We start from the raw sequence: 283205 nt of genomic DNA, 5'->3' as shown, positions 1-283205 counted from the left end.
TTTCTTCCTTAATATCCTTTAGAGACTCTGTAATTCATTCAACATGTATTTACAAGGACCTACTTACTACATGCCTAAGGTTCAGGATTATGTGCTATAACATCACATGTGCTTATTAACTGCCCTTTGGGGGAAGCTACAGAAGGTCTGAGGTTAGTTTTTAAATACCCTATCTTGCTTCCAATTACAGATAAGATACAACACATTATAAGTCAAAATTTCAAGGTAGGAATATTACTTAATGTTGGAAACAGAAATATGGATAGTGACAGTATAAAAATGCACTTTATGGGAATGTGACTTAGTGGTAGAATGCTTGCCTAGCATACATGAATGAATTCCTGGTTCGATTCCTTAGTACCACATAAACAGAAAAGGCTGGAAGTGGTGCTGTGGCTCAAATAGTAGAGTGCTAGCCTTGAGTACATAGAAGCTCAGGGACAGTGTTCAGGCCCTGAGTTCAAGCCTCAAGACCAGCAATAAATAAATGCACTTTAAAATGTATGAGTCTTATAAATTCACAAAACTAAGAGTCTACAATTGGAATCTGACAATCATAAGATACTTAATTTTTTGTTTTTGTTTTTATTTGGGTCCAGTCGTGGGATCTGAACCCTGGGCTTGGGCGCTGTCCCTCAGTTCTTCAGCTCAAGGCTAGTACTTTACCACTTGAGCCACAGCGCCACTTCTGGCTTTTTTCTTTTTGCTTATGTGGTGCTGAGGAAATCGAACCCAGGGCCTCAAGCATATAAGCAAGTGCTCTACCACTGAGCTACCTTCCCAGCCCAAGATACTTAAATTTTTTTATGACAATTCGTGTATTCAATTTCTAGGGGGCTGGGAAGGTGGCTCAGTGGTACAGTGCTTGCCTTATATGCATGAGGCTATGGGTTCAATTCCTCAGCACCACATAAGCAGAAAAGGCCGGAAGTGGTGCTCTGGCTCAAGTAGTAGAGTGATAGCCTTGAGCTGAAGAGTTAAGGGACAATACCCAGGCCCACAGTTCAGGCCCATGACTGGAAAAAAAAAAAAAAAAAAATCTAGTAGCTTATATGAAAACACATAATCAAGTAAGTCACAAAACTGCTTCAAAAACCAAAAAAAAAAAAAAAAAAAAAATCATTTCATTTTTCATTAAACAGAATTATTTGTATTGCTACAAGAATGACTTTCTGTCTCCTTTGAAAGGACAGTATAAAGGTAGCTTATAGCATGGCTTAGTGGGCTTGTCTAGTGTTTGTGAGACCTGGGTTCAATCTCCCACATTGAAAATAAATAAAAATAAAAATTTGAGGTTTATTGTTTTTAGTTTTTGGCTAGTCATGGGCCTTGTATTCTGGGTCTGGGCGCTGTCCCTGAACAATTCCGCTCAAGGTTAATGCTCTACCACTTGAGCCACAGCACCACTTCTGGCTTTTTCTGCTGATGTGGTGCTGCTAAGGAATCTAACTCAGGGCTTCATGCATGCAAGGCAAGCACTCTACCACTGAGCCACCTTCTGAGGTCCTAGGTTTGATTCCTCAGCACCACATAAGCAGAAAAAGTCAGAAGTGGCACTGTGGCTGAAGTGGTAGAGCACTAGCCTTGAGTGGAATTGGTCAGGGACAGCACCCAGGCCCCAGAGTTCAGGCTCCACGACCAATCCCAAAAAAAAAAAAAAAGGAAGCTGAGATCTAAGGATCATGATTCAAAGCCAGTGTGGGCAGAAAAGTTCTTGAGACGCTTATCTCTAATTAAGGACCAGAATACCAGAAGCAGTGCTGTAGCTCCAAGTGGTACAGCACTAGCCCTGAGTGAAAAAACTCAAGGGACCTTGAATTCAAGCCTCACAAGAGACATAAAGTTTATAGACTGGGATCTGAAGATAGAAGTTCAAAGTCACGCCTGGCAAGAAAGTCCTTATGACTCTTATGCCAACAAACTACCAAAAATCCAGATGTGGTGTGGCTCAAGTAGCAGAGTGTTGGACTTGAACAAAAGCTCAAGCCTAAGTTCAAGCCCAGTCCATATGAGTTCAAGCCCCGGCACACTCTCGGGTGCACACCCATACACATTGTATACACACAGACACAGTACTCATGTGCTTCAGACAGAATTACTGGGAGCCAGGGGGATATTTCTCCCCCAACCCCCTCTCTCTTTCTTTGCCAGGACTGGCTCCCAGCAATTCTATCTATGCAGGAGGCTGAGATCTGAATCCTACAGTTTGAAGCCAGCCAGGGCAAAAAAGTCCCTGAGACTCTTATCCCCAATTAACCACCAAGAAGCTGAAAGTGGAACTGTGACTCAAGTGATAGAGCACTGTCATTGAGCTTTTAAAAAGCTCAGAGACATCGTCAAGCAGCAAAAGGGACTGCTTACTAAAATGCAATGATTTCTTTGGAAAATTACAGACAGTGATGATGGCTATAGAACTGCATACCGAAGGGGGGGGCTGGTAGCTCACGCCTATAATCCTAGCTACTCAGGAAGCTGAGATCTGAGGATTGTACTTCAAAGCCAACTGGGACAGAAAAGTCCTTGAGATTTTTTTTGGGGGGGGGAGGGGTCCGATCATGGGGCCTAAACTCTGGGCCTGGGCACTGTCCCTCAGCTTTTCAGCTCAAGGCTAGTGCTCTACCACTTGAGCCACAGCGCCACTTCCGGCTTTTTTCTTTTTGTTTATGTGGTGCTGAGGAATCAAACCCAGGGCCTCATGCATGCAAGGCAAGCGCTCTACCACTTAGCTACCTTCCCAGCCCCCCTTGAGATTTTTATCTCCAATTAACTACCAGAAAATCAGAGGTGGAGATGTGGGTAAAAGTTTAGACTGCTAAAAGCTTGAGCACAAAAGATCAGGGACAGTGCCCAAGCTCTGAGTTCAAGCCCTATAACTGACCAAAACAAGCAACACTGAATTATACACTTACAATGACTATGTTATACAGAATGCAAATTAAACATTAATAAGGCTATTTTTTATTTTAAAAATAAAACAAACTAGATAAAAACAGAGCCTAAAATCTTCCAAATTAAGGAGGAATACCAAAATAAAAAATTAAATGGGCAACCCAGGCACCAGTGGCTCACATCTGTAAGCCTAGCTAAGTATCACAGTTCAAAGCCTAGTCCAGGCAAGAAAGTCTGTGAGGCCCTTATCTCCACCAAACTACCAAAAAAGCCACAAGTGGAGCTGTGACTCAAGTTGTAGAACTTTAGCCTTAAGCAAAAGCAGCTCCACAACCATACACAAGGCCCTGAGTTCAAGCCCCAGGACCAGCACACACACATACAAAAATTAATAGGCAACCTAAATAATAAAACAAGGGGCTTTGAGTTGGGAAGGTGGCTCAGCAGTAGAGTGCTTGCCTTGCATGCATGAGGCCCTGGGTTTGATTCCTCAGCACCATATAAGCAAAAAGAAAAAAGCCGAAGTGGCGCTGTGGCTCAAGTGGTAGAGTGCTAGCCTTGAGCTGAAGAGCTGAGGGACAGGGCCCAGGCCAAGTTCAGGGCCCACAACTGGACCCAAAAAAAAAAAACAAAAACAAAAACAAGTGGCTGGGAAGGTGGCTCAGGTACCTCAGCCTATGCTTGAGGAACTGAGTTCAATTCCTCAAAACAGAACAAGCCGGAAGTGGCACTTGGCTCAAGTGGACAGTGCACAGGCCCAGAGTTCAAGCCCCATTACCCACAAAAAAAAAGAACTCAAGTATAGCTAAGTGCTGATGGTTGAGGCCTGTAATCCTACTCAGGAAGTTCAGATCTGAGTCATAGTTCAAAGCCAGCACAGGCAGGAAAATCTTTATCTCCCAAAAAAAAAAAAAAGCCAGAAATGGAGGTATGGCTCAAGTGGAAGAGGAAAAAAACCAAGGGACAGTTCCCAGACCCTAAGTTCAAGTATTTTATAATAACTATGGGTAAGATATTGTTATGTTTTGAATAACAAATGTCCACCAACAAACTCATGTGTTGAATAGTTAGTAGCACTATTCTGAGACTGTAGACACTAAACTGTAAGCAGTGGGACTTAGCTGCGGATAGTAAGTTACTAAAAGGTGTTTCTTTGAAGGTTAGTTCCTGAGAAGGTCACATTAGTTTCTACTTACCTCCCTGCTTCTTGTTTGCCATGGGCGAAGGAGCTCTTCCCCTTTACACTAAACATAATAGTCATTACTACTTTGTTTGCTCAAGGATTTAGGTCAGAGCAGTAAGAAAGTCATACATAGATGACATGAAGGACCATTCTAAGAGACAGACCTCAGCCCATTCAAAGAATCTGAGTTTAAAAACTGAAAAAAAAAAAAGGTATCATACCTGACACACACAAGTCCTACGAATGACATAAAAATAATTTAAAATAGACTACTTAAAGAAAAACAGAGCCAAGAATCCTTCAAGACCCAAGTCACCCACACAAAACAAATTACATTGATCTGAGCCATTTCCATTCACTGTCTTCTCACAAGGAATTCTGTATGAATCAGACTTTACTGCCCCAGCTGGCTTCAAACCTCAGTTCTCAGATTTCAGCCTCTTTTTTTTTTTTCTTTTCTTTTTTGGTCAGATGTGGAGCTTGAACTCTGGGCCTGGGAGCTCTCCCTGAGCTCTTTAATTCAAGGCTAGTGCTCTAACTACTCTAAGCTACAGTGCCACTTCTGGTTTTCTGGTGGTTAATTGGAGATAAAGAGTCTCACTAACTTTCCTGCCCAGGCTAGCTTTGAACCTTAATCCTCAAATCTCAGCCCCATGAGTAGCTAGGATTACAAGTATGGGACATCAGTGCCCAGCTAGATTTCAGCCACTTGAGGAGCTAGAATAAGATATGAGCAAGCAGTACCCAAATAACTTAAATATTCTTTTTTTTTGTCAGTTGTGGGACTAGAACTCAGGGCCTGGGCATTATTTGTGAGCTTTTTTCCTCAAGGCTAGTACTCTACCACTTTGAGTCATACTCCACTTCTATTTTTTTTGGTGGTTAATTGGAGATGGATTTTCCTGCCAGGTCCAGCTTCAAATTGTGATCCTTAGATCTTATCCTCCTAACCAGCTAGGATTACAGGCATGAGCCACTGGTGCTTGGCAACTTTACTATTCTTTTTTTTTTTTTTTTTTTTTCCGGTCAGTCAGGGAACTTGAACTCTGGGCCTGGGCGGTGTCCCTCAGCTCTTCAGCTCAAGGCTAGTGGTCTACCACTTGAGCTACAGCGACACTTCCAGTTTTCTGGTGGTTTATTGGAGATAAGAGTTTCTATCACTAAGCCCCACTCCCAGCCCCCAACTATAGTTTTTATATAGTTCATAAACATTAAACCAACTACTTTGAGAAAAAAAAAAGGCTCTTGTACAGACACTAAAGATAATCTAACAAATGGCACTTGAACAAAATTATACTTTAACCAAGTAAACAGAAACAAAAAAGTACATATAAAAAGGGGGGAAATGTATATAGCATTATTGTGCTCTAGTGTCTACCACAGAATTATCTATGAGTATACAAGTGTAAATCAAACAAATTGTTTATTAGTCTATGACATAGTAACCATGAAGTTTAAAAAATTAAACAGTTTGACAGATATTTCATATAATAAACCTAATGCTGTAAAGTCTGGACTCAAGATTATGTCCTTTTTGTATTTGTTTGTTTTATGCAGATCTCACTATGCAATGGGGGAGGGGGGATCCTTGAATTCCTAGGCTCAAGCATTCCCATGCATTAGCCTCTCAATTATAGGGGTGTACCACCAAACCCAGCATATTTAATTATTTCTAGTTGTAATCATTATGCCCACCTTTGGTCCACAGCTCCACCCAGACCTGAGCTCCTCCCTGCCCTAGAGTTCCCACCATACAGAAGGCCCCTCCCTCTCTCCTCCCAGACTAACCTGAACTCCCATCTACCTCACTTCCTACCCCCAAGACCCTGCCACTACCTAGATAGTGGAGGCCCCAATGTGCTCTCTCTCCAGGGCAAATATGGCTCCTCTAATGAATCCTGTAATAATCTTTCTCCTGTGCCTGCCTGCCTGCCTGCCTCTACGTGGTCCCCTGGGATGGAAGTGATGGATCCTTTTTAAATTTTGTCCTTGCAGTGTTATGAATTGAATCCAGTCTTATGCATACTAATCTATATCCCCATTCCTTAGTTTTTTGAGACAGAATCTCATTATGTAATCCAATACTGCCCTTGGACATATGAGCTTCCTGCTTCCTGAGGGTCAGGATTCCAGGTATGTACCACCATGCCTATAGAGTTTACAATTTTCTTTTTTGGTCAGTGGTGGGACTTGAACTCTGGGCATGGGCGCTGTCCCTCAGCTCTTCAGCTCAAGGTAAGCACTACCGCTTGAGCCACAGGGACACTTCTGGTTTTCTAGTGGTTTATTGGAGTAAGAGTCTCACGGACTTTCCTGCCCTGCCCTGGCTGGCTTTGAACGTGATCCTCAGATCTCAGCCTCCTGAGTAGCTAGGATTACAGGCGTGAGCCACCAGTGCCCGGCACAATTTTTTTTTTTTTTTAATTGGTATTATATCTTAGCTTTGGTCCAAAGCACTTAACTTATAATCACTTCTCGCCCCAGAAATGGAGGGGGGGCGGATTTGAACTTGAGTTTTTAACCACTTAATGCTGGTATTCCACGACTTGAGCAATACTTCTACTTCTGGCATTTTGATGGTTACTTGAAAGTAAGATTCTCTTGAGAGCTGGAATACAGTTCAGTAGCAAAGCACTTGCCTAGCAAGTGCAACATCCCGGGTTCTATCCCCAGTACCAAAAAAGAAAAGACAAATTTTAAAAAATGCAGTTAAAAAGAGTCTCTTGGAATTGTCTGCCTGGCTGGGTTCTATGCTCTCAAATCTCAGCCTCCAGAGAAACAAGGATTATAGGCAGAAGCCTGGATCAATTTTTTTTTTTTATTTTACAATGCTGGGGATCAAATCAATCCCCCAGCATTTCTAAGGCCTTTCAGAAACTCTAACCTTGGCAGTGGTTTAGTTACCATGTACTCTCCTCATGTTGAATTGTTTTCAGTATAAGCCTCTGTCTTGCATGCTCTTTTCATTTCTTTCCTTTTTGGGGGAGGGGAGTTACCAACCCTGTGATTTGAACTGGTGCTGACTTAATTTTACCTTTTTTTTTGTTTGTTTTTTTTTGGTCAGTCCTGGGGCTTGAGCTCTGAACCTGGGCACTGTCCCTCAGCTATTCAGCTCAAGGCTATTGCTCTACCACTTAAGCCACAGCACCACTTCCAGGTTTTTGGTAGTTAATTGGAGATTAAGAATCTCACAGACTTTCCTGCCCCAGCTGGCTCTGAGCTGAGATTCTCAGATCTCAGCCTCCTGAGTAGCTAGGATTACAGGCATGAGCCACCAGCCCCTTGCTTAATTTTCTATTTAAGACAAGGTCTCAGTATTTAGCACAGGCCTCATATTTGCTATGTATGTAGCCCAGGCCTGAAATGCTGGACTTCCTAATGTGTGCCAACATACTAGGCTTTGGAATAATCTAGGCTATAAACACAGGGGTTACTAATAAAAGTAGGAACTGGGTATTTGTGGAAAGAAAAAATGTGAAATTACTTACAGTACCCTGCTTTATAAACTGAATTTTTGGTTGGAGGAAGAGCTCAATTAGTATAGCTCTTGGCTACCAAAAAGCAAGGCCCAGAGTTCAAACCCTAGTACTGTCAAATGTCAAAACAGTGGAGGAGGGCTGGGAAGGTGGCTCAGTGGTAGAGCGCTTGCCTTGCATGCCTAAGGCCCTGGGTTTGATTCCTCAGCACCACATAAGCAAAAAGAAAAAAAGCCGGAAGTGGCCCTGTGGCTCAAGTGGTAGAACACTAGCCTTGAGCTGAAGAGCTGAAGGACAGCGCCCAGACCCAGAGTTCAGCCCCCACCACCGGACCCCCCCCCAAAAAAAAAAAACGGTGGAGGATTTTAGTATAGGGGAATGACTCAGTAGTACAGTACTTGCCTAGTATTCTACTGAGTGCCTGGGTTTGTTTTTCATTACTGACTCAAAATAAACCAAAAGAACAGTACCATTCTTGGGCCCCATCAAGACAAATGCTTTTTAGAGATGAAACCAGAAACCTATATTTTTAGACTCACACTCATCACAATAACCTGTTTACAGGAAGACAGAGATTTTGGAATTTTCCAGATTATTTTAAAAATGTACTGATGGGCACTGGTGGCTCACACCTGTAATCCTAGCTACTCAGGAGGCTGAGATCTGAGGATTGCGGTTCAAAGCCAACATGGGCAGGAAAGTCTGTGAAACTCTCGTCTCCAATAAACCACCAGAAAACCATAAGTGGTGCTGTGGATCAAGGGGTAGAGCGCTAGCCTTGAGCTGAATAGCTGAGGGACAGTGCCCAGACCCAAAGTTCAGGCCCCACCATTGACCAAAAAGAAGAAGAGGAAGAGGAGGAGGGGGAGGGAAGGAAGGGAGGATGGAAGGAAGGAAGGAAAAAGGATAAGAAGAAAATAACTATAGATGGGCTAGGAATGTTGGCTTAGTGGTAGAGTGCTTGCCTGGCATGCATGAAGCCCTGGGGAAAAGAAAAAGCCTGAAGTGGCACTGTGTGGCTCAAGTTGTACAGCGCTAGCACTGAGCTGAAGAACTGAAGAACTGGCCAAGTTCAAGCCCAGTGACAGACAAAAAAAAAAAGAAGAAGAAGCAGCCCAAGACTTGAGTTCAAGCCCCACAACTAGCAAAAAAAAAGAAAAAAGAAAAAGAAAGAAAGAAAAAAAGAAAGGAAGGAAGGAAGGAAGATAGGAAGGTAGGAAGGAAGGAAGGAAGGAAGGAAGGAAGGAAGGAAGGAAGGAAGGAAGGAAGGAAGGAAGGAAGGAAGGAAGGAAGGAAGGAAATAACTATAGATCAGGAGTAAAGACTATAATTTTTTCTAGTTTTTTTGGGGGGGGACTGAACTCAGGGAAATGATCTTGCTACACAAGTGTTCTTCCACTATGTCCTCAGCCCAATTTTCCATTTATGTTTGTTTATGCTAGTAATAATGTTTAAACTCAGGGCCTGCCAAATACTCTACCACTTGAGACATGCCTCCTGCCCAGCTCTATGCTGATTATTCTGAATGACTATAGTGTACTTTTCTGCCAGGCTGGCCTCGAACCTCAATCTTCCATATCTCAATCTACTGAACAGGTAGGATTACAGACATGATCCATTGCTACCCTACTGTTCTCTGTATTTTTACCAGTCTTACAACATCTTTAAAAAAATTTAATCTCGGGGCTGAGAAGGTGGCTCAGTGGTAGAGCACTTGCCTTGCATGCTCAAGGTCCTGGGTTCGATTCCTCAGCACCACGTAAGAAAAAAGAAAAAAGCCGGAAGTGGCACTGTGGCTCAAGTGGTAGAGTGCTAGCCTTGAGCTGAAGAGCTGAGGGACAGCGCCCAGGCCCAGAGTTCAGGCCCCACGACCGGACCCCCCCCAAAAAAAATTTAATCTCCTGTTCTAAGGAATTTTCTAGTATATAATAAAAAGCATTGCACAAAGTTGAATTGCCACTACTGAACTCACAAAAGAGGTACTCTAACCTAATAATATCACAAAGAAATAGACAAGCTATCTGATTCTATCAATCTGTTAGATGTTCACAAAAGCTATAAAGGTTTTCACTAAAACATTTTGACAAACATTTTTCTCACTAGGAGGATTCCCTCCCCTATCCCCTCAAGACATTTGGCAATAAAAACATTTTTGGTCTTCACAACTGAGGTTATACTACTACTGGCATCTAGTGAATAAAGGACAGAAATGCTACTATAAATTCTGTAATGTACAGTACAGGCCCACAATAATCAGATTATTGGGACCAGAGTAGAGTAATACTGCAACCCAAAGAACTATTTTGCTCAAAATTTCCCAACTTCTAAAGCTGACAAATTTCTTCACACACTTTCTAACAAAAACAAATCTGATACTCTCCCAGGTAGTGAATTAATGTCTTTACAAATGACTATAGTTTATTTCTGTTAAATTTTTGGAATTTTAGGAGTTAGAATGGCTTAAAAAGTCATGTTATCTACTCAATTCAGTATGTTTCCAGAGTGTTTTTGTTTTGGATTTTTTTGTTGTGATGCTTGAAGCTGTCCCTGAGCTCTTTAGCTCAAGGCAAGCAAGCACTCTACCACTTGAACCACAATGCCACTTTTGGTTTTCTGGTGGTTAACTGCAGATAAGAGTCTCACAGGGGCTGGGAAGGTGGCTCAGTGGTAGAGCGCTTGCCTTGCACGCATGAGGCCCTGGGTTCTATTCCTCAGCACCACATAAGCAAAAAGAAAAAAGCTGGAAGTGGCACTGTGGCTCAAGTGGTAGAGTGCTAGCCTTGAGCTGAAGAGCTGAGGGACAGCGCCCAGGCCCAGAGTTCAGGCCCCACGACTGGACCCCAAAAAAAAATAAAAAATAAAAGTCTCACAGACTTTCCTGCCTGGGCTGGCTTTGAACTGCAATCCTCAGATCTCAGCCTCCTGAGTAGCTAGGTTTACAGGCATGATCCACCAGTACCTGGCTTGTCCTTTTTTTTTGCTGCCAGTACTGAGGATTAAACTCAGGACCTAGGCACTGTCCCTGAACTGTTTTGGTCAAGACAAGTACTCTACAACTTGAGTCACAACTTCACTTCTGGCTTTTTGCTGGTTAATTGGAGGTGATGGTGTCACAGACTTTCCTGCCCAGGCTAGCTTTGAAGCAGGATCCTCAGATCTCAGCCTCCTGAGTAGCTAGGACCACAGGTGTGAGCCACTGGCACCTAGCCACTTCCAGAGTTCATTCATTATCAAACCTTCTAAAAGTTTGCTCAAGACACCTGTTTGGGGGCTGGGACTATATCTTAGGGTAAAGTGCTTGCCTAACATGCATGAAGCCCTTAGTATGATTCCTCAGTAACACATCACCAGAAAACACTGGACCTGGCACTGTGGCTCAAGTGGTAGAGTGCTAGCCTTGAGCAAAAGAAGCTCAGGGACAGTTCTAGACCCTGAGTTCAAGCCCCAGGACTGGCAAGAAAAAAAGAAAAAAGGTATTGAACTCAAAGCCTGCATGCTGTTCCTGAGCTTGTTTTGCACAAGACCTACTGATCTACAACTTGAGCCACAACTTCCAGCTTTTTGGTGGTTTATTGGAAGTCCCAAGGACTTTCCTGTCTAGGCTGGCAATTCAACTTTGTGCAATGCTCAGCTACCTGAGCAGCGAGGATTAGATGTGAGATACTGGTCTCCTGCTACAAGTCATAAAGAACCAACAAGCCCAAATAATATGCTACTAAAAATAAAACAAAGCTCTTATTTACCAGTCTTTCCAATAAACTTGATATAGTTACATTTCAATTAAACTGTTCTGAAGTTCTATCCCATACCCTATGAGCATGTTAATTAAAATCCTTCAAGTTTTAAGAAATTAAGAATAGTTTGGAGCTGGGAATGTGGCTTAGTGGTAGAGTGCTTCCCAAGCATTCATGAAGTCCTGAGTTCAATTACTCAGTATCACATAAACAGAAAAGGCCATCGGTGGTAGAGAGCTAGCCTTGAGCAAAAACAAAAAACAAAAAAACTCAGGGACAGTGTCTAGGCTCTGAGTTCAAGCCCCAGGATTGTCCTCCTCCCTCACCCCACTAAAAAAAGAATAGTTTGGCCTGGCACCAAGGGCTCACACCTGTAATCCTAGCTACTCAGGAGGCTGAGATCTGAGGATTACAGTTCAAAGGCAGCCTGTTAAGGAAAATCCGTGAGATTAACCACCAGAAACTGGAAGTGACACTGTGACTCAAAATCACAGAGCACTCATCTTTAGGTAAAGAGCTCAGGGATGGGACTAGACCCTGAGTTCAAACCCCACAACGGGCAAAGAAAAAAAAGTCCAATTGTCTCTGATCAAGAAAACAAAGTTCGCCAAGTGACAGGTGGCTCACACCTGTAATCCTAGCTACTCAGGAGGATGAGATCTGAGGATCAGGTTCAAAGCTAGCAGGAAACTCCGTAAGACTCTCATCTCCAATAAACCAGTCAGAAAACTGGAAGTGGAGTAGCCTTGAGCTGAAGAGCTGAGGGATGGTACTCAGGCCCAGACCAGAGTTCAAGCCCCACGGCCGACAAAAAAAAAAAAAAAAAGGAAAGCAAAGTTAGGGCTGGGAAGGTGGCTCAGTGGTAGAGTGCTTGCCTTGCAAGCATGAGGCCCTAGGTTTGATTCCTCAGCACCACATAAGCAGAAAAAGCTGGAAGTGGCGCTGTGAATCAAGTGGTAGAGTGCTAGCCTTGAGCTGAAGAGCTGAGGGACAGTGCTCAGGCCCAGAGTTTAGGCCTCAAGACTGGCAAAAAAAATAAAAATAAAAATAATTTAAAAAAAACACAAATCTGGGGCTGGGAAGGTAGCTCAGTGGTAGAGCGTTTGTCTTGCATGCATGAGGCCCTGGGTTCAATTCCTCAGCACCACATAAGCAGAAAAAAAAAAAGCTGGAAGTGGCGCTGTGGCTCAAGTGGTAGGGCACTAGTCTTGAGCTGAAGAGCTGAGGGACAGTGCCCAGGCCCAGAGTTCAGGCCCATGACCGGACCCAAAAAAAAGAAAGAAAAACAAAACAAAACAAATCTGAACCAGTTTGTCATTTAAATCTAGAACAGGCTTACAAATGGGTAAGCTTATTCTTAAATTTTAACTTTCCTAACTGCATAAACCCCTTTTGCACCTTTTTTAAAGTTACATCTTTTCTAGAATTTAAGTTGAATTCTCCTCTCCTTTATAGCTTCCCCACCCCTTCACCACTGTCTCACACGGGTGCAGAGAATCAAATCCAGTTGGGTAGCAATCTAGTGCTCTAATTCTATTTTAGGAGTTCATTCACTGCCCAGGCTGGCTACTCAGCAGGCTGAGATCTGAGAATCCCCGTTTGAAGCCAGCCCAGCAAGAAAGCCCAAGTAGAGTCATCACTAATTAAACTCCGAAAAAAGCAATAAGTAGAGCTGTGGCTCAAGTGGTAGAGCATTATAGCCTTGGGCAAAAAAGTCTCAGGGACAGCACCCAAGCCTGAGCTCGAGCCCCACGACCAGCATAAAAATAAAGTTCACCACATAAACTTATTCTGATTAAAGCATTTTAGAAGACAAAAGAAATTTTTGATTGCTTCCTCCAAACAAATTAAGAACACAAAAAGGAAGTTGTTTGTAAATACAAGATACAATAAAGTAATTCTTTCACTGTCCTACTATTTCTGATAGGCAGATTAGAACGTCTCCATTTACTTCCAAGTCACTCTCCCTGACCATCCAGAACTTTAATACTTGCCCAAACCTGCTTGCTCATAGTCTAATAATAAACCTAATTATACAATCTCTTAACAGCCCCTGACAACCTTTCCCTTAAGAAGCCTTTCCCTTAAGAAGATGATTTCACAGGCACCTCGAACACAGTATCTATTTGAAAGCCAGGTTTCTTCAGACTTTGGCTCGCCGGGGGCCAGGGATTTCTGGCTGTAGGCTGGGGAGGGGTGAAGACTGCCAGAACCGAGAATGACAGATGCTGGGCGTTGTGCTGCACGATTACCTAAGGTTCATTTCTCTTTAAATCTGGCAGCACGTGGGGCGGCATTGTGAAGCCACCAGCCCTCCACCCCCCTTCCACTCCGCACACGTACGCCTCCACTGCGCATGCTCCGCTCACCCCGTCCTAGCAGAGTCGGAGCCAACCCCCTAAAAAGTCAACCTGGAAGCCGCAAACGGCCGGAGGCCGGGACAATGGGGGAGGGGGCGAGGCTCAGGGGGAGGCAGACCCGGTCCCCGCCCCTGGCCCCAGCCCGCCCCGGCCGCCCCGGCCCCAGGGGCCGCGGGCCTTCGCGGGAGCCGGAGTGGCTGCGAGCACAAAGCCGCCGGTCGGCGAGCGGACTTCCTCGGGGCCAGTCGCCCTCCCCCAGCGGGCGGCGCGCGGAGCCCGTGCCAGGCGGAGGCTGGCGAGGCGGCGTCCCGCACCCCGCCGGGATGGGATCCCGCGCGCCCGCGCCCAGGCCGTCGCTTTTGTTGTTCGCCCCAACTCTGAGGACCGGCGCTGCCCAGGGAGAAGTTTTGCCGCCGCCCTTCCCGGCCCCGACCGGCGCTCCTCGCCCACTCCCGTCCTCTGCTGCCCGCCTCGACGCGGACATCCGGGCCGGGGACTCCCGGGGCGCCCGCCGCACCTGAGCCCGGACCCGCCCCTCCGCCGGGGCCGGCCCGGGGGGGACCCACGCCCGCCGCAACGCCCGCGGGCGGGGGGGAGGGAGTGCCCGCAACCCAACGCGGCGCGGCGGGGAAGCGGTCCGCCCCGGGGCCCTCCGCAACCCCGCCGGACCAGCCGGGCCCGGCCGGGACGCGTCCGGGACCCCAGTCCGAGGCCCGACGCCCTCGCCGCCCCGCCGCCCCACGGCTCACCTGCCAGCTGTCTTCGCAGGAGCAGCGCCGACTGCAGTTCCGTCATCCTCCCCGCCGCGGGCCCAGGCTGGCGCCGGGGCTGCCGAAGGGCCGGGACAGGCTCCGGGGGTGGAAGAGGCTGGAGCGCCGAGGAACCGGGCCCCGCGGCCGGAGCGCGACGCTGAAGGAGGCCGGGCGCGGGCGGCGGGAGCTGCCGGTCAAGTCTGCCGGTCTCGGCTGTTCTCCAGTACCTCACGCCCGGAAGGGGAGGACGCCGGGGCCGCCGCGGCGCGCACTGGGACTTCGCTCGCCCGCTTTCCTCCCACAGCCCGCCCGTCGGCCCCGCGGTGCCTTCCCCCGCCACGGCCTCGCTCGGCGCTGGGCCGCTCCGCGCAAGCGCGCTGGCTCACCTACTTGGGAAGCGGCCCGCCTACTCGCCGGGCCCTCGGCCGCCCGCCCCGCCTCCGGCGCCTGCCCCGCCCCCTGCGGGCCGCGGCGGCCTCCGCCATCTTGGGAAGGTCCACGCCCGGCCAGTGCGGAAGCCTCCCCGGCAGGCGCCGCGCAGACGCCATGACAAAGAGGTCGCGGAGGGTCAGCGCGCCGGGCTTGGCACGGGTAGGAGTCCGGAGGTTGGCAAGCTCCCCCATCAGCCGTCCATCGCCGCACACGCAGAGGGGTAGTTACTGTTGGTCGAGCGTAGTATTGCCGTGCCCCTCCCTTTTTTTTTTTTGGTGTCCTGGGGCTTGAACTCAGGACCTGACAGCGCTGTTTTTGAGCTTTGTTCAAGGCTAGAGTGCTACCATTTGATCCGCAGGTCCACTTCCGGTTTTTTTTTATTTTTGGTCGTTAGTGGGGAGGTAAGAGTCCCGAAGGCTGGAAATGTGGCTTACTGGCAGAGTGCTTGCCTAGCATGCATGAAGTCCTGGGTTTGATTGCTCAGCACCAGGGCTCAGAAGGTGCCTCAGTGGTAGAGCGCTTGCCTTGCATGCATGAGGCCCTGGGTTCGATTCCTCAGTACCACATGAGCAAAAACAAAAAAGGCGGAAGTGGTGCTGTGGCTCAAGTGGTAGAGTGCCCATGAGCTGAAGAGCTGAGGGACAGCGCCCAGGCCCAGAGTTCAGGCTTCACGATCGGACCCCCCAAAAAAAATAAATAAAATTTAAAATAAATAAATAAAAATGAAAATAAACCGGCGCCTCATAGTAAACGACAAACGTTTAAACAAGACATTAGTAAAATTATACATGCCTAAGGTGAGTTGAAATTAGCAAAATCTAAAATATAGCCGGGTTCGAGGTTACTAATAAACTCCTTTTGTCTACATGACTGTGTCCATGTGCTCTTCTGGGATGGTTGCTTTCACTAGGTTTTATTTCAGTATGTCTGATTCAATACTTATTGGGTAATGAAGTGTGTGTGTGTGTGTGTGTGTGTGTGTGTGTGCGCCTAGGCTGGTCCCAGGACCCTGAGCTGCTTTTGCTCAACTATTGCTCTGCTAGTTGAGCTCCACTTTTGGCTTTCTTTGGTGATTTAATTAGAGATAAGAGTCTCACAGACTTTCCTGCCCATGCTGGTCCTGGGGCTTGAACTCAGGGCTTGGACACTGTTCCTGAGCTTTTGTGCTCAAGACTAGTGTTCTACCACTTTGAGCCACAACTCCATTTCTGGTACTTTCCTGCCGGTGATGGCTTTGAACAGAATCCTCAGAGCTCAACCACCTGAGTACGTACATCACAGGCCATGAGCCACCAGTGCCTGCTCAAAAACGTTTTTACAGTAAAGTAACTTTTTGTTGTTGTTACTGCTGGTCCTGGGACTTAAGTTTATGGCTCTTGTGCTGTCACTGAATTTTTTTTGGGGGGGGGAATTGAACCCAGGGCCTCAGGCATGCAAGGCAAGCGCTCTACCACTGAGCCACCTTCCCAGCCTCTGTCACTAAATTTTTTTGCTCAACATTAGTGTTTTACCAGTTGGGCCATGGGTCCACTACCAACTTCTTTTTGGGGGGGGTCCGGTCATGGGGCCTGAACTCTGGGCCTGGGCGCTGTCCCTCAGCTCTTTAGCTCAAGGCTAGCGCTCTACCACTTGAGCCACAGCACCACTTCTGGCTTTTTTTTCCTTTTTGCTTACGTGGTGCTGAGGAATCGAACCCAGGGCCTCAGGCATGCAAGGCAAGCGCTCTACCACTGAGCCACCTTCCCAGCCCACTACCAGCTTTTTGTTGGTTAATTAGTGATGCATTTCTAGGACTTTTCTGCCCAAGCTGGTGTAGGACCTTGTTTCTCACATAATATCCTCCTGAGTAGTTAGAATTACAGATGTGAGCCAAGGGTGGCACAATAACTTTTACAATAAAATACATTATTTTCAGTTTACCTTACTTGGAGGTCAGAAACTGTAGGACCTTTGAAGGTAGAAATAGAACTTCTCTGTGTCTTCTATAATTCAGATACATGGTTAATATGGGTTTCATAAACATTTGTTGAAGGAATATATTTGACAGTCACTAGAGTTATTCTTTCTTCTTCTCCATCTCTATTGAGCCAGTTATTGATGCATAAAATGAATAGAAAGAAAAGTGATAAACAGTTGGTTTTATTTTTCCATAATAACTTTATATGGTAAGTGCATGAATTATATATCAGATTTTTTTTTCAGTTGAAAAACTTGAACTCAGGGCCTTGGTGCTGTCCCTGAGCTCTTTGCTCAAATCTAGTGATCTTTGGCTTTGAGTCACAGTTCCACTTCCTATATTTGAGAGGTTAATTGGAAATAAAAGCATCACAGGGGATTTTCTGTCCTGGCTGGCTTTGAACAGTGATTCTCACATGTCAGCCTCCTAAGTAGGATTCTGGTGTGACCCCACAGGGCATGGCCAGAATTTTGTTGTTGGTGGTGGTGGTCATGGATCTTGAAATCTGAGGGGTCAAAATTTCAGGGACTACACCCAGGTCCTGAGTTCAAGCCCTAGGACTGGCACAATAATGAATTCAAAAGTAGGGCTAGAGATGTGGTCCCAGTGGTTGAGCACTAGCTGAGCTGGCTAGCTTTGTTTGCCTAGTTTGGAGCCCTGAGTAAAGACCTCAGTATGAGGAAAAAAAAACAACAACAACAACACTTTCAAGGGCCTGGATTCAGGTGGGGGAGGGGAAATGTTGCAAATGTTAAAATTACTATGAATGAGAAAATGAATCACAGTAACTGTACACTTAGCAAATCAATGCCTAAGAGCTCTACAGACTAGTTATCAGAAGTGCTGCATGGTTACAATCAGGCTTCTCCCACTAGAAAAAAAAATCAGTGTATGGGAAAAAGACTAGAGCCCAGAAACTTCATTATTTTCATCGCAAATCTATTTCTGAAAACACTCTTTTCACCTCAGGCTAGTAGCTCATGCCTATAATCCTAGCATCTCAGGAGGCTGAGATCTGAGGATCAGTGTTGGAAGCCAGCTTGAGCAGGAAATCCTGTGAGGTTTTTGTTTGTTTTGTTTTGTTTTTGTCAATTGTAGGATTTGAAATCTGGGCCTGGGTGCTTTCCCTCAGTCCCACTTCTTGCCTTTTCTGTGTATGTGGTACTAAGGAATCAAACACAGGGCTTCATGCATGCTAGGCAAGCACTCTACCAGTAAGCCACATTCCCTGATGGAGGAATTTCTCTTATCTTCCTTCAGAGAATATCATCAAGAAGCTGAGGTCTGATTGAGCAAGTGGGATTTCCTAGAACGCAGTAGGTATTCTTCTGGGAGAGTCTTAGTTCATAAAGCTAACATTGAGCCTGGGCTGGGAGGTTAGGTCAGTGGTAGAGTGCTTGCCTTGCATGCATGAGGCCCTGGCTTCGATTCCTCAGCACCACGTAAACAGAAAAAGCCAGAAGTGGCGCTGTGGCTCAAGAGGTAGAGCACTAGCCTTGAGCTGAAGAGCTGAGGGACAGTGCCTAGGCCCAGAGTTAAGCCCCCAAAACCGACAAAAAAAAAAAAATTCAGCCTCTACCCAAAGTAAGAGAGACACCAATGAGAGGAGAGGAGAGTCAAGCAGAGAAGGACCAGAACTGTCAAGCCCTCAGGACATTACAAACCTGGATTAAACTAGGCAAAACAGCTATACTCTTCTGCTTAGGACACCTACTACAGCCTTGCTATAGACAGTTTGGTGAAGTGTTTGGGGAGTCTGGTTATTTACTACCAAAGAATCCTAATGGGTACATAATTCTACTTACAGTTGTTGTTGTTGTTGTTTTGGGGGGGAGGGGCATTTAGGAGTGAGGAAGCATGCCAACACTGGAGCTTGAACTCAGGGCCTCATGCTCTTGCTCAGCTTTCTTGTTCATAACTAGAGTTCTGCCACTTGAGCCATGCCTCTACAACAATTTTTTTTTTTTTTTAGTCCGGTCATGGGCCTGAACTCTGGGCCTGGGCACTGTCCCTCAGCTCAAGGCTAGCACTCTACACTTGAGCCACAGCGCCACTTCCGGCTTTTTTCTTTTTGCTTATGTGGTGGTGCTGAGGAATCAAACCCAGGGCCTCATGCATGCAAGACAAGCGCTCTACCACTGAGCCACCTTCCCAGCCCCTCTACAGCATTTTTTTAAAATCAGTCATGGGACTTGAACTCTGGGTCTGGGTACTGTCCCTGAGCTCTTCAGCTCAAACCTAGTGCTCTACCATTGAGCCACAGCTCAATGGGTGGTTTATTGGAGTTAAGAGTCTGATGGACTTTGCTTTGAACCAAGATTGTCAGATCTCAGCCTCCTGAGGAGCTAAGATTATAGGTGTGAGCCACCAGCACCTGGCTGTGAAATTCTTTTTTTTTTTTTTCCCAATTGTGAGGACCTGAACTCTGGGCCTGGGCACTGTCCTTCAGCTGAAGGCTAGCTCTTCAGCTGAAGGCTAGCACTCTACCACTTGAGCCACAGTTCCACTTCCAACTTTTTCTGTTGATGTGCTGAGGAATCGAACCCAGGGCCTCCTGCATGCAAGGCAAGCACTCTACCACTGAGCCACCTTCCCAGCCCCTGGTTGTGAGATTCTTATCTCCAATTAACTACCAAAATAGCTGAAGTGGAGCTGTGGCTTAGGTGGTAGAGTTCTATCCTTGAGCACAAAAGCTCAAGGACAACACCCAGACTCTAAGTTCAAGCCCCAGGACCAGCAATAAATAACACTGATTTAGCTGGGTATAAAATTGTTTCAAGCCAGGCACCAGTGGCTCATACCTGTAAACCTAACTATTTAGGAGACTGAGATCTGAGGATTGTGGTTCAAAGCCAGCCCAGGAGGAAAGTCCCTAAGACTCTTATCTCCAATAAAGTACCAGAAAACCAGAAGTGACGCTGTGGCTCAAGTGGTAGAGCGCTTGCCTTGAGCTGAAGAGCTGAGGGACAGCACGGAGCCTAGAGTTCAAGCCCCACAACTGACCAAAAAATGTTTCAAATAATTTGTGTTCCAAACTATGAAAGAATTGGCCCATTCTAGCATTCATTGTTTCTGTTGTTGTGTAGGTTTTTTTTTTTTTATTTTATAGAAATAAACTAAAAGCAGAGCTCTAGTGGCTCACACCTGTAATCCTAGCTACTCAGGAGGCTGAGATCTGAGGATCAAGTTTCAAAACCAGCCCAAGCAGGAAAGTTTTTGAGATTCTTATCTCCAATAAACCAACAGAAAACTGGAATTGGTGCTGTGGCTAAAGTGGTACAGAGCTGAGGGACAGCGCCCAGGCCTGAAGTTCAAGCCCCACAACTGAGAAAGAAAAAAAAAAACCTTAAAAAAACATTTCATAAATATTTCAGTAAGGACTGGGAATGTGGCCTTGTGGTAGAGTGCTTGCCTAGCATTCATGAAGCCCTGGGTTCAATTCTGTAGTACCACATAAACAGAAAAAGCTGGAAGTGGTGCTGGGGCTCAAGTGGTAGAGTGCTAGCCTTGAGCAAATGAAGCTCAGGGACAGTGCCCAGGCCCTGAGTTCCAGCCCTAGAACTGGCAAAAAAAAAGAAAAAACAAAAATAAATAAATAAATATTCAGTAAAACAAATTATCTTCTTGAACGTTAAAAAAAAAAACTAAAATTTTATTTTGACCATTTTTTCAACTTTCAAAAAAGATAATTTGTTTTACTGAATATGAATTTTTTTTTTTTTTGTTGGTCCTGGGGCTTGAACTCTGGGCTTGGGTGCTGTCCCTGTGCTCTTCAGGTCAAGGCAAGCGCTCTACCGCTTGAGCCACAGTGCCACTTCTGATTTTTCTAGTGGTTTATTGGAGATAAGAGTCTCACGGAGGGCTGGGAAGGTGGCTCAGTGGTAGAGTGCTTGCCTTGCATGCATGAGGCCCTAGGTTCGATTCCTCAGCACCACATAAGAAAAAAGAAAAAAGCCGGAAGTGGCTCTGTAGCTCAAGTGGTAGAGCGCTAGCCTTGAGCTGAAGAGCTGAGGGACAGCACCCAGGCCCAGAGTTCAGGCCCCACGACCAGACCCAAAAAAAAAAAAAAGAGTCTCACGGATGTTCCTGCCCAGGCTGGCTTTGAACCGCGATCCTCAGATCTCAGCCTCCTGAGTAGCTAGGATTACAGATGTGAGCCACCAGGCCTGGCTCTAATTTTTTTTTCCTTTGTCAGTCATGAGGTTTGAACTCTCAGCCAAGGTGCTGTCATTGAGTTTCTTTGTGTTTAAGGTTAGTACTTTACCACGTAAGCCACAGTACTACTTCTGGCTTTTTTGAGGTAAGAGTCTCATGGACTTTCCTGCCTGGGCTGTCTTTGAACTGCGATCCTCAGATCTCGTCCTCCTGAATAGCTAGGATTAAAAGTGTGAGTCACCAGCAACTGGCCTAAAGTCTTTAAAAAGAAAACAATAGTGTTATGTGTTTAAGAGTACTATGGCTTGAACTCAGGGCTTGGCCCTCTTTGCATATGGCTGGTGCCCTACCATTTCAGCCACGACCCCAGTGTGATATTTTGCTGGTTCATTGGAGATGCCTGTCCATGGACTTGTTGCCTGTGAGTGTGATCATCAGATCTCCTGAGTAGCTAGGATTATAGGCATGAACTACCAGCACCTGACTTAAGGATTTCAGATTGAAGCTAATCCATGAAGACAAATCCAACATACTCGTTTCCAATTAACAGGCAAAGAGCTAGCAATAGAGGTATGGCTGAAGTGGTAGAGTGGGAGTCTTGAGCTAAAAAGCTTCGAGACAGCACCTAATCCCTGAGTTCAAGCCCCAGGACCAGCACAAAAAAGAAAAAGTTGTAAATTGATTGTGAATCATGACCACCTCAGGTTGCTGAGAGTTTCTAAATAACATTTAAGAGATTCTTGTTGCAAAACTACAAGTATCTATTTTTAGTTATTTAGTTGAAATAGATGAATCAGAATCAGTTGTACAGGTTTCTTTTTGAGTAAGATGACATCCTTCATTGTCTCTTCTTTCCTTTCTTTGAAGCTAGTCAGGATGATAATATTCTGGCAGGAAGAGACACTGTGGCTTAAAGTGGTAGAGTTCTAGCCTTGAGCAAAAGAGCTAAGGGACAGTGCCCAGACCATGAGTTCACACCCCAGAACTGCCAAAAAAAAAAAAAAAAGTTCTGCAAGGTTACTTTCCATTTGATCAACAAAATTTTGAATGGAGGTATGGCTCAAGAGTACCAGTTATGAACAAAAAAAGCTAAGAGTGTGAGATCTTGAGCTCCAAGTCTTATAGCAATCACAATGCCCTGAGGTCAAACTTCCTGACTAAAAAGTAGATAAAGCCGGCACCAGTGACTCATGCCTGTTATCCTAGCTACTCAGGAGGCTGAGATCTGAGGATCTCGGTGCAAAGCCAGCTGGGGCAGGAAAGTCCAAGAGACTCATCTCCAATAATCCACCAGAAAACCAGAAGTGGCACTGTGGCGCAAGTGGTAGAGAGCTAGCCTAGAACTGAAGAACTGAGGGACAGCACCCTGGCTCAGAGTTCAAGCCCTAAGACCCACAGAAAAAAAAAGATAGACAGACAGATAGATAGATAAAAGTTTCTAGAGGGCTGGGAAGGTGACTCAGTGGTAAGAGTGCTTGCCTTGCATGCATGAGGCCCTGGGTTCGATTCCTTAGCTCCACATAAGCAGAAAAGTGGGAAGTGGTGCTGTGGCTCAAGTGGTAGAGTGCTAGACTTGAGTGCCCAAACCCACAGTTCAGGCCCCATGACTGACAAAAAAAAAGTTTCTAGGGCTGGGAAGGTGGCTCAGTGGTAGAGTGCTTGCCTCTCATGCATGAGGCCCTAGGTTCAATTCCTCAGTACCACATAAGCAGAAAAACTGGAAGTGGCACTGTGGCTCAAGTAGTAGAGCCCTAGCCTTGAGCTGAAGAGCTGGGGACAGTGCCCAGGCCCAGAGTTCAGGCCCCATAACTGACAAAAAAAAAAAAAAAAGAAAGAAAAAGAAAAAGAAAAAAGAAAATGTTTCTGACAAGTCTAATGGTAGTACATCTCTGTGGTTTTACTTTACATTTTCCTAAGGATTAATAATGTTGAGCTTTTTTTTTCTTTTGGTCGGTCATGGGCTTGAACTCGGGGCTTGGGCACTGTTCCTGTGCTCTTAAACTCAAGGCTGAGCGCTCTACTGCTCGAGCCACAGCACCACTTCCGGTTTTCTAGTGGTTTATTGGAGATAAGAGTCTCACGGACTTTCCTGCCCAGGCTGGCTTTGAACAATGATCCTCAGATCTCAGCCTCCTAAGTAGCTAGGATTACAGGCATGAGCCACCAGCGCCTGGCATGTTGAGCATTGTTTCAAATGTTTATTTGGTATTTACATATTTTCCTTGGTGAAGCAGCTGCTCAAATTTTTGGCCCATTTTACTTTTTTTTTGGGGGGGGGGGGTCTGGTCGTGGGGCCTGAACTCTGGGCCTGGGCGCTGTCCCTCAGCTCTTCAGCTCACGGCGAGTGCTCTACCACTTGAGCCACAGCGCCACTTCCGGCTTTTTGCTTATGTGGGGCTGGGAATTGAACCCAGGGCCTCATGCGTGCAAGGCAAGCGCTCTACCACTGAGCCACCTTCCCAGCCCCCCATTTTACTTATTTTTTGATGCCAGTCCAGGGGCTTGAACTGAGGGCCTGGACTCCACTTCTGAGCTCTTTTTGTTCAAGGCTAGCACTCTACCACTGGAGCCTCAGCTCTACTTCTGCTTTTTTGGTGATTAATTGGAGATGAGACCCAAGTACTTTCCTGCCCAGGCTGGCTTTAAATCATAATCCTCAGACCTCAGCTTCCTGAGTAGCTAAGATTACAGATATGAGCCATCAGTTCCCAGCTGGCCCATTTTGTTTGCTTATGATAGAGTCTCATTGTGTAGCCCCGCTGGCCTCAAATTTGCATCAACTTCCTGAGTGCTGGGATAGGGGTTTGAACCACCATACCTAGGCTAAATTGATTGTTCCATTTTTAAAAATTGCATCCTCTTATTTTATCGCAGAAGTTCTTTATGTATCTAGTTGTGAGTTCATTCTCAGACATATATTTTATCAATACTCCTTTCCAATGTTACTCTTTCACTTTTTCATTTAAATAACTTTTTTTTGGGGGGGGGGGTCCAGTCATGGGGCCTGAACTCTGGGCCTTGGCGCTGTCCCTCAGCTCTTCAGCTCAAGGCTAGCGCTCTACCACTTGAGCCACAACACCACTTCTGGCTTTTTTCTTTTTGCTTATGTGGTGCTGAGGAATCGAACCCAGGGCCTCATGCATGCAAGGCAAGCGCTCTAGCACTGAGCCACCTTCCCAGCCCTAAATAATGTTTTATTTTAATGAAGTGCAATGATCTACTTTTTCCCTTTTTTTTTTTTAATTGGTTGTGGGACTTGAATTCTAGATCTGGGTGCTGTCTCTGAGCTTTTCAGCTCAAGGCTAGACCTCTACCATTTGAGCCACAGTGCCACTTCTGGTTTTCTGGTAGTTTATTGGAGATGAAGACGGGTGCCGGTTGCTCACACCGGTAATCCTAGCTACTCAGGAGGCTGAGATCTGAGAATTGCTGTTCAAAGCCAGCCTGGGCAGGCAAGTCCACGAGACTCTTATCTCCAAAAAACCACTCAGAAAACCAGAAATAGTGCTGTGGCTCCAGAGCTCAGGGACAGCCCCCAGGCCTACAAAAACAAAGTAAAATTATGTATCCCTTGGGATTCTTTGGTAGTAAATAACCAGACTCCCCAAATACTTCACCAAACTGTCTATAGCAAGGCTGTAGTGGGTGTCCTAAGCAGAAGAGTATAGCTGTTTTGCCTAGTTTAATCTAGGTTTGTAATGTCCTGAGGGCTTGACAGTTCTGGTCCTTTGTTTGACTCTCCTCTCCTCTCCTCTCCTCTCTTTGGTGTCTCTCTTACTTTGGGTAAAGGCTGAATGTTTTTAGCTTTATGAACTAAGACTCACCCAGAAGAATACCTACTGCATTCTAAGAAACCCCAGCTTGCTCAATCAGACCTCAGCTTCTAGATGATATTCTCTGAAGGAAGATAAGATAAACTCCTCCAGCAGGGAATGTGGCTTACTGGTAGAGTGCTTGCCTAGCATGCATGAAGCCCAGTGTTTGATTCCTCAGTACCACATACACAGAAAAGGCCAGAAGTGGTGCTGTGGCTCAAGTGGTAGAGTACTAGCCTTGAGGAAAAGAAACTTAGGAGCCAGGCGCTGGTCACTCACACCTGTAATTCTAGCTACTCCGGAGGCTGAGATCTAAAGATCACAGTTCAAAGCCAGCAAGGGCAGGAAAGTCTGAAACTCTTATCTCCAGTTATACCAGGAAAACAGAAGTGACGCTGTGACTCAAGCGGTATAGTGCTCGCCTTGAGCTGAAGAGCTGAGGGACAGCACCCAGGCCCAGAGTTCAAGCCCATGATGGAGGAGGAGGAGGAAGAGGAGGAGGAGGAGGAGGAGGAGGAGGAGGAGGAAGAGGAGGAGGAGGAGGAGGAGGAGGAGGAGGCAGAAGAAGAAGCAGAAGCAGCTTAAGGACTGCTGACCCTGAGTTCAAGCCTCAGATCTGGCAAAAAATAAAAAAGACAGAGTTTTCTGCCTAGGCTGGTTTTGAACACAGTAATCAGATCTCAGCCTCCTGGGTAGCTAGGCGTGAGCATAGGCTGCTTCCTAAAGCCATGTCACAGACCATAGGCATTAGGGCTTCTCTTCCTCCCACCTATTCATGTGTAGCTTTCTGGGCCCCAGCCTCTATTCTCTAAGATCTGAAGTCGAAAGAAGGTTACTGAATTTGTCAAGTAGTCAGGGCTAATCTAGGACAAGAAACCCAACTCTGATTCTGAAACTCAGGGAGGAAAGGTAAGAACAAGAGGACCAGGAAATGTGGCCAGCTTTAACACCTGACTCTCGGGTATTTTTCCTCTGGATCCAAGTATGAAGAGAAAAGTCCAGCACTGGGCCTGAAGGTGTCTCAGTGGTAGAGTGCATGCCTTGCATGCATGAGGCCCTGGGTTCAATTCCTCAGCATAGAAGCAGAAAAAGCCAGACATGGCACTGTGGCTCAAGTGGTATAGCGCTAGCCTTGAGCTGAAGAGCTGAGAGACAGTGCCCAGGCCCGGAGTTCAGGCCCCATGATCAGCAAAAAAAGAAAAAAACAAAGTCTAGTATTGACTGGTGGAAACCTTTGTAATGAGATAGTTCCTCACTTAAGTGAGGCCTCTGAATGTAATCTGGAGGTTCAACCCTATTGCTGACTTTCATCTCCCAGTGAAGCTTGATGTAGCTGGCATCTCAGAATTCCCAGTTACTGGCAAAGAAATCCTGAGGCTTGAACTCAGGGCCTGGGGTACTGTCTCTGAGCTCCTTTTGCTCAAGGCTAGCACTTTACCATTTGAGCCACAGTACCACGTCCAGGTTTTTCTGTTTATGTAGTACTGAGGAATCAAATCCAGGATTATATGCATGCTAGGCAAGCACTCTACCTTTAAGCCACATTCCCAGCCAGACGTCCTTTGTTAAAGGAGACCTAGCTAGGGGAGTTGCTGAGTGGGACTCAAACACTAGCATGGTGTAGGAGCCCCTGCTTTTGAGTGGGCCCCACAGGTGAAGAAGACAAAGGCAGACAGGCAAGCCAGCAGTGCCTGCTTGAGTAGGAGGAAGCCAGAAGGAGGCCACGATTCTGCTTTCTACCTGGTACCCCCTTTCTCTGTCCCACAGAGCCCAGCACATACATGCCTCCACTCTTCCTCTAGGCCATCCAAGAGATTCAAGGGGAAGCTACCAAGGCCTGAGTTCTCATTGACAGGAGTTGGGAATATCTGTTAAGATCTTCTACCCTCGGGCTGGGAATGTGGCTCAGTGGTAGAGCACTTGCCTTGCATGCCTGAGGCCCTGGGTTCAATTCCTTAGCACCACATAAGCAAAAAGAAAAAAGCCAGAAGCGGGGCTGTGGCTCAAGTGGTAGAGCGCTAGCCTTGAGCTGAAGAGCAGAGGGACAGCACTTAGGCCCAGAGTTCAAGCCCCATGACTGACAAAATAAAAAAGTAAGTCTCACCTGGAACTAGTGGCTCTTTCCTGCAATCCTAGCTGCTCTGGAAGGTCAGATATGAAGACTGAAGTTCAAAGATAGAAGAAAAGGTTTTGAGATTCTTTCTTTCAGTTAACCACCAAAAAAAACTGCCCAGATTGGCTTCAAATCAAGATCCTCAGATTTCAACCTCCTAAGTACCTAGATTACAGGCATGAGGCACCAGGACCTGACTTGTAAGAATCTTATCTCCAATAAACTACTAAAAAGCTTGAAAAACAGCTGTGTTCAAGAGATAGAGCACTAGCCTTGAGCAAAAGCTCAAGGACAGCACCCATGCCCTGAGTTCAAGGCCCACAACTAATAAAAAGAAAAAGGAGAAAATCATTTCAGTGCCTAGTTGATTTTTTTTTTTTGCCAGTCCTGGTGCTTAAACTCAGGGCCCCTGAGCTTCTTTTTGCTCAAGACTAGCATTCTACCATTTGAGCCACAGCGCCATTTCTGGCTTTTTCTGTTTATGTGTTACTGAAGAATCAAACCCAGGGTATCATGCATGCTAGGCAAGTTCTCTACCACAAAGCCACATTCCCAGCCTCTTCCCCGAGATTTTTTTAATTTTTTTTTTTTTTTGGTCAGTTCTGGGGCTTGAACTCTGGGCCTGGGCACTGTCCCTGAGCTCTTCAGCTCAAGGCTAGTACTCTACCACTTGAGCCACAGCCACTTCTGCCTTTTTCTGCTTATGTGGTGCTGAGGAATTGAACCCAGGGCCTCATGTATACAAGGCAAGCACTCTACCACTGAGCCACCTTCCCAGCACCTTCTCCTATACTGAACTACTACCTATGAGACAGGTAGTCTATCAGTGAGGCATGCTTCTATCCAGGTTTTGGGTTTTTTTTGCTGGTTATTTCATTTTGTGCTGTGCTGGGGCTTGAACTTGGTGCTTGATGCTCTCACATAACTTTTTTTTTTTTTTTTGCCAGGCATGGGGCCTGAACTCTGGGCCTGGGTGCTGTCCCTTAGCTCTTCAGCTCAAGGCTAGTGCTCTACCACTTGAGCCACAGCACCACTTCCAGCTTTTTCTGCTTATGTGGTGCTGAGGAATCGAACCCAGGGCCTCATGCATGCAAGGCAAGCACTCTACCACTAAGCCACCTTCCCAGCTCTCACATAACTCAATCATAACTAGTTCTGGATCACTTGAACCATGCTTCCATTTCTAGCTCTTTGCTGGTTAATTGGTGATAGAATCAGAAATTTATCTGCCCAGACTGGCTTCAAACTAGAAGTCTCAGATCTCAGCCTCCGGAGTAGCTAGACAGGAGCCACCAGTCAAGATAGGGATTTGAGCCATGATCCACCTACTGTAGGCCTCCCTTTTTGTTGACATCACAGGCTGAGGCTTTTTGGTAGAGTTGGAGTCTCACAGACTTTTCTGCCTCAGCTGACCTGGAACCAAGATCATCTAGTTCTCAGGCTCCCAATTAGTTATCATTAGCACATGAGCCACTGGTGCCTGCCTTCCTAATTTTGATATACAGTTCTTTTTTTATTTTCTGCTTATGTGATGCTGAGGAGTCGAACCCAAGGCCTCATGCATGCAAGGCAAGCACTCTACCACTGAACCACCTTCCCAGCCCCTGATATACAATTCTTATATTATGAATGCAGTCAAGCATCTTAGAGGCCAGAGGCCAGCCTGGATTCTCCAGGAAGATGATCTCATCCCCTCCTCTAGCATGAGTAAGTTTCTCTTGAGTGAAGGGAGAGTCTTGTTTTATTCAGTCACCCTTGTTTGTCCTGCTTTTCTGTTCCTGAGGGGTGGGACTTGGCCTCAGGCAAAAATGGGAGGATTTGAGGCTGGGGAGTGGCAAGATTTGCTTTTGAAAGTAGAGCTGGGTGAATGGGGGGCAGGAAATTAGGCTGCTATGGCTTGAAGGAGTCAACCCAAGTCTGAACCAAGCTATGAGAATAGACCCTAATACAATTCAGAAATGTTCCCCAGAAGTGGCTAGGTGTGGTGAAAGGAGAGAGGCTAAGAGTGACTGGAAGGAGAAAATCTAGGAGAAAAAATAGAGTGTGTGAACTTGCCTATGGAATGGATCAAGGAGAAATGTTAGTTGGATGACTATTCTCCCAGGGGCTATAGGAATGGAGGGGGTCACACGTCAACCAAGAGTTGCAAATGTAGCAATTCTAACCACAGCTGGTTAAACCACCTCTGGGATGTGTTCAGCCCCAAGCTTTCAGCAATGACACAACCTGGCTTCTTGAGTGATTATCAACACTAAGCAAGCTCTGCTCCTTGTCTATCACCTTGGTCTAGCTCTTTTCCACTGTCTCTCTGGCTAACAGACTAGTGAGTTAGAAGAGTGTTTGTTGGCCTAGTGCCAGACAGACCTGGGGATGCTGGAAGGAAAATCAGGGAATCAGAGGCCAAGGAATTAAGCACAGTCCTAACCCAGACTTCCGGAGTATGATTACTGCTGGCTTGGAAACAGCCATTGCCTCAAGGCAATGGTTCTAGATCCTTCTATTTTGGAACATATTTCTTCTTGAATCTCTTGAATTTCCAGTCTCTAAGGAAGACTTCTCTCAAATGACAATAAGAACTCTCATTCTAGAAGGTGTACTTCAGTGGTAAAGCATTTGCTAAGATGGATGAGGCTCTGGGCTTGCCCCTTGTCACCTTAAGAAACAAAAACAAGCTAGGCCAATATGGCTCTCACCTGTAATCCTAGCTACTCAGAAGGCTGAGATCTGAGGATCTCGGTTCAAAGCCAGCTTGGGGGGGAGGATGGGAAGGGCTGGGAATGAGAAACAAAGGAGGAGGCTACAATGATTGATAAGAAATGTACTCATGGGCTGGAAAGGTGGCTCAGTGGTAGAGCGCTTGCCTTGCATACCTGAGGCCCTGGGTTCGATTCCTCAGCACCATATAAGCAAAAAGGAAAAAGCTGGAAGTGGCGCTATGGCTCAAGTGATAGAGCACTAGCCTTGAGCTGAAGAGCTGAGGGACAGCACCCAAGCCCAGAGTTCGGGCTCCATGACCGACCAAAAAAAAAAAAAAAAGTATATATATATATATATACTTTTTATATATATATATATATAATAATTATTATTAGTAGTAGTAGTACAAATTTAGTTCATGCCCATGAAATATTTGGGACATACTCATGCTATTAAAAAAAAATGCTTAGATGGGAAGGGGAAACAAAGGAGGAGGCAACAATGCTTGATAAGAAATGTACTCATGGGCTGGGAAGGTGGCTCAGTGGTAGAGTGTTTGCCTTGCATGCCTGAGGCCCTGGGTTCAATTCCTCAGCACCACATAAGCAAAAAGAAAAAATCAGGAAGTGGCGCTGTGGCTCAAGTGGTAAAGTGCTAGCCTTGAGCTGAAGAGCTGAGGGACAGCGCCGAGTTCCAGAGTTCAGGCCCCACGACCGGACCCAAAAAAAAAAAAAGAAAAGAAAAGAAATGTACTCATTATCTTGCCCATGTAATTGTAACCCCTCTGTACAGTATTTTCACAATTAAAAAAAATGCTTGTTTGGGGTGTGACTAGGTAGTAGAGCATGTAGTTTAACAGAGTGCAACCTCCAGTACCACCCCCCCCCCCCCACACAAACCCAAAAATTGACTTGGGTTCAGCACCACATAAGCAAAAAGAAAAAAAACCAGAAGTGGCGCTGTGGTTCAAGTGGTAGAGCACTAGCCTTGAGCTGAAGAGCTGAGGGTCAGCGTTCAGGCCCCAGAGTTCAGGCCCCACGACCGGACCCCCCCCCCCCCAAAAAAAAATTGACTTGGGTGCTAGTGACTCACACCTGTAATCCTAACTGCTCAGGAGGCTAATAGCTGAGGATCTCAGTTCAAAGCCAGTCCAAGAAGAAAAGTCCTTGATACTCTTAAACCAGCAAAAAGCTGGGTGGCTAGTGTGGTTGATTATCAGCTGTGAGCAGATCAAGAGCACAAGGCCCAAAGATTTGCCTCAGTGAGTTATGTCAAATTCAAATTTACTCATCCATACTTTTTTTGAGATAGCTCCTACTATAAAAGGCAACTTAAAAGATGCTTTCATGGGGCTGGGAAGGTGGCTCAGTGGTAGAGCGCTTGCCTTGCATGCATGAGGCCCTGGGTTCAATTCCTCAGCACCACATAAGCAGAAAAAAAAAAAAAAGCCTGAAAGTGGCGCTGTGGCTCAAGAGCTAGAGTGCTAGCTTTGAGCTGAAGAGCTGAGGGACAGCACTCAGGCCCCACGACTTGACCCCCCTTCCCCCCCCAAAAAAATAGATGCTTTCATGACTGGGAAGGTAGCTCAGTGGTAGAGTGCTCACCTTGCATGCATGAAGCTCTGGGTTTGATTCCTCAGTACCACAGAATCAGAAAAAGCCAGAAGTGGTGCTGTGGTTCAGGGGTAGAGTGCTAGCCTTGAGCCAAAGAAGCTCAGGGATAGTGCCTAGGCCCTGAGTTCAAGCCCCACAAAACTGGCATTAAAAAAAAAATGCTTTCACTAGGCCCTGTGAATTAACTAAAAAGTGCCCCAACTTTCTGTCTGTTGATCTGAGCCATTCTGTTTCAAGTCTCTGCAGTCACCCTGTTTCCAGAAGTAAAAAGTGTAAGCATTAAGCCCCACCTTTGGTCCTCAGCTCCACCCAGACCTGAGCCCCTCCCTGCCCTGGAGTTCCCTCCATACAGCTGGCCCCTCCCTTTGCCTAGACCCACCTGAACAGCCATCTCACCTCCTACCTCCCAGACCCAGCTGCCTAGATAGTGGAGGCTGCCATTAGCTCTCTCTCTCCAGGGCAAATGCGGCCCCTCTAATAAACCTGTGCCTGCCTGCCTCTGCATGGTACCCTGGCATGGATGTGACAGATGCTTTCAAAGAGAAGATTCAGTGTAAGATTCATCTTGTGTGGAAGGAAAACTTCCCTTCAAACAATCAGTGCCTTTTTTTGTGTGTGTGTGCTTGACCTCAGGGCCTGGGCACTGTCCCTGAACTTCTTTTGCTCTTTCTACTCCTTGAGCCACAGTGCCACTTCCAGCTTTTTCTGCTTATGTGGTACTGGGGAATCAAACCCAGAGCTTCATGCATGCTAGGCAAGCAAGCACTCTAACACTAAGCCACATTCCCAGCCCCAAGCAATGTCTTTTTCCTATTATCTTTTTTTTCTCCTCAGTTATGTGACTTGAACTCAGGGTCTGGGCACTATCTCTGAGATGCTTCACTCAAGGCTAGTGCTCTACCACTTGAACCACAGTGCCACTTTGATTTTCTGGTAGTTAATTAGAGATAAGAATCTCATGGACTTTCCTGTCTGGGGTGGCTCTGAACTGTGATTCTCAGATCTCAGCTTCCTGAGTAGCTAGGACTAGAGGTGTGAGCCACTGGTACTTAGCTTCTTCCTATTATTTTAAAGCAAACAGCTTTTTAAAAAATCCAGACTACCTTATCCCTGTAAGCATTGTGCCCAACTTTGGTCCTCAGCTCCACCTACACCTGAGCTTCTCCCAGCCCTGGAGTTCCCAACCTATAGCTGACCACTCCCTCTCTCTGCCCAGACCCACCTGAGCTCCCACATACCTCACTTCCTACCCCCAGACACTTCTGCTACCTGGATAGTGAAGGGTACCATGTGTCCCTCTTGGAACTATGGCTCCTCTAATAAACCTTATAATATATAATAATCTTTGTACCTGACTGCCTCTGCATGGTCCCCTGGGATGGGTATGAAGGATCCTTTCAATCCCTGTTCCGTTCCATTAATAAAGTGGTAACAATTCTCTGGAACTCCTCCAGGGACTAAGTAAGACTGAACTAATGGTCAACCCGGCCTTACCTGTGACCTGGAACTGTTTTAACTTTCTCACCCACTGTCCCCAATTTTTCCTATGCCTTAAGATCCCTGAAGTGTTGTCTTCCCAAGGCTGCCATGTAATAAATCTCCTTTCATTGCCATTCACCAAGTCTTTTTATTTGACATAAAGCATATGAGGCCTAGATCTTTTTTCCCCCTAAGCCTGGGGCTTGAACTCTGGGCATGGAGGCTGTCCTTGAGCTGAAGAGCTAGCACTCTACCACTTGAGCCACAGTACCACTTCCAGCTTTTTCTTTTTATGTGATACTGAAGAATCAAACCCAGTGCTTGCTAGGCAAGCACTCTATCACTAAGCCACATACCCAGCCTGGGGCCTAGATCTAAAATCCTAGATACATTGCCATGTATGTAGCCCAGGCTGGCTTTGGTCCTTTACAGCACCAGAAGTTTCAACTCTATTGGGTCTGCACATGATTACCAGGACACTCTGTGGTCAGTGCTCCAAAAAGCCAAGTGGCTTTTTTTCCCCCTCACAGTGGGGCTTGGACTCTAGGCCTGGGTGATGTCCTTGAGCTCATTTTGCTCAAGGCTAGTGCTCTATGTCTTTCTATGATTTATTGCTCTGCCTGTGATTTATTGCAGGTAAGAATCTCCTAAGCAGGGGCTGGGAAGGTGGCTCAGTGGTAGAGCGCTTGCCTTGCATGCCTGAGGCCCTGGGTTTGATTCCTCAGCATCACATAAGCAAAAAGAAAAAAGCCGGAAGTGGCACTGTGGCTCAAGTGGTAGAGTGCTAGCCTTGAGCTGATGAAGAGCTAAGGGATAGCTCCCAGGCCCAGAGTTCAGGCCCCACGATGGGACCCCCAAAAAAAGAAAAAAAAAAAAAAAGAATCTCCTAGGCAGGCTGGCGTCAGTGACTTACACATATAATCCTAGCTACTCAGGAGACTGAGATCTGAGGATCATCCTGAGCTGAAAAGTCCTGGTAAGACTCCAATTAAACACTGCAATTAACTCATCTCCAATTAACCACTCAAAAACCAGAAGTGCCCGGTGGCTCAAGTGGTACAGCTCTAGCCTTGAGCACAAAAAGGATCAGGGACAGTGCCCAGGCCCTAAATTCAAGCCCCACAACCAACAAAATTTTTTTTAAAAAAGGCAGCCTGGCATGAATGTCTGTGAAGCTCTTTTTTTTTTTTTTTGCCGGTTGTGGGGACTGAACTCTGGGCCTGGGTGCTGTCCCTCAGCTCTTCAGCTCAAGGCTAGCACTCTACCACTTGAGCCACAGCGCCACTTGTGGCTTTTTCTGCATATGCGGTGCTGAGGAATGGAACCCAGGGCCTCATGCATACAAGGCAAGCGCTCTACCACTGAGCCACCTTCCCAGCCCAAGTCTGTGAAGCTCTTATCTCCAATTTGTAAGGTTCAGTGAAAGGAGACCTACACAATGGTTCAGGCAGAAAAGTTTATTGGGGGGGGGCGGGGGAGGGAGACCATATTGACAGCCTGCACAAGATGGAGCAGTACAGGGGGTGCAAGAGATGCCTGAAGAGGGGAAGGCAAATGTTGCAAGGGGAAAGGGGATAAAAAGGAGGGGAACTCATGATGGAGACTGATATTTAGGAAGAGGGCAGGGAGGAGGCATGGATGAAGGGAAGACCTCAGAGCCTGGGGGACCTTCCATTGCCCCCAGTCACCAGTTACCTGTGCAGATTCACCACGGGAGGAAAATGGGGAAGGGGCCATTTTTCCCAAGCTGAACTAACACATTTAACCACCAGAAAACTGGAAGTAGCACTGTGGCTCAAAGCAGTAGTGCACTAGTCTTGAGCAAAAGAGCTCAGGGATATTGCCTAGGTACTGAGTTCAAGCCCCATAATTGACAAAAAAAACCACCACCAACAACAAAACAAAACAAAAATCAAAAAAGTCTCAGACTTTCCTGCCCAGCCTGGCCTGGCCTGACTATCTTCACATTTCAGCCTCCTGAGTAGCTAGGATTACAGGCCACAAGTGCCTTCTAACAGCAGGGTAGCCAAGGATCTGGGTCTTTGCTTGTGTGAGTTTAAAGTCTTACATCCACAAGCTGCTTGGCAAGCCATCTTGTGTGAGCCGAAAGGCCTTAGCTGGTTTTCACCCAGCAATTCACACTGGAGGAAGAAGGGCAAATGGGGTGAAATATGTGTGTGTGTGCGTGCGTGTGTGTGCGTGTGTGTGTGTGTGGGGGGGCATTCTCTTGGATTTGAAGCTAGATTATTCACAGTGATTTTTAAACTCAAAGCCTCTTAATAACAGTAACCTTGGACATTTGCATAGCTTTCAAAGTTGACAAAGGACAACTCCAGCAATGAATTTTTTTTTTTTTTGTCAGGCGTAGGGACTGAACTCTGGGCCTGGGCGCTGTTCCTCAGCTCTAAAGCTCAAGGCTAGCGCTCTACCACTTTGAGCCACAGCACCACTAACGGCTTTTTGCTTATTTGGTGCTGAGGAATCGAACGCAGGGCCGCAGGCATGCAAGGCATGCACTCTACCACTGAGCCACCTTCCCAGCCCGATCTTGTGTCTTTATGGGGGGAAATCACTATGTTCTGTACATCCCTTCTGCAAGGAGGCATTATGGAGTGTGCAGGCAACTGAGGGCCTAGTTCAAATAACTAGGTAATCTTAGCTCCCAAAAAACTTCCTTATTCCAAGCATATAAATACCCTTGTGTGAAAAATAAAAATTGGCAGCTTGATCAGAAAAAAAAAAAAAAAAATTAAGTGCTCCTGGGGCTGGGAAGGAGGCTCAGTGGTAGAGCGCTTGCCTTGCATGCATGAGGCCCTGGGTTCGATTCCTCAGCACCACATAAGCAAAAAGAAAAAAGCCGGAAGTGGCACTGTGGCTCAAGTGGTAGAGTGCTAGCCTTGAGCTGAAGAGTTGAGGGACAGCGCCCAAGCCCAGAGTTCAGGCCCCATGACTGGACCCAAGAAAAAAAATTAAGTGCTCCTGGCTAAAATTGCTGAAAAAAGTCAGGCAGCCAGCTGTGCTAAGAGATTAGCTTCAGGAAGTAAGTCCTGCATGAGGACCTGGGTTTGACTCCTTAGCACCACATAAGCGGAAAAAGCCAGAAGTGTTGCTCTGGCTAAAGTGGTAGAATGCTAGCCTTGAGCTGAAGAGCTCAGGGACAGTGCCCAGACCCAGAGTTCAGGCCCCATGACCAATGAAAAAACAAAACACAAACCAAAAAGGAAAATTGATATTTAATATGCTCTAGATAATTGGGACAAAACTAGAGTCAAGTACTAGGTGGGTCAAATTTGGGCACCAGGGAACCCTCACCACAGCATTCTTCAATAGAAATATTTGATATGCTGATATGCTTTGGCAGAACAAACTAGCCCTGGAAAAAGTAGACCAGCAAAGTAATTTGTTAAAAATTCCACATGGTGGATGGTAGCGTCTGGCATCTTGTCTTCATGCTGGGGGAAGGAAATCCTCCCTGCCCATCACCTGCCTCCCAGGTGGTGGGCATGCTTTGTAGGGGCAGACACTTGGCTGATAGGTTACTGAATCTGTCTTCCAGTGCCTGGGACTGGGAATTTCCTGAGGATCTGCCCCCTGCGATGACGTATTTAGCCCAGACCAGCCTAAGCTGCCAGGACTCCATCCCACACGGCATTCCACCATCACGTCCTGTCTCCTGGCTTGTCTCCAGTCATCATGGAGTCCCCAATTCATTGGCTTGTTGGTATTGTTCTTGTTATTTCTTTTCGTCTTTAGCATGTTTCCTAGCTGTGTTATGTGTATTTGCGTGCTGCAGGGCTTTGTAACAACTGGTAGCCTGCAGCCTGTTAACTGTATAATAAAGGGGCTGGAAGGTAGCTCAGTGGTAGAGCGCTTGCTTTGCATTCATGAGGCCCTGGGTTCGATTCCTCAGCACCACATAAGCAAAAAGAAAAAAGCCAGAAGTGGCGCTGTGGCTCAAGTGGTAGAGCACTAGCCTTGAGCTGAAGAGCTGAGGGACAGTGCCCAGGCCCAGAGTTCAGGCCTCACGACTGCACCCCCCCCCAAAAAAAAAGATATTCACATGTTAATGTGCATGCATCTGCTTGCCCATTTTTGTTGTGTCCCTCTGGTCAACATGGTCCAGGGCTAGCTGTGTACTGGCCTAAGCGCTGTCACTCAGCTCTTCAGCTCAAGGCTAGTGCTCTACCACTTGAGCTACAGCACCACTAACTGTTTTTTGGTGGTTTATTGGAGATAAGAGTTTCACGGATTTTCGTGCCCAGGCTGACTTTGAACCGTGATCCTCAGATCTCAGCCTTTTGAGTTGCTAGGATTACAGGCGTGAGCCACCATCTCCTGGCTGGAAGTAGGTCTATAAGCATGGTCTAACCTGGAATCTTTTTGTTGGTAGTGGGGCTTAAACTCTGGGCCTGGGTGCTGTCCCTGAACTTGTTTTTGCTCAAGGCTAGCACTTTGCCATTTGAGCCACAAAGCCACTTCTGGCTTTTTCTGCTCATGTGGTGGTAAGGAATCGAACCCAGGGCCTCATGCATGCCACCTTCCCAGCCCCCTTTACCTGGAACTTATTAAGAGCCAACATCTGACAAACGTGGGCCTGCTGGAAACTGTTACAAAAAAAACTATAAGGGAAAACTGTAATAGCAATTAAGCAATCATTTTGGTAATCCTAATTTACCTTTTTGGATTTCCAAAGAAACTTTTAGGACAACTTTAATTTTAAACTTTGTCAGGGAGGCCAGCCACTCCCTTAGTACTTCCCAATTTTTACAACAGGGATGCCATTTTTTAAATCCCTTTACGTAAATTGACTTTAATTTGCATTTAAATGCCTCATTGGAACGCTGGGCACACCCATTACCTCTCAACCAAAAAAAAATTTTTTTAAAGTCTAAGCAAGAATTATAAGCGCTAACACGGTGCCAAGAATCTAGAGTTAGCATCTTTTTGTCCCTTTAAAAATACATCCAATTGCAAAAATAGCATAGAAATCAAATTACATCACATAAATAACATTTTTAAACTCTTCTTTAAAACTTTTTCAATTTAAATACATCCTAAGGGGGCAGTTTTAGAAATATTACAACACCAATTTTTACCATCAGATTTCCTGTGTCCATCTGCATGGAAAAGAGACAGGACGAAGATGGGACAGACAGTTGGCCCATCCTACAGAATGGGCACACACCCAATCTGACTCTGTAGGGTTAGATGAACTGCCTTTGTGCCAGCTTGCCTTCTTCCACCATGCGTGGACTGCCCCCAGGGCCTATCCCACCAAGCATAGAGCTGCTGAGCTGTACCTTTTCCAGAGTACCCCTAACCCCTGAAGATAAGCACACAAGCTTATCTTAAACTTTTCTGTCACTTTTAATCTATGGCTAAGAAACCATGCAGTTTAGACACACAGAAGAAGCAATGTCTTTAACAGTGGTAAATAAAACTTTATGTCCAAATTCTAACACTCACAAATGTTAGCAGGGGTGGGAAATAATCTCAAATTTCCAATGCGGTTTGCTAAACCAGGTAACTCAATTACAATGCAAACAGCCTTATGCATCAAAATATCAGATTTTTGGTTTCCAAATTATAGAATCCTTACAAAATCTTTTTTTTTCTTTTTTCTTATGTGGTGCTGAGGAATCGAACCCAGGGCCTCAGGCATGCAAGGCAAGCACTCTACCACTGAGCCTCCTTCCCAGCCCTCCTTACAAAATCTTTTAACTAAAGTTCTTTAAACAAATGCGATAACCCTTTCACACTTTTAGTAATGTCCAAACTTGCTGACGTTTTTTGCAGTTTAAACTTATACATTTTAACATCATGTTGACAATTTTTATCTTAACAAGTTCATACATACATTTTTGTGCACAAAGATCTTAAAGTGTGCAAAATGAATATCAGCCATACATTTTCCTGAATTTTAGTGGCAAAAGATCTTTTTTTCTTGCCAATCTTACTCTTGATGACCAAGATTAAGACAAAATCTTTATTTTATTTTAATTTATTTTATTTTTTATTGTGAAAATACTGTACAGAGGGGTTACAATTACATGGGCAAGATAATGAGTACATTTCTTATCAAGCACTGTAGCCTCCTCTTTTGTTTCCCCTTCCCATCTCTTCCAATCCTTCCCCCGCCCCCCCCATCCAATCCTCCTCCCAAGACAAAATTTTTAACAAATTACTTTGCTGGTCTACTTTTTTTTCAGGGCTAGCTTGTACTACCAAGGCATATTAGCATATCAAGTACTGAGTGGGGGTTCCCTGGTGCCCAAATTTGACCCACCCCGAACTTGACTCTAGTTTTGGCCCAATTGTCTGCCCAAATTTGACCCACCCCATACTTGACTGTAGTTTTGGCCCAATTGTCTAGAGCATTTTACACATCAACTGACCTTTTGAATACCATCAAAAGGAGAGGTTACAGGAAGCTAATCTCTCAGCACTGTAGGCTGACTTTTTTTTTTTCCTGCCAATTTTAGCCAGGAGCACTGAATTTTTAAACTAAGATTAGCTGGTTGTTTGAACCAGGCCCTCAGCTGCCTGCACATTCCATAATGCCTCCTTGCAGAAGGTGGGTACAGAACATAGCAGGCTTTGATTTCCTCCCATAAATACACAAGACCAAACACAAACCAACCAAAATAAAAAACAAAAAATAAGAACAGCTGGAATTTTTTTTTTTTTTTTGGTCAGTTGTGGAGCTTGAACTCTGGGCCTGGGCGCTGTCCCTCAGCTCTTCAGCTCAAAGCGAGTGCTCTACCACTTGAGCTACAGCGCCACTTCCAGTTTTGTGGTGGTTTATTGGAGATAGGAGTCTCACAGTCTCTCCTGCCCGGGCTGGCTTTGAACCGCGATCCTCAGATCTCAGCCTCCTGAGTAGCTAGGATTACAGGCGTGAGCCACCAGCACCAGCAACAGCTGGAATTTTTAAAAAATGATCAAACACAAGAAGAGACCCAAGACAAACACAGAAAAAGCCAGCTGAGCTGGGGCCTTTCCCACCATGAGTGGACCCCCCAACACAACCGTATCCAGAACTCCTTACTGTATGAGTCACAGAATCTGCAAAACTCTCCACAGTACCACAGTCTGCCAAGTGAGCTTCTCCCACTCTCAGTTTTGTTGATCAAGGGGAAGAAGGGTAGGTCACCAAGCATGTCTGCTCCCCTATCCTCTTCAATTTCTAGATGGACGGGCCCACAGGTTTCAGAAAAACTTAAAAACAATATAGGACAGAGAACAGGACAGAGAAACAGAGACTTACTTCTGGAAGACTTCTAAGTGACTCCAAAAAGATGTTTGGATGGCCAGACTGGTGTCAATGTGCTGGCTGCCAGTGGCGGAAAGACCACAGGGCCCAGGAACTTCCCAGGGAGTGTGCCTCCCCTGTAGCAGTTTCTGTCTCATGCCCACTGAGACCATCCGCCAGTGGCTTCAAGAAACCCCAGATGCCCTACTTGGCATTGGGGCCCCACGTTGGGCGCCATATGTTGTAAGGTGAATCATCCCAGAAGCCACATTTTTAAGTATAGAATATTGTTATAGTTAGCAGGCTGCAGGCTGTCAGTTGTTACAAAGGCCTGCAGCACGCAAATACACATAACCCAGCTAGGAAACATGTTAAAGAGGAAATAAATAACAAAAACAATACCAACAAGCCAACTCAGTTCCAATGGAGAGCTGAATTGGGACTCCATAAAGACTGGAGACGAGACAGGAGACAGGACACAATCACTAAGACACACAAGGCATGGAGTCTTGGTGGCTTAGGCTGGTCCGGGCATAAATAGGTTGGCGCAGGGGGCAGCAGGAAATTCCCAGTCCCAGGCACTGGACTGACAGATTAATAACCTATCAGCCAAGTGCCTGCCCCTGCCTTCAGAGGTCTGGGCAAGCCCATCACCTGGAAGGTAGGTGATGGAGGAAGGGAGGGTGTCTTCTCCCAGCATGAAGACAAGATGCCAGACCCTACCATCCACCATGTGGCCAATATGGCGCCAGCCAGACCTGATCTCATTACTTCAAAACCACACTTCCAGACTTCCAGTTGGGTTTGTGTGTGTGAGTGTGTGTGTGTGTGTCTGTCTGTCTGTCTAATTGGAAATAAGACTCTTACAGACTTTCCTATCTGGCCTGGCTTTGAACCTCAATCTTCAAATCTCAGGCTTCTGAGTGGCTGGTGTTAAGATCTGAAGTAAGGAGGTCAGGTCTGGCTGGCGCCATATTGACCACATGGTGAATTGTAGGGTCTGGCATCTTGTCTTCGTGCTGGGGGAAGAACCCTCCCCACCCCTCCATCACCTGCCTCCCAGGTAATGGGCATGCTTGGATCCCTGAAGACCAGGGCAGGCACTTGGCTGATAGGTTACTGAATCTGGAATTTTCTGAGGATCTGTCCCCCCTATGCCAACCCTATTTAGGCCTGGACCAGCCTAGCCACCAGGGGATGCTACATGTGTCTCTGTGATCCTGTCCTGTGTCCTGTGTCCTGGCTCGTCTCCAGTCATCATGGAGTCCCAATTCAGCTCCCCATTGGAGCTGAATTGGCTTATTGGTATTGTTTGTGTTATTTCTTTCCTCTTTAGCATGTTTCTTAGCTGGGTTATGTGTATTTGCATGCTGCAGGCCTTTGTAATAACTGGTGGCCTGCAGCCTGTTAACTGTATAATAAAGACAACATTCTCTCTCTCTCTCTCTCTCTCTCTCTCTCTCTCTCTCTCTATATATATATATATATATATATATATTTTTTTTTTTTTTTTGGTCCGGTTGTGGGACCTGAACTCTGGGCCTGGGCGCTGTCCCTCAGCTCTTCAGCTCAAGGCTAGTGCTCTACCACTTGAGCCACAGTGCCACTTCCGGCTTTTTTCTTTTTGCTTATGTGGTGCTGAGGAATCGAACCCAGGGCCTCACGCATGCAAGGCAAGCGCTCTACCACTGAGGCACCTTCCCAGCCCGACAACATTCTATATTTTAAAATGTGGCTTCTGGGATGATTTACCTTACAACAGATCCATCACAACCATCTGAGGGGACTACGTGGAGTCAGATACACACAGGAGAAAGATTATTATAAGGTTTATTAGTGAAGTAGGCCCTGAGACTTGAGCTGGTACAGTTTCTTTCCAGGGTTTGCCTTTGTTTTAGGGATTTTAGAAAAAAACCTTTAAACAAGGTTAACTAGACCTTGGCTCCAACCAGCCCAGTTCCTAACAGAAAGAATGCCTCTAGGTCCCCTTCCCCTTAACAACCTAACCCAATTTGATTGTTCAGTTTAGGACTGACCCATAAAACAGATTGGTTGCAATCTGGCTCCAACTGGTGCTTACGGTAAACCCTGCCTTTTCCATATGCTTATGGTAAACTCCACCTGTTGGCCTCCTGTGTGTGGTCTGGTATGACCCCTTTGGTCACCCCATTGGTCACCTGTGCTTGAACAGGCTTGACCTCATGGGTTTTGCTTTTAAAAACCAAAGAATGGGGGCCACTCAGGGTGGCAGTATCAGCTCCTGAGCCTGTTCTGCTGCCTAGGCCCCTCAGTGTAGGAACCTTCTCAATAAAGTTGCTTCTTTAGTAACAACTTTGTTGCGATGGGCTCTGTCACTCCGGACAACTAGGTGGGCTTGCCTGCCTGAGTCGGGGTCTTCCTACTACAATTAGAGGGGCCATATCTCCCCTAGGAAGAGGGAGTAATATGGCATATGCCCCTACCCAGGTGGGTAGCTCTCTTGCTAGTGGTGTGGGGAGGTAGGTGAAGGGTGGGAGAAGGAGTGGACAGCTATAAGGGGGGAACTCTAGGGTGGGGAGGAGCTCAGGTCTGGGTGGAGCTGAGGACTGGAGATGGGGATAATGCTAACAGCTAGGATTACAAGCATTAGCCACCAGCAGCTGGCAGAATTTAGAGGTTTGAGATCTGGGTCCATGGGGTTGGTATGGGAACTGAACCCTTAAGGGAGAGCTAGTTCCAATGTGGCTTAGCCTGTGTACAATTTAGTTGCTGATGCTTGCTGCAGTGAAAGATGAATGATGAATTTTGAAAGGAGGGAACTGGGAGCTGTGGCCTCCAAGATGGGGTAGGGACAGCTGGAGGGGTAGGGCTGAGGACCCCAGCCAGACAGAGGAAGTGGTTAGAGAAAATTCAATCAAAATGAGGTTTATGCAAATCCATTGGATAGAATTATGGCAAAACAGCCAATAAAGCTGAATATCCACATCTTCTACACAATAACTGGCTTCCCTGCACTATTCAAAGGTCATAAAAAGTCAGATGTCAAATGAAGGGTATTAAGTGTATGTTCAAAAAGTGTTAATAAAGTCTGTAACTGGTAAAAAAAAAAAATGAGGTATATTTACATATACCTTATTTGATTTCTGGTCCTTTGTTTCAAAGGACCTGAAACACCCTTGGCAGGGGTGTTTTTGGTTTTGAGTTTTTCTTCCCCTTTTTGTGAAGAGAAAAAAGGTGTAAGGTGTGGAGGGGTTGCAGTTTAAGCCACCAGAATTTCAGGAATACCAGGAAGCTGTTGAAGGAACTTTCGGGAATCTTTCAGAAAATGTTAAGACAAAATCTTCTAAGGTAAGTCACCCCAGAAGCCACATTATAAAATATAGAATATTGGAGTCTTTATTATACAGTTAACAGGCTGCAGGCCACCAGTTGTTACAAAGGCCTGCAGCACGCAAATACACATAACCCAGCTAGGAAACATGCTAAAGAGGAAAGAAATAACAAAAACAATACCAACAAGCCAATTCAGCTCTAGTGGAGAGCTGAATTGGGACTCCATGATGACTGGAGACGAGCCAGGAGACAGGACACAGGACGGATCACAGAGACACATGTGGCATGGAGTCTTGGTGGCTGGGCTGGTTCGGGCCTAAATAGGGTTGGCACAGGGGGGGCAGATCCTCAGGAAATTCCTAGTCCCAGACACTGGACTGAAAGATTCAGTAACCTATCAGCCAAGTGCCTGCTCTTGTCTCCAGGGATCCAAGCATGCCGATCACCTGGGAGGCAGGTGATGGGCAGGGGCTTTTCCTTTCCCCAGCATGAAGACAAGATGCCAGATCTTACAATCCACCTTGTGGCCAATATGGTGCAGGCCAGACCTGACCTCCTTACTTCAATAATGTTAGGGGTTTTTTTGTTTTTTTTTTTTGGGTCCGGTCATGGGGCCTGAACTCTGGGCCTAGGCGCTGTCCCTCAGCTCTTCAGCTCAAGGCTAGCGCTCTACCACTTGAGCCACAGCATCACTTCCGGCTTTTTTCTTTTTGCTTATGTGGTGCTGAGGAATCAAACCCAGGGCCTCAGGCATGCAAGGTAAGCGCTCTACCACTGAGCCATCTTCCCAGCCCAATAATGTTAGGTTTTTAAAGAGGTTGCTGAGTAAGAACAACACCATGCATGTAATATTCAGGTAAGGGGTAGGTTTATTCATCGTTCCAGCTGGAACCAGGCCAGGTTGGCACTCCATGGGCCTGAGAAAGAGGGCTTCTGGCTCCCGCCCATGCCTTATCTAGGGTAGGGATCTGGGATGGAGTGGCCACATAAAAGGAGGTGAGACCAGGTGGGAGAAGGGTGTGGCCACATGGAATCCAGATGTGACCACAGTGGATGTGACCTCTTCCAGGTGTGCCAGTTGCCTAGGTAACGAAGGTACTGGGTAGAGACTTGGCTGGGAGGAGGGCAGAGTCGGAGGGCAGAGTCTGCTCGCATCCATGAGCCGACTTTACAAGTAATAATAATAATAATAAAGATAAGGGGCTGTGAAGGTGGCTCAGTGGTAGAGTGCTTGCCTTGCATGCATGAGGCCCTGGGTTTGTTTCCTCAGCACCACATACGCAGAAAAAGCTGGAAGTGGCGCTGTGGCTCAAGTGGTAGAAGTGCTGGTCTTGAGCTGAAGAGCTGAGGGGCAGCGCCCAGGCCCAGAGTTCAGGCTCCATGGCCGACAAAAAAAAAAAAGGTAAAGTGGTTGTGGATACTCTTCCCTCCCCTTTTCCCCTCTGTCCCCTTTTCCTCCCCACTCTTCCTTCTCCCTCTCCCCTCTCCTATCTCTTATCAGAGACAAACAAGGTCAAGATCCTGCCTCAGACTGTTGAACTCTGAACTTGGGCGCTGTCTCTCAGCTCTTCAGCTCTTCAGCTCAAGTCTAATGTTCTACCACTTGAGCCATAGTACCACTTCCAGTTTTCGGGCGTGTTGGTGGTGGTGTTGGTGGTGTGTTATTGGAGATAAGTTTCACGGACTTTCCTACTTTCCTGCTCAGGCTGGCTTTGAACTGTGATCCTCAGATCACAGCCTCCTGAGTCATTAGGATTACAGGCCTGACCCACTAGCACCCTGCTCCCTGTGATTTCTGACTGCAGCTAGTGTCTGCTGCTGTCCTCACTGCCTTGTGGAGACAACATTGTTTTTTGTTTTTGTTTTTTGCATATTATGGTTTTGAACTGAAGTAAGGTCTGGCCGGTGCCATATTAGCCACATGGTTGGATGGTAGGGTCTGGCATCTTGTCTTCATGATGGAAGAAGGTAATGCCAGGCCCATCACCTGCCTCCCAGGTGATGGGTGTGCTGATAGGTTACTGAGTCTGTCAGTCCGGTGCCTGGGACTGGGAATTTCCTGAGGATCTACCCCCTGCGCAGACCTATTTAGGCCTGGACCAGCCAAGCCACCAGGGGATGCCACATGTGTCTCTGTGATCGGGTCCTGTGTCCTGTGTCCTGGCTCATCTCCAATCATCATGGAGTCCCAATTCAGCTCTCCGTTGGAGCTGAATTGGCTTGTTGGTATTGTTATTTCTTTCCTCTTTAGCCTGTTTCCTAACTGTGTTATGTGTATTTGGGTGCTGCAGGCCTTTGTAACAACTGGACACCTGCTAATTATATGATAAAGACTGCAATATTCTATATTTTAAAATATGGCTTCTGGAATGATTCACCTTACAACAGAACTTTGGGCCTAGCAATTTCTCGGCCTATTATTTCTTTTTTTTGGGGGGTCCTTTTTTTTTTTTTTTGTTTTTGGGTTCGGTAGTGGGCCTGAACTCTGGGCCTGGGCGCTGTCCCTCAGCTCTTCAGCTCAAGGCTAGCGATCTACCACTTGAGCCACAGTGCCACTTCCGGCTTTTTTCTTTTTGCTTATGTGGTGCTGAGGAATCAAACCCAGGGCCTCAGGCATGCAAGGCAAGTGCTCTACCACTGAGCCACCTTCCCAGCCCCTCGGCCTATTATTTCTAATAGGGTCTTAAATTTTATCCCTGACTGGCCTGGACCAAGATCTTCCTAGTTACACACAAGACAGGCACATGCCACTGTGTTCAGCCTTTTTTTTTTTTGGTCAGTCATGGGGCTTGAACTCTGGGCCTGAGCGCTGTCCCTGCTCTCTTCAGTTCAAGGCGAGTGCTCTACTGCTTGAGCCACAATGCTACTTCCGGTTTTCTAGTGGTTTATTGGAGATAAGAGTCTCACAGACTTTCCTGCCCAGGCTGGCTTTGAACCATGATCCTCAGATCTCAGCCTCCTAGGATTACAGGTGTGAGCCACTGGCACCCTGCTGTGTTCAGCTTTTTGTCTTGAAATATGGATAGTGGGTCTAACTAGTGCCATCTTAGTGGATGATGGGGATTTTCTGAAAACTTTTTAAGAGGTGAAACCCCACTCTCACCTCCAAGTGGGCATGACTGAATTCCTAGAGACAGGGGTGGGGACTTGGAATGGTTACTGGACCTGCCAGACTGATACCACAAACTCACTCTGTGACCCTGCCCCCTGTATTCTTTGCCATCGCCGCCCCCCCCCCCCCCCCCCCCCCCCGCATCCTGTGCTTTTTTTTTTTTTTTGTCAGTCATGGGTGCTGAACTCTGGGGCCAGGGCACTGGGGTTGTTTCTCAGTTTTTCAGCTCAAGGCTAGTGCTCTACCATTTGAGCCATAGCGCCACTTCTGGCCTTTTCTGCTTATGTGGTACTGAGGAATTGAACCCAGGGCCTCATGCATACAAGGCAAGCGCTCTACCACTGAGCCACCTTCTCAGCCCATGACCCTGAACTTCTTTTGCTATTACTTGAGCCACAGTGCCACTTCTAGCCTTTTCGGTTTATGTGGTAATGAGTAATTAAACCTAGGGCTTCATGCATGCTAGGCAAACACTTTTCCAGTACCCCAGGAATGGCTTTCTAGATTTGTTTCAGATCACTTGTGAGACCTAGGCTTAGCAAATGTCTTTTTTTTTTTTTTTTTTGGGTCCGGTCGTGGGGCCTGAACTCTGGGCCTGGGCGCTGTCCCTCAGCTCTTCAGCTCAAGGCTAGCGCTCTACCACTTGAGTCACAGAGCCACTTCCGGCTTTTTTCTTTTTTGCTTATATGGTGCTGAGGAATCGAACCCAGGGCCTCAGGCATGCAAGGCAAGCGCTCTACCACTGACCCACCTTCCCAGCCCTAACAGATGTTTCTGTGCCACTGAGAACATAGGTATAGGCAAGAAGTGCAGAAGAGCTGAGTCAGAAAGAAGCCTTTTTTTTTGGTCTGTCATGGGGCTTGAACTCTGGGCCTGTGGGCTGCTCCTCAGCTCTTCAGCTCAAGGCTAGTGCTCTACCACTTGAGCTACAGCACCACTTCCTGTTTTCTAGTGGTTTATTGGAGATAGGAGTCTCACGGTCTTTCCTGCCCAGGCTGGCTTTGAACCGTGATCCTCAGATCTCAGCCTCCTGAGTAGCTAGGATTACAGGCGTGAGCCACCGGTGTCCAGCTGAAAGAAGCCATTTGTAATGAATAGCTTAGGACACTAATATGGACATAAATAGCAGAATAGTACTTTTTTCTTTTTTTTGGTCCTTTTGTCGTGGGGCCTGAACTCTGGGCTTGGGCGCTGTCCCTCAGCTCTTCAGCTCAAGGCTAGCACTCTACCACTTAAGCCACAGCGCCACTTCTGGCTTTTTCTGTTTATGTGGTGCTGAGGAATTGAACCTAGGGCCTTATACATGCGAAGCAAGCACTCAAGCCCACCTTCCTAGCCCCAGTAGTACTTTATATTAAGGCATCATTTTTACAAAAGCACCATTAAAAGCTCTTTGTGGGCTGGCAAGGTGGCTCAGTGGTAGAGTGCTTGCCTTGCATGCATGAGGCCCTGAGTTCGATTCCTCAGCACCACATAAATAGAAAAAGCCAGAAGTGGCACTGTGGCTCAAGTGGTAGAGTGCTAGCCTTGAGCTGAAGAGCTGAGGCACAGTGTCCAGGCCCAGAGTTCACGCCCCATGACCATTAAAAAAAAAAAAGTTTATTGTTCTGCTTAAGTTTCAATAACACCCCTAAGCTGGAGGTATGGCTCAAGTAGTAAAGCTGGCCCTTGGCCAGGGTAAGGTCCTGAATTAAAACTCCAGTCTAGTCAAAACAAACAAAAAAGTGTATATGGTAGTTCATGCCTGTAATCCTAGATACTCTGGAGGCTGAGAGCTGAGAATTGAAACTCAAGACCTGGGCAGGAAAGTTCATGAGACTTTTTTTTCCTTTTTGTAGGTCATGGGGCTTGAACTCTGGGCCTGGGCACTGTCCTGAGCTCTTCAAGGCTAGTGCTCTACCACTTTGAGTCACAGCTTCATTTGCAGTTTTCTGGTGGTTAATTGGAGATAAGAATTTCATGGACTTTCCTGCCTGGTTTGGCTGTGAACCACGATCCTCAGATCTCAGCCTCCTGAGTAGCTAGGAATACTGGCTGCATCTGGCAAGTCCTCCAGACTCTTATCTCCAATAAACTACTAAGAAAAAGATAAGTGGTGCTGTGGCTCAGGTGGCAGAGCATAACTTTGAGCCTTCCCCCCCAAAAAAAGCTTAGGGACAGTGTGCAGGCTCTGAGTTCAAGCCCCAAGACTGGCACAAAACAAAACACAGAAAAAAGTTGGGTGCTGGTGGCTCATACCTTTAATCCTAGTTGCTCAGGAGGCTGAGATCTGAGGATTGCAGTTCAAAGCCATCTGGGACAGGAATGTCCATGAGACTCTTATTTCCAATTAACCACCAGAATACCTAAAGTAGTACTATGGCTCTAATGGTAGAGGGTTAGCCTTGAGCTAAAGGAGTACAGCAACAGTGCCATGGCCCAGAGTTCAAGCCCAGGACTAGCCCCTCCCCCCCCCCCCAAAAAAAAAGTACTGGACTTTTCTGTCCAGGCTGGCTTTGAACCATCATCTTCAGATTTCAGCCTTTTCAGTAGTTAGGATTACACGTATGAGCCACTGACACCCAGTGGTGTTTTGAGTGGGTGAGGGGAAGGAGGCGTGCTGGTCCTCTTGAATTCAGGATCTGGGTGCTGTCCCTGAGTTTTATGCTCAGGGCTATGCTCTACTATTTGAGCCACAGCTCCACTTTCAGCTTTTTGGTAGTGAAATAAGGATACTGGGTCTAACCATCACCATCTTGGCCTGGTGGTGGATAGTAGGGAATTGGGTTTAACTGGGGCCATCTTGTAGTCGTGGTAGAGACAGGGAAGTCCCTGCCTCATCACCCCTGGCTGATGGGTGTGCCTGGATTCCTAGAGGCAGGGGAACTTGGATAATAGGTTACTGGACCTGCCAGTCCTGTGCCATGCACTCAGGAGACTCTTTGAACTTTTGAAATGCCCTGTGACACTGTCTCCTTACCAGGACCCTATTTAGGCCAGGACCAGCTCTGGCACCAGTGTGTCATGTCTCCTATCTCCTGGCTCTCTGCTCACTAAGGCTCTCCATTGAAGTTGATCTAGTTTGTTGGTATTGTTTTTCTGCTTTCTCTCTCTTTCTCTTTCTCTTGTTTTCCAGTCTAGGCACTTGAGCTCAGGCCCTGGGCTTTGTCCCTGAGTCTCTCTGTGGTCAAGGCTAGCACTCTAACACTTGAGCCACAGTGCCCCTTCCAGCTTTTTCTGTTATTGTGGTACTGAGGAATTGAACCCAGGGCTTCATGCATGTTAGGCAAGCACTCTACCACTAAGCCACATTCCCAGCCCCTCTGTTCTCTTTTTGCTTCACTATGGCTCAGTTTTCTTTTTTATTCTTTTTGTCATTGTGGGGCTTGAACTCTGGGTCTGGGCACTGCCCCTCACTCTTCAGCTCAAGGCTAGGGCTCTATCACAGTGCCACTTCCAGTTTTCTGAGTGGTTTATTGGAGATAAAAGTCTCACAGACTTTCCTGGCTCTGAACCTGGATCCTCAGATCTCAGCCTCCTGAGTAGCTAGGATTAAAAGCATGAGCCACCCCCACCCAGTATGGCTCAGTTTTCTTTTTGTTGATCATGGGGTTTGAACTCTGGGCCTGGGCTCTGTCCTTCATTTCTTCAGCTCAAGGCTAATGCTCTACCACTTGAGCCACAGCGCCACTTCCAGTTTTCTGAATGGTTAATTGGAGATAAGAGTCTCAAGAACTTTCTTGCTGGGGTTGGCTTTGAAGTGTGATCCTCAGATCTCAGTCTCTTGAGTAGCTAGGATTACAGGCATAAGCCACCATGCCCGGCTAATAGCTGTTTTCTTTTTTCTTTTTTTTGTCGGTCATGGGGCTTGAACTCTGGGCCTGGGCGCTGTCCCTCAGCAATTCAGCTCAAGGTGAGCGCTCTACCACTTGAGCCACAGCACCACTTCCGGCTTTCTGAGTGTTTATTGGAGGAAGTGGCGCTGTAGCTCAAGTGGTAGAGCGCTCGCCTTGAGTTGAAGAGCTAAGGGACAATGCCCAGGCCCAGAGTTCAAGCACCACGACTGATAAAAAAAAAAACAAAACTATATAGAGCACTGAGTGTTTATTGGAGATAAGAGTTTCACGGACTTTCCTTCCCGGGCTGGCTTTGAACCCTGATCCTCAGATCTCAGCCTCCTGAGTAGCTAGGATTATAGGTGTGAGCCACTGGCGCTTGGCTTTTCTTTTTTCTTTTTTTGGTCAGTTGGGCTTGAACTCTAGGCCTGGGCACTGCCCCTCAGCTCTTCAGCTCAAGGTTAGTTCTCTAACACTTGAGCAACAGTACCACTTCCGGCCTTTTCTGTTTATGTGGTGCTAAGGAATCGAACCCAGGGCCTCATGCATGTGAGGCAAGCATTCTACTGCTGAGCCACCTTCCCAGCCCTATGGCTCAGTTTTCCAACAGTGTTAAGTATATTCAAGGCTGCAAGTTTTCTGGGGACATGTATCCATCTGCAGCTGCTGACTCTCTAATAAAGACTCCTAATTTGACTCCTCATAATGTGGCTTCTCTGTTTTTTTGTGTGACTGATTTCCCATACAACAGTAGTTGATTGGAGATAGGAATCTAATGGACTTTCCTGCCCAGGCTGGATTCAAACCTTGACCTGAGATATCAGCTTCCTGAGTAGCTAGGATTACAAGGCATGAGTTACTGGTACCTGGCTTGTCAGTGGGATTTTTTTTTAAAGTTGATAATGAGGCCTGAACTCTGGGCCTCATTATCTTGAGCTCTTCAGCTCAAGGCTAGTGCTTTACCACTTGAGCCAAAGTGCCACTTTTCTGCTTATGTGGTACTGAGGAATTGAACCCAAGGCCTCATGCATGCAAGGCAAGCACTCTACCACTGATCCACCTTCCCAGCTCTTGTCAGTGGGTTTTGTTTTTTTGGGGGGTTGGTCATGGGGCTTGAACTCTGGGCTTGGGCACTGTCCCTGTGCTCTTCAGCTCAAGGCGAGCACTCTACCGTTTGAGCCATAGCACCACTTCTGGTTTTCTGGTGGTTAATTGGAGATAAGAGTCTCACGGACTTTTCTGCCCGGGCTGGCTTTGAACTGTGATCCTCAGATCTCAGCCTCCTCAGTAGCTAGGATTACAGGTGTGAACCGCCAGCGCCCGGCGTCAGTGGGTTTTTAAGTGCTTGCCTGACACATCCCACCGCTGGAACACAATCATCACTTCCAGACTCCTATTGAAGTTCTCAATTTGACCTACTATACAAAGGCTCTAGGACCATGAGAGATTTATGTGGCAGGAGAAATGCAAGGCAGAGTGGATTGGGGTAGGACAGGGCAGGGAGGAAGGAAAAGTGAGTGTGAAGGTGAGAAACAAGCATTTCAGACATGTGGGTGGGCTAAGGCTATGTTCAGTGAGCAGAGACCATCCTTCTGGAGTAGATGCACCTGTGCACCCACGTGTTACTGCTTCCTCTTTCTGCTTCTTAGTCTTTCAAGACTCTGATGGAGTTCTGTTCTTTCTCAGACGGATTCTGAATGTTCTTTGGGCTATACAGATGCTGCCTGGAACCAACCAGGGCCCAAACTCTGCTATTGGTCTTGTAATTTTGGTCTATAAAATAGGGCAATGGCACTTGGTTTGACATAGAATGAGCACTGAACAAGGACATCTAAGGGACATGCACAGCACAGGGATGGGAAAATACTAAGTGAGTTGGCAAATGGCAGCCCCTTTTCCTTCCTGCTGTCTAGCCATAGCAGATTGCAGACGCCACTGGCTTTCCTGGATCCCTTGAAAGGCATTGTCTTGGCCAGATTGGCTGTCAGATCAGATTTTTCAGGAAAATCTAAAGAGGGAAAGGGAGGTGCTTAGGAGGGATGGGGGAGGGGAGAGAATGATGAAAGAAATTACATTGATCTAGATACACTGGACTTACAAACTGCCATGGTAAATGATTACTTTTTTTTTTTTTGCCAGTCCTGGGGCTTAAACTCAGGGCCTGGGCATCATCCATGAGCTTTTTTGTTAGCACTCTACCACTTGAGCCACAGTGCCACTTCCAGCATTTTCTGTGTATGTGGTACTGAGGAATTGAACCTAGGGCTTCATGCATGCTAGGCAAGCACTCTACACATTTCCAGTCCAGCTACTTTGTTTTGTACATCTACTTAAAGATAATAAAACATAACAGGGGAGAGGAAAAAAAGAGAAAAATCCAAACTCATGCTGTTTACAAACAAGGCTTTGAAGGTTCAATGTGGATGAGTAGATAATATTAATCTAAAGTGAGCTGATGTAACTATACAAATAGCAAAAGAATAATATTCAAGACAGTTGTGTTTGGGGAACAAGGGATGAAGTCCAGGGCAAAGCAAAACTCCATATCATGAGCAACAGACTCAGTACTGACAAAAGTATTCACAAGGCAAAAGGTTGGGCCCTGGGGGTTCACGCCTGTAATCCGAGTTACTCAGGAAGCTGAGGTCTAAGGATTGCAGTTTGAAGCCAGCCTGGGCAGAATAGTTTATGAGACTTTTATCTCTAATTAACCAGCAAAAATCTAGAAGTGGAGTTGTGGTTTAAGTGGTAGAGCAACAGCAGCCTTGGTGAAAACTATCAAAGCAAAAGCCAAGTACCAGTGGTTCATGCCTATAATCGTAGCTATTCAGGAGGCTGGACTAAGGGGATTCATGGTTCTAAGCCAGCCAGGGCAGGAAAGTCTAGTCTATGAGACTCTTATCTCCAAAAAAGCTGGAAGTGGGGCTGTGGTTCATGTGGTACAACACTAGTTCTGAGCAAAAAATCCTCAGGGACAATGCTCAAGTCTCCCCACTCCCAGTTATGGGGCCTGAACTCTGAGCCTGGGTGCTGTCCTTCAGCTCTTCAGCTCAAGGCTAGCGTTCTACCACTTGAGCCACACTGCCTCTTCCGTTTTTTTTTTTTTTTTTTCTGCTTATGTGGTGCTGAGGAATTGAACCCAGGGCCTCATGCATGTGAGGCAAGCACTCTACCACTGAGCCACCTTCCTAGCCCCAGTGCTCAGGTCTTGAGTTCAAGCCCCAGGACTGGCATACACACACACAAAAAAATGAAACAAGAGCACAGGCCTTGAGTTCAAGCCTTACTTTTGGCATAAACAAAAACGAAACAAAATGTAAGTGAGGGAATTGAAAAGTGTCAGAATCATCATCATGCAAATAGGCCATGTAAGTGGACCAGCTCTCCAGTGTGTTACTTAATAATACATTCTCAGCCAGGTACCAGTGGCTCGTGACTATAATTTTAGCTACTCAGGAGGCTGAGGATCACGATTTGAAGCCAGCTTAGTCAGGGAAGGTCTTGCCACTCATATCTTTAATAAATCAATCAGAAAAATCTGGAAGTAGGGGTGTGGCTTAAGTGGTAAAGGGCTAGCCTTGAGCACAAAGAGGCTCAGGGACAGTGCCCAGGTCCAGAGTTCAGTATGCAAAATAATAATAATAATAATACAAATATATTCTCAACACATAGAAAGCAATCAGTAAGTGAAAAGACAATGGGAAAAAAGCCTTGTAAATCATAATAGATTATAAAGGGGCTTGTACATATTTTTTTTGTGTGTGAAAGATTGGAACTTGAACGTAGTATTTGACAATTTTGCTCACTGGCTGGTACTCTACCACCTGAACCATGCCTCCAGCCCCAATTGTATCTAAAGCTTGTTTGTTAAGTATAATAAAGGGGTGAATTTGATCAACATATATTGTACACCTAGATATAAAAATAGAATAAATATAGAAATATCACAATAACACTCCTTTGTACAATTAATTGATGCTTAAAAAAAAAAATCCAACAAACTTCAGCTGGGTGCTGGTGGCTCACATCTGTAGTCCTAGTTACTCTGGAGACTGAAATCTGAGGATCACGATTCAAAGCCAGCCCAAGCAGGAAAGTTCTTTGTTTTTTTTTTTGGGTCCAGTCGTGGGGCCTGAACTCTGTGCCTTGGTGCTGTCCCTCAGCTCTTCAGCTCAAGGCTAGTGCTCTACCACTTGAGCCACAGCGCCACTTCCGGCTTTTTTTCTTTTTGCTGAGGAATCCAACCCAGGGCCTCAGGCATGCAAGGCAAGCGCTCTACCATTGAGCCACCTTCCCAGCCCAAGCAGGAAAGTTCTTGAAATTCTTTTTTTTTTTTTGCGGGTCCTGGGCCTTGAACTTAGCACCTGGGTACTGTCCCTGAGCTTTTCTGCTCAAGGCTAGCACTCTACCAGTTCAGCCACAGCACCACTTTTTTCTGTTCATGTGTTACTGAGGAATTGAACCCAGGGCTTCATACATGCCAGGCAAGCACTCTACATCCACATTTCCCAGCCCCAATCCTTGAAATTCTTATCTCCAATAAACTACCCCTACCCCAAACAAAACCAAGCAAAAGAAAATGGAAGTGGAGTTGCAGCTCAATTGTTAGAATGCTAGCTAGCCTTGAGTAATTGAAGCTCAGGGACAGGGCCTAAGATCTGAGTTTAAGCTTCAAGATCAGCACAAAAAAGACCCAAGAAACAAAAATAAACCTTTTATGACTTTACAATTAAAAGACCAATAACCCAGTTTTAAAAAGGTTTGGAGGAACGTGACTCAGAAGGAGAACTCAGGGCAGGTGTGGGCCCCTGGATTCAAACCCTAGTACTACAAACAAAACCCCAACTTATTACCTGAAAATGGGAAAAGGATTTGAATAGTTTTTCTGGAAATATAAAAATGACCCATAAACACATAGGAAAATTCATAACATCATTAATTACCAGGGAAATGCAAAACAATGGACAATGACTTGAAATCCAAGATTACCAAATTATAAAACCTTCATCTCACCTGATAGGTTAAATCTCAAAATGAAATCCTAATGAGAGGACTGGGAAGGTGGCTCAGTGGTAGAGCCTTGCATGCATGAGGCCCTGGGTTTGATTCCTCAGCACCACATAAGCAAAAAGAAAAAAAGCCGGAAGTGGCGTTGTGGCTCAAGTGGTAGAGCACTAGCCTTGAACTGAAGAGCTGAGGGACAGCGCCCAGGCCCAGAGTTCAGGCCCCATGACTGGACCCCCCCCCCAAAAAAAAAATCCTAATGAGAAAAAGAAATGGACAATAAAATACTGCCTCATATTTATGGGAGTGACTAGACATGGGACAGTGAAAAACCTTTCAAGGCTTACCTGCTGGAAGGAAGCCTCTTTACATAAGAGTAATAGTTCCTCAAGTGGTTAAATGTGAAGTTGTCTTTTTTTTTTCCCCTTTCTATTTTTATAGTCATGGGGCTTGAACTCACTGCCTGGGGACGTCCCTGAACACTTGCTCAAAGCTAGTGTTCTAGCTCTTTGAGCCACAACTCCACTTCTGCTGTTCTGGTGGTTAATTGGAGGTAAGAGTCGAACAGCCTTTCTTGTCCTGGGCTGGCTTTGAGCTGCTTTCCTTATAACTTCTCCAGCTTCAGGGTGTAAGGTAAATTAAAGTATGTAGGTTTAATTAGATAGGTGTTGAAGAGAATACCACATGGTATTCAGGCAGGAAGAGAAGTTTATTTTATTACTTGAACTGCTGCCTTGCCTTGCATGGTGGAGAGCACAGGACAAAACGGGCAAGTCAATCCCCTTCCTGGGTTTAAATAGGAAGGGGAAGGTACAGACAGGTGAGGGAAGTTGGGGGGGGAGGTGTGGCCAGATTGGGCGCAGATATGAGCTCAGGGCCTAGGACCCTCCCATGGTCCACTGGGAGGAGATGGGGGGGAGGGGGGAAAGTCCAGGATGTGACCTTGAAGGAGGGGAAGGTGACTGCTTCCAGGTGTGACAGTTACATAGGTAATGCATGTACTGGGCGAAGACTTAGCCAAATGGAGGGAGGAGTCTGCCTGCCTTCCCAGGGCAGACTTTACAGAGGGTATATATAGCCTGGTTGTTGTTGGTAATTATTCTCACTTGGTAGTGATCTGCCTGGCAAAGTTCTAGTGTTCCTTTATGGTAGTTTTAATCCTTTACATAAAGATGTCTTTATATCTCTTTCCTGAACTCAAGCTCATTACAAAGTGACCAAGTGACCAAGGAGCAGGCAGGCCCCAGTGGATCACGCCTGTAATCCTAGCTGAAATCTGAGGATCGTGGTTCACAGCCAGCCTGGGCAGGAAAGTCCGTGAGACTCTCTTATCTCCAATAAATCACCAGAAAACCGGAAGTGGTGCTGTGGCTCAAGTGATAGAGAGCTAGCCTTGAGCTGAAGAGCTGAGGGACAGCACCCAGGCCCAGAGTTCAAGCTCCATGACTGCCCCCCCCACCAAAAAAAAAGTGACGAAGGAGAGAATAGCTTAGATCAATGACAAAATGGAGGTATAGACACCTTTTCTCCAGCTTTTTGATCTAAGCTATTCTCTCCTTGGTCACTTTTTTGTTGTTGTTGTTGTTTTTCTTGTTGTTGGTCATGGGGCTTGAACTCTGGGCCTGAGTGCTATCCTTGAGTTCTTTAGCTCAAGACTAGCATTCTACCATTTGAGCCACAGTACCATTTCCATTTTTTGGTGGTTTATTGGAGACAAGAGGACTTTCCTGCCCGGGCTGGCTTTGAACCACAATCCTCAGATCTCAGCCTCCTGAGTAGCTAGGATTTCAGGTGTGGGCCACTGACCCTTGGCCCACTTCCCACTTTTCAAGGCACAGGAACTTAGACTCTGGGCTAGGAAGATTTAATGATAGATAACCCGGGCTCCAACCTATGCTCCTGTGCCTGGAAAGTCCAGCCACTGGGGATTCTCTATTTTGGGATTGCTCCCTAGAAGACGGTGTTAGAGCTGGGCACTGATGTCTCAAGCATATAATCCTAGCTACTCAGGAGCTGAGATCTGAGGATCATGGTTCAAAGCCAGCCAGGGCAGGAATATGCATGTGACTCTAACCTTCAATTAACCACCAGAAAGCCAGAAGTGGTGCCTTGGCTCAAATGGTAGAACGCTAGTCTTCAGCTGAAGAACTCAAGGACAACACTTAGGCCCAGAATTCAAGCCCCACAACTGACCAAAACAAAATAAAAACCCAGTAGACATTACTTTAAATTCCTGGATGCTTGAAGTTCTTTCGTTAGTATTTGATGACACCTGGTGGTCATTGCCTATCATAGCCTTAGCAACAAAGTTTACACACTTGCAATACCTTTTACTTGGGAGGTCTCCATCAGGAGGATCACCTTGTGAGGCCAGGCCAGGCCAGACAAAAAGTTAGCAAGACCCTTATCTCAACCAACAATCCAGGTGTGTTGGGGAAGGTCTCTAACCCTGCCTCAGGGAGGCATAGATAAAAGGATCAAAGTCTTGAGATTTGGACCAGAAGGGGGAAACCATCTTAAACATAATTAAAGGAAAAATTAAAAAGGTTGGGGTATTTGAGGCATGGATTATATGGGAAGGCAACAAGTGAGAATCCCTGCTTCAAACTCCAATACTTCCAAAAGAGAGGGAGAAAAAAGCTTATCCAATCATTTTGTTTCTTCTCTTTGCATAATGTAAGCTCGGTGATCAATGCTGACCTGTCCAAAATGTCACACGGAAATTTGTTCCTGTCTTCCTGTTTTCCTCCCTCCCCTTCCCTTCCTTTTTCCTTTTCCTTTCCTTTCCTTCCACCAGTACTGGGACTTGAGCTAAGGGCCTTGCACACACTCTCTCTCTCTCTCTCTCTTTTTTTTTTTGCTCAAGGCTGGCACTCTACCACTTGAGCCCAGCCCTACTTTTGGCTTTTTGCTGGATAACTGGAGATAGGAGTCTTATGAACTTCCCTGCTTGGGCTGGCTTCAAACTGGAATCATCAAATCTCAGCTTCCTGAGTAACTACGATTATAGGCGTGAGCCACCAGCATCCAGCTTCTTTCTTTGTTTCTTTCCAATGCTAGGGATAGAATCCAGGGCTTTGCATAGGTTAGACAAGCACTCTACCAGTGAGCCTACCCACAGTGAGCCTCTACCCACAGCCTTTACTGATTTATTTACTTTTTTTTTCTTTTCTTTTTTTGCCAGTCCTGGGGCTTGAACTCAGGACCCGGGCACTGTCCCTGAGCCTCTCTGTGCTCAAGGCTAGCACTCTACCACTTGAGCCACAGTGCCACTTCTGGCTTTTTCTCCATAGTTTATTGGAGATAAGAGTCTCATAGAGGGCTGGGAAGGTGGCTCAGTGGTAGAGTGCTTGCCTTGCATACCTGAGGCCTTGGGTTTGATTCCTCAGCACCCCATAAACAAAAAGAAAAAAGCCGGAAGTGGCGCTGTGGCTCAAGTGGTAGAGTGCTAGCCTTGAGCTGAAGAGCTGAGGGACAGCGCCCAGACACAGAGTTCAGGCCCCACGACCGGACCCCCCCCAAAAAAAAAAAGTTTAGAGACAGTGTTTAGGCCCTGAGTTCAAGCCCCAGGACTGCCAAAAAAAAAAAAAAATAGAGAGAGAAAAGTGCTGGGGGCTGGTGGCTCACTCCTGTAATCCTAGCTACTCAGGAGGCGACCGACAAAAAAAAAAAAAAGAATAAAGTAAGCCATCTCCTTCCTTCCTTCCTTCCTTCCTTCCTTCCTTCCTTCCTTCCTTCCTTCCTTCCTTCCTTCCTTCCTTCCTTTTTTGCTGTAGGGTCTCCCTATCCTCACACGTACTGGCCAGCCTGAGCTTTGCTGCTTCTGCTCACGCATCTCTGACACTCTGTGGATAACAGGCATGCGCCACTGCACCCAGCCTTCGCATATCCCTTGTGGCTGGAATAGTGGGTGCTCCAGCCATTGCTCAATCATTGAATGAGATGAAATTTCCTGTACTTCTGTATAGAGTCTAGCCTGGAACTGTGATACCCCAATATCCACTTCTCAAACCTAGGGTTTTAGGCCTGAGCCCCCATACCTGGCTCAGACTCTGCTCTGCTGAATTCATCCCCATCATTAATATGTCAGGCCTTACAGATACTAGGCTCAAACTACACATTGCCTTTTATAATTTGGTGGAGAGGACTGCAGTCAGCAATTTCAGCATGGGGTAGGCTTTGAGCAGCTGTTGGCCCACCCCTGTCTCTTCAGAGCCCTCCACAGGCCATAGGCAGCATTGCAGGGACAATCTTCCTTCAGGATCTTTATAGAATTGTAGCATCTGCAAATAGATAACATCTGAGTCTCTCTTCCTTCCTCCCTTCCTCCTTCCCTCTTTCGTTCCTTCCGTCCTTCCTTCCCTCCCTCCCTTCCTTCCTTCCTTCCTTCCTTCCTTCCTTCCTTCCTTCCTTCCTTCCTTCCTTCCTTCCTTCCTTCCTTCCTTCCTTCCTTCCTTCCTTCCTTCCTTCTAGTTGAACTCTGGGCCTGGGCGCTGTCCTTGAGCTTTTCAGCTCAAGACAAGTGCTCTACCACTTGAGCCGCAGTGCCACTTCTGGTTTTCTGGTGGTTAATTGGAAATAAGAGTTTCACAGACTTTCCTGCTCAGGCTGGCTTTGAACCTCGATCCTCAGATCTCAGCCTCCTGAGTAGCTAGAATTATATGTGTGAGCCAGTGGTGCCTGGCTGAGTTCTTCCTTTCTTGTTTATATTGCTTTTGTTTCTCTTTCTTTCCCTGTACTTCTGGCTAATAATTCTAGTCTTATATTGAATAAAGATAGACAGTAAACACAAAGAAACAAACAAAAATATGTTCATGGGGGCTGGGAAGGTAGCTCAGCGGTAGAGTGCATGCCTTGCAAGCATGAGGCCCTGGGTTCTATTCCTCAGCACCACATTAACAGAAAAAGCCGGAAGTGGCGCTGTGGCTCCAGTGGTAGAGTGCTAGCCTTGAGCTGAAGAGCTGAGGGACAGTGCCCAGACCCAGAGTTCAGGCCCCATGACCGGCAAAAAAAAAAAAATATGTTCACGGGCTGGGAATGTGGCTTAGTGGTAGAGTGCTTGCCTAGCATGCATGAAGCTCTGTGTTTGATTCCTCAGTACTACATAAAAAAAAAAAAAAGCTAGAAAAAGCTAGAAGTGGTGCTGTAGCTCAGTGGTAGATTAGCCTTGAGTACAGAGAGGCTCAGGGACAGTGCCCAGGCCCTGAGTTCAAGCCTCAAGACTGGCAAAAAAAAAAAAATCATGTTAGGGAAATGAACCCTAAGATATGGATTCAAATGTTTTTTTCTTTCATATGATTGTTTCTAACACATTTATAAGATTATTTCTTTGTTGCTTTGTATGTCTCTCCCCCAGGGTATAACCCCTGCTTTCACTGTATTTGATGTTGGTATAATTTGTGGAGGGGAAGGGGAAAAACAAATTGTTTAAATAGGGATACAGGTGGACCCATTGCAACAATGAGATGTACAAGTCGTTATGTCGAAAACGAACTTTACAACTTTGGTGGGGGGGGGAGGAGGGTTGGGTGGGGGAGTGGGGGGAGGATGGGATGGGAAGGGGAAACAAAGGAGGAGGCTACAATGCTTGATAAGAAATGTACTCATTATCTTGCCCATGTAATTGTAACCCCTCTGTACAGTATTTTCACAATAAAAAAAAAAATCAAGCTTATCAAAGTTTTTCTTCTGCATCTATGGAGATGATCATGTGATTTTTTTCCCCTTGATCCTACTTATGTGCCATGTTACATGTGTTTATTTACATATGGGGAACTACCTTTGTATTCCTGGAATGAATGAACTTGATCATAATGTATGATCATGTATGTATGTATGTATGTATGTATGTTGGTTGGTTGGTTGTGAGGCTTGAACTCTGGGCCTGGGTGCTGTCCCTCAAGTCTTCAGCTCCAGTCTAGCACTCTACCACTTGAGCCACAACACTACTTCTGGCTTTTTCTGTGGTGCTGGGGAACCAGCAGTCTACCACTGAGTCATCTTCTCAGACCCATATGATTTTTAAAATTATTATTTTATTTTTATTTTTTTGTCTTTCTTGGGGCTTGAACTCTGGGCTTGGGTGCTGTCCCTCAGCTCTTCATCTCAAGGCTAGTGTTCTACCGCTTGAGTCACAGTGCCACTTACTGTTTTCTGGTGGCTTATTGGCTATAAAGAGTCTCATAGACTTTCCTGCCCAGGATGGCTTTGAAATGAGATCCTCAGGTCTCAGCCTCCTGAGTAGCTAGGATTATAGGTGTGAGCCACTGGCAACTGGCTGATGTATGATCTCTTAAATGTGTTGTTTTAATTAATTAATTAATTAAGTCCATAGTGGGGCTTGAACTTTGGGCCTTGACACTGTTTCTCATCTGTGCAGGTGAAAGACAGTGTTCTACTACTTGAGCCACTTCCAGCCTTTTCTGTTTATATGGTGATGAGGAATCAAACCCCCAGGGCCTCATGCATGCAACGCAGGCACTCTAACACTGAGCCACCTTCCCAGACCCTGTGTTGTTGTTTTATTGAGGATCTTGCATCTCTGTCATTTAGGGATATTGGTAATCAGTTTTCAATCTTTGTTGTGTCTTTATCTGGTACCAGGGTAATATTGGCTTCTTAGCATGGTAGTGTTCCTTCTCTTTCTTTCTTTTTTTTTTCTTTTTTTTTGCTGGTCCTAGGGCTTGAACTCAGGGCCCAGGCACTGTCCCTGAGCTTTTTTTTTCAGCCGTGGGCCTGAATTCTGGGCCTGGGCGCTGTCCCTCAGCTCTTCAGCTCAAGCTAGTGCTCTACCACTTGAGCTACAGTGCCACTTCCAGCTTTTTCTGCTTATGTGGTGCTGAGGAATTGAACCCCTTGCCTCATGCACACAAAGCAAGCACTCTACCACTGAGGCACTTTCCCAGCCCTATTCCTGATCTTTTTCTATTGCTCATAGCTAGTACTCTACCACTTGAGCTACAGTGCCACTTCCGGTTTTCTGGTGGTTTATTGGAGATAAGAGTTTCACGGACTTTCCTGCCCGCACTGGCTTTGAACCGTGATCCTCAGATCTCAGCCTCCTGAGTAGCTAGGATTACAAGAGTGAGCCACCAGTGCCCGGCTTTATTATTATTTTATCAGTTGTGGGGCCTGAACTCTGGACCTGGGTGCCGTTCCTCAGCTCTTCAGTTCAAGGCTAGCATTCTACCACTTGAGGTACAGTCCACTTCTGGCTTTTTCAGCTTATGTGGTGCTGAGGAATGGAACCCAGGGCCTCATGCATGCAAGGCAAGCACTCTACCACTAAGCCACCTTCCCAGCCCTGAGATATTTATTTTTGTCAGTTGTGGGGCTTGAACTCTGGGCCTGGGCACTGTCCTTAGCTCTTCAGCTCAAGGCTAGTGCTCTACTACTTGAGTCACAGAGCCACTTCCAGTTTTCTGGTGGTTTATTGGAGATGAGTCTCATGGACTTCCCTTCCTGGGCTGGCTTTGAACTGTGATCCTCAGATCTAAGCCTCCTTAGTAGCTAGGATTATAGGTGAGAGCCATCTGCACTCCCCACAAGTTTATTCCTTTTTTTCAGTCATGGGGCTTGAACTCTGGGCCTGGGCACTGTCCCTGAGTTCTTCAGCTCAAAGTGAGCACTCTACCACTTGAGCCACAGTGTCACTTCCAAGATTTTTTAAATTACTGCTTTGACCTCATTGCTGGTTGTTTATATCCTCTAAGTTCCATTTTGATAGGTCAACTATAGAAATTTATCCATTTCTTCTAGATTTTCCAATTAATTGGAATACAAATCTTCAAAAGATTCCCTAATGATCCTCTGGATTTTAGTCATAACTGTTCTAATAGCCTATTTTCATCTCTAATTTTATTAATTTATGTCTCTCTTGTTATCTTGTTTACAAATCTTTTTTTCTTTCTTTTTTTTGGGGGGTCCAGTCATGGGGCCTGAACTCTGGGCCTGGGCGCTGTCCCTCAGCTCTTCAGCTCAAGGCTAGTGCTCTACCATTGAACCACAGTGCCACTTCCGGCTTTTTTCTTATGTGGTGCTGAGGAATCAAACCCAGGGCCTCGAGCATGCAAGGCAAGTGCTCTACCACTGAGCCACCTTCCCAGCCCCTTGTTTACAAATCTTTATTTTTTCCAAAGAACTAACTTTTAATTTCATTGATCATTTATATTGTTCTTTTTGCTATCTGTGCTGTTACCAAGTTTTTTTTTGCAGGCATCAGCTTATGTTTTATTTATTTTATTTGTTTTTGTCTTTATATTATTATCTTCAAGTAGTTGTACAAAAGAGTTGCCATTAACAGAGCAGTTACATATATCCCCCCAGCTAGTCCTGGGGCTTGAACTCAGGTCTTGAGCACTGTCCCTGAGCTTCTTTTGGTCAAGGCTAGCACTTTATCACTTGAGCTACAGTACCACTTCTGGCTTTTTCTGTGTATGAGGTACTGAGGAATTGAACCCAGGGCTTCATGCATGCCAAGCAAGCACTCTACCACAAAGCCACATTCCCAGACCCCCAATATATTTTGATCAATGTCACCCCTTTCAACATTCCCGTCTGTCTCTTCTAATCCACCCTTTTCCTCACTTTTTCATTTTGTAGGGCATACATTGGATTTGTTAGCAAGTTTTAAACTGGCTCTTAAGCTCTTGCTTCTTCTTCTTAAGCTCTTCTTCCTCTAATAATTCCTCTTCTTCTTCTTCTTCTTCTTCTTCTTCTTCTTCTTCTTCTTCTTCTTCTTCTTCTTCTTCTTCTTCTTCTTCTTCCTCCTCTTCTTCTTCCTCCTCCTCCTCCTCCTCCTCCTCCTCCTCCTCCTCCTCCTCCTCCTCCTCCTCCTCCTCCTCCTCCTCCTCCTCCTCTTCCTCCTGCTCCTCCTCCTTCTCTGGTTCTAGGGCTTAAACTCAGGGTTTGGGCACTGTCCCTGAGCCTCTATTGCTCAAAGCTAGTACTCAACATTTGAGCCACTTTTGGCTTTTAGGTAGTCAATTGGAGATAAGAGTCTCACAGTCTTTTCAAACTGCTATGCTCAGATTTCAGCCTCCTCAGTAGCTAGGATTATAGGTGTGAGCCATGGTGCCTGGCTGTTGACCTCTCTCTCTCTCTCTTTTTGCCAGTCCAGGGGCTTGAACTCAGTCAGGGTCTGTCCACTGTCCCTAAGCATCTTTTGGCTCAAGGCTAGCACTCTACCACTTGATAGCACTCTACCACTTGAGCCACAGTGTCACTTCTGGCTTTTTCTGTTTATGTGGTGCTGAGGAATTGGTCCCAGGGCTTCATGCATGCTAGCCAAGTACCCTACCACTAAGCCACATTCCCAGTCCTAGCTCTCTTAAGTTTCATTTGATATGTGGCATAGTTTAACACTGAAGTTTCTTTGTTGATCTGAATTTTTTGTTTGAATGATATACCGATTTTTGAGCATGAGGTATTAAAGTCATTCACTATTTATTTATGTATTATTTTATTTATTTATTTTGTGCCAGTATTGGGGGTTGAACTCTGGGTCTGCGTGCTGTCCCTTAGTTTTCTTTCCCAAGGCTAGTGCTCTATTACCTGAGTCACATCCCCACTTCTAATTTTTTTCTGATTAACTAGAGATAAGAGTCTTGTGGACTTTCCTGCTTAGGGCTAGTTTTGAACTGCAATCCTCAGATCTCAGCCTTTTGAGAGCTAGAATTACAGGTGTGAGCCACTACTGCCCAACTATCTACTATTTATTTTATCTGGATATATCTTTTTTTTTTTTTGGGTCCAGTCGTGGGGCCTGAACTCTGGGCCTGGGTGCTGTCCCTCAGCTCTTCAGCTCAAGGCTAGCACTCTACCACTTGAGCCACAGCGCCACTTCCGGCTTTTTTCTTTTTGCTTATGTGGTGCTGAGGAATCGAACCCAGGGACTCAGGCATGCAAGGCAAGCACTCTACCACTGAGCCACCTTCCCAGCCCTTATCTGGATATATCTGTTTCTTTATGCCCTGTAGTGATACTGGTATACACTTAGTGGAAATACATTTACAATGATTATATCTTCTTTACAGATTTTCACAGGTTTAGCTTTTCTTTCCTCCTCCTCCTCCTCCTCCTCCTCCTGCTCCTCTTCCTCCCTTTCCTCCTCCGCCTCTCCCTTCCTCTTCTTCTTTTGATTTTGGTACTGGGGTTTAAACTCAGAGCCTTGCTTCAATTATTTTTCCTCAACTCTGGTGCTTTTGAGCCACATCTCCATTTTCAGTATTTGTTAGTTAATTGGAGATAAGAGTCTCATGGTGGGGCTGGGAAGGTGGCTCAGTGGCAGCGTGCTTGCCTTGCATGCATGAAGCCCTGGGTTCGATTTCTTAGTACCACATAAGCAGAAAAAGCCGAAAATGGTGCTGTGGCTCAAGTGGTAAAGCTCTAGCTTTGAGCTGAAGAGCTGAGGAATAGTGCCCAGGCCTAGAGTTCAGGCCCCACGACCAACCAAAAAAAAAAAAAGTTTCCTCTTCTCCAATAATGAATAAAGGCTTTCTATATATGTATATATATATATGTATGTATGTATGTATGTATGTAGGCCGGTTAAAGGTCTGTTGTCAGCATCAGGTCTAGAAGCTTTTCCCCTACCCAGAGCCATGTCTGGCTCTGGTGAGCTTTGCTGCCTGTAGGCTGGGCAGGTGTGCAGTTATATCAGAGGCCCCCAGTTTGTGCATACACAGTGAGTGGCAAACACTCGAGTCTAGGGGTGTCCTATGAATGCACCGAGAGTACAGGAAGATAACGGGGCACTGAGATCTGCACTGGGAACCAGGAGAAGCTGATGTTCTGCCTGTCCATCTTGGGCCTTTTAGTTTTTTTTTTTGGGTCCGGTCATGGGGCCTGAACTCTGGGCCTGGGCGCTGTCCCTCAGCCCTTCAGCTCAAGGCTAGCGCTCTACCACTTGAGCCACACAGCGCCACTTCTGGCTTTTTTCTTATGTGGTGCTGAGGAATCGAACCCAGGGCCTCGAGCATGCAAGGCAAGTGCTCTACCACTGAGCTACCTTCCCAGCCCCCCCCCCCTTTTTTTTTTTTGTTGTTGGTTGTGGGGCTCGAACTCTGGATCTGGGCACTGTCCCTCAGCTCTTCAGCTTAAGGCTAGCACTCTACCACTTCAGACACAGCACCACCTCCAGTTTTCTGGTGGTTAACTGGAGATCAGAAGGTCACAGACTTTCCTGTCTGGGCTGGCTTTGAACGGCGATCCTCTGATCTCAGCCTCCTGAGTAACTAGGATTACAGGTGTGAGCTACTGGTGCCACTGGCTCTGGGATTTTAGTTTTCACTCAGCAATAAACCTTACTCAGCAGGATGCAGGACACTGAGGAGGTGGAGAGATCTACTTAGCCTGGGCTTGTAGCTCTCAGTCCTGCAGGGCAGGAAGGCAGCCCTGGAGGTCAGGCTGTTGGCCACAGTCTGTAAGCATTTCTTCCTTGCTATGCTATCTGAGCTCCTGACTGCCTGGACTTCTCAGATAGTCCATAGTGGACCCCATCTGACTCCTGCTCTGTTGCTGTCTCCCATCCAGTCTTTGTGGGAGGGTGTCACCAGATTCTCTGGCTTATGATGGTTCCTTGTTTTCAGGTGCCACAAGTAGCTAGGTCTCAAACAGCAGGGCCCTGCTCGAGATGGCACCTTGCTATAGCTGGTCAGTGATAGCAAAACTTTACACTGAGCCTGGCGCCAGTAGCTCATGCCTGCAATCCTAGCTACTCAAGAGGCTGAGATCTGAGGATCACCATTCAAAGCCAGCTTGGGCAGGAAAGTCTGTGAGTCTTGTATTTCCAATTAACTACCAGAAAGCTGAAAGTGGCACCGTGGTTCAAAGTGGTAGAGAGCAAAAGCAGCTCAGGGACAGTGCCCAGACACTCAGTTCAAGCCCTATGACTGATAAACAAAACTGAACCAAAAACACCCCCCAAAAAACCTTTACACTGGATTTAAGGCTAATCCTGTGGCCAGGGCTGCCAGTGTGTTTCAGTGAGGCTGCCTGGCTTATATGATTGTTGCAACTGCAGCTCCCTGTCCTCACAAGAAGCCGGGGTTGGAGCTGTGAATCACTTTTTACTTTTCTGTGCATAGCCTTTCTGTTTCTCTGTGTTTTTCAGCTGTCCTGGCCTCTTTTGAGATTCTCAATTGTTCTTCCAATCTTTTTTTTTTTTTTTTGGTGTCAGTCATGGGACTTGAACTCTGGGCCTGGGTGCTGTCCCTGAGCTCTTCAGCTCAAGATTACTGCTCTACCACTTAAGTCAGTGTCATTTCTGGTTTTCTGGTGATTAAGTCTCATGGACTTTCCTGCCTAGGCTGTCTTTGAACTGCTAATTCTCAGATCTTTGAACTAAATTCTGCTCTTTGTCCCTGACCCCTCTCATTTACTGAATGCATGCAGGAAGTCTCCAGTCTGCCATCTTGCTTAGATGTTGGTCATGGGGCTTGAACTCTGGGCCTGGGTGCTGTCCCTGAGCTCTTCAGCTCAGGGCGAGCGCTCTACCAGTTGAACTACAGCACCACTTCCGGTTTTCTAGTGGTTTATTGGAGATAGGAATCTCACGGTCTCTCCTGCCCGGGCTGGCTTTGAACCCCGATCCTCAGATCTCAGCCTCCTGAGTAGCTAGGATTACAGGCGTGAGCCACCAGCGCCCGGCTCTTTGGTTGTTCTTTTACTATGTGTATACACTATAGGAATATGGTTGGCTTCATTTGTTTATATATGATATGCTTACAATTATTGATTTTCAGAATGAATGACTCATCTATACATATGCCTTATTCACTTATTAGTTCCAATATCTAGTAACTAGGAGCTGAGACCATTCTGAATGAATCTAGAAACTTTGTAGGTTTTCACCGAATCTGGAAAAGCTCACGGTGCTGTAGCTTCTCATGACCACATGGTGTCACTGTGAAAACCTGATCCTAGGTATTCCACAGGACTTGCTGGGAGCCTTATACATGTGCACATGTGAGTGCATGTATGTGTGTAAATGTGTCCTAGTACTGGAGCTTGAACTCAGGTCTTGTCCTTTTGCTTGGCTTTTTTTTGGCCAGTCCTGGAGCTTGAACTCAGGGCCTGAGCACTGTCTCTGAGCTTCTTTTTGCTTAAGGATAGCACTTGGGCCACAGTGCCACTTCCAGATTTTTGTGTTTATATGGTGCTGGGGAATTGAACCCAGGGCTTTGTGCATGCTAGGCAAGCACTCTACCACTAAGCCACATTCCCAGCCCCCTTGCTTGGCTTTTTAGTCAAGGTTAGTTAATGCTCTACCACTTGGACCACACCTCCACCTCTGGCTTTTTGCTGGCTAACACTGGAGATAAGACTCTGATTTAGCTGCCTGGATTGGCTTTAACCTCAATCTTTAGATCAGCTTCTTGAGTACTTAGGATGATAGATGTGAGCTACCAGCATCTGGTTCAAGGGATCCTCTTATTTTATTTTATTTTATTTTTTTGTCTGTCATGGGGTATGAACTTAGGATCTGGGTGCTGTTGTTGAGCAAGTCTGTGAGACTCTTATCTCCAATAAACTACTCAGAAAAAGCTGATTCCTTTTCCCCCACATCCCTGCTAGATTTGTTGTTGTTTATATTCTTATTGTTGGCCATCTAACTGGTAAGATGGAATCTCAAAGTTGTTTTGATTTGCTTTTCCATTATGGCCAGGGATGATGACCATTTCCTCATGTATTATTTGCCATTCTTACTTCTTCTTCTGAGAAGCCTTTTCTTTGCTTTTGTCATTTATTGATTGGCTTATTAGTTTGGGGAGGTTAGTTTTTTGAGTTCCTTGTGTATTTCAGACATTTAGACTTTGCCAGAAATACTACTGGTAAAGATTTTCTTTCAGTCTGTTGACTGTCTTTCTAGTTTAGTAACTATAGCTTATGCTGTGCAGAAACTTTTTTTTGTTGGTTGTGGGGCCAGAACTCTGGGTCTGGGTGCTGTCCCTCAACTCTTCAGCTCAAGACTAGCGCTCTACCACTTGAGCCACAGTGCCACTTCCATTTTTTTTCCTGCTTATGTGGTGCTGAGGAATCGAACCCAGGGCCTCATGTATGCTAGGCAAGCACTCTACCACTGAGCCACCTTCCCGGCCCCAGAAACTTTATTTTTAGTTGGTCATGGGGCTTGAGCTCTGGGCCTGGGCCCTGTGCCTTAGCTCTTCAGCTCAAGGCTGGTACTCTACCATTTGAACCAGTTTTCTGGTGGTTTATTGGAGATAAGAGTCTCACAGACTTTCCTGTCCAGGCTGGCTTTGAACAGTGATCCTCAGCTCTCTGCCTCCTGAGTAGCTGGGATTATAGGTGAGAGCCAGTGGTGCCTGGCTTGTGCAGAAACTTTTTATTTTAATTTATTTTTAATTAATTAATTAGTTAATTTTTTGTTGGTCATGGGGCTTGGACGCTGTCCCTGTGCTCTTCAGCTCAAGGTGAGCACTCTACCACTTGAGCTACAGCGCCACTTCTGGTTTTCTAGTGGTTTATTGGAAATAAGAGTCTCACGGATGTTCCTGCCCAGGCTGGCTTTGAACTGTGATCCTTAGAGCTCAGCCTCCTGAGTAGCTAGGATTACAGGCGTGAGCCACTAGTGCCCAGTGAAACTTTTTATTTTGATATAATCCCATTTGTCAATGTTCTCCTATATGCTGTACCCTGAGACTACTCAAAAAGTTCCTGCCTATGACTATGACTGTAAATTTCTCCTACTCCATCTCATACTAATTTCAGTTTCAGGTCTGTTGTTGAGGTCTTTGATGCACCTTGAGTTGATATTGGTGCATGGTGACAAACAGGGATCCAATTTTAGTTTTCTACGTATGGATGTCTAGTTTTCCCAACACTGATCATTGGAGAGGCACTCTTTGCTCCACCATCTATTTTGGGCTAAGGGAGCTTCTTTTGAAAGCCTGCTAGATTCAGTTGGGGGAAATCTCAGGACTGAGCTCCCATTGGGTGTTCCTCAGTGGTCAGCTCCTGTTTCCTGGGCACTATCTGTTATCAAGGGTGTCCTCCAGGAGCCCCAGGACCCCTGAATTAGGACCACTTCTGTCATCTGGCTGCCTCCTTTTTCCTTTCCTCCCTTAGAATCCACATCAAGAAGCCATTTAAAGCATCAGGAGCACCTCCTTGTTGCTGACCTATGGGTGCTCTCTCCTTACTGTGGGGAAGGCCACTCTCTCAGGCTGGCATCTGGGTGGTCAGCCATTTAAAGGAAAGTTGTCTGCTCACCTTGTGGCCACTTTCTTTCCCCTTTGTGTTCACGGACAGAGGTGGTCTCCCGGGGTACTCCCTTCCCAGCAATTTCTGCAGCTGGGGCAGGGCATGTGACTCCTCCTGGCTCATGGATTCCAAAGCGGGGGGTGGGGAGGGGGAGGTGGGGAGCAGAAGGGGATTCCTAGGAACAAACTCCTGGAGTTTCCTCTGCTAAGTACACAAGGTCATTGTTTCCCCTCTTTATGCTGGTCCTGAGGCTTGAACTCAGGACCTGAGCACTGTTCCTGAGCTTCTTTTGCTCAACTAGTGTTCTACCACTTGCACCATAGCTCAAGCATTAGGGCTTTTTCAGTGATTAATTGGAGATAGGAGTCTCACAGACTTTCCTGCCCAGACTGGCTTTGAACCATAATCCTCACTTTTCAATCTCCTGAGTAGCTACGATTATAGGCGGCATCCTGGCCCACATGGATGTATTTCAAGAGTATCCTTCACAGCCTTGAGATGTAGTCTCCAAGACAGACTCCAACCTGCTTCCTGGCATCCATGCCCATGGCTACCACAGCAAGTCAGGACAGGCTTCTGCGACCAACAGGAGGCAGTAGGTCACTGACCCAAAAGGCTGGGTTATGGAGGAGGTCTTCAGCATCTGCCTCCTGTGTCCAGGCTCCATATGTGAGCATGAGCCACCTGTCTGCAGACAGGCTCCATGTTGTGAACATGCACAGGTGATCCTGTAGAGACTACACATGGACACAGCAGGAAGCCAGTACCCTTGTTTCAGCCATGAGACAGAGCCATCTTGGAAATGGAGCCATCACTGGCACTGAGCCTCAGATCTCCTGTAAGCTGCTCCCAGTGCCTGAATCACCACAAGAGATGAAACCTGGGGTTTCAAGCTCTAAGTCTTGGGGGAGAGTTGTGATTAGCAAGAGCTATGTAACCAAGGGCCAGCACTAAGGACTTCAAGGTAGAGAGGTAAGGTCACCGTGGCCCCTAATAACACCGTGCCACCGCCCTGAAGGCACCTCCCTCTCCACGCCCCAATCACACCTGTGTAAGCTGCTTCTCTGCCTGCTGTTCCATGCGGCCACAAGCATCTGTCTTCTTAAAGAGCACTCCCTGGGGACCACTGAAGTGTCATTCTTCCGTGACTTTTCTGTCACCTTTTATTCTGCAAGGCCTGAATGTTCTTTAGGTTTTATTATTTTTTGAACAATTAGCATACACTAACAAGAAATGAATGACAGTCATGTAAAACAGGTCATGTTGGGTTTTTAGTAAGAGTGGGGAGAGGGTGAATATGGTAAAAACACTTTATGTGCAAGTGCAGTAGTGAAGCCATGAAGAATGGTTTGGGAAGTGGGGGATGAAGGAGAGTGAGGAAGGGGTGAGTTTGATCAAGGCACATTGCAGGTATATATGGACATGCAAAATGAAACCCTTTTGTACAACTAAGTGATGCTAATAAGATACGAACAAAGGAACACAAATTTAACTGTGACAGAGTTAAGCCTTTCTGGAAGGGCATCTACCAAAAATAATCTCCAGTGGGCTAAGGTAGAGTTCTTTTTTTTTTTTTTGGGTCCGGTCGTGGGGCCTGAACTCTGGGCCTGGGCGCTGTCCCTCAGCTCTTCAGCTCAAGGCTAGCACTCTACCACTTGAGCCACAGCACCACTTCCGGCTTTTTTCCTTTTTTGCTTATGTGGTACTGAGGAATTGAACCCAGGGCCTCTGACATGCAAGGCAAGCGCTCTACCACTGAGCCACCTTCCCAGCCCCTAGGGTAGAGTTCTTGCTTTCCTTTCTTTGTGCGAGACTGACTTCCATCCTCAGGATGGCGCATGTGCACAGAATCTCAAGTGAACTTCTGTAGTAGTCACATTCATGGGGGCAGGCACATAGGAGAGTTATGACTGGCCAACTCACCGCTTTCTCTCTTTTTTAAAAAAGTTATTATTTTTTCTGAAATGGATCATGCTGGACAGCACACACTTTTATGTATCCTTCACTGTCAAGTCCTGACAGTATAAACTGGCATTGTGCAGAAGCTGTCTGACTTTCCATTGTATGGAGAGTCAAGTCAGGAATAGAACTTGTTATTGTATATATGTTAATGTCAATATATCTTTATATAGTAACCTCATGTTCATTCATTCATTTGTGTTGGTATGGAGGCTAGAACTCAAGACCTGGGCCTGGGCTTTTTTTCACTCAAGGCTAATGGTCTACCACTTGAGCCACAGCTCCACTATGGCTCTTTAGTGGTTAATTGGAGATAATAGTCTCATGGACCGGGTTGGCTTTGAACTGCTATCCTGAGTAGCTAGGATTACAGGTATGAGCCACCAGTGCCTAACTTGTATTTAGTTTTTACAAATCATAGTACAGCTGAGTGCTCTTGACTTAATCCTTGCTCTTCAAGAGGCTGAGATCTGAGGATTGTGGTTCAAAGCCAGCCTAGGAAGAAAAGTTCATGAGACGCTAATCTTCAATTAATCACAGTGGTAGAGTGCTATCCTTAAGCAAAAGAGCTCAGGGACAGTGCCTAGGCCCTGAATTCAAGCCTCAGGACCACCACCACCACCAACAAGGGCTGAGAATGTAGCTTAGTGGTAGAGTGCTTGCCTAGCATTCATGAAGCCCTGGGTTCTATTCCTCAGTACCACATAAACAGAAAAAGCCAAAAGTGGTGCTGTGGCTCAAGTAGTAGAGCAGAAGCCTTGAGCACAGAAAGGCTCAGGGACAGTGCCCAGGCCCTGAGGTCAAGCCCCAGGACTGGCACCCCCCCCCGCCAAACAACAGCAACAACAACAACAAAATGTAGTAAATATACCTAATATCAGTTTTAAATTATTTAACTTGATTTTCCTTCTTTGCAGTGCTAGGGTGGGGTCCAGGCTCTAAATAATTTATTAGGCAAATGCTCTACTACAGAGCCACACTGCCAGCCTCCAATTTAAGAAGGAAAGGAAAGAAAGAAAGAAGGAAGGAAGGAAGGAAGGAAGGAAGGAAGGAAGGAAAGAAAGAAAGAAAGAAAGAAAGAAAGAAAGAAAGAGGGTCTTACTATGCCATCAGGCTGGGGTGAAAGAGCCAGTCATAGGTAACAATTTGGCTGTCTTTCCTTCTGGAATGTCACCTTCTCAAGCAATGCCAAACCTGGTATGGACACCTGACCAGCTACACTCCCCCACTCCCGCACTTAAACACTCCTTCTGCCTTCTGAGTAGTTGGGACCACAGACCTGCATCATCATACCCAACCTTCTTTCATATCTTTAAGAAATCGAAGTAAGAGTCACATAACATACAATTGTAAACATCTTGGCCATGCCTATAGTCCCAGCTACTTGGGAGGCTGAGGCTACAGGAATTTTGAGGCCAGCCTTATCTTAAAAACCCTGTCTCTTAAATACAAATGGCACATGGTCTTCCTAATATGTGGATGCTAAAGCCAAAATTCAAGGAGATACGACAAAGTAAACAGGACTTGAGAAACAAAGGACCTCCACTCAACTTGTCATATCATTGCTAAATGACTCAATGTTCTTGACCACATATATGGCATATATATGTGCACATCTGAGGGAACACAGAACAGAGGGAAATAGGAATACATACAACAGAGGGGCCCATCAGCTGCACTGGACATAGATGAAATTAACTAAGCAACTCAAAGGCAGCGAGGAGAGGGAGGGAATGAGAGGGAAAGAGGGACTAAGCAAAAGGAAAGAAATGTAACTATCACCTGATGTGGAAGAAATAGTTGTATTATCAAAGCTCATAGAATTCACAAACTTTATAGATCACAATAATGATAATTTGCCTTGTGAAGGTTAAAATGTGTTTGTGACTTTAACTAAGTATCACTAGTCCACAATACTGTGACCTAATCGCAATAAAAAATTTAAAAAACCCTGTCTCTTTAAAAAATGTGGCTTTTAAAAAAGCAAACCCTATCTCTTTTTTTAAAGTAATTTTTTATTGTGATTAAGTGATTACATAAATTTCACACTATTGTGAGACAGTGACACTTAGTTAAAGTCACAAACACATTCTAACCTTCATGAGGCAAATTGTCATGATCATAGTCTATAAAGTTTGTGAATTCTATGAGCTCTGACAATACAGCTATTTCTTCCACATTGGGTGGTATGTACATTTCTTTCCTTTTGCTTAGTGTTGCCTCTTTCCTTCTCATTTCCTCCCTCCCATCACTGCCCATGAGTTGCTTAGTTCATTTTCATCAAAGTCCAGTGCAGCTGATGGGCCCCTCTGTTGTATGTTTTCCCGTTTCCCTCTGATTCTGTATCTTCCTCCTAGTTTCCCTCAGATGTGTGTGTATATATATATATATATTATATATATATATATATATTGTATACCATATATGTGGTCAACAGCATAGGGTCATTTAGTAATGATATGACAAGATGAGTGGAGGTCCTTTGTTTCTTGAGTCCTGTTTACTTTGTCATATCTTCTTACATTTTGTATTTAACATCTACATATCAGGGAGACCATCTGTCATTTGTCTCTTTGCTCTTGGCTTACCTCACTCAAAATCTTTTTTTCTAGTTCCATCCATTTCCCTGCGAATGCCATTATTTTGTCCTTTCTAATGGCTGCAGAATATTCCATTGTATATAGGTACTACAATTTTTGGATCCATTAATCTATAATGGAGCATCTGGGTTGTTTCCATATCTTGGCTATTGTGAACAGTGCTGCAATGAACATGGAGGTGCATGTGTCCTTGTATCCTGGTTCCTGTTGTTAAGGATAGATGCCTAGGAATGGTATGGCTGGGCCATAGGGGAGGTCTGTATTTAGTTTTCTGAGGTACTTCCAGACTGCTTTCCAAAGAGGTTGTATTAGTGTAAAACTCTGTCTCTAAAATTTTTTTTTTTCTGGTCTTGGGGCTTGAACTTAGGGCCTGGGCACTGTCCCTGAGCTTCTCTGTGCTCAAAGCTAGCGCTCTACCACTTGAGCCACAGCACCACTTCTGGTGTTTTCTGCTTATATGTTACTGAGGAATCAAACCCAGGGCTTCATGCATGCTAGGCAAGCACGCTACCACTGAGCCACATTCCCAGCCCTTAAAAAAATTATTTTTGTAGATTTTTGTTTTGTTGTTTTGTTGTTGGTGGTCATGGAGCTTGGACTCAGGGTCTGGGCACTGTCTCTGAGCTCTTTTTCTCAAGGCTAGTGCTCTATCACTTGAGATAAGGGTCTCATGAACTCTCTTGCCCAAGCTGGCTTCAAACTGTGATCCTCAGATCGCAGCCTCCTGAGTAGCTAGAATTACAGGTGTGAGCCATTGGTGTCCAGCTTGTGAACTTTTTTGTTTTGGTTGGTTGTAGGGCTTGAACTCTGGGCCTGGGTGCTGTCCTTGAGCTCTTCAGCTCAAGGCTAGTGCTCTGCCACTTGAATCTGATTTTCTTATGGTTTATTGGAGATAAGAATCTCATGGAAGCCGGGCGCTGGTGGCTCACGCCTGTAATCCTAGCTACTCAGGAGGCTGAGATCTGAGGATTTCGGTTCAAAGCCAGCCCGGGCAGGAAAGACCGTGAGACTCCTATCTCCAATAAAACTACCAGAAAACCGGAAGTGGCGCTGTAGTTCAAGTGGTAGAGCGCTCGCCTTGAGCTGAAGAGCTGAGGGACAGCGCCCAGGCCCAGAGTTCAAGCCCCACTACTGACCAAAAAAAAAAAAAAAAAAGAATCTCATGGAAGCTGGGCACCCATGGCTCACGCCTGTAATCCTAGCTACTCAAGTGGCTGAGATCTGAGGATTGTGGTTCAAAGCCAACTCAGGCAGGAAAGTTCGTGAAACTCTTTTATTTTTTATTTTTAGGTCCGGTTGTGGGGCCTGAACTCTGGGCCTGGGCGCTGTCCCTCAGCTCTTCAGCTCAAGGCTAGCGCTCTACCACTTGAGCCACAGTGCCACTTCCAGCTTTTTTCTTTTTGCTTATGTGGTGCTGAGGAATCGAACCTAGGGCCTCATGCATGCAAGATAAGCACTCTACCACTGAGCCACCTTCCCAGCCCTCGTGAAACTCTTATCTCCAACAAACCACCAGAAAAATGGTCTGGCTTGGAACTGTGATCCTCAGATCTCAGTCTCCTGAGTAGCTAGGATTACAGGTGTGAGCCACCAGTGCCTGGCTGGACTTTTCTTTTTTTAAGCATGCAATTCAATGGCATTTAGATTTCACAGTGCTGTTCCACTACAATCTCTATGGAGTTCCAAAACATTTCTTTTTTTTTTTTGGTCCAGTCATGGGGCCTGAACTCTGGGCCTAGGCGCTGTCCCTCAGCTCTTCAGCTCAAGGCTAGTGCTCTACCATTTGAGCCACAGCGCCACTTCCGGTTTTTTTTTTTCCTTTCTGCTTATGTGGTGCTGAGGAATCGAACCCAGGGCCTCGAGCATGCAAGGCAAGCGCTCTACCACTGAGCCACCTTCCCAGCCCCTTCCAAAACATTTCTATCACTTTCCAAGGAGACCCTGTACCCATGAAGCACTCCCTTCTCTATGGACTTACCTACTTTAGGATATTTTACATAAATGGGGAATCATACAGTATATGACCTGTTGTGAATGTTTTTTTAGGGATTTGACACTATGATTTTTTTTTTTGAGTTTGGTCCACAACACAGCGTTGTATCCATACTTCATTCCTTATTAATGACTGAATAATATTCCACCTTACAATTATACCACAGGTGTGTATTGATGGACATTCAAATTCTTCCTACCTTGTAGCTATTGTGAATAAAGTTCTATGAGTCTGGCTGTAGAGATATCTCTGATTCCTGCTTTTTTGGGGGGGAACATGTACCCAGAAGTGGCATTGCTGGGTACCATGATGGTAGTAGACCACCATCCTGCCTTACATGGTGGCTATAATTATTTTACATTTCTACTTGCAGTGCTCCTGGGCTGCAATTTCTCCACATCCTCACTGATAGTTCTTCTCCCCACTCATTTTATTAGAGCCAACTCAGTGGGTGTGAAGTGGTTTTGACTTGTATTTCCCTAATGACTAGTGGTGTCGAGCACCTTTATATGAGCTTGTTGGTCATTTGTTTATCTTGGGATAAATGGCTATTCCAATCCCTTGTTCTTTTGTTTTTAAAGTAGGATTATCAATTTTTGTTACAATGTTTTACTTAGAAACAATTTCAAACTTACAGAAAACTGTAAGATAATACAAAGAAAAAATATAATACAAAATAAACCATTTAACCTCTATTTCAATTCATGCATTATTAACATTCTCCCCACCAGATGTGGTGACACAGGCCTCTGAACTTAACATTTGGGAGAGGGAGGCAGGAGGATCCTAAACTTGCCACCAGTCTGTGTAGTGAGACTCTGTCTCAAAAAAAAAAATCCTATGAAGCCAAGCAGCAGTGATTCAGTACTGTAATCCTAGCTACTCAGGAGGCTGAGATCTGAGGATCAAGGGTTGAAAGCAGCCCAGGCAGGGAAGTCTAGGAGACTCTTATTTCCAATTAACAAGCAATAAACTGAAAGTGGAAGTATGGCTCATGAGGTAGAGTGCCAGCCTTAAGCAACAAAGCTAAGGCCCTTAGTTCAAGCTCCAGTACAGACAAACTCCAGTAGAGCACATACACCCCCACACTAAACAAAAGGAGGATTACAGGTATGAGCAACCAGCACTTGGCTTCCCTTTCCTTCCTTCCTTCCTTCCCTCCTTCCTTCCTTCTCTCTCTCTCTCTCTCTTTCTCTCTCTTTTTCTACTTGTGACATTTTTTCTATTACCTCTTGTGAGAGCCAGTCTCCTGCCTCATGGCCTCTGTCTGCTTTCCATTTTTTTTTTTGTCAGTTGTGGGGCTTGAACTCTTGGCCTGGGCACTGTCCTTGAGCTCTTCAGCTCAAGGCAAGTGCTCTACCTCTTGAGCCACAGTACCACTTCCAGTTTTCTAATGATTAATTGGAAATAAGAGTCTCACAGATGGGCTGGGAAGTTTGCTCAGTGGTAGAGTGCTTGCCTTGCATGCCTGAGGCCCTGGGTTCGATTCCTCAGCACCACATAAGCAAAAAGAAAAAAGCCGGAAGTGGTGCTGTGGCTCAAGTGGTAGAGCACTAGCCTTGAGCTGAAGAGCTGAGGGACAGTGCTCAGGCCCAGAGTTCAGGCCCCACGACCAGACCCAAAAAATAAAAGAGTCTCACAGACTTTCCTTGCCAGGGCTGGATTTGAACCTTGATCCTCAGATTTCAGCCTCCTGAGCAGCTAGGATTACAGGTGTGAACCACTGGTTCACTGGTGCCTGGCTCTGCTTTCCAATTTTGTTAATTAATCCAATAATACGCATTTCCCTCCAGTGTGGACCTAGGCTAGGATCCTGGGTTACATTGTCATGTCTCTTTAACCTCCTTCAAACTGAAATATTTCCTTAGTCCTTTATGAAATTGACTTTTTAAAAAAATTCTGGCAATTGAACCTAGAGACACATACCTGCTAAGCACCCACACTATTACTAGTTATACTTCTAATCCTTGACATTTTAAAATAATAGAATCCCTTAAAAAACATTGTTCCTAAGCTGAGCATGGTAGTACATACCTGTGACTGAGGCAGGAAGATCATGAGTTCAAAGCTAGCCTGTGGTATATAGAGACACCCTTTGTGTGTGTGCACATGTGCACATGCATGCACACATACACACACATGCCAGTATTGGGGGTTGAACTCAGGGCATGGGCACTGTCGCTTAGCTTCTTTATTCAAGGATGATACGCTATCATTTGAGCCACAGCTGCACTTTTGGCTTTTGGCTTGTTAATTGGTGATAAGAGCCTCCTGGATTTTTCCTGCCCAGGCTGGTTTTGAACTGTGATACTCAGATCTCAGCCTCCTGAGTAGCTAGAATGACAGGATTGATCAGTGGGAGTCCCAGTTTTAAAACAGCAATTAGTGTTCCATAATTTGGATTTGTCTGATGTTTTCATTCATTCATGCTTTCTTTCTTACTTTTTTTTTTTGGGACTATGCTAGAGTTTGAACTCAGTACCTCATGTTTGCTTAACTTGCTTGCTCACCTGGTGTTCTCTCCCATTTGAGTTCATGCTCCAACCTGCTTTTTTTTTTTTTGCCAGTTCTGGGGCTTGCACTCAGGGCCCAGGCACTGTCCCTGAGCTTCTTTTGCTCAAGGCTAGGTAGCACTCTACCATTTGAGCCACAGCTTCACTTTCAGCTTTTTCTGTTTATGAGGAATTGAACCCAGGGCACCATGCATGCTAGGCAAGCACTAAGCCACATTCTCAGCTTGTGATGTTTTCTTATGATTAGATTCAGTGATGCATTTCTAGCCAGAGCCCTCCAGTGTGATACGTGCAGATTCACATCTGGAACATTCTGCCCCATAAATGGTTGTCTCTGTCCCTCCATCAGGGCATCTGGCCCTGCTGTTGAGCTCTTTGTTGTATACTTACTCTATTTCCCCTTGTTAGTCATAAGCAAGCTGTAAAGAGACACATAGCTTATGCCATTATTCTGCCCCTCCTCAAACGATTCCCTAGACTCAGCGCCAGTGGTTGAAGCTCATACAAGGCTGTCTCCATGAAGCCAGCCCCTCCTGCTACCCATTTCTCCAGCAAGGCATTGGTTGCTGGGCAGACACCAGCCTTCCCTCATTACCTAGTCCAATACTGCTCCCCTGGCCAAACCCCTTAGACTTCTGGTCTAAGCCAGGTTCAAGGCCCTGGCTCACATATAGCCCCTGACCTCTGCTTGGGGAGCCAGGCCAGCTTGGTGTGAGCAGGGCTTGGGTTCCATTCATCATGTTTCCTGTAGGGGCTGCTTATAGATACAAACTAGATGGTGCTGGGCACTGGTGGCTCATGCTTGTAATCTTAGCTACTCAAGAGGCTGAGAGCTGAGGGTCGAGGTTCAAAACCAGCCCAGGCAGGAAAGTCCGTGAGACTCTTATCTCCAATTAACCACCAAAAATTCGGAAATGGCACAGTGGCTCAAGTGGTAGAGTGCTAGCCTTGAGCTGAAGAGCTGAGGGACAGCACCCAGGCCCAGAGGTCAAGCCCCATGACCCACAAAATAATCCCCACAAAAAAACAAACAACCAAACAAAAAACAAACTAGATTGTCCAGTCACCAGCACCAGGACCCTGGTTCCTCCAGCAGGCCTGGGCGGCTGAGGATGGTGCAACCTTCGTGAAGCTGTGGTGTGCTTAGTAGGAACCTGTGATAAGATGCTTAACAGGCTCTGAGGTCAGAGGGCCGGAAGCCCAGAGGAAGTGCCTTGGTGGGGTACTGGTGTGTGCTTTCCTCAAGCCCATTCGAGACTGTTGCTGTCGCTGCTATAGCTGGAGATGATGTCTGCAGTGTGCCCCAGACCTGGGCCACAAGGGCCCCAGGACCAGTCCATGGGTCCAGAGGGGCACTTCGGGGCTCTGGCCTCAGGTCAGTGTTCCTTGGTGTCCAGCCCTTCCCCCTGGAGTCTGCCCCGGTGGAGAGCATATGTGGCCGCCGTGGTTCTCTGTTACATCAACCTCCTGAACTACATGAACTGGTTCATCATCGCAGGTGAGGAGGGGCCTGTGGGTCACTGCCCCACTGCTGCAAGGTGCAGCTGTGCTGGACTCTTGCTGACCACTCTTTCTACTCATGGAGCACTTTCTCTGAGAGGTGGTTTTCAGCCACAATGAGCGGCCCTAAACTAAGAAGAGGCACAGGGAATAGTTGCCCCCAAACCAGGAAATAATTCCCCATGTAATCTCCATGGTCTCTTTTTCTTTCTTTCCTTCCTTCCTTTCTTCTTTCCTTCCTTCCCTCCTTATTATTATTATTATTATTATTTTTAGTTGGTCAGTCGGTCATAGGGCTTGAACTCTGGGACCAGTTGCTGTCCCTCAGCTCTTCAGTTCAAGGCAAGCACTCTACCACTTGAGCCACAGTGCCACGTCCAGTTTTTCTGGTGGTTAATTGGAGATAAGAGTCTCATGAACTGGGCTGGGAAGGTGCCTCAGTAGCAGAGTGCTTGCCTTGCATGCATAAGGCCCTGGGTTTCATTCCTCAGCACCACATAAGCTGAAAAAACTGGAAGTGACACTGTGGCTCAAGTGGTAGAGTGCTAGCCTTGAGCTGAAGAGCTGAGGGACAGCGCCCAGGCCCAGAGTTCAGGCCTCACGACCGACCAAAAAAAAAAAAAAAAAGAAAGAGTCTCAAAGACTTTCCTGCCTGGGTTGGCTTTGAACCATGATCCTTAGATCTTAGTCTCCTGAGTAGCTAGGATTAGAGGCATGAGTCACCAGTGCCCAGCTTCCCTCCTTAGTCTCTCTCTCTTTCTTCAATGCAGGGCCTCTATCTCTTGCTTGGATTTTTCCATTCAAGGTTGACACTTTACCACTTGAGTTATAAGCACTCTCTACTTCTGGCTTTTTGCTGGTTAGTTGCATTGGCTAGCTGGAACCTTTGACCCTCAACCTTCAAATAGTTAGGATTGCAGGCACAGACCATTGGCTCCTAGCTGGGAAATATTTCTTTCTTTCTTTTTTCTTTCTTTCTTTCTTTCTTTCTTTCTTCCTTTCTTTCTTCCTTTCTTTCCTCTCTCTCTCTCTCTCTCTCTCTCTCTCTCTCTCTCTCTCTCTCTTTCTTTTGTCAGTTGTCGGGCTTGAACTCAGTGCCTGTCCCTGAGCTCTTTTGCTCAAGGCTAGCACTCTACTTTGAGCTGTAACTCCACTTCTGGTTTTTTAGAGGTGGTTAGTTGAAGATAAGAGTCTCATGGACTTTTGTGCCTGCTTTTGCTTTGAACCACGATACTCAGATCTCAGTTTCCTAAGTAGCTAGGATTATAGGCATGAACTACCAGTGCCTGGCTCTGGGAAAAGGTGTTTTTTTTTTTTTTTTTTTTTTTTTGATGGTTGTGGAGCTTGAACTCTGGGCCTGGGTGCTGTCCCTCAGCTCTTCAGCTCAAGGCTAGTGCTCTACCACTTGAGCCACAGCACCACTTCTGGTTTTCTGAGTGGTTTATTGGAAATAAGAGTCTCACAGACTTTCTTGTTCTGGCTGGCTTTGAACAGCGATCCTCAGATCTCAGCCTCCTGAGTAGCTAGGATTACAAGTGTGAGCCACCGGCGCCCGGGTTTGGGAAAAGTTTTAAGTGGAAAATGTAATTGGATTTGAGGTAGGGAGGCGAGAGGATCAGGAGAAGCTGAAGGAGAGGTACAGGGGAGGGGGAAACATTAGGACTGTTTTCTGATCCCTGAGGCTGGGCTGTCTGCTCTCCCTCTTCCCCCGCATCCTTGGTTGGATCATCAGACCTTGAGTCCTGTCAGGAGCCCCTTCCTGCTGGGATTTCCTCTGCCTAGGGTCCTCGTGGTTAGGATAAAGCCTTGGAGAAGTAAGACTATGCATGTCCTGGGTTGCTGGGGACAGGCATTGGTGCAGCAGCGGGTTCTCTTGTGGGAAAGGGCTCTGGTGGTCAGGGGATCAATATAGGCAAAAGTGAAGCCAGCTCCACCTGGGCCACAGGCCACTCACACTAATGAAATCCTAAACATGAGTGCAACTAGAGAAGATCTTACTTAGTAGTTGAGTGTGCCTACTTGGTGTCATCTATATTCCCCCCCTCCAGCTATTATGCCTTCTTTGTGATATTAAAAAGGAGGAAAAGTCATTTCCTGTTTGGATGCAATGGTAGCTGAGCCCAAACTACAGGTCTAAACAAAACTCTCACTCAGCACTTCTGATTCCTGAGGGATTGCGTTTGCCACGTACCAGATCTTGGAGGGGCTGTGGGGCCTTCTTGGTGTGGTTGTGGTAGACTGCAGGTCCTGTTTGGAGGTTTTTGTTTCTGTCTTATGCTGCTGAGTGGGAAGGCAGGCTACCTCTGGCCAGGACTTGAGCCCCTGCTCCCCCAGTTACAGCTGTGCAAACATGGGCACCTGGAACTCCTGTCCTCATTTGCATAGTCAGTGCAATAGTCAATGCCTCTTAGGGGAAAGCTGGACATGCCCAGTGCAGGGCCTGGCTGTTGGCCTTCCCAGGATTTAAGGAAAGTGTGTATGCTGTGTCTTTCCCAAAGGCTCATGTGCTAAAGGAATGGTCCCCGCTGTGGAGATGGGGACGTGGTGGAACCTGGAGGAAGAAGGGCTTGTGGGAGGTAATTAGGTCATGGGGGCTCCACCCTAGTGAGGAGATGCATGCTGTCTCAGGAGGGTGTTTCTAGGGTCTCATACAACTGGGTTCTAAGAGATGAGCTGTTATAAATGACCTTGTATTGCTTGCCTATATTCTTTTTCCATCCAAAATGTGTCATCTGTCATGAGACCCTTGTCAGAGCTGGTAGGTAAATTTTCACTGATCATGTTAATTTTATTGTGACCCAAGGAAAAAGGTAAAATGTAATAAAATAAAAAGAATTTGCCTTCTTGATTTGAAATATCAACCTTACCAGTTTCTTCCCTTCCTGAGTTTGAGATAGATCTAAAAATGTTTATACTTCTTACAGAGAAAGATGTAAATATATGTATATATACACACATACTATATATACATAAATATATATGCATATATACATATATGTAAACGTATGTGTAAAATATTGAACTTTGACATATATAATTCATTTTCAGGTGGAATAAGCAGTAAAATTACACTTCATTCATTGGAAATATTAAATCAGTGATGTATATAAATCGATACAAATGCATCCAGTCACTTGAATACACCCAGACTCCTCCATAACACCTGTCAACTCATCAGACCTTTTGCATAATCATTGGGTCTCCTGAGGAAGCTCATCTGAGGAGGAGCCATGGTGGACCCATATCAGGCCCTTAAAAACAGGCACACAAAAGAGGAAACTCATAAACTGTGTGATCAATTCTCAAAGAAGGTCCAATGGTAAGATATTTAAATTAGTTGGTATTGAAAACCAAAGAACTTAAAATTCTTACAAAGAAGGGAATTAAAAGGAATTTTATTGATTGAAAAAAATAAAAGCACAATTATGTCACCGTGAATAGTTTCTCTGACACATTAGCACCCTGAGGAAGTGTTCCTGGTTTTCCAACTCAGCTTTTTCCTCCCTTACAACCTGAAAAATGTCTGAAACCTACCCAATGGAAAACTGTTGGTCAAAAAGAATTATTCAGCTTATTTTAGGAGGTTTCTGGACCTATGAGGCCAGGTACCTGTGGTTCATACCTGTTCTGCTATCTACTCAGGAGGCTGAGATCTGAGGATTATAGTTCACAGCCAGCCCAGATAGGGACGTCATTGAGATTAGTATCTTGAAATGGGGATGTGGCTCACATGCTATAGAGCTAGTCTTGGCCAAAAATTTCAGGGACAGCACCAAGGCCCTGAGTTCAAGCTCGAGGACCAGCATATAAACAAACATTGAAACCTTTACTAAGTAACAGAAATAACACAATATATGTAAATAAAAATATTTAAAACTGCTGGGCTCAGGTGGCTCGTGCCTGTAATCCTGAAACCTGAGGATCAATCTTTGAAGCTTGACTATGCAAGTAAGTACATGAGACTCTTTTTTTTTTTTTTGTCAGTCATAAGGCTTGAACTCTGGGCCTGGGCACTGTCCCTGAGCTCTTTAGCTCAAGGCTAATGCCCCGCCACTCAAGCCACAGCGCCACTTCAGGTTTTCTGGTGGTTAACTGGAGATAAGAGTCTCATGGGCTTTCCTGCCTGGGCTGGCTTTGAACTACGATGCTCAGATCTCACTCTCCTGAGTAGCTAGGATTACAGGCGTAAGCCACTGATGCATGACATCTATTTTCTTTATAAAGTACCCAGGCCCTTGCTGGGTGCTGGTGGCTCACGCCTGTAATCCTAGCTTCTCAGGAGGCTGAGATCTGAGGAACATGGTTCAAAGCCAGCCCATGCAGGAACATCCGTGAGACTCTTGTTTCCAATTAACTACCAGAAAACTGGAAGTGGCGTTGTGACTCAAGTGGTAGAGCACTTGCCTTGAGCTGAAGAGCTCAGGGACAGACAGCTCCCAGGCCCAGAGTTCAAGCCTCACAACTGACCAAAAAAAAAAAAAAAAGTACCCAGACCCAAGTATTCTGTGGTAGTAACACAATAACCACAGAGCCACATGGCTCCCAAGCACCATGATGATCCTGACCCTCTTGGAGATGATACCAAAAAGCTAAAATAGAGCCCAGATTCTGCTGAGCTTCCTCCATCTTCATTGGGCAGAGTGCCATGGCACCAGCCTGTGGCTACTAAAGTCTGGGAGAGGCTTCAGAGTCCTAGTGAGTGTGGAATGGGAGTCCTGGGGCTCGGCAATCCTCTCATGTACAGGGAGATCTAAGTGAAGAGCACTGTCCTGTGCAGTAAGAGGGAATTGCCAGTCACTCTGACTACAATGTGAATGGCAGCCATGAGGTGTCCACATGCCTGCCTGCTGGTATATTTATGTGCATGTCTTAGAGCATGTGTGCTGGTGTATTTGGATGTGTGAATCTGGTTTTATGTGTTTGTCACTGAGGATCTGTGTTTGTGCAAGTACTTTTTCTCTGTGAACAACTGTTCATCTGTTAATATTATGATTATTATCATTATTTTGCCAATCCTGGGGCATGAACTGAGTACTGTCCCTGAGCCTTTCTGTGCTTAAGGATAGTGCTCTACCACTTAAGCCACAACACCATTTCCACCTTTTCTGTTTATATGGTACTGAGAAATTGAACCTAGGGCTTCATGCATGTTAGGCAAGCACTCTACCACAAAACCACATTCCCAGCGCCAACCATTTATCTGAATGCATGTGTATCTACATGTGTATGTGTATGTGCTGTGTGCAACTGTGTGTGGAATGTGGGTTATAGGCGTGTGTGTGTGTGTGTGTGTGTGTGTGATATTGAACAGGGGAATGGGAGAACTGGAGGTGCCATGCCTGGTGAGTGCTGGTCAGCTATGTCCTGTCCCCAAGTCAGGATGTTGGCAAGCTAGTTCTTATTTCCTGACCATGGTCCCTGTGTCCCCAGGAATGCTGCCAGACATACAGAAGTCTTTTCACATCAGTGACAGTGATGCTGGTTTGCTTCAGACAGGTAAGTAGTCCTGGGCCCTGAAGGTGGGTGCCCTATGCAGAGGTGGGCTGGGACTGGGACTGGGCACAGTTGTGCTAGAAGGAGCAGAGGACAGGGGCTGCAGGACAAGATGAGGGAGAGAGACAAAAACATCTCTGACTGTCCTGTCACCATGGCAATGTTGTCACTTGTTTGCTTATGCTTGTGAACATATTTGAGTATTTCTCAGAGACCACGACATCCTCATGTATGATTTTCTTAGACAGTGGCAAAATCTGATCACCAGGATGCAGACAGACTGACAACCAGCCAGCCAGAGGCCCTTTCCTCCGTGTGGGCCACAAAGAACTCAGGGCCATAGAGAGCTTAAAGTGTAGGAGCAGCCAGGAGTGACATGAACCATTCCAGAGTGGCACATTTAATGCTTACTTTCCCTTGCGAGTGTCTGCATGGTGATAACCACCCACATTTTTTTTTTTTTTAAGATTAAGGCTAGGGGCTGGGAAGGTGGCTCAGTGGTAGAGTGTTTGCCTTGCATGTATGAAGCCCTGGGTTCGATTCTTCAGCACCACATGAGCAGAAAAAGCCAGAAATACTGTGGCTCAAGTGGTAGAGCTGAGGGACAGCACCCAGGCCCAGAGTTTAAGCCCCATGACCAACCAAAAAAAAAAAAAAGGCTATTACTTTCCACAACCCAAGCTGATAAGGAATTGTTACAGGTGGATGGTGTATATTGAAGAACTTGGGATGCAGAAATTTTTTTAAAGAAAAAAACTCTTGTTTCCATTTCCTGCAGTTCATTTTGATAAATATTATCTTATATGAGCAGACGCACATAGGCATTGCACCTTTGTGTTCCTCCCCTAAGAGTATCCTCCTTTGGTTTCACTGTATGGGAATGCTTAGAGTCCTGTATAATTTATCATGTGCTGGCATATTTTAGATCTAGCTTCTGCATATGTCTCTGAGCTTCGCTTACCTCACTTAACAGAATTTGTTCTAGGTCCATCCAAATGAAATATTATTCTTTCTAAAAGATGAGTAAAATTCCATTGTGTATAGGTGCCACATTGTTTTTGTATCTACTCATCTGTTGTGGGGCATCTGGGCTGTTTCCATAACTTGGCTAATGTGACTAGTGTGGCAATGAACACGGATGTGCAGTGTCTTTATGGTACCCTGGCTCACGATGTTCTGGGTAGATGGCCAGGAGCCACCCATGTTTTGCATACAGGTAGTCACATATGGTCATAGCACAAGGCATCCCTATGTGCATTCCAGCTTGCATCCAGCACCCACGGCGGCCCCTCTGTGGGCACCCTTCTTCCTGATGGTTGCTTATCACACAGCTGTAGAACCTGGCTCCCCACTAGGTATAGGTTCCCCAGGAATGCATAAAACCTGCCTGGGGGGACTGCCTGAATGCGGTGTTGAGAGAATCACTTTCAGATCCTTTGTATGTGTTGGTACTGGGCTTGAACTCTGGGCTTTGTGCTCTTGCTTAGCTTTTCCCACTCAGCTTCTACTCTGCTCAAGCTACTGCTCTGCCACTTGAGTCATACCTCCACATTTGGCTTTTTGCTAGTTAGTTGAAGATCAGAGTTGGATTTGTCTGTCAAGGTTGACTTCGAACCTTAGATCCCAGACTTCTGAGGACTGCAGGCATGAGCCGCCAGCACTAGCTCAGATCTTTTTTTATTTATTTTTGTGTGTGCCAGTTCTGGTGCTTGGATTCAGGGCCTGGGCGCTGTCTCTGAGCCTCTTTGTGCTCAAGGCTAGTGCTCTTGAGCACACAGCACTGCTTCTGTTTTTTTTTTTTTTTTTTTCTGAATAGTTTATTGAGATGAGTCTCACAGACTTTTCTGCCCAGGTTGGTTTTGAACTGCAATTCTCAGCTCTCAGCCTCCTGAGTAGCTAGGATTACAGGCATGAGCCACCAGCACCTGGTTCAGATCTTTTATTGTGATCAGCCAGAGAACAGGTCTGCACCCATTCAAAGGGGCTGCCTCGTCACCCTTCCATACAATCTCTTGTCCACCATCGAAAGCAGGAAGAGACACTAAAACTCTAGGGTGAAGAGCAGAGGGACCCAGCAGAGAGACTTGTGACTTCTGTGGAGAGGACTAAGCACAACCCCTGAAAGCACGAGGGCCTGGCCATATACCGCCTCCCCCCCCCCCCCCCCCCCCCACCTCCCAGAAGCCAAGCTTTATCTAGGGTTGTGCTTGTCTGCTCCTTATCAGTGAATTAGCATTCAGATAGGAGATAGTAGCTGAGGGGAGGCAGGGAGAATGGATTTCAACACATGACTTTATTCAGAAAATGAAGAAGTCAGTGTTTTTCTTGCTGTCAGTCTGATTTGCCAGGTTGGTTGGTTTGGCAAGGGAGGGTGGACTGGAGGGTGGACTATTACCATAAATCCAATGAACTTGAGCTACACCTCCAAGAATTTGGTTGCAAATATAGTTTATCTCCCCCCCCCCCAATCATAGGGCCCTGAGGGGTTCATGCCTGTAATCCTAGCTACTCTGGAGGCTGAGATCTGAGGATGGCGGTTCAAAGCCAGCCTGGGCGGGAAAGTTCGTGAGACTCTCATCTCCAATTAACCACCAGAAATGGGAAGTAGTGCAGTGGCTCAAAGTGGTAGAGCACTAACCTTGAGCTGAAGAGCTCAGAGACAGTGCCCAGGTCCAGAGCTCAAGTCCCATTACTGAAAAAAAAATCATCCCTCAGCATCCACAGGAGACCATTTCCAGGACCACAGGGCCTGCTTCCCTCCCAGGAAATGACCAGTGCTTGCAGAATTGGTTAATCCTCCTGTAGACTCTAAATGTGCTCTAGATTCCTTATCTGAAGCTATGCAACTGAGTCTTTGTATTGTATCATTTGGGGAATAATGAGGAAAAAAATGACTGTACGAATTCAGTGCTGACACCCTCCCTCCCTCCCTCCCTCCCTCCCTCCCTCCTTCCTTCCTTCCTTCCTTCCTTCCTTCCTTCCTTCCTTCCTTCCTTCCTTTTCTGGTACTAGGTCTTGAACTCTTTTTTTTTTTTTTTTGGTCAGTTGTAGGGCTTGAACTCTGGGCCTAGGTGCTGTCCCTGAGTTCTTCAGCTAAAGGTGAGTGCTCTACCACTTGAACCACAATGCCACTTGCAGTTTTTTGGTGGTTAATTGAAGATAAGAGTCTCATGGACTTTCCTGCCCCAGCTGGATTTGAACCATGGTCTTCAGATTTTAGCCTCCTGAGTAGCTAGGATTATAGGTGTGAGCCACTGGTGGCTGCTGCCTTCTTCTTCTTCTTCTTCTTCTTCTTCCTCTTCTTCTTCTTCTTCTTCTTCTTCTTCTTCTTCTTCTTCTTCTTCTTCTTCTTCTTCTTCTTCTTCTTCTTCTTCTTCTTCTTCTTCTTCTTCTTCCTCTTCCTCTTCCTCTTCCTCTCCTTCTCTTCTTTTAAATTTTTAATGTTTCTTTCTTTTTAATTTCATTTTTTAAGTTTTTGTTTATGTGTTATGGAGGAACCAAACTCAGGGCTTCATGCATGCTAGGCAAGCACTCTACCACTGAGCCAGATTCCCAGCCCTTAGGTCTTGAACTCTAGCTTTTTGTTTGTCCTCCCTCACTGAAGGCTGGCTTTCTACCATTTGGGCCATATTTCCACTCCCAGCTTTTTTTTTTAAAAGTCATTGCAAGCATATATTTGATAAGTAGTTCACATGAAGAATAAACTCCCAGCTTTTTGCTGGTTAATTAGAGATAAGAGTGTCTGGGATTTGTCTGCCCAGGATGACTGAATTAGTATCCTTAGTTGCAGTCTCCTTAGTCGCTGGGATTACAGGGGTGAGCCCCTAGCCCCAGCTACAGGTTTTCCTAGTATTTTCAATATATGAGGGGTGGAATCCAAGGCATGTGACCCAGGATCTGGAGGGCCCATTGCACACAATAATGCCAGAAATCACATCCTTTGTAACGTTCCCAACCTACATCAAACTGTTTTAAATGTCAGGGAAGAAAGTGGGTTGAAAGTGTGGCTAAAATGAGAGAGTGCTTCCCCAGCATGTGAAAGGCCCTGGTTTCCATGCCTAGCACTGCAGGGAAAACAATAATCCAAAAAGCAACCATAAAAACCCTCTTTCTAGCCAGGTGCTGGTGGTTCATGCCTGCAATCCTAGCTACTCAGGAGGCTTAGTTCTGAGGATCAAAGTTCAAAGCCAGCCCAGGCAGCAAAGTCTGTGAGACTCTTAACTCCAAATAATCACAGAAAAAGCTGGAAGTGGTGCTGTGGCTCAAGTGGTAGGGCACTAGCCTTGAGCAAAAGGAGCTTTGGGACAGTATCCAGGCCCAGAGTTCAAGACCTAGGACTGGCCAAAATAAATAAATAAATAAAAGTCCTTCTTTCCTGAAACATAGCTATACTTGGAGGCTGAGGCAAGAGGATTACAAGTTTGAGGTCAACCTGGCTTACATGTATAACAAGACCCTGTCAAAAAAAAAAAACAACAAAAAAAAACAGCCCAGTGCTGGTTAACTCATGACTGTAATCCCAGCTACTCAGAAGGCTGAGATCAAGGATCATGGTTTGGGACCAGCCCTGGTAGAAAAGTTTGTGAGACTCTTATCTCCAACTAACCACCCAAAAGCAGGAAGTAGAGCTGTCCTTGAGCATAAAAACTCAGGGACAGTACCCAAACTCTGAGTGCAAAGCTCAAGACTGGCACACACACACACACACACACACACACACACACACACACACAGTAGTGAGTGCAGGGTGTTGGTGGCTTATACCTGCAATCCTAGCTACTCAGGAGGTTAAGCTCTGAGGATCAATATTTGAAGCCAGCCTGGGCTGGAAAGTCTGTGCCAACAAAATACTGGAAATAGAGGTGTGGCTCAAGTGGTAGAACACCATTCTTGAAGGAAAAAGCTAAGTGAGAGTGAAAGGCTCTGAGTTCAACCTCTAGTATTAGCATGTCCATATGCATACACGTGCGCACGCATACACATTTTATGTAACTTTATTTTATTTATGGTACTGAGGCTCAAATTGAGGGCCTGCTACATGTTAGGTGTGTGCTGTACCACTGGGCCATACCCCAACTTTCTAAGTACTTTAATTAGAAATGCATTTAACCTTCACAGCAAACCCATGAGACAGGCATTAGCCTGATGTCCATTTTTTAGATACTGAACAGACTAAGAGAAGTTATGATTTTGCTGAAGGTAAGATTTGAATTCAGGAAGTTTGCCTCCATATTCCACCTCTCTCTCTTTCTCTCCCTCCCCCCACCTCGGTGCCCATTCTGGGGCTTAAATTCAGGGCATTATCCCTGAGCTTTTAAATTTTTTGCCAGTCTTGGGCTTGAATTCTGGGCCTGATTGCTGTCTTGAGCTCCTTTTTGTGCAAGGCTAGCACTCTACCACTTGAGCCACAGTACCACTTCTGGCTTTTTCTGTGATTAATTGGCTATGAGTCTTGTGGACTTTCTTGCCCTAGCTGGTTTTGAAATTTGAGTCTCAGATCTCAGCCTCCTGAGTTAGGATTACAGGTACGAGTTACTTGTTCTGGGTTGCCTTCCCTCCCTCCCTCCTTCCCTCCTTCCCTCCTTCCCTCCCTCCCTCCCTCCCTCCCTCCCTCCCTCCCTCCCTCCCTCCCTCCCTTCCTTCCTTCCTTCCTTCCTTCCTTCCTTCCTTCCTTCCTTCCTTCCTTCCTTCCTTCCTTCCTTCCTTCCTCCCTCCTTCCCTCCCTTCCCTCCCTCCTTCCTTCCTTCCTTCCCTCCTTCCTTCCCTCTCTCTTTTTCTTTAGTCAGTTCTGGGGCTTAAACTCAGGGCCTGGGCATGTCCTTGACCTTCTTTTGCTCAAGGCTAGCACACTACCACTTGAGCCACAGTGCCACTTCCAGCCTTTTCTGTTTATGTGGTACTAAGGAATCAAACCCAGGGCTTCATGCGTGCTAGGCAAGAACTCTACCACTAATCCATATTCCAAGCCCTCTTTCTTTTCTTTCTTTTTGGTAGTTAATTAGGGATAAGAGTCTCATGGACTTTCTTGTCCAGGCTGGCTTTGAACTGTGATTCTCAGATCTCAGTCTCCTGGGTAGTTTGGATTACAGGTGTGAGCCACTAGCACTCAGCCATATGCCATCCCTTACCCCACTAATTCCTGTCATGTCATCACAACAATGAGCAGAAAGAACATGGAGATGGTAGAAATGTAGAGTGCTTGCCTTCTGTAGTCAGGTCCTTGTGGAGGGCTAGAGTACTTGCAGATTTAAGGAATTTGTATATTGCAAATGATCCTTATCTCCCACCCCATGAAGGTGCTTAAACACCTGGAGAATTTTTTTTGGGTCCGGTTGTGGGGCCTGAACTCTGGGCCTGGGCGCTGTCCCTCAGCTCTTCAGCTCAAGGCTAGCGCTCTACCACTTGAGACACAGTACCACTTCTGGCTTTTTCTGTTTATGTGTTGTTGAAGAATCGAACCCAGGGCCTCATGCATGCAAGGCAAGCGCTCTACCACTGAGCCACCTTCCCAGCCCCCGGCTTTTTTCTTTTTGCTTATGTGGTGCTGAGGAATCGAACCCAGGGCCTCATGCATGCAAGGCAAGTGCTCTTCCACTGAGCCACCTTCCCAGCCCTGGTGGAGAAATATTTGTATAACTGTTTTTTTTTTTTTTGATGGTCCTTGGGCTTGAACTCAGGGTCTGGGCACTGTCCCTCAGTTTTTGTGCTCAAGGATAGAACTCTACCACTTGAGCCACAGCGCCACTTCTGGCTTTTGGGAAACAAGAGTCTTACATATGTTCCTTTCTAGACTGGCTTTAAACTGCGATCCTCAGATCTTAGCCTCCTGAGTAGCTAGGATTACAGATGTGAGCCCCCAATGCCCATGGGTGTATAACTTTTGACAAGGAAGATATGCACACTTGTGCAAAGAAGATATGGACACTTGTAGCTCAGACCTATAACCCAAACTACTCAGGAGGCTGAGAATTGGAGTACTGCAGTTCAAAGCCAGCTTCAATTAGCCAGCAAAATATTGGTCTGGGTATATGGCTCAAGTGATGGAGCACCAGCAGTGAGTGAAAACATCGTGAGCCCTGGAGATTCTTAGCACCAGGTAAAAATATGCACAAATGGGGCATGGAACAATGCTCCCCTACAAAAGGAAGACTGATAGCGTTGTCTCCATCACAGCTAAACACTTCTGCATCATGTTGACAGGAACTATACAGTTAGTAATAATAATAGACAATACTTAATGAACATTATTATAGAGCCATTCAGGTACCATTTATACATTTGAGTGACCTCAATAGATTTATAAAGCAGATACTATTACTGTTCTGTGGCTGATGTAAAAGGAACAGAGAGAGTGAAGGCCACAATTGCTAGAGAGTAAGATTTGAATTCAAATGGTTTGGCTCTAGATTATTATTTGTGTGTGGGGAGGTGGAATTCTTATTATGTTGCATAGACTGGTCTCAAACTCCTGGTCTTAAGAGAGTCTTATGTCTCATGTTTCAGCTATAGCTGAAATTATAAGCATGACTACCACTCCTGGCCAAGAACTTGTACTTTGAGTCCTTTAAGCCGAATATAAAAGACTCAGAAAGTTATTTTTTAAAAAAATTATAGGCAAATATCCTTTCCCTCAAAATGAGCAAAGCTGGGCCTTGGTGGTTCATATTTGTTATCCTAGATACTCAGGAAGTTGAGATCTGAGGATTATGGTTCAAAATCAGTGCAGGCAGCAAAGTCCGTGAGACTCTTTTCTCCAATTAATCACAGAAAAAACCAGAAAAGGTACTGTGGCTCAAGTGGTAGAGTGTTAGCCTTTAACAAAAGAGCTCAGAGATAGCCCCCAGGCCCAGAGTTCAAGCCCCAGGACAGGAAAAAAAAAAAAAGGTGAAAATGAAGAACTGTTGCTCAGTTTCCTGGGACTAGGACAAAGTGGATAAAACATCAGAGAGATGCCATTTGATTCTCATTACATACACAAATGTAATGCAATTGGTTGCAGCAGTGGCTTTGGCATGTGCTTCTATGTGAGTGTAAGCTGATAAAGTCTTTTTGAAGCCTATTTTGGCACTAGCTATTAAGAACTTTAATAGCCGTTGACCCCAAAGATCATTCTCTGTGGAGTATAAGGTCGACCCATTATTAAATTGCTGGTTTTGTAGGTCAAACTTGTCCTAATTTCCACACTTGCATACAATACTAGAGTAGGTCATGAGAGAGTGGGAGTGGCTGAAACACTATCTGTGAAGAAACTGGACATTCATTGGGTTCAGCAAATGCTAAGCATCTTTACTCAATGAATGGAATTCTAGGTCCTGGGCTTAAAATCCTAGAATGATGAGACGGGGCTGAGGAGAGTCCAGACCTCCCTTTGTCTACCTGCCAAAGCGATCCCAGTTTTGAGGCCGGGACTCACCAGCTTCCCTTATCCATGTAGCACAAGGACAAACAAACCTATGGCCATTTCCTAATTTTTACAGAACAGCAAACTCATTAATTAATCCAGTTGTTGCTATCAGTAAGGGTGGGTTTATTTATTTATTTATTTTTGCCAGTCTTGGGGTTTGAACTCAGGGTCTGGGCACTGTCCCTGAGCTTCTTTTACTCAAGGCTAGCACTGTATTACTTGAGCCACAGCACCACTTCTGTTTTTTTCTGCATATGTAGTACTGAGGAATCAAACCCAGGACTTCATGCATGCTAGGCAAGCACTCTACCAGTAAGCCACATTTATTTATTTATTTTTGTGTGTGTTCTAGTACTGAGGCTTGAACTAAGGGACAACTTCCCAGCCTCCCATTTCCAGCTTTTTGCTGGTTAATTGGAGATAAGAGTCTCCTGGGCTTTCCTCCCTGGGATGGCTATGAACCAAGAGCCTCAGGTCTCAGCCCCTGAGAGTAGCTAGGCTTATGAACATGAGCCGCCGGTGCCTGGCCAATATGGGTTTATTGTAAAGTAGCAGATTTACATAGTGTCTGGGAAATACTGGACCAACTTAGGCAAACCAGTCCTGTCCCACCTTCCAGAGTCACCCAAGTTTGTCAACAATGCACTTATTCTCTGTGCTCTTTGGTTGCTGGTTGAGGCAGGCCCCTGGGAGTGGGAAGGCTGTCTTCTCAAGGCTGGGGTGCTGCTCCATGAGGCAGAACTGAGATTGGCTCAGGCCTGGTGCTGCACTTGGGCTTAGGAGTTTTGGTTGGACCAGGGTTGTGAGAGCTGTCTTATCTTTTCCTCTGCATGTCCTGGGCTCACTGCCAAGATGCCAGCTGGTGGCATCCTAGCTAGTTCCTTTCTGTGGTGGAAGGGGGACTATCTCCTTCCTTTCCCCTGGCATGGGGGAGTCCAGGCTGCCCTTGTGTGTCCCTTTCAGTCTTTATCAGCTGCCTTCTGGGGTCAGCACCTGTGTTTGGCTACTTGGGTGACCGGCACAGTCGCAAGGCCATGCTGTGCTTCGGGATCCTGCTCTGGTCAGGGGCTGGCCTCTCCAGCTCCTTCATTCCTACGGAGGTAGGTGCCCACCACTCTGCTCCTGGGAGCAACCCTTTGCTTCCTCTCTGATCTGCCCCATCAGATCTGGGTAGAGATCGTTCTGACCCAAGCTGGTTCAGGATCCTCCTGTTAGCTTTGGAGGAGGAGGTAATTTCCAGGCCTTAGATTTGGTGTGGGGTGGTCAGTCATGGGACTTGAACTCTGGGTCTATGTGCTGTCTCTGAGCTCTTTCGCTCAAGGCTAGCGCTCTACCACTTGAGCCACAGCTCCACTTCTGTTTTTTTGGTGGTTAATTGGAGATAAGAGTCTCATAGACTTTCCTGCCTGGGCTGACTTTGAACTACAATCCTTAGATCTCAGCCTCCTGAGTAGCTAGGATTACAGGCGTGAGCCACTGGTACCTGGCTCTTAGATTTTCTTTTTTCTTTTTTGCCACTCATGGGGCTTGAACTCAGGGCCTGGGCACTGTTTCTGAGCTAGCTGTTTTTGCTCAAGGCTAGCACTTTATTACTTGAGCCACAGTGCCACTTCAGGCTTTTTTTTGTTTTTGTGGTACTGAGGAATTGAACCCAAGGATTCATGCATGCTAGGCAAGCACTCTACCTCTAAGCTGCATTCTCAGCCCCTCTTAGACTTTCTTAACATGAGACTTTCTCTCTTGAATCTCCCACTGCCCCCTCTCCCTGCAGGCTCTGCTGGCGATGGGGTGGGGGGCAGCTCCTGCCTTGGCAAACTGCTCTTTCTCTCTTTCTTCCTTCCTTCCCTCCCTTCCTCCCTCCCTCCCTCCCTCCCTCCTTTCCTTCCTTCCTTCTTTCTTTCTTTTCTTTCTTGCTGGTACTGAAGCTTAAACTCAGGGTGCTATTCCTTAGATTTTTAGCTCAAGGCTGGTGCTCTGCCACTTGAGTTATACCTTCACTCTTGGCTTTTTGCTGGTTAATGAGAGATAAGAGTCTCACAGACTTTCCTGCTTGGGCTGGCTTTGATCCATGGTCCTCAAATTTCAGCCTCCTGAGAAGCTAGGATTACAGGCGTGAGTTACCTTATCCTGGTTTGGAAATTAGCCTTAGTGAGGAAAGAGATTCAGGAGAAGGCTGGGGGTGGTGGTGGGGGCAGAGCAGGTAGCATCACCAGGTGCCAGTAGTGGACATCTGTGTGGTCTGTGGAACCTGGGGTGGGTGTTGGGTAGAGGGATTAGTGGCACCCCCTTCCCTAGGGACTGTCCTGAGGTTCCTTTGAACCCTCTGACAAACTCTTTACATATCCTTCGATCCCTCAACCCATGGTTGATATTTGGAACTCACCATGGACGGTGCCTGGCTCATCCAGTACTCCTGGCTCTTCTTCCTGTCCCGGGGAGCTGTGGGCGCTGGCCTAGCCAGCTACTCCACCATCACACCCACTGTCCTGGGGGACCTCTTCGTGCAGGACCATAGGACGCACATATTGACCATCTTCTACATCTCCATACCTGTTGGAAGGTTTGTATTACCCCTAGATCCATTTCCTTGGGTGGTACACTGAGGCCTGAAGGAGTCAGATCAGGGACAAGGTTGGGCATAGGAGATGTCAGATCAGAAGGATTGGGGTCTGAATCCCAGCACCCACCCCTTGTCACTTCATCTCTCAGAGGTAGTTTGCTCACTGCGTAGAGCAGTGATGCTAATTGATGAGGCGATGAGGAGGAGCACAAGGAACAGAGATGGCCCTCAGTGGGAGTGTGCATTCTTCCCACAGAGAAAAAGCAGCCTTACCCTCAGCAGGGACAACAGTGGAACAGGATCCTAAGCTCTGACTCTGGTGTCCTGAACTTCCCTATGCTTCTACAAGGGGAACGGGAGACAGAACTCTGCAGTTCAGCTGCCATGCTCACCTGGAGCGTAGCACTGGAGCTGGGTACCCAGTCACTGAGGGCTTGACCAAGGGTGGCTAACACCTGAATCTCACACAGCTGCTTTTCTCAGGGAAAGGGAGGTGCAGAGTGATCCCTGGGTTGAAGTCTCCCAGGTCAGGCAGGCCTTGGGCCCTACCTCTCACCACTCACTGCTCACCTTGCTTATCCCTCTGTCTTAGTGGTCTGGGCTACGTGCTGGGGTCAGCTGTGTCAGAGCTGACGGGGAGCTGGCGCTGGGCCCTCCGGGTGAGTCCAGTGTCCTTTCCTTTATCCTTCCCTCTGCCCCGCCTCTCATCCCCCCCCTTCCCCCTGGGCTGGTGGGGACTTTCCAGCCTTCAGTGGCCTTGACCTTTTGGCATGTTCCCCGGCGCCATGCGGGCGTCAGTCATCAGCAGTTTTGGACATGTGAGTCCTCATGTAGAGTAGGAGGAAGTCAAGACTTGGGGTTCAAATCCCAGCTGCTAGTGGGGTGACCCCAAGCCAGTTGCTTTCTTCGCCAGAGCCTCTGTTTGCCCATCTGTAAAGTGAATGCCACCACTGGCATTGTGAGGACTACTGGAAAATTCTTAGCTCAGGGGGAGGCCCTTAGCAGACCCCAAGGGCCAGAAGCTAAGGCTCTCAGGCAGTGGGATCAGGATATGTGGAACATCCCTGCAGACCCTGTTGCCAGAAGCCATGATCAGCTCAGTCTGGAACAGGGGTACAGAAGAGTCAGAAGAAGGAGGATCTGGGTGGTAGGGGGACTGGGGCTTAATCCTGCATGCATGCAGATTCCTCCTAAGCCAGCAAGTGACAGGCAGAGTTGGGACCCCAGGCTGGGTAGGTGGTTTGACCTGCTTTGAGTAGAAGCATGGGGAGAAGGTAGCAGGCCAACTTACCATGGCCAACAGAGAGATTGGGCCAGAAAAAGGACTGGTTATTGGGGCTGGGAGTTCTCAGAGGCAGAGTGCTCAGGCCCCTCAGGCCCCATGGAGGGGGCTGTGGGTTGGACAGCCATCAAGTCTCGGGGGACTGAGCCTCCCAGAGGCCCAGCCCCTCCACAGAGGTAGCAAACAGTTACCTACCTGGTTCTGTGAGCACTAGCACCTGGATGTCAGGCCTGGATCACAGAGTTCATCCCACATGGGTGCTCACTCCTGAGTCTCATGGATGTGGTAGCATATGGCCCCTGAGCTTCCCGGACTCTCCTGTCTCCAGATCATGCCTTGCCTGGAGGCTGTGGCCTTGATCCTGCTCATCCTGTTGGTTCCCGACCCACCTCGAGGAGCTGCTGAGGGGCAGGGAGAGGTGGTGGCGGGGGTCCTGAGGAGCAGCTGGTGTGAGGACATCCGATACCTGGGGAGAAAGTGAGTCTCCTGCTCCTCATTTCCAGCCGCAGAACCCCATTCAGCATCCCTGACCCCTCTCTCTCTGCCTCCAGAGAGCCCTCTCTGGATGTCTCAGAGCTCACCACCCTCTCTGTTTTCTGAGCTCCAGTTACTCCTCCATGCCACTCCACAGGACAGATGAATGTGTGGGCTGGGAGGGGGTAGATGGTGTGAGCTCCAGCTCTGCCTCTGTGCCACCCACAGTGACCCTGAGACTCTCTTCAGTGTGTTCATTATTTACCTATCAGTATAAGTACTTGAACTTGTGTTTGCTAGGCTGGCACACTGTACCACTTGAGTTATGCCTCCAGTCCTGCTTTTTGCTGTGTTAATTGGAGATGGAGTCTTCTGAACTTTTTCTACCTCATTTGGCTACAGATCCCAGCTTCCTGAGTAGCTAGGACTGTAGGAGGGAGCTACTGGGCCTGCCTACCTTGGTTATTTAATAGATGCATTTTGGCAGCCTGACCTGCTTCTCCAGGCTGCTTGGAGGAAGCTGAGAGTTTGATCTTGCCTCTCTAAGGTAAGCAGAGAGAATCAAGTACAGCCCCAGGCCTCATGGTCTCTTGAAGCATGGGGCAGGACAGGACCCAGGTATCCATGTTCCAGAGCCATGTGACCCATGGAGGGAGCTGGAGGGGAGATGGGGCAGGCAAGGACAAGCCCTGGAGATGCAATGTTGGACTAGGGCCAGAGGATGGGGAGATATGGTCCAGCAGAGGGGCAAGTAGGCATAGTGCACTGGAGGCTGTGGAAGAGGTGGGCTATGGAGGGTCTCAGGGAACATGGAGGATGCTGAAGCCTCAGTCTTGGCACCTGTGGTCCTAATCTCTCTTTCTTCAGCCTGGAACCCTCTCTTGCAGCTGGAGTTTCGTGTGGTCCACACTTGGAGTGACAGCCATGACTTTTGTGACCGGAGCCCTGGGCTTCTGGGCGCCCAAGTTTCTGTTTGAGGCCCGTGTGGTTCACGGGCTACAGCTTCCTTGCTTTCAGGATCCATGTGGCAGCCAGGACAGGTGAGAGAGCAGGGCAGACAGTGGTTCAGCCTGGGGCTGGGCTGTGGCGGTGCTCAGGAGGCCCGAGCCCTGGATTCAGCCCCCCTTCCTGTGTTGCTGAGAAGAGAGCAGCCATCTGGGTCTAGTTGTCAGCCAGTAGGCCTAGGTGCCAGCCCTGAATCCCTGTGTGACCACAGACAGCTGCTTTCTTTGCCTTCTCTGGACTGAGATCCCTGTCTTCCCACTCTAAAGGCTGCTGTGGGGTCCAAAGGCTCTGGTGGTGGTGTGGGGAGGGGGAGTTTTTTTGGAGGCATTACTCCTTTCTTTGTAGAGGGGCTCTTTTGTGAGGCCACTCATGTTACACACTGCCCCTGGAGGCCGCTTGGCCTTGTTGTGTCTTGAGCCTGGGGACAAGGGGCCTGTGTGGATTCTTCTCTGCTTATGGGTGCACCTAGAATCCCAGGAGGAGCCGGACACCCCCTGCTGAGGTCCTTTTTTGTCCCCACCAACTCTCACCAAATTTTCAAGGGTCTCAGTAGCCTCTAGTGGGAGTCCAGGCCATCTCCCAGCCCTCCCATCCCTGTCGCCCCTCCTCCGAACACCCGAATCCTTCTTCCTCCTCCTTGCTGGTCTGTTTTCCTGGTGTCACTTTCCCTTTTCTATCCTGGGCTCTGTGCTCTTCCTCAGAGATGCATCCTCCCCCAGGCTCCCAGGCAACTACATCTGCCTTGCTTAGAGGGAGCTTCCTGTAATTCTCATCAGTGCTTATTAAATTTTTACCTTTTTTTGGGTCATGGGGCTTGAATTCAGGGCCTGGGTGCTGCTGTCTCCGAGCTCTTTTTTTTTTTTTTCTGGTCACGGGGCCTGAACTCAGGGCCTGGGCACTGTCCCTCAGCTCTTTAGCTCAAGGCTAGCACTCTATCACTTGAGCTACAGCACCACTTCTGGCTTTTTCTGCTTATGGGGTGCTGAGAAATGGAACCCAGGACCTCATGGATGCAAGGCAAGCATTCTACCATTGACCTACCTTCCCAGCCCCTCCCCAGGCTCTTTTGCTCAAGGCTAGCATGCTAACACTTTGAGCCACAGAACCACTTCCAGTTTTCTGGTGGTTCATTGGAGATAAGAATCTCACAGACTTTTCTGCCCAGGCTGGCTTTGAATTGTGACTCTCAGATCTCAGCCTCCTGAGTAGCTAGGATTACTGGCCACTGGCTCTTGGATAAATGTTTACTTTGTAATTTTTTTTTGTGCTGTTTGAGATCAAACGCAGTATCTTGTACTTTTTAGTCAAGTGCTATAGCACTGAGCTACACCTTCAGTTCTAAATTGACTTTGGGCCTTGTGCCAGCATTTTGGGTGAGGTGCCCTTGAGAGAAGCCATTCCTATTATCCTTGTATTACAAGTGAGGCAATGAAGATGAGATGAGTTTGGTGACTTTCCAAAACTACCAAGTAGCAGAGCAGGATTTGAACCCATCTGACTACAAAGCTGATCCTTTGAGCACACCTCCCGTTGTCCCTGCTGAGCATCTGATCATTTCCCCAGCAGCTGGCAGGGCTTCCTGGCTCACAGAGGCACTTAGAGGAAGCTTGCTAATAAAGGCATCAAAAAGAGTCCGAGATCTGAGAATCATGGTTCAAAGCCAGCTAGGGCAGGAAAGTCTGTGAGACTCATCTCCAATGAACCACCAAAAATCCAAAAGTGAAGCTATGGCTCAAGTGGTAGACTGCTAGCCTAGAGTAAAAAAAGAGTGCAAGGCCCTGAGTTTAAGCCTCAGTACTGGCAAGAGAGAGAGAGAGAGAGAGTGGGGGAAGAGAGAGAGGGGGTGGTGAGAGAGTGTATGTGCCTGCATGTGTGTGTGTGTGTGTGTGTGTGTGTGTGTGTGAGAGAGAGAGAGAGAGAGAGAGAGAGAGAGAGAGAGAGAAAGAGAGAGAAAGAGAGAAAAAGAGAGAGAGTCTGATGTTTATCTTGACTCTGCAGCTAGATCCTCTCTCTGGGGGCAGAAATGGACTGAACCCTAAAAGGTCCATGTCAGTTTGAAACAGTGAGGACAGAGCTGAGCTGCCCTTCTGGCATTAGCAGGCCATACATTCCTGCAAAAGTCGCTTTCTACCTCCCGCACAGCCTGGCCTCCTGCCTTACTGCAGCCCTGCATAGCACAAGGCAGACAAACAAGCCAGTTTAGTTCCTTGTGATCAGTGCAATGAATGACCCCAAACTTGGTTACTTAAATAGTAGAAATGTATTTTCTCATCACTTTGGAGGGCAGCAGCTTGCAGTGACTCCAGTGGCTCCAATCAAGGCATGGGCAGGGGCCTGTCCCCTGGGGTGCCAGGGGAGGAGTCCTGGCATCTCTCGCTGCCTAGTGTGCCAGTTCTGGAGCTTGATCTCAGGGCTTGGGCGCTGTCCCTGAGCCTCTTGTGCTCAAGGCTAGCGCTCTACCACTTGGGCCACAGTGCCACTTCCAGCTTTTTCTGTGTATGCAGTACTGAAGAATCAAACCCAGGGCTTCATGCATGCTAAGGAAGCTACTCTACCACTAAGCCACATTCTCAGCCCATGCCATATTCTTAACTCAATTGTATCTGTGAATCGACTTCTCTCAAAGGTTCTGAAGATGATAGCATCTTGGGTTACCATCCAGTAGTGTAGTGCCTGTTTTGGGGGTCCTGCATAGGCCTGCTGTGGTTAGGACAGACTCCAGACATGAGTGGAATCCTAGTTTCTCAGGAGGCTGAGATCTGAGGATTGCAGTTTGAAGCCAGTCCAGTCAGAAAAGTCTAATTAACCACAAAATTAACCCAAAGCACCAATTAACCACTCAAAAATCAGTTTCTTGCAGAAGCTGTGAAATACAGGATTGATTCCCCGGATCCCAGCACAACTTCAGGGAGAATTCAGCAGTGTTGCTGGGGTGCATGTGTGCAGCCTGGACAGCCAGCTGGCAGAGGCTGGTATATAAGGAACAGTAAGAACTTTGCAGTCCTGAAGAGTTCTCTCTAGCTAGCACTGGTGGCTCACACCTGTCATCCCAGCTACTCAGGAGGCTGAGATCTGAGGATTATGGTTCCAAGCCAGTCCAGGCAGAAAAGTCCTTGAGACTGTTATCTCCAATTAACCACCAGAAAACTGGAAGTGGTGCTGTGGCTTGGAAGTGGTATAGTGCTAGCCTTGGACAAAATAGCTCAGAGACAGTGCCCAGGCCCTGAGTTCAAGTCCCAATGACCACCACCATCACCACCAAGAATTCTCTGGTGTCTAGGGGCCTGTGATCCTGGAAGATCTTATGTGGGAGGCAGAAGGATCAGGGAGCTTGGGTCTGGGCCGTGTCCTCTGCTCTCATCAGGATCAGCAGGGGAACACAGTTGCCTGTTTGAATGGTCGATTCTCAGCTTTTCAAGGGCCCCGAGAGTCTCCCATGGCGGGCTCAGAGCAGGACTCAAAGGCGGGTAGTGTTTATCTGGGAGGTAGGTCAGGGGCCACATGACTTGCTATGCCTGAGCCTTGCTCCACTGGGGAGGTGGAGAGGTTAAGGACCTCTATGCTGCCAAGGGATAAATTCACTTCTGTCTGGTAGGCAGAGAGCCACAAAGCTCTGGCTCTGTCCTTGAGTGGGTGTATGACCTCAGGCAAGCACCTGCCCTCTCTGGGCTCCACACTGTCTCCTATACACTAAAGGGATGGCAGGAGTGAGCCCAGCAGCCTTCAACCCATGGGGCGCCCAGAAGATGCGTTGGGGCAAGAGGTTTTCATGGCCATGTTTGCAGAGAGCGATCATGTGATCGTGCTCTTGTTTCCTGGAAGGGGTTGGAGGGATCTTAGGCTCCCTGCCATTCCACACAACTCTGGAACTGTGTGGGTCTGTGGGGATTTGCAGCCGGGCGGGGAGGGGCAGGGAGTGGGGAGCTTGGGGTCAACAGTGCTCTAAGCCAAGGGAATGGAGAGGGCCAAGAAAGCACAGGGCAAGTGTTGAGAACTTTGTTTCTTGTGCCAAGGGAAAGAGGGGAATCCACACAAGTGGGGGGACCTGCTCCCCCTGGGATCTGCTCCCCCAGGCCACTGTGCTGGCTGGAGCTTGAACAGAAGATAGCTGGGGGGTGGGGTAGCTGGTGGGAAGCTGTCCCCGATGTCATCACGTTGATCAGAGCCTCAGCTCTGCCTTCGAGCTCCTTTGAAAGGGAGGAGCTTAAATGGAGTAAGAGGGCGACTTCCCAATCCAGCAAGGATACAGAGAAAGCCATTTCCAAGGAGAGGGTCTTAAGGGATGAGTAGGAGTTTGGGCGAGGGTATGAAGGTGGGGATAGCAACATTTCTGGACTAAGAACAGATTTGGGCCCCAGGGTGAGGTGAACCAGAGCCTGGTGGGTGTTTGGGAGCTGGTGGAGGGTTTTTGACAGCACTCTGGGGGGTTTCTGCATGGAGGTATCAGGGGCAGGTTCTCAGGGGAGGATGCACAAGGGGGCGCCAATGGGCTGAAGTGGGCCCAGGAGCAGATGGGAGCAGTAATGAGGTCAGTGTCAGCTGGAGGCTGCCAGAGAGACAGGGACTGCAGGAATGGGAGTTGAGGACGGAGTGGATGCCGTGCCCGACAGGGCTAGGATGCTACAGGAGCTCAGAACGCTCTGTCCCAGCACGGGGGTGAAAGGGAAAGGAGGGGCTAGAGTTGGGGCTCTAGAATTGAGACTATTCTCTTGGTAGGCAGGTGTTCTACAACTTGAATCACAATCCTAGTTCTCTTTAGCTTTAGCTATTGTTATTATTTTGGTGTTCATGAGGATTGGACTTGGGGCCTGGATGTTGTCTCTGAGCTCTTTTTGCTCAACGCTAGCACTATACCACTTTGGGCCACAGCTCCATTTCTAGTGGTTAATTAGAGATAAGAGTCTCACAGCATTTCTTGCCCAGCATGGCTTAGAACTGTGATTTTTCAGATCTCAGCCTCCTGTGTAGCTAGGATTATAGGGGTGAGCCACTGGTGCCTGATTTGCTTCTGCTATTTTTCAGGTAGGGCTTTACCCTACCTATGCCCATGCATCCCACATAGCTGTATGCCATGCGCCTGCCATAACACCATATTTGTTTGTTGAGATAGGGTCTTGTTTCCTCAGCTGGTTTTAAACTGTAACCCTTGCCATTCTTTCCATGTTTCCTGAGCAGCTGAGATTACATGTGTTAGCCACTTTATCTGGCCCAGAATCCTCCCCCTCCTCTTATCCTCCTCTTCCCCCTTCTCTTCCTCCCTTTTCTCCTTCTCATCCTTCTCCCTCTCCTCTCCATTTTCATCCTCTTCCTTCTTTGCCAGTACTAGGACTTGACTCAGAACCTTGTGCTTTTGCTCAGCTTGCTTGCTCATGGCTGGCATTCAATCACTTGAGCCATTTAGCTTTTTTGTTGCTGTTTTGTTTTAATAGTAAAGATTCAGAATTTATTGCTATGGTTAAAGTTTTAAAAAAATGTTATTGTAGGGGCTGGGAAGGTGGCTCAGTGGCAGAGCGCTTGCCTTGCATGCCTGAGGCCCTGGGTTCGATTCTTCAGCACCACATAAGCAAAAAGAAAAAAGCCGAAAGTGGTGCTGTGGCTCAAGTGGTAGAGCGCTAGCCTTGAGCTGAAGAGATGAGGGACAGCGCCCAGGCCCAGAGTACAGGCCTCACAACCAGACCCCCCCCAAAAATATTATTGTAAATATTAACTTTTTGCTAGTTAATTGGAGATGGAATCTTAAGACTTTTCTACCTGGATTGGCCTTGAACCATGATCCTCTAATTTTGAGATCACAGGCTAGGACTGTAGGCACTGGGGCCTGGTTTAGAATTCAGATTTCTTTTTTTCTTTTTTCTTTTTTGCCGGTCATGGGGCCTGAACTCTGGGTCTGGGCGCTGTCCCTCAGCTCTTCAGCTCAAGGCTAGTGCTCTACCACTGGAGCCACAGCGCCACTTCCGGCTTTTTCTGTGTATGTGGTGCTGAGGAATCGAACCCAGCCTCATGCTTGCAAGGCATGCACTCTACCACTGAGCCACCTTCCCAGCCCTAGAATTCAGATTTCTTGAGTGGGCCATTTTTGGATGATGAGAGAGTGAGGAAGGTCAGTGGAGGTGAGAAAGACTAGGAACTGGGGTGCTGGGGTACTGTGGGATCAGAGACAAGGCCAGTACTGTGTCTATGGCAGGGCAGGGAAGGAACCAGGGGCTGACAGGGCATGCATGGGCTTCTGGCCAGGGTCCTGAAACCCCAGGTGCATCATCTGAAGGGAGGGGCACAGCTGCAGCGGTTCCAGAGGACCCACACCACGCCCTCAGCCAATGTGTGAGGCCAGGTGAGGGCTGAGGCAGGGGCTGATGTGACCCTCTCTGCTCTTCTCCACCAGCCTGATTTTCGGGGGTACTAACTGTTATGACTGGCATCATCGGAGTTGTTCTGGGTGCAGAGACTTCCAGAAGGTACAAGAAAGTGAACCCTAGAGCGGAACCTCTCGTCTGTGCCTGCAGCCTGCTCGTAGCAGCCCCCTGTCTCTATTTGGCTCTGGTCCTGGCCCCGACTACACTTCTGGGCTCCTATGTAAGTAAGGGTCTGTGGAGGGAGTGGGGGTCCCCATAGATTCAACTCACTCCTGTTTTGGATCAGCACAGGCTCGCCAAGAGCTGCACAGCTAGGAAGGAGTGGAACTGGACATTGACTCTAACCTCTGTGGCTCTGAAGTGAGTCCTTGAGCTCCTGGTCAGTGCTTTGATGTGAGATGGTGAGTGGACAGGGACTCATCAGAGAAGGTTCTGTTCAGGTTAATGATGGGGGAATGGGAGGCCATGCTGGCCCAAGGGCACTAACTGTAATAACAGAAGGTTTTCCAGATCTCCCTCACGGTCCTCATTTCCACTCTCAGCTCTGCCCTCAGACATCCCAGAATAAGGGCACTCAAGTCCTTTCTCCTGATTGCTCCTGGATCCTTTCTCTTTCTGAAAACCCTCCCCAAAGGCCACTTCCTCCTAAAGCCCCTTATCTCCACCCCCACCTCTCCCCTAGGCTTCCATCATTTTCACTTGGGGTGGGCAAATGCTTGGGCCTCATCTGGCAATGGGGTGTTTTGGGCTGTGAGGTGTATGTGGGCACAGATGGGGAGTCCCCAAAGAGTTTCTGTATGAAGCAGCACCCTGGCTTACTGCAGCTCAGCCCTGCCTGTCTCTCCCCCCACCTTCCCAAGATGGGAAGGTGCAACTGCTTTGGAAAGTAGCCCCAGCCTAGCTCTAGCCAGGTGGCTAGAACTTCCTGCCCTTGCTCAGTTCTGTGGTCCTGGGCACAGTTGCTGGGCTTGGTGGTCCCCACCTCTGTGGACATGAAACCCTTGCACATGAATGCCATGTTCATCCAGACGCTGGATTGAACAGCACGTTCATGATGCCTTTTTTGGTTCTGCAGCAGTTTGATATGTTCCCCACTCATATCCTGGTCTTGGTTTGTCTAGCCATCCTTTTTTTTTTTTTGGTCGGTCGTGGGGCTTGAACTCTGGGCCTGGGTGCTGTCTCTCAGCTCTTCAGCTCAAGGCCAGCGCTCTACCACTTGAGCTACAGGGCCACTTCCGGTTTTCTGGTGGTTTTATTGGAAATAGGAGTCTCACGGTCTCTCCTGCCCGGGCTGGCTTTGAACCGCGATCCTCAGATCTCAGCCTCCTGAGTAGCTAGGATTACAGGCGTGAGCCACCAGCGCCCAAGTCCATCCTTATGGATTCATCTCCTTTGAATCCCAATGTTGGCTCTGCTTCCAAAACTGCTACCCAGGTCCAGACAATTTCCCCAGGAGAATGACAGTGTAACATGCTCATGTGCTGTTTGTGCCATCTTCTATCCCTTGTTCCTAATGCCACTCCTTCTTTAAGACTCTGACCCTTGGGGTTGAGAAGGTGGCTCAGTGGTAAGACTGCTTGTCTTGTATGCATGAGGCCTTGGGTTCGATTCCTCAGCACCACATAAGCAGAAAAAAAAAAAAAAGCCAGATGTGGTACTATGGCTCAAGTGGTAGCGTGCTAGCCTTGAGCTGAAGAGCTGAGGGACAGCGCCCAGGCCCAGAGTTCAGGCCCCACGACTGGACCCTCCCCCCCAAAAAAAAAAGACTGACTCTTGAAGAGCTATGCTGGGAAGATGGATAATGAAATAGCCAAGAGTTAAGAATTACCTTGGTGGGGAATTTGTTTTCTTGGTGCCAGTACTGGGACTTGAACTCAAGGCCATGGGGCGCTCTGTTAACTAACAGAGCTCTAGGCTAACACTCTACCACTTGAACCACACCTCCACTTCCTGCTTTTTGTTGGTTATTTGTGAGATAAGAGTCTCACGGGGCTGGGAAGGTGGCTCAGTGGTAGAGCGCTTGCCTCGCATGCATGAGGTCCTGGGTTCGATTCCTTACCACCACATAAGCAGAAAAAGCCAGAAGTGGTGCTGTGGCTCAAATGGTAGAGCACTAGCCTTGAGCTGAAGAGCTGAGGGACAGCGCCCAGGCCCAGTCAGGCCCCACCACCGACAAAAAAAAAAAAAAAAAAAAAGAGTCTCACAGACTTTTCTACCCAGGTTGCCTATGAACCACAATCCTTATATCTTAGCCTCCTTAGTAGTTAGGATGACAGGTGTGAGCCATCAGCACCCATCTTGGAACCTTTCTTTCTTTTTTTTATAAGTAATTTTTTATTGTGATTAAGTGATTACATAAATTTCACAAATTTCACAGTATTGTGAGATAATGATACTTAGTTAAAGTCACAAACACCTTCTAACCTTCATGAGGCAAATTGTCATTAGTGTGGTTTATAAAGTTTCTGAATTCTATGAGCTTTGACAATATAGATGTTTCTTCCACACTGGGTGGTATGTGCATTTCTTTCCTTTTGCTTAATGTTAGCTGTTGCCTCTATCCCTCTCATTCCTCCCCCCCATCACTGCCCTTGAATTGCTTAGTTCATTTTCATCGATGTCCAGTGCAGCTGATGGGCCCCTCTGTTGTATATTTTCCCGTTTCCCTCTGATTCTGTGTCTTCTTAGTTTCCCTCATGTGTGCATGTGCACATATGTGTGTGTGTGTGTGTGTGTGTGTGTGTGTGTACCATATATGTGGTCAACAGCATAGGGTCATTTAGTAATGATATGACAAGATGAGTGGAGGTCCTTTGTTTCTCGAGTCTTACTTTGTATCTCCTTACGTTTTGGATTTAACATCCACATATCAGGGATACCATGTGCCATTTGTCTCTTTGCTCTTGGCTTAACTCACTCAAAATGATTTTTTCTAGTTCAATTTTCCTGCGAATGCCATTATTCTGTTCTTTCTAATGGCTGCATAATATTCCATTGTATATAGGTACCACAATTTTTGGAATGGAACCTTTCTTTTTTTTGGGTCTGGTCGTGGGGCCTGAACTCTGGGCCTGGGCGCTGTCCCTCAGCTCTTCAGCTCAAGGCTAGCGCTCTACCACTTGAGCCACAGCACCACTTCCAGCTTTTTTCTTTTTGCTTATGTGGTGCTGAGGAATCGAACCCAGGGCCTCAGGCATGCAAGGCAAGTGCTCTACCACTGAGCCAACTTCCCAGTCCCTGGAATCTTTCTTAAATGGGTTCTGGTCACTCATTGTCCAGCCTGGGGCTTTAGCTGACTTCCCTAGTGACTGGAAGAGGCCATCAGTTCCTTCTATGGGTGTTACTATTTAGGCTGCTGACTCTGTTATGAAAAATGTTCTCTTATTCCACTTCACAGATTGGAAAACTGAGGTCTAGAGAAAGCCACAGACAAATAACAAGTCAGACAAAACTCCAACTTAGCTCCAAAGATGCTCAGTCTATGTTCTTGTCACCCCATGGCAGAGAAGCAGAGCCTGGGTCCATTGGGCACTAACAAGTGTCTCATGCTGATTGATGCGGTGGGAGCTGGTAGGAGCTGGTGGCACCCATGGGGCCTGACTGCAGGGAGCTCGAGGCTCAGGCAGGTGGGAGCTGTCAAGGCTGGCCCCTGCATCACCAGTGGGGGCAGCAGCCTCTCTGCCAGCTCTGCTGCTGCTGCTGTCTTGGTTGGCTGCTTTTTGGCTGTGTTTTGGGGACACAGCTGTCTCCCACCCTGTCACCTGGCACATCTCCAGAACTGGATGTCTCATCTAGAGATGACATTGTGTCTTGGCCAACAAAGCCAGCTGGAGAAGCTTCTCCCAGCCTGTCTGAGGGAAGGGGAGAGGGTGAGGGGCAGGAAGGTGAGCAGGGCCAGGAGACAGTCATTCTCTAGCACTAGAAGCTGTATGGCTCGCAGGACATCATTGGGGCTGAGTTCTGCTGGCCTAAATTCCAGCACTCCCCACCATGGCTGGTCTGTGTCCATGCCTCTGCCTTATGTGGGGACTATGGCTCCTCGTCAGCAGGTGTCATTCATAAACCCCTTACCCTTTCCCAGCTCTGCCTCTACTCCCTGCCTGTCCCTCTGTCCTGCTGGCTCATACCTTGTCTGCTTTCTCCAGGACAGTCTGGAAGCTGCCCTCTTGTGTTCCTCTTGGTACACTGCTGTAATCTACCCTTTCCACAGAACTAGAAGAAGCTTTCTTTTCTTTTGCTTTCTCTTTTCTTTTCTTTTGCCTGTCCCGGGGCTTGAACTTAGGGCCTGCCCTGTCTCTGAGCTTCTTTTGCTCAAGGCTAGCACTCTACTACTTGAGCCACAGCACCAATTCCAGCTTTTTCTGTTTGTGTGGTGCTGAGGAATCTAACCCAGGGCTTCATGCATGCTAAGCAAGAACTCTACCACTGAGCCACATTCCCAGCCCCAGAGGGAACTTTCGGACACTGTAGACTTTCTTGCTCAAAAGCGTTGCATGTTTCCCTGGTGCTTGTGAAAGTAGATCCTGCTCCTCATCCTGGCCGTCAAAGCCTTCATGAACTACCATGACAGTCTCCCTGGCCTCTTCCTCTCTGCAGTCCTGCCATGCAGGACTCCTGCTGGCCCCTAGACTGTCTGCCATGTCCTTCTGTTCTGCCCCTTCCCCATCTCCATCCACCAAGTCATTCTTCACGCTCTCGCTCCATGGAGCCTTCTCTGTCCTCTTGCCCGGATCTCTGTCCCTGTCCTTGGTGTTTCTCAGCATTGGCACTCTTGACTCACAGCTCTGATTTCCCTTGTCACACAGTTCCACTCGTGAGTTTCCACAGGGCCAAGATCTAGTTTCAGCTCTTTCTCAGTACTTCAGCCTAAGCCTAGTGTCAGGCTTCTGGGTGACTGGAGGTAAATGTGGACTTGCTGAGTGAAGAGTTGAGTGACAAGTCCTCTGTATGTATTTATTTATTCATCAGAGACTGTGTTGATCAGTGGCATTCTAGTTCACATGTTGTGGCTGTAGCAATGCAACACAGAAATATCTTTGTTCTTAGAGAGTTTACATTCCAGTTGGGAGAGATGGGTGACAAGAAAGATACAGTGGCTTAGTGCTAAAGAGCTTGCCTAGCATGCGTGTAGCCCTGGGTTCAATTCCTCAACACCACATACACGGAAAAAGCCAGAAGTGGCGCTGTGGCTCAAGTGGTAGAGTACTAGCCTTAAGCAAAAGAAGCTCAGGGACAGTGCCCAGGCCCTGAGTTCAAGCCCCAGGACTGGCAAAAAAGAGGGAAAGAAAGAAAGATACAGTATAAGCTGGTGCATGCCTATAATCCCAACACTTAGAAGGCTAAGGCAGGAAAATGGAGACTTCGAGGCAGCCCAGGCTACACAGTAAGACTATCTCAAACATAACAATAACAACAAACCCAAACCAAAGCACATACATTCATAAGTAAAATTTATACTATTTCAGGTGGTAATAAATATGCAGGAGAAAGGGAAATAGAGAATGGGTGTTGGGAGAAGAGGGTTAAAGATTTTTCTTCTTCTTCTTTTTTTTTTTTTGGTGCCAGTCCTGGGGCTTGATCTCAGGGCCTGGGTATTGTCTCTGAGCTGTTGTGCTCAAGTCTAGTGCTCTACCACTTGAGCCACAGCTCCATTTCCAGCTTTTGGGTAGTTAATTAGAGATAGAATCTCACATACTTTCCTGCTTGGGCTGGCTTTGAACCATGATCCTTAGATCTCAGAGCAGTTAGGATTACAGGTGTGAATGGCCAGCACCTTGCTGAGAGCTGTAGTTTTTCTTTTTGGTATAGGGCTTGAACTCTGGGCTTGGGTCCTGCCTCTCAGCTCTTCAGTTCAGTGGTTCTCTACCATTTGAGCTATAGAACCACTTCTGGTTTTTGAGTGCCTAATTGGAGATAAGAGTCTCATGAGGACTTTTGTGCCTGGACAGGCTTCAAACCACGATCCTCAAATCAGCTTCTTGAGTAGCTAGAATTATAGTCATGAGCCACTGGTGCCCAGTTATGAGCTGTAGTTTTATATAGTATAGCCAGAGGGCTTAAAGAGAGGTAATAATAATAACAATAATAGTAATAATAATAATAACCCTACTGTATTGTATTGCTACTGTATTGTATGCATAGAATGCTAAGCAAGTGGTTTCCTACTGAGCTACATCCTCAGTTCCAGAAGATGATGATTTTGTGAGGACTATAGGAAATGAAGGAGTAAATTAGGTGGGTATCTGTGGGAACAGTGCTCTGGGAAGAGGAACAGCAAGTATACAGAGTCAGGAGTGTACTGAAGGTTTGAGGAATGGCAAAGATGCCACTGTGGCGAGAATGGAGAGAGAATAGAGGGAAAGAGAAGTGAGCAAAGAAGGATGTTAGGGCTGGAGTGTATGGTATTTGTGGACACTCGTAGAATTGACTTTAACTGAGAGTGAAATGGGATTCTGTGATAAGAAGCTGAGACCCTTCCTGGCACTAGTGGCTAACACTTATTATCCTAGCTATTCAGGAAACTGAGACCTGAGGATTGTGGATCAAAGCCAGCCCAGGCAAAAAAGCCCATGAGACTCTTATCTCCAATTAACCAGAAAAAAAGTCAGATGTGGCTCAAGTGGTAGAGTGCCAGCCTTGAGCAGAAAAAGCTAAGGGATAATGCCCAGGCCGCCAAGTTTAAGCCCTAGCACTGGCACAAAGGAAAATAAAAAGTTTAGACCTAAGACCTGGCTTTTGCCTGCTGCATCTATTGAGACTACCATTGATTTTTGTCTTTTCATCTATTACTATAGTGTATTACACTATACATGTTTAACCAACCTTGAATTCTTGGCATTTTCCCTCAGTCATGGTCTATAATCATTTCCACATGTTGCTGGATTTAGCTTGGTAGCACTTTTTCTTTTTCTTTTTCTTTGCTGGTCCTGGGGCTTTGACTCAGGGCCTTACTCTCACTTGGCCTTTTTGTTCAAGGTTGGTACCTTACCACTTACACCACACCTCTACTTCTGGCTTTCTGCTGGTTAACTAGAGATAAGTGTCTCACAGACCCTTATGCCTGGGCTGACTTCAAACTGTGATCCTCAGATCTCAACCTCCTGGCAACTGGCTGACTTGGTAGTCTTTTGCTGAGGATTTTTTTTTCTAGTACTAGGGCTTGAACTCAGGGCTTTGCACACTACTCAGATTGCTTACTCACAGCTGGCACTCTACCATTTGAACCATGCTTCCAGTTTGTCATTTTTCTGATTATTTTGGAGACAGAGTATAGCAGACTGCTCAGCCCAAGCTGGTTTTGAACTTTGATCTCCCAGGTTTCAGTTCCTGAGTAGCTAAGATTAATAGGCACAAGCCAGTAGTACTCAGCTTTCGTTGAGAATTTTTACATCTATATTATTTATAGAGGATTATCTATATTTATAGGAGTATGCATTTTACATTTATATTCTTGTGATATCTTTGGTTTTGGTATTGTGGTAATGGCCTCAGAATGAGTTACAAACATTTCTTCCTTTGCTATTTTTGTAACTACTGATGAAATTTGTGTAACTTCATCTTTAAACATTTTGTAGAATTTACTATCTGGTTCTGGACTTTGGTTTGGGAGAAGTTTTTTTTTTTATTACAAACTCAATATTTACTCATTATAGGTCAATTCAGATTTTCCTGCTTCTTGAGTGAGTTTCAGTAGTTTGTGTCTTTCTAGGAATTTGTACAGGTAATTTAATCTAGTTTCTTGGCATATAGCTATTTATAATAGCTCCTTATATAGGGCGTACTGTATTTTGCTTTCTTTGAGGTTGGTAATAATGTTCCTGCATTCATTCCTGATTTTAGTAATTTGATCTTTTTTCCCCCTGTCTGTTTAACAAAAGATTTGCTAAAATTTCCGATCTTTTATTTTCCCCCCTACTTCTTCCTCTTTCTTTCTGTTGGCAAGACTGGGTCTTGCTACACAGAAGAGGTAGCTTAGGATTCATTCTTACCTCTTCTCCCTGAGTTCTGGAATTATACGTGGGCAACACCATGCTTAATGTTAATTTTGCTGATGTTTTCAAAGAACTGACTTTTGGTTTCATTGATTTTATCTTTTTTTTATTGCTGTCTTATGTTTCACAGTATCAGTGTGGCTACTCTGTTGAGGATATCGGCATGGGACTGGGAGGGAGGAGGAAAGGACAGAAGCAGAGAGAAGAGTCAGGAGGCTGTTGCTATAATGGGTGACAGTGGATAGTGGATAGTACTAGAACCAGAGTTGCCACAATGGTGGTGATAAATGGTTGGATTATAGGTAGGTTTTGAAGGTAATGTTACTAGAATTTCCTGATAGTTTTGACATGTGGTATCAGACAGAGGAGAGTTAGGAGTTGAGTCTTGGAAATGGATGGATCTAGAACAAATCATGTTAGGTGAGGTAAGCCAAGTTTAGAGAGACAAATGGAGCATATGTGGAAGGTTGATTTAAAACACACCAGATGTGATAAGACCAAAGGAAGATACTCGTAGAGGAGGAACACAAAGGAACACAATGCCTCTGTGCCTCTGATCACATAAAATAATATTTATCAAACTGAACTAAAAAAAAGAGTTGAGTCCTGGGGTTTGGCCTGAGATGCCAGAGAGAGGGAGAGAGCACTACATGAGACAGGAATATGAATTGGTACAATGTGCTTGGGAAATGTCAACAGTATGGTCTTTGTACTTTCTGAGTTTATGTGGGAAGTCATCATCTATGTGGAAGTATTGATAGACAGGAAGAAGACTGGGGTCTAGGGGATGTGGCCTCACTCCTAACACTTCAATGGGTGGGAGCATGTTGGGTGCTACCTTGATCATGGCAGGGATAGGAAGTCAGCATTAGAAAAGGTCCCCAGGGACTGAAGACTTGACTTCTGTTGGGCTTCAGAATAGGAAGAGTCCCATTAGCATCTTCGACTCATCCACCTGTCCATCCATCCAGCCATACTCTCAGGTCATAGGAACCAAAGTGTATGTGTGCTGCTGAAGAAGCCCATTTGGATGAGACAGGCTCAGAGACTGTGGGGAGGCAGAGCGTGTGCTGGAGTGTGCATGCATCTGAGTGTGAGCGCATTCAGGTCCATGAGCAGAAGTGTGGATATGTGTACTCTTGTAAGCATTCAAGTCCACAAATAGAAATATGTATGTGGAGCCGGGCGCCAGTGGCTCACGCCTGTAATCCTTGCTACTCAGGAGGCTGAGATATGAGGATCATGGTTCAAAGCCAGCCCTGGCAGGAAAGTCTGTGAGACTCTTATCTCCAATAAACCACTAGAAAACTGGAAGTGGTGCTGTGGCTCAAGCGGCAGAGTGCTCGCCTTGAACTGGAGAGCTGAGGGACAGCGCCCAAGCCCAGAGTTCAAGCCCGATGACCAACATAAAAAAAAAAGAAATATGTATGTACCCTTATATGACCATGAACACACATAGATTTGTGCTAAATGTGTGGTAGGTGTAATGGGATGCCATGTTCATTTACACATGTATGTACATACATATTATATATGAGTGTGTCCACATGTGCTGCTCATAGGCAGATCTGTGCATCAGGAATGCACATGATTGTATGGGAGATGTGCTCACCATGCGTCTGTGGCTTAATACAGCTTTTCTTTAATACAGCTTTTCTTCTATTTTTTTTTTTGGTGCTTGCAACTGTATTGTCTGGGAAGGATGGGTTTGGCAATTCAGTGTGTCTACTCCCAAATTTCCTGGAATAGAGACCAAATTGTGCAGTGAAGTTTCATGGAAACAAAGTTTTCTGAGTATCTAAAGTCTACTCTAGGGGCTTTCCTGGGGGTGCCCCAGTCCTGTGGTCACCTGCAGGTGTGGAGGGCCTGTCTCTCCCATCTTTCTAGGCCTCTTGGCAGAAGAGGTGGACTTCCTGGCTGTTAATTAGGATCCAGACACAGCCACAGCAGGTCTTGGCTCACACCCCTTGCTTGGCTTTTTTCCCAGAGCAGCTGCCCTTCAGAGGAGAAGGGTTTGTACTCAGAGGAGGGTCCAAACACAAGGCAGAGGCTTCCATTTTCAACCTAGTGGCTGGAGGATGTGGCTGAGCTTTAGCTGTCCCAATCTAGTGGGCTTGGTGTTCAGGGTGACACAGTCAGGGCACGGACAAAAACATACACCGATGAGTCGTGAGTCCTGAATGTCATTCCTCCTTCTTCACTTACCAGATGTGTGACCTAGGGCAAGATAGTGACCTTGCTGCGCCTCAGTACACTCAGCAGTAAAACGACAGGCTACGACCTCCCCTTCGGAAGGTGTCCCACATAAAAGGGAACTTTCCAGCCTTTTCTTTTCTTTTTCCTTCTTTTTTTTCTTCCAGTTGTGGGGCTTGAACTCTGGGCCTGAGCTCTTCAGCTGAAGGCTAGCACTCTACCACTTGAGCCACAGCTCCACTTCTAGTTTCCTGGTGGTTCATTGGAGAAAAGAATCTCATGGATGATCCTGCAGGGGCTGGCTTTGAACTGTGATCCTCAGATCTCAGCCTCCTGAGTAGCTAGGATTACAGGCTTGAGCTACCTGTGCCCAGCTCTTTCCAGTCCTTTCTAATCCTTGGTTATGGAACAAAACTTGGTGCCTCAAAGCAAGAAAAATACTTGTTTTGCTCACAGATTTTCAGTTTGAATGAGGCTTAAATTAGAGGAGTAGAGGGTAGTGACATGTCTATTTCATTGAGATTAGCTGATAGGCTAGGAAAAGGCACTGGATCATGAAAGACTAGAGCAGTTAAGGTGAACTTAGTTAGAGCCATTGGCTCAAGTTCCTGTCTACAGCCTTTCCATGTACCCTGGGCTTTCTTACAACATGTGGTCAGATGATACCAAGTTACCTACCCTGAAAAGTTACCTTGAAGGTAACATTGGCTGAAGGTGATGTTTCTCTGCATTCTATTCTTTGCTCTGGTCAGAGGCTCCTGTTCAGATTAGCAGGGCAAGGAGGATCAGAAATCTGAAAGAGGGGCTGGGAAGGTGGCTCAGTGGTAGAGCGCTTGCCTTGCATGCCTGAGGCCCTGGGTTCGATTCCTCAGCACCACATAAGCAAAAAGAAAAAAGCTGGAAGTGGCGCTGTGACTCAAGTGGTAGAGCACTAACCTTGAGCTGAAGAGCTGAGGGACAGTGCCCAGGCCCAGAGTTCAGGCCCCACAACCGGACCCCCCCTCCAAAAAAAAATAAAAGAAATCTGAAAGAGTAGGTGGGACTGGAAACTCTTCAGAGTCTTGGGAAGTTAGTTAGCCACTGTGTTCTGGGGACATCCTTTTCCATTGTGCTAGGTCCTGCTGAGATCTGACTTTGCACACATAGCTTGGGCTGGGGGCTCAAACCTGTAATCCTGTCTACTTTGAGAGTAGCTGAGAGCTGAGGATTGCAGTTCAAAGCCAGCCCAAATAGGAAAGTCCTTGAGACTATTATCTCCAATTAACCACTAGAAAACCAGAAGTGGTACTAGGCATCTGTGGCTCACGCCTGTAATCCTAGCTACTCAGGAGGATGAGATTTGAGGATCACGGTTCAAAGTCAGCCTGGGAAGGAAAGTCCATGAGACTCTTATCTCCAATAAACCACCAGAAAACCGGAAGGGGTGCTGTGGCTCAAGTGGTAGAGTGCTAGTCTTGAGCTGAAGAGATGAGAGACAGTGCCCAGGCCCAGAGTTCAAGCTCCATAACTGACAAAAAAAGTAAAAAAAATATCCACACATGTGTCTGGAGAGCCCTCAAAGTGTGGGCCTCCAGCTTCTACCACTCTCTGGCCACACATGTGACGACCCTGGAACCAGGGGCTCAAATTCAGACCCCTCTGTCTCCTTGGCTGAAGGAGTGGATCTGTTACAGGTTTCAAGGGACAGAGTAGAGGCCATGGTCAGGTGGCAGGGCAGGTCTTGGCTGGTAGTAACAGCCAAGCTCTTTACTCTTATCAAATATTTCCCATAGGCTGGGCACCTATGGCTTGTGTCTGTAATCCTAGCTACTCAGGAGGCTGAGATTTGAGGATCAGGGATCAAAGCCAGCCCTTGCAGGAACATCCGTGAGACTCTTGTTTCCAATTAACTACCAGAAAACTGGAAGTGGAACTGTAGTTCAAGTGGTATAGCACTTGCCTTGAGCTGAAGAGCTCAGGGACAGCACCCAGGTCCAGAGTTCAAGTCCCACGACCGACCGGAAAAAAAAATCCCATGCACATGTCAGGCTGATCCAGGCACTGGAGGAACATAATATGTGTTGAAAGGCATACACATGTCTATTAGATGAGTATAGGTTCTCTGGAGAGTAACTGAGCAAGGAAAGGACAAGGAGGGGGCTGAGCAAGAGGTCAGAAGTAGCCTCATATGACAATGACATATCAATAGGAACCAGAATCAGATGAAGGAGAGATCTAGGAGAATGTCAGTGTCAAGTGCAGAAGAGCTCTCCAGACAGGAGGAATGGCAGGCAAAAGGTGGGGGGGGGGTGAGAGAGAGGGAGAGAGGGAGAGAGAGAGAGGTGCAAATGTGTCTGGGGTGGGAGAGCCAGGAAGTAGTGGAGGAGATGATGTATGGTGGAGACTCAGGGAGCAGATTGTGTTGAGCCTTGCAATGACTGTGGGTTCAGATGTGAGTCAGATGGAAGATCATTAGTGGTGTCCTACACAGAAGTGAAATGCTCTGATTTGTGGTTTGGTTTGTATGGAGTATCTGTTGGAACATAGCAAATCACTCCAAAAATTAGTGGCTTAAGACAACCAGTTAGGGGCTGGGATGGTGGCTCAGTGGTAGAGTGCTTGCCTTGCATGCCCTGGGTTCGATTCCTCAGCACCACATAAGCAGAAAAATCTGGAAGCGATACTGTGGCTCAAGTGGTAGAGCACTAGCCTTGAGCTGAAGAGCTGAGGGACAGTGTCCAGGCCCAGAGTTCAGGTCTCAGGACCAAAAAAAAAAAAAAAAAAGGCAACCAATTATTATTCTGACAACTTTGTGGCTTGGCTGCGAGATTCACCTGCGTTCACTCATGTGATGGCTTGACCTGGCTTGCATGTTCTGGCCTCCTTTAGGTCTGACCGGAACTCCTTGCTTCTTGCTTCTTCCCTTCCCTTCACCTTTCCTCCCCTCCCTTCTCCTTCCATCATCTCCCCTCCCCTCTCTTCTCTTCTCTCCTCATCTCCCCTCTTCCTTCCTTCCCTTCTCCTTTCCTTCTCTCCCCATCGTTCCCATTCCTTCTCTTCTTTCTTTCTTTCTTTCTTTCTTTCTTTCTTTCTTTCTTTCTTTCTTTCTTTCTTTCTTTCTTTCTTTCTTTCTTTCTTTCTTTCTTTCTGTTAGTAATAAGAGCTTGAATTCAAGGTCTTTTTTAAATTTATTTTTTGTCGGTCATGGGACTTGAACTCTGGGCTTGGGCGCTGTCCCTGTGCTCTTCAGCTCAAGGCAAGCACTCTACCGCTTGAGCCACAGTGCCACTTCCAGTTTTCTGGTGGTTTATTGGAGATAAGAGTTTCACAGACTTTCCTGCCCGGGCTGGCTTTGAACCACGATTCTCAGATCTCAGCCTCCTCAGTAGCTAGGATTACAGGCATGAGCCACCGGCGCCCAGCTTTGAATTCAAGGTCTTGCACATTTTCTTGGCTTATTCTGCTGGAGACTGGAGTGTTATCACTTGAGCCATACCTCCTGTTCCATTTCTGCTTCTTCACATGACTTGTTTTTTCATTGGTCATGGGGCTTGAACTCTGGCCTGGGTGCTGTCCCTCAGCTCTTCAGCTCAAAGCTAGCACTTTACCACTTGAGCCACAGTGCCACTTCCATTTTCCTGAGTGGATTATTGAGGATAAGAGTCTCATGGACTTTCCTTCCCCAGCTAGCTTTGAACCGTGATCCTCAGATCTCAGCCTCCTGAGTAGCTAGGATTACAGGCATGAGCCACTGGTGCCAGCTTTCTCATGATTTTTTAAACCTTTTACTGGCTACATGGACTTCCTTCACAGCAGTCCCAGAGCAGAATCCTTAAGAAACCAAAGTGGAAGTTGCAGTGTCTGTTAGGCCAAGGCCAGGAACAAGAACAGAATTGCTTCTTCCTTCTTTTATTGGCAAAAGTGAGATGTAGAGTCAGCCAGGATTCATGGTGGGAGAGGATGATCCAAAGTTAAAACATCAAGTAGCTGATTAACTGGGATGTTTGGTAATAATCCACTGGGTGATTTAATGGGCTCTTTCTGGTTGCTGTGTTGAGACAGAATGAAAAAGAAGCAGATAAAAACAGAAATAGAAAGCAACACGGAAATTTTCCAGTACTACAGGCCAGAGTGGACTGTGGTTTGGAACAGGGTAGTTCTAGAGGAAATGTGAAGAAGTGGTCAGATTTAGTGTGTGTTTTGGAAGCAGGGCAGCAGGATTTCCTGACAGATTGGAGGGGAGGTAAGATAAGTGGTGAGGTGACTGCACAGTGTTTGGCCCAAGCACCTGGAAGCAAAGAGCTGCCATTTCCTGGTAGCTGAGGGGCACGGCTGAGGAGGAGCAGGGTAGCTATTTTAAAAGTTATTTTGGAGTAGGTATATTTGGAGTTCATTTAGACAGGTTAAATTTGGGCTCTTAGACTGACTAGAGATACTAGCTGATGTAGCAGGATGTTTATGAACCAGAGAGCTAGGAGAAAAGTCTAGTCTGGAGACTTAAAGCCACACATGGAGTGACCTGAGCAGAGGTATGAGCATGGAGAGGGAAGAGGCATGGTCCTGGGCTCAGCTCTGGGCATTCACAGGCAGGGGTATGGATACAGAGCACTGCTAGGGTGAAGGCCAAGGGTGAGGACCAGCAATCTGCCCTACTCTAATATATCAAATGACCTTTATATTTTCACTTGGGGAAAAGTTGAAGAAGAAAAGAAAACACGACTGGGTGCTGATGGCTCAAGTCTGTAATCCTAGCTTCTTAGGAGGCTGAGATTTGAGGCTTATGTTTCAAAGCCAGTTCAGGCAGAAAAGTCCATGAGACTCTTATGTCCAATCAAAATAAGTAGTGGAGTGGTGGCTCAAGTGCAGAGGGTCAGCCTTGAGCAAAAAAGCTTATGGATAATATCCACACCCTGAGTTCGGGCCTCAGGACGAGCAACATAAACACAGACACATGACATTGGAGACTGGAATAACTTCCAAATCTTGGCCCCAGATGCATAATTCCAATGAAATTAGATTTCACTGGATTCATGGATAAAAGAGACACTTATAAATCTGGAAAGCCAACAATTCCACAATAAAAAGGCTTAAATGATAGTGAAGAGAAGAAAGTTTGAACAATAAACTCAATAAAATAGTAATGAGAGTAGTCAATGAAAGGAGTTAAACATCTGGATGAATTCAAAGAAGATACAGACAGCCAACTAGAGAATGCAAATAATCAGATGAATGAGAGAAAGAAGGTGATGCAGGATATGAAAAATGAATAAATAGATGTAAAAATTCTGAAAAAAATCAAATTGAATTCCTGAAAATGAAGAGCTCAATAGCCCAAATTAAAAAAAAAAAAAACTAATTGAAGCTGGGTGCCAATGGCTCCTGTTTGTAATTTTAACTACTCAGAAGGCTGAGCTCTGAGGATCATGGATCAAAACCAGCCCAGGCAGAAAGTCTATGAGACACTTATATCCAATTTACCTTCCAAAAAAAGTCTAAAAGTGGAGATATGGCTCAAGTGGGAGAGAGCTAGTCTTGAACAAAAAAAGCCCAGGAACGGCATGAAGACTCTGAATTCAAGACTGACACCCCAAGACTGATACCTTTCCCCCCAAAAGCCCTTCATTTGAAAGTTTAACTAATAGAACAAGTTGAAAATAGGCATTCAGGAGTAGAAGATAAAGCAGTTAGATCAGTTAAAGATATTGAAAGAAAACGTAGAAAATAAAAATTCACAAGACTTTTTAGACTTCATCCAAGGATCAAACCTACAAATCATGGGCATAAATGAAGGCAAAAGAAATGCAATCTAAGGCATCAACAGCATATTAATAAAATAATAGCAGCCGGGCGCTGGTGGCTCATGCCTGTAATCCTAGCTACTCAGGAGGCTGAGATCTGAGGGTCACGGTTCAAAGCCAGCCCGGGCAGGAGAGACCGTGAGACTCCTATCTCCAATAAACCACCAGAAAACCGGAAGTGGCGCTGTAGCTCAAGTGGTAGAGCGCTCGCCTTGAGCTGAAGAGCTGAGGGACAGCGCCCAGGCCCAGAGTTCAAGCCCCACGACTGACAAAAAATAAAAAAATAATAAAATAAAATAAAATAATAGCAGAGAAGTTCCCCCACCTCAGGAAACAGAGGGTCCTCTGTGTGACAGAGGCTCACAGATCACCAAACAGGCAAAATCAGAGAAGAAACACCCCAGCCACATTATAGTCAAAACATTAAAAAATGCGGAACCAACAACAAAAAAAAAGACTATTGAACTGGTGTATGCAGTGAAGCTAGCTTTCATAATTGCAGGAGAAATACAAACCTTTAATGATAAAAGATAAAGGCATTCATGACTAGTTTATCATTGCAAAAGATGCTTAAAGAAATCTTATCCATGGAAGAAGAACCCCTGAACATAAGAAAATACAAGAAAGATAAATAGATTATCAAAGTAGGAACAAAAGAAAAAACAAGTACTATAAAACAAAAAAATGACAGAAAATGAAGTAAATAAAGCACACCTTTCAATATTAACACTGAATGTTAATTACCTTCATTTTCTAATCAAAAAAATGTAGAATGGCAATTTGGATTAAAAACAAACCAACAAGACCCACCTATTGATGCTTACAAGAAACACATATTATGACAAAGACTTTGGAAAAATGATCTTTCCAGGAAATCGATTCTAAAAACAAGCAGAAGTAGCCATACTTACAGCTGATAAAAATGGACTTCAAGCCAATATCACTCAGAAGAGAAAAATGTGTTAATTTGTACTGAAAAAGGAAATAATCCATGAAGAGGGAACTACAATTGTTAACATATATGCACTGAAAAGGTGCTCATTTAGGTTCATTAAACAAACATTTCTGGACTAACAAGCATGGATAGGCCCCAACACAATAATAGATGTCATCCAAACAAAAAATTCAACAGAAACCGCAGAACTTAATGACACCACAAACTTGACAGACATCTACAAAGTATTTCCTTCACTAGCAGCACAATATGTGTTCTTTCTTTCTTTCTTTCCTTCTCTTTCTTTCTTTCCTTCCTTCCTTCCTTCCTTTCTTTCTTTCTTCTTTCTTTCTTTCTTTCTTTCTTTCTTTCTTTCTTTCTTTCTTTCTTTCTTTCTTTCCTTCTTTCTTTCTTTCTTTTTAACTTTGGGCCTGGCACTGTCCCTGAGCTCTTCAGCTCAAGGCAAGCACTCTACCACTTGAGCCACAGAGCCACTTTTTATTGAAGATAAGAGTCTCACAGATTTTCCTGCCTGGGCTGGCTTTGAACCTAGATCCTCAAATCTCAGCCTTTTGAGTAGCTAAGATTACAGGCCCGGCACAATATGTATTCTTTTTAGCATTTCACAGGACATTTTCCAAAATAAATCATGTTCTAAGATATAAAGCAAGTTGTACACTAGAAAATATAAAATAAGAAAATTGAAATCACTTTCTGGATTCTATCAGATTATAAAGGAATTGAATATTAGTACTCAACAGCAGAATATACTAGAGAAAACATTCAAATACATGAATACTGAGCAACATTCTCTGTTGAATGATAGACAAAATGGGTCGCTAAAGAAATAAGGGAGGGATAAAAAAAAGCTCTTGAAATTTAATGAAAATGAAAACACAATTTGCCAGAACCTTGGGGTATATAGCACAGGCTGTACAAAGAGGAAAATTTATAGCTATGAGTGCATACATTAAGAATGTAGCCTAAAAACCTTAAATCATGCTCTTAAGCAGATATTTATGCATAATGTAATAACAACTGATTGACCACATTGAGATGTGGCCTGCACTATATTCTCAACTTTGATATTAAGCACTCAGGAGAATGTAGGAAAGATTTCCTTTGCTACAGTTTTGTTTAGTATCTAATAAGTTTGATAGATGTATTGGATAATAGTACTGGTTTACAGAGGCTTTTGTACATTTTGAGATCAATTTATGTGTCCAGATACTTGGAAAATATTTTTTCAGCTATGATTTTGACACTGAAATTTTTTTAGAAGTTGTAGTATTAAGGGGACTTGTCTTTACAGACAAGTCCACTAGAGCACACACAGTTTAGAAACATGTTTCTGTGTCTTAAGAATCAGAAAGGATACATTGTTTCAATACTAGACATGAATGAGCCCAATTTTCTATTCTTGAAGTGCTATACCAGTGCTGGCTGGAGTAATTAAGTTGGAGTTTATTAACTAGTTATTTATTTAGCATCCAGAGTAATTTGTGAATTTGTTTTATATTTATACTTGAAAAATGTTCTTTAATTTTTTTTTTTTTTTTGTCGGTTGTGGGGCTTGAACTCTGGGCCTGGGCGCTGTCCCTCAGCTCTTCAGCTCAAGGCAAGCGTTCTACCACTTGAGCTACAGCGCCACTTCTGGTTTTCCGGTGGTTTATTGGAGATAGGAGTCTCACGGTGTCTCCTGCCCGGGCTGGCTTTGAACCGCGATCCTCAGATCTCAGCCTCCTGAGTAGCTAGGATTACAGGCCTGAGCCACCAGCGCCCAGCGTTGTTCTTTAATTTTTTAAACAATTTACTGTGTTTTTGTTTATCTGGATAACTTTCTTGATGATCAATAAAAAAAGGTATCACCTTCCCTTTCCCCTGGCAGTTTTATAGAATTGTACTAAGAGATTTTATGTACAACTTTTTAAGTGTACAAATAAAAATGATGCTTAAAAAAAAAAAAAAGTAACCTAAAATGTAAGTGGAGGTGTGGCTCAAGTGGTAGGGTGACAGCCTTGAGTGAAAAACTCCAGTGAGAGCAGAAGAAGCTGAGTTCAAGACATATAATCAGTACAAAAAAATCCTCAAAACCCCAGAGAACTCTCAAATAAATAACATAATGATGGATTTTTAAGCTGCTAGAGCCAGGCACCTGTGGCTCATACCTGTAGTCCTAGCTACTCAGGTGACTCAGGAGATCTGAGGATCACAATTCAAAGCTAGCCCAGGCAGGCAAGTCCATGAGACTCCTATCTTAATTAATCACCAGAAAACCAGAAGCAGCGCTGTGGCTCAAAGTGGTAAAGTGCTAGACTTGAACAAAAGAGCTCAGGGACAGCTCTCAGGCCCTAAGTTTAAGCCTCACACAGCTATAGCCATCTAATATTTAGCAAAAGGGCCAAAAAATACTCTAGAAAAAAGGCAGACAAAAGAAGACAAACAATAAATGCTAGCAAGGGTGTGAGAGTAAAGGAACCCTCACACACTGTTGGTGGGAATGTAATCTAGTGCAATCACTGTGGAAGTCAGTATAGAGACTCCTCAAAAAAACTTCTTATGACACTCACCATGCCACTTTTGGACATATATCTAGAGGAGATTAAATCAATATACAAGAAAGACCTATACAAGTAAGTACCTATGGTTATTGTAACACTGTTCACAATAGGCAAATGGAGGAATCAGCTGAGGTGTACAACAACAGATGAATAGAGAAGATGTGAGAAATAAAGGAAATATTATAAAACTATAAAAAGTGAAATCATGTCACTTGCAGGAAAGTAGATAGAATTGGAGAACATTATGTTGAGCAAGATAAAACAAGCTCAAAAGGCCAAATATCATATGTTTTTACTTACATGTGAAAGCTAGACTTAAAATACATGCATATTCATGGACATTTATATGCAAATGAATATAAATATATGTGAATATATATGTATATACTTACAACATAATTTAACTACAGGACTATTTAGGGGGATGAGAAAAAGAGAGGGAAAAAGAAAGATGGTGAATAATTTTGAAATACATTGCAACTATGAATGAAGATAGTGTAAAAAATTTCAATGAGCTGGGCACTGGTTGCTAATGCTTATAATTCTAGCTACTCAGGAGGTTGAGATCTGAGAATTGTGTTTCAGAGCTAGCCTGGAAAGACAGATCTGCAAGATGCTCACCTCCAATTAAGGAGCAAAAGGCTAGAAGTGGAGGAATGGCTCAAGTAGTAGAGTGCCATCCATAAATGACAAAGCCCAGTGAGAGTATGAGGCACTGAGTTCCACCCCCAGTACTGGCCTAAAAGAAAAAAAGAAAGATAAGATAAAAAGAATTCTAATGAAAAGGTTTGAAGGGTGGGGAAATACAAATCAATAGAGTGATATTCTGAGAAAAACAAAATATAGGGGCTGGGAAGGTGGCTCAGTGGTAGAGCGCTTGCCTTGCATGCATGAGGCCCTGAGTTCCATTCCTCAGCACCACATAAACAAAAAGAAAAAAGCCGAAAGTGGCGCTGTGGCTCAAGTGGTAGAGCGCTAGCCTTGAGCTGAAGAGCTGAGGGACAGCGCCCAGGCCCAGAGTTCAAGCCCCACGACCGGACACCCCCCCCCCCCCCCGCAAAAAAAGAAAAACAAAATATATGCATATCAGAAATATAGTGATGAAATCCCTTATTGCAATGAATATACACTAAAAAAATTGAATGACAGAAAAATAAAGCAAAAGCTGCTGGGAAAGTAGGTAGCAATGGAAAGGGAGTGGGAATAAAGATGAATATAGTTGAAGTGGTTTGTTTGAATGTATGAAAATAGAACAATGTAATCTGTTTTAAGAGGGGGGATGGGTAAGGAGAATAATAAAGGCGGTGATTTTTTTTTTGGGGGGGTCCGGTCGTAGGGCCTGAACTCTGGGCCTGGGCGCTGTCCCTCAGCTCTTCAGCTCAAGGCGAGCGCTCTACCACTTGAGCTATTGCGCCCCTTCTGGTTTTCTGCTGGTTAATTGGAGATAAGAGTCTCATGGTCTTTCCTGCCCAGGCTGGCTTTGAACGGTAATCCTCTTATCTCAGCCTCCAGAGTAGCTAGGATTGCAGGTATGAGCCACTGACACCTGGCTCACTTCCAGCTTTTTAAATTGGCTAATTGGAAGTAAGTCTTGTGGATATGTCTGTTTAGGCTGGTCTTGAACCATGATCTTCAGATCTCAGCCTTCCAAGTAGCCAGGATTATAGGCCTGAGCCATTGGTACCTGGCTCTAAAATAATTTTGAGGTTTCTTTTTTTTAAAAAGAGGTTTTGTTGTTCATTTTCATACTTGTTGAGAATCTATTTTGACAGTAGCCATCAGAAATGCTTTTATTAAACTTGGATCATATGTTGGTGTGACTTTTAGAAACAGATTTTTTGAGATATAATTCACATGCTATTCAATTTCATCCATTTAAAGTACTTGATTCGCTAAGTGCTGGTGGCTTACGCCTGTAATCCTAGCTACTCAGAAGGCTGAGGTCTGAGGGTTGTGATTTGAAGCCAGCCTGAGCAGAAAAATATGTGAGACTCATTTCCCATTAGCCAGCAAAAGGCCAGAAGTAGAAGCATGGCTCAAGGGGTAGAATGCCAGCCTTGAGTGAAAGAGTCAAGCAAGAGTGTGAAGCCCTGAGTTCAAGCCCTGGTATTGGTGTGCATGTGTACATGCATGCATGTGCACGTGCATGCGCATGCACACACACACACACAAATGTCCAAATTAATGTTTTCCAGGATATTCAGTTGCATGCCCACTACTACTTATATTTTATTTTTTATCTTTTGAGATATATGTTACTGCTACATCAATTTTAGAACATTTTATCATCTCAGAGAAAAGCTTCATGTCCATTACCAGTCTTTCCCCACTCTACCCAGTCTATTCGTATCCTAGTCCTACACAACCACTGATCTACTTCCCATCTTCAGAGATATTTCTTTTTCTTTTCTCTTTCTTTTTTGTAGGTTTTTAATATTGTAAAAATACTATACAGAGGGGTTACAGTTACATGAGCACGGTAATGAGTACATTTCCTATCTAGCATTGTTGCCTCCTCCTTTGTTTTTACCCTACCATCCTTTCTCTACCTTTTCTTTCTTTTTTTTGTCTTGTGGGGCTTGAACTGAGGGCTTAGGTGTTATCTCTGAGATCTTTTGCTTAAGACTAGCACTTAAGTGGCACTATGGCTCAAGTGGTAGAGTGTTAGCCTGGAGCTGAAGGGCTCAGAGACAGCACCCAGGCCGAGTTCAACCCCATGATCACTACCAACAAAAAAGTATGACATTCAAATATTAATTAATTAATTAATTATTGTTGGTCGTGGGGCCTGATCTCTGGGCCTGGGCACTGTCGCGCAGCTTTTCAGCTCAAGGCTAGTGCTCTACCACTTGAGCCACAGCACCACTTCCAGCTTTTTCTGCTTATGTGGTACTGAGGAATTGAACCCTCATGCATGCTAAGCAAACACTCTACCACTGAGCACCTTCCCAGCTCTACATTCAAATTTATTGTGAACTGGGTTTACTAACAGATCTCAACTCTGAAAGAGAATCTGGCCTTTGATTCTTTGTTCTCTAACCTCTTGGGTTTTGTTATATTTTTATTTTTATGTTTCCAAAGTTACAACACTCATAATCTGTTTTTTATAGATAATCTTCATAACTTTTTGACAGTGGACCCAATTTAAATAGATTAAATACTCATCAGTTAATTTATATAGGTTTTTCATTCCTGAGTTTTTTTAAATTTTGCTTTACCTCTAAACTGGGTGTATTTTGTGATGAAATGGTTGAGATGGTCTTCTTTGTTTTTGTTTTTGTTTTTTTAGGCAGGGTCTTGCAGTTATCAATGAACCACACTGGAGTACTTTTGCTCTACTCTGATGAAAATTATGAATTAGCTGGGTGCCGTTGGCTCACAGCTGTAATCCTAGCTATTCAGGAGGCTGAGATCTGAGGACTGAGGTTCAAAGCCAGCCTGGGCAGGAAAGTCCTTGAGCTCTTATTTCCAATAAATCACCACAAAACCATAAGTGGTGCTATGGCTCAAGTAGTAAAGCACTACCCTTGAACTGAAGAGCTGAGGGACAGTGCCCAGGCTCAGTTCAAGCCCCATGACCAACCAAAAAAAATTATGAATTAGTCAGGAACAGTTTTCCTAGCATTGTAAGTCCTAGGCCCTTGAGTACTAAGCTCTGAGAACTAAGGCACTCTGAGACTTAAGGTACCAGGATGTGGAAGCCAGAGACTTACAGCCCTAGGTTTCTGGATTGGAGAAGTATTATTCTGGGCTTTGATTGCCAGTGGTCCAGCACTTGACACATAGTAAAATCTCAGCTCCAACGAGAAGCTGACAGCACCAGCAGTCTGCAGCAGTTAGTGGCAGCTAACGGTAATGCTGCTAAACCTTAGAGGTTGTCCCTTTGTCTTTAAGACTTGGCAAATCCCTGAGTTCTGGAATTCTTCCAACGATTGGTACTTGTTAGGTCTCATCCTGGTTCTTCATAGCCTTCTGTCTTTCCTATATACCCCCTGTCTTTTGTTGTCTCTGCTTTCTTTACTCCTTGCCATCTTTGCCCCTGGTTGCTCTCTGGAACTCTTCAGCTGCCTCCTCAATGCTGCTGCTGTTGCCTCTGCCTCTGCCACTACTATCTCCTCTGTGCCTGACCAATCAGCCTGCTCTATCCATAACACAAAGATCAACAAGAAGGCAAGAAAAGGCCACACTAGAGAAGTGACTGGAACAGCCGGGTTATGTAGCCAGAGAAGGTGCATGGTATGACTGGCATGAACATGTGGCATTGTAATTTGTACCAACCGCAGCACAGATTCTGGTTCTACCAATCATGGCCTTTACATACAGACCAATTACAGGGCTTACATTGCACCAATGACAAGCTTGGTGCTAAGCTATTGGGGGATGTGCTCTCCCTCTGGCCTGAGTGGTAAAGCTGCAGGGTGAACAGGATTGTCTTGGAGTGATGTCTTACAAGTCTGAATATAGGTTGTCTGGAGTGGTGATGACTGGAGCGGAGCCCTCTAGAGCAGAAAACTGGCTTCAGATGTGGTGGTCTTTGTGACTGGAGTAAACGTTCCTCAGAGGGGTGGTGGAGGATGCAGAGCAGGTGGGCTGTTTTGGAGAGGGGCCTGCGGTTTGTCAAGGCAGTTTTCCACTTGAGGCAGCCAGGCATAGGAAGGGACCTGACAATTGGCAGTGTTGGCTTGTTCCTAACATTTCAAGTTATTCAAAGAAGAGAAGCATCAGAGACTTAAAGAATTAAGTGAACTTAACATTCTTAAGAGTGTTTTCTTCCTATAATGCTTAACTGGGTTTAGCCCTCTGCCATTAGGGAAGGTTGAGGCCCTCTAGCTTCTCATTACTGTGCAGTCCAGACTGGCCTCAGACTCCTCCTGTCCCCACCTACTAATTGCTAAGATTACAGGCATGCACCACAAAGCCTAGCTCTTGAGATTGTCTTTGACTCTTTTCATGAGCAACATCTAATTAGGTGTAGTGTTATTGGGTTATCTTTTCTTTCCCTCATTATTTTGCAAATATTTTCCTGTTAACTTCTGGTATCTAATATAATTATGGAGAATGACTTCATCTGATTTTTTTTTCTTTACCAGGGACTTGAACTCAGGCCTAGATGCTGAGCCTGTGCTTAAGGCTGGCACTCTACCACTTGAGCTACAGTGCCACTTCTGGCTTTTTTTGAGTAGTTTATTGAAGAGACTCACAGGCTTTCCTGCCCAGACTAGTTTTGAACCATGATCCTCAGATCTCAGCCTCCTGAGTAGCTAGGATTTCAGGTGTGAGCCACTGGCACCTGGCATTTGTCTGATTTTTGAAAGTTCTTAATGTTGATTCACTTTGTATGGATACTTGAACATTTCAGTATTTATTCTTGAAATTCAGTAGCTTTGTAGTTAGTATTTATTGCTGTGCAATGTATCACCCTAAAATGTGCCAGTATAAAATTAAGTGCATTCCCATAGTCAATGAGGGTCACAGATCCAGCACAGCTCATTTGGGTCTTCTGCTCTGTGCTCTCCCAAGGCTACAATTGAGCTGTGGTCTCAGGGACTATGGTTTCCCCTGAAGGCTCAACTGCTGAAGGATCCTTTCCTAGGCTCATTCTCAGTTGTTGATAGCATTCAGATTCTTAGATGAAGAACCTCTTTGCTCGTTGTTGAATTCTACTCTCAGTTCCTTGTTACATGAAACTTTTTTTTCTTTGTTGGAATCATATATAGGGCTTACATGCTACGCAAGCACTGTACTACTGAGCTACATCCCTAACTGGGCCTCTTTTTTGACAGTCCTGGGGCTTGAACTCAGGGCCTGGGCACTGTCCCTGAACTTCTTTTGCTCAAGGCTAGCACTCTACCACTTCAGCCACAGTTCATTTCCTGCCTTTTCAGTTTATGTGGTACTGAGGAATCAAACCCAGGGCTTCATGCATGCTAGGTAAGCACTTTACCACTAAGCTACCTTCAAACTCTGAGTGGGCCTCTCTTATGTGGAAGTTGGCTTTATCAAATTTGAAAAGACAATGAAGGAGGTCATAGCTGGGCACTGGTGCCTCACACCTGTAACCCTAGTTGCACAGGAGGATGAGATCCGAAGATCACGTTTCCTTCCTCCCTCCCTCCCTCCCTCCCTCCCTCCCTCCCTCCCTCCCTCCCTCCCTCCCTCCTTCCCTCCCTTCCTTCCTCCCTTCCTTCCTTCCTTCGTTCCTTCTTTCCTTCCTTCCTCTCCTTCTCTCTCCTCTCTCTCTCCCTTTCTTTCTCCCTCTACCTCTGCCTCTCCTTCCCTTCTTCTCTCCCTTTCCTTCTTTCTTTCCCTCTCTCCCCCCTCCTCTTTCTGCCAGTCCTGAGGCTTGAACTCTGGGCCTGGGTGCTGTCTATGAGCTTTTGTGCTCAAAGCTAACGCTCTACCACTCGAGCCACAGCTCCACTTCTGGCTTTTTGGTGGTTAATTGGAGATAAGAATTTCACAGACTTTCCTGTGAAAGTGTGTGAGTCATGAGCCTCACATTAGCCTCCTAAGCAGCTAGGATTATAGGTGGGAGCCACTGGTGCCCAGCTAGGACTGTGTTTTTTTAATCTCTAAATATTTCTTAGGTTTATTTGTGGTATGTTTTACTTGTGTTAGATCACAGTCAGGTCTGGGACTAAGAGGAAGCAAGAAGATATCTAGGAGAAGGAGGCAGACAAAATTCTAGGAGGCACTTACTTCCAGGTGCTGACTTTGGCTGTACAGCAATTCTTCTTCTTTTTTTTATTTCAGTCCTGGGCCTGGGCGCTGTCCCTTAGCTTCTTTTTGCTCAAGGTTAGCACTCTACCACCTGAGCCACAGCGCCACTCCTGCTTTTGTGTTCATGTGGTACTAAGGAATGGAACCCAGGGCTTCAATGCATGCTAGGCAACCACTCTACCACTAAGGCACATTCCCAGTCTCGACCAACTCCTTAACTGTGTGCACTAGTGCTAGGATTATAGACATGAGCCCTGGCACCTGTTGTAAGCTTTCCTTGAAGAATTAATTTCTCATTACATTGTCCTATAGTTGGAAGCAGTTATAAGGAATTTCTGATACTCCTCTTATCTATCTTCTTGGGTTTTACCCCTTCCCATTTGTTTCTCTCTCTTTCATCCTTTGTTCCCTCCCTTCCTCCTTCTCGTCCTTTCTCTACTCTCTCCTTTCTTCTCTCCCTCTGTACATGGTTCCTGTGATTTGTCCTGATTCCTTTCCCCTTACCTGGGTGTGGGCAGCTGTGCGCAGACTCTGAAATTGCTTTGCTATCAGACGTAGTTCTTGATTCTTGTCTAGGCTTCTGGGACCACCCTCTTCTGCAACAGGAGTTGTACTTTGAGAGTTGAATATTAGGCTCTGTAGACTTTCTCTTCTTTCGTTGCCAGAGGGGATTGCAGGGCTCTGGCAGGAGTGAGGAGTCTTTGTTAGAACACCTGGAATCTGCTCTCTCTCTTCTGGGATTTAGGTAAATGCTATGTGTAACAGGGTTCTTTCTATTTAATTGTGGGGTACACCCCTCTCTGGGATGGGGTCTGCCCTAGGGCTGGAGTGGAAGCAGTGACTGAGGTCATTGTTCCTTTTCTCCATCGCCTGCTCCCCACCCCCCAACTCCTGCCAGCAACTCATCCTGCAGCTTCTCTGTTAAGGACACCTACCTACCCAGTTTATTTCTATCCAGATGGGAGGGCTTTATTGAGTGGGTATGGGATGCAAATCTGAGAAGGGCTGCACTCCAGAACTGGCTGTCTTTTTGCTTAGAAGCTAGTATTTAATGTTTATTTCATTACATTTTGTTCTTTCCTTGGGTTAAAAAAAAGATTCCCTTTCCCCCCCCCACCCCCCTCCTCCCCCCGCCGATGTACCAGTTTTTTGCTTATGGAGAGAAGAAAAGTTTACAATGCAGATTTTATCCTCCATCTTTACCCAGGAGTTCCCAAATGACCCGTAAGCCTCAGCCAACCCAAATCTGATTATGGCTCTAAATTCTCTCTTCGCCCAATGTGGCATGGTCACCACTACACTGAGTACAGCCAGCATGGTTACACTGAGCCCCTACCAATGAGAGGAGTCACCTCTCATCTTAGTCTTGACTCTGGGGCCAGGACTGAGCTGGAGCTGGGCACCTGCTGGAAGGGGAGCTTGGGAGGTGGTTGTCAGGGATCAGCGAAGGCTGTGTGTCTACCATAGCTGTAGTAAAATGTTGCTGGCTAGGAATTCAGGCAGGATGGCTGTGGGGTCTGTTTCTGGCCCCAGGGTGGTGCCAACAGCATGGCTGTGGTCCTTGGAGATGCGGATAAACTTTGCTTCTCTTGCTTTCTGGGCTATAGTAACCAGGCTCCAGGGGCTGCCTCAGAGGGGCAAAGAGAGAGAGAGAGAGAGAGAGAGCCCCTCTCTTCCTCTGGAGCCTCACCTCTTGGATAGCAGCACAAGCCCACCAAGAGAGCTTGGCTGAATTTCCCAGGAAGACCCCAGAGCTGGACCCCTTTGCCACCTCACTCCCTTGCTTCCCTGTCAACCAGGTTGTTGTGCTGCTGCCAGCTCCTGGAAACCAGGTGGTGCCCCTGTGCCCTCATGCCAGTTTCTGCAATTACAAGTTGGCAGGCTTAGGAGCAGAGTGTGCCAGCCAGTGCATCAGCTTGATGGTGGCCAGTCTGTGCCCTGGGCCTGTGTCCTGACTGGCTCAGTCATGCTTGGCACGGAGTTGGTCTGTAAACCCTCAGGGATGGATCTCAGATTTTCCCCAGGCACCATGAGTCCATGGGGACAGTGACCTTCTCAGGGTCCTGTCACTGCCCAGGTGGAAGACTAAGATGGGCCCAGGTTTGAAGACCCTGGCCCTCCATCCCACAGGAGCAGACCTTTCTTGGGATGTCTTCCCTTCCTGCTCTCTCCTGAAGCCCACTTTTGTAGTGGGCTGAGATCTTTGTAGTGTGAAGGCATTAGTGTGGAAGCCATGGGCATGAACGTGTTCACTTGTACACATTCATGTGAGGGCATGAGTGTGTATGTCTGTGTGTGTGCATGCGCACATGCATGAACGTATCTTACTGCGTTTCTTATGAGACCACAAGTATTGGGAATAATTTCTAAGCTATTCTTTTTTTTTATTGTGAAAATACCATACAGAGGGGTTACAATTACATGGGCAAGATAGTGAGTATCTAGGCTATTCTTTAGTAAGTACTTCTCAGCCTGTGTTTTTGTTTTGTTTCTTTTTTGTTGTTGGTACCAAGGCTTGAACTCAGGGCCTTGTGCTCTCACTTGGCCTTTTCTCACAGACAGGTACTCTTCTACTTGAGCCACACCTTCATTTCTGACTTTTTGCTGGTGAATTGGAGAAGTAAGCCATGGATTTGTCTGTCTAGGTTGGCTTTGAATGTCTCCTATCTCAGCCTTCTGAGCAATTAGAATAGCAGGCATGAGCCACTATGGCTTGATTGCTTTTGTTTTTGAATGTCTTGCTATGTTGTCCAGGATCTACTCTAAATTCATGGGTTCATGTAATCTTCCTGCTTCAGTCCTGAAGTTGGGCTTGTTCAAGGGCACCCAGTGCCATACTTTTTTTGGCAAGGGAAGTATTGGGATTTAGGCTCAAGGTCTCACCCTTGTTAGGCACACACTCTGCTACTCAAGCCACACTTCCTATATGTTTTGATATTTTTGAATGCCATCCCTGTTACCTCCATATGTACTTATGATATGTGTTGTGGGTGCTTTCCAGGTTGTATGTGTACGTGCATGTGTGTGCATGCATGCAGATGTGAATATGCATATGTCAAAATGCTGTCTGGTTGCATATGAGTGAGTGTGTGCACATGGGTGGCTGACTCTGTGTGTGTGTGAGCATGTCTCTCTGGCCAGGGGTGACAAAGGCCAGGAGTGTCCATCATGAGGTCAAGGGCTCTCAGCTCAGCCTGTTTCTCAGGCCCCAGGCAGCATTCCCAGGCTCTCTCATCCAAGGGCTTGAAGCCAGAGAGCAGGGGAGCCGCACAGGCTCAGAGGAGCAGCGGAGGGCAGAGTCAGATTTCCCTTTTGGAATTCCCCTTTGCATAGGTGGCCGAAGAGATGATGGGGTATGGGAACCTGTGAGGAAGCTGAGGAAGGAGGGCCAGGCCCAATGTCTGGCAGTGGATAAAAGGAAGAGGATCAGGATGGGGCCAAATTCCTGGAGGGGGGGGGGCAGAAGAGTTATGAGGAGAGAAGGTAAGCTTTTGCAGGCTCACTCTGGCCTTTGGCCTATAGTCTCCCTGGCCACCCTGAGCCTAAGGAGAAGAAACATTGGCAGTTTATTTGTGGCCTGTGCTGGCTCCTGACCAGTTCAGCCCCACCAAGCTGGAACAGTGCTGTGGAAGAATGAATGTGGGGACTTGGTCAGTGTGATGTGTGTTGTGTGTGATGGGCCAGAAGGGTCTGAAACAACAGGCCTGGGCATAATGTAGGAGTAGCTCTCCAAGTTCTCCAAACTGGGGGCCTTTTTGTTTGTTTTCCTTGCTCTTTGCTTGTGAAACCCAAATTTGAGGCAGTTACAGAGGTAGAAGCCATTGAATTAGGATCTGATTTGTGCAGGCAGGTTATCAGCTGACTGTTGGTGCCCTAGGAGCCTAGGGCATGGGGGCCCCACCATTGTACAGGGGCTGGCCCACCCCCAGAAGGCAGGGTGGGGCCAGGCATCCACAGAGCAGGTCGCACCCTTTGCTGCATAGCTTCTCCCTGAGCCCAGACTGCCGGGCCTCCGCTACCTCAGGGGCCTCTGTGATTAAGGGATTAGAAGGCAGCCTCTCCCTGGCTGGCCCTTTGCCCCTCAAAGCTGCAAAGTGGAGCCAGGGATTGGGTGGCGCAGTGCCAGGTTCCAGGTGTGTCTGGGGAAGCCTGGCATCCTCGGGTGGCTTGTTCAGCCTGAAAAGCTCCATTGTGGCTGCAGCCTCCCTCTGAAGGCTCTATTTTGGGGGTCAGGATCCACCCTGCTGCAGCTGGAGGAAGGAAAAGGTGTATTTCAGTATGTCCTGTGGTTGTGAAGGCAGGGCAAGGAGGTTCTGTGGCTGCGAGGCTCAAGTGGCTGGCATCTGGCCCGGGTGGAGGAAAAGGGCACAGAAGCAGGCTGGGGTATAAGGCAAGAGAGCCTGGTGGTCCAGGTGCAAGTATCTTCAGTGACATTCCAGGGACAGTGGGTGTGAGCCGGGTCTGGCTCTCATGTGGTCTCCGGGGGCCTGTTGGCAGGCCCTGTCAGCTGGAATGTGGGTCTGCGGCCTGCCTGGGCCCCGCCTGGGTCCTGCTTACCAGCAATTTCCTGATTCCCACCCTATGGGTGCCTAGCCCATGTTCTAGGTCCTGAAGGAGACCCACGCTGTCCTCCAAATCCTCTCAGTCTGAGAGCCAAGGGCCAGAGTTAGTTGGGCTGAAAAACTACACAAGCCTGTGGCTTCTGTGGTCTCTTCTATCCTCCTTTTGTCAGAAGTCACATTCTTGGACTGAGTGTTGGTAGCTCCCTGTACACCTGTAATCTTAGCTATTTAGGAGTCTGAGATCTGAGGATCATAGTTCAAAGCCAGCTGAGGCAAGAAAGTCTGTGAGACTTTTTTTTTGTTAGTCGTGGGTCTTGAACTCTGGGCCTAGGTGCTGTCCCTCAGCTCTTCAGCTCAAGGCTAGTGCTCTACCACTTTAGCCACAGCGCCACTTCTGGTTTTCTGAGTGGTCTATTGGAGATAAGAGTCTCATGGACTTTCTTGCCCGGGCTGACTTTGAACCATGATTCTCAGATCTCAGCCTCCTGAGTAGCTAGATTACAGAAGTGAGCCACCAATGCCAGCTTCTGTGAGACATTTGTTTTGTTTGTTTGTTGGTTGGTTGGTCATTGAAGTCAGATCTGGCTGTCCCTGAGCTTTTCTGCTCAAGGCTAGTGCTCTACCACTTTGAGCCACTGCTCTACTTCTGGTTTTTTGTTGGTCTCACAAATTTTCCTTCCTGGGCTGGCTTTGAACTGTAATCCTCAAATCTCAATCTCATGAGTAGCTAGGATTACAGCCCTCGCCCCAGCCCTAACACACACAGACATACACAGACACACACACTCACAACACTCCTGCCCTGACACCGAACAATGGGCTCAGTCCAGCCTTTTGTATCTGTTTGTAAGGATCCTTTGCCTGGGGTGGTCTGGCAGTTATTTTCAGTACCCTCTTGAATCTGACTGTCCCTTCAGGGTTCTGCCCTGACCCTCAGCCTGGGAGTTCCTCTCTGATTACCTGTGCCAGCCTTGCTAGACACACTCAGTAGACAGTAGACAGTTACTGGAGGCTCGTGAAGCACTTTCTGCCAAGGCCTTCTTACCCTCGCTGTGCTTAGGCCAGGCACAGTTATCAGGGTTCTTAGGAAGGGGCTTGCGGTGTGCCGTCAGGCCTGCGTTCCCAGGTCTGCGATGTTCCCAGGTCTGAGTAGATGTGCCTGGTGCACAGAGAGTGCTCAGGCAGGGTCCTTTGTTCCTCTGCCCTGGTGCTCTCAGATCTCTGACCATCAAGCTCTTTTTTCTTAGCCTGCGCTGCCTGGACATAGTCCCGTGACTCCAGGAATGACTAATTCCACCCCAGCAGTAAGCTCTTGGTAGCTCTGAAAAATGAAGCATTTTTCTTTCTTCTTGCTGCTTCATTAACTCTTTTTGAGAAGGAGGCATGAAGACTGCCCCCAAACCCTTGGCATGTGGTAGGTAGAAAGGGTCAGAGGATTGTGTGAAATTGACTTGAATTAGCCTGTGAGCACCTGAGGATCTGGGGAGGTGGGCAGGTAGTGGATTCTGGACAGAGGCCGGAAGCATCTTGTTCTAGGCTGGCTTGGTCAGTAGGCACTTTAGCAGTGAGACTGGCCTTAGGAGAAAACAGAGAAGGAATAGGCAAGTTTTTCAGCTTTTCTCCTCCAAATGGTTTCCTGGGTGTTTCATGCAAAGCTCTGTGGGTAACCCCAGAGCTGGGTGCTGAGGACCATACATTAAGGCAAGTGTGCTTCTCAGACCTGAGCTCCATTGCTCACATGGGGTCATGGCTGCTGGTCTGGTTTGCCTGGTCTACTCACCATGAAGAAAATAGCTGCAGACTTTCATTGCCCCATCCCTCTCAACGATGCTATCTTAGTTTTTTCTTGTCGTGACTGAGGCAGGAGACTCACTGAGGCCATCCTCTTTCCACAGGTGTTCCTGGGCATTGGGGAACTGCTTCTGTCCTGCAACTGGGCAGTGGTTGCTGACATCCTGCTGGTAGGTGTGGGCAGGGTGGGGACTGGGCTAGGAGCCACTTAGTTCTGTCCATCTCAGAGTTCTGTCCATTTCCTCTGCTGACAGTAGCCTGGGGATTGGGTAGGGCTTCAGAGACCAGGGGGTTGGAGGTCAAGGCCACTGCCCAGTTATCTTGGACCAGAGGCCTTCCTGTTACCCTCAAACATTCCTGACCATTATCCCTATTTTTCCTAGACTAGGCCCCTGGGTGAAACTGAAATCATGATTTTTATTTGTTTCTCTTTGTGTGCTGGTTCTGGGGCTTGCATTCAGGGCCTGGGCATTAACCCTGAAATTTTGTGCTTAAGGCTAGCGCTCTACCAATTGAGCTACAGCTCCACTTCTGGCTTTTTGGTGGTTTACTGGAGATGAGTCTTTCTATCTGGGCTGGCTTTGAACCATGATCCTCAGATTGCAACCTCCTGAGTAGCTAGGATTATAGGTATGAGCCCCAGTGTCTGGTTAAAGGCAGGCTTTTTGACTCCAGGACCTCTGGGTCCCTCCTCCTTCACCCCGCCCCCTCTCAGCAGCTCAGCTCCTTGGCATGCACTCTGGAGAGTACAGATGTAGAAGCTCAGCGTAAGGGATGTAGTGACCACCAAGCCCAGCTGGGGTCAGCTCACCTTTTCTTGTGTGGTTGAGGCTGGACCCTGTGCTGCCCACATGACTCTGCTATGTTCAGAGTTCAGCTGGGCCCCTTCCTGACCTCATACTCTACCCAGCCTTCTGCCTCTTTGCCATACAGGGAAGGCCTTTGAACACTGTGGAGGGCCCTGCCATTGCTTATAACAGGCTCCAGGGCCTAGGAAAACTGCCTCTTGGCAGTCACAAAATAGCCTGTACAGCCTGGTAGCTGGCAGCATGCTGTCCCAAGTGCCATTTAGTGTAGAGGTACAGGTCTAGGTTCAAGACACAGACCGTGTCTTTGCCCTTTTTCTGTCACTAGCTGTGTAACTTTAGACAAGTCACTTTGTGTCTCTGAAACTATTCCCAACATGGGAAATGGGGATGAGAGTAGCTACTTTCTGTGCTGTAATGAGAATGAACTGGCACAGGGAATTCTGGCAAGGATCCTCATTGGAGTTCCCAGCTTTCTGTTCGCTCATCCTCTTTCTCCCAAAGATACCCTGGCATCTTAGAATATTGAATTTGAGCCAGGCACCAGTACTCACGCCTATAATTCTAGCTACTCAGATTGAGGTGAGGATAGTGGTTCAAATCCAGCCTCGGCAAGGAAAGTCTGTGAGACTCTTATCTCCAATTAATCACCAAAAAACCAGAAGCAGTGCTGTGGCTCAAGTAGTAGAACACTAGCCTTGGGCAAAAGAATTCAGGGACAGTGACCAGGTCCTGAGCGCGCGCGCGCACACACACACACACACACACACACACACACACACACACACACACACACACACACACACACACACACACACCAGGTGTCAGGGGCTCACATCTATAATCCTAGCTACTCGGGAGGCTGAGATATGAGGATTGCGATTCAAAGTCAGCCAGAGCAGGAAAGTCCAAGAACTCTTATCTCCAACAAACGACCAGAAAACTGGAAGTGGCGCTGTGGTTCAAGCGGTGGAGTGCTAGCCTTGAGCTAAAGAGCTGAGGGACATTGCCCAGGCCCAGAATTCAAGCCCTACAACTGCCAAAAAAAAAAAAAAAGAATCATGAATTTGAAAGGGTGATAGGATTGCATCCTCATTCAATGAGCCACTGAAGCTGTCTGGGTACTTTTGCTGACTGGATGCTTGTTTCTTGTGGAGACTCCTGTCTCTCCCTGTGGCCCAGGCTCAGCCAGTATGGCAAGGGCTGTCCTGGCTTCAGCCCCAGTGAGCAGGACTCGAGTCTTCACCAAGTCTGCTGCCCTTCCTCCAGACAGGAGATTTGGCTTCCAGCCCAGCTTGAGTCCCACACCTGCTGGATGGCCTTGGGCCTCAGTTTCCTTTCCATAAAAAGGGCTAATCATAGCCTGCTCGGCTGAGCAAATGAGACAGCACGCAGGAATCCTTCACCCAGAACATAGCTCGTTCTCTCTCAGGCGATGCAAACAAAGCTCAGCCTATGTTCCAAAGCTTCCTCTGCAGCCCCCCATGGCGCTGCTCCCTTTTCCACATGACAGCCTCACAGACATGCAAAGCCTGCCCAGGTCCCCCACAGACTCTGTTGGTGGGGATGATTAACCTGGCAGTGCCAGGCTCTTTGCAGGCTGAAGGAATGTGTGTGCATGGTACGAAGAGGTGAGAGGGTTCAGCCGGCCAATGGTAGTTGACCCATGGGCAGCTGGCTAAAGGCCCAGGGAGCTGAGCTGCCCAAGATCCAGCGTGGCTCAGAGCTCCTCATGTCCTTCCCTGGCATACAGGCCTCTACCCTCTGAAGCTTTGCAGGGCCCTCCATCCAAGGATGCTTCTGATTCTCTTTCTCTGCCTCCCCACCTCTCTTAAACTTCTTCCTGTGGGTGGGGAGAGCCAGATTGATCCTTGCAAACACTTGGAGTTCACTCTCCCACTGTGCTGATTCCCTGGCAGAGAAAGGGGAGGCTCAAAAGGGAAGGGTCTAGGGGCCTACCTGGGTATCACCAGGTGTGAAGTCGAGAAACAGAGATGGGGAAGAGCAGTCAGTGCCTGGGTGTGATAGATCAGGAAAGCTGGACTTCCACAGAGGTGGCCAGACCAACCTCTAGGGGACAGAGAAGGCAGAAGCAGGTGGACTGAGACAGGACCATAAGAAGACCAGTGCGAGCAGAAAGTGACACGTGTGTATGGGTGTGCGTGTGTGTGCGTGTGTGTGCGTGTGTGTGTGTGTGTGTGTGTGTGTGTGTGTGTGTGTGAGTTGTAGGGCTTGAACTCAGGGCCTGGGCATTGCCCCTTAATTCTTTTGCTCAAGGCAAGCACTCTGCTAGTAGAGCCACAGTGCCACTTCTGGATTTCTGGTGGTTAATTGGAGATAAGAGCCTCATAGACATTCTTCCCAGGATGGCTTTGAACTACTCAGATCTCAGTCTTCTGGGTATCTAGGATTATAGACATGAGCCACCAGCACCCTGTCTTGAGAGTTCTTTTCACTGGTTACTCCTGAGGAGGGATGTGAGCTGCTCTTTGTATAGGATCAAGAGATGGAGAGGGCCCCAACGTGCATGGGTCCAGGGTGCAGAATGATTGGGCAGGATGCTATGCTCTAATGGACAGTTCTTGGTAGAGAGGGAGCCATGAAGAAAAATAGAACAAAGAGACTGGGTTTATTTTGGTGGGGGGATGGGGAAGCAGAGGAGTCCAGTCACAAGTACCCTGCAGCAGAACATCTGTTTAACTCATAGCTCTGATTCCTACTAGCTGTGTAACCTTGGCCAAGTGACTTGGAAATCTCTCTGAGCCTTGGTTTTTTTTTTTTGATTGCGCAATAGTAGCGTGGTAGTACCAACCATGTTCCAGGCAGGAAGGAGAGAATGTACTGAGGGAGGTCTGTATGTTTGCCTGGGAGGTGGAGGGAGCAGGCTCCCAGGGGCAGGGCTGGGAGGGAGCTGGAGCCCCCATGAGCAGCTTTGAGGAGACAAGCTTGACACGAAACACAGCATGGTGGGCAAGGAGAGTTGGTGTGGGGAGGGGGTTATTTGCATTCCCTAACTTGGGAAAGAGAATCCAGATTCTCTGGAGAAGGGGCCTTTGATAATAGCTGGACCAATAGCTCTCAAACTTCATTCTGCATAAGAATGGAGCTTGTGGGAGTTTGGCGCTGATTCTAAATTTCAGGCCTCCGTCTTTAGCATCTGAGTCAGTGAGTAGGGGCTAGGACTATAGATTCCTCTTTCTTTCCTCCCCTCCTCTCCCCTGGCTGGCTTTGAACCATGATCCTTAGTTAGGATGACAGGTATGAGCCAACTTCTGATGCCCAACTTCTTTCTTTCTTTGTTGTGCTGGTACTGGGACTTGAACCTCAGGGCCTGTGTGCTGACCCTTTGATATTTTGCTCAAGGCTGATGCTCTATCACTTGAGTTACAGCTCTACTTCCAGATTTATTTATTTCTCTATTTATTTAGTTAGTAGTTAATAAATTTTACAGACTTTCCCACTCAAGCTGTCTTTAAACTGTGATCCTTAGACCTCAGCCTCCTGAATAGCTAGGATCACAGGTGTGAGCCACCAATGCCTGGCATGAGTTGTACTGTGTGTGTGTGTGTGTGTGTATGCGTACACGCATGTGTATACCAGTACTAGGGTTTGAATTCAGAGCCTGGTGCTGTACCTAGGCGAGAGCTCAACCACTTAAGCCACAGTTCCACTTCTGGTTGGTTTTTTTTTTTGGTGGTTAATTGGAGTTAAGAATTTCATGGACTTTCCTGCCTAGGATGGCTGTGAACTGTAGTTCTCAGATTTTAGCCTCCTTATTAGCTACAGGTGTGAGCTACTGGTACCTGGTTGTGCCCTGAATTTCTAATGAAGTTCCTTAGCATCCTAATCCAGCTTTCCTTGGCACATACCTGGACAGCTCTTTGCCAGTGTTCACCTTCTCCTAGTTCACAATGCCCCATGGTGAGCTTACTCCCTATAGCCCCTTCCTCTTAGGGACTTTGTGCAGATGCAGATGACCCCCTCCCACCCACGCAACTCTCCTTGCCTGCCATGCTGTGTTTCATGTCAAGCTAATGCCTCCTCAAAGCTGCTCATGGGGACTCCCCCATGAGCAGCCTGCTCCCTCTGCCTCCCAAGCATGAGGAGTGAAGCAGAAGGGGAGCTCCTGGCCACTTTCCTAGGTCTGTCTGGCCCAACCACCAGGCTCAGCTCCTACTTTTTCAACAGATCTGTTAAGCTCCCAAGGTGCTCTTTCTTTTCCTTTTTTTCTCCTCTATTCCTCTCCATGCCTCCCTGCTTAGCCTCTTTCCTCCAGGTAGCCATCTGCTGTGCATCTGTCTTGCCCTCCCAGGGGTGTCTGGGCATGAGGGCCACCGCCAAGTATGGAGTGCAGGAGGCAGGCTGCCAGGGAGGTTGTGCCTGGTGGTCGCCACTCTGCCAGCCACTGAGTGGTGCTGCTTTTGCTCTGGGCTATAAAGGGAACTGCTCTTCTGAGATGGGTAAGTAAAAAATAGTTTTTTTTTATTTTGTTTTGTTTTTGACTCAGAATAAAATGAGTCTGGAGTTTTTAGAACCCCAAAGCCTCTCATTTTTTAAAATTACCCCCTGGACTCCCCAGGTGTTACTGGGCCAGCCTTGGTCTCTGGCTGTGTGGAAACATGGTGGGGGATGGAGAGGTGGGGGTGCAGCATGTGGAGGATCTGCATCTTCCACCTCAGGCAGCAGCAGCTGGTCTGGGCCTAGCAGACTGGAGATCCTGGGAGGGGGAGAGGGAGGGAGGGAGAAGCGGGCCCACCTGCCTGGGCCCCACATGGACCTATGCAGACCTGCTGGGCCATCTCTCTAGGAAGCCCTGCCTTTCTCCCACAAGGCCAGTGAGTAATCACATAATTATGGGGTGAGAAGGAAGTTCGGGGAAGGTGTGGAGCTGTGGTCAGTTCCTCCTTAGTCCTGTTCTGTCCAAGATTGACAAGAGGCATGGCTTTCCTCATCACCTGCACAGAATGGTTCAGAGCCAGGGACCCAGAACCCACTGGCCTCTCACAGTGACTCTGCTATGCCCTGCCATGCCCACCCACAAGGCCCCTCTCTCCCAGATCTGGTGTGTTCATCCTCCTTGTCTCTGTGCTCCTTCCTATAGCCTAAATGCCACTGTCCCCAGCGTAAAGAGCCCTTTGCCTCTCTTCTCAGTCAGTTACTATTTGTCTTCTGCTGGTTTGCAGGAGACCCAGTGATAAACCTGTCCTTTTTAATGTTCTCTTCATTTTCTCAATGTTTGGTGGCAAACATGCCAATATGGAGGTCGTTCTGAGAAGGACTGACCTACAACCTCTGCCCTGTTGGTTCCTGGCTGGGACACCCCAGGCAAGCCACTTTCCCTCCATATGGAGGTTTTTCTCATCTGTAGAATACACATGAATAACTGTGTTGTCCTAGTGGATTATTCACGTTTACATATAAAACATACAGGAGGCATGTCACAAATGTTAGCAGTTATAATTATTGTTCTTGCCAGGTGCTAGTGGCTCATGCCCGTAATCTTAGGTACTCAAGAGGCCGAGATATGAGGATCAAGGTTTGAATCCACTCTGGTAAGAAAATTTATCTCCACTAAACCACCAGAAAACTGGAAGTAGAGCTGTGGCTTAGAGTGGTAGAGCACTAGCCTTAAGCAACAAAGTTCAGGGACAGCGCCCAGGCCCTGAGTTCAAGTCCCTTGACCGACAAAAAAAAAAAAAGATAAAAGATAAAAGAAAAAAAAAAAGAAAAAAAAAGTTTTCTGTAATGTGTTCACATTATGGACACTGAGCTTTTGGGGACAAGGTCTCAGGTTAGGTATCTCCCTTTGTGTGCCCAAGTGGATACAAGCTCTGGGTTTGGCAGGATTTTTAATTTATTTTTGTTTGTTTGTTTTGCTTTTTTCTTTTCTTTTCTAGGACCTGTCTTATATAACATTCAATTTGATTTATTTGGCCAACTTTTTTTTTTTTTATAGAGTATTAAAAGTAATGAAAAGAATTAAGACTGTCTGACCTATGGCTTAACAAATGGTTGATGTTAATATATTAATCTTCAAAGACTGTTTCCTTTTTCTCCCAGTGTTAAGGTCTAATTTGCTTTTTTTTTTTTTATTGTAAAGATACTATACAGAAGGTTACAGTTACATGAGTGAGGTAATGAGTACACTTCCTCTTGAACATTGTTACCTCCTCCATTGTTTTCCCCCTACCATCCCCTCCCTCCCTACCTTCCCCAAGGTTCTTTTTTTTTTTATTGTGATTAAGTGATTACATAATTTCTGGAATTTCACAGTATTGTGGAATAATGATGCTCATTTAAAGTCACAAGTTCATTCTAACTTTCCTGGAGCAAATTGTCTATCACAGTCTGTAACATATAACGGTGTTCACATGTTATACACCATACATGTGATCAGCAGCATGGGGATATTTAGTAGTGGTTCGACCAGATGAGTGGGAGTTCTTTGTTTCTTAAGTCCTGTTAGTTTTGTCGTATCATCTAACTTTTTGGATTTAGCATCCACTTATCAGGGAGACCATGTACAGTTTGTCTCTTCGCTCTTGGCTTACCTCGCTCAACATGATTCCTTCTAGCTCCATCCATTTCCCTGCAAATGCCATTATTTTGTCATTTCTAATGGCTGCATAATATTCCATTGTGTATAGATACCACAATTTTTGGATCCATTCATCTGTGGTGGGGCATCTGAGTTGTTTCCATATCCTAGCTATTGTGAACAGTGCTGCAATAAACATGGAGGTGCACGTGTCCTTGTATATTGGTTCCTGTTGTTCAGGGTAGATGCCTAGAAGTGGTATGACTGGGTCGTAAGGGAGGTCAATCTTTAGCTTTCTAAGGACCCTCCAGACTGCTTTCCAAAGTGGTTGTATAAGTGTACATTCCCACCAGCAGTGTAATAGGGTTCCTTTTTCTCCACATCCCCTCCAGCATTTGTTGTTGGCTGATTTGTGGATGTGGGACAATCTGACTGGGGTAAGGTGGTATCTCAGGGTTGTCTTTATTTGCATTTCCTTCACCACCAGGGATGATGAACATTTCCTCATGTGTTTCTTTGCCATTTTCATTTCTTCATTTGAGAAGTCCCTCTTTAATTCCCTTGCCCATATAGTAATTGGTTTGTTAGGTTTGGGAGGGATTAGTTTCTTGAGTTCCCTGTATATCCAGGATGTTAATCCCTTGTCTGATATATTGCTAGTAAATATTTTTCCCAATTAGTTGGTTGTCTTTCTAGCTTGGTTGTGATAGATTTAGCTGTGCAGAAGCTTCTTATTTTAAGGTAGTCCCATTTGTCGAGTCTCTTTCCAACATGTTGTGACCCTGGGACTCTGTTCAGGAAGTTCCTTCCTGTGTATTTGGCCAACTTTTGTTCATTCCTTGGAAGCATTATGGGTTTTTTTTTTGGGGGGGGGGTCCGGTCATGGGGCCTGAACTCTGGGCCTGGGCGCTGTCCCTTAGCTCTTCAGCTCAAGGCTAGCACTCTACCACTTGAGCCACAGTACCACTTCCGAGTTTTTTCTTTTTGCTTCTGTGGTGCTGAGGAATCGAACCCAGGGCCTCATGCATGCAAGGCAAGCGCTCTACCACTGAGCCACCTTCCCAGCCCCATGGAAGCATCATGTTTTGTTGTAGCCCAGGGGCCCTAAGAGAAATGAGGGGTTGTACTACCTGTACCATGTAGGGTGCAAAAGAGGTGGCTCTGTTCAGGGGCGTGGTTCAGTGAGGGTATGTGTGGGAGCTCAAGGCTCCCCTGAACTGAGAAAGCCTCACAGAGGAGGTGACTCAAGGTAGGTCCAAAGTGATGGAGAGAGATTCTCCAGTCAGAGAAGGAGAGATATGAGGCCAGGAACACTGGCCGAGGTACAGAATCCACACAAAGCTTCAGGGGCTTCCTGAGTGGTGTCACTAACACCACTACATACCCCTGAGGCAGGCCTTACTCCAACCCCCATGTGGAGCTGAGGGGATGGTGAAATGACTTCCTTGGAATCATCCAGCTAGTCGTAGGAGGGAGGGCAGGGACTAGAGCCCAAGCAAGTGGATGCCAGAAGCCATGTCCTTGAATGGAGATGTGGGGCTCCCCAGCATGGATGCCTTTGGCTCCCCCCCCTGCACTACAGTTTCTGATTCCCCACTGGGACACCCTATCCCCATTGCTGTGTTCACAGCCATGCTTGGCCCTGTCCAGCTCAAGCACAGCCTGTCAAGAGTGGTAGCCTGATCCTAATGGCGTCCATCCAAGGCCCTGGGCCAGGCACTAGCCTTGAGACCCAGCCATCCATCCCCTCACCTGGCCATCTCAGGGCAAATCTCTGGCAAGCAGGAGCAGGAAGTAGGGTGAGGGTAGACACTCTTCCCTTCTGTGTTTTTCAGTCCGTGGTGATACCCAGGTGCCGAGGAACAGCAGAGGCAGTTCAGATCACAGTGGGCCACATCCTGGGAGATGCGGGCAGCCCCTACCTCACTGGACTTGTAAGGGGGCTAGAAGGGGCTGGGCAGGGGCCACACTTGTTAATACTGGGCTGGCCTGACAGACACTTCTCCCTCTGCTGCAGATCTCCAGTGCCCTGCGGGCCACACGCCCTGACTCCTACCTACAGTGCTTCCTCAGCCTGCAGCAGAGCTTCCTGTGCTGTGTCTTCACCATTGTCCTGGGCGGTGGCTGCTTCTTGCTGACTGCACTGTACCTGGAGGGAGACCAGGCCCAGGTTCAGGCGCAGCAGCCTGGCACAGGTACACTCTGCGCATCCTGTGTACCCATTCCAGACTCAGTGCAGGAGCCCTGGCCATCCTCTGAGCCCTGGGCTAGTGTGTGTGTGTGTGTGTGTGTGTGTGTGTGTGTGTGTGTACATGTGTGCCAGTATTCAGGCTTGAACTCAAGGCCTTGAGCTCTCACTTGGCTTCTTTGCTCAAAGCTACTTCTCTACTTGAGCCACACCCCTATATTGTCTCTCTGTGTGCATGCACATATGCAGAATCACACACACACACACACACACACACACACACACACACTCGCGCACGTGCACACGCGTGCACATGATCCCGGGCTTGAATTCAGAGGCACTGCCTCTGAGCTTGTTTGTTCAAGTTAGCACTCTACCACTTGAGCCACAGCTCCACTTCCAGCTTTTTTTTTTAATGCTTAATTAGAGAAAAAAGTGTCACTGCCTCTTGTGACCAGGGTGGCTTCAAACCATGATCCTCAGATCTCAGCCCCCTGAGTAGCTAGGATTACAAGTGTGAGCCACCAGTGCCTGGCTGGGCTAGCTTTTTTGTTCATTCATTACATTCTTGCTATTGGCAAGCATGGTTGTTGATTCTGGAGAGTCTAAAGTCCACATGGAACCCACACTGTAATGCCTGGAGATAGACCAGAAGTGGAAAGGGGGAGTTCTAATGTGGCTGAAGTGGTAGTACCTTAGAGAAATGTAACTGGGAAAAGAGTTGAGAGGATCGGAGGTATGGGTTGCCATTGTTGAGGGTGGGGTGGTTAGCCCCTTGCTGCACAGGTGACATTGCAGTGAAGATTTAGAGGAAGGGAGGGAGAAAGTCATGTATCTGATGGGTGGAAGATCCTCCTGGCAGTGAAGGCAAAGGTCCTCAGGTGGGGCTGTACCTGGTGTGTTGAGGACCAACAAGTGGCCAGTGTGGCTGCAACAGGAGGGCAGGAGATAGTCATAATCATGAGGGCAGTGGCAGTCAGAGGGTGGAGGCCTGGGGGAATCTTCAGGACTGTTGTATTTACAGAGAAGGAGCCCAAGAGAGATCTAATCAGCATTGGAACTGTACAAATATCAACAGATTTGTAGGGGCTCGAGTTGGGCCAAAGGTAGCCACAGCAGTGATAGATGACACAGAAGATAGTGAGAAGAGCTGGAATTCATTCTACCAAGAGGATTTCCTGATAGACTGCTTCCAGTCCGGATCCCAAAGCCCTTTCTGCCACCTTTGGGGCTGGCTGAATCTTTCCTCTTATAGGCACACTGGACAACAAGGACACAGAGAGCCATGGCCTGCCTTCCGAAGCCAGCACCTCCACAGAGGATCTCTGAGGGAGGACCCTGCCCTGCAGTAAGGAAGCCCTATGCTGCTTATTCCCCTTTGGATGGCCCCACCACAGCAGTGCCTTTGCTGAGCCTGGCAAAGCTGTATCTGCCATTTTTCCCAGCTAGAGAGCTGGCAGGGCCCAGCGCTGACTGGATATTGAGCCACTGGTGCTCTCCAGGGTGGCTGGATCTGGACCCGCACTCAGCACCAGATCTCTCCCGCTTGGGGTCTCAGCCTGGCTTCCTGCCATGCCCATTAAAGCACATAGAACCGGCACAAAGCCCACGGATGTCAGGCCTTTATTCAGCTTTGCTATTCACAGACTCATGGTGCCTCTCCAGGAAGGAGGAGGAGGAAAGGAAGCATGGGCAGGTCACACCAGGAAGCCTATAAAGTGGGGACAGTGATGGGTCTTTCCACTTGGATCTCTAGGTGTCCCTGCTCTGACCTCGCACTCTGATCTTGCAACCTAATCTGCAAGATCATGGCACAGGATGCCTCCAGTGTGAATTTACCCTCTGAAAGGAAGGTAGTCTTGGAGGATGGCTGGTATGGGGGTGTGACTCCCCCCCCCAAAAGGAGTGCCCAAGCCTATACAGCCACAAAGAAGCTGCCCCCAAGTCACACAGAGGGCCTTGCATGGCTGTTTCCTGTTCTCGGTGCCCCCTCACCCAGCCCACGCTCTGATCCCAGCACTGCCAATGGGGAGGGCTGGCTCTGTGGGACCCACACTCACTGCTGGGTTCAGAGCAGCTGGGCTCAGTGAGCCCCGCAGGAGATCAACAGCTTCCAGGCAGGCAGCAGTAGGGAGGCATGTTCTCTCCACCTCTGAGCCTGAGCTTCTGTCCCCTCCTCTGGAGCCTGGCCAGGCTGTCACTTGCACACTTGCTGATTTCCATCTCCTTTGTGCTGGGTTGTGCCATGGGCACAGTGATCAGAGCAGTGACCAGGCCTCCTGCAGAGCACCTGACCCTCATCTACTCTCCTGGGTTCCTCCCTGCCTCTCTCTGTTGGCTGTGACAGGTCTTTCTAGCTCAGCCCACACCTGCCCCCATAATCAGCCCTTCTCAGGAGTGGGCATCTCAAGGTTGACCAGCCCAGCTTGACTCCTGGAGCTCATGACATAGTCACCTTGAAGTGGGGAAGAAATGCATCTGTACCCATAGTTGGCTTTCCAGATGAGGAAGAAGCCAGTTTAGGCTGGAATAGGACATCATGTTCATTGTCCCTTTCAGTGTGACAGGGGCCACCTCTAGCCTCTGCCCAAACTGAGATGTGTCAAATGTGGATTTGTATCCCAGGCCTCAGGCTGGCTTTAGACTCATAGAAGCCCAACTACAGCCCTCACATCCCCAAGTCCAAGCTTCACTGGATGGGGAAGAAGACCAAGAACCCTATTTATGCTCATCTGCATGCATATTCCAATCATATCAGTGGGTCCCTTTAGGGTGTGTCCAGGATGAAACTGTGGACAGTGAAACCAAATAGAAACACTTCCTATGAGAAAAGATTCATCCCTTAAGAATCTTTCTGGAAGTGGCTTTAGAGAGCTGGTAAAAGCAGAAGTGAATGAAAGGAGTCCTAAGTGGAAGACACAGGGCAAGGTGCAGGGGTAATACTGAAGGCACATGATGAATCAGGGGTGAGTGTGGGAGGGGGTGAGGCTAAAAGGCTGGCGTCCCCTCCTCTCTGCCATTCTGGGTGGTTGATCAAACACATTGTGAGGGCTGAATTGCTGGGCAAGGCAAGATGGTGTTTCTGAAAATGCTCAGCAGGGAGTTTTATAAGATACAATCTTGCAAAGTGGTCTTGGGAGGGCTGGCTGCTCCTGGAAGGATGGAGACTTCCACCTTGTTGCAGACAAACCAGGCTGTAGGTTTGCTCCTAACTCTTTGATGCTGGTCCCAGAGGAAGGAGGTCATGCATGTGGGTCTCTAAGAGGCCTTCAGAGCTGGACCACCATGCCAGGAGTGAGGTGTCTGACAAACAAGACATCTCCCAGTCTGGGAGGCAGATGTTGGAGAACTCCACTACTGATGCTCCAGATTTGTTCTTGGGAATACCCACAGGAGGGAGAATGCTGGCCATCAGGACATATCCTTAAGCCTGGCCCACACTTGGGCTTCTAGCTCCTGGCTGGCTGGTATACCTGCCTAGATTGCTCATACTCACATGCATCCCTATGTGTGGGAACATGTAAGGGGTAGTTGCAAGTATCTATGTATGTAGGGGTGTGGGGGTGTGGGTATGTGTGTTGGTACTGGGGCTTGAAGCTGGCACTCTGCTGATTGAGCTACATCTCCACTTCTGGCTTTTTGCTGGTTGACTGGGGATAAGAGTCTCCTGGATGTTCCTGCCTGGGCTGGCTTTGAGCTATGAGTCTCAGACCTCAGCCTCCTGAGTAGGTAGGATTATAGACGTGAACCACTGGTACTCAGCTGTTTATTGATACTGATAAATAATTCTTCTTCCTCTCTGACCTCAGGCTTGACCATGCATGTCAGATTTCCACAGCCCAGCCTCTGACTTGTTCCCCTGCAATGCCAACAACTGGTCCGTTCCATTTCCTGAAGTAGATGATCTTCCCTATGCCAGTGTGGGATCCAAAGGTTGTTGAGCTAATGTGATTTTTAAGGTACTGGTATGAAGCACTGCAGGTTGCTGGGGCTGTGCTTCATCCCAGTGGGAGCTAGTGTCTACAGTTGTCCTCTGGGTGACTACCTTGGTTTGGGTTGTGGCTTGTGTGCAGCAAAAATGGATGGACTCCCTTAAGGAGGAAAGGGGACTTTGTGCTGGTGGCTCACACCTGTAATCCTAGCTACTCAGCAGGTTGAGATCTGAACAGAACTTTCCTAAGTCCATGAGTCTCTTATCTCCAATTAATCAGCAAAAAGCCAGAAGTAGAGGCATGACTCAAGTGATAGAGCACCAGCCCTGAGCAGAAAAAGCCACATGAGAACATGAGGTCTTGAGTTCAAGTCCCAGTATAGACAAACAGACAGACAGACAGACAGACAGATAGACGGACAGACATGCAAACACACACACACACACACACACACACACACACACACACACAGAGAGAAGTAAAAGAAGGAGAAAGAGCTTTATTGAAAGAATAACACAAGCTTACAGAATTGGTGGGGAGGTTAGTAATCTAGGAACTAGACCACCTACGCCATCTTTTTTTTTTTTTTTGTTCCAGTCCTGGGGCTTGAACTCTGGGCCTAGGCGCTGTCCCTCAGCTCTTCAGCCCAAGGCTAGCACTCTACCACTTGAGCCACAGTGCCACTTCCGGCTTTTTTTCTTATGTGGTGCTGAGGAATCGAACCCAGGGCCTTGAGCATGCAAGGCAAGTGCTCTACCACTGAGCCACCTTCCCAGCCCCAACCTAGGCCATCTTATTTGGCTGTCTCTACCAGATTTCCAGACATTTTTCCTATTCTTCTGCGACTCACTCAAAATAGAAAGCCCTGGGCATGAGTGTCCAGTTGGGCTAGCTTGGATTCTGTGCCCATGCCTGATTGATAGCTCCATTAAGACCAGGAAAGCTGAAGGCATCTAAGAAAAGAAGGAAGGAATTCTGATTATTAAAACAAAACAGCAAGCCTGGGCTGAGACTCAGTGGTACAACACTTGGATAGAATACTTGAGGCCCTGAGTTTGCTTCACGGCATTAAAAACAACATCAATAACAAAACAAAACCACCACCACCACCACCAGCAGCAGCAGCAACAGCAACAAAAACATGACAAAAGCCAAAAAAAAATACTATGTTCCCTGCATGCTCTTAGCAGCCCACCAGTCCTCTCTGAGTTGCAACTTCTCCATGTGGTAGGAAAGAGGCTGGGATCAATGGACTTCAAGGGAGACCAGTGTTGATTCTCAATCCACAGTCAAAAGGGGTTAAGCTTCTATAATTTAGAAAGTGTTTAAAATGTTCAAATGATAGAACAGAACCTCATGTTTGTGGGGCCTCAGAACCATCTGTTCTGATTGAGAGAGAGGCAGAGCAGAACTCATGAGGCAGCCCAGGCTGGCATGGGGGTGGGGGCTCCAGGGAGTCCTCAGCTCTGTTACCACAGGAGCAGAAAAGGGATGACTTCTCCCCACCCCGGGTGGTGACCTGAAGAGAAGGCTAATCAAAAAGTGGCAGCTAATGGAGAGTAGAGTCCATCGAGGAGAAAAAAAAATTTTGAAGTGGCCAGGAGAGGAATCTGGCTGGTTTCTGAGTTACTCAGAGCAACAGATACATGTCATAAACCAACACATATTTCCTGTCAAATGTCTGCTAAATGTCATTTACTCATTCAGTCAACAAACATTCTCTAAGCATCACGCCTGTTCTCAATCATGAAGATGAATCAACCCCAGAGGCTCATGGTTTGTGGAGGGGCTAGTCAGTGATGGACTCTTCTGACAAATATAATCAGGATAATGAGTTTGGTGTGATAGAGGGATGCACAGATTTTTTCAGTACTCTGGAGAAGAAAGTGACTTGTTCATGTGGGTCAGGGAAGGCTTCCAGAAGAAAGGGCTATCTGTCTGGGTCTCTCTCTCCCCCCACCCGTCTCTCTGTCTCTCTCCTTCCTTCCTTCCTTCCTTCCTTCCATCCTTCCTTCCTTCCTTCCTTCCTTCCTTCCTTCCTTCCTTCTTTCTTTCTTTCTTTCTTTCTTTCTTTCTTTCTTTCTTTCTTTCTTTCTTTCTTTCTTTCTTTCTTTCTTTCTTTCTTTTCTTTTTTTGTCAGTTCTGATGCTTGAACTCAGGGCCTGGGCACTGTCCTTGAGCTTCTTTTGCTCAAGGCTAGCATTCTGCCACTTGAGCCACAGTACCACTTTCTGGCCTTTTCTATTTATATGGTGCTGAGGAATTGAACCCAGGGCTTCGTGCATGCTAGGTAAGCACTCTATCGCTAAGCTATATTCCCAGCCCTGTGGTGGGTTTCTGAAGAATCAGTTTCAGGAGTGAGCTAGTCAGGCTGTAACTGAAGGGTCAAAGGGGGTTGCACATGGAACGCTGTCCGTGGTCCTGAACCATCAGAGGGTAGGGACCATAAATACACGACCCAATTCTTGCTACTTGCCCAGGCTCCAGAACATAGAATGAATGAGTCCAGGCAGCCCTGAGTTTAGTGAGGTAGAGAGTGCTTTTGATAGATGGAGAGTAGGTTCAGAGGCTGGACCACATGGATCAGGAAATACTGTGAGGTCACAGAGCCCCCATTAAGGAATGTGCACACGTATGCCAGTCCTGGGGCTTGAATTCAGGGCTTGTACACTGTCTCTGAGCTTTTTTCCTTCCTTTGCCACAGTTTCACTCCTTGCATTTTCTAAGTAGTTAATTGGAGATAAGAGCCTCATAGATGTTCCTACTGGCTTTGAACAGTGATCCTCACATCTCAGTCTCTTGAGTAGCTAGGAATTGGGGCGTGAGCCACCAGAGCCTGGCAAGGAATGTAAATATCTGGACCCTTCTAGGCAATGGGGGCCTGTGGAAAGGTTTGTTGTGTACAAGCACTATGGAGGAAAGCCCAGAGGAGGAAGCAGATGGGGCAGAGCTTTGCAAGGATCTATGTGAGCCACAGAGAGGCCAGAGATGTGTCAGTGGGAGATGATGGAGGTACTGGAGGCAAAAACAGAATCAAGATGTGGGGCTGAGTGAGAAGGTGTCTCAAATGGTCCCCAGGTATCCTGGACCATTTCTCAGACTGCATTCTGCAGAGCTCAATTCTTACAAGATGTTCTGTGGTCAAGTACATACAGAAACATGGCAGCCTCAATCTCTGGGACACTCCCAGCATACATTCTCACTGTGAAGGCTTTAGGAAATTCTTCAGTAAGGAATCCCATTCTCTGTTTTTAGCCCACCATTTCCCAAATGCATTTGCCTTTTGAGTAATGGCCATTAATGTTTTGTGCCTTAATTGTCTTGAAGTTATCAGCTCCTGGAACTGATGAGTGAATGTCAGAAAGCCCTGTAGCCATCTAACATACCATTATGCTGATGAGGAAACTGTCTTGCAGAAGCCAAGTGGCACTGCAGCGTAGTTGACGAAGCATTCGATCAGGAGGTAGGCACATCTGGGTATAGTCTTAGCTCCTCCACCATTTACTGCATATGTGACCACAGGAAAATTATTTCTTTTCCCTGTGCTACACAGGTTCTTCATCAGTGAGATGGAAGTACTGACCCTGTAAGTGCTATGGCTCATGGTCCCATAGTGCTGCCATTGGTCCTCAGAAAACCCTGATTTGCCAGGAACACACAGCCAGAAAGGGCTTGTACCAACTTTCCATATCATCCTTTAACCCATACAAGACCAACTCTAGAGACTACCTCTGAGTTCATATTCACACAACAGAAATGGCTGGCTTGCTTAGTGGCAGAAGTCCCCTAAATTTGAAAGCCTCAAAAAATCTGCCAATAGTTCGGTACCAGTGGCTCATGCTTATAATGTTATCTACTTAGGAGACTGGGATCTGAGGATTCTGGTTTAAATCCAGCCCAGGTAGAAAAGCCCATGAGACTTTTTTGGTTAGTTGTGGGGCTTAAACTCAGGACCTGGGTGCTATCCTTGAGTTCTTTTGCTCAAGACTAGTGCTCCACCAGTTTGAGCCACAGCTCCACTTTTGTTTTTTTTTTTTTTGTGTGTGTGGTTAATTGGAGATAACAGTCTCATGGGGACTTTTCTGCTTGGGCTGGCTTTGAACCCTGATCCTCAGATCTTAGCCTTTTAAGTAGCTAGGATTACAGGCGTGAGCCACCATTGCCCAGCTCCATGAGACTCTTATCTTCATTTAAATAGCAAAAAAAGTCAGAAGTTGAGGTGTGGCTCAAGTGGTAGAGTGCCAGCCTTGAATAAAAAAGCCAAGTGAGAGTGTGAGGCTTTGAGTTTAAATCCAGTATCAATTAAAAAAAAATCTGCCTTCATTCCTTGCTTTAGACCTACCCAGTGGTAGAAAGCAAGGTCATGGTAAGGGAGGCTCCTCTTTTGCATAGAGGGCTAAAATTGTTCCCCTGGACAAGGCTGTGAAAGGATGAGGAATCTAGGGTGGAGGGGATGAGCCTGGGGCTCAGAGCTTTTGCAGCTCCACAGCTGGGTAGTATCCCAGACAGACACTATCGTCTAGCTGGCACCATGACACAGCATTGCAGATCATTTCTAGAGCTCAGTTCTAGTTCTTACCTGCTAGTCATCTGTCACCCCAGGCTACCAAGTGGAACTTTACCTGCTTGACTTTGCAGGCCTGAGTTCAGCAAGCTGGAAAGAGGCAGCGGGCAAGTTTCAGAATGAGATGTTTTCCTAACCCTCCCGTCACAATCATTCATACTCAACACACTGAAGCATATTTTTAGTCGCTTCACAGAATTTAAAATACACCTCGAAGGCGCCAAGAAACACCAGCTTGGGGATTAACTTTGCTCATAAGAGACAGTGCGTGAGGGGGGGGGGGCGGTGCCTTATGCTGCATCATCTGTTGGCAATGCCATGACTCACTGTCGCCGACACCTTCACAAGATGCACCTGCCTGTGGACAGGAACTCGGAACAGCCTGCAGTGGTACACGAGTTCCCAGCTTTGGAGGAGGATATCAGAGTCCTGGGTGAGCTCCAACCTTGCCATGGACTAGATGTAGGATTGTGATGGGGTCATCTCTCTGACTTGGAACGTGCCCGTGAAACAGAGAAGTCATACAATTTCTGAGAATCTGTCCAGTTGTAATGATCTTTTCTCTGGACTTTGTATGGGATTTTGATGTTAATCAAAGCTCCAAAAAGATGAATGGGGGAGTGCTTGGGTGAGCTTCAAAGAGCCTCAGCACTTCTAAGCAGTGATGTGGTCCTGGACATAGAAGCTACCCAAACACTGTACAGGGTAGAAGTATTCCTCCCTATCCCCACTCACAGACTTTCAGATCGTCTGGTTCCCATCTTCCTGTCTACCCCAGATAGAAAGATATGACTCAGAGAGTAGGTGGTCTTACCCAAGCTAAAGCCACATGGCGAATAAAGCTGGGTTAGGAACAAGTGTGTGTGTGTTCGACAGCCACTAAAGGCTTTGTATGCCAGCATCGAGCTGGAAACTGAAGCATGGGGAGGTGTGTACTCTCAAGAGAGGAGTCTTAATGTCCTGTTTTTGATGGGTGTTAGTTGGCATACTGGGTCTCAGTGCCAGAGGCTGCCACTCTGTGGGACAAGGTAGGGTTGAGGTGTGTGTACACACGAGCGGACAAAGGATAGGTTGGTGGGGCCCAGAACTTTCCCTGGAGAGGTGGGAAGCTATAGCCATCCATGCCGGGCAGAGATCTGAGGCCTGGACCAATCAAACCCCTGAGGTGATCGAAGCCAGATGTGTGCGTAAATGTTGGACTCAGGCTATCCAACAGGTGCCTCTGTTTTGAGCATCTAAGCCCAAATATGTAGGCTCAAGCCTCAGCTTGCTCTGACCTTCTCCCAGGAGTCCATTCTTACTGTAAGGACTGGGCAGAGGGTGCCCAGTGGGTACCAGGGCGTTCTGCTTCCTGCACCCCGCTCCCAGGCCCAGTGGCTCTCTGAAAGCCTCTCCGGGCCTCGGCGGGCTCACCTCTCCGGCGTGCCGACGCCCCCGTCTGGCGGGTGGGGCTCGGAGGCCCGGCTCCGCTACCCCTGGGGCAGCACGTGCGGGGCGGAGCCGTGGCCTGAGCCCGAAGCTGATTGGCCGTGGGTCTGGTGGGCGTGGCCGGGCCGCAGCTGTCAGAGCCACCGCGGCGACGGCAGCGCGTCTGGCTGAGCAGTGGCAGCGCCGCAGCCGGGGCCGTAGCCGAGCGCAGAAGCGGACGGGACCCGGCCGGCATGGTGCCGCGGCGGCGGCCGGGCCACGCACACACGCACTGAGCGGGCCCAGGCTGGGCCCCGCGCCCCCCGCGCCCCCCGCCGCCCCGACCCCGGCCGGCATGAGGTGCCTGGAATGCACCTCGGCGGCGGCGGGCGGCGCGGAGGAGGAGGAGGCGGACGCGGAGCGGCGGCGCCAGCGCCGGGGGGCGCCGCGCGGGGCTGGCGGCAGCGGCTGCTGCGGGACGCGGGGCGCGAGTGGCTCTGGAGTCCTGGCCGCAGACGATGAGGTGCAGACGCTGTCGGGCCGCGTGCGGCGGGTCCCGTCCGGGCCCCCTGGCAGCCCCGGCACCCCTGGCTGCGCCGCAGCGGCGAAGGGCCCCGGCACGCCGCAGCCCAAGCCGGCCAGCCTGGGCCGAGGGCGGGGGGCAGCCGCCGCCATCCTCAGCTTGGGCAACGTGCTCAATTACTTGGACAGGTACACCGTGGCAGGTGAGCGACCCCCCCCCCCCCCGGGCCAGGGCCGTCCCGCCCTCGGGTGCTCGAGGGAGCTAGGGCTCAGATCCCCTATTCCAAGCCCTGTGCAGCGTCCCGCGGGAGCCGCTGCGCGGGGCCAGCGGGGCCCTAGTGTTCAGGGGTCCAGCCCAGAGACCTCCCCTCCCCTGACCAGAGGTTTGCGGAGTCCCAGTCCCTGGAGCGGCGAGCGCGACCTCGCCAGCCCAGGAGCGCCCCTCCGCCGTCCTCTTCTCGGATCTCCGCTGCGTGTCTGCGTCCTCGCCTCTGCGCCCCTCCCGCCGTACCCCGGTTCCCGGGCCTCTCCTCCCCCCCCCCCCGCCCCCCAAGCCCAGGCCGTCTGAGCGTCCATGGCCCATCAGTTCCTTCCTTCCTTCCTCACCCCCCCTTCCCTTGCGTGCGTGCGGCGAGTGTGTGCGCCCCTTGCGGGTGTGCGCCGGGGACACCGGGAGATCGAGTGTGCGCGTGGCGGCGGGTGTGTGTGCGAGCTCAAGAGCGCGTGGCTGACAAAGGCCCGGGCCTGCGGGGAGCCGAGGGAGGGGCGGGCGGGTCCGCGCGGCGCCTGGGGACCCAGGATGCGGTTTGCAGCTGGCCCTGGCTAGAGGCCTGAAGACGCCTCCCCCTGATCTATAGACCTTGGGGCCGGGACAGGGCACAGGCCTCCGGGGCTAAAGAGGGGGCAGCCTCATTCTCTGGTGAGCATCTCTGGAAGTCAATTGTAGGAATGGGATGGAGGACTGTAAAATAACCGGGTTCTAGTCCCAGATTTGTCCGCATGTGCTCCGGGTGTGACCTTGGGCTGGTCTCAGCTTGTTTACATCTCCTTCTCTATTTGTGAGTTGATGGATAACTCCGCCTTTTGGGGTTGATACAGTTCTGGAATTCTATTCTACCACCCCTTCCTCTCTGACTTCTCAGGGCTCACTAGGTAAGAATGTGTCCCGGATGGAGCTGCCCCTGGTTGGGAATGATGCAGCCTTGGGAGGAAAGGAATCTAGCCAGGCTGGCATCAGTGGGAGCTTCCTGTGGAGAGAGCAGCTCTGGATACCTGCCATGCTGTCCTAGAACGTACCACCAGAAAGGGTGGGAGGAATAGAGGGTGGGGGAGAGAAAAGAAGGAGTCAAGGAGGGACAGACAGGAGAGATAGAAATAGAGAAAGAGACAAAGACAGAGAGACTGATGGAGAATGAGAATGAATGAGAACAGGATTTTGAATAGACTCTAAACAGCAAGAGAACTTTGGGGGTGATTGGGAAAGAACTCTGACATAGACTATCTGTGAGCCTCAGTTATCCTATTTCATGGAGTTTTGTGTCAAGTGCCAGGGAAAAACTCTGATGAGAGGCCAATGCCTTTTAGTTCTTGCTTGCAAAGCCCCTTGGCTCTCCTTCCCTTCCACCAGTGGGGTAGGTTGGGAATCAGTACTGGTGATTCAGTATCTGGGCAAGGCTCTCTTCAAGAGATTCTTTCATTGCTCTGGAGAGCAGGAGTGTTGTATTCCCCCAGGTGCATCAACCCCTGACATGCAGGTACTGTGTTGATGGGACCTGGGAGCGTAAGTGCTACCCTGTGTGGAACAGTCAGAGAGTACAAGGAACCTAGAGCAGTGCACACTAGGATTCTGTGACCATGGGTGGCCCAGAAGGTGGCCATCAGAGTTGGTATTAGATCCATCGTAAGTCTCCGTCTGGGAGGAGGCCTCCTCACCCACCCTGCTCCCGAGTGATTGTGCTGCTTCTGCTGCAGTCACACTTTCCAGCTTGTTTTTTCCAGCACCAGACTACTGCCTCTGAGGCTCTTAGGGGAACTGATGGCCAGGGGCAGTGGGGAGAGGTGGGACTGGGGAGGTCAGCTGCTTATCTGTCCCTTTACTTGGTCAGACTGTCAGAATGGGAGGTAAGATAGCACATTTCTGGTGAATTGGGGGTGGGTGGGGAGCAGTAGGGAGGAAGGCCCGGAAAGTCCTGGGCAAACACTGCCTGCGCTGTACATCACTCCCTGTCCTGCCCAGGGTCAGGCTTATGCTCCACCCAGCACAGCATGCACTGAATTTCCTCTCCAGATAGGCCTGGCTCCCTCTCTTTATGATAGATTCCCCATCCCACTTCGCCTCCACTTATCCCCAACTTAAGCTTTTGGGAATATTTACTATCTCTGTGGTAACTGCTATGATTTGATATGTTTTATGTCAGGAACTGAGTCCATCTGTTGCCTATTGGCCTAGCTGGGACAGAGGTGGGAAAGCAGACACTCAATTTCCCACACACCTCTGTGTGTGTGTGTGTGTGTGTGTGTGTGTGTGTGTGTGTGTGCATGCGTTCATGCCAGTAGTAGGGCTTGAACTCAGGGCCTGATTGCTGTCCCTTATCCTTTTTGCCCAAGGCTAGTGTTCTACCACTTGAGCCACAGCTCCATTTTTTTTTTTTTTTTTTGGTCCGGTCGTGGGGCCTGAACTTTGGGCCTGGGCGCTGTCCCTCAGCTCTTCAGCTCAAGGCTAGCGCTCTACCACTTGAGCCACAGCGCCACTTCCGGCTTTTTTCTTTTTGCTTATGTGGTGCTGAGGAATCGAACCCAGGGCCTCAGGCATGCAAGGCAAGCGCTCTACCACTGAGCCACCTTCCCAGCCCCCACAGCTCCATTTTTGAATTTTTGGAGATAAGAGTCTCATGGTCTTTCCTGCCTGAGCTGGCTTTGAACCTGAATCCTCAGACCTCAGGCTAGGACTATAGGCATGAACCACTGGCACCAGCACTGACCCTCTTGATGTTTATGCCTACCTGGCCTCTGAGAAACTCACAGTCTGGCCCTGGTGCTTATATGAAATGATGGGAGAGTGCCTACTTTATATCCATCCTCTACATTTCAGTTTTTCATACAGATCAACTCTCTGTTCAAAGGGAATATAATACAAGCTACATTCATTTAAAAATGTTCTGATAGCCAGATTAAAAAAAAACTAAAAAAATGTGTAAGTCATTAATGATATATTTAGCTCAATCTGTCCAATGTATTTGAACATGTACTTGGTATAAAATGTATTTTTTTTAGGTATTTTGCATTCTTTTTCAAGCAGTCTTTGAAATTGGTGTATGATTCACTGTGGCAGCACATGTCAGTCATCATGGCTGGGGTCACTGGAGCGATAGGAAAGGTCCAGTCTGTGGCTAGGAGCCAGAGTCAGGAGTTTTGCTTATTTGATGTGTGTGCTTTGTGTGGGATGATGCCCCCTCCACCTCTGCGTGCTTTGGATTGAATGAGGATGTGTCCAAACCCTGGGACATGAAGGCATCCATGATGCCGGAGGGAGCTCAATGAATGTTAGCTGTTTTCCTTTTATCAGAGGTTCAAATTGTGCTCCTGTCCAGAAGGCTTCTCCTCTTCATCATCCATCATTGTGGTCATTGTCCTCCTCCTCCTCCTCCTCCTCTTCCTTCTCTTTCTTCTTTCTTTCTTTCTTTCTTTCCTTCCTTCCTTCCTTCCTTCCTTCCTTCCTTCCTTCCTTCCTTCCTTCCTTCCTTCCTTCCTTCCTTCCTTCCTTTCCTTCCTTCCTTCTTTCCTTCCTTCCTTCCTTTCTTTCTTTCTTTTCTTTCTTCCTTTCTTTCCTATCTCTCTTTCTCTCTTTCTTCCTTTCTTTCCTATCTCTCTTTTTCTCTTTCTTTCTTTCTTTCTTTCTTTCTTTCTTTCTTTCTTTCTTTCTTTCTTTCTTTCTTTCTTTCTTTCTTTCTTTCTTTCTTTCTTTCTTTCTTTCTTTCTTTCTTTCTTTCTTTCTTTCTTTCTATTGAGTCCAGGACATTGCTAGGAAGCACTTTGCCACTGAGCTACATCTCATCCCTGGCTCTTCTTGATTGCTTATGACAGTCTCATTCAGAGCATCTTTCAGAATGCCCCTTGACTCCTTGGTGAGCTCCTCCCTTCCACACCAAGGAACTCCACTGACTCCTGCTTCAGCCCTAGCATTTACTCCCAGCATCACCTGCTACCAGGTGATCCAGTTAATTAGGGCCTCTCCTCCTCTTCATGAGAACCCCCTGAGGGCAGCCATCCTCAGACCTGGGGAGGAGGGCCCAGCTCCCCTTCTCATTTCTTCTTGGATGTTGCTTCAGTTGGATGAAATTGAGGTAGCTCACAAACCTTGTCTAAACCCTTTCCCCCACCTCCTTGTGCCATGAGGCCGCTGCCATCTAGAGAACAAAGACCCTTATTCAAGGTCACATGGCCCATACCGGGGCAGCAGGCTTCTCAGCTCTGGGAGCTTTGGTTGGAGATGGGTACAGGTAGACATGACATACCACATGCTTTCAGCCTAGAAGCTCCAGGATCCTGCTAGGATCCAGTCAGGCCAGGAGTCTGCCTGGGCAGATGAATTTCAGCTCTATTCAGCTGAGACCCTTTGATCTTCCCTAGGGCATGTGGCACAGGTCTCCCATTAGGAGAAAAGCTACTACCCTGTTTTCAAAGCCCACCTGTGGCTGCAGATCCAAAGAGGGATGATGCCTGTCAGGTGAGGCCACAGCCCCTTCACAGTCCTGAGTCCTGTGTCCTGTGTCCTGGTGCAGAGGCACTCCTGCCATTCCCCTGCCCCACTCCCATGCTTCCATCTGTAGAATGGGAGCAGAGTGGAGGGGTAAGGTGACAGCATCGTGCTCCTGGATCTAGGCCCAGCTGGTGAATGACTAATTGAGAACTTCTCTGGGGCACCTGTTCCCTTCCGGAGACCTATTTTCTATTCCTTTGATTCAGCTTGGGTACCTGGAATTGGGCAGCATGGGGGCTGGTGAGCAGAAGCAGAGCTTTGCCCTGGGGGAGTCCTTTTCTGCCAGGGAAGCTGAGACCAGTATCCATGGCAACTGCTCAGTAACACAAGCCCAGAAGGAGTGAAGAGCACAGGGACTCTGGCAGGAGCACAGGCCTGGGGGTGGGAGGGGGGGCTGGGGCTTCCCCTGAGCAGCAGAGTAGGGTAGAGAGGAGGGGCCACCAGTGTAGGGTTCACTCTTTTTTTTTTCCTCTGTCTAGTTGAGTCTGTCCAAAGCTGATAGGTGGGGAAACTGAGGCCCAGGTTTTTTTTTTTGTTGTTGTTTTTTACAATGGGCCAAGCCTGTCTGCTCTGCGGCTGTTGCTCTTGATAAGGATAAACACTGCCCTGACCAGGCCACAACTATGGCCAGCATGTAAGGACACCCTGGCCGGAGACAGGAGGCACCTAGAGCGCCTGCCTAGCAGAGTCAGCACCCCAGGTGGGTCCCTGTGTCCTGGAATGCTGATGCCCTGGTGACTCAGTGCCAGCTGCCCTTGCTCCTGCTTTCCCAAGGCCCTGTCCAGATGCTTCTGCCACTGTTGACCTGCCGGGCCATGGCCTATGCCTCAGTTTACTATTTTGTATGGAGAAAGCAAGGCTGGAGGTCAGCAGGGTATACAGCCTGGTCTGAGAGCAAGGCTGCTCTAAGTAGCACTGTTTGGAGAAAGGGAGCCTCTTGTCCCTTCCCCAGACCCTTCTGCAAAAGGAAGTGGCTTTTGTTTCTGCCTGGGTGTGGGGGCCTGAAGTCTTGAGGACAGATGGAGATAAGAATGAAAGCAGCAAACAACACACTGGCCTGATCCCCAGGCTTCTGGGGCTCAGCTCCCTGTTATGTCCTGAGTTGATCCTGGGCTGTCTGCTGCTGGCTTTGCCAGACTTTGCTAGCTTGGCTGTGTGACTCAAGGCAGATCTTGACCCTCTCTGATGCCTGGATCTACAATAGATGATTTTTCTTTCTTGAGATCTATTCCTCTGCGTTGATATTTCTTATTGTGATCAAGGTCTCACTCCAAGTATATCATGAGTACTTGGTCTTCAGAACTCTTGTCTGAGGCTAGAAGCATGGTTGAAGTGATGAGCACTAGCTTTGACAAGAAAGCCAAAAGAGCACGAGTCCTGGAGCTCAAGCCCTAGTACCAGCAAAGAAAAGGGGTGGGGGGGGGGAAATACACATGCAAGTAAGACTCTTGTCTGCTACCCTAGCTCTGCCTGCCCCGTTCCTTACCCAGGACAGTCGGTTCTGACCCCTCAGCTATAACACCACTCTCTATCTCTCCCTAAGTCTCTTCAGAAAGCATCCTGCATTCTCTGGGTTGGGCCAGGTGCCTGATTCTTGTGGGTTTTTTCCTTCTTGTTAGTACTGGGGTTTGAACTCAGGGCCTCAAGCTTGATCATTCGTGTGTTATTTTGGAGATAGGTTCTTGCAGACTTTTCTCTCTGGGTAGATTTCAGACCTGGATCCTTCAGATCTTAAGTCTCCCGGGTAGCTAGGATTACAGACATGAGCCACTGGCACTTGGCTCCAACTCAGGTGCTTTCTTGTTTTTTCAACTGCACTGGGTTCTACCTTTGTCACACCATGTAGGGCCACACCTCTCTCTAGTCTCATTAGCCAGCATGCCTGTGACTCCAGCAAGCGTGAGTGGCTGACTTAGCTCTTCCTGGCCCCAAAGGGTATCCTTCTGGGCAGGTCACACAAGTTGAAGACCAGGCTTCCACAGCAAGGGTGGTGGCTGGTGTTGCCCTTTGCCCTGGCCAAGGCACAAAGAGCCTCAGGACTTGATATCTCCTAGAGGAAAGACATGGTCCTAGCAGTCCCTGCCTGCCTGGTCCTGGGCCTTCATAATAGAGCCACCCATCCCCGAACTGAGCAGTATTTCCAGGAGAACATGGTGGTGGCTCTGCTCTGTTTTTCTTTCAGAGAAAGCCATAAGGCCATCAAGGTATGGGGCTGGCTCAGGTCACTCAGTATACTGTTTTGCTCTGGACCTGATCCTCTTCAGGCAGCTAGAAGGTATGAGCAATGGACTCTAGGAGACAAATAGCCAAGGGACAGGAATATTGATGTTAAAGCAAGCATTACAAGGAGGTAGCCAGAGTTGGAAGCTGGGGATGGTACCCTTATCTCCTACCTGCTGCCTCAGTCCTCTGACTGAGGCAGAGGCTTTACTAGGTCCTCCTTACAGCGTCCATCTGGTGCCCTGAGGCCGGTGGTCCTTTCTCTGTCAGCAGAGATTGGGTGAATGGGGTGCCAGGGGGCAAGAAGCATGCTCAGGCTTGTCTGCTATGAAGGGCTGTGCCTGGCAGCGGTGGTGTCTCTGTGGGAAGCACGTGTGTGAGGATAACGTGCGAGTATGGAAGGGCTGGCGACAGCCTCTCTTGGAGAAGTTGATGGTGTGACAGGCTGGTGTAGGAGCTTGAGTTCAGGTCAGCCCAGCTCCTGCTAGATCTTTTTTGTTTGTTTTTTGGGTCTGGCCGTGGGGCCTGAACTCGGCCTGGGCGCTGTCTCTCAGCTCTTCAGCTCAAGGCTAGCACTCTACCACTTGAGCCACAGCGCCACCTCTGGCTTTTTTTTTCTTTTTGCTTATATGGTGCTAAGGAATGGAACCCAGGGCCTCTGGCATGCAAGGCAAGCGCTCTACCACTGAGCCATCTTCCCAGCCCCTCCTGCTAGATCTGGTGGCCACTGTCCACTTCTGCATCTCACCTGAGAAGTAGCAGCTGTCTGGCCACTGGAACAGGACACAGAGGAGGCTAAGGGTGTGTAGGTTTGAGTTACTCCATTCTCAGCCCTCTTATCTCTTCTCCCACCCTCTCTGCCTCTCACCCTGGCCTTATCCTGTGTGGCTGGACATATCAGCCACACCCTCTGAGGGTCAGGATGAGGCTGTGGCTTCCTTGTCCCTAGCCTCTGGTGGGTTGAGGCCTTGCTGAGCGGCACCAAGGCTAGGGCAATCATGCTGGAAAGGAGTTGCTGTACAAAGCCCCCAAATTGCTAAGGCCGAGTCTGGTTCCAGGAAAGCCAGCCCCAAATGATAGACTAGAACCACAGGCCAGAGGCCCTGCTGCTGCTCCGCCCACTCTGGGCAGAGAGCAGTGGTGGGGAGTGGGGATCTCTGGGCAGGGGTGCTGCCTGGGTAGGGAGGAGTTTTTTGTTTGTTTTCTTTTTTTAATTGGGTCAAGCTCTGGGCTGAGGACTTTGACTTCATGATGCCCAGGCTGACACTAGTGATGTGCTTTGTAGGGAAGTAAGATAGACACCTATAGAATAAACTCAGCTGGCGTTCAGGAGTGCACCCAGCACAGGTGCACAAGGATCCTGGGTCACTTCTCCTAAGGGCCATCTGAGGTCACTCGGCTCATCCCTGGAGGACAAGCAGAGACAGGGCCTGAGTGTATGGACCTGGAAGGCTGGGTCCCTAGCTCAGGGCTGCCTGGGCCTGGTCACCAGGCTATAGAATGGCAGCAAGACTGGGCTGTGGCTTCCAGCCTCAGCCATCCAGAGCTATGTCAGCAGAGCCAGGCTCTTGGGCCTCTATAATTACCGGGGAGGGAGCTGTGGCTGAGCCTTGGAGCAGGGGCAAGACTCCCAGGGCAAGCCAGCTCTGAGGCCTCACCATGAGAAACAGGGTTCCTCTAAGAGGGTCTGGCCAAGGCTGGAATGGCCCATCCCTTCATACCCCCCACACCTGTCTTCTCAGGTATCCGATCCTATTTTAGAGGAAAGAAAGGTGGGGTGAGAAAGAAGACAGGTCATTAGTGGAACTAATATCCAGCAGTAACATTTGAGACATTTGTTGGGTGCCAACTATATGCCAAGCTTTGTTCTAAACACTTTATCTGGAGTAAGGTACTTTTTTTTGCCAGCCCTGTGGCTTGAACTCAGGGCCTGGGCACTGTCCCCGAGCTTTTGCTCAAGACTAGCACTCTACCACTTGAGCCACAGCACCTGAGGAATCGAACCCAGGGCTTCATGCATGCTAGGCAAGCACTCTACCACCAAGCCACATTCCCAGCCCTATCGAGTAAGCTACTTTAAAACACTTAACAACCTGCTTTGTATGTCCCTCCCCCATGGTACAACCCCTGCTTTCACTATATATGATGCTGGGATATGTGAAGGGGAAGGGAAAAACCAAATTGTTTAAACAGGGATACAGGAGGACCCATTGCAACAATGAGATGTACAAGTCGTTATGTCGAAAAATGAACTTTATAACTTTGGTGGGGGAGGGACGGGGGGAGGGGGGGAGGATACGAAGGGATGGGAAGGGGATACAAAGCAGGAGGCTACAATGCTTGATAAGAAATGTGCTCATTATCTTATCCACATAATTGTAACCCCTCTGTACAGCATTTTCACAATAACAATATATTTTTTAAAAACCCACTTAACAACCATAGGAAGCAAAACCAAGCCATCATTTCAGAGGAGGACACTGGCTCAGAAAGATTGAGTAGTTTGCCTAAGATCACACAGCAGGGGATGTGGAAAGTCAGGATGGGAACCTATATGATCTGGTTCTGAAGCCCAGGATCCTGAGAATTCAACTAAGTTCATTTCTGTTCTATGAGAAGCTGTGACAGGATGAAGGTGGGTCATAGTGTCTGAGCTGGGGTTTGGGGGGGGGGGGACAAGTTTGAGGGCCAGGTTGTCCTTTACGGTGAAGCAGGCAGGAAGAAATCTCAAAGTTGGGCTCCTGAGGTCAGCATGGGCTTTCTCCTACCCTGGAGTCCTGGTATCTGGAGCTGACTCCTGGAGGGTGCCAGCAGTGATGGGGGCTCGTGAGTATCTGGGGAAGCTGGTTGGGCAAGTGAGAGCCATAAGCCGTCCAGCTTTGGGGTTTCTTGAGGTGACAAGCCCAGAGGGAGTACTTGGTAGATGAGGCCTGTGATCTGGGCCCGGAGCTTGACAGGTGGGAGGATTGTGTCAGGTAGAAATGGGCATTCCAGGAGGAGGATGCAGGGCTGTGCCTGATGTGGAATCCTGCAGGCTATGCCGGGCAAGTCACAGGAGGCTCTAACACCAGGCTGGTGGCTTTGTCACCAGCATAGATTCTTGGGTTTCTCCTATGGGGAAGATGATTCTGTAGCTCTGGGAGGAGCAAGGAGGCTGTATTTTTTTTAAATCAGTTGTGGGAGTTGAGCTCAGGAACTGGGCTGTGTCCCTGAGCTCTTTTGCTCAAGGCTAATGCTCTACCACTATGAGCCACAGCTCCACTTTTGGTTTTCTGGTGGTTAATTGGAGATAAGAATCTCATGGACTTTCTTGCCTGGGCTGGCTTTGAGCTGTGATTCTCAGATCTCAGCCTCCTGAGTAGCTATGATTACAGGTGTGAGCCACAGCCCCTCAGAAGGCTGTATTTTATTTTTATTTATTTATTTTTTTGGGGGGGGGGTCCAGTCGTGGGGCCTGAACTCTGGGCCTGGGCGTTGTCCCTCAGCTCTTCAGCTCAAGGCTAGCATGCTACCACCACTTGAGCCATAGTACCACTTCTGGCTTTTTTTTCCTGCTTATGTGCTGAGGAATCGAACCCAGGGCCTCATGCATGCAAGACAAGTGTTCTACCACTGAGCCACCTTCCCAGCCCCAGAAGGCTGTATTTTAATAGCTCTCTGGGTTGACTGGGGATCTCAGGCAGTCTTTCCTTGTACCTGGGAAGAAGCAGAGGCCCAGGGAGGTAGTCATGGCTGGTGGCAGAACCTCTTCCCAGAGCTCAGGCCATGTGTGTGTGTGCATGGATGGGTGTATGTGTGTGCATGGGTGTGAGTACATATGTAGGTATGTGTGGGTGAGGGTGTATGTGTATGCCTGTGTAAACATGCAAGTGCATGCATGTGTGTTAGTATGTACATGCATGTTAGTATGTGCTGGTGGGTGTAAGTGTGTACAGATGTGTCTGGTGGTTTGTGACGGTGTGCAGACATTCTTAAGTGTGATCATGTGTGTAGGCATGTATGAGGGTGCCTGTGTTTGCCTATGTGCAAGTGTGTGTGTGTGCATGCATGTTAGAGACTGTGTGTGTGAGTGTTATGGGACCTGGCTGAGTTATGAGAGCCTTGTGGCTGAAGTCTAGCCTTTCCTTAGATAGCGGTGGGACACCTGTGCAGTGAGTGACCACTGTCAAAGACAATGGTGTGTGGTGAACACACAGTCCACCTCAGTACTAACCTTGTATACTGGTGGTCAGGTACTGAAGCCAGGGCTGGGTCAATGCTTGGTGAGGAAGACCTAGGGGATTCTGAGCATGGCTGGAGATGATACCACAAGGCCACAGCTTAGCAGTGGCCATGACTTCTGTATAGCTCCCACTCAGGACCACAAAACAACTTGGAAATGGTGAAGTGCTTGTTGAAGAGTGGGTGCACAGTGGACTGCAGAGGCTGGGATACTGGAGAAGAGTCTGAGCCTATTCCTGAGGCTGAGGGAGGCAAGGAGGGACTCATACTGACTTCTAGGAGCTTGGCTTGGGGGTTGCAGTGGTGCTCCTCAGGGAGGGAGGACCACATGGGAACTTCTGGGAGGAGGGCCCGGGAGGTTTGGAACCAGAGAGAGGAGAGAGGTGTCAGGAAGAGATGGAGATGAGGAAAAGGGAGGCAGGAGGAGGAGCACTGGCTGAGCTGGGATGAGGCAGGTGTGACTGTCATGTGGAAGATATGCAAAGGCCAGCATTAGCGGGTACCTGCTCAGTGCAAGGGCCCTGCCAGGTTTTGAGCCTTAGACAAGAGGACAAGAACCCTGTGGGCTAGTTTAGGGTACAAGTGCTTGTGAGTAGGGGAGAAATTTCAGGGTTTCCTCTTATTCCAGTATATGCTCTTGGGGGGAATGGGAGACAAGGACACTGTGGCCAGAGGACCATTCTAGCTGTGGATTTGGGGCAACTGCCTGCAGTGGTTGGGATGGCTGGGGTGGCTCTCAGGTTGGAGCTCCACCTTGCATGCCCCAGGGCTGGTGGGACTAAGGGGGTAGTTTGGCCTTAGCTGTGGGAAGCTGCTCCTAGGCGGGAGGCCCGTCCTGTGACCCACCAAACCTCAGCCTCCAGGAAAGAGGCTAAAAATAAGGCTGTGGTGAAAAAGAAAAAAAAAGGGAGGGTTGTGTGTGCACCCAAGCCAGGGGGAGCCTAGAGGAAAATGTGAGGCGACCGGCTGAGCTGCTGTGACACACGCTTCCCCTGCCAACGGCCTGTGGGATCCTACTCTCCTGTGGCTATGGCTCCTTCCGGGCCCAGGAAAGGGCAAGCAAGCCCCAAAAGGCCCTGATGGAGCTGACCTTGGACCTCTGGGCCTGCAGAAGCTCTGCTCTCTGGGAAGGTTCTTCCTAGCCTCTCCCTGGTGTTCTGGGGCCTTGCACCCAAGACTGGGCAGGGGGTCCAAAGCTTCCTGTATCCGCTGGATTTGAGAGCCCAGAAGTTCCAGGTGTCTTGGATGTTAACTGGACGTGGAAAAATGTTTCTCTGCCTTAATAGGAGCTCTATGTGGCCAAGGAAGAGGCAGAGGCCTGGGGCTGGGCCTGGAAGATCATTGGATAGGGTCACCTACCTGGCTTGTGATGGCATCTAAAGTGGGGGCACAGCCTGGAGATGGTGTCCTCACTTCTAGGCCAGTGCTGTCTCAGGTGGGGTATCAGAGCTGAGTTGCTGGGAAGGACACGCAACAGGTGTCCACTGCAGATTCTATTGCTTATTTATTGTGTGTGGGCCCCACATTTGGACAAGGAAGCCATGCATATATATGGTGCTCCATGGAGGAACTGGACTTGCTTTTCCTTGTTATTCTCAAACCTGGTTATCAGATCCCACCTCCAGACCCTAATGTGCTGCACAACAAAGTGCTGGCATCTTGGAAACTTGGTTTCTTTTCTTTTTCTTTCTTTCTTTCCTTTTTTTTAAGTAAATAAGAACACTCAGTATTTAAAAATAATAATAATTAGCGCTGGGATGGTGGCTCAGCAGTAGAGTGCTTGCCTTGCATGCATGAAGCCCTGGGTTCGATTTCTCAGCACCACATATGCAGAAAAGACCAGAAGTGGTGCTGTGGCTCAAGTGGTAGAGTGTTAGCCTTGAGTTGACAAGCTGAGGGACAGCGCCCAGGCCCAGATTTCAGGCCCCACAACTGACAAAAAAATATTATTAATAATAATATAATAATAATTTTTGTTTATGTGGTACTGAGGAATCAAGCCCTCCTGCCTCATGCATGCTAACCACTAAGCCATACTCCCAGACCCTCTTTTTCTTTTTTGTGTCAGTACTGGGGTTTGAACTCAGGGCCTGGATGCTATCTGTTAGATTTTCCACTTCAAGGTTGGCACTCTACCACTTGAGCCACAACTCTGCCTCCGGCTTTTTTTGGGAGATAAGAGTCTTATGAATTTTTCTTTCTGGGTTGACTTCAAACCTTGATAGTCAGATTTAGGTCTCTTGAAAAACTAGGATTACAGGTGTGGCCATCAGTGCCTGGCTTAGCCTTGGTTTCTTCATATGTAAAATGGGGGTGATGATCATGACCACCAGCACCCAGAGCAAGGTGGAAATGCAGGCCACTGGGCTTCACTGTGTCCAGAGCTTAGCAGGAAGTGATAGCGGTGAGCCCCAGGAGCTCAGGGTCACACCACTATGTGTCTTCCTAACCCAGTTTGGGACAAATGTTGAACTCAAGGTGAATAAGGAAAGTAGGGCACTGATTTATGAGGTTAGTGTGAGGGAAGAAATCTGGGAAGACCTCTTAGAAGAGGAGGCATTGGAACTAGTTCTGAAAGGAGTGACAGGGATCAGCCTGGCCAGTCAATCAGTGCCAAATAGGAGGGGAAGTATATGTGGAATCAGGGGTGCCTAGGTGGTTTGGGGGCTGGTGGGTGGGATGGAGGGGTGGCATCTGAGACTTGAAGGATTTTGGCACCAGGGAGCTGTAGGTGGCTGTGCCTGAGAGAGGGGCCAGGAGAACAGGCCCACTCCCACCCCAACAAACCAGGAAGTGGGTATGGATTGCTCCCCAGGGCCCCTCCATGTTGCTCTTAGGCACATGTGGGCACCGGCCCGAGGCTGGTTCTGGACAGGGCAGGGACCTACTTGCAGGCTCAGTCCTACTACAGGGAAGAGAAGGAGAGGGGAGGAAGGGAGGGGAGAGGAGGGAAGGGCCTTCACCCTCAAGGCAAGGCCACCACCCCATTAGGTCCTGGTTGTTAAGTCATTAAGTGGATTCACCACACAGCCTCTTCATTAGGGTAATTATGGCAAATGAGATCAGGGCATGAACAGTGAGGAGGCTGCTTCCTTTGGGCTGTCAAGCTGGCAGAACATCAGCCAGGCCTGGACCTGGAGATCACTAGGGTTTGAGAGGGATCTTGACATGTGGCCCTCACCACCCTTCCTTCAGTGTTCCTGCTTCAGCTGCCAGCCAGGCTCTGACCAGTGCTTGGGGACTTCCCTGCTTCCACCTCCCTAGGTGTGGTTAACTCCCGTGCCTCAGTTTCCTTATCTGTCACTAAGGCTAGATGAGGATTAAAGGAACTGAAACCAATCAATGTAAACCACCATCATTTTCATTGCTGCCATAGACACTTGTAGACCTTCAGGAGGCCCAGGGCATGGAGGGCTTCCAAGAACAAGGCACTGTCTCTGCCTTCTTGCTCCCCTGCTCCTTCTCCAGTGGATGTATCAGGGTCTCTAGCCAGAATGGTCTTACTGTCCTCAGAAACTGGCTGAAGGGAAGTCTGGGCTGGCAAGTCTGCACGTCATGCTCACCCCGGAGTCCAGGCTGTGAGCTAGAGGCGGAGGAGTTGGGGATTCTTTGGGTCTCAATGCCACAGCTCTGTCTATCCATCCGTCTAGGTGTCTCACTGTCCCTGTGATGGTCAGGGCCTCATGGGAGCAGACATGTTCAAGAGAACAGCATGGGCATTGACCACTTCCCTCTGCATCCTACCTCCTGCAACTGAGAACTGCTAGTGTGTGTGTGCCTGCACGTGCCTCTGTGTGTGCCTGTGTGTGTGTGCGCGCATGTGGTCAGGGGGAGGCAGGGCTCCATGTGAGTGGCCACAAGCATCCTCTGCCCTCTCCCTGCCAGAGGGCTTCCTCACAGCGGGCAGTCACTATAGCTGCTCTCTGGGCTGTCAGCTTCCTGGCTCCATGATGACAAAGCCCAGGTATCTGGTACCAGATTGCTCAGGTACCAGGATCTCATCCAGGGCTGGTCTACAGATGGGCAGGAGGCCAGACTTGACAGACAGGAGCAGGGGTAGGGGATCACAGGAAAACCTTACCTGGTTCCATACATCAGACCCTTGTAATGGCTGAAGGGTGGGCCCCTGGCCCTAGGATGGGCTTAAGGGCCCTAGTAGAGCAGGAAGGAAGCCTGAGGGCTGAGGGCTGAGGAGTTATATAGATGGGGCCATGCTGGGTTCAGCAAGGTAGGCTGCAGGGCTGGGTTAGGACTGAGGGAACTCTGGGGGAGGGGGTGGTGGGTTCCCAGGTATCAGACAGTGCAATAAGCACCCTTTGTTTTCCCCCTCAGGCGTCCTCCTGGACATCCAACAGCACTTTGGAGTCAAGGATCGTGGCGCGGGCTTGCTGCAGTCAGGTGAGGCCCACTCCCACCCCAACAACAACACTTGCCCAGGTGCTGCTTCTGCTCCTCAGCCCTCAACCTCCACAGGTCTCTCTTCCCTGTCCAGACTCCTAGAGGGTGTTCAGGCAGTGCTTCCAAACCCCACTACCCACCCACAAATAGCACTACTTTTCTGAGCTTTGTCTTCTTTTCCTATAAGTCAAAACTCACAGTCAGGAGCTGGTGGCTCATGACTATAAGCCTAGCTACTTCAGGGAGATTGAGATCTGAGGATCAAAGTCAGCGTGGGCAGGAACTCTTCTCCAATTAACCACTAAAAATGTGAGAAATGGAGCTGTGGCTCAAGTCGTAGAGCACTAGTGTTGAGCAATAAAGCTAAGGAAGGACAGTGCCCAGGTGAGTTTAAGTCCTAGCACACACACACACACACGTGAGTGACATTACAGAACCAGTGCCCAGACCCACCACCAAGCTCAAGAAGGGAGCTCCTTACTTTATTGAGATGAGCAATGCCAACTGAGCTTCAGTGATCCTACTGCCACCACCCTCTGTTCTTTCCATGTCTGTCAATACCAGATGTCACCTCCTAAGTGGCAAGAGGAAGCTCTGCCTGGTCAGTCCCTCGGGGAGCTTGAGAACCTGAGTCTTGTACTCTGTACTGTATTCTGGAGTCTCAGCCTTCCAGTAGGATATTGGGCTGTAGCAACAAGCTGGGGGAGGAGGGGAATGTGGAAGGTCACTGAGAAGTGGCCACACCTCCTCTCTTTCTCTGGGGAAAGACCATGTCTTACTGTCCCTTCCCACCCACCCAGGGCTTGGTCACTCTGTCTGTGGCCATGTGATCACCCAGGTCAACTTGGGGATCACCCAGGTCAACTTGGGCTTAGTAAAGACGCAGTACAGTGTTCACTTTCAGGGCTGGAGGCAGGGCGTCTGGTCTTAGCTTGCCTGAGTCTCTGGGCCCTTGGCTTTAGAGTCCATCTGGCTGTGAGCCGTGGTCAGTCTGATGTGTGGGAGCTCTCTAGTTTATGAACCCTTCTTCTACCTCTGCTGTCCTGGGAGGGAGGGGGGTAGAACCTGCCTGACCTGTCTAGGTGGCATTCCATATGCACAATGCCTCCCTGTGCTCATGGAAGGAATGCAGCAGCCTCTCTACAGCCCCCCCCATCTGTAGATCTCAGATGGGGTCTTTGGGCTTAGAGTGGATATGCAGGCTCAGCGGTCAGTCCTCAGACATAAGTCTTGCTGAACTAGGATAGGACAATGCTGTGTGGTCCATTATCCTCCATGGATGACTAGGTCACCTGTCCTGGCAGATGTCACTTTGTACCAGGCCATGAGCCCAGACCTCTCCCTGCCCCTTCCTGGGCCTCTTTGGCTGGGCTGTTTTGAAAGGTGGGAGGGAGGGCTGGCTGCAAGTGGGGTCCCCAGTCCAGGTATCCTGGGTGCCTCCAGCCTCCTGGCTCTGTACACAGTGACCCCCACTCATTGGAAGGACAGGGTTTCAGCCAGATGGGAACATAGGAGGGAATTGCTGCCCAGCTAGTTAAAAAAAGGCGGGGGGGAGGGGGGGTGGTAAGGGAAGGCTGGCCACTCAGGCCTGCCCCACCAGGCCCCAGAGTCACTGAGAACATGGCAGAGCCTCATTCCTTCTGACAGCTTTACTGAGTGATCTGGAGGGTGGTGCCTGGGCCTCTTTCATTCCCCCCCCCTCCCCCCGGCTTCCTCCTGCTCATGGCAAGCCAGCTGCCTCCAGGGAGAGGGGACATCAGTTCCAGGTTAGGTGTACGGTTCGCATTCTGGTCCCCACTGTGATAGACCTGCAGTGGCTTCTTGGCTTGTGAGGGAGGAGTCATGCAATCCCACCTCTTCCTGGCCACTGTTTCTGGCCACAGCATCAGCCCACTTGATTCCTCCAGCAACCTCCCAGACTCTTTGCTAGCCCCACTTGCTGGAAGACGAAGGTCAAGAGAGGGAAATGACTTGGTAATGTCTCATGGGGAGAGTGGCAGGGGTAGAACCCAGGCCTCTGCATAGCACCTGCAGGGGCTGGCATCTCAGGGTCCCCATAGGGATACCTCTGAGCTATGATGAGCATCCCTAGCATTTTCAAAGCCTGTGCATCCTCACCCCATGGTCCTGACCCCTCCCACCCACCTGTGGCGCATTTTGGATGGCTTCTCCATGTCCTTGCTCCTTCCTTCTGTCATCTGAGCCAAGAACACAGTTGAGCTAAACCAGGAAATGATTCAGTGGGCAACGGGGCAAGTCACCTAATTGGCCTGTGCCGCAGGTACCTGTCTCTTCCCCAAGCCTGATAAGGTCGGAGCCAGGTGCAGGGCGCCAGCCAGGTGTTGGTGCTTGCCCAGATCAAAGGGCCAGGGCTGAGAATGGCTCCTGAGAATCTGTGGGTACTCGGGGCTGCTGGGCTGTGTGTGTGGAGGGGTACATGTGAGTGAGTGAGAGGCCTGGGCCTGCCTTGCATTCTCCCACCGAGACTAGAGTGCAGTTGGTTTGTGAAGGTCCAGACTCCTGTCTGTGCCCCCCCCCCCACACCGCCAGCACCTCTGTGACCACCCACTGCATAATGCCAGCCCCTGGGGCCTCTTTCCATTTGGGAAAGCCCATCCTCCACATCTAAAGTAGCAGCTGCCATTGAGCCTAATGCTTGGCAGGTGCTGGGCTGGGTTCTGCACATGCTCTGTCCCTGCCCTTTAGGTGGAGTCCCTTTGTCAGTGGGAGCAGAAAATGGATCATCCAGTTGCTTTGATACAGCACAGGGCTGTGGGTTCCTGGATGGGTGGCAGAGAGTGTTATACCTAGCTCTGATGGCAGCAGTTGGAGAAGGCTTCTTTGAGGAACTTAGGAGACTTTAAGAATGAGTTACAGCTGGGTGCTGGCAGCTCATATCTGTAATCCTAGCTACTAAGGAGGCTGAGCCATCTGAGGATGGTAGCCAGCCTAGGCAGGAAAGTCCATGAGACTCTTACCTACAGTTAACTACTCAAAAGCCAGAAGTATAGCTGTGGCTCAAATGGTAGAGTGCTGGCCTTGAGTGAAAAAAAAACAAAACTCAGGACAGGCCTTGAGTTCAAGTCCCAGTACCAGCTGGGACAGCGGGGGAGGGGGAGGGAAAGAATGAGTGAGGTCGTTTGTTAAAAGCAAAGACTGCTGGTTAGCTTGTCAGACTGAGTAGATGTGAGAAAATCTCCTCCCTCCCTGCAAGCTAGATAAAATAGGCCAAGGAAACATGTTTAAATTACATAGCTGAACTTGAAAGCAAAAGCTAAAAGGGAGATTGCCAGGTGCCAGGAGCAAAAATTTGGAGTCAAAAGCTGGGGTCATGGTGTTCAGGGATTGGATATTAGTCCTGGACTATAACTAGACACATTTTTGTGGACAATTTTATAAAAGATAATTTTATTGTTATTATTAGGGTTATATACAGAGGGCTTACAGTTTTATAAGTCAGGTAATGAATACATTTCTTTTTTGGATAGTGTCAGCCCTTCCTTTGCTTTCTTCCAGTTTTATGGAATGCTTTAACCACACATGAAAGTAGAATGGTATAACACACTTCCTATGTTTATTTCCCAACTTATCACAGTGTCCTTGGTCTGAGGCATTTTCACTCTGAAGCCTGAGCAGTAAGGCTGGACTCAGTTTCCCCAGCCGAGACAAGCTCCTTGAGCCAAGCTGTTCCTGGGCTGCTGGGTGGCTTTGTTGGTAGAACTTCCTTTCATAGATGGCCATTCCCTCCCTGCTTCTAGTGCTAGCTACTTACAGGTCTGGGATGCCACTCCATTCCCATGGAGGCCATGTGTCTCCAGGGAGGCCAGCCTAATCAAATCCCGGGCTGCTCTTTAGACAAGCCTTCAATGACTCAGAGCCTGCATGGGACATGGTGACAGTTCCCCTAACAAACAAACTCAGATGCAACATTAATAACACACCTAAGCCTGGTGCCAGTGGCTCACACCTATAATCCTAGCTACTTAGAAAGCTGAGCTTTGAGGCTTTCAGTTCAAAGACAGCTCAAGCAGGAAAGTCTGAGAGACTCTTATTTCGAATTAACAAAAACAAACAAACAAACAAAAACAGAAGTAGAGCTGTGGTTCTAGTGGTAAAGTGCCAGCCTTGAGCAAAAAATTCAGGGACAGTGCCCAGGCCCTCAGTTCAAGTCCCAGGATTGGCACACACACACAGAATAGCACACACAGCTGGAGTAGGAGGTAGTTCAGTGGTAGAGGATTTGCCTAGTATAGGATCTGAGTCGGATTCCAAAACTACAACAAAAACAATAAATAAAGTAAATTGGGTGCCAATGGCTCATGACTATAATTCTAACCAGTTAGGAGCTGAGATCTGAGGATTTCAGTTTGAAGGCAGCCTGGAGAGAAAAGTGAGACTATTATCTCCAATTAGCCAGCAAGAAGCTGCAAGTAGAAGTGTAGCTCAAGTGGTAGAGTGCCAGCCTTCAGTGGAAAAGGCAAGGGTGAATGTCTAAGCTCTTGAGTTCAAGTCCTAATACTAGCATACAAAATCAATAAGATAAAATAAAAATAAAGTACATGGGAAACTCGTCATTGTGAGAAGCAATCAGCTGGCCCCAAGAACAACCTGAAAAACTAGAGACTAGATCCTTTCTTTATGTTAATGGGGTTTGAATTCAGAGCCTCTAGCTTTCTAGTCAAGCCTTCTATTTACTACTTGAGCCACAACAATGTCCCTTAAAGGGATTTCCTTCCCCCAATTCTGGGGCTTAAACTCCTAGGCCTGGGCACTGTCTCAGCTTCTTTTGCTAACACTCTATCACTTGAGCCACAGTGCCACTTCCAGCTTTTTCTGTTTATGTGATACTGAGGAATTGAACCCAGGGCTTCATGTGTGCTAGGCAAGCACTCTACCACTAAGCCACATTCCCAGTCCCCTTAAAGGGATTTTAAAATCATATATGCTTAGTTTTTCAAAGCATAGTATTTATAAGACAAAACTAGCACATTACAAAAAGAAAGAACAGGGACATGTTCAAGTCAATAATCCTTGAAGTGACAACTTAGGTATTAAGCTAAAAAATAACCATTAGAAGAAATAATGGGTAGACTAGATCTAGTTGAAGAGATTGGAAGATGGGTCTGAGGGAGGGCAGTGAGATCTAAGACTGTTTGTGGCCCTGCTCGGCTTTGTGACTTGTCCTGCCTCCGTGCACTGGCCTCTGGGGAGAGTGGGAGGAGCTTGCAGGCAAGTATTAGGTCTCTAGGTGTTTGTCTTAGGGCACTGGGCCACTGGAGACGGTGTGGGAAGACAACAGGTCCATATAAGATGTGTGTATCAGGATGTTCACTCTGGAGATGGCAAAGGAGGCTGGACTACTCAAACCAGGGTTTGTGGGGTCATGAGGAAGTGTCAGGATGAGGTAGGAGAGCAAGGGAAGAGTAGGGACAGAGGAAGAGCCAGCTCAGATCGAAACCAGACAGAATCTCTGCTTTGGAGCTGGGTCTCCTGGTCTTGCTCCCTACTACCCTCTTGGCCAGCTTAGTGACAGCTTCTGCTTTGCAGACTAGGGTTCCATAGTGAGGCTGGCAAGCCTGTAGCTGTCCTCCCCATGGTTTGGAGGGGTCAGTGCAGGCTTTACGTCCCAAGCAGGGATGAAACAGAAGGTAGTGTGAGTCTTCCTGCCAGGGGTTTGAGCACAGGGGCTTTCAGGACCTAAGGAGCCATCTGCCATCTGCCCTAGGTCCTCCCGTCAGCTAGGCTGACCCTTGAATGGCAGAGTCTGACCTCTGTCTGGCTCACGCCTGACTGAGCATCCTCCTTGTCTATGGGCTGTAGAAGGTGGCAGTGGCGCAGCTGGAGTCTGGGCTTCATAAAACCAGCCCTGATGGAGCTCAGGCTAGGCAGGGAGAGTGTAGCTCTGTTGTCACAGATGGGGGCCCAGGGCTCCCCTAGCTCTGCTCTTTCCCTCTCCTGTACCAGAGCAACCTTCTAGGGTCACACAGGCCTTATGTGTGGTGAGGGTGGCACCCTGCATGGGTAGGGCCGGGACTGCTTTCAGGATAACAGGCCCCAGTGGCGGCTGCTCTGGGGTCTGGACCCTGTCAATAGTTCAGGCAAGGCTTCCAAGCTTGCCGCCTGTTCTAGGGATGGAACCTGACCCCTAGCCTATGCTAGGTAAGTGCTCTCCCACTGAGCTATACCTGCAGCACTTTTTAATTTTATTTACTTTGTTAGCCAATCTGGTCTCCAGCTTACAGTCCTCCTACATTAGTCTCCCCTTTATGGTGATTACAGGTATTTGCTACCATGTCCAGCAGCCCTATCTCTGACAGACTCTTGGCAGCCCTTTCAAAGAGAAAACGAAGCTTGGAGTCCAAGTTCCTGCTATTAGGGTGGCTCAATTCTTCCTACCTGCCTAGCCTCCCTGCCCTGCCCTGCCCCTCAGCCTGGCTCCCTGCCCTGCAGCCATTGTTCCAGACCTGTGGGCTCAGCACACGTGAGCTGGTTGGGGCTGCTCCCCACCCCCACCCAGGATGTCCCCGAGCACACGGAAACTGCTGGGAAAGCCACCCCTTCCAACATCGAGGCTGGCAGGGCAGCTGCTCTAGGGCCAGAAAGCTCTCCTCCCACAAAGAGCACGGGGCTGGGGCTGGCGTGGAGGGCAGGGGAAGCTTCCAGCCTGGACTAGACTTTATTTCCAGTCTAGCTAGCTGCCTGCTGCTGGGTGAGCCTCTGCATCCCTGCTGTGTCCATCATCCCCATCAGACTTGGTTCACACCTCAGGTCTTTGCTATGCTATTTCCTCTGCAGGACCACTTCTCTTCCAGCGCCCTGGCAAATGGTGGTCAGGCCCTTCTGCTGGCTAGTGGTTCCCCAGAGGGCCAGGAGGATTTTTTTTTTTGACAGTTCTGGGTCTTGAATTTAGGGCCTGAATGCTACTCCTGAGCTTTTGTGCTCAGGGCTAGCACCCTTCCATTGGAGCCACAGCTCCACTTCTGGCTTTTGGTGATTGATTGATTGATTGGAGATAAGAATCTGACCAACTTGCCTGGCTGGGCTGGCTTCAAATCTCAGTCCTCAGATTTCAGCCTCCTGGGTAGCTGGGGTTACAGATGTGAGTTCCGGGGCTCTGGCAGGGCTCTCCTTGTCTGTCCTTGCTAGGGCTGGGGAATGAAGCTGTAAAGATGGCTCCTGTCTCCCACTTGGCCTTGGATTCTTTGTCTTCAAAGGGAAGAAATGAGCAGCAAGTGGTCCAGGGTGCCCAGCCTGGATTATTACATCATCTGGGGCAAGTTTCTTCACTTCTTGGGGCCTCCTTGGTCCCAACTGTAAAAAGGGGACTCAAATGATAGGGCACAGGTGCATGGTGACCTTGGCCAAGCTGGGGGAGGGGAGAGAGGCTAGGAGAGGAGCCCCAGGGGCTCCTCAACAAGCAGGTAGAAAGCCTGAGTTCAAGAGCTAGCTGCTTCATGATGCTGGAGGGTGGGGATGGAGCAGAATAGCCAGTCAAGTCTAGGGTCACCTGCCTTCAGTTCTCTCTAGCCACCAGTGGGTGCTTTTCCAAGTGTTCCTTCTTGCTGGGGGAAAACAGAACATAAGGACCTCTGGTCCTTAGAGTCCAGTCTCCCTTTGTGGCCTTCTCATGCCACTATCCCTCCCATCTCTTTGCTTGGCCCAGCCCCCCATGGACTGTGAGAACATTGACTGGGACCTTTCCCCTTCCCAGCTTTGCAACCTGTGCTATGATTTAGAGCAAAGACTCTGGAGTCAGCTGAAGTGGGGGGTGAAGTTCAGCCACACACTTGCTGTGTGATATCATTTCCTCCAGCCTCTATTGTCTCCTCTGATAGATGAAGATAATATGACATCAACTGAGTTAAACACTGGCTATGTGAAGGGTACACAAGTGCACCCCTGGGCCTGCCCTACAATAAATGATCCAACCATGGCAGCTGGATTTAGCAATAGGTATTAGGTCTCATTAACCATTGTACATCAGCACTTAAGGTTTCAAGTTTATATTTTAGTATGTGTTATTGATTTTACAGACAGAAGACCCCTGGTACTGAACTGATGGATATATGGGTCCAGGGAGACCACTGCTGAGACCAGGCATGCGTAGAGGCATGGAGCTCAATACTGTTCTGTAGAAGCTTGATTTATTTTCCCCCAAAATGCCACCCAATTCCACTTAAAATATGCATCTTGCTAGGTGCTGGTGGCTCACGTCCGTAATCTTGTCTACTCAGGAAGCTGAGATCTGAGAACCTTGGTTCAAAGCTAGCCCAGGCAGACAAACCCAAGAGAATCTTATCTCCAATTAACTAGCAAAAAAGCTGGAAGTGGAGGTGTGGCTCAAGTGATAGAGTACCAGCCTTGAGTGAAAAAGCCAAAAGAGAGCTTGAGGCCCTCACTTCAAACCCCAGAACTAGCACAAAGAACGAAGGAAGGAAGGAAGGAATGATGGAAGGAAGGAAGGAAAAAGAATGGAACAAATTTTTTCAATGTGACTTTTTGGACTGCGATCTGAATTCAGAACCTGAGTTCTAGCTCCAGCAAAAATAAGTATAAATAAAAGATATGCATTCTTTCAATAAATCTCAGATTTTCACTTTGTCACGTATATTATGTGTATTTTATGGCTTGGGAGGATTATCATAAAATTTTTTGTGCCACTCCTAGAGCTTGAACCACATCCCTTAGCTTTTTCTACTCAAGGTTAAGGTTCTACCACTTGAGCTACCTCTGTACTTCAAGGGTTTTGGTGGCTGGGGATAGAGCCTCTTCATGGGACTGTCCTGCCTGGACTGGCTTTGAACTCTGATCCTCAGGTTTCAGCCTTCTGAGTATCTAGGGTTTACAGGTATAAGCTACTGGTGCTTTGTTCTCCTTGGCTTTAGTTTTGGTTCTAGATTCCAGCAAAATATTCTGCTTTTTGTTCCAATAAGTATTTCAATAAGATGAGCACAATAAGTTGATTATCATAGCCTTCCACCTTGCTTTTGGGGTGCATTTACTTTTGTGGTGTGTGTGCATGCGTGTGTGTGGGGTGTGTGTGTGTGTTACTCACGCTCTGGCAATTATGGCAGGTGTTCGACTATTGAGCCCTGCCCCAGCCCTACCTTTTGAGAGGCAGATTTTCACAAAATTAAGGAGAGAACTACTCAGCAGATAATACAACGATGCAAACAAAGCTGACAAGGATTTCTCTATAGCAACTGAAACTGTGTAATTCACGCGCAGGAATTTAAGTGTTTTGTTTTGACATTTCTTTGGATTTTTAAAAATTTATTATTTTTGGTTGCACTGACTCAAAACTGTATGTGATAAACTCATACAAAAAGTTATCGGCATGGTAAACTTCTGCCCTCAGCTTTGCCATCGCCACCCCTGGGGAATCTCCCTTTACCATCCTGGCAGGATTTGGTCAGTGTGCCATGCCAGTTCCCCAGCCTTTCAGCCCTTTCAGTTGGGCAACCTGTGGATGGAACTGCTGCTTTGCCAGGCAGGGACCATCTCCTGACTCTTTCTGTCCACTCCCCACATACCATGGAGACGGAGAAAACAATCTGCCCTCTTCCTCTAGCATATGTAAGTCCTGCCCATATCCTGACCTGATCTCCCAGGACTGGCCTGGGAGGCAGGTCCAACAGGAAAACATTCTGTTTCTAGATGTGAGGAAATAATATCTGCCTTGGCTAATGTAAACAAAGGCCCAGTGTTGACCAGGCTGACTGCTCTAGGGCAGGGCCTGGCATAAAGTGCCTTCCCCCGAAACAGCTCATCTGGCACTGAGAGCCACCCAGGGGAGCTACTATTTTTATCTTTTCATTTTAAGATGAGGAAGTTGGTGAGCTGGCACTGGCTCACGCTGGTTCGTGAGAGTCAATTGTTAAGGGTTTCATGAATTGTGTGAGCTGCTTGCTAGATACAACCATTGTTCAAAATGAAATTATGTAAACTTATAATTAATGACTGACATTTAAAAATGGTGATGAATACCCAAGAATGATCTCTTCCTAGTTATTTCTCCATGTTTAGTGATTATCTATGTTCTTAAGGTTAATTGGTTATTTTATCTTTTTTTTTTTTTTTTGGTCAGTCATGAGGCTTGAACTCTGGGCCTGGGGGCTGTCCCTCAGCTCTTCAGCTCAAGGCACTCTAGAGCCACAACACCACTTCCAGTTTTCTGGTGATTAATTGGAGATAAGAGTCTCATGGACTTTCTGCCCGGCCTGGCTTTGAACCATGATCCGTAGCTCTCAGCCTCCTGAGTAGCTAGGATGACAGACCTGAGCCACCGGCACCCGGCTTTGGTTATTTTATCTTAATGGTAGAAACTCTCTTCCCCACTGTCAGCACCTTCTAGTTGATGATTGGCTGTCATCATGGTAGGCGTGGTTGTGCCAAGGAGATGGGCAAATGCCAGCCTCTGCCCCTTTTCCAGAGAGCCTGTTGTTACTCATTTGTCACCATACCACTGAATCTGAGCCATACCGAGATTTTTACTCGATGAAGGTCACAGAGCTGGGTTTGAGCCTAGGCAAGAGGATCTCTGAAGCCCATTGGTACATCTCTATGCTGATTCTTCCTAAGGGCCCAAGTCACATATGCCATTCCTCTCGACACACTTGTGTGAGGATAACAGAGAGACGGTCACATTCCTGCACCCTCATCCCGGGGGTCTGCCTAGCCCTTTCCTGCCCATTTGCCTCCCTCTCTCCTTCCCTTCCTCCAGCTTCTCAGCTTTCTCAGGTAAAGGAAAGCCCAGCACTGGTGGCTCATGCCTGTAATCCTAGCTACTCAGGGGGCTGAGATCTAAGAACCAAGGTGATTCTTTTCTCCAATTAACTAGCAAAAGTTAGAAGCGGTTCAAGTGGTAGAGCACCAGCCTTGAGTATAAAAGCTAAGGGACAGAGTGAAGTCTTGAGAAAAAGTCCCAGTACAAAAACAAAGGAATAGGAGGGCTGCTGAGCCACACACCTGTGTGGCCTGGCCATCAAAGGCCTGTGACTGGTGGCTTGTCTACTCACCTGGCCTTTGACTGCTTGTGTCAGCTGTGGAACTGTAATTGGAGGAAGGGGTGTGCCCCGCTGTGTGATTGAGGGTCTTTAATCGCACCTGGGGCCCTAAAACTTGCCCCGCACTGACAGAGGCCTCCTATGAAGTTCTCTAAAACCTACTGCTCTCTGGTTCTGGAAGAACAAAACCAGGTCATGCCACTCCTTTGCATGGCAACCTTTTACCCCATTCCTCGGCAGCCAGGCCAGTCACAGGGGGCCCCAAGGTCCCACCCCTCACCCCACAACCAAATCACACACAACTTTTCCTTAGTTCCACTGCTTCAACCATGTTGGCTGCCTTGTTGTTCCTCAAGTATGCTAAGTACATGCCTGCCTCATGGCCTCTGCACTTGCTCTTCTTGCCTGATATTCATATCAGAATAATTTGTTTCCTTACTTTCTTCTGGTCTTTGCTGAAATGTCACTCTGACTCTTTTATGTAAAATTGTAACATCTGTATGCTCTCCCTCTTATGCATGCATGCACGCACACACAATTTTGTATCGCTTCTGGTTCTGCCATTTTTTTCTCCTTAGCACTTATTGCCTCTCTCTATATGTCACCAACATATGCTATGTTTTCATTTATTTATTTATTTACTGGCGGTCATGGAGCCTGAACTCTGGGCCTGGATACTTCCCTCAGCTCTTCAGCTCAAGGCTAGTGCTCTACCACTTCAGCCACAGCACCACTTCTGACTTTTTCTGCTTATGTGGTGCTGAGGAATCGAACCCAGGGCTTCATGCATGCAAGGCAAGCACTCTACCACTGAGCCACCTTCCCAGTCCCATATGCTATGTTTTTATGTTATTTGTTTATGGTCTGTTTCTCCTCACTTGATTGATAGCTCTGAGAATGAAGAAATTTTGTCTGTTTAGTTCAGTGATATATTTCATCATCAGATTTTATCATTGTCATTTGTTGAGTGGATGGATGACAAATGTATGAGTGAATGAATGAACAAATGCATGGCTGAGTGACAGACTGAAGGAGTGAATGAATAAGTTTAACCATCAGGAAAGCCTCTGTGGCCTCTGTTGTGATTCTGCCCTGATTTGCTGAAGTTCCTTGAGGGCAAGAGATTTACCTCAGGGTGCAAAGAGAGCCACGTGACAAAACATAAGGAGCAGAGGCTCTGTTGTCCAATGGACAAATTATCGCCTTCAGTGCTTACCAGTCACTTGTGCTCTCTGAGTGTCTCTTCATCTCTGAGGGACATGACGGGTGAGAAGCTACTCAGGATACTACAGTGGGCTCTGCCATTGCTCTTGATGTTTGGGGGTTCACCATCAGCAAACAAGCTGAACAGGCACCAAAGGGATGGAATCACTCTCCCCACCACCAACCCTAAGCCAGTTGTGCCCCTCTCTTGGGCACAGCCCACTGAGGCTGCCTTCCCTGGTCTGTGTCCTCAGCCCCCGCTTCAGGACTGGCTTTCTCCCATGGGTACTTGGATCAAGTCAGTATGGGTGGGTAGGCCTGGCCCGAAGAACCCTGGGCCTCCTTCTAGCTCTCCTCTTTCTGCACAGTGTTCATCTGCAGCTTCATGGTGGCCGCTCCTATCTTTGGCTACCTGGGTGACCGCTTCAACAGGAAGGTGATCCTCAGCTGCGGCATTTTCTTCTGGTCGGCAGTCACCTTCTCTAGCTCCTTCATCCCTCAGCAGGTAAGGCCTGAGTCCCTGCTACCCCACACCCATCCCTGTTCCTTGCCTATCAGATAGGTAGCGGGTCCATGTTCTAGGTGGAAGATTTTGGCTCCATAGCTTGAAACCTAGCAGTGCCTCCCCAGTGCAAGCAGTGGGACCTCTGCCATGTATTGTTAATTCAATCCTGCAGATATAGAGCCTCTCCACACTGACCCTGCTCGAGGCCTCACAACCCCAAGTGCCACCCAGGAACCATGTCTCCAGTCCTTTTTGTGCTGGTCATTTTAAGATAGGGTCTTGCTTCCTGCTCCAGCACATACCGGACCATGATCTACCTATATTAGACTTCTGATGATAGCTTGGATGATGAGCATGTGCCAACACACACAGATTCTTCCATTAAGATGAGAATCTCAAAGATTCAGCCTAGGTTAGCTTTAAACTATGATTCTCCCATTCTCAGCCTCCCAAGTAGCCAGGATAATAGGCATGAGCCACTGGTACCTGGCTGAGTTTGCTCTTTGGTAAGCAGCATACAAGACTCAGGAAGGCAAGTGTCAGCTCAATATAAAGGTGTTTCACAGCTGTCTTCTTGGGGAACAGGAGAGGGTGGTGGGCAGCGCTGTGCCCTCCTCCCCCACTCCCCTACTGTGTCTCATGTTGAAGAGAGGAAAAGGCATTAAGATACGGACTTGACTGCATCACTTTCCATTTCTGAATAAATGTTTGTTATTAAAAAAAAAAAAAAGGTGTTTCACCCTCACTTCTGGCAGTCCTGGACTTAAACATCCCACTTTGTTGGCCGTTCAGCCTTGTGACCTGGGGACATCTATTCCAACTCTATGAGCCTATCTTTTGTGTGTGTGTGTGCGCGCGCACGTGTGCATACCTGCACACCAGTATTGGGGCTTGAACTTAGGGTCTTGCACTCTTGCTTGGCATTTTATACTCAAGGCTGGTGTTCTACTGATGGAGTCATACTTCTACTTCTGGCTTTTTGCTGGTTAATTGGAGATGAGTCTCATGGACTTTTCTTCACAGGCTGATTTGAGCAACAATTCTCAGATCTCAGCCTTCTGAGTAGCTAGGATCACAGGCATGAGCCACCAGCACTTGGCTTTCCTCATCAATGTAACTCGGAATAAGCTGGACACCAGGGGCTCACGCCTATGATCCTAGCTACTCAGGAGGCTGATACCTGAGGATCATTGTTCAAAGCTAGCTATGCCAAAAAAGTCCATGAGTCTCTTCTCCAATTAACCATCAAAAAGCCAGAAGTGAAGCTGTGGCTTAAGTGGTAGAAGTGTAGCCTTGAGTGCAAAACTTCAGGAACAGTGTCCTGACCCTGTGTTCAAGCCTCAGGACTAGCGCGCGCGCACACACACACACACACACACACACACACACACACACACGTGCCCTGGCCCTGTGTTCAAGCCCCAGGACTAACACACACACACACACACACACACACACACACACACACACACACACACACACACACACAGAGAAATGGAAATGGAAATGGGGACAAACTTCTCAGGCTTGAAGCGCTCCTGTGAGAAGCAGCTGAGCTAGTAAATATTCACATCCCGGATCATGACAGGTGTTCACCAAATCTTCCCTTCCAGTTTTTTTCTTTCAAAGAGGAGCTACATTGCCTTGTGAGGGTAGTGAGCTTCCCATAGCTGGGAATGTTCAAGCAGAGGTAGAAAATCACATGACAGCTATTAGAGAAAGAGATGAAAGAAGGAAGGGAGGCGTGAAGAGTGCTGGGAGTGAGGTGAGGATGCTGTGGCCAGAGGAAAGGCAGGGACCAGGTCACAGAGGGCCTCAAGTACTAGATTAGAAGTGAGGGGGGCTGGGAAGATGGCTCAGTGGTAGAGTGCTTGCCTTGCATGCCTGAGACCCTGGGTTCAATTCCTCAGCACCACATAAGCAAAAAGAAAAAACCCAGAAGTGGCGCTGTGGCTCAAGTGGTAGAGCACTAGCCTTGAGCTGAATAGCTGAGGGACAGCGCCCAGGCCCAGAGTTCAGGCCCTACGAGCGGACCTAAAAAAAAAAAAAAAATAGAAGTGAGGATTTCTTTCTGGGTCAGAGCTGAGCTCTGGAAGAATTTGAAGAAGGATGGCAGGATCAGATATGCTGATGGAAGGGAAGGCAGAGAGAACTGGCAGTTTCACAGGGAACAGCTTTGCTTCATGGCAGGGGGATGGTGGAGTGTCAGACCCAAGACAGATCCAGGCCCAGTGCCAGGTGGAGCCTAGTGGCCACAGTAAAAGCCTGAGCTAGAAGCTGGTAGGCAACCCTGGACCTTGTCCTGGCCTTGGCCTTGGCCTGGAAGCTGCTCCGGGGCTGACCATGGATCCAGGGCTGTGATACCAGGCTTTGCCCCTATGGGCTAAGTTGGGGAGAGCAGAGGAGCAGAGGCAGAGAGAGAATCAGATTACTCCCAGTTCTTCTGTGAATTCATTGCTATCGGTCTGAGTCCCATAGGGATTGTTGGTGGACCTTGGCAATGGGATTCTGAAGTTAATCTGGCAGAGAAAAAGCTCAGGAACAGCCAAGAACAATGTGAAAAACAATGAAGGGGGAGGGCTTTCCTATCAGTTATCAAAATAACTGCTATTCTTTCTCTCTTCCCCCCCTTTTATTAGCATACATTAGTTGTACAAGGGGATTTCATTGTGATGTTTCCACATATACATATAATGTGCCTCATCAACCTAGCCCCCTTCATCTCTTTATCTTCCTCCCAAGAAGATGATTTCAACAGGTTTTATTTCTGTTTTCATGTAGCAGATCAAGTACTTGGACTATATTCACTCTCATGCACACTTTCCATTGCCTTCCCCTCAAAACAACAGCTGTTCTAATGAATGCTGCCAAGGGCTAGACTAACAGATATATGCAGTTGAGTCCTGGTGTCTACTGGGAACTATGGAGGGTGAAAGTTGCACCTGAAACAGTGCTTCAGAGAGAACATGAATCACCCATCTGGCTAGAGAATAATTTTGGGCTGGGTGCTGGTGGCTTATATGTATAATCCCAGTTATTTAAGTGGGCTAAAAAATGAAGATTGAGCTGGGCACCGGTGGTTCATACCTGTAATCCTAGCTACTCAGGAGGCTGAGATCTGAGGATTGTGGTTCAAAGCCAGCCTGGGTAGGAAAGTCCATGACACTCTTATCTCCAATTAACCACCAGAAAACTGAAAGTGGCATGCTATGGCTCAAGTGGTAGAGCACTCATCTTGAGCTGAAGAGCTCAGGGATAGTACCTTGGCCAAGAGTTTAAACCCATGACAAAAAAAAGATTGAGGTTCAAAGCCAGACAAAGCAGAAAAGTTTGTGAGACTCAGCTCCAGTTAACCAGCAAAAAGCCAGAAGTAGATGTGTGGCTTGAGTGGTAGAATGCCAGCCTTGAGCATAAAAGCCAAGTGAGTAGTTCAAGGCCGTAAGACCTGCACATAACACAACAACAACTACAAAGAAAATAAGTTTGATCTGTATTCTCTGCAGATTGAACTCCAGAGAAAGAGGAAAGGAAAGGGAAAGCAAGCTCTGGAAATCCAAAACTATAAATCAACAAGAAAAAGACAAATAAGCTGGTGGGGAAAAAATGAGTCAAGGATAGTTACAGGCTATTGCAGAAGATACCCAAATGGCCAATAAATGTAGGAAGTGATGGCTCAGCCTCTCTAGTAATCAGGGAAATGCAAATTAAAACAACAATGAGATACCATTTCACACCCATCAGATTGGCAACAATTAAAAAGGCCGACAATACAAGTGTTAGTACAGCTGTGGAGAATCCCTGACTGGGCTGCTGTGGGGAGTGTAAATTACTAGACTCCTCTGGAGAGCAGAATGGCAAGAAACTGTAAAATTCTCATTGTGTCCCGCACGGCCTAGCCTTCCACTTGCAGGAATACAGCCAAGAGAGAAACTCCAGCTTGTGGTTGTCTGTGGACAAAGATGCTCACTGCAAGACAGTGCTAGGAAAAAGAGGGACAATCAAATGACCGCCACAGGGCCCATGCAGAGAAATGGAGTGTTGTTCATACTGAGAGATGCTGGATAGCAGAAGAATGATGAGAGCTGCACTACCTAGCACTCATGAATGAGTCTCATAAGAAGGAGGAAAAAGCAAGGATAAGAGCATGAGTTGGTCCCTCTTCTGTTCATTTGATCCAAGCACACAGAAGACATTAAACAAGTCAGGCGCTAGTAGTGGCTTATGCCTATCATCCTAACTACTCAGGAGGCTGAAATCTGAGGATTGCAGCTCAAGCCAACATGAGCAGGAAAGCCCATGAGAGTCTTATCTCCACTTAACCCCAAAAACTCAGAAGTAGAGGTGTGTGGCTCAAGTAGTATACTGTCAGCTTTGAGTGAAAAGGCTAAGGGACAGCACCTAGGCCCTGAGTTCAAGGCCGAGTGCCAGCACCTACACACCAAAGACACTAAGCATTATCTATGACACTAAGCAGAGATGGTGCTGTGATAAGTCTACGGTAGACTGGAGGGGGTGGGGCGCTATGGGAGGAGTGGGAACAGAGAAGACCTTCTGCCTGCTGGTGCTGAGAATGATTGCTGCATCTCTCGCATTCTTTCTAAAAAAATAAAATAGATGGGCTGGGATGTAGCTCAGTGGCAAAACGCTTGCCTAGCAAGTGCAACGTCCTGGGTTCAATCCCCAGTACCAAAAAAGAAAAGACAAAAAATAATAAAATAGAATACTCCAGGAATGGAGTAGGCCTTCTTGAACAAGATATTAGGGGGAAATGAACAGTTATGTTTTCTTGAGTCTCCCTTAGCTTTTTCATTCATATCTAGCAATTTACCTTTTCCAGATTTTTGCTGGAAGTTAATTGAGTACAAGACTCTCCCGCCACCCACCCCCACCCCCACACAGTGGCTTTGAACTGGGATCCTCAGATCTCAACTGCCTGAGTAGCTAGGACTACAGGTGTGAGCACTCATCACACCTGGCTCAAAATGAACAGATTTGACAGCATCAAATTCAAACCATCAGGAAGCTTGTGAATGGTAAAAGCCTCCAAAAACAAAGTAGAAAAATGACAGAAAATACCAGTGCTTCAAATAACAAAGGCTCCACCGCTGAACTGTAGAGAAAGCAAATATAATCCAGTACAAAAAAGACAACCAAACAGAACAATAGGCAGTGGCTGTAGGCAGAAGATTCCCCAGGAAAAGAAACACTTCAGGAGCCAGGGAGGGCAAGAGGGGTCAAGATGGAAGGCCAGCGCTGCCACCAAAGAGCCAGCTAGCAGCTAGATGGGCAACTAGAGAGAGGGCATGGGGACACCCTGAGGAGGACTAGATGTGGGTGACGCTTGGCCGGATGGTTGGTCAGGGTGGGGCTGGGGAATGATGGCCAGGCTGTGTTCTCAGGCCCTGGGCAGCTGGAGGGCCTGATGGGGCAGGTCCACATCAAAGGGGAGGACCACCAACAGCTGGCACAGCACCACACCTCCCTACTGCTCAGCTGGCTTTGTCCTTGCTGTGCCCATGGGGGACAGACTCTGAGCCACAGGGCCATCCTGCCCACTTCCCACCCTGGGCTGCCAGGCTTACCAGCAATCCTACTTGAAGGAGGGACACAGAATGAGTATGCCTTGTAGCTCTTGAGGTAGGGCCGGGAGCAGGTGGACTTGGCTCTGTGGACTTCCATCTCTGTGCTATAGGGATTGAGAGGATGGTTTGGCTCATACTGCTGGGGAATTCCAGCCCTGTCAGACCCACCCTACAGAGGGATACTCTGAAGCCCCGCATGACCAGGCTCTGTGGACATGCTGACGTCAGGCCTGAGCTCCATCTGGACTCCATAGGGACAAAATGGGGACAAGAGTGAGCAAGCTGGAGGGTAGGGAGGCGCCTTAGCATTGTCCCCTGGCCCCACAGTATTTCTGGCTGCTGGTCCTGTCCCGGGGGCTGGTGGGCATCGGTGAGGCCAGCTATTCCACCATCGCACCCACGATCATCGGCGACCTCTTCACCAAGAACACACGCACACTTATGCTGTCTGTCTTCTACTTTGCCATCCCGCTGGGCAGGTGAGTGGGAATTCATTAATCAGACACACAGGGCAGAGGGGCAGGGGCGGAGATCAGCCTTGGAGAACTCCCAGACCACTCTGGCTGGGGCGGGGAGGGGGGGGAATGAGGGTGGGGAAGGGGGCAGGTGGCCTGCCTAGTCCATGGGCACTTCCCCTCCCACACCTTCTCTGCTCTGCTTGAGCTGATGTGTGTCCATCTTCTCTGCAGTGGCCTGGGGTATATTACAGGCTCCAGTGTGAAGCAGGCAGCTGGAGACTGGCACTGGGCTCTGCGGGTAAGGCCTAGGTCCCCTCCTATAAGGTCCCCCAGTCCAATCCTTTCCCCAGGCTTTCCCAGAGGGTCTCACCCAGCCCAAACCCAGCTGGGGATCAGGCCTTGACCTCCCTTGACAGCCTGGGCTCTGAGGCCTTGTCCTTCTAGACCAGTTTAAACTGAGATGTTGCAGCTCAGACAGCCCCACACCCTTGGGCCACAGTTCCAGGGCTGGAACCTCCCCCAGGAATCCCAGGTTGAGAGGACGGGATTCTCTCACTATGTCAGGAAATTCCAGGGCCACAGCACAGCTTCCTGCTTCCAGCCTTGGCTCTGTGTAAGCCGTGGGCTGGGACCAGACCTCTGTGTTGAGGCCCTTGGGGTCTGGAGCCACTTCCTGACCTGCCAGAGAGTTGGGGCAAGTTAGCACAGCTCTAGGACAGTGCAATCAGAGGAAACAGAGATCCCCAGTCTCTCTGAGGAGCGGAAGCTTAAGACAAAGTGTTTTTTCCTCAAAAGCAGGAAGGAAGCACCTCTGTGGAATTTCTTGGTGGGGGGCTAGAGGGAGTAGCATGCAAGGAACTCCCCAGGCTTGGAGTCCCTGGGTGGGGGGGGACAGGCAGTGTAGCAGGGAGAGGGTAGATTCTCTTTGTTATGGGCTAGTATGCTGGAATCCAGCCTGCCAAGACTGGAGAGAGGCCTGAATCCTTGGAGAGTCTGTTATTGTCATGAGGCCAGACTCAGAGAAGATCCAAAGAGGCCCTTACCAAGGGCTGGCCTTCTTGACCTATCAGGTACAAGTTCCAGGACCCTATAGGCAAGAAACCCACCAGGGAACATTTCTAGTCCCAAGGGTTGGACTGACTCCTTATGTCCAGAAAGTCACAGTCATGGCTTTGTTCCCTGCCTTTCATCTATCTATCTTGCTCTACCATCTATCATCCATCTTCCATCCACGTACCCACCCACCCACCCACCCACCCACCCACCCATATAACCACAGATCTATCAGTTTTCCTTCCACCCATCTGTCTGTCCTTCCAATTATTCTCCACTATCTGTTCAGCCCTCTCTTCTCCCTCTTCCATCCACCTACCCATTCATCCTTCTCTTCCTTCCCTCCTCCTTCCTTCCCTCCCTTCTTTCAGTTTGTTAGTCTCCTTTGTACCCCCTTCCCCTATCTGGAAAGTCCACTTTGAATCTCCAACCCTTTACTGAACTCATCCCAGTGGCTTTGCTCAGTAGCCCTGTCAAGAAGGCAGATTTTATCCCCGAGGAAGGTTGGTTCCCAGACCCCAGAGAAGGTGCGGCCTGCCTGAGTGCCTCCTGGTGCAGCCAAGACAGAGCCAATTTGGTGTGTCCTGTCTTCATGTTTCCCTCCCTGCCAGGTGTCTCCTGTCCTGGGCATGATCACAGGAACACTCATCCTCATCCTGGTCCCAGTCACTAAGAGAGGCCACGCAGACCAGCTTGGAGGGCAGCTCAAGGCACGGACCTCATGGCTCCGAGACATGAAGGCTTTGATCAGAAAGTAAGCCTTGGTGGGAGGAGTCTGGTGCTGTGATGAGAGGGTTCTGCCTTCAGGAGAGCCCACCTGTACCTTCCCATGAACCCACTGCCCTCTCGGCTGCCTGCAGGGTTGAGAGTGGTGTTTTGTCCATTAGTGTTTATGACGCCTGTAGTCTGAACCTTTACACTGAGCCTGTGAGGGAGCCATTTAGGTCTTCTGCAAGGAGAAAGGGTGAGACAGCAGTCTGGGGAAAAGGGGCTCTCCCAGGACCACCTGCCATCAAAGCGGTCCTGCCTAAGCCAGGTGCCCATGGCCCACCCGTGTAATCCTAGCTATTCAGGAGGTTTAGATCTGAGGATTGTAGTTCAAAGCCAACCCAGGCAGAAAAGTCTTTGAGACTCTTTTATCGCCAATTAACCAGTAAAACTCTGGAAGTGGAAGGGGTGACGTTGACCAAGATGCGTTGTACTCTAACTTATGGCATTGTAGCCTGTTTGTACAACTACTTAGCAATAACAAGAACACCACCAATAATGAAGTCCAGGGCTGGGAAGGTGGCTCAGTGGTAGAGCGCTTGCCTCGCATGCATGAGGCCCTGGGTTCGATTCCTCAGCACCACATAAGCAAAAAAAAAGCCGGAAGTGGAGCTGTGGCTCAAGTAGTAGAGCGCTCGCCTTGAGCTGAAGAGTTGAGGGACAGCGCCCAGGCCCAGAGTTCAGGCCCCAGGACCGGACCCCCCCAAAAAAAAATCATCAATAATGAAGTCCAGAAGTGGAGCCGTGGCTAAATGGTAGAGGGCCAGTGTTGAGTGATAACGCTAAGAGTCCCAGGTCCAGAGTTCAAGCCCCAGTACTGGCACCAAAAAAAAAAAAATTAAAAAGAGGTCCTGCCCTAGCTCAGTGTCCTGCCCTGGCTTCTTCTCAGTCGCAGCTATGTCTTCTCCTCCCTGGCCACATCAGCCGTGTCCTTCGCCACAGGAGCCCTGGGCATGTGGATCCCACTCTACCTGCACCGTGCCCAAGTTGTGCAGAAGACAGCAGAGATGTGCAACAGCCCACCGTGTGGGGCCAAGGACAGGTGCAGCCTGGAGAGCTGGGCCCCGGGGAGCATAGGACCTGGCATGGGAGCACCTCTGACGTCGCCGTGGCCCTCCCCTACTCACGCCCTGCTGTTCTCTGACCCCACAGCCTCATCTTTGGGGCCATCACCTGCTTTACTGGCTTCCTGGGTGTGGTCACGGGTGCAGGGGCCACACGCTGGTGCCGCCTGAGGACCCAGAGGGCCGACCCGCTGGTGTGTGCTGTGGGCATGCTGGGCTCCTCCATCTTCATCTGCCTCATCTTTGTGGCTGCCAAGAGCAGCATTGTGGGCGCCTATGTGAGTAGTGTGGGGGGCGGGCAGTAGGGGGCTGAGGGGAGCTGGGCTGGAAATACAGTCTGACTTGCCAGACCTCTAGCTGCTGCCCCTGCCCCAATCAGGGCCTGTGAAAGGTCAGCACAGGAGTCACAGCCAGCCCTACCACTCCAAGGAGGGGCTTGGGTCACCCTTCAGGGCTATGGGCACGGCCTGAAGTCACTGAATAATGCACTGGTTCCTCATGTGCCTGAGATGAGAGGATGGGCCTTCTGGAGAGGTGGAGGAGGTTTTGGGGGCTCTCTGCCTGATGGTCTCTCTCTTTTCTCCTGGTAGATCTGTATCTTCATTGGGGAGACCCTGCTGTTTTCCAATTGGGCCATCACGGCAGACATCCTCATGGTAAGCCAGGCTGCAGTCGGCTCCTGTAGACCCAAGCCTATTATCCTCATAGGCCAGCTGGGGAGGGGTAAAGGGAGGGCTTTGGGAGGAGGGTGGCCAGGGAGGTGAACCCAGAGGTAGGGAGAGGGGGTCAGAGATTCAAGGCCTTCAATCAGAGCGGGTATGGAAGCTGAACTGAGCGGGCAAATGGGTGAGCTGTGGGGGTGGGGTTTCCCTGAGGCTCAGGTTTGTGTCTGGGAGGCTGGTGGTGCCAGGCTGGCACTGAGGTGGCCCTGCTTGCCAGCACTCCTCCCCTGGGGGCTGAGTGGCCATGCTTTCTGTGCTCAGCCTGGGTCCTAGGAATGCCTACTGAGTGCCTGCCACCGGGCTGGGCACACAGAGGCTGTCTTCACAGGACCAACAATGGGCTGTAGACTAGGCTAGCCAGAGACAAAGGGCCGTCTGAGCAGTCAGCAGGGGCTGTGTCCCTGAGCAGGGATGATAGCAGCCTAGAAGAAACCAGGAGGGACTGTGGGCCTAGTGACTTACAAGGCTGTGGGGTTTGGGAGGGCATGTAGGGGTAGGAATGGTAGGGCTGGGTGTGGCTCCTGTTCTGATTCTTCAGGACCCTCAGCTTTAGGAGAATCGGGCATTGGAGCATGTCAGGAGGTGCAGGGATTGGGGAGGAACGATGCTCAGGTGCTGGGTAGAGGGAGGTGTTGGATATAGAACATATAGAAATAGCCCAGGTGGTCAGAATCTGTGAAAACCCTAGTTGCCTCTCTGCTTCAGGAGGCTGCCTTACCTTGCCTGGCCTTTCCTATATGTTTTCTCCTGATCTGGGATGGTAGATTGGATGGAAGTTGGGGGGGGGGGCAGAGGGAGAGGGTGACTCTGGGGCTTGGTGAGGTCAACCCTTCTCTGAATCAAGGGGAGCACTCTGAGTCAAGGGCCCTGGATGCTGGCTAGCCCCTGATGGCTGCTCAAAGCGTATAGTCCAGGGAAATCGTGTCCCAGTTTATGAAGTGTAAAAGCTAAGTGACTAGTTATTGCTGGAAACGGGGCCACATAATCTCATCTGATCCAGATCGCTCCATCCTTGCTCCCTGTGTGGAGTCTTGTGGGCTCTGGCTGCTATTGCCATTTGTCCACCATGGCTGGCATCTATGAGGTTGCTGGAGGCAGGTGCACCTTGGGGCTGTGACTAACTCTTCTTGTCTGACTAAGAATTGGGGAAGGAAGGTCACGGCCAGCCTAGTCTGATGGGGCTCTGGGGTCCAGCAGTTCTTGGCATGTGGGGCTAGAGTGCTCACAGGTTCAAGTATAGGCTCCTTTAGGGCTTTGTTTCAAAACCCTGTCCTCTAGGCCAGCCTTGGCCTTGCCTGGTCCTCATGGAGGGGAGCCAAGGCAGGTATTTAATTTGTGAGAAGGAAGGGCAAGGGCTGACAGACCTGAGAGGCAGCTCCAGAGCTACTGCTCTCATGGATGACCCCTCAAAAATAAAGTCTTCCCAGGAGGATCTCAAGTTCAAGGCCAGCCTAGGCTATGCAGCATGACTCTGAAGAAAAAAAAAAAGAGGGAAGTTAGGAAGAGTGGAAAAGATGGAAAAGAAATAATGCTTCTCTGGGCCTCAGTGTCCCCTGGATCACAGGCCTTGGCTCCCCACCAGAAGTCAGTGGGAGAGGTCTCAGGGAGAGAGCAGCGCTGACAGAACAGCTCTGGGTTGAAGGCCTGTACAGATGGAACCAGTGGACACCAGGTTGTCTTCCCTGGGACTGGATGTGGTGGAGAGGAGTGTGGGTACTGTGAGGCTCTGGGTGGGCCTGGGACCTTGCACTGACCTGTCTCCTCCTACAGTACGTGGTCATCCCCACACGACGGGCCACCGCGGTGGCCTTACAGAGCTTCACCTCCCACTTGCTGGGGGATGCTGGAAGCCCCTACCTCATCGGCTTTGTGAGTGGCTGCAGTGGGGCTGGCCTGGTGGGAGCGCTGGGGGCTTAGGAGATGACATTGCCCTGATGCCTACCAACCTCATCTCCACAGATCTCAGACCTGATCCGCCAGAGCACCAAGGACTCTCCACTCTGGGAGTTCCTGAGCCTGGGCTATGCCCTCATGCTCTGCCCCTTCGTGGTGGTCCTGGGCGGCATGTTCTTCCTCGCCACCGCCCTCTTCTTCCTCAGTGACCGTGCCAAGGCTGAGCAGCAGTGAGTGGGGCAGGGTGGGCCTACCACCTTGACACCCTGTCAAGCCCTGCGGTGAGGGTGGGGGACACTGGCCAACTCTATGCCCATGCACGCATGTGAGCAGACATACATCACCTATGCCGGTGCCTAGGCCTTCCCCAGGTCGCAGCATGTGTCACATGCCCAGCCCATGGTGGCTCGGGCTGGCAGATGCCAGGCCCATTCATAGGGTTTTAGATGAATGTTTTCCTCTAGAGTTAAGGGTTTTTAGGATTGGGACCACCCCCTTCCTTTTCTTCTCATTCTCTGACTTCTCTTCTTTACTCTTCTTTCTCTCTCTCCCTCCCCACCCCTGGGCTCTCCCACCTCCCCCTGGGGCTGACGAGGTCCCTGCCCAGCATCTCCGGTCAGTCAGCCCCCGCGATGCAATGTGCCAGAGCCGTGCCTGGGCCCGGCCTCCGCTGATGCACCGCCCTGACCCCTGCCCGTCTCTCCCCCAGGGTGAACCAGCTGGTGATGCCTCCTGCATCAGTGAAAGTCTGAGGTGGTGAGTTCAGGCTGGGGAGGCCCAAATAGTGGGAGGGCCAGGATGCCAGGAGCCAGGGATCACCCCTCCGGAGTTCTGCCAACTCTGGGTTTGGTTTCTTCCTCCTAAAACATTGCAGAACTTACTGACCTAGCTATGCTGGGAAAGCCTGTTGCTTCCCAATAAATTGGCTCTCCCCCTTCCTTGGAAGGTTTGGGGTCACGTCAGGGATAGTACTTGCCAGGAACTCCTTGGGCTGTCCTCTCCACCCCTCTTAAGAGGTGCCAGGGCTCATTCCTATTGTGGCCTCTGGGAAACAGACTCCTTGTAATGCAAGATCAAGGTCACTGCCCCCAGAGCCAGGTCTGGAGCAAGGAAGAGCAGGAGGGACCTTGGAATGGCCCCCAAAGTTCCTCTGACTTGACTTTCCTCTTCTAGGTGCCGCTGGGACAGTGATGAAGCCTCACCCGTGTTTGTACCTAGACTGGAAAGTGGCCTTGGGCACTTTGGACCTACGGGGCTGTCCCAAAGCTTTCTGTGTGACACACAGCTGGGCACCACCCCACCCTGGCCCAGAACTGCTAAGAGGCCGTGGCTCCAAGAAGCTACGCCTCCAGTTAACATGGAAAGCTATGTGTGCTGGAGTCATACAGTTGGACAGATTCTCAGTCCTAAATTGGGGCTGCAGAGTCCCTGGGGCCAAGGGAGAAGACAGTTCCATATGGGTATGTGGGGAGAACCTGGCCTGCCATCAGCTTCTGTAATCCTGGGTAACCCCCTGACCTCCCTAGGCTGTGGGGTCCGGGGTCCGGACCTCCCTATACTGCACGCTGTACGGGGCACTGCCTGTGGCTTTGAGGACCTGGCAGATCCTGGGACACAGAGAAGAGATGGTCTAGGTCTCAGGGCCACAGGTCAGGTGCTGAGGCATCCAAAGGGCCTGGCCCATAGGGACTGCTGACCTTGAGGACATCACTCAACCTGGCACACGGAGCAGGACTCATTTCCTGTGGAAGTATCTGACATGGGGTGTGTCTTGGCTTGGCTGGCCCCTGGAGGACGTGTCCCTGCAACCTGGGGCTGTGGGCCACTGCCAGGTCCTGTGTGGGGACCAGCATCACCCACAGTTCAGGTGAGGTTCCTTCTGGTCCCTACAGCACCTTTACTGACCTTCCTAGTGAACCCAGGAGACAAGCCACGCCCTCTCCCAGGCTGGCCTGCATTTTGGGAAGGGCCAGGGACTTACTTGTTCCTGGGCCGAGGCAGGAGTCTGAAGGAGGTCCAGCCTCGCTGACTCCTCCCAGCTGACCCATGGGGTCAGGTCTTCACTTCTTCAACCTCTCCCCAATCCCTACATCAGGGCAGCTTCCACCTGCCCCCTGGGAGCACTTATCCCTTCTCCATAGTCCCTAAGCATTTGCTGCAAGGTGGCTCCAGCCCCGGGGTGCTGTGGCCCACAGGAGACCCTCATGCTTCCTTTGCCTGCCCATTAGTTACTGGCTGGCTGTGGCTTCAGTGTGTTAGCTAGTGGACTACCCACCCCACCAAGGTCTGGGGCACCCTGGGGGCCAGATACAGGAGTGGGGTGGAATCCCTCAAAGACCAGCTGGGCCCCCACCTCACCCCAGCCTCCACTGGGGCCCCAGCAATGTTTTCTTGTTGTACAAGAACCAGGTCCAAGTGTTGCCTCCTCTTCCTTCCGGAAGCCAAACCGCTCCTTTATTTTTTAGAGCTGCTGATTGTGAATCTCAGAGTCTTAAGAGAGAAGCCAAATATATTCCTTGTAAATGAAGAAATAAACCTATTTAAATCAGTGTAACAGCCTGGTGATGAGCAGGATAGCTATATAGGGCCAGCATGGCAACCTGTGCTCACCTGCCCAATGCCAGAGGCTGGATTCCTACCAGCTTGGAACACCAGGGCAGGCTGGGCAATAGACCCACTGCTCAGAGCCAGAAGCTGGTGCCTTATGCTGCGGTTTATTAAAAATCATAGTGGAAAAAAAATAGAGGAGTCTGTAGGACCACTGGAGGCGTGGGGAGGGCAGGCTGCACTCAGGGTGTCCCCTTCTTCTGCAGCACTTTCCTTTTTTTCATCCCACTCTGAAACAGGCTGGGGCTCCTGCCAACCAAAGACAGGCGTGCCTTTTTCCGTGGCACAGAGGACTGTGGGGTTGGGCTCAAGACCCCCTTTTTGGGCAGAGCCTTCTGATACTGCTTTTTGCTTGCGGGCTCTGTGGGGGATATGGGAGAGGCTTCATTCTCCTGTGACACCTTCTCTTTTTGCTTCTGCAGCTTTGGGGTCTTGGCAGGGGTGTTGACAGGGGTGCTGGGGCTCAGGGTGGGGGTGTCAAGGGCTGGACTCTTGGTGGCAGGTGTCTCTGGGGATGAGACCAAATCCTTGGCCTTCATCTTCTTCCTCCTCCTCTTCTTGCCAGTGCTGGGAGGCTGGTCCCCAGCTGTGGCTGGAGGTGGGGTCACCACTTCCTCGGCTGAAGTGTCCTCTGCCTTGCGTTTCTTACGTTTCTTGGTCTCAGGCAAGAATCCCTTCTTCTTGCGCTTCATACTTACGGGGCTCTCGGTTTCATTGGGCTTGGCTTCCTTCTCCAATTTGGGGCGCCTGGAAGTCAAAGGTCAAAGTGGCCAGTGAGAAAGGGCAGGAGTCACTTCCACCAGAGGTCCTGCAAGATTCCAGGCACCCACGGCCCCCCACCCCTGTGCACACACACTGGAGTGTGTGTGGTACGTATGAGGGGTCTCCACAGCCCCTCCCAGTGTGCAGGCATCTCCTAGAACATACTGAACGCCTAGAATCTTCATGGCCTGCCAATAGAGGTCGTAGAGACGGTTGGAACCGGCAGAATGGTTCCCCTGTTTCAAGCTCTGCTTCAGGGTCTGCTGCTTCCCCTGCAGTGTGCCCAGGAGAGCTGTCAGGTCCACAGTCAGCTTCTGTAGAGGAGGACAAGGCAGGAGCTCAGGGATGACGGCAGACTGCACCCTCTGGGACCCCAGTCTTCCCACCCTTGCCCAGATGCTGCGTCTCCCGTGGCCCTCAGACACTCCTGCCTCTAAATCCCAGTCTCTCTTTTCTGGAGAAGAAACAAAAGCCTCCTAGTGTTTGTTTCCTTCCCATAGTGGAGACCTGGTCTGCTTCCTACCCTTCCCTCCTTCAGTGGCTCTACCCATCCATCCGTTGAGGGCACAACTCAGTTCCTTTGGGGTTACCAAACTCACCCCCTTAATTTTTCCCTCTCTGTCAAGTACTCACTGGATTCGTTCTAAAACTTGCCAGTAATTGGGTGTTAGTGGCTCATGCCTATTATCCTGGCTGCCCAAAAGGCTGAGATCTGATTGTGGTTCAAAACCAGCCCAGGCAGGAAAAACTGAGACTCTTATCCCCAATTAACCACTAAAAAGCCAGAAGTAGAGCTGTAACTCAAGTGGCAGAACACTACCCTTGAGCAGAAAAAGTTGAGGGAGAGTGCCCAGACCCTAAGTTCAAGCTTAAGACTTAGCAAACAAAACAAAACCCAGCCCAAGCCCCACTCCCTGCCAAAGAAACCCCAAACTCCACCAGCTTCAAGGGTTCCCATTCTGGCTTCATTGCTAAGGACTGCCTCTCAGCTCTCTCTGCCTTGTGCTATTCTCCAAGGTTTTGTACACACACCTTTGGCACTGATCAAGGCCCAGGCTCATCCTCCATTTGTGTTCTGACCAGTGTCTGTCTATGCCAAAGGCTCTCAGACTCTTCCCTGCTGCCAGATGCAAAAGCACCTCACCCCCCAACCCCTGAACTGGCCTCCATGTTCCACCTTTCCTCTTGGCCTCCTTCCAAATTGCTGCCCATGTGAGATCATCTTGAAGCCTCTGAGCCTCAGTTTTCTTACTGGAGTTTCAGTAACAACATACCTCACACCAGTGGCAGGGCAAATGTAACCCTCCTAAGTCACTTACCATGTACATGGTGGTTCCATCACTGAACTGTAAACAGTCTGGACTCCTCACCTGGCACACACAACCTCCCCTGCATAGCTCCCAGCTAATCTTCCTCTAGCCATGGAAGCCCCAATTCTCCCCCAGAAGTCTCTGAGTAAAACCCAACGCGACACCCCTGCCTCCCAAGGCAGTAGTGGCATGGCTGCTGTCTCACCTCGTGATTGATTGTCCTTAAGAGGGTGTTGAGCAGCTCCAGGGAGGACAGCTCCTTCTGGTGCTCCGACTTACTCTGCGCCTCCCCCAGCGTGCGAAGGGCCTAGGAAGAGAAGGCCAGGCTGAAGCACTCTGGAGAGCTGCCCAAGGCCTTTCTGTTCTCCACAGAAGAGACTAAAGCCCAGAGGGCCCATGCTAGAGGCTCAGGTTCCAAGCAATCTGGCTCCTGGTTCCCAGAGCATCATGTGTATTTGGCAGGAGGGAGTTCCATAATCTTTACCTCAATGACCTTTGCCAGGACCTTGCCAATCAGTTGCTCCCACTCAGGGTCCTCAAAGCATATTCTCAGCTCCCGTGCGGACAGGGACTTCTGTAGTAGCAGGCAGGCCTGGGACTGCAATGAGAAAAGAGATCACCAAAAGGCTCAGGGACCCACCAGCACTCAAGAAGCTGCCTGACACCCAGAGCTCTAGGGGGCACGTGAGGAGCTCTCTGCTGTGTTTGTATAATTGGGAGACAAGCAGGGATCCCAAATGGACAGGGTAGGACCTCAGGTTGAAACAGTTCTTGCCTGGCTTAGTGCTGCCTCCCTCCAACCTGCCTGGTCCCGGCACCTGAGCAGACATAGTCAGAGATAAGCTCTCAAGAATCCCTAACTAAACTGGGTAGACAGCTCAGACCAGATAAGAACCGGTGGCTGTGGAGCCCAGCTGGCCCTGCCCCTCTTAGCTTCTCTGTGCCCACACAGACCACCCTAGCAGATGAGGGCCCTTACCTGATGGCGGGGGCGTGCCGAGCTGCCCACCTGCTGGACCAGGAGAGGAAGCAGGTTCTTACAGATCATCTAGAGGGGGAACGGCAGAAATCATGAGGGGAGGGCCGGGGCAGGCAGGGCCCCCCAGGGAGGCAGGCTGGCCTGGCACTCACCGGATGCCGAGAGAAGAGAGTGAGGAACATGGGAACGGTGAAGGGGCTGTTGCGCTTGGTCAGGAAGGTGCTCAGTGCTGCTGAGTACACAGATGTCACGAAGTTCAAGTCCAAGCAGTTGGTGGCCTGGGCCAGGTGAGAGAGCTTGGGTGAGGCAGTGAGCAGGGCCTAAGTTGCCTTTCCATAGTCCTCCAGGCCATATCCTACTCACCTGTGGTTCCTTGGGCTGAGAGCTGGGCCGTTTCTGTTCTTCCGGGAAGTGCCTCTGCCTAGTGTTGCCCTTCAAGACCCTCAGCAGGTAGAGTGAGGCATTGAAGTAGTAGAGGGCAACAGAAGAGTCGGCCTGGTGGCCAGCCTGCTGCACAAGCCGCTCTACCTGGGCATGCAGGGCCTCTGTGCAGTTGTCCACCTCATGGCAGTAGTGCCGGGCACGGCACAGGTGGTGCCTATAGGGTGGGAGAGGCAGAGCTGGTCAGCACATTCTCCCACCATGGCTCACAGCTATGATCCTAGCTACTCAGGAAAACCTGAGATCTGAGCATTATGGTTTGAAGCAAACTCACGCAGAAAAACCATGTGAGTCTCTCATCTTCAATGAACCACCAGAAAGCTGGAAGTGGAGCTATGGCTCAGTGATACAGCACTTGCCTTGAATGAAAAACTCTGGGCCAGGCCATGAGTTCAAGCCCCCAAACCCATATCAAATGACCCAAGGCTCATTTCAGAGGAAACAGACACCCCTGAACTGGCCTGAATGTCCTGTCTACACCTGTCACTTGTGGGACAATGGCTTCTGGAATCTCTATGAAATGAAACCAGGCTCTATGTTCAAAACCACAGGGAAACAGACAGTGGCTGAACTAACCAAGCAGATGTGATCTGGACCTGGAAGAAACTTATGGAGCAGATGCCCCACCCTCTCTCGGCTCTGGATTGGGGGAAGCAGGTTCCTAGGCCTTCCCACCTCTTATGTTCTGGAAGGCAGGTGTTCATCTGGGTGCTGCCAAGATCCTGCCTCTAGCAGGATAGCTTCCAAAACTTCACCAAGCCCCTCCCAACCCATGCTCTCCCCTCACTGCTCACCTGATGCTCTGGCTGCAGCTGCCTTTGTCCAACTCCTTTCTAATCTCCCACTCACTCTGTAGTATCTTACAATACAGCTGCTCCCTCTCAGGACTGCGTGGATCCCCCACCCGCCCTTCCCCACAGCTCCAACAGGACTGTCCCTGGTCCGGTTTCTCAATTATCCTGACACTGAGAGCAGGGAAGGATGGAATTGAGGACTACGAGAGAACTGTGGTGCATTCCACAGAGCAGAGCAGCATGTGAGAGTAAACGGCCTGGGGTGCATCAGGCTCTTCCCTGCCCCAGTTCTCACATGAATATGCGGGCCATCTTGTGTAAGAGGTCCTGCTCCTGCTTGGTGGAGCTGCGACTGCGCATGCATCGCCGGATGCTGCTTAGCAGGGGTTCCAGCAATTCCAAGACCAGGGGGCTCTCAGGCTGCTTGGTGACCAGCACTTCTATCAGGTCCAGTACCTGTGGCCAGGAGGATGGGAGGGTCAGCCTGTGTGGGAGCATGTGCAGGGGGTGCAAAGGCGCCACTGCTCACAAGCTCACCCGGATCTGGAAGTCCCGCCGGAGCGCCTTTTCCTTCTGCAGCTTGTTCTTCTCATCTCGCCGGGCCTGCATGCGCATCTTTTGCTCAGCAAAGAGACTGGCAAGGTTCTGGTCCAGGGCCATCATGGCTTCATCTCCCAGTTCTTCCTCGTCACTGTCCTCTCCGCCCTGAGGGACAGAGTTTATCAGCCTGGCCACAGGAGGGTGCACAGACAAGGACTGACAGACAGACACAGACCCCTCCACTGGCTCCGGCTTACCAGCGCCTTTCCAGCCTGCAGCACCTCCATCAGCTGCTGGCGGAAGCCTGGGTCCACATCCTCATCTCGTTCTTCCTCATCACTCTCCTCATCTTGGCCGTTATCCCCGTCGCTCTCTGAATTTTCATCTTCACTATCCGAGCCCTCATCCTGGGTGGGGGGAGTAAGTGCCACAGCTCTCTACTGTCACCTTGTGCTTGTCCACCTCTGCCCCCTCTGCCCCCTCCACTGGCCAGTACCTCTGCCTCCTTCAGCTTTTCCTCAGAATCGTCAGTGACCACCACGTTGTCCTCCTCATCCTCATTTGCTTCAGGGTTCAGCACCTGTGGAGAATTCCAAGCCCCCACAACCCTCCTCAGCTCACTGGGCTCCTGCCTGCCACCTCTACCCTGGCTAATGGCCTCCATCTAAGGGAGGAGAATGGAGTACATCTGTCTTCTTGACAGAAAACTGGGAGCAGGCCGGCATGGTCATAGCTTGAGGGTCCCCCACCCAAGGGCCCATTTCTCCAGTGGCTCTGACTCACATCCAAGATGAGTCGCAGGGCACGTGAGGTCAGGTGGGAACAGATGTGGCCGAACACATTCCGGGCCACCTGGCGCATCAGATGGCTGGGCTGGGCCAGGAGGGATAGCAGGATCTCTACCATCACTTCCACCCATGGAGGCTCCTGGGTGTCTGCAAGTAGAGAGAGGGCTGAACTCACAGAAGCAAGGTACTGATGAACTGGCAGCTCAGCCAGCCCAGTTCTGTATGCCCTTTAGTGCCCCAAAACCTGCCCAGCCCACTCTGCTGCAGGGGCAATGACCCACTGGTGGTCTTGGCTCGGGAGCGACGGGTCCTCTGCTCCATGCTTTTCTTGATGCAGGTCTGAATGTCACCAAGGAGTTCACAGCTCTCTACAGGGGACTGTAGACAGGACAAATGGGAGGAGCTGACACGAGGCCTTTAGCAGTCACCTATCTTCCTATCCTGACCAGTCACCCTCACCATCCAGAATGGAAGACCCTAGGGCATTCCAAGAGCCTTCATACCTTACCACACCTCAGATAGTCATAGTCACAGGACAGCTGGGAACATGGAGACTAACTTCCCCATTAGCACCCAGATGAGATACCAGCAGCTCCAGTCTTATGGTGAACAATTCTGGATCAGTACTTCCCAATTCTAGATTACCCTCACCCCCCCTCCGCCCGCCCACCCGATGCAACACCTTCATATACTGGGATATCCTTAAGTGTTATGAGTGCTTTTCCTCTGGTTGCAATCCCAGGCAGGACTGGGTTGGCTTAGGAAACCCAATTTAACTCTTTAGAGCCTTCCTGACCACCCAGGCAGCCCTTACGCCTCAGCAGGGAACCCATTGGGCCCCAGAACCCCATCCATAAATCCTGGCTTCCAGACAGTTTACCTTGAAAAGGTGGATGCCCACCAGGAGCAGCAGGTGCTGGAAGGCATTGGCCTTGGCCTCTGAGGAACGGGCTTCTAGTTCCTTCAGGGTGTCCAGCATCCTGAGGGGAGATGGCATGTTTAGATTCCACAACTGCCATCAGACCTAGAGGTCCTGCCCGTCCCGGGAAACCCATGTTCTCACTGGTTCCAGGCCTGGCGCTGCTGTGCTGTGAAGGGTGTCAGGATGGCCACGTTGCGAGTATGGCTCAACAGGAAATCTGCCAATCGCACTAGGCGGTAGGTCCAGGGCTTCTCATCTTCGGTCTGGTCAGGCCCTGGCCGGAATTTCACACTGAGGGTCTGCAGCAGGCTAGGGGAGGGGATGGAGTCATAAGACGGCACTAGTGAATATGGACGGGTCTTTCTTTCCCAAGTCTTAGATCCACTGAACCCACTGCCTCTTGCCCTTGCTCAAAACAGGAAAGATCAAGGGTCCTCCAGGCCACCTTCCCACCCCCAACATCCTTGAACTGCCCAAAACCCACCTGAAGAAGGCATTAACGATGAACTCTCGGGCCCGGGTGTCCAAAGGGTAGGAAAACTGATGCTTGGTTTCTGGGATCTGGCTTGTGGGCTTCTTTGTTTTAAAGAATGAGTGGAACAAGCAAAACCTAGAGAGAACAGCCAAGCATTCACTTCACTAGGCTGTTCTCCAGGGGGTAGAAGTATAGGGGGCAGGCCATAGGCAACAGGGGATGGCAGAGACATGGACCCCTAGCTGTACACAGCTTGGTTTGGGTTGGAAGTGAGAACCAGAGCATCTCTCTTGGAGCCAGCTGTGGAACCAGATAGATGAGGCGCTGTGGTCAGGGCCAGCAAGTACTGGGCGGGCTGTGTCTGGCATAGACAAAAGATGTTTTGGACAAATGGAGTGTCCTCCATCACCCCTGATGTACAAAAGCTTGCTTGGATTTATGGAGCAAGTCTAGGCCTTTTAGGCTCCTGCATCTCCACTCTCTGGATTCCTTCCTTTCACTTACTCCTGAAAAATTTCCTTGGTGACTCGGCTAAAGGTTTATGGCTCCAGGGGACCCAAAACTAGGACTAGGCCAGAGGCCCAATTCCTTGGCCATGGTACCAACAAGGTAGGGCTTGAGCCCCTCTCACACCTGGCCACCTGCTCGACCACGGCCACCTCCTTTTCCAGGGGCAATTGATCCACAATACTGACTAGGCGATGGATGATCCACTTCCGCAGCCGGAACACAGCTCGCTCAGGCCTGGGGGCAAAAGCCAAGGTCACAGGACATTCAGAGATGGCAAAAACACGGTGTTCCTTGCCCCCATTTTGACAGGAAACTCCCAAGATCTCTCGTGCTGAACACTAGTATGTGAAACTCCTAGATCTTAGCCCAGAAAGTCAACCCCTGAACCTGCCCACTCACACGTTGAATGAAGCGTCCTGGACTTTCTTCTGGTTGGTGGTGCTAAAATCAACCAGAGAATCCAGGTCTGGCTGGAGAAACATGTCCTGTAGCCAGGACACATAGCTCTGCAGGGCTTGGGGGTTCAGGAACCGTGTGACACGCCAGATGGTAGGCATGACAGGGAGACCCTGGTTAGTGATGGACGAGAAGGCCACCAGCACAGACAACTGCCGCTCAGGGTTGTCCTGGCATCCCTCCAGGAAGGTGGACACATAGGCACTCATCACCGGGGCAAACCTGAACAGGTTTTGGGACTGCAAGAATTGGACATAAATTTAAGTCACCCCAGAGGTAACAACGGCCCACCAGCCTCCTCCACTTCAGGCTAAAGCCAGGCCTGGAAGTGCTTCTCCCCATACACAGCCGTGCTGAGACCAAACTGACAATAAGTCTGTTACCCCCGACTCCTGCCTGACGTTAAGGCGTCCCCTGTCTGACCTCTCCAAGTTTCCAGACCTGCAGCCCCAGGTCCCTCCCAGCTTCCCTGCATGGAGACAAACCTACTTTCCTGGCTTGATGAAGCACAAAGTGGTGGTTAAGAATCCAGACTTTCCTGGGTTCAAATCCTGCCAGGCCAGTTTATAGCTGTCATCCTGGGACTCAAACTCAGTTCCCACATGTTTTGTCAATTTTCCTGACGAGCCTGGACACTGAGCCCCTGTGCTTTCACTGGCTCATGAATGACATGAGCTGCTGACAGCAGCAAACCTGGCAGTGTTCTCCAGGTACTAGCACATAAATACTCAAAACACAGGGCTCCAGCCTATTCACCTCAGCAGGTCCTTGTCATACTCCCTTCAGAGAGCAGTCTACTGTACCTAGAAGGAAGGGACACTCACATCCCAAGTCATGCACCCTTCTTGGCAAGAAACCTGCTGTCTGGCACCAACCTTGGCAATGACCATGTGCTCCCCCAAATGGCGGATCAGGTCCCCTCGCATCACCAGGTGCAGCTGCTCCTTGGATAGCAGGGGCAGGGCTGCTCCCAGCAGACGGAAACACAGGTAACTAAAGAGGTAGGAAATAGAGATGAGGCCTCCCCTCCCTAGGGTGAGCCACAGGATGTGGGAGGGAGGGGGGTGGGTGGGTAATATACGTACCTGGCTGGCCAGGATGGCTTCTTCAGCAGCCCTTGCTCTACTACCTCATTCCAGAACAGTGGAAACTTGTCTTCCTTAAGCGCCAGGCGGAGCAGGTCCAGAGCCACATCAGGTAACTTGTGCTCTTTCTTCACAGAGGTGGCCGCCATCTTCAGCACAGTCACCAGACTGTGGAGGACAGAGGGACTCAGTGGACACTGCTTAGCAGACAAAGGTACAGGGATAATCCAAATGCACAGCTCCCCCCTCCCTCTTCCCAGCCCTTGTACCTAGGGATATTCTCCTTTGAGAAGAGGTCAACGGATCCCACGAGCTTCTCGAGGTCTGAGGGCACTTTCTGCTGGGCCAATAGGTACAGCTCCAGGTGCTTTGGGGAACTCAGGACAACTTTCAAGTCACCCTTGAGGACCTTAGGCAGGATCTCCTGGAACATGGCCTCTGGGACCTAAGGCAGGAAGACAGGTTGAGGGAGAGTGACTCTCTCCAAGCACTCTCAATTTCTCTGCCATTTCTTAGAAAAAGACCCTCAAGCTGGATGCTGGTGGCTTGTATCTATAATCCTAGTTACTCAGGAGACTGACATCTGAAGATTGAGGCTCAAAGCTGGCAGAAAAACATCTAAGACTCTTATCTCTAAGTGGTCACAAAAAAGCTGGCAGTGACCGTGGCTTAAGTGGTAGAGTACCAAGCTTTAAGCAGAAAAAAGAATAGTTCTCAGACCAAATTCAAACCCTAGTATTGGCATGCACGCACACGTGCGCGTGCACACACACACACACACACACAGACAGACCCTTCAAATTCCCAACAAGCACATATTAATGCTAATTGGCCTGGTACCTGTCTTGTTTTTTTGAGGTCCAGTTCAGTTGTTATGCAAGAACTGGATGTAGAGCTAGGATGCGAATTCTGGCTTTGAAGCCAAGAGGGTGCAGAAAGCCCCAGACAAGGGCATGATAGCCCATCTTTTCCTTCAGCAGCAAGCAATTCTAGGTACAAACACACCTCAGTTTCCCCAGTAGGGAAATAGGGAAACCCAGGAGGGGCCACCAGCCTTGACTGAAATATTAAGATGTGAATACACATGCTATATACCAGGCACTATCCTAGATGTGTGCTATTCAACATGGAAGCCACTATAGCCACATAGGGCTATTGAGCACTTAAATCTAACCTGAATGAGCTGTGCTACAACCATAAAATATATTAGATCTCAGAGTTGTAATGACAAAAGGAATGCAGAAGTTCTTTCCAATTATTTACAGGTTGCATGCTTAAATCAAAGTATTGAATTAATTTATATTTTTGTGCTAGCACTGGGCTTGAACTCCAGTGCCTCATACTCTTTTGTTGGCTTTTTCTCAAGGCTAGAGCTCTTAACCAGGAGTCATACACCTTCACTTCAGGCTAACCACCCCCCCCCCTCCCTATTTAATTGGAGATTAGAATGGAATAAGCTCTTCTGCCCAGGTGGGCTCTGAACCATAATCCTCAAAAATCTCAGCCTCTTGAGTAGTTAGGATTATAGGCGTGGACTACCAGCAAGCAGCTGGTATTTTAAATGTAACAACATTAAGAAAACTATGTTACCAACTTATTTATATCTTTTCCCTTTTGCCTTTTCAATGTAGTTATTTCAAGCTTTCTATTTTGAAAGGACAATGGTGCCCTAACATGCTGCTGTAATACAAAGTATAAGCTGCAGTCTACAGTAGCCATACCTCAGACAGGATGTCCACCAGGGCCTTCATGGGCTGCCCCTGTAAGTGGTTGTAGTGCTGGGCCAGGGCTTGGAGAAGCTTCACTGACTTCATCAGGGCCTCTGGGTCCTAGTACCACCAGAAGACAAAGGGAAGAGCAAGGAATACCACTCTGCCACCCCCTACCCCTCCCAAGCCAGCCCACACACCCCCAAAGCTCCTACCTTCACCAGCCGACCAGACTGAAAGAGGGCTAGCACCCCAAACAGGTTTGCAAAGAGAATAGGTCTCATGGTTGCCTAGAAAAGGATTCCAGGCGCAGGTGAGAAGGGCTCAGGCTCCCACCCCCCACCCCCATGGCTGGTCTCCCCAAGGTCACCCTCACCTTGTTCATCTTTTGCAACTCATACTTTTCTTGTATCTGTTTCAGGATGCTGCACAAGGGGATGTCCTCAAAAGACTGTAATAACTGCCATGAAGAGGAGGGAGAAGAGAGGTTCAAGGGAAAGGCTCAGCTACACACCACCAGATCTCAGCTTTCTTTTTTGCGTTCAGCTTTTCTTCTCAGGTCTCAGGAAGTCCTGGATCTCTGCTCCTGCCCTAAGTCTGCCTATAAAAATGCTCACCCCCCTCTGCAGTGCTAAGGATGGCATGGATCCAAATCTTGTCTCTCTGCTCCATCCCCACCAGGGCTTCAAAAGAAGGTACTTCCTCCGTTCCCTAAACTGCTTCCCTGGGACTCCTGGAAAACCTGCTCTTCCCCTCAGAGCCTGAGCTCCTTTAGGCTGATTGTGAAGGACTTCCCACTAGAGAAAACACATTTCAGCTTCTAGGTATTCGTTTGGTTAAACTGTAAGTTGTATGGGGGAAGTGTCAAGGGAGAGAAGGGGCAAACAAATGGAGAAGGGTGGGCAAACGCAGTCATAGTAGTTAATGCATGCATGTGAAAATGAAACCATGTAACTTGTGGGGTTGGAAGAGATGAGGTAGAATGATGAAAAGGGTGACAATAATGAAGATGCTCCATGTATTACACCTTAAAGACAAACATAAATAAAAGGACTGTGTACTAAATGCTCTGTGTTGTACAGGTTCTTTGGAGTGGTCTATAATTAGTTTCTTAGGGAGGAGAGGCTTCTATTTTCAGTAACTGCAGGGAAGAGGCCTGTCAACTCTTGTATCAGAAAACTTGCTCAAATCCTCAAATTTCCATTCCACTCGCGTGGATTTCTTAGTCGATAGGTTTTGCTCGGGTACTTTCCCACACTTTTTCCACGTGAAGATGACTTGTACCTTAGACACCAATTCGGACTGTTCCTTAGTTACTGCCCGCCCCCCCCCCCCCCCGGGGCCCAGAAGTCCAGCAGCACCGCCTCACCTGTGCCAGAGCCAAGCTGTAGCAGGGCCGCGCGGCCTCTCGCCCCACGCCAAGCCCAGTGATCAGGCGCTTCAGGGCATATTTCATCTCCGACCCCTGCGGAACCAAAAGCATCCCTTGATCCGAACGGTGACTGGGAGACCGCTCTCTCCTTAGTGTCCAGTCCCGATCACGAGTGGGGTCCCCAGTCCAGAGACCCGCGGTGGCTCCCCGGCCGGGGCCTCCGCGGCCCGGGCCCCCTCCCATGCCCAGGACCCCCACGCGGCGCCCGGCCCCGGGCCCTCGCGCGGCGCCCTACCTGCGGCCTCGTGCGCAGATACTCCAGCAGCTTCTCCGTAGCCTCGAGCCGCGTCTCCTGCTGCGGCTTGGCGATGTCCCAGAAGAAATCCAAGAACTCGCGGCTGTGCTCCAGCAGGCCATGGCGATCGGCATTTGTCGCCTCTCCCGGAGCCCCCGGCTCGGCGCTCGGTGAGCTCTTCTTGTCCGCCATGCTCCGCGAAACACGTGGGCTGGGTGAGGGCCGCTTCCAGGTCAGGTCCCGGCGCCTGCGCACTGCGTCCGCCGGGTGGGGGCGGGGCGGGAAGAGGCGGGGCGGGAAGAGGCGGGGGCCGGGGCGGGAAGGGGCGGGGCCGGGGCGGGAAGGGGCGGGGCCGGGGCGGGAAGGGGCGGGGTCGAGCCTAGGCCCTCCTGCGCCCGCAGCGCCGGGTGGAGAGCGAGGTCCCGCGGGCTCCCAGGGTCCGTCCGCATCGCCCATCTTCTCTCCGAGCGATCCGCGCCCGGCGATGGCCGAGGCCGCGGTGACGGGTCCGCCGCGAGCCGGGCGGGCAGCGCCGGGCCGGGGGCCGGGACGCGGCTGCAGCACGGGCGGGGTCGGGGCAGCCCTGTGAATTCTGAAACCCGGCAGTGTAGTCTCCTGTAGCCGGGCGCCGGTGGCTCAGGCCTGTCATCCTAGCTCCTCAGGACCCTGAGATCTGAGGATCGCGGTTCCAGGCGGCCTGGGCCGGAAAAGTCCGTGAGACTTAACTCCAATCAGCCATTCCGAAAAAGGCAGAAGTGTGATGTGCGTGGTTCAAGTGGTAGATTGCTAGCCTTGAGCCAAGGGACCGTGCCCAGACTCCTGAGTTCAAGCCCCACGACTGACAAATAGAAAATAATTCATCAGGTTCTATGATTCTGATTTGAGTGGGTGACCAGCTCCATGAGGAGGTGACACAGGGGCTGAGTTGAATGACAAGGACTCTGGGTCGCCTGGAGCAAAGAGCTAGGAGAGGACAAAAGCCCAGCCTAAGGACTGCATCTACAAAGGCCCCAGAGATGAAGGGGATGAGATGAAGTGGGATTAAGAGAAATAAAATTGTAAGGACCCCAGGGCCAGGATCAGGAGTTTGGATTTCATTCTGAGTGTGCCAGGGAGGTCAGCTGGAGGGTTTTACACCAGATTTACATTTTAAAAAGATTATCTGGCAGCTGCAGTGGGGGATGGTTTTCAGGCAAAAGAAGTCAGAAGGAAAACCTGTCAGGGATTTCGAAGGCTGGGATGTGAGAACACATCAGACTTGGGCGACTTTGGAGATGGCCCAGGTGGAGTTGGACTGGGTATAGGAAGTAAATATCAGGCTTGGGGTATAACTTGTGAGCCACTACTTGGGAGGATTTTTGTGTGGAAGTGGTAATGGTGGGGTTAAGAGCTAGGAAAAGGGGGCTGGGAAGTTGGTTCAGTGGTAGAGTGCTTGCCTTGCATGCCTGAGGCCCTGGGTTCGATTCCTCAGCACCACATAAGCAAAAAGAAAAAAAAGCTAGAAGTGGCGCTGTGGCTTAAGTGGTAGAGCGCTAGCCTTGAGCTGAAGAGCTGAGGGACAGCGCTCAGGCCCAGAGTTCAGGCCCCACAACCGGACCAAAAAAAACAAAAACCAAAAAAAGACCTAGGTAAAGGTGGGCGGCACACACCTGTAAGGAAGCTGAAATCTGAGGATCATGGTTCAAAGCCAGCCCGGGCAGGAATGTCCATGGGACTATTCCCTCCAATTAACCACCAAGAAACCAGAAGTAGTACTGTGGCTCAAGTGGTAGAGTACTGGCCTTGAGCTGAAGAGCTCAGGGACAGCGCCCAGGCCCAGAGTTCAAGCCCTACCCCCCACTTTACTCCCCCCCCCCAAAAAAAAAAAGAGCTAGGTAGAGGAGTGCATGCCTGTTATCTATATTCAGGAAACAGGAGGATGGAGAGTTCAAGGCCTTCCTAGGCTATATAGTGTCTTGAAACAACAACAAAAAGCATAAATCAACAAGGGATATGGCTCAAGTGGTAGAATGCCTGCCCATCTGAATCTCTGAGTTCAATCTCCACAGAGGGACAAACTCTATTAAGTTGGGGTTGCCATTATGATTGAGATACATCAAGCTCAAAAAGCCAAATAAGCCAGGTGCCAGTGGTTCATGCCTGTAATCCTAGCTACTCAGGAGGCTGAGATATGCGGATCGAGGTTCAAAGTCAGCCCGGGCAGGAAAGACCATGAGACTCCTATTTCCAATAAACCACTAGAAAACCGGAAGTGGCGCTGTAGCTCAAGTGTAGAACGCTCGCCTTCAGCTGAAGAGCTGAGGGACAGCGCCCAGGCCCAGAGTTCAAGCCCCACGACCGACAGAAAAAAAAAAAAAAAAAAAGCCAAATATCGTGGTTCACTCCTTTGTGGATGCTAGCCATAAAGTACATACATATTCATTGACCCTATATACGTGTATATATGCTTATGCGCATAGGGTTATAAATATGTATGCATAGGGCATGGTTCTAAATATGAGACTGTTTAAGGAGAATGAGGGGGAGTGGAGGGGAGGGGAAAAGAAAGCTGGTGAACGATTTCTAAATACATCACAACTATATGCCAAGACAGTCTAAGGAATCTTAGTGACACTTTGTTGATCAATGAGAGGTTTAGGGAAGAGAAAGAGAAAGAGGGGTAAAATCCCTTGGTAAAATTAATACACATTAAGAAAAAAAATGAATGAAAGGAGAGTAAAACAGGTTGGCAAATGTGGGTGGTTATGATTGCAATTGTTTAACTGCATTTTGAAAAATAACACAATGAAACCTCTTAAAATGGTTTTACAAAGGGGAGAGGAGGAGAAAGGGGTTGGAGAGTCTGGGAGAATATTGAAAAGGGTGACATTGGTCAAGATCCATTGTACTTTTTTTTTTTTTTTTGGGTCTGGTCGTGGTGCCTGGGCCTGGGCGCTGTCCCTCAGCTCTTCAGCTCAAGGCTAGCGCTCTACCACTTGAGCCACAGCACCACTTCTGGATTTTTTTTTTTTTTTTTGCTTATGTGGTGCTGAGGAATCGAACCCAGGGCCTCCTGCCTGCAAGGCAAGTGCTGTATCACTGAGCCACCTTCCCAGCCCGATGCATTGTACTTTCAAACTGTTGTACTCCTTTGTACAACTACTAAAGATAATAAAAATATAACTTTTTTAAAAAAGAAGGGAAGAGAAGAGTAAGGGAAAGCAATGATAATAGTTTGATTGAGACACACTGAATGAATTACGAAAATGTTATAATGAAACTCCCCTTTACAAGTAATATTGGCAAATAAAACATCTGGCACTGGTGGCTCATGCCTATAAGCCAAGTCACTCAGGAAGCTGAGATCTGAGGATCACAGTTCAAAGCCATCTCTGGCAGAAAAACTTATCTCCAATTAACCAGTAAAAGCTGGAGCTGGAGATGTGGCCCAAATGGTAGAAGACCAGTATTGAGTGAAAAAGTCAATCAAAAGCTGGGTGCTGGTGGCTCATACCTGTAATCTTAGCTACTCAAGAGGCTGAGATCTCAGGATTGCAATTTGAAGCCAGCCTGGGCATAAAAGTCTGTGAGACTCTGATCTCTACTAAACTACCCAAAAGCTGGAAGTGGAGCTGTGCTTAAGTGGTACAGTGCTAGCCTTGAGGAAAAGAGCCCAGGCCCTGAGTTCAAGCCCCATCACCAGTACACACACACACACACACACACACACACACACACACACACACACACTCACACACACACAAGGTCAATCAAGAGCACAAGGCCCTGAGTTCAAGCACAAGTATTGTCACACACAAGAATCCTAAAAAACATAGCAAATTAGTGTGTGTGTGTATGAGAGAGAGGGGGGGGGGTCAATGGTTCTTGGCTTGAGAAGCTGTTTCTAGATGGCTGTGTTTAAAGAGATCTCAGCCCTGTTAGGGCCAGCCTTCCCTTATCATTTGACATAGCCATCTCTAGCGTTCATACCCAGGCCTCTCCAGTACCTCTTGCCACCCTCCATTCCTGTTCCCTGCTCTTCTGTTCTAGAAAGTAAAATGAAGAGATTTATTTTATGTATCAGACCACAGAAAGCAGAAGGTGAGCAGAGCTGAAAGTGAAGCAGAAAGAAATCGGCCCATGGGGCTGGGAAGGTGGCTCAGTGCTAGAGCACTTGCCTTGCATGCATGAAGCCCTGGGTTCGATTCCTCAGCACCACATCAGCAGAAAAAGCCGGAAGTGGCACTGTGGCTCAAGTGGTAGAGTGCTAGCCTTGAGCTGAAGAGCTGAGGGACAGCGCCCAGGCCCAGAGTTCAGGCCCCACGACCAGACACCCCCACAAAAAAAAGAAAGAAAAAAAGAAATCAGCCCACACCCATCTCTCTTTGGGGAAAGGGCAATTGTGCTGCCCCTGAAGAAGGAAGCCCTGATCACAGGAGCCTCAAGACTAGTGGGAAATTAACCAAAAGCAGGAATAGCACTTGGCATTCAGAGGACTTAGTTTTTATTTTTTCTCTACTCCAACTGTTGAGAGTATGGCCAATAGGAAATAGGCACTGCCCACCTTGCTCTTTGTAGTCCAGAATCTAGACTGGGGCTCGATACTCTTCAGTTCTTCCTGAAGCAGATCTAAACTCAAGCCTAGCCCCAAGTTTCCTTTCTGTCCTCCAGTTTCTTAGCTGATAAAAGAAGCAGAAATTCCATCCATTGGCTGGACATGTACTGTCAAGCAGAATTGAGCTAGACATGGATGCTAGAGCTAGAGTCCAGGAATTGACCAAGATCCAGGTTAGGGCTGATCCCACAGCCAGCACTCAGGATCTTTAAGCATTCCATTGTTGAGTCTGCAGAGCTACTGCCCTCAGGTTCAAGATCATACTGTCTCCTACCAGCCTTCTGCCTCTCTACTAGAGTCCCTGGAAGGGGCAGCAGCCCCTGGGGATGCTGGAGACGTGGGCGTGCTCCGCGTGGGCCGCTGCCTGCAGCAGGGTCACGCTGCCACATGTGCTGGGGTTTTCTGTTGGTTCTTGTTGAACCTGGTGTTGGTGCTGGGTTTGGGGCTCCAAAAGATGGCTGAGCAAGGCACGAGTCATGACTGTGGTCATGTTAGGGGTCCCTGAAGCCACCAGTGCTAACACATCAGCCTCTGTGTCATCCAGGCTGCCACGGAGAATGAGGGGACATGCCCAGGCACTGTGTGCAGACTCGGCCGTCAGGTTCCTGAGTAGAACCCCAGTGCTCGGGGACAAGTATCGAGAACCAAAGGCACTGTTGAGTGAGGAGGTGAGCAGGAGTGTGGAGCCGCTGTTGTCTACAGTGGCCAAGATGCTGCTTATCAGGGCAGTTTGCAAGTGCTGTGGGCAGGGGGCAGGGCTGGGTGTTGGGGTACGCAGGGCAGCCTCCAGCTGTGCCAGCAGTTCTGGGCCAGCAGAAGGGCTGGGGGTTGTGAAGAGGATGCCCTGGGGCACAGAAAGCTGTAGTGCTGGCTCCAAGCTGGGCCTGGGCCAAGCTAAGGGTTCCTCCAGTCCTAGGTCTTTAGCCAGCAGACTCAGTAAGACTTTGCCAGTGAGGTCTGGGGTGGGAGCAAGCGCTGCCCTGCGTAGCACAGTGGCCAGTTTGGGGTTGGTGGCTCGCATGCCAAGGCCCAGGGGAGTCCCGTCAGCATGGCAAAGCAGTGGGCAGAGACCCCTTGTGCCCTGGGTTGCCAGAGCACTGGCGAGGGGCGCATCCACCACAAAGCCCTCTTGAGCTAGCATGGTAGGGCCCACCAGCAGGCGTGACCACGGCAGGCAGCCAAAGCGTGTGTGGAGCAAATGCAGGGCAGGCAGAGCCCCAGGCAACCCCAGGCCAGGGGCCAGGGCCTGGGTTGGGCCTGTAGTCAGGGCAGTTGAGTTTCCTGAGGAGCTATTGTAGAAGAGTCCCCAAACCATGGCACCTAGGGAGACAAAAGGGTCGTACAGGGGTCAGGGTACTGGCCAGGACAGAAATCAAGGTCACCTAGCAGACCCAGGTGAAGGTCACTGGCTTGTTTAAAATGGAAGTTAAGGGCTGGGAGTGTGGCTTAGTGGTAGAGTGTTTGTCTAGCATCCATGAAGCCCTGGGTTTGATTCCTCAGTACCACATAAACAGAAAAAGCTGGAAGTGGTGCTGTGGCTCAAGTGGTAGAGTACTAGCCTTGAGCAAAAGAAGCTCAGGGATAGTGCCCAGGACCTGAGTTCAAGCCCCACGACTGTCCCCCCCCCCACCTCTCCCCCTCCCCTCTGCCCCCCCCCCCCCCAAAAAAAGGAAGTTAACTGACTGAACCTGGGATCAGGAAGTGCTGACTAGACCTGGGGACAAGGGTCACAGCCTAGGCTTGGGGCCTGTAACCCAAATCCGGTGTCCTGCTTACTGTCTTGAGGTCACAGACTGAATGCCAAGTCCCTGTCTAGGCCTTGTGTTGGGGGGGAAGGTTCTATCCAGGGCCCTGGGTCACTGACCTAGCCCTGTGAGGTGAGGGTGTATCACTGCCAGGCACAAAGCTGCTCCAATGCCAGCGTCCACGACATTACCCCCAGCCACCAGCAGCTCTCGGCCCATGTGGGAGCACGTGGCTGCAGGAAGGAAGGGATTGTCATGGGGAGGGGCTAGACCAGTGACCCCCCCCCCCCCCACACACACACTGTCCTCTGCTTTCCCAGCACAGACCTGCAGGGCTGATGATGGCGCTGTGGTGGAACACGCCAGGGGGATGGGTGTGGCTGCTCACCGGAGTTGCCACAGAGCCCACGCTTTCAGCCGAGTGGCCCTTGCTTTGCAGCTGCCTCACAGCCAGGAAACAGCTAACAGCCAGCAGTACCAGGGCTGCCCCTATTCGGGCCCACACACCGGGCAACCCACCAGCCTTGTTCCTGCAGAGAAGGGATTTCTGAGCTGGGGCTAGGATACAGGAACATTCTCATAACTTCATGAGAGGACAAGTTTGTCAAGGAGAGAAGAGTCGCCTGGGAGAGGGCACAGCGTGGCAAAGCTATGGAGAGGAGAAAAGGCTGGGGAAATGCTACTTGGAAGGGACTGTGTGCAGAGGTTGGAGAGGCAGGAGGACATCTAGAAGGAGGTCTCAAAAGGCTTGGCAGCCAGGTGCTGGTGGCTCATGCCAGTAATCCTAGCTAATCAGGAGGCTGAGATCTGATGATGATCTCTATTCAAAACCAGCCTGGGCAGGAAAGTTCGAGAGACTCTTATCTCCAGTTAACCACCAAAAAGCTGGTGGTGGAGCTGTGGCTCAAGTGGTAGCTAGCTAGCCTTGAGTAGAAAGCTAAGAGACAGTGCTCAGGCTCTGACTTCAAGCCTTCAGTGTATGTGTGCACGCATGCACACACACATACACATACACACACACACACACACACACACACACACACACACACACACACACCCAGCTTGGCAGACAGAGGAGAGGAGGCTGAGGGGTAGAGCTTAGTCAGGTAGAGCCAGGCCCTAACCTGCCCAGCAGGTGTCCAGTGTTGGTATGTGTGTGTGTGTGTGTGTGTGTGTGTGTGTGTGTGTGTGTGTGTGTGTGTGTGTGTAGGGAGCAGAGTGTTGGGCCTTATGACAGCTTTGCCCAGCACAGGGACTGGCTTGTTACAAATATCCCTTCAGACACATGGGCTTTTGACTTGGCTCAGTTCTGGAGCTACAGCTTAGGCCCCCCCCCCCTCACTTCGTGGGGAAAGTCCCTGGAACTGAGTCAAGCCCAGGATTGTCTGGTCCTACCTACGGGCTCCTGAGAGATGGTCTTACCAGCCTCCAGTGTGGTAAGCTGGGTGCCCAGCCCCCTCCTGGACTCACCCAGGGATGTCCTGGGGTCTCTTGAGGTTGGAGACCAGCAGTTCCGATATCTCATCCTCTTCCTCCTGTTCCCACTCAGCGCCAGGCTCCCAGATCTCTAGCTTGTGATAGAACACAGGCTCTATGGGAGCTTCCATAGCCCCCTGCTGCTCCAGCCCTCAGCCTTCCACGAGAGAGAAAGGATCCTTCTTAGCCTTGTGGGTGGAAGGTGCTTGGGCCTTGGGAAAGGGTGGTGTCTGGGAATGGAAAACAGGTCTGACAGGGTGGGGCCAAGGAGGCAGTTACTGCAGGAGGACACAAGGGCTCTCACGAATGCTCCCCCGTGTGGCTGTCTGGCAGGAGTTAAGGTCAAAGCTCAGCAAACTCAGCCCTAAGGGGTATGTGGTGTGTGTGTGTGTGTGTGTGTGTGTGTGTGTGTGTGTGTGTGTGTGTTGTGTGTGTGTGTGTGTGTGTTGTGTGTGTGTGTGTGTGTGTGTTGGGAGTTGGCCCTTTCCCTTCAGAGGAGTAGCCCTCAGAATCCTGGCCTCTCCAGAACTCTGGGTCTGTGGCCTTGAATTCCAGCTACAGCCACAGGATGGTCCAGGTGTTGGCTCAGCAAGTTCTCTTGGGCCAGGAATGGGGTGAGGTGCGGAGGGACTAGAGGTAAGAGGGAAGGACTCCAGGTAGGGCCATGGCTCGGAGGTGATTGAGCTTGGGAAGTGAAGGACATTTCAGGGACTGTCATGTGGTACCTGTCCAGCAGGGGGAGCCACAGACCTCTGTGGAGATCCACAGCTAAGGAAATGAGTTTCCACATCTCCTTCCTCCTGGGATTCATAGCGCCCTATTCCCTGGCAAAACATGGTTTGTAAGAGCTCCACATTGCAAAATGCCAAACACACATCATCAATAGAACAAATGGTATATATGTCACCATGGGGTCAAGGGTGTGTGTGCAGCAGAGGGCCTGAGTGATCTACAACCAGGTGCCATATGTATGTGAATCTGGAGATAACATGGAAGTGGAACAAGCCAGCCAGGAGAGAATGCACACTGCCTGCTTGCGATTAGTGGAGTACAAAGCCAGTGTCAGCCTCCTATGTAGCTTGGGAATGATAGACACATACCATTGTACCTGCTGTGGGTTGAGAAGAGAAAGGGTCTTGTGGACTTTGCTGCTTAGACTGGCCTGGAGCTGTGATCCTCCTGTTCTCTGGTTCCCAAGTAGATTGCAAACACATGATACTGGAACCTACCTGGTGTTAGGTTTTTAAAAAGAGATAGCCGAGTAAGAACAGCAGCACGCACGTGGTATTCAGGTAAGGGGTAGGTTTATTCAGTAGACCTGCTGGGACCAGGTAAGGTTGGCACTCCATGTGGCTGGGAAAGGCCTGGGAATGAGAGAGAGAGCTGGGAAAGAGAGAGGAAAGAGCTAGAAAAGAGCAGAGAGAGCAGAGAGAGAGCAGAGAGAGCTAGAAAAGAGCAGCGAGAGAGTCTGGGCCTGTGCTAGGCCTTATCTAGGGTATGGGCAGAGAAAGGTGTGGCCACATCAAATTCAGATGTGACCTCAGCAGATGCAGATGTGACCTCTTCCAGGTGTCCCAGTTGCCTAGGTAACGCAGGTACTGGGTGGAGACTTCGCTGCGAGGAGGGTGGAGTCTGCTCGCCATCCAGGAGCAGACTTTACACCTAGCTTTCTCTCCCTCCCTCCTTCCTTCCCTCCTTCCTTTCTTTCTTCCTGCCTGCCTGCCTTTCTCTCACTCCCTCAATCTTTCTTTTTCTCTTTGTTTCCTTCGCTGTCTCCTTTTTTCTTTCTTTCCCTCCCTCCCTCCCTCCCTCCCTCCCTTCCTTCCTTCCTGCCTTCCTGCCTGCCTGCCTGCCTGCCTGCCTTTCTCTCACTCCCTCAATCTTTCTTTCTTTTTCTCTTTGTTTCCTTCTCTCTCTCCTTTTTTCTTTCCTTCCTTCCCTTCCTTCCTTCCTTCCTTCCTTCCCTTCCTTTTTTTTCCTTTCCTTTCCTTTTCTTTCTGGTAGTACTGAGGTTTGAACTCAGACCTTGGGTTTCTTCTACCTGCTTTTACTGTAGGCTTTATTTTGGAGATGGAGTCTAGTAGAAATCTCTGCCTGAGATGACCTTGAATTGTAACAGTCTGGCTCTCAGCCTCCTGAGTAGCTATGGTTACAGGTATGAAGAAGCACTTGCAGCCATCAATAAAAAACAAACAAACCTTTTTTGTTCAGTACTGAGGCTTGAACTCAGGGTTGCATAGTTTGTAGTAAGGCACTAAAGCCACATCTCTAGTCCTGGCTTTCAGAGACCTGAAAGTGTGTCTTTTTGCAATGTGACCAGAATTTAAAATGCGCGCGCACACACACACACACACACACACACACACACACACACACACACGATGAAATGACTATATGCTATTTGCTAGTGTAAATGTGCACTTAGGAAAGGGAAATACCTTATTTTCCTCCTTTCTCCCTTCCTCCCCTACATCAGGGATTGAACCCAGGGCCTTTTGCATGCTAAGCACTGGCTCTACCACTGAACTACACCCCCACCCGCTGAGAGATAATATCTTTATGCCCCCTTAATTTGGATGAGGCCTTTGATGGCTATTTGAGAAAAGAGAATTTGAACTATACTTACTTTAGGGTAGATCTGGTGGAATTTTCAATTCATTCTGTGGCTATTTTCCCATTTTCAAAGAGTGTAGTTGGAACAAATACACTCTTCAAGAATCACAGTCTTCTGATTATTGGTTCTCAAATGCAGTGAGTAGAAGACAATATCAGAGTAAGAATTGAGTAGCTACCTCTGGAGTGAACCCTTTGTAAGCACAAAATTAGAGTACTTGCAGTGATGAATGCTACCAGTACTGGCTTCAAAGATGAAGGGACACTGATTCCCATTGTATTTCTGTTAGTTTGATTGACTGGGTGATTGTTTTCTTGAGACAGGGTCTTGCTATATACCCCAGATTAGCCTTGAACTTGTGATTGTCCTGCCTCAGCCTCCCTCATGCTGGGGATTGCAAGTGCATTTCACTACACCTGTCTTCTTATCCTATTTGAACTTAATGGGTTATATAATGTTTAACAGCTGTTGGAAATTGGTAGTAGTAAACATAATAAAAAGTGATAACTAAAACTCAGATGTTGCTGCAGGTAAAAAAAAAAAAAAACCCGCAGCCCTTGGCAAAGTTTAATTTCTAGCCCGATAAACAGAGAATCCAGAAGTAATTTGTAAGGTGTAGCAGCTGATGCTCAGGTGAGACAGAGACAATGGTTCCCTTAATGCAGTGTGATTTTGAACATTGGTCCTGCATAACCTCTGAGCCAGTTCCTCAGTAGCTCTTCCCACTCACTATATTTCCCCCACCCACTTTCTGTGCCCACAGAGCTTTCATAAACTTGCTTTCTAGCCAAGTATGGCAGTGTGAATCTTTTGCATTTAATCAATAGCATAGGTGGATGCACATACTTCAAGGCATCCTAGGAGGAAACTCACTTCACCCACAGGTGGAAATGGAAGCATGGGGAGGTGGAAGCAGCACCCTAGCACATTGGCCACTAGCTCTGAGCCTCTGAGAAGGTCAAGAAGGCAGGAAGGACATCTGTTTCATCCTGACCCTGCTGACTTCCAGGGGGTCTGTGCTAGATACACACCTAGTACAGTTAAGATGCTAGTGTTTTGTCAGTAAATATATATATATATATATATATATATATATATATATATATATATATTTTTTTTTTTTTTTTTTTTTTTTTTTTCCGTGCCTGTCCTGGGGCTTGAATTCAGGGCCTCACTCTCTAGTGTGGTCTTTATTGTGATTTGTTTTTGCCAGTGCTAGGTCTTGAACTCAGGGCCTGGGCACTGTCCTGAGCTTTTGCTCAAGGCTAGCACTCTACCACTTGAGCCACAGCACCACTTCTGGCTTTTCTGTTTATGTGGTGCTGAGGAATCAAACCCAGGGCTTCATGCATGCTAGGCAAACACTCTACCACTGAGCCACATTCCCAGCCTTTGCTTGGTCTTTTGGCTGGCACTTTATCATCTCTACTTTTGGTCTTTTTTCTGGTTAATTGAAGAAAAGACTCTCAAGGATTTTTCTGCCCAGGCTGGTTTTGAACAGCAACCCTCATATCTCAGTCTCCTGAGTAGCTAGGATTACAAGCCACTAGCACCTGACTTCTTTTTTTTGGGGGGGGGTGTCCGGTTGTGGGGCCTGAACTCTGGGTCTGGGCGCTGTCCCTCAGCTCTTCAGCTCAAGGCTTGCGCTCTACCACTTGAGCCAAATCGCCACTTCCGGCTTTTTTCTTTTTGCTTATGTGGTGCTGAGGAATCGAACCCAGGGCCTCATGCATGCAAGGCAAGGCAAGCGCTCTACCACTGAGCCACCTTCCCGGCCCCTCTTGCTATTGTTTCTAACATATTTATAAGGTACCATGTGATTTTTTTTGTTGCTTTGTATGTCCCTCCCCCAGGGTATAACCCCTGTTTTCTCTGTATTTGATGTCGGTATAATTTGGAGAGGGAAAGGGAAAAAACAAATTGTTTCAATAGGGATACAGGTGGACCCATTGTAACAATGAGATGTACAAGACACTATGTTGAGAAACGAACTTTACAATTTAGGCTGGGAAGGGGGTAGTTGTGGAGGTGGGGAAGGAAGAGGGAAGGGATGGTAGGGGGAAAACAAAGGAGGAGGCAACAATGCTTGATAAGAAATGTACTCATTACCTTGCTCATGTAACTGTAACCCCTCTGTACAGTATTTTCACAATAAATAACAAAAAATAAAATAAAATAAAACAAAACAAATACTGTGCTATGTGACCATTTGAACCCTTTATAAAAGAAGAAAAAAAAAGGAGAACACTTAGGAACCAACGAAGAGATGACAGGACAGCTGAAAAACATGGCAAGATACAAAGGTGACAGACAAAAATAGGAAAAAGTCTGCAACTCCAATTGTGAGTCCCTTGGGTGCAGGCACCACTGAGGACCCAGAGACCAAAAGACAGGGTATACCAGATGGCTGAGGCAACTCTAGCTGACTGGTAATGCTAGGATGTGGGATGATCCTACAGGTCCTACAAGCTGTCAGGATTTCATGTGGATGGTGACTATTCCTGTGTGGCAAGGGCTTTGGAGAAGAAAAACATTTTTATTTTTTTTGCCAGTCCTGGGGACTGAACTCAGGGCCTGGGCACTGTTCCTGAGCTTCTTTTGCTCAAGGCCAGCACTCTACTATTTGAGCCACAGCACAACTTACAGCTTTTTCTGGGTATATGGTACTAAGAAATCGAACCCAGGGCTTCATGCATGCAAGGCAAGCACTCTACCACTAAGCCACAATTCCCAGCCCAAGAAAAACATTTTGTTTCTTCCTTTATCTCGGAAAGGTCTACTGAGGGGTCCATTGAGAGCAGGCCTATTGTTTGAGACCAACCTTGAAAACAAGGAACAATCCCAGTGTGAGGAGGCCTGGAACACTTTGCCACAATGTCTGGGTAAGAGACTACCATAAGAACAGAGGGTCTGATGAATGTTGCTGAGAAGTTTAAGCAGTGAGGAGCTTGGACAATAAAAGGTACAGTGATCAGAGCCTCTGCCCTTCCTGGTGAGGAACAAGTTCGATAGCCAGGGAAATAGAGGACTGAGAGCATGAGTGGGGAAGCACTCAATCTTTGAGACTGTCTCCCTCCTCCCTTTGGCCATGAATGTTTGCTGCCAGGCACAACTGAAAGCTCTGAACCTAGGTTTGATGCATCTCGTAATTTCCCTGAACTTGTTGCCCTTCATATAGTGTGAGCAATGGAGGGACAAAGGTCTGAAAGTATGGAACCAGACTCCTCTCAGAGCTGCATCCCAGCTGCCTGTGTTATCAGGCAGGATGGAGAACTCTGAGATCAATTATCCTTATACTTCTGTCCACAGCATGGTGATCTGCTGGGTGGGGTCTTAAAAACACTGAATCAGATAGCCTAAGTCTCCTTGTCCCTCAATTCTTCTATCAGGGCACAAATCAGCGTTCTCTCAATTTTCTGATGCATTTGGGTCCATCCCTATGCTCAGATGTTTGCATCCTCTAGGAGACACATGCTGGGGGACTTGTAGAGCAAGTGGCAGTTTGCCAGGCCCACAAGCTACAAAGCTCCTTGTGACCAGCAGTAGCTTCTGGTACACAAAGAAATGATACTTCTAAGGTGAAAGCAGGGCTGGGAATGTGACTTAGTGGTAGAAGGCTTGCCTAGCATGCATGAAGCCCTGGGTTCGATTCCTCAATACCACATAAACAGAAAGAGCCAGAAGTGGCTCTGTGGATCAAGTGGTAGAGTGCTAACCTTGAGCAAAAGAAGCTCAGGCACAGTGCCCAGGCCCTGAGTTCAAACCCCAGGACTGGCAAAAATAAATAAATAAATAAATAAATAAATGCAGAAGACAATCAACCTTCAAGTGGCCCAACTATTAATCAGCAAATATGAGAACCTGATGAACTAGGATGTATAAGACATTCCATCCAGTGTTCCTCCACCTGGGTGGTGCTAGGGGTCAGACAGAGCATTCTTAACGTACTGTGGGTAATGAACTGTACCCCCAGTTCAGTAGGGAGGAAGTACAGCTCAGCCCTTCCTCTACGTAATCCTTCTTGAACGTGGAGAATACTTCAATGGGAAGTCTATATTAGGTAATTAAAACTTGCAAGCAATACCTTAGCCTTAGAAGTATAACTCCCAATGAAGAAATGTAAGAAATATTTTAAAATGAGGCAATATAATGTACCCAAAAGTCAACAGTTCAATTACAGGCAATAATGATTGTGAGGTGGATGAAATCCCAGACAAAGAATTCGAAAGAATGATCATAAGAATGTTTAGCAAAATTAAAAAGGATATGAAATGATCTTTTTTATGTCTTCTAATTTTGGTAAAGTCTGCCTTGTCAGATATGGGTATAAATACTTCTACTTGCTTCCAGGCACATTTGCTTGGAATATCTTTGTTCTTTCAGTTTAAACCTGTTTGTCTTTGCAAGGAGGTATGTTTCTTGTAGGCAACAAATGGTAGGGTATATATTTTATTCTAATCTACCAGTCTGTGTTTTTTGATAGAAGAAAGAGATTATTAGCATTTAGTTATTATTAAAAGGTGTGTAATAAGCCTGCTGGTGACTCACTTCTGTAATCCTAGCTACTCAGTGAGGCTGAGATCTGAAGATTATGGTTTGAAGCCAACACAGGCAGCAAAGTCTGTGAGACTGTTACTTCCAATTAACCACCAGAAAAACGGGAAGTGGAGTTGTGGATCAAAGTAGTAGAACTCAAGCCCTAAACACAAGAGCTCAGGGACATTGCCCAAGCCCTGAGTTCAATGCCCATGACTGACAATAAATAAATAAATAAATAAATGTGTAGTAATTAATCATTTTGTTGGTGGTGGTGGTATTGGTGGTTGTAGGGTGTGTGTGTGTGTGTGTGTGTGTGTGTGTGTGTGTGTGTGTGTGTGTGTGTGTGTGTGTGTGTGTGTGTGTGTGTTGTGGGGCTTGAACTCTGGGCCTGCGTGCTGTTCTTTAACTCTTTTGCTCAAAGCTAGCATTCTGTCATTTGAATCACATTTCCACTTCTGGCTTTCTAGTGGTTAATTGGAGATAAGAGTCCCATTGACTTTTCTGCCTGGGCTAGCTTCAAACCATGATCCTCATAGCTCAGCCTCCTGAGTAGTTAGGATTATAGGCATGAACCACTGATGCCCAGCTCATTTTGTTGTTCTTGTGTTTCAGACTCCTCTCATTCCTCAACTGAGGAATGCTTTTGCTTTCCTTGTTTACTTATCTAGTAATCTGTCAAAATTAAATTTTTCCCTGTATTTTCATAGTTGCATTTGTCATCTCTTCTATGTAGAGGTTCCCTTTAAGAATCTTCAGTGGTGCTGATTTAATGGTCATGAATTCCTTTAGCTTTTGTTTCTCCTTCAATTATGAAGGATAACTTTACTCTGTATTGTAATCTAGGTTGACTGTTATTTGCTTTAGGGGCTTGAAATACATCCTTTTTACCAAGTTCTTTCTTTTAGAGTTTCTGTTGAGAACTCTACTGTCATTCTGATGAGTTTGCCTTTATGTGACTTGGCTTCTTTCCCACAGATATTCTATGTTTTCAATATTCTTTCCTTGTTCTGTATACTTAGTACTTCAATTATAATATGTCTTGGAGCAGTTTTCTTTTCCTGCTCTTGTCTGTTTGGTGCTTTAAGAGCCTCTTGTATTTTGATGATCATCTCTTTTTCAAGATTCAGGACCATTTGCTTTTAGCTTGTATCTCTTCTCTTCCTATGCCCAGGAAGACTTGATTTTTTATTATTTATTATTATTTTTGTCAGTTCTGGGGCTTGAACTCAGGGCCTAGGCACTGTCTGTGAGCTTATGTTTTTGCTCAAAGCTAGCACTCTACCACTTGAGCCACAGTGCCACTTCTGGCTTTTTCTGTTTATGTGGAAGCCAGGGCTTCAAGCCTGCTAGGCAACACTCTACCACTAGGCCCCATTCCTATCCCAAGATTTGATTTTTAAAATAGTGTCCCAACTCTATTACACTGTTGCTGAGAATGTAAACTGGTAAACTGGAAGTCAACCTGGAGATCCCCCAAAACTAAACTTATAACTACCCTATGATCCAGCTGTAACACTCTTGGGCATTTATCAAAAAAAAAAGTGCACATTCAAGTTCATTGCTGCACTATTTACCAAAGTCAAGTTATAGAGGTAGTCCAAATACCCTTCAGTGGATGAGAAGGTCAAGAAAATGTAATCTATATATCTATAGCTACACACGTATACATACACACATACACACACACGTATAGATAGATAGATAGATATAGCTATAGAAAGGTAGGTATCTCTATATATCCCTATCTATCTATCCATCCATCTATCTGTATATATGTATGTATAACCTAATTAGGAAGAATGATCTTATATCATTTGCAGAGAAATGAATAAACCTGGAAAATTATGTTAAATAAAGTGACTTAGGTTCAGAGAGACAAAGAGCGCATGCTTTCTCTCACAGGTGGAAGATAGAGCTAAATTATATATATATATATGTAAACATATACAGAGTTGCATGCACATATATACAACTATTCACTAAAGTATTGTTCACACAGGAGAGGATTCCAATGGTATAACTCCTTTGAACAACTAATGGTTTAACAATCAAGACGAAGAAGTTGGAACATGTGCTGTTGGGGGGGTATGGTCAAGAAGAGGGGTCAGACAAATAGAGGGGACAAGTGAGTAAATGCAGGCATAATATTCAGTATACTTATGTGAAAACGGGACCAGCTGAGTTGAGGGGATTTATGGTATTGGGAGAGATGGGGGAGACTGACATTGATAAAGATAAATGTACTCATAAACTGACCTGTTGAATTGAAACCCCTTTGTACAACTACTTAAAGATAATTAAAAAAAAAAATAGTGGTCTCAGAGATTGTAAATGTTATTCAACTCACTACCTTCTCTTCTCCTGCTTAGGGTTGAGACAAACTGAGTTACACTATATGTCCCCACACTGCAGACCCTTTCCTCTTACTGGGAGTCTCCTGCTTTCTTGTTTCTGACTTAAGATCTACCAGGGCTCTTTCTGCAAAGGTAACCACTGTTCTCGTCTCTGTCCAGGTCAAGGACATGCCTGTTTACTGGTTCTGCAGCTGCGTTGAACTCGGACTGCTTCCTTTTTTTTTTTTTTTTTTTTTAACCCGATATCATCTCTGAGCAACTCAATTCTTGTTTGTGATTCCTTCCAGATGTTAGCTCTGCCATTTCTTACTAGGCTACTAAATGCCCGGTGCCTGTTTTTCCTTCCTTCCTTCCTTTCTTCCTTCCTTCCTTCCTTCCTTCATTCCTTCCTTCCTTCCTTCCCTCCTTCCTTCCTTCCTTCCTCTGCCTCTCTCTCCTTAATTCTTTCTTTCTTTCTTTCTTTCTTTCTTGCTTGCTTGCTTGCTTTCTTTTTTTTGGGTCCGGTCGTGGGGCCTGAACTCTGGGCCTGGGCACTGTCCCTCAGCTCTTCAGCTCAAGGCTAGTGCTCTACCACTTGAGCCACAGCACCACTTCTGCCTTTTCTGTTTATGTGCTACTGAGGAATCGAACCAGGGCTTCATGCATGCCAAGTAAGCACTCTACCACTAAGCCACATTCCCAGCCCTCCACAGGTATGTCTTGTGCTGCTGGTTACATCTAGACCAGTCCATAAGTCTCCAGTTGATCTTAGTTGGTTCCTCAAGCTATCAGAACTTAAAGCAAACCCTTCTAGTTTGGGAGAGTCCCTTAAATTGGTTTCACTGCCTTCAACCTCTGGGGACCTTAACAAAGGAAAAAGGTAACTTCTTGTTTGTGGAACCTTATAAGCTCAATCAGTGGGACAGGCAAGAAAATGCCCCACTGTGACATGATTACCTCACCTCCTCCAGTAGCCTAAGTATTGCCTGCAGTAATCTTCTCCACATGGCAGTGCCAGGGAGGGGACGTGATGGGGCTGGGAGGGTAAACAGGGGGTCTGTATCATCTTGTTCTGCACCAACTTGTTGTCCCTTAAAGAAAATTATAATTATCCTATGGCTGAAAGATCAGAGAGCACTTCTGATTATAATATACTTATATACAGGTGTTATTTGTGCATATGTTTATCAAGTGTATGCAAAAATGTCATTTGCTCTTGAAATTCCAGAAAACAATTGACAAGTTGTTATGGTCAGTTTTCATTTTTGAGCTCAATATTTTTTTGGGGGGGTCCGGTTGTGGGGCCTGAACTCTGGGCCTGGGTGCTGTCCCTCAGCTCTTCAGCTCAAGGCTAGTGCCCTACCACTTGAGCCACAGTGCCACTTCTGGCTTTTTTCTTTTTGTTTCTGTGGTGCTGAGGAATCGAACCCAGGGCTTCAGGCATGCAAGGCAAGCGCTCTACCACTGAGCCACCTTCCCAGCCCTTGAGTTCAATATTTTTTATGTGTACCTCAGACTTGATAGGCCTGAAGAAAAACTTTTTGCACCTATGTGTGTGAATACTTTCAAGATGATTCTGAAAATGTGCTGTTATAAATTTAATATGCAAAAGCTGCTGTCACCTTTAAGAAAACTGGTTATCTCAATCATGTGTATCTGAAATTCTAACATTTAGAAATTAACTCTCTCAAATTAAAGAAAAATTGGCCATTTTAAGCTTAAGTACCAGAAAGAATCTTGAAATTTGGTAGGTTGGCATACTGTTATAAATAGAATGTTGACTTGAATCACTTTACCATGTATTAGCCTATTAACAAATATGCTTTTATAAATTGTTATTGTACTAAGAAGCTGGTTAAGATTACTTTTCTTCCAGGGTCCTCATTGGGATGTAAGGCTTTAATATTATTGGGAAAAGAAAACAATTGTCCAAGTTTAAGAGTTTAATGTAATGGGCCAGGCATTGGGTGGCTTACACCTATAATCCGAGTTACTTAGGAGGCTGAGATCTGAGCATCTCTGTCTGAGAGCAGTCCAGGCAGGCAAGTTCATGAGACTCTTATCTCCAATTAACCACCAGAAAACCAGAAATGACACTGTAGCTCAATGTGGTAGAACACTAGCCTGGAGCAAAAGAGCTCAGGAACAGTGCCCAGGCCCTGAATTCAAGCTTCACAACCAACAGAAAAGAAAAAAAAAAGTTTAATGGGAGTTACTTCAAAATGCAAAATGGAAAGAAGAAACAGAAAGAAATAGCAAATAGAAAAGACAGGAAAGTATAGGGATATGTTTATGGGATGGAAAATTAAAAGAAAAGGAATGCCTTTAGAGATTTTGTAAAGTAAGCTTGGTCTTTAAATATGGCCCCAAAGTGGGAAAGTAGGATAGCATAGAATTAACAAAGACACAAACAAAACCCGGGAGGCTCAGAAGAAAGTTATGAATTGTAGTAGTAGATTTTAGAGTATATAAGAGATGAATCTTCATGAGTATGTGATTGCTGACTGCAATTTAAAAGGTTAGAGATGTTTCTAAAGTTAGTTTTAATGCATGCGAAGAGTAAATGTGAGCTCAGCGCAGGTGGCTCACACCTGTAATCCTAGCTACTCAGGAGGCTGAGATCTGAGTCAGCAAGACAAGAAAGGCCATGGGACTCTTAGCTCCAATAAACCACCAGGAAACCAGAAGTAGCACCTGTGGCTCAAAGTGGTAGAGCGCTAGCCTTGGGCAAAAAAGCTCAGGGACAATGCCCAGGCCCTGAGTTCAAGCCCCACAACTGAGAGTAAAAAAAGAGTAAATGAAGCCAAGCACTGGTGGCTCACATCTGTAACCGCAGCTACTCGCTACTCAGGAGGCTGAGCTCTGAGGATCATGGTCAAAGCCAGTCTAAGCATGAAAGGCCATGAAACTCTTATCTCCAAAAAACCACCAGAAAACTGGAATTGATGCTGTGGCTCAAGTGGTAGAGCACTCACCTTGAGCTGAAGAGCTCAGGGACAGTGCCCAGGTCCAGAGTTCAAGTCCCATGACTGACAAAAAAAAAAAGTGACTCTGTCCTTCCTTCCTTTCTTCCTTCCTTCCTTCTTTTCCTCCCTCCCTCCCATCCCTCCCATCCTTCCCTCCCTCCCTCCTTTTTTCCTTCCTTCTTTCTCTTCCTCTTTCCCCCTCTCTCTTTCTCTCCCTTCCTCCCTCCCCCTCTCTCTCCCTCTATCTCTTTTTCTCTCTTTCTCTTTCTCTTTTTTTTCATTCATGGGGCTTGAACTCTGGTCCTGGGCACTGCCCCTCAGCTCTTCAGCTCAAGGCTAACACTCTACCACGTGAGCCACAGTACCACTTCCAGTTTTCTGAGTGGTTTATTAGAGATAAGAGTCTCATGGGGCTGATTGTGTTCTAAGGGGTCAGAGTCGGGAAGACGTTTGCTCTACCAGAACAGCCCGATCTCATTCCTTTCTTTCGATTACCCGTGGCGCGGAGAGTCAGGCCAGCGGCTGCGGCAGCGGCAGCAGCTTTGGCGGTGGCAGCGGCAGCTGCAGTGACATGTCCAGCATGAATCCCAAATACGATTATTTATTCAAGTTACTTCTGATTGGTGACTCTGGGGTTGGAAAGTCTTGCTTCCTTCTTAGGTTTGCAGATGATACATATACAGAAAGCTACATAAGCACAATTGGTGTGAATTTCAAAATAAGAACTTAGAGTTAGATGGCAAAACAGTAAGCTTCAAATATGGGACACAGCAGGCCAAGAAAGATTTCAAACAATCACTTCCAGCTATGACAGAGGAGCCCATGGCGTCATCGTAGTGTATGATGTGACAGATCAGGAGTCATTCAATAATGCTAAACAGTGGCTTCAAGAAACAGATCTTTATGCCATTGAGAACATCAACAAGTTGTTGGTAGGGAACAAGTGTGATCTGACCACAAAGAAAGTAGTAGACTATACAACAGCAAAGGATTTTGCTGATTCCCTTGGAATCCCATTTTTGGAAACCAGTGCTAAGAACGCAACGAATGTAGAACAGTCTTTCATGACCATGGCAGCAGAGATTAAAAAGCGAATGGGCCCTGGAGCAACAGCTGGCAGTGCAGAGAAGTCCAATGTTCAAATTCAGAGCACTCCAGTGAAGCAGTCAGGTGGAGGTTGCTGCTAAAGTTTGCCTCCATCCTTTTCTCACAGCAATGAATTCACAATCTGAACCCAAAACAAATTGCCTGAATTGTACTGTATGTAGCTGCACTACAACAGATTCTTACCATCTCCACAAAGGTCAGAGATTGTAAATGGTCAATACGGACTTTTTTTTGTATTCCCTTGACTCAAGACAGCTAACTTCATTTTCAGAACTGTTTTAAACCTTTGTGAGCACACATTATTATAATAAAAAAATGTGTGTAATCCTTGTTGCTTTCCTGATACCAGACTGTTTCCCATGGTTGGTTAGAATATATTTTGTTTTGATGTTTATATTGGCATGTTTAGATGTCAGGTTTAGTCTTCTGAAGATGGAGTTCAGCCATTTTGTATCAAACAGCACAACCAGTGTCTTGTCACTTTCCATGCATAAAGTTTACAGAGATGTTATATGTAAGATCTGATTTGCTAGTTCTTCTTGTAGAGTTAGAAATGGAACGATTACACTATCTGATTAATAGTTTCTTCATACTCTGCATATAATTTGTGGCTGCAGATATTGTAATTTGTTGCACACTATGTAACAAAACAACTGAAGATATGTTTAATAAATATTGTACTTATTGGAAGTATATCAAACTGTATGGTGATAAGTATTGTTTTAATTCTCATGGTTAAAGGGAAATAGAGCCTTGCATTATAATCAAAACAACTATTGTGTGCAACCAAGGCACTGTAGATGTACTGAATGCTGTGTTTTCTAGATAACAGACCTGATAAATAACCCAGGGGGAGCCTTCTCTGCTGTGTAGGGACTTAAAACCAACTATAGGGGTTCAAGGAGCCCAAGTTGTGTGAAAAATTAAGTTTATGCTTACCATCTCTGATCCTCCATTGGCTTCGCTGACCAACATGTCTTTAATTCATCTGCAGTAGAGTTGGAGAGCAGCACACCCTTCCTAACTGGCAAATGATCAGGTGAATGTGTGCTGGTGTTTGTTCCATGCTCTGAGTCAGATGTCAACTATTTAATCTTTTACGGTTATGTATAATTCATGTTGGGAGAGTTTAACCATTGAAGTAGAAAGCAGGAAACCTGATTACCCTAAAAATGAACTGAAAACATCATTGCTAGCTGGGAATGATGAGAGAAATATATTTACTACAGTGAAATTTTTGCATGTGCAAAAATTCTGTTAAATAGGAACTTCAAATCTAGGGTCTTTATTTTTACTGTGGAAACAGGATATTTTGCCCACATTAGCATTTTAACAGACAGAGATCAAGGTTTGTTTCATTATATATGTAGCAGCCAAAACATTCTTCAATGGGAGCTTAAGATATGGCTGTTGGCAACACATCTTACTATGGGGTCTTTAGATTAAGTTTTTAAAAAAGCCAAAAATTATGTTTCTTTATTTTTCATGTAACAGGCAACTGAAATACATGGTATAAAAATAAGTGGTAAGATTCTTGTAAAATGAAATGGACAGAATAAATATTCAATTTAATTTTCCATCTAGGAGAATTTCACAATAAAATCATAGTTTACTTTGTATTATATATATAGAGGGGGGGGGGGGAGAGAGTCTCATTGACTTTCCTGCCCAGGCTGGCTTTGACCTGTGATCCTCAGATCTCAGCCTCCTGAGTAGCTAGGGTTACAGGCATGAACCACCGGCACCCGGCTCTTTCTTTCTTTTTCTTTGTCTGAGGGCAGGACTCTAACTCAGTACCTGCAGCTTTTGCCCATTGGCCACACCTCTGCCAACAAACCATACCTCCAGCCCTTTGTATGAGCATTCCTGAGGGATGGGAGCCCAAGAGGGTCAGATCATGAGAAGCTGTACCCACTGACTCGCTGGCAGGTTATACTGGGCTTGAGTAAGCCGAGGGTAGGGAAGCTACAAACTGTAAGGCTAAGAGAGATTTAAACAGCCTAAAAGGCTGTACATCTAAAAGATAAAGAATATGTATATTATACAGTGAGAAACCTGGTATGGCTGGCTAAGGGGAGGTAGCCAGAGTTTCTCACCATAACTTCTAGGCCCTCTGGCTTTGGCCTACACTTGGCAAGAGCTGTGATTCAGCATGTCTGTGTAACCTTGAGCCCTGTACCTATGTACAACCTCAGGTATCTCTGCATGTGATCTGGAGGCTAGGCATCCATGCATGCAATCCAAAGTCAGATGCCAGTTTTGTCTAGTGGAAATATTAACCAGGCATGACTTTTGTGAGGCAGTGAAATGCTGCTTAAGGACGGAATAAGGTGAGCTCATGAACAGGCTGGGAAGTGCGTGCTGTGCAGCCATGGACTGGCATACAGAGCACTGTTGTGCTGTTAGACTGTGGGCTACTGCTATGGTTGATGAATTTGTGAACAGGGAAGACTTTGCATAAAGGCTGACTCTGGCCTCTAGTCCATCATGCCATATATATATATACATACATATATACACACACATATATGCATGTGTATATATGTTTTTGCCATGCTCAAATTGGAGAAGAGTCTCCCAAACAGAACACAGATGTAAAATCAGCACCCAATTCACTATGTTGACAACAGAGTTGTCTTAAAAATGCTCTGTTCTTTCAAACTCTACTACAGAGCTATAATAACAAAGACAGCATGGTACTGGCACAAAAACAGACCCGAAGACCAATGGAACAGAATAGAAGATCCAGAAATAACTCCACAGGCCTACAGCCAGCTGATATTCGACAAAGGAGCCAAAGACATACAATGGAAGAAACACAGCCTCTTCAACCGCTGGTGCTGGGAAAACTGGGCAGCCACATGCAGAAAACTAAAAGTGGACCCCAGCCTATCACCATGCACCAACATCAACTCAAAATGGATTAAAGACCTTAACATTAAACCTGAATCTCTGAAACTACTGCAGGACAGAGTAGGAGAGACACTTGAACTAATAGGCACAGGAAGGAACTTCCTGAACAGAGTCCCAGGGTCACAACAAGTTGGAGAGAGACTCGACAAGTGGGACTACCTTAAAATAAAAAGCTTCTGCACAGCTAAATCTATCACAACCAAGCTAGAAAGACAACCAACTAATTGGGAAAAAATATTTACCAGCAACATATCAGACAAGGGGTTAACATCTTGTATATACAGGGAACTCAAGAAACTAATCCCTCCCAAACCTAACAAACCAATTACTAAATGGGCAAGGGAACTAAAGAGGGACTTCTCAAATGAAGAAATAAAAATGGCAAAGAAACACATGAGGAAATGTTCATCATCCCTGGTGGTGAAGGAAATGCAAATAAAGACAACCCTGAGATACCACCTTACCCCAGTCAGAATGTCCCACATCCACAAATCAGCCAACGACAAATGCTGGAGGGGATATGGAGAAAGAGGAACCCTATTACACTGCTGGTGGGAATGTCCACTTATACAACCACTTTGGAAAGCAGTCTGGAGGGTCCTTAAAAAGCTAAAGATTGACCTCCCTTACGACCCAGTCATACCACTTCTAGGCATCTACCCTGAACAACAGGAACCAATATACAAGGACACGTGCACCTCCATGTTTATTGCAGCACTGTTCACAATAGCTAGGATATGGAAACAACCCAGATGCCCCACCACAGATGAATGGATCCAAAAATTGTGGTATCTATACACAATGGAATATTATGCAGCCATTAGAAATGACAAAATAATGGCATTTGCAGGGAAATGGATGGAGCTAGAAGGAATCATGTTGAGCGAGGTAAGCCAAGAACGAAGAGACAAACGGTACATGGTCTCCCTGATAAGTGGATGCTAAATCCAAAATGTTAGGTGATACGACAAAACTAACAGGACTTAAGAAACAAAGAACTCCCACTCATCTGGTTGAACCACTACTAAATATCCCCATGCTGCTGATCACATATATGGTATATAACATGTGAACACCGTTATATGTTACAGACTGTGATAGACAATTTGCTCCAGGAAAGTTAGAATGAACTTGTGACTTTAAATGAGCATCATTATTCCACAATACTGTGAAATTCCGGAAATTATGTAATCACTTAATCACAATCAAAAAAAAAAAAGAAAAGAACCTCGGGGAAGGGAGGGAGGGAGGGAATGGTAGGGGGAAAACAATGGAGGGGGTAACAATGTTCAAGAGGAAGTGTACTCATTACCTCACTCGTGTAACTGTAACCCTCTGTATAGTATCTTTACAATAAAAATAAATAAATAAAATAAAAAAAATTTAAAAAATGCTCTGTTCTTTTTAAGACTTGTAGAAAAACTTGCTTACGGGACATTATTTATTTATTTTTGTACTGTTTGGAGCTTGAACTCAAGGTGTAGGCATTGTCTCTGAGCTTTTTCACTCAAGGCTAGAACTCTATTACTTGAGCCACATCTCTATTTCTGTCATTTTGGTGGTTAATTAGAGATAATAGTCTCACAGACTTTCTTGCCTGGGCTGGCTTTGAACCTTGATGCTCAGACCTCAGCCTTCTGAATAGCTAGGATTACAAGTATGAACCATTGGGCCTGGCTAAAGTTTTTATTTTACCAAGATAATTGTTTGGGATTCTGTTGGTCTTGTCAAGCACTTGATCACTTAAGAAACTAGGTCTTAATTGAGTCAAAGTTCATCTGGGTGTTTGCTTATATCTGGCTGTCTTTAAAATGACCACCAATATAAGCCTTCTATAATGCAAGGACTCTATAGATTAAAATTGTCAGGCTTGTGTCTATGTGTTTCTAATTGTAACCAGGAACATTTAACAGTCTCAACAATGCTAATAATCTTAATTGTTACCCTAAAATATTGTATCTAAGAAAGAAAGCAGAAAGGGGAACCTCAACAGTTTGGGAAGAGCAACCAACTCTCCCACAGCCTGGTTGAAGGGGAAACAGCACACCTTACAACAAGGGTCCCTTTAAATTAGGCAAAAAACATGAAGTTGTGTGTATATGGGGAGGGGCATGCATATGGAAGCCTTATCATGTGATAGAGGTGGGTGAGAGAGTGATGATATTTATTTTGTTGGTCATGGGCCTTGAAGTCAAGGCCGGGGCGCTGTCCCTGAGCTCTTCTTTGCTCAAGGCTAGCACTCTACCACTTTCAGCCATAGTTCACTTCTGGTTTTCTGGTGGCTCATTGGAAATAAGAGTCTCACAGACTTCCTGACCGAGCTGACTTTGAACCATGATCCTCACATCTCAGCCTCCTGAGTAGTCAGGAGTACAGATAGAAGCCACCAGCACCCAGCTGTGATGTTACTTATTTTATTATTGTTAAAGCAAAGTTATGTTGCCTGAGGAGGTTCAAGGTTTCAGTAGCATCTATATCTTCCAGGAGCATTAGTGGCAGAGCTGCTTTGGCTCATGCTCTCTTCTGAGACTGACCAGTGCATTTGTTCAGGGGAGGTGGAAGGGAGAGAATTCAGCAAGGTTGGCAGCAAGGACTGTTCTCAGACATGACTGTCAGGGGGAAAGATGAGTGCTCTCAGTTTTATTTCCCATCACTCTATGCAATGGAAATAACTAGACTGTTTCAAAAAAATGTTTTTGTTAAGTAAATATGTGTTCAGTAGTTTGAACTCAAATACAGATTGTTGGCCAAATGCCACCAAACGGAAAAATATTCATTGGACTACAAATGACAGTTGCAATCAAAGCAGTATCATCAGGGTGAGGGCAGAGCATGCCTGTAATTACAGCACTTCGGAGGCAGAGGATAATAAGCTAGAGGCTAGCCTGGCTATGCAGTAAAGCCCTGTCTCCAAAAAAGCAAAGAAAAAAGAAAAGGAAAGAAAAAGCAGTAGCACTTGCAAAGCCAAGATATCCTGATGTCAAGTGCCATTGTGTTGAAGGCTAGTTGCTGCTGGTGGAATGGCAAACTTCATTTAATAAATTCCACTTTTGTTGCTTAACATGCACATATAGTTCCTCCAAATAAAAAGGAAGACAGCATAGGGAGATATTTTTGCTTCCTCCTAAACTGTGTGTGTGTGCGCCAGTCCTGGAGCTTGAATTCAGGGCCTGGGCGCTGTCCTTCAGCATCTTTTTCTTAAGTCTAGTGCTCTACCACTTGAGCTACAGCTCCGCTTCTGTTCTTTTAGTGGTTCAATGGAGATAAGAGTCTCATGGATCTTCCTGCTGGCTTCAAACCTTGATTCTTAGATCTCAAGACTCTTGAGTAGCTAGGATTACAGGCATGAGCCACTGGTGCCTGGCCCTCCTAAACTTTTTTTAACAGGGATATTATGCAGCCAATAATTCCACTCACAAATTATTCTAGCTCATCCTCTGTATCTATCTATCTATCTATCTATCTATCTATCTATCTATCTATCTATCTATCTATCTATCTATGATTCATCTATTTATAGCTAACATCATACTAAATGGGGAGAAAGTGAACCTACTTTTTCCCTCTAAAATCAGGAACAAGGGCTAGTAAAATAGTAGATCACCTAATTAGCAAGTATTAGGCACTGAGTTTAAACCTGAATATTGCCAAAAAAAAAATTGCCAGAAGTAAGTTAGGGGTGTTCATTTTCCCCAATCCTTTCAATACAGTGTTTGAAGTTCTTAGAGCAGGAAATAAATAAAGTCAAGAGAAAGAAATAAAAGGAATACAAATAAGAAAAGAATCAAATTACAGCTGCCTGGATGCTGTCCCTCAGCTCTTCAGCTCAAGGCTAGCCCCTCTACCGTTTGAGCCACAGTGCCACTTCCAGCTTTTTCTGCCCACGTGGTGCTGAGTAATCGAACCTAGGACCTCATGCATGCAAGGCAAGAACTGTACCACTGAACCACCTTCCCAGCCTGCCATGATTCTATATTACAAATATTCCACTAGAAAACTCTTAGATCTGGTAAACACTTTTGTCAAAATAGCAGGATACAAAATTAATATACAAAAATTAGTAGCTTCTCCCTCTATACCAATGAGCAGGCTAAGAAAGACCTCAGAAAAACAATCCCACTCATCATAACCTCAACAAACAAACAACATCTAGGAATAAATTTAACTCAGAAGGCAAAAGATCTCTACAATAAAAGCTATAAACACTGAAAAAAAGAAGTTGAAGAAGATTCTGGAAGATATAGAAATACATTCCATGTTCATGGACTAGCAAAATCAGCTTTATAAAAATAGCTGTACTACATGGATACAAGGTGCAGATGGAATGCATTCTCCATCAAAGTGCTAATGTCATATTTCATAGAACTAGAAAAATCAATCCTAAAATTCATACAAAAGCACAAAAGACCTTGAAGAGCCTAAGCAATTCTGGACAAAAAGAACAATGTTGAAGGCATCATCATTCTCCCTTCAAATTATACTACAGAGCCATAGGAACAAAAACAACATGGTACTGGCACAGAAACAGACATTTAGATGAATAGAACCGAACAGAACAGAGATCCAGAAATAAACTCACACAGTAACAGTTATCTGATTTTCAGCAAAGAATCCCAAAACATAATTGGAAAAAGACATCCTCTTCAATAAAAGATGTTAGGAAAACTGGATATCCATATGTAGAAGACTGAAGCTACATTTCTATCTGCTACCCTGGCAAAAACCAATTCAAAATAAATCAAAGATCTTAACATAAGACTTAAAACTTTGAAATTGCTACAGGAAAACATAGGGAAGATACTTGAAGAAATAGGCATAGGCAATGACTTTCTGAAGAGGGCTCCAATTGCTTAGAAAATAAGAGCAAGAATTGACAAATGGGCCAGGCACCAGTGGCCCATGCCTGTAATCATAACTAATCAGGAGGCTGAGATCTAAGGATTACGGTTCAAAGCCAGCCCAGTCAGGAAAGTCTGTGAGACTCTTTTTTTTTTTTTGGGTCCAGTCGTGGGGCCTGAACTCTGGGTCTGGGCACTGTCCTTCAGCTCTTCAGCTCAAGGCTAGCACTCTACCACTTGAGCCACAGCATCACTTCTGTTTTTTGTTTTTGTTTTTGTTTTTCTGCTTATGTGGTACTGAGGAATTGAACCCAGGGCCTCAGGCATGCAAGGCAAGCACTCTACCAGTGAGCCACCTTCCCAGCCCCTGTGAGACTCTTATCTACAATAAACCACTCACAAAATCGGAAGTGATGCTGTGGTTCATAGTAGAACACTAGCCTTGAGCTGAAGAGCTCAGGGACTATGCCCAGGCCCAGAGTTCAGGCCCCACAACTAACAAAAAAAAGAATTGACAAGTACAATTGCACCAAATTATAAAGTTTCTGTACATCAAAGAAAACAACTACCAGAATAAAGAGACAATCTGAAGAATGGGAGAAAATCTTTTCAGGTTATTCATCACAAGACATTAATATCCAGAATACACAAGGAGTCCAAGAAATGAAGCATCAGAAGAAAAATAATCCAATTAATAAGTAAGCAAATTATTTGAATATTTTTCAAATGAAGTTTCAAATGAAGGATCCTGTCCACTGGAAGAAATGCTCAGTACTCAGCCATAAAGGAAATGCAAATCAAACCATTGAAATTGCACTTCACACCAGTCAGAATGACAATGATCAAGAAAACAAACAACAAAAGCTGGGGAGAATGTGGGGAAAAAGAATGCTTACATGCTGTTGGTTGGAATGTAAATTAGTACAACCATTATGGAAGGCAGTATGGACTTTCTTTTTTTTTTTTTTGTCGGTCGTGGGGCTTGAACTCTGGGCCTGGGCGCTGTCCCTCAGCTCTTCAGCTCAAGGCGAGCGCTCTACCACTTGAGCTACAGCACCACTTCCAGTATGGACTTTCTTAAAACGAAACTAAGACTAGAACTTCCATATGATCCTGCTCTACCACTCCTGAGCATATAATATGAAGAATTACATCAGCATGCACCAGAGATAACTGTACCTCTGTTTATAGAAGCACAATAGCCACACTATGGAATCAGCTGAGATGCTCAACAACCAATAAGTGAATAAAGAAAATGTGGTATCTGTACACAATGAAGTATTATTCAGTCATAAAGAAGAATAAATTTATGTTGTTTGCAGGAAAATGAATGGAATTGGAGCTCATGTTGAGAAAGATCAGCTAAACTTAAACAAATGTCCAATATCTCATTCATGTGAAATTTAGATCTAAGTAACAATAACAATGTTACACAAGTGTAAAAGGGGATTTGTTTGGGATAGAGAACCAGTAGGTGAGGGAGGTGAAAGGTGCAGGAAATAGGGCTGCACGTGATTGAAGTATGAAATAGTGTTTCAGTTGCTTTGAGCAACAGTCTTTTTTTTTTTTTTGCCAGTCATGGGCCTTGAACTCTGGGCCTGGGCGCTGTCTCTCAGCTTTTCAGCTCAAGGCTAGCACTCTACCACTTGAGCCACAGCACCACTTCTGGCTTTTTTCTGCTTATGTGGTGCTGAGGAATCGAACCCAGGGCCTCATGCATGCAAGGCAAGCACTCTACGACTGAGCCACCATCCCAGCCCCTGAGCAACAGTCTTTCCTTTGTCTAAGAGCCCTTTTTTCTTTACTTAAAAAAAAGCGGGGGGAGGGGGGGCTGGGAAGGTGGCTCAGTGGTAGAGTGCTTGCCTTGCATGCCTGAGGCCCTGGGTTCGATTCCTCAGCACCACATAAGCAAAAAGAAAAAAGCCGGAAGTGGTGCTGTGGCTCAAGTTGTAGAGCGCTAGCCTTGAGCTGAAGAGCTGAGGGACAGCGCCCAGGCCCAGAGTTCAGGCCCCATGACCAGACCAACCCCCCACCCCCGAAAAAAAAGGCCATACTTGAACTTAGGGCCTCAGTCTTCTTGCTGAACCACACCACTTGAGCCATACCTCTACTTCTGGCTTTTTGGTGTTAGCTGGAGATAGAGTCAGATTTATTTGCCTGGGTTGACTTCAAACTGCAATTCTCAGATCTCAGCCTTCTGAGTAGCTAAGATTGTGGTGTGAGCCAACAGTGCCTACCTATATCTTTATTTTTATATATTTATTTTCTTTGAGAAAGGTTCTTTCTGTGTAGCTATGCTGGCTTTCAACCTGGAATTCCCTGTCTCAGTGCCCTGAATGTTGGGTTTAAACACACACACCATTACACTCAGCTTGAATCTTACTTCTTTTACACTTTACCTACTGAATTGAATGTTCTGCAAAGGTCTGGGATTTGGGTGTTGAGCTCAACTAGTGGGGGAATGACCACGAGATGGCAGTAGCATACAACATGTATGGACAGGATTGCCTGGGCAACAGTGCCTTCAGCTCTTCTCTAAGGATAAGGTTACAGGGACCCCACCTGGGAAGGGAAGAGCAAAGATACACCCAGAAAAGTAATGGACCCATCTGAACCAGAAGGGCATCTCTGATCAAAGAACTCTGAAGATCAGCAGTAACTTGCCTTTCTTATGGTAGATGTGTCCTATCTGGCATGCGTATATTGGACGTAGCTGATAAAGTATGCAAAACAGACAAGCTGTAAGTGGCTGGAAATATGTTTATTTGAAGCTGGGTGCTGGTGTAATCCTAGTTACTAAGGAGGTTGAGATTTGAGATTGTAGTTTGAAGCCAGCCGGATAGAAAAGTCTGTGAGACTCTTCTTTTTTTCTTTTCTTTTTTTGGTCAGTCATGGGGCTTGAACTCTGGGCTTGGGCACTGTCTTTGAGCTCTTCAGCTCAAGGCTAGCGCTCTACCACTTGAGCCATAGTGCCATTTCCAGTTTTCTGGTGGTTAATTGGAGATAAGAATCTCACGGCCTTTCCTGCCCAGGCCAGCTTTGAACCAAGATCCTCAGATCTCAGCCTTATGAGTAGCTAAGATTATGGGCATGAGCCACAGACGTCCAGCAAAGACATCATTATCTTTTTTTTTTTTTTTTACTCTTGTTGGTCCTAGGGCTTGAACTGTGGGCCTGGGCGCTGTCCCTGAGCTCTTCAGCTCAAGGCTAGCGCTCCATCACTTGAGCCACAATGCCACTCTTTTCTTAACCAGCAAAAATCTGGAAGTGGAAGAGTGGCTCAAGTGTTAGAGTACCAGCCTTGCGGGGAAAATAAAAGCCAAGTGAGAGTAAGGTGTTCTGAATTCAAGTCTCAGAGCTAGTATACACACACACACACACACACACACACACACACACACACACACACACACATACACACACACACAGATCATTTGGACTATATTGAAAGCAATTAGAAGTATGAAAATGAGTTTTGTTGCAGCAGACTTTTTTTTTAATTTAATTTAATTTTATTTGTGAACATACTGTACAGAGGGGTTACGATTACATGGGCAGGATAATGCGTACATTTCTTACCAAGCATTGCAGCCTCCTCCTTTGGTTTACCCTTCACATCCTGCAGCAGACTTTTAAGCTAACAGTCATATTGTAGAGCAATAAACAATGAAGATCAATACTCAGGAATTATCTTTGGCTGAAGATAAATGAAGAAAATGGAGCAGGAACATGCTCAGCTTCACCTCCTGGTAAAGCGGGGGATCGGGGTGGGGTAAATGTGGCTTGCAAGGTCAGCTGGTAGCACCTGTCTTTGAACTTGAGCATGTGACTTTTTAAAGTTGTTGTTCTGGTCCTGGAGTTTGAACTCAGGGCCTGGGCCCAGTCCCTGAGCTTCATTTGCTCAAGGCTAGCGCGCTATCATTTGAGCCACAGCTCTATTTCTGACATATGGACTTTCCTCCCTGGGAGGGCTTTGAACCACAATCCTAAAATCACAGCCTCCCAAGTAACTTGGATTACAGCCACTGGTGCTGGGCTTGAACTTGTGACTTTGATACTTGATCTGCTTTAGCCAGCCTGACCCTACTAAGACACTGCTGTGCTTTTTGTTTCATTGGGCCTATGGAGTAAGTTCTGTCAATTGGGTCACTTTTTGGAACTACAAAATATAGGAAATGACTTGAATAAAAATGCTCTCAAATTCTCCCCAAAACTACCTTTGTAAGTTTTCCCTCACTCCCTCCCTCCTTTCTTTCCTTCCTGTCTTCCCTCCCTCCTCTCCTTCTCTCTTCCTTTCTTTCCTTCCTCTTCCTTCCTTCCTTCTTTCCTTCCTTCCCTCCCTCCCTTCCTTCCTTTCTTCTTCTTCCTTTGTTCCTCCCCTCCTAGTCTTTCTCTCTCTTTCTCTCTCTTGTTCTTTCTTCTTTTTCTCTGTCTCTTCTTTTTCTCTCTCTTTCTTCCCTCCCTCCCTCCCTCCTTCCCTCTCTCCCTCCCTCCCTCCCCCCTCCCTCCCTCCCTTCCTTCCTTCCTTCCTTCCTTCCTTCCTTCCTTCCTTCCTTCCTTCCTTCCTTCTTTCCTTCCTTCCCCCCTCCCTTCCTTCCTTCCTCTCCTTTCATGCTAGGGATTTTTCTCCAGATTTCTAATTTCTTCTAGTAGAAAGGATAAATTCCATGAATCTAGTTAATCTTACATGGGCAAAAAATGAAGTTATCCTTATTAGGCTTTTATTTTTGTACCAATAAGAGCTTGAACTTGGGGCCTCAAATTCTGTAGCATTTCTTGCTCACAGCTTATATTCTACCATTTGAATCATTCCTTCATTTTGGCATTTTGTTGGTTAATACAGGTGCAATCTCATCGACTTTTCTGCCCAGGCTGGTGTCAAACCTCAATCCCCTAGGTCTCAGCCTCCTGAGTAGCTAGGATTACAGGTGTGTGCCACTAACACTGGGCCCTTATTAGATTTTTGAGGCATAAATTAGAAACTAGTTGTGTAAGTAACTGAACCCCTGTGTTTAATTTTTCAGCCACACCCTAGCACTTGGACCTGCCAACAATTTACTAGCTAAAGGGCTGACTGCTGCTTGCTAAGCTTTCTGTGTTCTGTGGAGCCATAAAGTGAGGGACAAGCCGTCCCCTACTCCTTCCCCATGCTTGGGTGGTGAGGGTGTTGGTCTCTCCAGAGAATCCTATTTGTATATTTTTAGTCTCTTGAAGCCTCTCCAAACTCATCTACAGGGGTGTTCAACTAGCAAGACAGGGCACTGAACTCCCCTTGCCAGACCTGCGTTACTCATTTTCTTCATTCTGGACTGGAACCTATTGTACTGGGATAAATCTTTTTTATTTTATCAGTTGTGGGGCTTGAACTCAGGACCTGGGCTGCCCTGAGCTCTTTTGCTCAAGGCTAGCACTCTCCCACTTTGAGCCACAGCTCTACTTCTGGTTTGCTGGAGGTCTCATGGATTTTCCTGCCCCAGCTGGCTTTGAACTGCGACCCTCAGATCTCAGCCTCCTGAGTAGCTAGGCTTACGGGCGTGAGCCACTTGCGTTTGGCTCAGATAGCTGTCCACAACAAGGCACATCTCATTCTCCCTTCCAGTCACACCTGTTTTTTTTTTTTTTGGGGTCCTGTCGTGGGGCCTGAACTCTGGGCCTGGGCGCTGTCCCTCAGCTCTTCAGCTCAAGGCTAGTGCTCTACCACTTGAGCCACAGCGCCACTTCCGGCTTTTTTCTTTTTGCTTATGTGGTGCTGAGGAATCGAACCCAGGGCCTCGAGCATGCAAGGCAAGTACTCTACCACTGAGCCACCTTCCCAGCCCCAGTCACACCTGTTTTGAGCCCGGCAGGAGACACCTCTTCATCCCTCTCTGCCTGGGGAGCCTTGCCACTTCCTTTCATGGCTTTCTTTTCACTGTCAAATAAAATTACTTTTTACCTTAACATCAAATTCCTAACTCACACAGCCCATTGATGAAGAACGCCAGAATAGGGGAATGGAGGCTCTGGGGAGCAGTTGGGAGAGGCAGGGAAAGTATGTAAGTGGAAGTGGTGGATGTGGCGATGGAGAGAGAGAGAAAGAGAGAGAGAGAGAGAGAGAGAGCGCACGTGGTATACTTGGAGGGATTGTTGGGCACTTAGAGAAACTGATGAAGATGGTGGGAATGACTAGGAAAGGAACAAGAGAATGGCTGGAGATCCTGGAAGAAATAAGAGTAAGAGGATGGGAGGGAGAGTCTCATGCCAGTGGCTCTGTCTACAAACCTAGCTACTCAGGAGGCCCAGATCTGAGGATCATGGTGTGAAGCTAGCCAGGGTAGAAAAGTCTGTGAGACTCTTATCTCCAATTAATCAGCAAAAAGCTAGAAGCAGAAGTGTGGTCCAACTGGTAGAGGGCCAGTATTGAGTGAAAAGCCAGTCAAAGCATAAGACTCTGATTTCAAGTCCCAACACTCTCTCTCTCTCTCTCTGTCACACACACACACACACACACACACACACACACACACACACACACAAAGGGTCAACTAGAGGTGGGTCAGGAAAACATGAGAAGAGAGATGGGGCCAAATAACAGCTAAGAGGAAGTGAAGACAGAGTTTGGCTGAGAGAGGGAGGCATTAGTAGCTGTATGGAGAAAATCTAAAAATATTTTTTATTCTTTTAATGTGTTGAAGTTTGAGCTCAGGGCCTTTCACTCATACTTAGCTTTTTTGCTCAAGCCTGGCACTCTATGGTTCGAGTTATTCTTCCACGTCTAGCTTTTTGTTGGTTAACTGGTAAATCTCATGGACTTTCCTGTTCAGATCGACTTTGAACCTGACCTCAGATCTCAGACTCCTGAGTATCTAGGATTATAGGCCACCAGTACTCAGCTTTAAAGTATTTTTTACCATGGTAAAAAATATTATGGGGGCTGGGAAGGTGGCTCAGTGGTAGAGCACTTGCCTTGCATGCTCAAGGCCCTGGGTTCGATTCCTCAGCACCACATAAGAAAAAAGCCGGAAGTAGCGCTGTGGCTCAAGTGGTAGAGTGCTAGCCTTGAGCTGAAGAGCTGAGGGACAGCGCCCAGGCCCAGAGTTCAGGCCCACGAACGGACCCCCCCAAAAAAAATATTATGTAAAAAATGAACTCTGTAACTTGAGGGTGGGGACAGGAGGGGGAAAATGTGGGAGAGTGAAGAAAGGGGTGATGTTGAGTAAGAAACATTGTATTTATAACCTGACTTAAGTAAATTGTAACCTCTTTGTACAACTAAATAATAATAATAGTTGCAGTTCTAAGGGCTTTTTTTTGTAGTCCTAGAGTTTGAATTCAAGGCCTGTGTTTACTAGGAAGACAGCATTTTAAACATTTAAAAATGTACAATTTTGTGGGCTGGGAAGGTGGCTCAGTGGTAGAGTGCTTGCCTTGCATGCTTGAGGCCCTGGGTTCGATTCCTCAGTACCGCATAAGCAGAAAAAAAAGCCAGAAATGGCTCTGTGGCTCAAGTGGTAGAGTGCTAGCCTTGAGCTGAAGAGCTGAGGGACAGCGTCCAGGCCCAGAGTTCAGGCCCCACGCCCGGACCCCCCCCCCAAAAAAAAGTACAATTTTGTGACATTAAGTACATTCACATTATTGTAATATCATTTCTACCATCAACTCTAGAACATATTCATTCTCCCAAACAGAAAGTCTGGGTAGGGTATATATTACAATGATTCCACTTACGTGAGACATCTAGTCAAATTTATAATAACAGGAAGTAGCATGGCAGTCACCAGGGCCGGCTGGAGGGGAGTTGGAGTTGCTTAATGGGTAGAGAGCCTTAGTTTTGCAAGATTAAAAGGTTCTGGAGATCAGTGGCATAACAATGTAAATATACTTGACACTACTAAACTGTATACTTAGAAATGGTGGAGATGGTGAATTATATGTTATTGTGTATTTCACTACAATTAAAAAATTGATCTGGAGCTCAGTACAGTGGCTCATGCCTATAATCCTAGCTACTTGGGAGGTGGAGATTGAGAGGATTGTGGCTCCAGACAAAATTTAGCAAGATTTCATTTCAATCAATGAGCTGGGGATAGTGGTGTGGACCTGCAATCCCAGCTGTGGAGGGTCATGGTATTAGGCCTGTTTTGGGCAAAAACCAGAGACCATATCTGAAAAATAAAGCAAAACTAAGGGTGCTCAAGTGGTAGATTGCCTGCCTAGAAAGTGTAAGCCTCTGAGTTCAAACCTCGGTGCTATCAAAAAATATGATTGCCGTGTTCATGATTGAATAATCTTATGGGTGGACTGCTCATTTTAATGTTTTGCTCTGCCATTCAATGGAATATTATTCAGCCAGAAAAAGAAACAACGTAAGGACACATACCACAATCTGGATGAACCTTGAAAACACGATTCTAAGTGAAGGAAATCAGCTGAGACTAGATATTACCTGATTCCATTGATATGAACTGTCCAGAAGGCCACAGAGTCAGGAAGTAGATGATGGTTGCTGGGGTGGGATGGGAGCAGCATCAGCAGTGACTAATAATAGGCACAGGGTTTCGCTTTGGTATGTTGAAACTGTTCTGGAATTACAGATGATGGTTGTATAATTTTGTGTATACATCAAAAACTGCTGATTTTACAACCTAAAACTCATTTAATAGATGAAAATCTCTTGGCTTATAATTCTAACACCTCAGGAAGCTGAGATCTGAGAATCATGAGTCAAAGCCAGCGTGGACAGACAAATCTGTGAAACCCTGATCTCATGTGAACCAGCAAAAAGGTGGAAGTAGACATGGGAGTGGTCAAGGCCCTGAGTTCAAGGCCTAGTACTGGTAGCAAAAAAAAGAAAAGAAAAACAAAAGTAAAAGGAAAGAAATTTTTTTACTTTATTATCATTATTATTATAAAGTTGATATACAGAGAGATTACAATGACATGAGTCAGGTAATGAGTACATTTCCCTCACTCTCTCCCAGTCCCTCCCTCCTGTCTCTACCCACGAATTGTATAGTTCACGTTCATCTGTGTCCAGTGAACTCCACTGCTGTACTTTTTACCCTTTCCCTCTCAAGTTGTGTACTCTCTCCCAACTCTCCTGAAGATATACATGTGAATATACCATACATAAAAAAGAAAACAGAATCATCAAAAAATAAAAAAACCTAAAAACTTAAAAAAAGAAAGAAAAGAGAGATCTCTTGTTTCCATACCGTGGGGTTTGTTTCCATATGTATTATATATAATTTTATGTAAATATGAAGAGGCGCTTAGGCATTGCACCATTGTGATTCTCTCCTAAGAGTATCCTCTTTTGGTCTCACTGTGTGTGAATATTTAGAATCCTGTATAGTTTATCATTTTCCAGTATATTTTAGAGAGAACATTAGCCCTTTGTGTCTCTGATCTTGGCTCACCTCACTTAACATGATTTGTTCTAGTTCCATCCATTTCCCTGCAAATGACATTATTTTATTCTTTTTAATGGCTGTGTAAAAGTCCATTGTATATAAATACAACTTTTTTTGGGTCCACTCGTCTATTGTGGGGTATCTGGGCTGCTTCTATATCTTGGCTATTGAGAATAGTGCAGCAATGAACATGGATGTGCAGGTGTCTTTATCATTATTCTGGCTCATAATGCTCAGGATAGATGCCCCAGAGTAGTATGGCTGGGTCATGTTTAGTTTTTTGAGGAACCTCTAAACTGCTTTTCAGAGTGGTTGTGAAGTTTACATTCCCACCAGCAGTGCAGTAGGGATCCTTTTCCCCTACATCCCAGCAACATTTGTTGTTCTAATTCACAATGTTGGCTGATCTTGTTGGAATCCCAGTTGTTTTGATTTGCACTTCCTTTATGGCCAGAAGCAATGAGCATTTCCTCATGTGTTTCTTTGAATTCTTAGCCCTTCTGAGAAGTTTCTCCTTAGCTCCCTTACCCATTTAGTGACTGGTTTATTAGGTCTGGGAGGGGTTAGTTTCTTGAGCTCCTTGTATTTATCAGGTATTAGGACTTTGTCTAATGTATTGCTGGTAAAGATCTTTCCCAGTCTATTGGTGTTTTTTAATTTAGAAACTATGTCCTTAGCAGTGCAGAAACTTTTATTTTAATGTAGTTCTTGTCAAATCTTTCTCTTATCTCTTGTGCTGTTGGGGCTTTTTTTGAAGAAGTTTCTACTATACCTATAAGTTCTAATGTTTCTTCCACTCTCTCTTGCAGTAGTTTCAGAGTTTCAAGTCTGACATTGAGGTCTTTGATCTACTTTGAATTGATAATAGTGCTTGGTGACAAATAGGAATCTACTTTGCGTTTTCTGTATATGGCTGTCCAGTTTTCCCAACACCGACTATTGAAGAGGCTATTTTTCCAATGTATGTTTTTGGCTCTCTTATCAAATATCAGATAAACTGTAAGAGTATGGTTTTATTTTTGGGTCTTCTGTTCCATTGATCTTGTGGTCTTTTTTTTGTGCCAATACCAAGTTATTTTTTTTCCATTATGGCTCTGTAGTAGAGCTTGAGGTCTGGTACTGTGATACTGCCCATATTTCTTGCTTTTTTTTTCTTTTTGCCTAGAATTGCTTTGGCTATTTTAGGTCTTTTGCTGTTCCATATGAATTTTTGGATTGTTTTCTCTATTTCAGTAAAGAACATCATTGGGATTTTGCAGGGGATTGCATTGAATTTATCATTTTTGGCAGTATGGCCATTTTCACAATATTGATTCTACCTATCTATGAACATAGAAAGTCTTTCCATTGCCTGGTGTCCTCTTTGATTTCTTTCTTCAGGTTTTTATAGTTTTTTCTATAAAGCTATTTTACATGTTTGGTTAGGTTTATTCCTAAGTAATTTGTTTGTGGTTATTGCAAATGGAGGTGTTTCCCTGACTTCCCTTTCTTCTTGCACATTACTAGCATACAGAAAGGTTCTGTTTTTTGTGGGTTAATTTTGAATCCTGCTACTTTGCCAAAGTGGATGATCAGCTTGAAGAGCTTGGGGATGGAGTCTTTTGGGTCCTTTAGGTGTAAGATCATGTTGTCTGCAAATAGAGATTGTTTGACTTCTTCTTTCCCTAGGAAAGACTAGGAATTCCAGAACTATCTTGGAGGAGTGGAGAGAGTAGACATCCTTGACTTGAGAAAAGAAATTTTATCTTAGAAAAAGACAAAGATCTCTCTGATTTTCATGGAAGTGATAAGAACCCTAGTGTCATAGCTCAGCATCATTAAAAACATTTTTTTGGGGGGGGTCTGGTCGTGGAGCCTGAACTCTGGGCCTGGGCGCTGTCCTTCAGCTCTTCAGCTCAAGGCTACTGCTCTACCACTTGAGCCACAGTACCACTTCCGGCTTTTTTCTTTTTGCTTATGTGGTGCTGAGGAATCGAACTCAGGGCCTCATGCTTAAGCAAGCACTCTACCACTGAGCCACCTTCCCAGCCCCTAAAAACATATTTTAAATGAGACATTGTCTTTCTATGTAACTCAGTCTATCCTTGAACTCACTATGTATGTAGCCCAGGCTCAAGCTCACCATTCTCCTGCCTCTGCTTCTGAGTGTGTACCACCACACCTGGCTTGGCTCAGCATTCTCTTGACAGCAAAGTGTGAGCCAAGTCTGTGTGCAGGAAGTTTACCTAGGAGGGGATGACAGGATGCTGGAAACAGTGAAGGTGTCAAGAAAGCCAATATGAACCAGGTGTCAGGGCCTCATACCTGTCATCCTAGCTACTCAGGAAGTTCAGATCTGAGGATCAAAGGTCAAAGCTGGCCCAGGAGGAAATGTCTGTAAGAGTGTAAGAGTCTTATCTCCAATTAATCAGCCCCAAAGTGGAGGTATGGCTCAAGTGGTAGAGTGTTAGCCTTGAGTGAAAAGCTAAGGGACCTTGCTCAGGTCCCAGTACACACTCTCTCTCTCTCTCTCTCTCTCTCTCTCTCTCTCTCTCTCTCTCACACACACACACACACACACACACACACACACACACGTGTGTGCCCACGTGCGCAGGGTGAGGTCCTCTTATAAGTTTCCCAGGAACTATGGCTGAAGTCGAGGTAAGCTAAGACCGCCCCCAGCAGCTTTCAGTACACAGGGCTTGCCTGCCTTCTTTCTCTGCCCTCCTAACTCTCACATCCTGTGATTTTAGCAACAGTGACTAAACACAAAATTAATGATTTCAGTAGGATATGCAGCATTGCAAGGTGTTCAACCTGTTTATTTGCTCATTCTTGTAACTTATTGTCTTTTTTTCTAGGTTCACTTTGTTCTTTTAAATGATCCTGAAAATGTACATAATTTTCTTTTTCTATTACTCTAGAAGGATCATACAGCTGTGTATTCAACCCCAGATCCAAACTTATTATTTTCCTCTGGTTTCTAGTATTGTTGAGAAGAACTCTGATGCTATATGCTTGCTTCTTGTTTTTAGTTTAAATAATCTACATTTTCTCTGGTACTAGATTTTTTTTTCTGGTACTGGGGATTGAATTGAAGGTCTCTTACTTGCAGGCTTTGCCCCTTCTATCTTTCTCCCCCATTATTCTCCCTCCCATCCCTGCCCTCAAGTCACATAGCTCCAATGAAAGATTCTAATGAAAGAATTATAGGGTTTTTCCTTTCAGATACATCTTTCCTTTTTTGTTTTTTAGATCTGAGACTGGGACTCAAACTTGACACTTGACACTTTTGCTATTTGGCTGGAGCTGTACCAAGGGAGTCACACCTCCATTCCCTCTGAGATATCTTCAGTCTTTCTTTCTTTCTTTTTTCTTTCTTTCTTCCTTCCTTTTCTTTCTTTTTTTTGGGGTCCGGTCGTGGGGCCTGAACTCTGGGCCTGGGCACTGTCCCTCAGCTCTTCAGCTCAAGGCTAGCGCTCTACCACTTGAGCCACAGCGCCACTTCCGTCTTTTTTTTTTTTTTTTGCTTATGTGGTGCTGAGGAATCGAACCCAGGGCCTCTGGCATGCAAGGCAAGTGCTCTACCACTGAGCCACCTTCCCAGCCCCCTCTTTCTTTCTTTCTTTCTTTCTTTCTTTCTTTCTTTCTCTCTCTCTCTCTTTCTTTCTTTCTTTCTTTCTTTCTTTCTTTCTTTCTTTCTTTCTTTCTTTCTTTCTTTCTTTCTTTCTTTCTTTCCTTGCTTGCTTGCTTGCTGTCTCTGAGCTCTTCATCTCAAGGCTAGTGCTCTACCACTTGAGCCACAGTGCCACTTACAGTTTTCTGGTGATTAATACAGATAAGAGTCTCACAGACCTCCCTGCATGGGCTGGCTTTAAACCTCCATCCTCAGATCTTGGCCTCCTGAGTAGCTAAGAATACAGGCATGAACCACCAGCACACGGGTATTATTTCTATTTAAGATAGATTTAGGGCTAGGAATGTAGCTTAGTGGTAGAGTGCTTGCCTAGCATGCATGAAGCTGTGGGTTCGGTTCCTCAGTACCACTTAAACAGAAAAAGCTGGAAGTGGCTATGTGGCTCAAGTGGTAGAGTGCTAGTCTTGAGCAAAAGATGCTCAGGGACAGTGCCCAGACCCTGAGTTCAGCCCCAGGACTTGCAAATTTTTTTTTAAAAAAGAGAGAGATTTATTTCTAACTTTGAAAAGTGTATTTTCGAACTTTTTTTTTCTTTTTTGCCAGTTCTGGGCCTTGCACTCGGCTTCGGCAATGTCTCTGAGCTTCTTTTTGCTCAAGGCTAGCACTCTACCACTTAGAGCCACAGTACCACTTCCGGCTTTTCTGTTTATGTAGTACAGAGGAATCAAACACAAGGCTTCATGCATGCTAGGCAAGCACTCTACCACTAAGCCGTATTCCCAACTCTTACTTTTGATCTTTTAGTACTAAGTGCTTAGATATTTCCTCAATTCAAACTTGTTATTTATTATATCTCTTTTCAGTTATATTCAGTCAGCCTATCTTTGAGGTTGGATTTTATTTGTTTGCTTGCTTTCGTGTTATTAGGGATTGAACTCAGGACCTAGTATGTGCCACCACTTGAACTACTGCCCCCCTCTTTTTTGTTTGTTTTTAATGTAGTATCTCATGCTAACTTTTCCCAGGCTGACTTTGAACCATGATACACCTATTTCTATCTCCTTAGTAGCTGGATTGTAGGAGTATGCCACCAGACCTGGTAAGGTTTTTATTTAGTTTGAGACAGATTCTTGTAGCTATGCTGGCCTCAAACTCAAAAGCTCAGGATGCTCTCAACTTGGTCCTCAAGACCCCATTTCCCAAGTCCTTCTCTTCCTCCTTCTCTTCCCTTTTTCCAAATCCTTCTCTTCCTCCTCTTTCTTTTGGTGGGGCTTGAACTCAGGCTTCATGATCTCACTTGGCTTTTGTTTTGCTCAAGGCTGGTGCTTTACTACTTGAGGCACAGCTCCATTTGCAGCTTTTTGCTGGTTAATTGGAGGTAAGACTCTCATAGACTCTCTTTCCTGGGCTGGCACTGAACTGTAATCCTGAGATTTCAGTCTCTTGAATAGCTGGGCTCATTGGCATGAGCTACAGTGGCCAGCACGATCCTCTTCTTTATACGTTTTTCAAATTTCCCAAAAACTTTTATTATTTTTTTTCTCTCACCTGTCAGTTCCTCTGTTGGCTCTATTTGTTTGCTTTCTTGGTGACGGTCTTGCTCAGTGCTCTGTATGTCTGCTTTTGAAGATGTCTGGAGATTTTGTAAAACTTACAGCCATCTTTAGGAGGCGTCAGTTTGGCTTGTCATGGTTTGGGCTCTGGGATTTTCTTAGAAGTGTGTACCATGGCCAGTGGCTCACAGATGACCCATGTCTGGGTTAGTCCCTGTGAGGTCGGTGGCGTGGCTAAGGGTAACCACAGGCATGTGGTTTGGTTTTTGCTGTGGCTTTAAAGGATAGCTGCACTGATTTATGTTTACCAGCGATCAGCACAGGCCCTAGTGACAGCCATGCCCAGCCCCAGCCCCGCTCAGCATCTGCACCCTGGGCCACACCCTGCAACCTGCAAGTTCAGCCTTGTGTTTACTCCAGTCACCTGAGGGCTGCCTGCTCCTCCTCTCCTCTCCCCAAGGGCAACTGTCTTCTTTTTGCCCTCTCTCTCTGATACTGGGGTTTGAAATCAGGGCTTTTTTACTCAAGGCTGGCCTCTACCATTTGAACCACACTGCCACTTCCAGAATTTTTGCTGGTTAATTGGAGATTAGAGTCTCACAGACTTTACTGCCCTATCTAGCTTTGAACTGTTACCCTCATATCTTAGCCTCCTGGTAGGACACACCAATGAGATACTGGAGCCCAGTGCTATCCCCTTCTTAACAAGGTTTCAAGTTGCCTAAAACTTGACTTCTTCCCTCCCACCCCCGCCACAATCTCTCTCTGTCTTTGGTGGGTCATGGGGCTTGAACTCTGGACCTGGGTGCTATACCTCAGCTCTTCAGCTCAAGGCTAGTGCTCTACTACTTGAGCCGCAGCACCACTTCCAGTTTTCTGGTAGTTAATTAGTGATGAGTCTCAGACTTACCTATCCAGGCTGGCTTTGAGCTATGATTCTCAGATCTCAGCCTCTTGAGTGTTAGGTTTTTAAAAAGAGGTAGCCGAGTAAGAACAGCACCAGCACGCACGTGGTATTCAGGTAAGGGGTAGGTTTATTCAGTAGACCTGCTGGGACCAGGCAAGGTTGGCACTCCACGTGGCAGGGAAAGAGAGAGAGCTGGCAAAGAGAGAAAAGAGCTAGAAAAGAGCAGAGAGAGCTAGAAACGAACAGAGAGAGCAGAGAGCTAGAAACGAACAGAGAAAGAGATGGGCTGGGAAAGGTATGGCCACATCAAATTCAGATGTGACCTCAGCAGATGCAGATGTGACCTCTTCCAGGTGTCCCAGTTGCCTAGGTAATGCAGGTACTGGGTGGAGACTTTGCTGCGAGGAGGGTGGAGTCTGCTAGCCATCCAGGAGTGAACCTTACATTCCAGCCTTTTAGTAATCATGAAATAGGGCGAGGATTCTCTGGCTACTTGCTGCTGACAAGGGGCGTCGACAATAGGGGTAAAAGGCTGGAATTTGGTCCCCTCCCAGAGAAGGCAGTGAGCAGCAGCTGTCCCTTGGTGGATTGAGTCCTTAGGTGAAGTCTGGAGAAGTCTCATGAGCATTGAGGGGCTGGAAAAAAAAATACTAAGCAGCAAATAAATGACAAGAGGAAGGACTTGGGGCTGAAAATGTTGGTAGAAATGTCCCTAGATACTTCTGACATCTGGCGACTAGGTAGAGAAGTCAGGTGACAAAGGCAAGAATATAAATTCCTGTTCCATTAATAGGTAGACAGGTATAGACATTGGATGGGCAGGCTTCTTACTTCCACTGACCTCCCGGCTCTGGTTAATTTTGAAAGGGCAGGCACAAAGTAGCTGAGGTGACATTATCTCCTCTTACTCTTCATGTTTCCTTGTTCACCAGACTGGCTGAGTCTAGGTGCTCGTTGCTGGGATGGCTTGTCCCAGTTGGTATTCAAGATTTGAACTCAAGGCCTGGGTACTGTCCCTGAGCACTTCTGCTCAAGGCTAGCACTGAACCACTTTGAGTTATAGTACCACTAATATTCAGGGAGGTTTGAACTCAAGGCCTGGGCACTGTCCCTGAGCACTTCTGCTCAAGGCTAGTGCTCTACCACATTGAGTTACAATAGCACTTCCAGTATTTGGCTGGTTAGAGATAAGAGTCTTGAGCCATGCTTCCAGCCTGGCTCTTTGCAGGTTAGTTGGGAGATGGAGTCTTAGGGATTTTTCAGCCTGGGCTGGCTTTGAACCGAAATCTTTGCCACAAAAGCCCTTTATTATTTCCAATTAAAGCAACAAGGAGATCAAGTATAATAAGTAGAGCTTACCTGGTTCTCATCAAGAATTGACCAACAAATATTCTGAAATGACAAAACTCATTAGATGTGATGATAATTTTAGCACAGATATGCCCAGTATTTTAGAACCATGTAGTCAGTAGAATACACAACATTGAACAAAAAAGACAAAACTCAAAACCTAAAATTTCGACAACATTTAGACATCTTTGCTAACAAAGCATATCAGATGGTTGCGCCTCCATTACCAGGGCCTGTGAAAAGAGCAACTTGTTAGCAAGGCACCTTAGAATAGATGGAGTAGTAAACTTAGTGGAAGGTTAAGGGTCAGATGGGGCCAAACCCTTAACCCACCACGTGGCCAAGATGGCGAATTCAAGATGGCGAACTTCTGAAAGAATGCAAAGAAAGCCTGAACAAATAGATCAAGCCTACATTGGCTAGCCTTTGAGAGGGAACCTAGAGGGGGGGTTCCTGGGACCCAGCCTGCGTCGCACTCTTCAAGGCACAAGCCAAAAAGTTGTAGAAAAAAGGGTAGAAAGTTGGACATGAATGGCAGAGAGAGAGCAAAGAGAGCCCGAAAGTAAACAAACTTCTGACCATTTACCATTGCAGTAGCAAAAACTGTGTACTTCTGAGAATGGCATAAAATTAGGCTCTCTGGCTTTCCAGGGAGCCCAGGAAGCATTTCAAAGGGGTTTCACGGCTCAGGCGTGATTCGCAGCACCCCATCAAATGAGTAGAGTCAGTCTGGTGAGTGAAGGAGAGCTGACCAGGCAGAAGCGGCATCCCGACTTCCCCCAGAGCACTCTAGAGAGAAATGGCCAAGCCCTCAAAACCAAGCATCCTCGGCTTCAGAGGTGACCGGCCTTTCAGCTAAAGGCCGTAGGAGCTCTCTGGCGTGGCGCCACGTCTGGACAGAGACTGAGCAACAGAGAGCCGTAGAGAGTAGTTGCACTCACCAGAGTAGAGAAGTGGTGTGGACGTGGATGTGAAGGCCAGCAATGGTATCGATGCGCTGTTTCTGCAGCAGACAGGTTCGCAAAAGGCCATCAGAACTGTGGGTATTCCTCAGAGCAAAAAGGGAAAAAACAAACAAAAAAGGAAAAAGAGGAAAAAAAGAGAGGAATCCCAGCTATCCTGACTTTAAGCCCTTTATCCGAGTCACGGCACCATTTATGTTAGGTTTTTAAAAAGAGGTAGCCGAGTAAGAACAGCACCAGCACGCACATGGTATTCAGGTAAGGGGTAGGTTTATTCAGTAGACCTGCTGGGACCAGGCAAGGTTGGCACCCCACGTGGTAGGGAAAGAGAGAGAGCTGGTAAAGAGAGAGAAAAGAGCTAGAAAAGAGCAGAGAGAGCTAGAATAGAACAGAGAGAGCAGAGGTAAGAACAGAGAGAGCTAGAATAGAACAGAGAGAGCAGAGAGCTAGAATAGAACAGAGAGAGAAAGAGAGAGTCTGGGCCTGGGCTAGCCCTTATCTAGGGTATGGGCAGGGAAAGGTGTGGCCATATCAAATTCAGATGTGACCTCAGCGGATGCAGATATGACCTCTTCCAGGTGTCCCAGTTGCCTAGGTAACGCAGGTACTGGGTGGAGACTTTGCTGCGAGGAGGGTGGAGTCTGCTAGCCATCCAGGAGCAGACCTTACACTGAGTAGCTAGGATTACAGGTGTGAGCTACTGGAGCCCAGCCCTTCCCTTCCCTTCTTCTTTCTCCTCTCCTCTCTTTCCTCTCTGCCGCGGACGGGCTCTGTCGGGACGACGGAGGACACCTAGTTGAGGAACTGGAATAGGTGGGGAGATGGCAAACAGACAATTCACACACAAGAGGAGTGGATGCTGAGTGCGATTTAATGCAGAGGATAACAAGCTTTTATAGCAAAAGTCTCCATGAGAAAGGGCAAAAGGTTACACAATCTTGCTGCAGGGCTTCATTCTTGGGTGGTCACCAGCTGGTCGCCTGATAGGCACTTGTTTCCGGCTTTACCTCTATTTTTAAGAAATACAACGGGTTTCGATGTTTATCACCAATTAACCATTACTTTTTTCTATAGAGGCCTTAACTGTCCCATAAGATCTTTCTTGTTCCTTCTTTAATAGTAAGAACCAAGGAGGCCTAGATCTAGCAAGTCTCTTAGTAAATGAAAGAGAGTAACAGGAAGTTCTTTCTCCTAAGTAGTTATCCCAGCAATTGCCATACATTCTTTCTGTTCTAGCCGCGCCTACAGCTTCTTGTAAATCTCTTACAAACAATTCCTTCTGCTGAAGTGACGTCATGAAACCCCCAATACTTTTATATTTACTTATGACTTGTCTACTAGCCTCCATAAGAGGGGTTTCAGGGTAGCACTTAACTCTGGTGAGTTAGTCATATTTTTAAGACACTCATCAGATGTTGGAGTCGTCAACACTCTTAAGAAAGAGCCTTGAATAAGGGAACGTTGAGCATGAGTAAGTACAATGAGCAGCAGAAACAGTAAAAGATTAATAGGCACTCCTATACAGTGAATAAAAGAAAAACAGGAACAGAAACACATCTTTCCCAGGGGCTTGCCAGCCTTTCCAGGAGGTAGGCCTCTTTGAAGCCCTATTCTCTGAGGTAGACTTCGGTGAAGTCCCATTCTCAGACATAGGTGTCTGTGAAGCCCCGTTCTCAGGTCTGAAAGCAGGTTTCCCATGCTAAGCAGACTCCACCGGAGTAGGCGTGGCACCTCTCCACTTCCCCACTCCCTTCCTTCCTTCCTTCCTTCCTTCCTTCCTTCCTTCCTTCCTTCCTTCCTTCCTTCCTTCCTTCCTTTCTTTCTTTCTTTCCTTCCTTCTTTCTTTCTTTCTCTCTTTCTTTCTTTCTTTTGTGTGTGTGTGTGGGGGGGGGGTGTTACTGGAGCTTGCACTCAGGGCCTGGATACTGTTCTTTAGCTTTTTTGCTTAAGGCTGGTGTTCCACATGAGACACAGCTCTACCTCCAGCTTTTTGGGTGGTTAATTGGTGATAAGAGTCTCATGGACTTTCCTGCCTGAGCTGGCTTTAAACTGTGACCCTCAGATCTCAGTTTCCTGACACAGGGGGAGGGTGTGGGTGGGAAACACTAGAACATAGGCATATAGACTATCAAGATAGAAAGGAGCAAAGACAGACTCACAGATTGGAAGGCAGAGAGGTGCCCCGATGCCCAGAGGGGCTTTGAAAAGGTAGGTGCTGGGAGATGGGGCCAGGGGTAAGTCATGGCTAACACAGGAGGCTGGCAATGTAGGGCCGAGTCCCTGGGGGAAGGGGCTATAGGAGACTTAATTCAGAACAACCTAGAGCTGAGCACTTGCTGCTTCCCCCGCCCCAATACAATGGTGCTCCCCATTGTCTGAGGGTTGGTGTGCACATGTGTGCCAGCCCCCACCCACTTGCCCTGGGCTGCTTGTATCCCTGGAGCAAAGGACAGGTGCCTGCCTCTCTCTGCCACACCCCTGCATGGGGCCAATTGGCCCCAACCCCCAGTGCCAGTGTCGGGTTCCAGGCTGTTCCCTGGGGGAACTTTGATCTGGAAAGAATGAGAGTGACCGATCTGGCTGCTGATGAGGGCCAAGCCATGTCACTGAGAGCTGGCCTGGGCTGCCCTGTGGCCTTGCTGCCCATAGGCACACTGAGGAGTTACCCCAGGCCCAGGGGTCTCCAGAAGGGATTCTTTCCTGCTGTCCTTTCCTTGCTTGTTTTTTTCTAACCACCCACCCACTGTCTATCCCAGTGTCCACTCCTTTGTTCTTACCCAACACTTGTTGGCTGATGGGAATGGGGATGGATGTTAAGCATTAGGGACAGAGAAGCAATAGTGATAGGGTTCTGACATCACAGCCCCCACCCCAGCCCCAACAGAGCTGGTATGGAGACAAATTTGGGTCTTGGCTTGGAGGAGGGAGGCAGGAAGGCTTATTGGGGGGCTGTCCAGAGAAGAGGGCAGTGAAGCTGGACTCTGGGAAGAGGCAAGAAATTGTCACCATTTGGCAAGTGGAAGAGAGGCTCCAGGCATTGTGACAGATGTGTGAAGAGATGTGTGCTTAATGGGAGAGGCATGGGGAACAGCAGGAGGGCGGTTCAGGTCTCCAAGGCATCTTACAACATGGCAGAGGGACTGGTGGATCGGGGGCAGGATGCTAGCTGGCTCAATCTTGTCAGAGCAGGGAGATGGCATCCTGATGGCATCACCAGGCCTTCCTAAGAAGGCCTTGAGACTTCTCTTAGTTTCCCCCAGCCCCAATATCATTTCCAAAAATGTCTTGTGTAGGGGCTACAAAGGGCTCCAGAGAGTCCTTGGCAGGCCGAGGCCTAGCCCCCTGCTTTGGCCTGGCTTCCCCACCCCATTGCCCACTCTGACTGACATGGCCTTTTGCTGGGCTGAAAGTGGACACTGCCATCCCGCAAGGCCCCTATGGGAGGACTGGTGAGCACGGCCCTGCACTGCTGTCCCTGAGCCAGGGCCTATAAATATGCCCCCCTCAGCCCCTGTGTGGGAAAGGGAGGGGAGGCAAGCTCACACAGGGCTGGAGGGACCTGCTTCTTGTAGCAGGACAAGACATTGTGGAGGGGGTAGGGAGAGGCGGAGAAGCCTCAAATTTGAGATTTGAGGTGTAGTTCTTTTCCTTTCTTCTTCTTCCTCTTCTTTTTCTCCCTCTACCTCCTCCTCCTCCTCTGTTGTCATGGGGCTTGAACTCAGGGCCTGAGCACTGTCCCTGACCTCTTTTGCTCAAACCTAGTATTCTACACTTTGAGCCACAGCGCCACTTCCAGTTTTCTGGTGGTTCACTGGAGATAAGAGTCTCACAAACTTTCTTGCCCTGGCTGGCTTTGAACCTTCAATCCTCAGATCTCAGCCTCTGGAGTAGCTAGGATTACAGGTGTGGGCCACCAGTGCCCACCTTCAGTTCTGCTTCCTAACAATGATGATTTGCCCCTTGGGTTTTGGGGTTGTCTGGGCTGGGGCAGTTAGGCTGGGTAGGGCAAGAAGAACACACATTTGAGAATTGTTATAAGAGGAAGGCTTAATATTCTTTTCTCCCATCTCTGGGAAGTTTTCTGGAGTCTTGGGAGTCCGGATATGAGCAGTGGGGGGCAACCAGGCTACAGCCAGTCTGCTCCAAAGACTCCCCTGGTCTCCAAAACCCCAGAGAAAAGTAGGCCCAGGATACTAGCTCCCTGTTTGCCCAAAGCCTGAGACAAATGCTCTGTTTTTCCTCACCTCAGCCTTTCCTCCTGACCTGACCTGGCAGTTCTCAGTTTGGGGGTGGGAGGAGGGGTGAGTCAGTGCTCAGGCTTTGCTGGGCCAAGGGGCCAGGACTTGGGGGCCGGGACCTGAGGGGAGGATCCTGGAAATGGAAATTGTGAGGCCAGTGGCTTTATCTGAGCTGGAAGCAGCTGTCCCCTCCTCCCCCTCCCCCAGCCTCTGGTTGGGGGAGACTGCCAGCTCCCCCATGCAGGAACGGGTGGTGGCATTTGTCCTTTTGGCAGCCTGGGCAGCAGCAGCAATTGGTGGGAAATTCCTTTTCTTCTTCTGTCAAGAGGGCCAAACTTTGGTCCAGGAGAGCATGAAGTACTGCTCTCCATTACCCCTCCACCAAACCATTAACATTTCATATGCACGATTCTATAGAAGAGGCCCAATGCACCAGGATCTGGGCCCTCCGGAGATGCTTCTAGATTAGAGTTAGTCAGAAATTGGGACTGTGGTATATGGGACCATAGTCAGGCACCCCTACACACACACACACACACACACACACACACACACAGTTTGCGTGTGTGCCAGTGGTAGGGGCTTGAACCCAGGGCCTAGCATGGTCTCCTACCTTTTCTGCTTGGGGTTGGTGCTATACTTGAGTCAGCTTCACTTTCAACCCATGCAAGCATTTAATACACACAACACTTATGGACACATACACAACACATATGTACAAGCATGTGAACAGAATCAGCTGCATAAGACATATCTGCTAGCCAGGCATTGATGGTTCATGCCTGTAATCCTCACTACTCAGGAGGCTAAGATCTGAGGATCAGGGTTCAAAGCCAGACTAGTCAGGAAAATCTATGAGACTTGTATCTCCAATTAACTAGCAAAAACTGAAAGTGGATATGTGGCTTAAATGGTAGAGTGCTAGCCCTGAGTGCCAGCCAAGGAACAGTGCCTGAATCCTGAGTTCAGGCCCCAGTACTGGCACCAAAAAAAGAGACACATCAGACTAACCCTGACCTATGGACTGCAGGCATGCCTACATATGTGTGCATATCAACACACATTCATCTCATATAAGCAAACACATTAAACAATCCCTTTTACAAAAGTAGGTATTTAGGAAAGGCACATATTTCAAACACCACGTATATGTGTAAGTATAGGTATAGGTTAAAATAAGAGTCCTAGGGCTGGGAATGTGGCTCACGTGGTAGAGTGCCAGCCTTGAGCAAAAAGAAGCTCAGGGACAGTGCCTAGGCCCTGAGTTCAAGCCTCAGGACTGGCAAAACAAAACCAAACAAAAATAAATAAAATAGAGTCCTTAAGTCCCTCTTCCCTCCTCCTCCACCTGGATGCACATGTACCTGCTCCAATATGACTCACATGGAGACCCAGCCTTACATACAAGCACAAAGATCCACAGTGAGTGTGTTTGTGAGCATCCCTTGGGAAGGAGGCAGAGTTTGAGCGGGGTTTCATGGCGGGGCTTCAGGGGTACCAGAATTGGCCTCTGAGGTTTTATGTTTAACAGGCAGAGATGTGGGAAGGCATTCAAAACCCATGAGTCTGTTTCTAAGGAACTGCCTGTGTCCTTGCTGGAGATGAGACTTGTGGCCTCCAAGTCTTGCTGACTTTGGGGCTTCTGCTCCTATGTGACCTCCACCACGTTTTCTGCCTTCCTCCTTATCACACTCCTCTTGGCCCCTGAACCCAACAGCCTGGCAGGAAAAGATAAATAGAAGCCCTTCCTCCGCCACTCCTATGGATCTCATAACAAGGCAACAGCAGTGTCCAGCCATAGAGGTTGGATTTCAAGATTTTTCCAGGGTGGAGTGTGTTTCTTTTCTTTTCTTTTCTCTTTTTTTGCCAGTCTTGGAGCTTGAACTTTGGGCCTGGGTGCTGTCTCTGAGCTTCTTTTGCTCAAGGCAAGCACTCTACCACTTGGGCCACAATGCCACTACTTTGAGTAGTTTATTGGAGATAAAGAGTCTCATGGACTTCCCTTCCCCCGGCTGGCTTTGAACCGTGATCCTCAGATCTCAGCCTCCTGAGTAGCTAGGTTTAGAGGCGTGAGCCACCTGTGCCTAGCTGGGAGTGTATTTCTTTGCAAGGACTTGCTGGTGCGCTCCCTCTGGCCCCCTGTCACTGCTGACTTGAGTAGAGGCTCTGGATGCTGGATGCAGCTCCCCAGATGTGGAGCTGGACTGCCAGGCCCTTTCAGGGCTCTGCAAGCTGAGGTCTCTGTGCAGGACAAGGTAGGGCCCCCTGGGATCCAACCAATTAACATCAAGCTTGCCCTTCCCCTGAGCCCCTAGCTCTAGTTTTGTTTGTGTTTTGTATGTGGTGTGTGTGTGTGTGTATGTGTGTGTGTTGTGCTGCTACTGGGACTTGAACTCAGGGATCTCATACTCTTGCTTGTTTGTTTGTTTTATTCAATGCTGGCACTCTACCACTTGAACCACATTTCCACTTCCAGCATTTTTGCTGCTTAGTTGGACATAAGAGTCTTGTGGACTTTTCTGCCTGGAATGGCTTTGAACCTCAATCTTCAGATCTCAGCTTCCTGAGTAGCATGAGCAAATGACATGTAGCTAGCTTGAGTCTTTCCTGGCAGTGGGGCTTTGAGGGAGCCCCTCTGGGCTTAAAGGCCAGCTATCATTTCTGACCCTGCATGAGATCCTTGGAGACAGTGCTGAGAACCCCTATAACTCACAGTTTTCCTAATGCTCCTTCTCTTTTGGTGCTGGTACTGGGGCTTGAACTCAGGGTCTAGGAGCTGTCCTTTAGCTTTTTTTTGTCCAAAGCTGGAACTCTACCACTTGAGCCTTACCTCCTGTTAGGATTTTTGGTGGTTAATTGGAGATAAGAGTCTCACAGGGCTGGGAATGCAGCTGAGTGGTAGAGTGCTTGCCTAGCATGCATGAAGCCATGTGTTCAATTCCTCAGTACCACATAAACAGAAAAAGCTACACTGTGGCTCAAGTGGTAGAGTGCTATCCTTGGGCAAAAGAAGCTCAGGGACAGTGCCCCGGCCCTGAGTTCAAATCCCAGGATGGCAAAAAAAAAAGTCTTACAGACTTTTCTGCCTGAGTTGACTTTGAACTGTGTGTGATCTTCCAGTCTCAGCCTCCTGATTAACTTCATTCATAGGCCTGAGCCACCAGTGCCTAGCAATTCCCTCTTATGTACTTTATCTGAGATTCACTTTAGTGAGCAGTGTCCCTAGTCCACAAGGCTAGAATTTGGAAGCCATCCTTGCCCTTCTGTTTCCCTGCCCCCACCTCCACTGACCACTCATCCAGCAGTCTTCTGGGTCCCAATGGCTCTCCAGTGAGTTCCCCTCATCCCAGAGCCAGCCAATACTCCCAGAACATTTAAGCCAACTGCCACATGAGTGTGGGGACAACAGATCCTTTCTGTGGGATGGGATCAAATGCCTACATGAGAGCATGTGCAGCTGTACTCATGTGGATGAAGGCGGGATGTAGAGGGCAGCAGGAGGGCTCACCCACAGGAGGCCTCTGAGGGGCAAATCCAGGGAATCCAGGCCTCCAGTAAGCCTGGGAACACAGAGAGGAAAGCTCTGAATGGCTAAATCTGTTTCCCTCAGGGGCGAACTGAAAATAGCATGCAGGAAAAGTAAGTTCTTTGAATCTAAGTTTGAAAGCCAGGTGCAGGTGGCTCATACCTATTATAATCCTATGATCTGAATATCGTGGTACAAAGCTTGCCTGGGCAGTAAACTCCATGACATTTTTACCTCCAATTAACCAGCTAAAAGCCGCAAGTGGAGCTGTGGCTCATGTCAGAGCACTAAGCCTGAGTACAAGCCCCAGCGTTGGCACGAAAAACCTGGGTTTGAAAAAAACAAAACAAAACAAACAAAAAAAAACCTGGCGGGATCCTAGGCTTTAGTTCTGCCTTTGCATGCTTTGGTGAGTGGCCGTGGGCCATTTACTGCCCATCAGGGCTTCAGTTCCCTTGTGTCAGGCCTGTGATTCTAACTTCCCTGGCACTGTGGTTTTGGTCTGGCAAGGGTTTGATTTTTGTGAGGGAACTGACTTGGGGGTGGGGAGGAACTTGGGAAGGCCTGTTCACATCCTGCTTAGTGCCTATACCCTGGATGAGTAGGGGGTCAACAGGCGGCAGTGGAGCCAGAGCCAGGTAAGGGGGAACTGGAAGAGCAGGCGCCAGAACCCCCAGGACTTGGTGGGCGGTCAGCTGTGCTAGCACTGCCATCAGGGGCTGGTGAATGTGGAGGAGTGTGGGCCAGGTCCATCAACCCACACCTCCCTTGCAGCCTGGTGCTGGGCAGTGGGGGAAGGGGGTGTTGGAGAGGGTGGGGGTGGTACTATCAGGGAAAGGCCCAGATGAGCCAGGGGCCAGTGAGCAGAGCTTAAGCCTCCCTTTATTTATCTTGTAGCCAGCCAATAGGGTGCTTTGGGGTTCTTGTCCTGATTTCTTCCTACCTTACATTTCCCTAATCCCTCTTTTCCTTCTACCCCCTCTGAGGCTTTTCCTCCCTGTCCTGCTGTCTCTCTTTTTCTCCCAGGCTCAGCTCCAGCTGTTGACTCAGTGGTCTGACTAGAGGAGGGAAAGGAGCCAGGGGGCTGGTTTGAATTCTGTGCCAACTGCCTTCCTAAACTCTACAGGGAGCCTCCGTGTCTGTCCTTCACTAAGTCTAGACTTCAGCCCTAGGAGTCCAGACAAAATCCCTCCTAGACACTACCATGGTGACCCAGGAGACATCAGCTCACCTCCTGGGAAAGAAGGCTGGGTTCCTCTGCCCTTCACTGGTCCAGGTACCTGCCAGGTATGCAACAGCTGCTCAGGCCCTCCCAAGACTTCTCCCCTCTCTTCTTGGGTCCTACAAAGGAAAAGACTATGCTTTTTTCTCTCTGAAACTCAGCTTTCTTAACTCTAGGCTCTGTGCTCAGACACTATATGTACTTCCTGGGGTAAAAGTGGCTGCAGAGGTCTCTCTCAAGGTCTCTATCAAAGATTCTAACAGGAGAAAGAGTGTGGAGAGTGTTTTGGCTCACCTAGCCCAGACAGCGACTTGGAATATACATGTGTGTACGCGCGCGCACACACATATACACACACACACACAGACAAGCAGCATACACGCCTCTTGGCACTTGACTTTCTCATGAAATAATTGCTGGAAGGCTCCTTGGATTAGGTAAGCCAGTGTTCCTTCCTGTCCCCACTGTGGGGAGGGATCAGCAGTTCGCATCTGTTAGACTGATCCAGCCCCTCTGGGCAGGGAAGGCCAGTCCAGGAGGGTCTATGGGCTCCAGATACCCTTGGAAGCTGAATGCTGCTGTGGGAACAAGCCTCTTAGCCTTCTTCCTGTGGTCCATCTGGCTGTGCCTGTTCAGTCTCTCAGCCTCCTTCAGCTGTTCAGGCCTAGGAAAGTGCAGGCCAATTAAGAAAGCCTTTTTGCACAAAAGGATCAGATGTTCTTATTTTTATTTTAAATATGTTGTATGACAATGTCCATCTTTCTAAAGTAATATGTGTTTCCATCTGTCCATTTTCTTATGTTGGCTGGGTTTGTTGTGGGGAGGGGAGGGAGGTGGCTGGAGTGGGGAGCACTATCTAGGATTAAGAATAAGAAGCATTAAAGGGAATAAAAGATGGGATCTCCACTTGTTGATAGACACTAGTGACAGGGGGAGGGTATGTGGTTTATCCAAAGTTGTACTTGCAGTATTTGGACATTCTTCCTTAAATACACCCTTTCCTCACATCCACTCTCAACTCCCCCCCCCCCTTCTTTTGGTCAGTTATGGGCTTGATTTCAGGGCCTAGGCACTGTCACTCAAGGCCAGCACTCTACCATTTTGAACTACAGCACCACTTTGGCTTTCTGGTGATTCATTGGAGATGAAGAGTCTCATGAACTTTCCTGCCCAGGGCTGGCTTTGAACTGCGGATCCTCAGATCTCAGCCTTCAGAGTAGCTAGACTTACAGGTGTGAGCCACCAGCGCCCACAAAAGGGCCCGCTGGTGAGTGAGCCTGGATCCCTTACTGACTATTCATGAGAAGAGTGTGCATATCCTGTCGCTGATGGACACTGGTGGCTCACACTTGCTTATCCTAGCTCTTCGGGTGGCTGAGATCTGAGGATCCAGGTTGGAATCCAGCCACAGCAGGAAATTCAAATGACTCTGATGTCCAATTAGCTAGCAAAAAGCCAGAGGTGGAGGCGTGGCTCAAGTGATAGAGCTCCGAGTGTTCTCTCTGGCTCTACTCCCCATCCCCCTCCCTACAGAGTAGGGCTAGGAGAGGGGAGCACATACTTGCAGAGACTGGCAGGGACTTTACCATCTGTCTCCTCTCTGGGGTCTTTTAACAGGTGCAAGAAATTCCAGGCGAAGGTCTCAGGTCTCAGGTCTCGCTGGGGAGGCGAGTACGTGTATGTGAGAACCAGATGCCGCTGAGGCTGCGCTCGTGGGGACCTGAACGGTGCAGATCTCCACTCCCACAGGACCCATGCCCCTACCCACGCTTTACCCCTCTGCTGTGATCCTCAAAGTCCGCTTGAGGGCCTGAGCCTTCTTCCGGTGAGGGCTCGGAGCTCTCCACGCCCACCGCGGGTCACTTCTCGGCACCCTTGGAGAGGAGCGGAGGGGTGGGGGGGTGGGCGGAGGGCGAGCTCCATCTCCGCCTCCTTGGCCCCGCACGTCCCGCTCCGTCCCTGCAGGTCTTCAGGGGCGGGAGTGGGGGGGGGGTCCCGGGTTAGGAGGGGATCCCAGGCCCGGTTGGGTCCCGGGCCGGGCTGGGTCCCGCCCCCGCGGCCACGCCCCCCGCGCGGCGCCCAGTCCTGGGACGAGCGGGCTCGCCCCGCCCCGCGCCCGCCCCTCCGGCCGCCCCTCGGGCTAAGCCGGGCGGCGGGGGGGACAGGCGAGGCACTGAGTGGTGGATCTCGGATTCTCTCCCTCCGTCCTGCAGCCGGCTCTGCGCTCGGTGCGCCCTGCTTGGCCATGGAGCCTACCCCGGATGCCGAGGAGGCGCGCGGCGTGCGCGAGGCCCTGGGCCGCTACGAGGCGGCGCTGGAGGGCGCGGTGCGCGCGCTGCACGAGGACATGCAGGGGCTGCAGCGCGGCGTGGAGCGGCGCGTGGCCGAGGCGCTGCGCCTGGCCGCGCCCCTGGCGCGCACCGTGGCCGAGCTGCAGCGGGACAACCAGCGGCTGCAGGCGCAGCTCGAGCGCTTGACGCGCCAGGTGGAGGCGCTGGGCTTGGCGACCGGGCTGTCTCCCGCGCCCGGCACTTCCAGCCCCCCGCCCGCGTCCGGGGCTCCGGATCGCGCACCTCGTCTGGGCACCGCCCGCTTCGCCAGCCACGCCACCTTCTCGCTGTCCGGCCGCAGTCAGGTGAGTCCTGGGGCAGCGCGGCCCGTCGGGGCGAAGGCGGTTGCGCGGGCACTGAGGAGGGTAGCCCGATGCCCGGGCGCCCCACCGCCCCGCGTGCGTGCGTGCGTGCGTGCGCGCGCGCGCTCGCTGCGGTTCTCTGGAACCGGGATTGTACCTCCACCTGCTGCTGGGATTCGGTAAAGGGGTCCCACTACTAAAGTGTCAGACAAGGCAGGAGAAGCAACTTCATAGCCAGCCCTTCCCTTCCCTGCACCTGTCTCTCACCCCCTCCCTGCAATTTTTTTTTTTTTTTTGAGCTGGGTCCTGTGTGCTGAGTAGAACATCTCCCTTTCCCTTGTCCATGACAGTAAGATCTTGGAGGCTGAGCTCTGTATTCAGCCTGGGGCCTCGTCCACATGTTGGAATGGGTTAGCACCCCCTCCAACCCCAGCCAACCTCTCCATCTTCATTCCGATACCCAACATTGCTGCCTCACCGAGGCCTGACCGTTCAGGTTATAGATTAACCGGGACTGAGAACTCAAGCCCCTGTGTGTGAATGGGGGTGGGGTAGGGGTGGGGGTGGGGTGGGTTAAGGGATGTAGTCTGGGAGAGGGTGCTGAGCAGCTGCTTTCGGGAACTGACATTCCAGGGGGGCAAATCCTTTACCGCGAAGGGAGAGAGAGGAACTGGCCGTAGCTAGTGTCTAGATTTCTGGGGTCAGTGGCTGGCCAGAGGCTGGTGTGGACCAGTCTGAGCATGGGCCTCCTTTGGTGTGGCAGGGCCTGGTTAGAATGCTTCCATGGTGTGTGCATGTCAGGGGGATGCACCCTCCTGACCAGCCATGTGCTCTGAGGCAGGAAGTCTGCACCACTGACCCCCTTACCCAGGTGCCCTAGTGAGGGTTGAGATGGCCCCAGGCTGAGCAACGCCAACACTTTGAGTAGATGTTGTGTTGGGTAGATGTTGTGTTCCAAACCAAGCAGACACTTTCCCAGTGGATAACCAAGGAGGGCTTGTGCTGGAGGCCCAGGGCTTAGTGCTGTAAGTTTGTGCAGCTTCAGAATAACCATAAATTAGAACTAGCAAGGGCGGAGCCTGCAGGCCTGGGAGTGGAGGCTGAGTTGTGAAGGCTGCCTGGCTGCTTTTGTCCTGGGACACCCAGGACTCCATGTGACATGTCGGGAAACACACTGACATGTGTCCCATGAGTGTGAGAGTCTATATGCTTCTGGTGTAAAATTGCCACTGTGAGCTCATACGTGCTTAATAAGCAGTGTCATGGGTTTCTGAAGTTTTATTTTAAACACATTTGCTTCTTGTTTGCTCAAGGAAACAGCTGTCTGAGCTCTTAAGAAAAATAATCTCAGAATTGTACACACACACACACACACACACACACACACACACACACACACACAATCCTTTCCAGTTGTGGCTTTTTTTTTTCAGTGGGAATTTGCCATTATTCATCCAGGCTGAGGGAAGGGGCAGGGTGCCATCCTCAGCGATGACTGGATGGGCAGAGGATGAATGGAGGTGAGCTACTTAGTTGTGATGGACCAAGTAGGAAAGAAGGATCTGAGCTAGAGCTGTGTGTGTGTGATGAGGCAGTCTGGACAGGGGATTGAGAGGATGCTGGCAGGGACTTTGGCCATGAGAATGGAGGCAGAGAGAAGAACCATGCCCTGGGGCATCATTGGATTACAGTCAGGTCAGGTTAGGCCTGTCTTCGGGGTCCGCGAGATATCCAGGTAAAGTTGTCCCAGACAGGTGGATTCTTGGGTCAGGGGGTCTAGAGAGTGGTCGGAGCTGGAGGTGAGGGGTTGTTTGAGCACAGCTATCAGCCCAGGTTATAGACAAGGTGTGATCTTGAGCATAATTGCTGAGAAGGAGCCCTGGGCAGAGGCAGGAGAGTTCGAAAGAAACAAAAACCAGGCCAAAGAACTTTCAGGGCTGAAGAGAATCCAAAGAGCCCATTAAGAAATCCAGAGTGGGGGAACTTCTGGAAGAACAGATTGGGGATAGCAGCCTGTTGGGACCAAGGATAGAGGCCCAGCGTGGGGGTAGGCTGAGTATTTCAGAAGTGTTAATAGCCAAGCATAGTCAAGAGTTGTGGGTAAGGGGTAGACCAGAGGCTGTGCTACCCTTGAGCCCTAGCTCCTGGGCCTGGGGCAGCTCCCATGTGCTTGACCCCACAAGCCTTGGTCAGTCTACCCTCACAGGAGTGCTACCACATGCTCCGAGCTGTCTTCTGCTGGTGTGAGGGCCCCCATGAGCCCTGGGCATGATCCAGCTCCTGTGGCCTGTGTGGCTGTGTGTGTGTGATGAGGCAGTCTGGACAGGGGATTGAGAGGATGCTGGCAGGGACTTTGGCCATGAGAATGGAGGCAGAGAGAAGAACCATGCCCTGGGGCATCATTGGATTACAGTCAGGTCAGGTTAGGCCTGTCTTCGGGGTCCGCGAGATATCCACCAGCAAGTGGCCTGTGATCAGGATTAGTCACAAACCAGGAATCAGGGCTTCTGGGCCAAACTGGCCAGAAACAAAGCTGGGTGCTGGAATACTGGTTGTCTGTGGCATGGATCTGGATGTAAGGGTCTCATCGTGTGGCCACAAGCGGGTGGTTTGTGGTTAGGCCTGGTGGAAGCTGGTGTACTTCCTGTCCCGGAGCTGGGTAGACCTCAGCATATAAATGTGCCCTGATCTCCATGCAGATGGGCTGGATCAAGCAAGCCACTTCTGAATACACAAACCTTGAACTTGCTGTAGCAGGGTTCAACATGGGCCTAGATGGCAGAGAGGATGGTCAGGGAAGCCAGGGAGGGAGGAGGACAGAGAAGAGGGAGGAGAATAATTGGGGAAGACTCCCAGCAGGAGGCCTGAAACGCTGAAGTAGACAAACAGGTGGTTTTTCAGAGGCATCTCCTTTTAGCTAGGCCTGGATTTCTTTGGATCTAAACCAAGGGAGCTTGGCCTACGCCTGTTGGGCCTCATATACAGAGCAGACTGGGTACTTTGTGTCCAATTGACCTGGTTAATGAAAGCATCCAGAACCATTGCTGGTGTCTGGCCTGGAGGAGGGAGGAGGGGAACCACAGTGGGCTGGGCACCGGCCGGGAGTGGAGTGGAGGGCAGACACCCGAGGTCAGGTCCAGCCTCAGGACTAAGAGCCTGGCCCAGAATTGTTCCCTGGAAATGTTATCCTAGGCTAAGCTAAAGCTGCTGGGTCCCCGTGGCCAGGCAGCACAATCCCTCAGGAGCCACTGCCAGGAGCCAGTGTCAGAGGCCTGACCATGAGAGAAACCAGACTCGGCTTATCTGCCTGCCTTTCCCAGAGGCAGTGTGATAAGGGAGTTGGATCCTGTGGGGAGAAGCTTGGATGAAGGCCTTAAAGCTGTGATGTGAGTGGAGACTGGCTGGGCAGCTGTGTCAAGCATTAAAGGAAGGAGGTTTAGCCCACATGGGCTCTGGGGAGCACACACATGGACAAAAGTCCCAAGACATCCTTCCATAGCCCACAAAAATATTTGCAAGTTCCCTCAGGGAGAGGGTCCCACCTGCCTGAGTCCCTGAAATCAGACTTCTCTCATCCCCCAATTTTGCCTCTCTACCCGCCCCCCATTAGTTCCCAGACCTGGCTCTCTTACAGGCCTGCTGTCCCTTCCTACAACACAGAAGTGGGACATTTGGTCTTCAGCTCTGTCCCTCACCTTCAGGGCTGTATGGTGATTTCTCCTTCCTGAGTCCCACCTGACGGCTAGGCTAGGCTAGGCTATCCCACCACACAAAGATAATGGCCCTCTGGGGAGCATGCCAGAGGTCCCCCCTAGAATGGGCCTAGGACTGGGACCATTGCTTACTTAGCCTTTGCTTTCAGGGCTCTGTGTTAGTTGAAGACCCCCTCCCCCTCCCCAGGTCTCACGCTTGTTCCTCCCTGCCGGGGCCTGGAGGGTGATCTCAGAATAGTCTCTTGACCTGAGGCATGGGCACAGCCCCTTCCCCATGTGAGAGGGGGTTGGACTCAGCTCCACACCCGTGGCTGCTGCTGCTATCGCTCCTGCCTCACCTGAGACCCCTTAGCAGGAAGCAAGCTAATGCAGAGGTGCAGAACTTCCTTCCCACCTGCCCCTCTGCTCCCAGAGAGCACCATGGGGGAGGCGGGGCCTTCAGCATGTAGTGACAAGCATGTGGGGGGACCCCTCACTGACACCTACATTCCTGGGGAAAAAATGATTTCAACACCGGTCTGTACCTCTGAGGCCCCTGCCTGGACCTGTGGAACCTGTTGGGCCAGCGTGGGATGGGTGAGGGGACGTGGAGACCCCAGAGAAGAGAGGCCCAGGTGACACCAGGAGCTGGGGTTCTGGCTGGACTGACTGGTTTTCCTCTGGCTTGGGCTTCAGACCTCTAGGGGAGTCCTCTCAGGGAGCACAGGAGACACCTTACCTTTATGCAGGGGTCCTGTAGTCTTGAGAGTAGGCGGGCCTGTTCATTCTCCTCCACCCTCCTGAAGTTGAAGGACTGCCCTGGCCCTGTCTTCTGTCACCTCCCCAGGGTTCCACCCTGTGGATGGGTCCTCCTCTCGGCCTGGCACTGTGGGCTTTCTAGCTGGAGAAACCGTTGAGACCCCTTTTCTGGCTTCCCTCCCATGGCCAGCATGAGGGCAGCTGGAGAAGTGTCTGCAGTCCAGGCTGCTGGCTCCTTCCCCTGTTTCTCCAGCACGCCTCTAGTTCTGTTTTTACATCCATTGCCAGTGACCTCTTCTTGGCTAAACACAATGGACATGTCTTCCATCCCATCTTGACCACCTCATCCCTGACCTTACACCACCTTTGGATATGTTGGTGTTCCGGCTTCCCTCCCTGGTCTCTTCTCTTGCTGTGTTTCTCCCTATCTTGTTGGCTGCTGCTGCTGCTGCTGACTCCTTGTGTATGCCCATCCTGCTTCCTGAGATAGCAGGGCGCCCTGGCCCCTGATCCATGCTGAGGGCTTTCAGGAGTCTATGAGAGCTGGGACTGTTTGCACCAGCTTTCCTTTGTACTCATGCTAGCTACCTCCTCAGTCCTATACCCATCTCATCTAAAATGGGAATCCTTGTTTCTCCCCCAAGCCTTGCCAGTCATTCACACCCCAAGCCTCAGTATCCTTTCCCCTGCTCTGTTTGTTCACCCTTTTATCCAGATTCCTTTTCCCTCAAAGCTCTGGAGTCCTTGCCCTTGGCCCTTCCACATCCATGCACCATATCCCCTCCCCACTTCTCCACCAGGGCCTATGGAGTTGATTTGCCACCTGATCTCCTCCTTTCACACAACTCTGGCCAGCATTTGAAGAGTGTGTCTAACACACACCATAGGCTCCTTGTCTAAGGTCAAGTTCCAGTACTCCAGGCCAGCAGTGTGGGCTGCAGGATCATCCAGCTCACAATGTTTGAGCCGTGATGGCTTTGCTTTGGTGACCCTCAGTCACCCTCTGGGACTGGCTCACTCTGTATGTGGCTCAGGCAGCCCTGCTTCTGGGTGCCTTCCCTGCCCTTCTGAACTGAAGTCTGCCTTAAGCATCCTCATGCTAGTCTGGTACCACTGACTGTGCTACCCACTGGCCTGATTCCCCCTGATGCAGGCTGCAAGAGGACCTGAGCCACCTGATACTGGAGATAAACTGTTGTCTGGGAAGCTAGGAGACCAGGAAATATTCTGGAGATGCCTGGGGGAGGGGCACAGCTGGCCCTTCAAGCCACTCACCGTGGCCTGTTACCAAAGTCTGGTTAGGATCTGCCTCTGGCCCCTCTTGCCAGACTGACCACTCCTCCCAACCCCCGCTCTGAGCCCTCTGCCTCTTTGGGAGGAGGCAGAACCCAGGGAGAGGAAGGCTTGCCCTCTGGCCATTATCCTGGCTGTTTTCACTGGACATCTCTGGCTGCGTATGACTCCCCTGAACCCCAGGTTCCATCCGAGAGAGGGTTCTGATGAGTTTAGTAGATACTCAGATAGCACTTTCCTAACTTTCTGTGGCTCTCAGACTCAGAGGGGACAGGAGGTGGCTCCATCAACCCTGGGATCCCAGAAGATCCCAGCCCCCACCTTGCTCTTTGTTCTCTCTGCTTGCCTCCTGCTGGCCCCCACCTCCGGGTGTACCCCTGGTGGGATGCAGGGGTGGCAGGAATGCAACCAGACCCCTGTAGTCTGGGGGAATCTTGTATTCTTGTATTCAGGACAAAGTTTCTGCTCTTGTGGGGGCAGCCCTGACTACAGAGAGGAGCAAGGGCCATAGTCGCCTGACCTGTTGTCTGGCTCAGCCTGCAAAAAGGAATGGAGTCACCTAACTCACTGCTGCAGTCAGAGCCCCAATCTCATCTCTGTCCTTGGCTTTAGTGGGCTCTGGGATGAACTCAGTAAAGGTGTTTGTCCATCAGATCGCCCGTCTACTAGATGGGTTCCATTTCAGCTTGCTCCTCACCTTGGCTAGCACTATACTTCCTGGAGCTGTGTCCTGCCAACACGAGGAGGGGCTTTAGGAAGTGGTTTTGAGGTGGGTCCATGAATAGGGCCTCAGTTGTGATGATGTCTCTACAGAGTGTGGATCATGAAGAAATTGGTGAGCCAGAGGCAAGACGAGCGTCAGATTCCTGCATTATGGAGAATGGATACCAGCCAGCCGCAGGTAGGGGCCGAGGGAGGCATCTGGGTACCTTTGGGAGTCAGGGCCTTGCTGGGCCAAGCATCCTTAGGCTGGGGTGGGGCTTGAGGCTTAGCCCAATAGGCAAAGTGGCTGGCAGGGAGCCATTTCATTCAATGTATAGAGCTTTCCAAACACAGCGGGAAGTGAGAGCTCTGGGGTAGTTGTGAGCTTCCTGGTTTCTAGAGGAAAGCAAGCAATTGTCTAGGGCAGGGAGGCAGGTAGAGTGCACAGTCAACCAGTATTTATTGAGCTGGCTACAGGGGAGGTTTGAGAAGAATCAGTGTTGGTTAGAATAGCAAGACATCCCTAGTAAGGCAGGTCAGGGAGGCCGGGGTGGTGAGGGATGCCTTCCTGAGGAGGTGGGAGGAGGAGGCTCAGAGACAAGGAGACTTTTGGGGGTTCTGAGGCCCCTGTGGCTTCCCCAGCTGACCTTCCCCATGGGTCATACGTTCCAGGCCCAGGCGAGGGACCTCCAGAGTCTGCCCAGACCTCAGCACCAGAGTCCCCCAGGCCTCGTCCAGTGAGCCTCTCCTTACGGCTGCCTCACCAGCCAGTCATGGCTGTCACCCGTGTCTCTGAGAAGTTCTCTGGGGAGACGTCGGCTGCAGCTCTGTCACCCACCTCTGCTGCCACCCTAGGTTTCAGCCCCAGTCCCAGCGAGGTCACCGCCCTCTGGATCCCCAGTCCCACTGGTAGGAGCAGGAGAGGGTGGGCTGGGGGGCTGGAAGGGGACTCAGAAACTCAGGTCAGGTCCCTTCCTACCTCTGCCATCTGTCTGTCATGTCAAAAGGGACCTGCACTTTCCAGAGATGTCATGAATTGCATCACCTGTGGGGATGGTCATGGGGACTTCCCGCCCTGCAGCACCCCTCAGGGCTGATGTGGGCTTGCTCTTCCTCCCTGCTTCCTGCCACAGGCTGAGCAGGTGCCTGGAGAAGCCCGGGTGGGGGGCGGGGGGAGGCTTGAAAAGCCCGTGGGGGCTCTCTGTAATGCAGGCTCAGTGATTAGAGGCAGTGTTTGCTGGTCACACAGCATTGGAGGCCCTGGGCTCTGTACCCTCAAGGGCAGCATGGAAGGAGGACAGTTAAAGGGACTGTTGTGATGGCATCATTCAATTTCCCCATCCCACTTTCTCATCGTCATTTACCAAGGCAGAGCCAGCTTAGCCCAGCTTCTTGCTGGTCCACAGAGGGAGGCTGGGTAAATGAGGTAGGGCCGGGTAAAGGAAGGGAGGCTGAGGCCAGCCCCGTGTGAGAAGCCAAGTGTGTTCTTTCTGATCTCCTTTCATCCAGCAGAGAAGAATTCCTCTTTCACACGGTCATTGTCAAGCTCTGGGTATGGGGCAGTGACAGCTGGCAAGCACAAGGACAGGTGAGTCCCTGGCCTCTTTGCCCCAGCTGGGAGCCAGGGGCTGGGCCACCCCTGCTGGGAGCTCTGTGTGCTGACCCTCCTGGGTGGGTGTTCTGCAGAGCCAGGGCAGCTCTTGGCAGGTAGGGTGTGAGTCACTGGAGCAGTAAAGTGGCTGGGGGGCTCTGGAAGGGGGTTGTTTGGAGAAGCATGGCTGCAGTTTGACTTCTCTGTGGGCAAAGATTGGGGGTGTGTTTGGTCAGGTTCAGCCTTCATGGGAGGTGGGCAGGTAGAGGCACCTTCTCCCTTACTCTTCCTCTCTGCTTCCTGCCACGGGCTGAGCAGGTGCCTGAGAAGCCTGGAGGGAGAGGGGGCCCTGGGAAAGCCCATGGGGGCTCTCTGTAGTGCTGATCTCCTTTGGGATTGTGGGTGTCCTGCTTCCACAGGACTGCTAGACTCACTGGGAGTGGGGGTAGGTGGCAACCTTAGCATTTTTTTCCCCTTTAATAATAAAAGGATAATTGTCACTTCTTGGAAGATTGTTCTAGGGGGAGAACAAAAGGGGTCTTATCTCATGGTGGTGGGGAGGGGGGCTTGGTCCTGATGGTTGGTGGGGTACACCTCCTGCTTGAGAGGGTTTCCCTTATCCTCTCCAGGTATCGATACCCTCAAGGGCTGCTTATTCTCAGAGTGAGGGGCCCACTCTCCCTCCCAGTTGAGCCTGCTGGCCAGGCATGCTGCAAATAGTGGCTCTGTTCAGAAAACCTGCCAAGCAAGTTGGTGCCTGGAGCAGGTGGGCTTGCTGGCTGCCCGCTGCTCCACTCTCTCAGTGTCATGGTGCAGAATGCCTGCCTTGCTCTTGTTCAGTGCTGGGTTCAGCTCCCATAGAGGAGCTAGTAATACTAATCTCGATGTCTGTGTGTCTGACTCGGTGCTTCTCTCCTCTCCCCAGCCCTCCGTTGGTGACACCACCCCAGTCACCCCCCTCCCCGCAGCCACCAGCCATAACTCAGACCCTTCACTCAGGGGAGCGTCGTCGCGAGCTGGTGAGGTCTCAGACGCTGCCCCGCACCTCAGGAGCGCAGGCCCGGAAGGCACTGTTTGAAAAGTGGGAGCAGGAAACAGCTAGCAAGTATGGACACCTGCTCCCAGACCACATAGGGCCCAGGGGGGAGTGGTCTGGTGGTATTGCATCTCAAAGTTGAGCCCTACCGTCCCCCCTGGTGGGGGGCTGTCCCCAAGATCAGATCTCAAGGCCGGGGCTGTTTTACAGGGTGGGCTGGGGACTAGAGAGCCTCAGTGGTTGGGAAGAGAGGGCTGTGGGGCTAGAAGCCAGGCCAGGCCTGGTGAGAACCCTCCTCCCCCACTCAGAAGCACCCAGGATTTCTGCACCCCTAGTGGTCACAAGTAACTGCTATGCCTGAATTCCTCAGGGTGCGTTGCTCCTTTCTTTTCTGGGCAAGATTGGGGAGTCTGGCAGAGGGTTGGAGTTTCTGGCTGAGGGTGGGTTGGCCTAACTATTGGGCTTGACTTGTCTGGGGACTGAAGAGGTGGCATAGGGGACCCAGGATCCACGGGCCACTGCTGTGCTCTGTTAGTGATAGCCTTCCTGGCCCACTGGTGCCTATTTACCTAGTCTTCTTGTCAGAGCCCAGTATTGGTGCCTGCTGTGCAGAGTGTGGGTCATGCTTCTTTGATGATGATGATGATGGCTGATAACCAGTCCGTACTTGGCTTTAGTAAGGGAGTCAGACCCAGGAAGTCCCCACTGACCCAACAATTTGACCTTGGCTATCGGAAGTATCCTTGGGCCCTATGAGGAAGGCATCTCACCTTGCTAGGAAGTGTTACCAGAAAGAGACCCCCATCCCAGAAGGAGAGTGGGATGAAAGAAGGGGGGGGTCTAGGCAGAGGAGAGAGGGGATTGAGACCATTCTGCTCAAGTCCCGTCTTGGAATTATCCAGCAACCCCTGCTTCCCACTGTGGGCCAAACATAGGGGTGCTGGACAGCTGGAGGAGGCAGAAGGTCCTGCCAGATGCCATCTGAGGAGCTGTACAGCCGGTGCTATGCACTGATCCAGTATCTCCCTGGTGAGCAGACCAGAGGTATAGCAGCATGCCCCCTTTTGGCACTCACAGCATTCCTGCTTTCTCTCCACAGGGGCAAAGGGGAGACCCGAGCCAAGCTGAAGCGGTCACAGAGCTTTGGTGTGGCCAGTGCCAGCAGCATCAAGCAGATCCTGCTTGAGTGGTGTCGCAGCAAGACTCTGGGCTACCAGGTGAGCCCTGGCCCAGGCAGACAAGGCCCTGCCCCTTTCTTGGCCACCTGGCTGGGCAAGAGCTGGTGTAGGCTGGAGGGAGGGACAGGAGCCAGAGAACTAGTGTCCTTGGAGCACAGATCCCTAGTCACCTGCAGTATAACTTTAGAAATACTCAGAATTACCTGGGCACTCACTGGTGGCTCACCCCTGTAATCTTAGCTACTCAGGAGGCTAAGACAGGATCATGGTTTGAAGCCAACCTGGGCAGAGAAATCTATGAGACTCTTATCGCTGACTAACCAGCAAAAAAGCCAGAAGTAGAGGTGTGGCTCATGTGGTAGAGTGCCAGCCTTGAGTTGGAAAGCCAACTGAGAGCTTGAGGCCCTGAACTCAAGCCCTAGTACCTGTGAATGAATACACACACACACACACACACACACACAGAAAATTCAGAATTTGGATCTTGGGATCTATATGCAGACTCATCTTAGTGGTTAGGGTCTGGTTGCTGAGCAG

The 283205-nt window shown here is 48.0% G+C and overlaps 6 protein-coding genes and 1 non-coding gene across 10 annotated transcripts in view; 4 read left to right on the top strand and 3 right to left on the bottom strand.

The window, feature by feature from the left end:
- Window positions 1–23322: 23322 nt before the first annotated feature.
- On the bottom strand, window positions 23323–23402 carry Trnaa-ugc. Its single transcript has one exon. It is a non-coding gene; the product is annotated as a tRNA-Ala (tRNA).
- A 57322-nt stretch (window positions 23403–80724) lies between these two features.
- On the top strand, window positions 80725–150137 carry Spns3 (sphingolipid transporter 3 (putative)). The gene is given in 13 exon segments (XM_042680602.1): window positions 80725–80935; window positions 86368–86433; window positions 95798–95934; window positions 97243–97394; window positions 97987–98053; window positions 99005–99153; window positions 100038–100190; window positions 106538–106547; window positions 106549–106728; window positions 139142–139207; window positions 148217–148315; window positions 148399–148576; window positions 149825–150137. Coding segments are annotated over 13 exon segments (1542 nt in total). The 3' UTR covers window positions 149899–150137.
- Window positions 150138–158812: 8675 nt separating this feature from the next.
- Spns2 (sphingolipid transporter 2) lies at window positions 158813–201394 on the top strand. The gene is made up of 13 exons (XM_042680624.1): window positions 158813–159197; window positions 174527–174592; window positions 187170–187306; window positions 193216–193367; window positions 193578–193644; window positions 195011–195153; window positions 196057–196209; window positions 196320–196509; window positions 196822–196887; window positions 198724–198822; window positions 198913–199076; window positions 199556–199602; window positions 200020–201394. Exons 1-12 carry the CDS (start codon window positions 158828–158830, stop codon window positions 199596–199598), a joined length of 1650 nt encoding a protein of 549 aa, XP_042536558.1. The 5' UTR covers window positions 158813–158827; the 3' UTR covers window positions 199599–199602; window positions 200020–201394.
- On the bottom strand, window positions 201263–229820 carry Mybbp1a (MYB binding protein 1a). Of its 2 annotated transcripts, XM_042680621.1 has the most exons (27): window positions 229817–229820; window positions 213892–214066; window positions 213594–213689; window positions 212601–212684; window positions 212440–212514; window positions 212237–212344; window positions 210785–210960; window positions 210516–210683; window positions 210306–210423; window positions 209374–209669; window positions 209098–209208; window positions 208474–208599; window positions 208131–208298; window positions 207948–208047; window positions 207349–207445; window positions 207063–207214; window positions 206776–206859; window positions 206537–206686; window positions 206277–206444; window positions 206035–206195; window positions 204868–205102; window positions 204657–204782; window positions 204505–204573; window positions 204010–204123; window positions 203731–203832; window positions 202381–202529; window positions 201263–202200 (listed from the first exon to the last, which is right to left on the bottom strand). In XM_042680621.1, exons 3-27 carry the CDS (start codon window positions 213678–213680, stop codon window positions 201636–201638), a joined length of 3789 nt encoding a protein of 1262 aa, XP_042536555.1. In that variant the 5' UTR covers window positions 213681–213689; window positions 213892–214066; window positions 229817–229820; the 3' UTR covers window positions 201263–201635. The 2 variants fall into 2 exon arrangements, with proteins under 2 accessions (XP_042536555.1, XP_042536554.1); XM_042680620.1 differs by lacking the exon at window positions 229817–229820 and having other exon boundaries at window positions 213892–214127.
- Ggt6 (gamma-glutamyltransferase 6) lies at window positions 218352–221924 on the bottom strand. 2 transcript variants are annotated; one of them, XM_042680622.1, is made up of 4 exons: window positions 221701–221924; window positions 220558–220760; window positions 220350–220463; window positions 218352–219805 (listed from the first exon to the last, which is right to left on the bottom strand). In XM_042680622.1, exons 1-4 carry the CDS (start codon window positions 221835–221837, stop codon window positions 218778–218780), a joined length of 1482 nt encoding a protein of 493 aa, XP_042536556.1. In that variant the 5' UTR covers window positions 221838–221924; the 3' UTR covers window positions 218352–218777. The 2 variants fall into 2 exon arrangements, with proteins under 2 accessions (XP_042536556.1, XP_042536557.1); XM_042680623.1 differs by lacking the exon at window positions 220558–220760 and having other exon boundaries at window positions 221701–221838.
- On the top strand, window positions 224917–235398 carry LOC122108632 (ras-related protein Rab-1A-like). The gene is given in 6 exon segments (XM_042680625.1): window positions 224917–224928; window positions 228306–228308; window positions 229107–229120; window positions 234714–234883; window positions 234886–234903; window positions 234906–235398. Coding segments are annotated over 3 exon segments (612 nt in total). The 5' UTR covers window positions 224917–224928; window positions 228306–228308; window positions 229107–229120; window positions 234714–234729; the 3' UTR covers window positions 235346–235398.
- Window positions 235399–272030: 36632 nt separating this feature from the next.
- Window positions 272031–283205, top strand: part of Smtnl2 (smoothelin like 2) — a 19000-nt gene continuing 7825 nt past the window's right edge. The window contains exons 1-6 of one of the 2 annotated variants that reach the window (XM_042680599.1): window positions 272031–272420; window positions 278975–279062; window positions 279536–279772; window positions 280376–280451; window positions 281380–281559; window positions 282590–282707. In XM_042680599.1, coding sequence (XP_042536533.1) covers window positions 272031–272420; window positions 278975–279062; window positions 279536–279772; window positions 280376–280451; window positions 281380–281559; window positions 282590–282707 — 1089 coding nt within the window. Of the gene's footprint in view, window positions 272421–278974; window positions 279063–279535; window positions 279773–280372; window positions 280452–281379; window positions 281560–282589; window positions 282708–283205 lie in introns of both variants that reach the window. The other variant, XM_042680597.1, reaches the window with a different exon arrangement.

Source organism: Dipodomys spectabilis, unplaced genomic scaffold (genome assembly GCF_019054845.1).
Source record: "Dipodomys spectabilis isolate Male_0828 unplaced genomic scaffold, ASM1905484v1 ptg000062l, whole genome shotgun sequence".
NCBI classification, from domain to species: domain Eukaryota; kingdom Metazoa; phylum Chordata; class Mammalia; order Rodentia; family Heteromyidae; genus Dipodomys; species Dipodomys spectabilis.
Note: the sequence above shows the minus strand (reverse complement) of the source record. Positions and strands in the feature narration are given on the sequence as shown.

Excerpts from the sequence above, each read along its gene's own strand:
- Mybbp1a (XM_042680620.1), bottom strand. The coding sequence starts at position 214,083 with ATGGCGGACAAGAAGAGCTCACCGAGCGCCGAGCCGGGGGCTCCGGGA. Across the intron at positions 212,685-213,593 it reads ACAGCTTGGCTCTGGCACAG|TTATTACAGTCTTTTGAGGA; the intron begins GTGAGGCGGTGC and ends TCTTCATGGCAG. Across the intron at positions 204,574-204,656 it reads CTCTCTTCTCTCGGCATCCG|ATGATCTGTAAGAACCTGCT; the intron begins GTGAGTGCCAGG and ends TTCCCCCTCTAG.
- Ggt6 (XM_042680622.1), bottom strand. The coding sequence starts at position 221,837 with ATGGAAGCTCCCATAGAGCCTGTGTTCTATCACAAGCTAGAGATCTGG. Across the intron at positions 220,761-221,700 it reads AGACCCCAGGACATCCCTGG|GAACAAGGCTGGTGGGTTGC; the intron begins GTGAGTCCAGGA and ends CCTTCTCTGCAG. Across the intron at positions 219,806-220,349 it reads CCCTCACCTCACAGGGCTAG|GTGCCATGGTTTGGGGACTC; the intron begins GTCAGTGACCCA and ends TTGTCTCCCTAG.
- Spns2 (XM_042680624.1), top strand. The coding sequence starts at position 158,828 with ATGAGGTGCCTGGAATGCACCTCGGCGGCGGCGGGCGGCGCGGAGGAG. Across the intron at positions 193,368-193,577 it reads TTTGCCATCCCGCTGGGCAG|TGGCCTGGGGTATATTACAG; the intron begins GTGAGTGGGAAT and ends TCTTCTCTGCAG. Across the intron at positions 195,154-196,056 it reads ATGAAGGCTTTGATCAGAAA|TCGCAGCTATGTCTTCTCCT; the intron begins GTAAGCCTTGGT and ends GCTTCTTCTCAG.